This window comes from Ascaphus truei, chromosome 2, assembly GCF_040206685.1.
Source record: "Ascaphus truei isolate aAscTru1 chromosome 2, aAscTru1.hap1, whole genome shotgun sequence".
Classification (NCBI taxonomy): Eukaryota; Metazoa; Chordata; class Amphibia; order Anura; family Ascaphidae; genus Ascaphus; species Ascaphus truei.
In genome coordinates, this window is record NC_134484.1 from 193,817,556 (window position 1) to 194,078,088 (window position 260,533).

The window sequence follows — 260,533 nt, forward strand, 5'->3', positions numbered from 1 at the left end:
CCCCAAAAAGTCGGAACAGGGCCCTAAAAAACAGGACTCTCCAGGCTAAACCGGGACATCTCGTTACCCTACGCCTGTTATTTACAGTGTTTTAGACAATGCCCCAAATTAAATTGATTTTAAAAACATTAATCTGTTCACCTGCTCAGTTTATCTTTTAAATTATCTCCTGTGTAAAGGCACCATTTAATAAATATGGTTCAAACTATTACCGGTAACTGCACCTCAGATCGTCATTTCACATTGACCAGGTCTCCTCAGCAGGCCAAATCCAACCCGTGAAGGGACACTGAGTGGCCTCACACTGTCTGTTCCTGCTAATGATGGTTGCTCTGGCAGCTAAGTGCAGGCTTTCACACTCCAACTCATTTTGAAGGTAATGTATGTGTATGACACAGAAATGCTTGCAAAATGTAAGTATAATCATTTTTTTTAAATGTATCTTAAATTTACACTACCATAGTTGAAGTGTACTAACATAGACCATATACTGTTGGTAGTATGGTAGTTACCTGCATGTAATATCAATGCGAGGCTTGTAACAGACGGATATGGCAACTCTGTGACTAAAAAACAAACAAACCAAAAAGTCTGAAGCCTATTGCAGATATAGGATTAAAACTTTTAAGATATCCTCAGGCCAAACCATCTTGAGATCTTCTAATGTCACAGTGAGGATAACATTTATGACATATAAGGTGACCAGATGTCCCGTTTTTTTTTAAAGCAGCAGTCCAAGCTGCCGGTTTTAAATAGTTTTATTTATTCTAACCCCCCCCCCCCTTTAATATGTGCACCAATACAATGATAAGTAATTAGCTAACTTGCCGATCAATCCGTTCACTTGTGATCGATCGGCGAAGAATCTGCTCGGGGGTTCACTAAATGGCTGTCAGTGCAGCAGAAGAAGACCAAAGCTGCAAAGTTCTGTGGGGAAGATCATGTGACCAGGCAGTCACTAGATACAACTAGTGCACTGCTAGAGAGAGGACAGGGCTCAAAAGGGGTATGCCAGAGTCTGTTTCAGAAGAGGAAGGGGATGTGATTTGTAAATGGTTGCTGTAGAAACAAAAAATGCTTGTTACATTATAATATATTAAAAATGTCATTCAGAGTTGTTTTTTGTAAATGCTTCAAGTATTTTCTCATAGTACAGAACTGATTTATTTAAAAACACACACATGTGGGATATTGCTAGGTCTGCAGCTTTAAGGGACTGTCCCGAGAATCTCTCTAATGTCCCGGTTTTCCCGGAGCCGTAGCATGGGCTGTGCAGCGCAATATCTCCTCTGGCCATTAGGTGGTGCGGTGCTGCTCACGCAGATTTTTTCTCTGGCTGCAGTGTGTAGGTGTGTAGGTAAGTGTATGTGGCTAACAGTGTGTGTAAAGTGTCTATTGGTAAGAGTGTGTATGTGGGTAACCATATGTATGTATGTGGGTAAGTGTGTGTGTATGTGGGTAAGAGTGGGTAAGAGTATGTGTGTGTATATGTGGGTAATAGTTGTGTGTGTGGGTAACAGTGTGTGCGTTTGTGGGTAAGAGTGTGCGCGCGTGTGTGGGTAAGAGTGTGCGCGCGTGTGTGGGTAAGAGTGTGTGCATGTGTGTGGGTAAGAATGTGTGCATGTGTGTGGGTAAGAGTTTGTGTGCGTAAGAGTGTGTGCGCGTATGTGAGGGTAAGAGTGTGTGCGTGGGCAAAAGTGTGTGTGTGCGTGTGCGTGTGTAAGTGTGTGTGTGGGTGTAAAAGTGTGTGTGTGGGTGTAAAAGTGTGTGTGTGGGTGTAAAAGTGTGTGTGTGGGTGTAAAAGTGTGTGTGTGGGTGTAAAAGTGTGTGTGTGGGTGTGTGTGTGTGTGTGTGTGTGTGTGTGTGTGTGTGTGTGTGTGTGTGTGTGTGTGTGTGTGTGTGTGTGTGTGTGTGTGTGTGTGTGTGTGTGTGTGTGTAAGAGTGTGTGTGGGGGTGTAAAAGTGTGTGTGTGTGTGTGTGTGTAGGTAAGAGTGTGTGTGTAGGTAAAAGTGTGTGTGTGAGTGTGTGTGTGTCCCTGTTTTACTTTTGGAAATCTGGTCACCCTAATGACATTTCCTTTTTAGATCTATCTGCAATGTGTCATAATGATTTCAATTTATGAAGCCCATGTCATCTGTATCGCCAATCTCAGTTCCCCTGTATCTAATAATGTGTCTTCCCAGCATTAAATCTGTCTATCTCTCAGATAAGATGGCATAATCATAGCTGTATCCAAATCTTCTATAAGGTAATGTGCTGAAGGTATTGAGAAACATGGGTTTATTCCAATATTCGGCCCTGATAAATGTTCTAATAAACAATCAAAATATTGGTGAAAAACATGTTCACTTTCCTCTATCTTGACCTCGTTGTTCCCTGGCAGAAGCTCTTTTTAAAAAAAAGTAAATGGTGGCTTCTGCAGACTATCACTTCTTTGGATTTATTTATATAATAAATGCGTTGCAAAGAAGGGTGACAAGGTACCAATGCACACAAAAAGAACATAGTTTTTATTGCAATTTAATATGGGCTGATGAATTTGGACCTCTATAAAATAAGCTCAAACATCCATATTTCAAGCACCGTATAATCAAAGCGTGCCATAGTCAATACAGGCATACTCCGCATTAACGTACGCAATGGGACCTGAGCATGTATGTAAAGCAAAAATGTACTTAAAGTGAAGCACTACCTTTTTCCCACTTAGCGATGCATGTACTGTACTGCAAACGTCATATACGTGCATAACTGATGTAAATAACACATTTGTAACATGCTCTATAGTCTCCTCGCTCGCGCACAGCTTCGGTACAGGTATGGAGCCGGTATTGCTGTTCAGGACGTGCTGACAGGCGCATGCGTGAGCTGCCGTTTGCCTATTGGGCGATATGCACTTACTCGCGAGTGTACTTAAAGTGAGTGTCCTTAAACCGGGGTATGCCTGTATTGCACTACCAGTTAAAATTTCTAGTCACCTAAAAGTTCTGAAAATCGAAAATCCTGCGTTGCTTCAATTTACTAGGACTGACTAATGCCACTATCAGTCCTTATCTAAGTAAATATTTAAATAGCAATAGTGCTTGAGGATTGTGTAGGCTACCTAAATAAAACCAGCACACAAATAGTGAAAACATTTACACCTGTTAAAATGTCTTAACATGTTCCTGTGGTTTTCAAAAACAGTTTGCGAAGCTCCCTGGTATAAATATATAAACCAGTGCTTTGAGGACAAAACACCCCATTTCAGGCACTATTTTTCGCGTGCGATGTCACAAAAATGGAAAACATGTAAATGTGCTTAGAAACTGAATCATTTTTGCAGATTCCCTATAGAAGTGGAATGGCTAAAGATGATTTCATCAGTGATGTAATGACATTTGCACTCATAATACTGTAAACTCTTTTAAGCAGGTCTTTTACACAGTAAGAGCCCTAATATCACAGATTTCTTTCCACAGATACGGAATGTAGGAAACGTTTAAAAAAAAAAAAAAACACAAGATCCTCAGAAATGTTTCAAGTGAATAGTTTCCTAACTCCAAGTTCTGACATCCTGGTCATGTAACAAAAGGAGTAAGTCTTATTTTCTTAGGAAATACGGGGGGGAAAAAGGAGCCTGTATCTGTGTGGACTAAAGTGACGGGGAACACGGAAACTTACACCTGGCCCCTGCGCCTAAACGTCAAAAGGACTGCTGGGATTAGTGTATTTTGGATAGAATTACACTGTGTGACGGCAAATCCATTTTCAAACAACCTTGGCTCACATTTGAATTTTTTTTTTTTTTTTTTAAGGAATGTGCAGAAAGTGAAGACTGACCCCTGCCCTTCAGGCATCGCTACTTCCAAGGACTCAGGAGCAGGATTAATCACTTTAGTGCGTGCAAAATATATCCCACTCCACAAAACTGAGACACATGGCATCCGATTAAAGATGTGCAAACTGTTGGCAAAAGTCTGCAAAATGTGCCGTTCTGAGCTAAAACAATGAAATGAAAAAAAGATGACCGAAACATTGGAAAAAAAAATGAATACATATATGGTGGGTTTTTTTGTTAAATTTGAAAGATATATATATATATATCCCTGTGGGATCGAAACGTTGGAGTTATGTGCTGTATTTAATTCATTCATTTTCATTCACCTGAGTGCTGTCTCCTTTTTGCTGCTATGCGGTAATGTATACTTTTATATATTTATATATTTATTTTTTGTTTTTTTGCATAGCCGGTATAACCAACCCCACTGAGGAGACCCATTAAGGTCGAAACAATCTGCCTGTGGGTGGGTTTGCTGGCTATGCATCTTAACCCTGGCTGTGCTCAAAGCTGTGACCATGCAGCAAGCTTAAGCCAATAGGGAACCATATTTATGGTTTTGAAGCAAAAGGTGGTGTGTGCTCATTTGCATGTCATTTCCAAGAATCCCTTGCTGCAGTGGAAGTGCTGTGTGATAATGGTGAAAGGCAGGGTTGCAGACCTGTCTAAGACGTGCAAATGAGCAAACAGTAATATTTCCATTTGCTATATGCTTTGCTGTGTAGGTTTTTTGTATTGTATTGTATGTCTTTATTGATATAGCGCCATTAATGTACATAGCGCTTCACAGTAGTAATACATGTGGTAATCAAATAAATAACAGATCATGGGAATAAGTGCTCTAGACATAAAAGTAACATTAAGGAAGAGGAGTCCCTGCCCCGAGAAGCTTACAGTCTAATTGGTAGGTAGGGAGAACGTACAGAGACAGTAGGAGGGAGATCTGGTAAGTGTGTCTGCAGGGGGCCAAGCTTTATGTATCATGTGTTCAGAATATCCACAGTGCTATTCATATGCTTCTTTAAGCAAATGTGTCTTAAGATGGGTCTTAAAGGTGGATAGAGAGGGTGCTAGTCGGGTACTGAGGGGAAGGGCATTCCAGAGGTGTGGGGCAGTCAGTGAAAAGGGTTTAAGGCGGGAGAGGGCTTTAGATACAAAGGGGGTAGAAAGAAGACATCCTTGAGAAGAACGCTAGAATCTGGATGATGCATAACGAGAAATTAGGGCTGAGATGTAAGGAGGGGCAGAAGAGTGTAAAGCTTTAAAAGTGAGGAGAAGAATGGAGTGTGAGATGCGGGATTTGATCGGAAGCTAGGAGAGGGATTTCATGAGGGGAGATGCTGAGACAGATCTAGGAAAGAGTAGAGAGATTCTGGCAGCAGCGTTTAGGATAGATTGTAGGGGAGACAGCAGGAAGGCCGGACAGCAGGAGGTTACAGTAAACAAGACGGGAGAGAATCAGGGCCTGAGTCAGAGTTTTAGCAGTTGAGCAACAGAGGAAAGGGCGTATCTTTGTTATATTGCGGAGGAAAAAGCGACAGGTTTTAGATACCTTTTGAATGTGAGGGGCGAATGTGAGAGAGGAGTCGAGTGTGACCACTAGGCAGCGTGCTTGGGCTACTGGGTGAATGATCGTAGTTCCAACAGTAATGTGGAAGGAGGTAGTAGGGCCAGGTTTGGGAGGAAGTATGACGAGCTCTGTTTTAGCCATGTTAAGTTTAAGGCGGCAGAGGGCCATCCAGGATGATATAGCAGAGAGACATTCAGAAACTTTGGTTTGTACAGCAGGTGTAAGGTCGGGTGTTGAAAAGTATATTTGTGTGTCGTCAGCATAGAGGTGATAATTAATTCCAAAAGATGTTATTAGGTCACCTAGAGAGAGTGTGTACAGAGAAAAGAGAAGAGGTCCCAGGACAGAGCCCTGGGGTACCCCCACAGAGCGATCAATAGAGGAGGAGGAGGTGTTAGCAGAAGAGACACTGAAAGTACGATGGGAGAGGTAGGATGAGATCCAGGATAGAGCTTTGTTCCGAATACCAAGAGTATGGAGAATGTGAAGGAGAAGAGGGTGGTCCACGGTGTCAAATGCTGCAGAGAGGTCGAGTAATATGCGCAGAGTATAATGACCTCTGTTTTTGGCAGCATGGAGGTCATCAGTTATTTTAGTGAGGGCTGTTTCCGTGGAGTAAGCAGTGCGGAAACCAGATTGTAGAGGGTCAAGGAGAGAATAGGTGTTGAGAAAATGGAGCAAGCGAGAGAATACAAGACGTTCAATGAGTTTAGAGGCAAAAGGCAGGAGGGAGACAGGTCGATAGTTAGAAAGACAGGTAGGGTCAAGTTTGCTGTTTTTGCTTAATGGTATAACTGTTGCATGTTTGAAGGAGGATGGAAGTGTTCCAGAGCAGAGGGAGGAGTTAAAAATGTGTGTGAGCATAGGGATTATAGTAGGACAAAGAGGTTTTAGGAGATGGAGGGAATGGGGTCAAGAGAGCAAGTGGTAGAGGGAGAAGAGGCGATCAACAGCGACACATCCTCCTCTGAGACGGTGGAAAAAGAGTCAAGGAAGGCAGGAGGCGAGTTAGGAAGAGGTGTAGGATGGGAGGAAGAAACAGGGGGATGTTCTGACGTATGGATTTCACCTTTTCCTTAAAATAGTCAGCAAAGTCCTGAGCGGAGATGGAGAAAGGAGAGGCAGCTGAGGGTGGTTTGAGTAGAGTATCAAAGACAGAGAACAGTCGGCGTGGGTTAGACTTGTGCATGTTGATTAGTGGAGAAAAGTAGGCTTGTTTAGCTAGCGAGAGGGCAGAGTTGAAACAGGATAGCATAAATTTGTAGTGAAGGAAGTCTGCGAGAGTATGAGATTTCCTCCAGAGGCGTTCAGAGGAACGAGTGGAGGAACGTAGCATGCGTGTGTGGAATTTAGCTAGGGTTAGAAGGGCGAGAGCGGCAGAGAGAAGGCGGGGCATGTAGATCAAGAGAGGAGGACAAGACAGAGTTGTAGTTCCTGACAAGGTTGTCAGGGTCTGTAGCAGAGCTGAGAGAGGTGAGGGAGGAGCGTAAAGTGGACTCAAAGTCAGGTAAGTGAATAGAGCGCAGGTTTCTGCTGAACCGGGGGGTAGATGGATGTGGAGAAGGGGAGAAGCGAGATAGAGAGAATGAGATGAGGTGATGGTCAGAGAGAGGAAAAGGGGAAATGGAGAAATCGGAGAGAGAGAAGTTTTTAGTGAAAACCAGGTCTTATTAGTGGCCATCCTTGTGGGTGCTGGCTGCAGTCCACTGTTGAAGGCCAAAAGAAGAGGTTAGAGAGAGAAAGCGGGAAGCCCAAGGGAGAGAGGGGTCATCAATGTGGCAATTGAAGTCCCCAAGGAGAAGAACAGGGGAGTCTGAGGAGAGAAAGAAAGAGAGTCAGGATTCAAAGTGAGAGAGAAAGGCAGAAGGGGGATGAGTAGAGGTAGGTGGGCGATAGATGACCGCCACATGAACAGGGAGAGGAGAGAAGATCTGGACAGTGTGAGCCTCAAAGGAGGGAAAAGCAAGAGATGGAGGAATAGGAAGGGTTCGGTAACGGCAGAGAGAGGAGAGCAGGAGCCCCACGCCTCCACCCCTGCCATCAGTGCGCGGAGTGTGGGAGAAGGTAAGGCCACCATAGGAGAGGGCAGCTTCCAGAGCAGAGTCAGACTGAGTGAGCCAGGTCTCAGTTATAGCAAATAGGAGCAGAGAGTGAGAGAGAGAAAAGTCATGTACAGAGAGGAACTTGTTAGAAAGGGAGCGAGCATTCCAAAGGGCACAGGAGAAAGGGAGAGAGGAGGGAAGGTGGCAGGGGATGGGTATGAGGTTGGAGGGGTTGACACCAGAAGGAGTAGAGGTTGCAATTGGCACGCGAGGACGAGTGCATGTAGGAATAATGCAGGGACCAGGATTGGGAGAGATATCCCCAGAAGCAAGGAGGAGAAGCATGGATAGAAAGAGGATGTGTGAGGATGATTTGTAGGGGTGTTTTTTAGTGCAGGGGATATAGCTGTGTGGTGTCAGAGGTCGCAGGTAAGAAAGGAGTTCATGTGAACAGAGAAGTGATGAAGGAAGGAGAGATGGAGATATATGAATAGAGTTAGAGACATAATGAGGCTGGTAAAAAGAAGTGCATAATTTGAGAAGAAGTGAAGTCACAGCAAATATAAATGGTAAAGGCAGCATCACAGCAGTAATGATGCAGTCTGGTATTGATGATATCCTCCTTTCCAGCGTAGTTCAAGTGCAGGAATCAGGGCCAAATGGGGGTGTCCACTTTCTCACTTCTTTTGAACTTCCTTTTAAACTTCAGTTGTTCAGTAGTCCTGCCACTTATAATGGGCCACTTAGACATGGGCTGCAGGCAGCATAAGGCTGTTCTATCTGGGTTTATATGGACCTAAAAAGTCACCTGACAGTTTAGTTCTGTCTGCTTAATTAGCACATCTGAGGCACATTCAAACAGATGGTTTTCTACACAGGGTGTTCCCTGCCTAGGTGTCAACACTTAATTCAATTAAGAGTGGAAGGAGACAGGATTCAGATATGGGATATTACCTAAGATTGTTTCAGTTGCATATACTAACATACTGTAACGCCTGTATGCCCGCAGACCTGGCCAGTCCCCAGTACTGAGGTGGGTAAGGATATAACATTCACCCACAGCAGTGAGGGCGTGCCCGGAGTGTGGTAATGCGTTGCCGGGCCTGGTAAGAAAGGGTTAACGTATACTTGCAGAGTCCGGGGTGACAGAGATCGGATAGTAATGTCCGTGTGCCAGAGTTCAAGGATTGGAGAGGGCAGCGTAGTGATGTCCGTAAGCCAATGTTCAAGGGTTGGAGAAAGCAGCATAGTGAAGTCCGTAAGCCAAGGTTCAAGGGCAGGAGAAAGCAGAGTAGTCAAATCCAAAGCAGTACAAGTTCAAGCCAGGGGAATCCAAACAGAAGCAGGGACAGGAACCAGCGCTGAAACAGACAAGGGAGCTTGGCATAGACACTGCACACACAGGAGTCACAGGAAAGCTGTGCAGAGCAATGAGTAAGTGGACAGAGTGGGGTTATAAAGGAAGGAGAACCAATAGGAAAGAGAGGAGGAGCAGAGGGTTGAGTGAGAGTTTGCAGGGATAGGTCAGAGAGAGCAGGGGAGGAGACAGGGGAATAATTAAGAGATATGGCTTGTAAGCCACGGGGGGCGGAGCTGGAGCTTAGGGACGGCAGATAACTGGAGCGTCTGCGCGCGCCCTCTGTAAGGGTACTATGCACGTGCACCACGCGTGTCACAGATCGTGAGGGACGCAGCACCGTGAGGTGCTTGGCAATGAGGGAGAGAGGGATGGAGAAGCGGAGGAACAAGGTAATGTGGAGGCTAGGGGAATAGAGACACGCCGGAGGCCGCAGGTGCCGCGGAGGGGAGTGACAGCGAATGCGCGCACACACCGCGAAGAACACCACGTGAGCCGAATGCGCGTCAGGGCACGCCAACCGCGCCGCAGAGGAACGGCCTCGAGGAAAGGAAGGGGGAGAGTGAGTACGCAAGGAAGAGAGAGGGCTAGAGGCAGTGGAAATAGAGGTGACGGAGACACGCTGGGAAGCGCGAGTCCCCCGATCCGTCACACATACACACAGCAAAGAGTTTTTGTCACTTTTTTTACCCACTATAACTTAACTAAGAATATATATATATATATATATATATATATATATATATATATATATATATATAGTAAACAACAACAGATGGCACTCACAAAAAGATAAAAGATAGGTGCTTATCCCATAGGTATTGAATAGGTAACAGAGTTCCTTACCAGGCAGACCAGGAGATCCAGGACCACGCAGCAAGAAAAGAGACAGCACTCATGGTAAAGTCCAAAACGATGTATTTAAAAGGCACAATCAACCGATGTTTCGGTCCTAGCAACAGGACCTTTCTCAAGGGAGTGCTCATGAGCACTTCCTTGGGAAAGGTCCTGTTGTTAGGACCGAAACGTCGGTTGATTGTGCCTTTTAAATACATCGTTTTGGACTTTACCATGAGTGCTGTCTCTTTTCTTGCTGCGTGGTCCTGGATCTCCTGGTCTGCCTGGTAAGGAACTCTGATAGATATAGATATATAATCTATATATATACATATATACTCCCGGAAGAAGCCCGCAGTGGCGAAACGGCCGTCGGAGTTGTCAGACGGGGTTGCAGTCGTGGAGCTGGAGCTGTTTTTCTGTCTCTCACAAAGAGTCTGATCAGGATACCTATGGCGGCTATTTAGCTGGTGCAACACTGTTTAAGCAACCCTGATGATTTGAGCAGAGGCGCAGGATATCATATGGTGATATGAACTTTGTCTATATTTCTGGACTATTTCTTCACCCTGACCGCCCATTACGATTCACTGCTCTGCATCTTGATACTATTTCACCACATTGGGAGTAGGATTCCTTCCATTGCATGCATTCCATACCCTGCTTTCCCCATGTTTTTCCACTCACGCACATTGTATTCCAGCATACATGGGGTTTAGTTTAGTTTTGACTCTTATGAGATGACTGACTGTTCTTGCATATATATATATTTTTGGATTGGTTAACTTACCTTTGGGTACTAGTTTCTTTGCACTTCCCATTAGGGGGGTATATGTATGTATATTGCACACCATACTCCATGTGCAGATAGATTACTCTCAGGTTTATTTTACCTTCCTTGTTTGGCTTGATGTGTGTGTATTCTATTGTGGGATAGTCTCATGCTGGGCTTATTCCCAATTCGGTTTTTAGTGTGATATTCATTAGGGTGTCATTCGCTCATTATCTGTGTTACCTTACCCTCCCAGTGGTTTTCCTTTGAGGACCGGCCGGTCATGACTCTAGGTGGGATCTGATGATCTCCACTTTGAGTGTTAGGATCCCCCTCCCCTTACTCCTTTCCAACTAGGATCCCTTTGGTTTTAGGGTTAACTCACACACATTGCCATTTCAATACAAGCTCCTGACTGTGTTTTCTCCGTCTGTTATGTTATTTTAATTGTATGTTTTGTTCACTTGGTTTTCTTTGTTGTCTTAGTCCTTGATTATGAAATACGTTTGATATTATTTTTCATGATCAGAGTGCTTTTGTTTGGGATTTCTTGTGTTTATATATATATATATATATATATATATATATATATGTAGAGGTATCAGTACCGTGTTAGCCGAGCTTCAATAATCAAAAAATAAATAGATGATACCGTTCTGTGGCTAACGAAATGCTTTTATTTGTGCGAGCTTTCGAGATACACTGATCTCTTCTTCCGGCGATGTTACAATAAATGAAGCAAGGATAACTTAAAAACAGTGTCTCTTGGAATGTTATCTGTGCTTGTCCTTCCCCCGGTGTGGATGTGTTTTATGGCTAGAGGTGTCAAAGGGTAACTGAAAGCAAGTGAAGAAAGAGTGTATCAGTGTGAATAAAAATGAATGGAGAGCCCACAGTATAAACAGTGCTCTACACAAGGTGTGTGTGGAGTGAGAGGGATATAAATGGTGTGGGTGGGTGTGGAAATGTGAAAGTTTGTAGCACAACTAAAAGTGTGTGTGGATACTATGTGGTCCCTATTGGTGTATATGGATGGAAAAATAAGGAGTATTAGTATGTGTGAGAGACAGCTGTGTGTGCATACATACAGCACAGTATGTACAGACATGGCCTTTAGCGCTCATGGGAAGAGAGTTCGCTAGTGTCAGTAATGACTCATAAAATTTCGATCTCTGTTTAGGCCACTGCTAAGTGTCCCGAACAGTTGCATAAATTTGTATTCATGCAACCGTCTCTCTTTCGGGGTTTTAAGATTACCTTTGAGTTTTGCCATACTCAAAGGTAATCTTAAAACCCCGAAAGAGAGACGGTTGCATGAATACAAATTTATGCAACTGTTCGGGACACTTAGCAGTGGCCTAAACAGAGATCGAAATTTTATGAGTCATTACTGACACTAGCGAACTCTCTTCCCATGAGCGCTAAAGGCCATGTCTGTACATACTGTGCTATATGTATGCACACACAGCTGTCTCTCACACATACTAATACTCCTTATTTTTCCATCCATATACACCAATAGGGACCACATAGTATCCACACACACTTTTAGTTGTGCTACAAACTCTCACATTTCCACACCCACCCACACCATTTATATCCCTCTCACTCCACACACACCTTGTGTAGAGCACTGTTTATACTGTGGGCTCTCCATTCATTTTTATTCACACTGATACACATACACACTCTTTCTTCACTTGCTTTCAGTTACCCTTTGACACCTCTAGCCATAAAACACATCCACACCGGGGGAAGGACAAGCACAGATAACATTCCAAGAGACACTGTTTTTAAGTTATCCTTGCTTCATTCATTGTAACATCGCCGGAAGAAGAGATCAGTGTATCTCGAAAGCTCGCACAAATAAAAGCATTTCGTTAGCCACAGAACGGTATCATCTATTTATTTTTTGATTATATATATATATATATATATATATATATATATATATACATATACCGTATTTCCTCAATTGTAAGACGCCATCGATTGTAAGACGCACCATCGATTTTGCCCTTATAATCCAGGAAAATTACTTTTTCACTCCCCATGTTTCAGGTGATGTCCCATGAAGCGGGCAGCAGCGGCAGGAGAGGTACCACGTCTGCAGATGGTTGAAGATGGACAGCGGACGGGAGTGCGGTAGCAGGGCAGGTCCCAAGTCTGCAGGTGAATGAAGATAAGAATACAGCGGGTGTTCAGCAGCGGCAGGAGAGCTGAGCAGGAGCAGAGCAGCATAGGAGAACGACTTGGGAGGTGCACATTGTAACCGGAAGTCAGACAACAGCCAACTTCCGGTGTTACAGTGTGCACCTCCCAAGCCGTTCCGCTCCTGCTTAACTCTCCTGCTATTATGATCTCCTGCCACCGCCACCGCACGCCCACGGTCTTCTTATCTTCATTCACCTGCAGACTTGGGACCTGTCCTGCCACCGCCGCCGCACTCCATCTGCAGACGTGGGACCTCTGCTACTGCCTGCTTCATCTTCCGCTGACATGGGACCTCTCCTGAAACATGTTAAGTGAAAAGAGGGGGTTAGTACTGTAGGCACTTTTTAATTTTTTTAATACATCGATTCTAAGATGCACCCCGATTTCAGACATGTGAAAATCGGAAAAAACGTGCGTCTTAGAATCGAGGAAATAGGGTATATCTTAACTAAGAGTGGTGAAACCTGTCATAAGCTTCATTTTGCAAAGCCAGTATAACCAACCCCACACTGATGAGACCCATTAAGGTCAAAACGGCTGTCTGTGGGTGGGTTTACTGGCTATGCATCTAAACCCAGGCTGTGCTCAAAAGCTGTGAAATACAGCAAGCATAAGCTTAAAGGGGACCATGTTATATGGCTTTGAAGCAAAAGGTGGCACTGTGTGCTCATTTGCATGTAATTTCCCAGAATTTCTTGCTGCAGTGGAAGCACTGTGTGCTGGGTGATAATGGTGAAAGGCAGGGTTGCAGACCTGTCTAAGAGATGCAAATGAGCATACAGTAATATTTCCATTTGATATATATATATGGCTTCTCCATTTTGGCTTTATTTTTGTTAAATAAACCATGACACCGTGTAATATGTCATGTGTTGTTGTTCATCTGAGGTTGTATTTACCTAATTTTAAGACCTGCTAAGGATTGTTATTATGTTCTGATATGTAAAACCATAGAATTCAAAGAGGGTGTACTTTCTTTTTCACACAACTGTATATGGGGGAAAATAGGGGGGAGGGGATAATATGTGTATATATGGGGGGTCATTTGGTATGTGTGTGTGTGTGTGTGTGTGTGTGTGTGTGTGTATATGGGGGTTGGAGGGATAATTTGGTGTATGTATGGGGTGTGGAGGGTTACTTTGGTGTATGCACGGGGCGTGGGGAGAGCACGGTGAGAAGGGAGCATTGAAAATGGTGCATATATATTTTTAAATTGTGTGTGTTTCCAAGTGGGGCCCAGCTCATATTTGCACTGGGGCCCACAATTGACTAGTTCTGCCCCTATTGCATAGCACACTGTGTTTCCACTGCAGCAAAGGATTCAGGGTAATGACATGCAAATAGGCACTCACAGTGTGTCACTTTTTGTTTCACATCCATTTTATCATGTCCCCCTATAGGCTTATGCCTGCCGCATTATACAGCTTTTTCAGCACAGCCTGGGTTAAAACTGGCACTGATGCCAATAGCGCAAATTAGGGCGAACTACCTTGACGCAACATGTTTAAATGTACCTAATGGTCAATTTGATGGTAACAGACCATTTTTAGGGCTACCTATATATCAACCTATGTGTCAGTGTACACTAGCAGTAGAAATTTTGCAGACATTGACCTGTCCAACAGGAAATGGAATAAATACAGGCCCACGTATACACAAACAGAAGTGTTTGGTAATGTTGCATGCGGTAAATGTTTGTTAACCTCCCACACTGTAAGTGGTTTTGCTGCTGAATCGCAACTGTCTGTAGCGAGGGCATCTGTTTGTCTGTGTTTATTAGACTTCATACAACCACAGGAACGTGCATCGTTTAACTCCACAATGTTCTGCAGGTGAAGATATTGCATACACCTTTCACTCATTATTTAACGTGAAAGAAACAAAGGAACGCAGAGAGCCCCAAAAGGTATAAATAATGGTAGGCAGTATAAACAGTCTGGTATACCAATACCACCCACCGTCCGTCTCGAGTGGAAAGTCGTGCATTGGGACACCCGCACCCTTCTTCCAATCAGAACAGGAAAGCAGCGCTCCCTCAGGCCAGTGTGGTATCCGATGCCTGGAGGGCGCTTGCGCACTGTGTTCTTCGTACGTGTAGCGTCAGACTGGAGAAATCAGCGCTCTTGCAGTCCCTGTGGTAGCAGCGGCAGGAATAAGGCCGAACTTATAGTCCCAGGGACGTCAAAACAAATGTATTGAATCCGTCCCACGCTCTTATAGTAGCGACGGCTTGGTCGCGATCGCTGGAAGTCAATTACATTTGACTTTTTCACACAACTGTATATGGGGGAAAATTTGTACTGTATTTTACTGTATAATGTATTTCAATGGGCAAAAGCGCTTGTATCCATATTTAGCTACAACGGCACTTGCCTATTCCCTGGTGGGGGGAGTGGGGTGTTTTTTGGGGTTAGAGGGGGTGGGTGAAGGAGGTAGTTGCCCCAGGGTGGGTGGTTAGGCCTCACAGGTGGCTAGTGGGAGGGGTCAACCCCTTCATTAACAGGTAGTAACCACTAAGGTAATGAAGGGATTAACTGCACCCACCCTGGCCGGTAAGGTAATCAAGCTGCTTTTATTTTAATGACATACTGTAGTATTGAAGCAGGGGATGTTTGGAGCCCATACCGGGGCCTGTAACTTGGGAAGCAGGGAGTCCCCGTGGCTGAAATTAATGCGGTTCAGCTCAGCAGATCCCTGCCTCAATACTATGTTATTAAAATAAAATAAAAGCCGCGTGATTACCTGTTGGACGCACGCAGGGAGAGTGACTGATTCTGTACTCTCACTGCGTCTCTTCCAAACTGATGCGGCCGGTAGGATTAACACAGCGGGAGTCCCATTCAGAAGCAGAGACCCCTGCTCTGTTTATCCTGATGGGCCATTAGTCTGGTCGTGGGGATTCCGCGAGCAGGGAGTTGTCAGGCAGCTGCCATCTGCGGTTTCCTGGCCGACAAACCATCTGACTGCGTCTGTATTTAATTATTTTTAAATGCGCGGACATTCATTTAAAGAACATCTGGTAAAGAGTAAGGTCTACACTGCCACCTGGTGGCTGGGGGTGGATTTACAGGTGCATTCAAACCAATGATAGACGCATACCAGAAAGTGAGACCGTGGGGCCAATTTATTAAACTCCAATACTGTCAAAGTAAAATCAAGCACAATTGACGTGCTAAAAACCTGACCTTTGTATTTATTAGGAATTATTTATGCATAAATGTTGTACAGTTTAACACATATGCATGCTCTTTTTGTCCGATTTGCTACAATATCAGCAGGAAACTGACATAAATCTCGCCTACACCCATTGTATACTATAAAGCAGGCGTGGGCAAAATACGGCCTGCGGGCCACATCCGGCTCGCCATTGTGTCTAGTAATAGGAAAAATGATAGCATGTTCAATCCAAGAAAGGGTCCATTTTAAATGCCTCCTTCACGGGTATTTGTGTGAGAGTTGGGCAGCCACAGCAGCGAGACCTACATCCATCTCGTCACATTTGATATGACCACTGACCGTGCCGGAATTAGACAGTACGCCGATCCGGGCATGCAACATTTTTGTCTGCCCTCTTGCAGTGTTGCGGCGTCATCGTCACGTAACGATGCGTTGCCATAACAACGTGATGCCACATGATGCCCTGTTGTCATGGAAACGAGCCGCTACGTGATGTTGGAACGCTGACAAAAAAAGTGCAAAATTCCTGCCTTTTTGTCGCGCACATGCGCTCCGACCCCATCTTTAAATGTCTGAGTTCTGCGCTGCCTCGTCAATGTTGAGGGACATTTAAAGATGGCGCGTCGGAGCAGCAGCAAGGGACATTGACTGATTACCTGGGACATTGACGAGGGCGCTTGGTTACCTGGGACATTGACGAAGCGGAGGCGCGGGACAGGTCCTGCGCGCCCTGTCCCAAGCCGCCGCTGTGTCAATGTCCCGCATGGCCGAGCACCCTTGTCAAATGTCCCTGGCTGCCGCTTCCGGTGCCGCTTCGAGTCCAGTAGGCGCGTGCCACTCCGATGTGCCATCTGTAAATGCCCTTCGACATTAATCAGGCTGTGCAGGACTCAGACATTTAAAGATGGCACCGGGGTTGGAGCACGCAGCACCCCTTTTCGATTGGCACCCCGGGCAAGTGTCCATCCCTTAATCAGGCACTGACCGCCCCGAGACCTGACACAAGCCATGGCATCTGATAGTGTGGGAGACTGTGATCTAATAATTAGGTCACTTTGTTGCTCAGATGTCTCTCCACGTCACTGTTATTTTGATGAGAAGCACATCATCCTCCTCTGTACTTCCCACAGAAGGGGACGTTACTGTGATTTACTATGTTTTCTACTCAAATTAATTTTTTAGCCACCAATTTGCAAATTCGGTATTGTTAAAAGGTGATTCTGACACGGAGGTGTGTTCACAGAGTAGAAATCTTTTATTATGAGCACAGCATCAATACAAGCAAATAGACAATTTTATTCTGTGTGTGCACTGCAGAATAAAGCAATCATGAATATTCTTCCCTGGTCAAGACAAAGTCTCTAGCAAGGTCGTTGGCAATGATAAGCTCAATAGAATGTATGCAGCTGTTCTTTGAATGGAAATTGTTCCCCCTGCCATTGTATCCTTGGAACATTAACTGATCCCTTGCAGGTTTACACTGGCCAAGTCTCAAACAAAACAGTCATTCTCCTTACCCAGAATCCTCTTACGGTAACATCCAGGGGTTTCAGGTCCAACGAGTGGTAACTCTCAATGTATTACTTCCTGGTAAAACATTTTATAAATAAATAAATAAAAAACAGGTATTTATATCATCCACAACCCGAGCATGTCAATTCGTAAAATATTTTATCAAAGAAGAAGAAAGTGGACACTGAATGCCGAATATTCAACAAAGAATGGACTTTTACTTTATTTTACCAGTGTGGGCGGAAAAGTTGTGTGCTTAATTTGCAAAGAAAGTGGGGCAAAAAAAGCTGATGTGATGGTTATTCCAATGCAAAAAGAGCAAAGCATTTTCACAAAACAATTTGCATCCCAGGATGGTGGTATTACAAGTGTGAGTTACGTGACTGCACACAAAATCGCCAATGACATTCTCTGGAGGAGAATCTGTAAAGGAATGTATGGTTGACTCCTCCTCTATTTTATGTCCAGACAAGTAAAGCAGGTTCGAGAAAATTATCTTGTCAAGGCGAACTATTGTGAGACATGTCGAGGATATCTCCGAAGTCCTGGATCTGCAGCTAAAAATTAAAGTAAGTAATTTTGAATACTTTTCACTGGCACTCGATGTGGGTTGTGATGTCACAAGACACAGCCGAGTTAATCATTTTAATTCGAGGCATCACCAAAAATGTTTCGCTCACAAAACTGGCATCAATGCAATCAACAGAAGATAGGACAACTGGAGAAGAGTTATTGGAGGCAGTTAGTAAGTGTATCTTAAAATTAGGCGTGGGGTGGAAAAAATTGCTGAGTGTGAGCACCGATAGAAGCGCAAATCTGCTAGGTAAAAATGTTGGGTTGCTAAAAAAAAATTTCAAGACCAAATAAGTAAACAAATTCTGAACAGAAAATTGGTTTCCTACACTGCATGATCCACCATGACGTCCTCTGTAACAGTGTTCTAAATCTAAGCAATGTTGTGCACACAGTTGAAATAGTGGTCAGCTACATTTGTCCAAGAGGATTAAACCACAAGCAATTTGTAACCCTACTTGAGGAATTTGAATCCGAACACACGGGTCTTCTGTATCACGCAAGTGTTAGATGGCGCAGTTTGGGAAAGCTCCTGAAACGAGTGTGAGAACTGAGAGCAGAGATTGGTTCCTTTTTGGACATGAAACAAAAAGATTTCGATCTCTCACGGCTGAATCATTTGCCGTTGCTATCGTGTTCCACGTGAATTAACTGAATTCAAAACTGCAAGGGAAGGGGTCCTTTGCAAATGATTTGTATTGCAGCGTCAAGGCATTTATGATGAAATTACTTTACTCATCAGATATGAAACAAGCAGCTCGCCCACTTTACAACTTTGCAGCACGGTCTTGGTCTGTGACCAAAACATTAAAAAGTATTCTTCGTCACTACTTGACTTGCATGCCGAACTCTTACCGGTTCCAGAATTTAAAATTGATCGAAAATGACCTGTCATTGGTCTTCTGTAATTTCTCATTTGATGTTGATAAAGCCTCATTCGACCTCCAACTCAAGCTAATTGACCTGCAGTGTGATCGATTGCTTTCGGCGCTTTCCAGTTTTTATGCCGCTCTTAATGATGATACATTTCCAAAACTAAAGGCTCATGCCCAAAGGATGCTTGTGCTGTTTGGATCAACAATCATATGTTTGCAGACATTTTCTGTGATGAAATTGAATAAATCAAAACTTAAATCGGCGATGACCACTTTGAAGTAGTACTCGGCCTTGCAACAACGGAGACGACGCCTGGCTTCAATTGTCTGTGTGTTCAATGATTTGTATTTTTTTTAACCTAATTTTCAATTAATGTCAATGTAAGAAATCCAGATCAGTGATATAATTATATTGTAATATCTATTAATCTGTTATGAAGACAAAATAGTCAAAGTATACATTATATTATCTTTAAGAATATCATAACTTATTTGGAACGTCACCTTCATTTTGTACTATTTTTATATGTGAGTATTTATCTTCAAAATAAACGTTTCTTTTTATGTGATGTGACCAGAATTGCTGAGGTTTATTATGCTGGGTTAATCGAAGATAGATAAATAAGGACATTTTACAGTCAACTATATCTGCTTTATTTCCTGCATGCACAAGTGCAAGACTTTTGAGGTATTATTAAGCCTTTCTATCTACATTAAGTGTGTGGCCCACTAGGCTTACCAAAGCTTGTGAAGTGGCCCGCTACCCAAAATCATTGTTCACCCCTGCTGTGGAGGGTTGTAAGGCATTGGTTTTCTAGCTACTGTGGCATACAAATGGTTAACCCATCCCACCTTTACCCCACAGGGGATTACTTACTCCTACAGGACTCTACCTCTACCCCCCCCCCTCACTACCCCCAACCCAAAACACCTACCTCCCCTCTATCTAATCAATCTATCAATCTATCTATTCTATCCATATATTCTATTCTATCCATCTATCTATTCTATCCAACTATCTATTCTATCCATCTATCTATTCTATCCATCTATCTATTCTATCCATCTATCTATTCTATCCATCTATCTATTCTATCCATCTATCTAGTCTATCCAACTATCTATTCTATCCATCTATTCTATCCATCTATTCTATCCATCTATCTATTCTATCCATCTATTCTATCCATCTATCTATTCTATCCATCTATCTATTCATCTATTCTATCTATTCATCTATTCTATTCTATCCATCTATTCTATTCTATCCATCTATCTATTCTATCCATCTATCTATTCTATCCATCTATTCTATTCTATCCATCTATTCTATTCTATCCATCTATTCTATTCTATCCATCTATTCTATTCTATCCATCTATCTATTCTATCCATCTATCTATTCTATCCATCTATCTATCCTATCCATCTATCTATTATATCCATCTATCCATCTATCCATCTAGTCTATTCATCTAGTCTATCCATCTATCTATTCATCTATTCTATCTATTCATCTATTCTATCTATTCATCTATTTTATTCTATCCATCTATTCTATCCATCTATCTATTCTATCCATCTATCTTTTCTATCCATTTATTCTATCCATCTATCTATTCTATCCATCTATTCTATCCATCTATTCTATTCTATCCATTCTATTCTATCCATCTATCTATTCTATCCATCTATCTATTCTATCCATCTATCTATTCTATCCATCTATCCATCTAGTCTATTCATCTAGTCTATCCATCTATCTATTCATCTATTCTATCTATTCATCTATTCTATCTATTCATCTATTTTATTCTATCCATCTATTCTATCCATCTATCTATTCTATCCATCTATCTTTTCTATCCATTTATTATATCCATCTATCTATTCTATCCATCTATTCTATCCATCTATTCTATTCTATCCATTCTATTCTATCCAGCTATCTATTCTATCCATCTATCTATTCTATCCATCTATCTATTCTATCCATCTATCTATTCTATCCATCTATCTATTCTATCCATCTATTCTATCCATCTATCTATTCTATCCATCTATCTATTCTATCCATCTATCTATTCTATCCATCTATTCTATTCTATCCATCTATTCTATTCTATCCATCTATCTATTCTATCCATCTATCTATTCTATCCATCTATCTATTCTATCCATCTATCTATTCTATCCACCTATCTATTCTATCCATCTATCTATCCTATCCATCTATCTATTCTATCCATCTATCCATCCATCCATCTATACACACACACACAGAACCTAAAACTTTTCTGTATTAAATAAAAGGTTAATTAACCCCTTTAGTACCAGTAATGCTTCTAAGTCCCTCTTATAGAGAGCCTAGTTCGGTTCATTGAATCCGATGGGATAAATGATAACAAAAGTGCCCTTACTCCATCCATGTTTAGGTCTATAAGAGGCGTCAGGCTCCACAACCATACAGGAGCTAATCCATTTGAAAAGAAAATGAACCCCAAATATTAATCCAAATGATATAAATATAAAAGCCTTAAAAAATGAAAATCCTCCCCCAACCTCCTCAAAAAAATGCAATAAAAACCATGCCGGCAAAAATCCTTCCTGATGCCTCAATATGGTCCTAATCTAGGGCTGGAAGGCCTGCTACAATTTTGCAGCATCCAGTCCAACGATGAACTAACCTCAATGTCAATTGAAGCTCTCAACTCCTCCGTTGCTTGAAGATCTCTGTAGTATACATATTCTTCTTTATCTTCTATTTTCATAATGGATGCCCATACTCCCATCCTCCCTCCGATGACGGAGGTGCATGAGAGGGTGTGGCCCTTATATAGGGCCCGTCGTTATGGCATATCACGTATAAAGAGGTCACGCAATAAAGCAACCAATCAGATTGCTTGCTTTACCATATGTTTGCGCCCCCCAGTTCGCTGATGACGTCAGATGTTCTTTTTTCCCCACATTACAACATCGACACATAGTTCCAGCCCATATAAGGAATCGATTATATAACGTGGGAAAATAATTTTATGTTTGAAATGTAAACAATTTAATATATTTGACGTATTTAAATTGTCATATTTCCCGTATTTCATGTGTGTTCACAGTTATCTCCCCACATTGAGAATAGGTAATCTAGGGGTGCGCAAACTTTTCCGTCTGAGCCCCCCTACCAGCTCTCACCCCCTGCTCAATCCCCCCCGCCCTTACCTGTTCACCGGCATCTTATGACGTCACAATGTCATGTGACACCCCCCCACCCCCAGAAAATCTTGCGCCCCCCAGTTTGCTCCCCCCTGGGTTAATCTACATAATATACTGTATACCCTGTATCATAAATCTTCTCGCTTCTCCTCCCTAGCAAAAGCCCTATTTCGCTTACATCCTGAGGGTGGTGAGATTTCCAGACGTGCTGGACTTGCAGCTTAATTAATAGCTTAATTAATAGCCTGCAAATATTTTATTTTGCGAGTTTGCGTACAAAATATGCAGATCACACAGAACTGAATAGCCGGGGGGGGGGGGGGGGGGGAGAAAGCTGCTACAGTTCATAAATGCAATAAGGGCTTAATGAATATAATGACATGCAAATCTGTGCACAAACGGCCATTTTCCAAGAAAATGGATTTATTGGAGTTTAATAAATAGGCCCTTTGTCTCTATAGACTCTAGCTTCAGTATAATTGGGATGAAGCCAACACAAGCCGAGTGCTCTGTTCTAGGTCTTTTTAATGCAGTGTTCTAGAACCCATCTTGGTGACGGAGAACAATTTACTTTTGCAAGTTTTGCCCCCTTTTATTGGACCAACATGTAAATACTATAAAACATTTTTGTCCCAGATACTTTTGTAATCTGTACACATTACAGATTGTTAGCAAGGTCTATGTCCCACCGTACCTGGTAGAGTCGTTATTCTTAACTTTTGTATGGGAAATTATGCAGAAAGATACAGAATTTGCTACTCCCATTAGACACCTCATTCACCATTCTGAATAGAGGCCTTAGAATTTGTATCATGTAACTCCTATTTACACTCCCTAAGGCCTCGGCTATAGTGGAACGCGCTCGCTTTCGCGCTCCTCGTGGCAGCGTATGCTCACCTGCAGCAGGAGAGTTTTCCTGTCCTGCAGGCAGAGGCGACAGTGAGGCGTGTCATGACGTCATGGAGCTTGTTCGCCCTCATTGGGCGAACTGCTCACGTGACCCAGCCGTTGCGTGGGAAATACAAACTTTTTTGTAGCGCGAGGCGCCGGTCTGCCCGTTGTGCATGTACATGCTCTAGCGCGCGCACTATACGTTAATGCATTGGCTTCCTAGTGTTTGTTTTCGGTGCGAGCTACATAGCTCGAGCCATCTCCTGCACTATGGACGCTGCTTTAACCACAAAGCTGACATATGTGGCACAACTGAGCCAAAGTAGTGACAATAAGATTACATTGTTCCAAAATGTATCGGGTTGTACATATCAACTCAAGACATTTTCACACATATCACAACATCTATGATGAATGCATGTGAATACAGTACTTTCCATAGAAATGGAATCTGGGCCAAAAACTAAAAATAATATAGGAAGTGTATCAAGCAGGTACATTGATTGCTTTTAAATAACCTTCTATCCAAAAATATACAAAAACAAATACTAGCGGATCTTTACCTATTCCATGAAGAACAGCAGCTGTCAGCTCTGGGTCCTTTTCAAATTCATTAAACGCTTGGACTAGCTGGGACGCTGTGTCAGGATTTACAGCATTTCTGGCTTCTGGCCTGTTAATTCCAATCGTTACAATAGTCCCGTGTCTTTCAGTTACTACGCTCATTGGGCCTGCAAAAAAAACAGAAAGGAATTTAGATGAACATAGTGTATGTATATATATATGTACAACAAAAGTTAAAGGGATATAACTTATTGGAGAAAAATCATGTTGACCCGTGAAAATTAACGTTAGACTGGTAATATATGCTGAAAATATCCAGGTTCATTTAAAAAATATTTGTTAAAGAAATATTTTTGGTTTTCTGAAATGCAAGGTTAACTGTCCCATAACTCATCCATTTCCTTAAAAACTCAGTATACAAAAAAAAAAAAACGCTGCAACGCAACATCCAAATGACAACGTATATTTATTTATTTATAAAATGTTTTACCAGGAAGTAATACATTGAGAGTTACCTCTCGTTTTCAAGTATGTCCTGGGCATAGAGTTATGATGACAAATTCATGGTTACAAATACATAGTTCCATTAAGTGAACAGGGTTACACATTATATACAAGACATTCCATGCACTGTTAAAGATAATATACAGTAGTTAAATACTTATCTGTTCATCAGTTAGCCAAGCACTTTGGCCAAAGCGTTATAAGCCTGCAGCCACATAACGGCATGACCCCTTTGCATGTCCTAACACTACCTGCGAAATGTCTTAATAGACCATTTATCCACAGGTGCATGAAAACACCTGCTACTTAAAAAGTGGGAAGGGCTGCCCCTCTTCTACAAAAATTGGAAAATGTTTCTCTGTATTGGGATGTAAATATTGTTATATGTATGTAATTGTGTAACCACCCAATAAAAATATTTGGAAAAAAAAATAAAAAGTGGGAAGGGCAAGTTATAAAACAGGGAGGGGTCACTAACCTCTTACTCAGGAAAAAGCCCTGACATATTTTCCTAGATCTCCCTCTCTCCAAACTCCTTTCTCTGTCCACCGGGTGTGCTGCTGTTTCCTGTCTGCTCTGGGTTTCCTCTGTCTGTCTCATTGTTGCTCCTGTCCTCTGTCCTTATAGTTTACTGTTTCTCCTTTGCCTTTATTTAATGTCCAGACTCCCTCTGCCCTGATCTGTATATGTTCCTGTTTTGAGTCCTGTTCATATTAAGGGCCCTTGCTATTGTACTAGCTTGCCCCAGTCTGTTTCCTGCTAGCAAGTCCCAGTCCTGCTCCCTAGTCTAAGTCCATGCTCCCCTGCCTTGCTCCTGCCTTCCTGTTGCCGACCCTGCCTGTGACCACAGATCACGCAGATCTCCAATGGCTGGTTTGATTTTATCCTCTCTGCTCGTGATCTTACAGACACAGACTTTCTGTGAAAATGGACTACGCTTCTATCCAGTGTGGGAGATCGCCCTACATCCCACCCCTCTTGCCCATTCCTCCCCCCCCCCCGCCACAGCTTTCCCTCCCCCTTTTCCCCCCACATCTCCCCTGTCCTTCCTCCCCCCCCCTCTTCCCTACCCCCTACATAGATGTATGCTATTATAGTATTATGATGTACTGCTCTTTTCTGTTATGGGTATATACTATATACTTAGGGCATTATAGTCCATCAGGGTAGAGTCATCTGCAGCTTATAGTTCATTGTTTTTATTACACAGGAATATGGTGTTTGTATACATGTCACATATGCTTGACTTGTTTCTGTTTATTTGCACTTACAGGGTGATGTATTGGGATCTCAGTCCTCCCTGCTCAGACTGTGTTCCTTTGTCTCTAGCACAGCACCAGTGAGTACTGCACTGGTGGAGACCTGCTACCCCTCTCCAACTCCACCCCCCCCCTCCCCGACGGCTAATGTCATCGCGGGGGCGTCGACATCCTGGTGTGTGGTGTGGCAGTTATTTCCTCCCAGGGCAGCTCAGTGCTCTGCTACCAGGGACCAACACCACGACGTCTGACGTCATCAAGGAGCGCCACGCAGGCGCGCTGACGTCATCACGTGGGCATTGACGTCGTGACTGTGAAGCCGAGCAGGGAGGGGTGAGTACCAGAGGGGGGGGGGGGGGTATATGTATAAATATATGTTGTTCACTGATATCTGGTAGCCTACACCTTGAGAAAGGCAGTAATACTGCCGAAACGTTGGATTTCTTGGCACATTAAACCCTTTCACTGCTGATTAAGACCGTGTGCCTGCTTCTTCTTCTCTACTGCTCTACTAAGAGACACCCTACTAGTTTCGTCTGAGTTTAGACTTCTTCTGGGGCCCTACTAGATGCCTAGCCTCTGTTGCTTGCGGAATAATTTTATTCATAAACGTACTTCACCATAATGGTATCTTTTTCATTTATAGGTACATCTCGTTGTAGAATTTGAATATAGGACATGTTCACGTATTTATCCTTTAGGTGTTGTATATCCATGCACTGGTGTCTCTGATTAGCGCCTTTTGTGGGTTTTTTTGCACTTTGTATTCTCTTTGGGGTGGTGTACACCCATTACATTGTGGCAGCACTCATAGACATCATTGCAACACTATTTTAAATCAGTTTTGCGCCACACACACACACACACACACACACACACACACACACACACACACACACACACACACACACACACACACACACACACACACACACACACACACACAGTCATGTGAAAAATAAAGTACACCCTCTTTGAATTCCATGGTTTTACATATCAGGGCATAATAACAATTACATGGTAAAAACAATTACATGGTGTAATATGTCATGTGTTGTTGTTCATCTGAGGTTGCATTTACCTAATTTGTAGGCCTGCTAAGGAACAGATGATTGTTATTATGTCCTGATATGTAAAACCATGAAATTCAAAGAGGGTGTACTTTCTTTTTCACATGACTGTGTATATGTGTATATGTATATATGTGTATATATATAATCATTTAAATGTATAAGGTGCGCAAAACTGATTTATATATATATATCATTGCAACACTATTTTAAATCAGTTTTGCGCACAGTCCCTGCAAGCTCAGAACCCAACACACACACATATACTTGTGTGTGTGTTGGGTTCTGAGCTTGCAGGGACTGTGTGTTGTTACAAATCCTAACTAAATGGTTTAAAAATAAACATATGACATTTCTACGTTTTATATTTTTAAATCTACAATTGTCATCTGTGATAATATGTTTCGTCAAGTTTGCCAAAAAAGAATGGGTTTTATAATGTTGGTAGTTTCTTTTCCATTCTGGAATTAATTATCATGGTGTTCATAAAAAGTTAACACATCCCTTTACACACATATAAAGCTTGCATGCACATATTTTTATGTTTTTATTCTACCAGCCCTGACGATTTATGCAAAGTTGTAACTCATAGGACAATACAGATCAACCCTGTTTTAAAAATGTTTAAGTTTAATATTTCATACTGGAGACATTGGGGTCAGGGGCATCAAGTTACTTCTCTAGTAGCTAGTTCTAGTCCCAAACTGAGCCAATTTCTCTTTCACTTAACAGAGACTAGTGTTTTATCCACCAGTCTTCTCATCTTCTCCAGGTTCAAACCATAATGGTTACAATATGTGGATGACAAGCAATAGAAACACCTAACTGCAGCCCCATTTGGCAGCAAAAGGGGTTAATAGCATGTGCACTCTCTCTTCCCCCCCTATCTTCAGACAACGTAGAAAGTGTGGCAGGAAAGAACTGTGGTCTAGTGGTCCATGAAGTGCAGGAGGATCTGGAGCAGATAGCAGTGGTTCTGGAAATTGGCCAAGGTAGTGGGCTGTAGGTCTTTAATGTATCCTGCCTTGAGGAAGTAACAGAGTGCCATTGTCCTAGTGTGTGTCTCGAAGACTTCTGGGATAAGGCACTGTTTGTTTTGGCGGTACATTAGGTAACCAAGATACCAGAAATAGAAGGATGTGGGTGCCCAGGTAGGTGCACACTGGTTTTCTGAAGTCAACAAGTGCATTTGTGCAAATAAAACATGGCCTTTTTGGCATAAGGGCAACAACATTGGATTTGAAGTGGGAGACCCACGTTTGAATCCCTTTCTCAGTCTCATGCAACACAATTATCTTATATACTGGTTAGGGGATATAATAACTTCCTATAAATTCTATTTTATTGGTTCATCATTTTTTTTCCAGTCAGACTATGCTGCAATGTTTTGATAATCAGAAGCACAGAGAAAATTATTTATCCGTTGGTGCTACAAATAAGCACATCAGACAAAGGGGTGATGTGAGCCTGAAATACATGTATCATTTGGTAACTCAACTGTCAAGTTTGACTCATAGCTCGATTGTATTTTGTGTTACATTCCCTTAAATCAGCAGACCTGGCTACACTTTTTTTTAACTATATGCAGCTATTGAATAGATTCAATGAGAAATAATTACCTAGACTGCCGATCGATCCATTCTCCTGTGATCGATCTGCAAATACAGTATCTTCCTCCCAGGGCTATGGAAATGTGACATGCTACAGCTGCAATGTAACATATTATTGTTACAGCTTTCAGCGCAGCAATAGACAGTCTGCTGCTGGGAAAACAGCAACAGATCTGTTTGTAATACTTTTTGCCAAAGAGCAGCGCAAAGAAATGTGTGAGAGCCTTTTTCAAGAAGAAGTGGATGTGACTTTCTAAATGGTTACTGTAGCAGCCAAAGGATGTTCAGTACATTATGAAAACTCATTAAAAAAAGGCATTAGAGTTGGGGAAAAAAATTATTTTAAAAATGCAGTCATTATTATCTAATACTACACAATTGATTTATTAAATAAAAAAAACAGCAAATATCTTGCTGGTTTAAAGATGATATCTGTTTGATTCTTGTCAAAACGGCTTCAGTATATAAGCCACTACGTGTCTCTTTTCTGATATAATGCTCTCTAATTGTATGTGAGCATGTGTAACACACTGTCCGATCTTACCATGACAATACTTTCAATCCCTAGAGGAAGACCAGGTACTATACAAAAGACTGTCCAATAGAAAGTATACTGTAGCTTTCCACGTTTATTTAACAGAGGTTAAGCATGCATTAGTTTTATGTTGGTAATGCCTTTTTAACACTGAAAGGATTTGGAGACTATTTTCACAACGCCACCTGATCTCACAAGATCTCACCTGAGATCTGTGAGATACATAAAGCTTGGCCCCCTGCAGACGCACTTACCAGAACTCCCTCCTACTGTCTCTGTACGTTCTCCCTACCTACCAATTAGACTGTAAGCTCCTCGGGGCAGGGACTCCTCTTCCTTAATGTTACTTTTATGTCTAAAGCACTTATTCCCATGATCTGTTATTTATATTATCTGTTATTTATTTGATTACCACATGTATTACTACTGTGAAGCGCTATGTACATTAATGGCGCTATATAAATAAAGACATACAATACAATACAATCTGACTCCAAGGCAGGGTAGCGCAAACTTTTTGAGCTGCGCCCCCCTGCCTGCTCCCGCAGCTACTTGCGCCCTCCTTACTGTTTGACTGGCGTCAAATGATGCCGGGTGTGACGTCACACGACCCTGTTGCTATGGCGATGCGGCACAACAAACTACTGAAACCCGGTAAGTTGGTTACAGAGGCTTCACGCGAACCCCCGGCATTTAATTTAAATGCCTTGGGGAAGAGCGCAGAGCCTCTGCAACTACCCTCGACCCCCCAGAAAAATCTATCTCCCCCTTTGCGCACCGTTGCTCCAAGGTACAGTGGTGTAGCTAGACATGGCCAAAACAATTTCAGGGCCCCATTAATATGAATTCTGACTGCAATTTTTTTCTTCCTCCCCTCTCCTCTCCCCTCTCTCTCTCTCTCTTCATCCCTCCTCATTATTTCTCCCCCTCCCCATCATAATAATCATCTCTCCCTATTTTCATCATCTCTCCCCCTCCTCCCCATCTCTCTCATCATCTCTCCCCCTCCATCATCACATCTCTCCCACCATCATCACCTCGCTCCCCCTTCACAATCATCACCTCTCCCTCATCATCATCTCTCCCCCCCCACCATCATCATCACCTCTCCCCCCCCCCCCCCCCCACTGTAAGCCTGTCACGGGAGACCAGGTTTATCAACACCATTTTATACCAGGATCATTGATTGAGCAAAGTAAGGAGGTAAAATAAATTGTAATTTATTTCAGGAAAAGATATACACACAATTTAACACACTTTCTGGGAACGGGGCTAACGAATAAAACTATCCTTTAAACGAAATTCACAAAAATGACCTCTGTAGGAGCCTTTTCCAATGACCGGTAGGTACTCACAAAAGTCCTGGAACTGTTTTCGGCTTGCAATGCCAGACGCGACCACTACGTTCTTCAGAAGTGGGACTTAGAAGAATTCTTGAGTCAAAATCTTTGAAGCCGGTTCGTGTCTATTCAGCACAGAGCATCTTTGAATTTGCTGCTGATGGTTTGGCACTTGGAATTCGCGCTCCTCATTGGCTGCAAGATTTCTTATGGGTTTCAGGGTCCCATTCACAAACCTCTACAGCCATATAGAGCGTGGGAATTTCCCTGCCTGACAATCACCGATTTGTCGGTGTTGTAAAGCCGGGTGGGCAACTTTTTTCATTCTGCAAAGAGGCATGCGCCAACCTGGCACCTCTGCCTCTTTGCATACTGAGCCAACCCACTGTGCAGGCTCCACAAAGTCTGGGCTCTGGCAAATGATGGCCGGATAGCCCTGTGTTAGCCCAGGATGCGGGTACTCAAGCAGAACTGGTGTACCCCTCCTGTTCTAACACCTTGGCATCTCTGAGGCTTTCAAGTCAGGACTCCGCACAGACCCCTATACCAGGTTCAGGGTACCTGGGCATGTATCTGGGCACCTCTCCTTATACTAGGGACCTCGTGTATGATTGCAGGTATACATTAACCCATTCATGCCCGTTTACCTTGTCTGGAAGATGCTGCGCAGGAATCCTGGCGGTGAGTCGTAATAACGTTTTCAGAGTCAGACTTTGCCCCAAGCAATGTGCTTTGCTGCATCCGAGAATCTCACTCGATTCCCAGATCCAACTCCTGGGGTATCCCATAACTCCGGAACCCCGATACATAGACACATTCTGTAAAGACTTTCTCCGGCAAACCCACACTGAAACTTACAGCCTAGAAATCTCCCGGTCCCAGCACCCCAGGAAAGGCAAAACACAAATAAATCTTTAATGTCGCATAATTTGCACACAGTCACAGTGATACATTTCTGACATCTGGGTCCAAGAGCTGACACTCTAGGTTCAGGGGTAACCAAGTGGGCTGAACCTTTATCAGTGAGCCTGGTTAACCCCTTCACTGTCACACCCACCATCATCCACTCTCCCCACCATCCCCTCTCCCTACCATCATCACCTCTCCCCCCCACCATCACCACCTCCTCCCCCCCCACCATCACCTCTCCCCTCACCCCCTCCCCCCCACCATCACCTCTCCCCCCACCATCATCACCTCTCCCCCACCATCATCACCTTTCCCCCCACCATCATCACCTCTCCCCCCACCATCATCACCTCTCCCCCCCACCATCACCTCCCCCCCACCACCATCACCTCTTCCCCAATCATCACCTCTCCCCCCACCATCCCCACCTCTACCTCCCCCCCATCATCATCACCTCTCTCCCATCATCATCAGCTCTCTCCCCTCTCCTCCCCCATGCCTACCTGTGGGTGGTCTGTTAAACAGAGGAGCCTTCAGAGAAATCAGCAGCTGTTACACAGCTGAGCAGGAGAGGAGCGCGCTCTAGTGGTGTGACCCGGAAGTCTTTCTTACTTCCGGTGTCTGCTGCCAGAGCGCGCTCCTCTCCTGCTTTCCTGCTCTGACTGTGTCACAGCTTCTGTTCAATGCCGGGGCCCGTCGCCATCACCAGCGATGGGGATAGAGCGCCCCCCCCCAGGAACGTGGGCCCCTGGGCTTTGCCCGGGCTATAGCTACGCCCCTGCCAAAGAACTTTTCATGGTCCCAAGGTTCAACAAAGTATCCGGCCGCTGCTCCTTTTTTTACTGTGCACCTCACATCTGGAACAACCTACCTGAGACTCTCAAAACCACCACCAGTCTAAGTTCTTTCAAAATTAAAGCTGTCTCACATTTTAATCTGGTCTGTAACTGTTACATACGCCTATAACTTATTTTTATCTCTAACTGCAATGTCTTCATATTTAATGTATAACCTAATGTAATGCAATGTCTTTATATAATAATAATGTATAACCCTGTTCACCCTACCATGTATCTGTCATCATAACTCTGTACCCAGGACATATTATACTTGAAACGAGAGGTAAACTCTCAACGTATTACTTCTGTGTACAACATAAATAAAAGCACTGAGATTCCCCACTGGAATCTTAATGATTTACTTCTTCATGATTAGTACATCCATCTCTTCCCTTGCTGATGTTCACTCCAGGGCTGGGAAATAGGGTATACAGGTGCAATGCCCTAATAAGCATAATCCCTGGAAATAAATTGATGTATGTCAACCTCAGCAATGCACTGTGGTCACAGATGTATCAAGACTAAGGGCTCGTCCAGGTTGAGAGTGAGCACGCATGCTCAAGCTCAGCACGATCCAACACATTAAGACAATGTGTTTGATCAGCGTGCGGGTTTATGCGCACGTGAGCGCACGGTGCTCAGAGAAACAAATCAATTTGATTTGGCCGCACGCTGGTACGTCACATGAGCGGTTCGCCCAATGAGCGCGAACCAGCTCTGTGATGTCATAGCCGCGCCCCCCGACACGCAACCCCCCCACGAGTGTGCGACTATCTGGCCAGGAATCGCCCAGTGCCTGATGTCACAGCACTCGTGCGCCATCCCACGCTGGCCGCGGCCTTAATGATTCCGGCATGGGGACTAACCGCGGAATCGTGACCGCAAATTCCCCAGTGCTGGAGATTCTCGCTGCGGGAGCTCTGATTCGGAAGCATGTACCCTCCACCGCAGCACTATCTCCAGAGCAGCGGCTTTAAGCTTTTCAGGATGCAGCTCTGGAGACGGCAAGTCTCGCTACATTTGTATGATTCACGGACTCTCACTTAGTCGCTGTCACGTCTGTATGCCCGCAGACCTGGCAAGACCCTAGTACTGAGGTGGGAACGGTATTACACCACTCACCCACAGCAGTGGGAGAACGCCCGGAGTGTGGTATAGTGTTGCTGGGCCTGTTGAGGAAGTAGTTAATGATACTTGCAACGTCTGTTGGTATTAGAGTAAGAATGGTCGTGTCCGTGTGCCAATGTCCAGGGGTCCAGAGAGTAGAGTCGTCAGGGTACAAAGCCTGGTCTGAGGATTCCAGAGAGCAGCAAGGTAGAGTTCGTAGCAAGGTTCAAGGGGTACAGAGAGCAGGGTAGTCGAGGACAAGATTTAGACTTCGGCAGGACGGTCCCAGGAATGAGGTCGACAGGACAATCGTACGGACGATGAGGAGGAAGAACCTCCGCTTGTACCTTGTTGAACACATCCAAGTACTCATTGTACACGGTAGGCAGGGTCAATAGATTGGAAGAAACGGAATCCAGACCGGCAAGCACAGCAACGGGGGACCCCGCAGGAACAGCATCTGCGGACGAGGGCCACTGGAGAGGCAGGGTGCCGGACCAATCAATGCGCGGATTGTGGAGTTGAAGCCAAGGCAATCCTAAAATAATTTGCACCGTGGGAGATTGAAAAATATCAAAGATAATTACCTCCTTATGACCATAAACCAGGGTCAAGGTAAGAGGAATAGACTCCCAAATGATGAATGCCGGCTGGAGAGGTCGTCCGTCGATAGCCTCGAGGCCAATGGGGCTCTTCCTTCTGATCATGGGGATTTGATTCTCCAATGTGAACTTCTGGTCCAGGAAATTACCACCCGATCCTGAATCGACGAAGGCTTCAACCTTTACGAAAAGGTTCGGACCCTCCAATGTGGCCGGAAGCAGAAACTTCTTTGGGAGAGCTTCGGGAGGAGAGGGGCAAGGAGAGACAGTACCCAGTAGAAGCCCCTCTACCTTTACTGGTTGCCCGTGTGCCAAAGTCCAGGGGTCCAGGGAGTAGAGTCGTCAGGGTACAAAGCCAGGTCCGAGGATTCCAGAGAGCAGCAAGGTAGAGTTCGTAGCAAGGTTCAAGGGGTACAGAGAGCAGGGTAGTCGAGGACAAGCAGGGGTCAAAGCCAGGGAAATCCAAAGTATAACACAGGAGCAGGATACAGCAGGGACACAGGAGGAGCACAGCATAGGTCAGCACACACAGAGCGACGATAGAGAGGACAGACAGGGATTATAAAGGGAGACACACCAATAGGAGAGAGGGGAGGAGCAGAGACAGAAGTGGGAGAAAACGGGGATAGGACAGGGAGAGTAGAGGAGGAGACAGAAGGAACAGTCAGGGGAATGGCCTGTAGGGACTGGGAGGAGGAGTCAGGATCGTGACCGGGCCCTATGAGAGGAGCGTGTGCGCGCGCCCTCTGTAAATTGAAGGTTCGCGCGCACAGGCTGTGACAGGGAGATGGCACGGAGGCACCTAGAGGAGGAGCCGGGGGAACGGCGGGACTCCGACGAGGAGCATGTGCGCGCGCCCTCCGCAAGTTGAGGAAGCGCACGCACAGGCTGCGTCACCAGGTGCGCGTAGCGCCGTGCTGCGGGCACCCCGACGGGAGGAGGCAAGGGAGCGGATGGAGCCGCCAGGGGAGGTAAGGCAGTGTCCGTGGGCATAACAGGTATCTGGGAGCAGGGGACGTCAGGACAGGCACTTGAGGACCATGTGGGTACGCGGGACCTGCGGGGTAAGCGGTGAGGCAGTAGGGAAGAGGGAACGGGACAGGAGTGGAAAAGAGGAGAGGGAATGGGAGGAGATGAGACAGAGGGAGAAGGAATCCCCTGAACCGTCACAGTATCCCCCCCTTGAAGATCGATCTCCGAGCGATCCAACCATGGTTTGAGCATAAATGTTTGGTGAAATTGACGAAGTAGATTAGGGGCATGGATGTGACGTGCTGGTACCCAAGAACGTTCTTCTGGACCGTAGCCCTTCCAGTGAACCAGAAACTGGAGTTTATTTTTGGACCAGCGAGAGTCGATGAGAGACTGCACTTCATACTCTTGTTGGCCCAGGGTGGACACCGGATTGGGTCTCCGCGAAGGCTCAGGAAAATGAGGACTGGGAATAAAGGCTTTAAGAAGGGAAACGTGGAACACGGACGGAATCTTCATTGTGGGAGGTAGGTCGAGACGATAAGCCACAGGATTAATTTTCTCCAATATTTTGAACGGTCCTAGGAATCTAGGGGACAATTTGGGTGATGGAGTTTTGAGCCTAATATTTTTGGACGAAAGCCACACCAAGTCGCCAGGTTTGAAGGAAGGACCCTTTTGACGATGACGGTCTGCCTTGTTTTTTTGTTTGGAAACTGCAGTTTGTAAAGTTTTGAGGATCTTTTTCCAGGATTCTTGTAAATTGGCAACATGAGTCAGCCGCGGGAACGCCCGAAGGGGAAGGCGAAAGGGGAAGGCTACTGGGATGAAAGCCAAAGTTGATAAAAAAAGGGAGACTCTTGAGTAGACTCGTTCTTCAGGGAATTTATGGCAAATTCGGCCCATGGCAAAAGGTCCACCCAGTTATCTTGTGAGTCCGAAATGAAGCATCTTAGATACTGTGCAAGAGTTTGGTTCATCCTTTCAGTTTGACCATTGGTTTGTGGATGGTATCCAGAGGAAAACAAGAGAGATACCCAGTCTTTGGGAAAAGGCCCGCCAGAATTTTGAGATGAACAGAGACCCACGATCCGAGACAATAGAAATGGGAACGCTGTGTAACCTGAAAATTTCTTTGGAGAAGACGTTAGCCAAAGTGGCAGAGTTGGGAAGACCCTTGAGGGGGATAAAGTGTGCCTCTTTAGAGAACCTGTCTACTACGACCAAGATGGTGTTCATCCCTTTGGAAATGGGCAGCTCAACAATGAAGTCTATCGAAATGTGTTTCCAGGGTTGTTCCGGAATGGGAAAGGGCAAAAGAAGTCCAGAAGGTTTATGATGGGGTGTCTTACTCTGGGCACATACAGGACAGGCGGTGGTAAATTCGAGAATGTCTTGATTCATTTTAGGCGACCAAAAAGTCCGTTTAATGAGGTCTGAAGTCCTTTTGAAGCCTGGATGACCAACTGCTCTAGAGGAATGACCCCAAAGTAACACTTTATGGCGAAAGCGTGGAGCTGCATAAAGACGTCCTTCCGGTACCCTGAACCTGTTGGGAATATGAGCTTGAGCCTTGTTAATCTCGTCCAACACATCGAAGTTGTTAGCAGAAATTATGCACTTGGCAGGGAGAATAGGCTCCGAGATTTCCTGAGCTTCGATCTCAGTGGCGAACTGACGACAAAGGGTGTCCGCTTTGACATTTTTGGTACCAGGAATATATGAGATGGTGTAGTTGAAGCGGGAAAAGAAGAGTGACCAGCGAGCTTGACGGGAACCCAAACGATGAGCCCCCTCAATATATAACATTTTTTTGTGGTCAGTGAGAATAGCAACTGGTTCTTTGGAACCCTCCAAAAGGTGTCTCCATTCTTGAAGAGCCAGTTTAATGGCCAAAAGTTCACGGTTACCAACATCATAATTCCTTTCGGCCGCTGAGAATTTCCATGAAAAAAAACCACAAGGGTGGAATTTCTCTTGAGGGGAAGCCCTCTGGGACAGGACTGCGCCAGCTCCTACGTCCGAGGCGTCGACCTCCAAAGTGAAGGGGAGGGAGGTATCCGGATGACGAAGGATGGGAGCAGACACAAACGCCTTCTTGAGAATCTCAAAGGCACGAATGGCCTCTGGTGACCAGGACGAGACATCGGTGCCCTTCTTGGTCAATGCAGTGATGGGAAGAGCAATAGAAGAATTTTTTTGATGAATTTCCTGTAATAATTGGCAAAGCCAAGAAAACACTGCACAGCCTTGAGTGAACTAGGGAGCGGCCAATCGAGAGCCGCCTTCAGCTTCTCTGGATCCATGGGAAAACTTTGGCTGGAGACGATATAGCCTAGAAAGGCAGTAGAAGCCTGGTGGAACAGACACTTCTCCATCTTGGCATAAAGGCGACTAGAACGGAGCCTGGAAAGCACGAGTTTGGTATGTTTAATGTGTTCCTCCAGGTTTTTAGAAAAAATAAGAATGTCGTCTAGGTAGACTATGACAAAAGATCCCAATACATCGCGGAAGATGTCATTCATGAACTCCTGAAACACGGCAGGAGCGTTACACAACCCAAAGGGCATAACAAGATATTGATAATGTCCAGAACGTGTGTTAAATGCTGTTTTCCACTTGTCTCCCTCCCTTATGCGAATGAGATTATAGGCACCACTTAAGTCAAGTTTTGAGAAGATAGAGGCCCCCTGGAGACGGTCGAACAGTTCTGAAATGAGCTGAAAAGGATACCGGTTCTTCACCGTGGTCTTATTGAGACCGCGGAAGTCAATGCACGGCCTCAGTGATCCATCCTTCTTCTTCACAACGAAGAAGCCAGCCCCGCCAGGGGAGGTAGAATTGCGGATGAATCCCTTCTCCAAATTTTCCTGAATGTAGGTAGTCATGGCCTCGGTCTCCGGGACGGAGAGTGGATAAGATTTAGACTTCGGCAGGACGGTCCCAGGAATGAGGTCGACAGGACAATCGTACGGACGATGAGGAGGAAGAACCTCCGCTTGTACCTTGTTGAACACATCCAAGTACTCATTGTACACGGTAGGCAGGGTCAATAGATTGGAAGAAACGGAATCCAGACCGGCAAGCACAGCAACGGGGGACCCCGCAGGAACAGCATCTGCGGACGAGGGCCACTGGAGAGGCAGGGTGCCGGACCAATCAATGCGCGGATTGTGGAGTTGAAGCCAAGGCAATCCTAAAATAATTTGCACCGTGGGAGATTGAAAAATATCAAAGATAATTACCTCCTTATGACCATAAACCAGGGTCAAGGTAAGAGGAATAGACTCCCAAATGATGAATGCCGGCTGGAGAGGTCGTCCGTCGATAGCCTCGAGGCCAATGGGGCTCTTCCTTCTGATCATGGGGATTTGATTCTCCAATGTGAACTTCTGGTCCAGGAAATTACCACCCGATCCTGAATCGACGAAGGCTTCAACCTTTACGAAAAGGTTCGGACCCTCCAATGTGGCCGGAAGCAGAAACTTCTTTGGGAGAGCTTCGGGAGGAGAGGGGCAAGGAGAGACAGTACCCAGTAGAAGCCCCTCTACCTTTACTGGTTGCCCGTGTGCCAAAGTCCAGGGGTCCAGGGAGTAGAGTCGTCAGGGTACAAAGCCAGGTCCGAGGATTCCAGAGAGCAGCAAGGTAGAGTTCGTAGCAAGGTTCAAGGGGTACAGAGAGCAGGGTAGTCGAGGACAAGCAGGGGTCAAAGCCAGGGAAATCCAAAGTATAACACAGGAGCAGGATACAGCAGGGACACAGGAGGAGCACAGCATAGGTCAGCACACACAGAGCGACGATAGAGAGGACAGACAGGGATTATAAAGGGAGACACACCAATAGGAGAGAGGGGAGGAGCAGAGAGAGAAGTGGGAGACAACGGGATAGGACAGGGAGAGTAGAGGAGGAGACATAAGGAACAGTCAGGGGAATGGCCTGTAGGAACTGGGAGGAGTCAGGATCGTGACCGGGCCTATGAGAGGAGCGTGTGCGCGCGCCCTCTGTAAGTTGAAGGTGCGCGCGCACAGGCTGTGACAGGGAGATGGCACGAAGGCACCTAGAGGAGGAGCCGGGGAACGGCGGGACTCCGACGAGGAGCATGTGCGCGCGCCCTCTGCAAGTTGAGGAAGCGCACGCACAGGCCGCGTCACCAGGCGCGCGGAGCGCCGTGCTGCGGGCACCCCGACGGGAGGAGGCAAGGGAGCAGATGGAGCCGCCAGGGGAGGTAAGGCAGTGTCCGTGGGCATAACGGGTATCTGGGAGCAGGGGACGTCAGGACAGGCACTTGAAGACCGTGTGGGTACGCGGGACCTGCGGGGTAAGCGCTGAGGCAGTGGGGAAGAGGGAACGGGACAGGAGTGGGAAAGAGGAGAGGGAATGGGAGGAGATGAGACAGAAGGGGAAGGAATCCCCTGAACCATCACAGTCGCAAACGACTTGACAAACTGCACCAGCCTCTAATGAAGCACTAGTTGAAAGCACAAATGCTGGCTCTGGTAATAAAAAAGTTAGAGTTAGCAAATGAAGCGGGCTATTTACCATACAGATTTTACAATATCTGCATCATACTGTAAACCCGTAACATTAATGATTATCCTTTGCCATTTCCTAGATTTAAACATTATAGCATTTGCTGGATATATTGCGGGGTCTATGCACGAAGGCAATTTTGGAGCAAAATGTACGCAAAGAGCCCGATTTAGAGTTGGCTAATGAATGTGCAGCTGTAGCATAAACTGATTGCGTGGGCGCAAATGGGCAGTTCGCGACTGGTAAAAATGAGTCCTTAATCAAGTTGGGCAAAAATTGGAGTACAAGATAGTGTGTGTGTGTATATATATATATATATATATGTAACATCATCGCCGGAAGAAGAGATCAGTGTATCTCGAAAGCTCGCACAAATAAAAGCATTTCATTAGCTACAGAACGGTATCATCTATTTATTTTTTGATTATATATATGTAGCCCATGTTCCCCCCCCCCCGGTCGCAGATTGGACCTCTAAGGTGTAGTGAGGGCTCGCTACATGTAATTGGGTGGTGCATACCTGCTTGGAACAGGAGGGCCTGAGTCTCCCACGTTGGTATGGGGGATAACAGGGACAGGCTTCTGGGGTATATGCCTCCATCTTCTTTAGCAACGGTGCAGCGCCTCCATCTTCTGACGAGACCTATAAGGATAGGTTAAGATCCTCCCAGAAGAAGCCCTGGTCCCAGGGCGAGTGATCTTAAACTCACACACAGTCTTTATGTAAAATAGCAGCAATGTCTTTATTGTCCTTGCAACAATGATACAGCACACAGCAGCAGCAGTTCATGTACAGCAGTGCTTCCAAATGTACCGGTATATTCCTCCACTCCTCTCCTCCAGGCTGTTCCCTAGCAGGATGGGCTGTTTGGGGCTTCAATACCCCAACCCCCACCTCCAGGATATACTCTCTGGGTGAGGTTAGATCTCCCCCCCCCCTCACCCCCTCAGCAGGGTGAGGGGCATTGGTCCACAGCACTACAGTGCTATCAGCTCTAATCAGTATGGCTGAGTGTCTTCTCTCCTGTTTCCTTGAACTCCCAGACCATGCTCTCTCTGTTTCAGCACTCTTCACTCTCACAACTCCAACAGACTTCACTCTCCAACAGACTGACATCCACAGCCTGAACTCTCACCGAATGAACTCCAACAGACTGAACCAGACACACACAGGAGCAGCCCACTAAATAGATACAGCCCCACCCCTCATGATGTCAGCAGGACCTCCCCCCTGACTCAGGCCTGCACTCAGAGTCAGAGGCCTGTCTCCATCACTCAAGGCAGGGCTTGTGCGGGGGGAAAACCCCATGATTACTACTGGCGCCTGCCCTTAACAGGGCTTACTCCAGTAGGAGAAGGATAGGTAGCCCACTATATCTTACAGGGGCTACACTCTCCCTCTGGTGGAATCCAATGGTCCCCACTTGGACCTAACTTTAGCAGCACCATCCTGCGGAGAACACACATTGCAAGGCAGGTTATTTCTTGAGCCAACCACCAGGTGGCATAACAGTAACGGTAACAGTCACTCCCAACGGGGAGAACCACTTATTGATAATGTTTTGGGTCAGGCTTTCGTACCTTCCTCCCATTATGGTCAGTTATGGTAATATAGTAGGGCTGTACCGACCCAGACTCTGGCCGGTATATCACGCTGTGCATGTACAGTATATGTACTGCCCCACACTCCAGGCCCGGACCACCTCACTGATACGGTCTTCATTGTGGTAACCCGCCTTACCAAACATTGTCCTCAAATATTCTTATATGGCCGCTCTGAGCCAACTATCTCTGTTCTCCTCTATTTCCCTCATTATGGGTTCAGGCACATAAGGGTATTCGTACCCATGCGACTGCCTAAACCTAAACACTATGGCTCTGTCTGCTCTGCTTAATTTGGGCAGTTTCTTAGGACCCGCCCTGCTTGGCAGTACCAAAAACTCCGTTTCTACAGGAGCAATGTCATCATACAATATACTAGGCCCCTTAGGCATGATGATCCCTTGCTCTATCTCCTGAAATCGGTGTTCCAACTCATCCACCACCACCTCCTCAGGAGTATAGACACCTACCGCCCACCAATGATCAACTATGTTGTTCCTGATCAACAGCAACCTGGTGCGGTCCATACCTTTGTGGTACCCAGTGTACAGAGGTGCCCACCACTTGTCACGGTGCTCGTATTCTGACATGGGGCTAGAAGTACCAGTCTCTGACTCGGCTTGTGATGAGACACCGGACGTACCCGCCTCGGTAGAGCACGAGCAGCTGCGTCTACCCTTGGCATTTATGTAGTTGGTAGGATTCATTTTGGAAACCACCCTACCTCCGCAGTAGTATGGGACCCTCGGGCCCTCCCTCTAGACACAGGAGGAAAAGGTACATATTTAGGCATACGTATCACAGTATCATATGGTACCTCCCCATCAGATCCCTCGTCAATTAGTTCCCAATCCCGCAAATCCTTGGAGTACTTGGGATTCTTACACAATTTATCCCTACTAGGTCCCGGTGTCATGACTCGTAACAGGGCAGGGGCAGGGGCCGGGGTAATGGCGCTAGGGGCTGGGGCTGGGATAATGTCCGTCTCAATGTCCAGTAAGCGGGTAATCCCGCGACCAGTGGGCAGTTTCTTGCTTGCTCTCTCCGCTGAGCCCCGTGATCCTCTGGAAGGGCCTTGGCTTCGCAAGGTGGCCATGGCAGCGGCCATAGCTGCTCTCCGCGGGGAGAACAACGCTCCCGGGCCTCGTTTCCAGTCGGACCCGGAAGTGATGTCATCGCTGCCGCCCGCGGAATCCCCATCCGCTCCGTGGTCATGCACCGGAAGTGCGTCGAGGACCGGAAGGGGCGGTGGTGGATCATCGGGTCCGCGGACGGGTAAGTAGGCCGCACGCCTCTCCTTCTCGTCCTCTGCAGGATCCTTCTTCGCCTGGCGGGAGTAAGGGGGTGGTGGAGTCTCCTTACTGCTCCGCTGCAGGCTGATGTACTCGGGTCTCTCTGGATCTGTCTCCGACGCCGTCTCCGCCGCACTGGGAGTCACCATGGCCGTGGGACTTCTACGGGCCTCAGGCCGTACCAGCGCTCGCCGTCGGGTGTCCGGACTCGTCTGCTCCCTCTCTCCGGTAAGTGGACCGCCATCTTTATTACAGCTGGGGTGGTTCGCCGGTAGGCGCATCACCACCGATGAGACGCCATCTTCTTCCTCTGAAGACGACTTGGTCGGATCCTCCGCTGGGGAGTCACCTGGGTCTTTTGCGTCCCCGCCAGTGGTTAGTGGTACGAAACGGGCCCGCTCCGGTACCTCCACTGCGGTCGCGCTCTTCACCGCCGGATCTCCGCTCGGCTCTGTAGTTGGCTGAGCCTTGGTTCCCACCTCGGCAGGAGTGCAGGGAACTAGGGCAGCCTCGTCGGTCGTCTCCACCACCTCCGTTAGTGTTCCCAGAGAGGCACCCTTAGGGGTCTTGATCATTGGCCATGGCTCAGTAGGCCACAGGTAGAACGTGCCACATTGGGGGCATCGTGCCTTCATGCTTGGGGCCGGTCTGTGTGTCCTGCAGTGTATGCACATGCACCGGAGGTACTCTCGGCCGTCGAGTTCCACTACCAGGAAGCCTCCTGGGAACTGGAACGTGGCCATGCTTAGCTCGGACATTATTTGCTCAGGGGTGGGACAGTTCAATGTTTCAGCTCCTCTCTCTGTGGATGTCAGACAAAAGTGCACTTATAGTCAGAGGCCTGCCTCCATCACTCAAGGCAGGGCTTGTGCGGGGGGAAAAACCCATGATTACTACTGGCGCCTGCCCTTAACAGGGCTTACTCCAGTAGGAGATGGATAGGTAGCCCACTATTTCTTACAGGGGCTACAATATATATATATATTTAACTTGCCTATGACCATGTGGAGATAAATGAAATAAATTAGGAATATACTGTGCATGTCTCTGCTCTGCTGATCAAGTATGTATATTTATAATATATATATATATTATAAATATACATACTTGATCAGCAGAGCAGAGACATGCACAGTATATTCCTAATTTATTTCATTTATCTCCACATGGTCATAGGCAAGTTAAATAGCACCTATCTTGTTTTAGCATCCAATTTAGAGTTGGATTAACGGCTGTTCTTAATTTAAGACCTTTCCTTAATAATGCGCCTATGGGACCGGGCACTAATTAAAACGATCTATAAGAACCCAGGATTTGCAACATACATATTCTGGAGCTGGAATTGCAACTCTGTTGTCGCACAGACGCTAACAGCCAATGCTGGCTGTAGTCCAAGGGAAATAATTTATATTGGCTAGAGATGGTGTATTTATGATGGTGAAGTACTCCAGAGATACCACCTAATACCTTACATGATCATGAACATTTTGGAGTTTATTGAGGCTGATCTAGAGCCTAAAATACACATTAAAACTGCTATCCCTCCAATTATCTGCAGTCTGCACGGACTGCAGAGCTTCCTTCGAAAGTAATGTTTAAGGGTGTGTGCTAATGCAATCAAGTGCAAACACTCCGCAGGTGTAATTATTACACACAGATATATGGATTGCCAAAGTCATAAAAATGACTCAAAGCCAATGGCTTTTATCCAAGACCTCATTATTATATTTGAAGACCAGCTGCTAAAGAATCTGTAGCGCCTAACTCTAACACCACCACAATTTCTTCAACTCTCTAAACTGTAAACCGAGTTCACCGAGTGTCATTTTCATTTTGCATCTGTGTGCATCAATCACTTTGCTCCACATTTTGCCCTACAGATGTACTGCAGCGCACGGCATTACTGCAGCAGTGCAGCGAGTGAGTTAACGCAGTAGTCTCACCCCCTTTTCACGCTCACCCAATTCTGCTGCATGTAGCCAGTGGAAGTTATAACGTTCTAAGTGTCATCTTGCCATTTGGGGCGTGTCAATAGTACGGGTTAGGAAGGAGTTACATGAAGCACAGATTATAATGAGATGTACCACATTATGCGTCTGTATGTCACATTATCTCACTTCAATCACCGTCACAAATCTGCTAAGAGTAGAAAACATAACTGTGACTCCTAACAATCGGCACAATTTGTGCATTGATACCTAGAGCCCTTTATCCCAGATTCCCTAAAGGGTGTTAACTCCAGCACCCCTTCACTCCCATCGAGTATGAGTATTAAGCCGGTGTAGCATCCTTTAGTGAATCTGGGTCTTTTATAAACAAAATACTAATTTTCACATTACAACAACTGGGGAGAAAAGGACCCCTATAATGAGAGCACTCAAGGATAGGTGATACTGGAAACTAATGAACCTGATTGAGAATCGTAACATGTAATGATGGGTAACTTAAAAACAAATTTATTAGGAGAAATCCTCAAATAAAATAAAGTGTATATGGATAATCCTCTATGTGAGGTGATCCTAAACAAATGGCGAAATTAAAATGTGGAAAGGGGATGGGAGAGGTAAGTCCTATTGGTGTAATAGATGCTCCCCAATGGCTTCACTATCTAAGGTAGGTTACAATGATGATCCCAAACGTGAGTGGGATATGTGGGGTAAGTATTGGTGCTGTAATACACTTTGTAAACAGACCCTGGGTGAAATCTACATGAACACCCACAATACAATAGTGACTCCAAGAGTCTGAAGTAACACCGCATGCAGTTTCTTTCTCCTTTTCTGAGAGTGACTTTTATCCATCATCTGGGGATGAAAAGGCGGGATCCAGTGAGATGACCTATCCGAGCAGACCGGCCAGTCACAAATCTTCAAAAAACGGGGAAAGACAAGAAGAGGCAGGAGAAAAAAACATACAGTGGGATGCCATCAAAGAGATTGAAGACTTAGACATTGCGAACAGTAACGTCATAAACATCTCTAAGTATGAACTTACACAGTCTGAATTGTCTATTTTACATCTTGGACTATCTTTTGCACCCAGTACACAGTTTAACCTCTTCTCAACCATGGTGGATGTTTACAAATTCACACGAAAATTAACTCTTAAACGATTTTTTTCCTCTAGGATTGGAGCTAATAATACTACAGTGCCTATCTTTGATATTAACTCTGATACCTCTATTCCCTTAGGCTTTCAGGACCAGTGCCACCAGCAAGACTTGACAGATCTCTTCAATGAAAACAACACAGTTGATGACCCTATAGATTTCCTGGGTAGCATCAACTCAGGTTTCAAAATGAAATCGCTGTTCTACCCTTCTCATATGAAGGGGCAGTACATCGACATTTTTCAAAGAGGCATAGAAAGAGATCTCTCACTTCTTGCTAAGGGTATAGGAGGCAGGAGATCTCATCGAGACAATCTAACAGTAGAACAAAGGGCAGCTATTAAATCACTGGCTGATAATGACCTTATCCTTATCAGAAAAGCTGACAAAGGAGGCGCAACAGTTGTACTCGATAGGGACTACTATACTTGGGAGGCCCAGCAACAACTTGGCGATCCAGAGGCGTATGAAGCCCTTGGCAGCGATCCAACGCCTCAATTCCGCAGAGAGTTTGCAGATCTTATGGACGAAGGTGAGATTTCACATATTCTCACACCTACTGAGCGGGACTTCCTCACCACTCCAGATCCCATCACACCCATTTTTCATCACCTTCCCAAAATTCACAAAACACTAATTTCACCCCCGGGTAGACCTATTATTTCTAGCATCGGATCCCTGGGTGAGCACCTATCTCAATACATAGATCACTTTTTACAACCGTTAGTGCACTCCTTACCTTCACACATTATTGACACCAAGCATGTTTTAGCACTTTTAGCACCTTTCACATGGCACTCACACTACATCATGGTTACACTGGATGTAGCATCTTTATACAATATTATCAATCACGACCACGGTCTCACAGCCATCAAATTCTTTCTGCATAGTCATTCCTCTCTTTCCCCGGCACATATTGCCTTTTTACTGGATAGTATTAGATTTTCACTTACGCACAATTATTTTCTTTTTGACCAACAGTTTTATCTCCAAACACGTGGGACTGCTATGGGGACTTCGTTTGCCCCCTCCTATGCCAACCTCTTTATGGGTTGGTGGGAGATGTCCCACGTGTTTGGAGATTCAAACCCATTCAGGCATCATATAGCGTTTTACAAGCGCTATATTGATGACCTCATCATGATATGGAGTGGTGGGGAGGAGGAGCTTAAAAAGTTCTTTGACTACCTGGCTGACAATACACTAAATCTCAGATTCACTCATGTGTTTGATATGCATCAGATACAGTTTTTAGATCTCAATTTATACACTGACATTGAAAATAAAATTCAATCTGATATTTAAAAAAAAGAAAATGCCAGGAACTCATTACTTCATGCTAGGAGCTGCCATGCCCGCCCTCTGGTCAGGGGCATCCCAAAGGGACAGTTCCTTCGTTTATGTCGGAACTGTTCCTCATTGGAGGCCTTTGAACACAGGGCGGGAGAGATGAGGGACAGATTTCTGTCAAGGGGGTATGCCAAAAAGGACCTTGACCTAGCCTATGACATGGCTCTCGGTACGGATAGAGAGATGCTAATCAATATGGATAAATGTCGGTCTGGCCAGAGAATACCAGTCGAGAACACTGATGCGCCTTTTTTCATTACAAATTACAGTGAACAAGCCAATTCCATCAAAATGATTATTCGAAAACATTGGGCCACGTTATCTTTAGACCCTCTGTTAGAGAAAATGGTCTGTACTGGCCCTAGGGTAGTCTTTCGCAAAGCGGCTACACTGGGTAACTTTTTGTCACCAAGCATGTTAAAGCCCATGATTCAAAAGAAAAATAGATTGTCTCTATTTCCCAGGCTACTGGGTTCATTCAAATGTGGCCACTATAAAATATGCCCAAACATGAGTAAAGCAACACATTTTACCAACCGTGATGAAACGCGCAGATTCAGGATTAAATCCTTTATGTCTTGTCAGACCAATTTTGTGATTTATTTGTTGAAATGCGAATGCAACAAACAATACGTGGGTCTAACCAGTAGAGTACTTAAGATTCGTATCTTAGAGCACTTAAGACTCATACGGAACCATGATATGTTGCATCCGGTTTCTTCACATTTTAACATTTGTCCATTGGGTTCAGTGGAGGCTCTGCAATGTTTAGCCTTTGAGCATATCCCATTACCCCCTCGTGGGGGAGACAGGATTAAAATCTTGCATCAGCGAGAGGCTCATTGGATTTTTGCATTGAGCACCCTACAACCCAATGGACTAAATGTTGAATGGGATCTGCGCTGTTTCCTTTAAAATATGATGGTGCGCTCTTTAAGAGCACAGGAATCTGCTTTGTCCTTTCATTATCTAGGTTTTAATCATGAGCACTTAGTGCGTTTTGTTATACAGGAATTGCAATTTATCTCCGCATCTGTTTTCTTTGCTTTCTCGCTTTCTCCCTTCCCCCCTTCCCCCCCTTCTCCCCCCCTCCCCTTTTTCCCTCCCACCCCCTCCCCCCTCTCTCCCCCCCACATCCCCCCCTCACTTCCCCCCCACATCCCCCCCTCACTTCCCCCCCTTCTTCTTCCCATGTTCTATTTTCCATATGCTGTTTCCCCTGAATGAATATACCATTTGAAGTGATCAGTATTGATTTAGCCTTTAAAATTTTGACTATTCATGTGAAATTTACCTTAGTACAATTTTTCAAGGGTTTTGAGGCTGTACTTCATAATTGAATCATTATCTCAGCGGCACGGCAGTACTTTGAAATGTTGTCATCAATTTTTAATATACCTTCGTGTCATTATCCAGCAATAAGAGGAGCCAATAATGAAATAATGAATGTAACAATATTTTGGGCTCTTGTGATTTCCTATGCATTGCTCATTTATATGTACAGAGGACATTATATATATATACATATATTTATATGTACAGAGGACATGCAGGTGCCTTTCAGGCAATTTTTACATGAAGGGGTTAACATATTCACCTGGTTTCGCGGGCTTTTTACGTTTAAATTCCAGGCTGACACCACGTCTCCCCACTCCGAGACAAAGCCCTATCCGAGAGGGTGAAACGCGTAGAGGGGGAGATCGTGGTGTAGCCCCATGTGTTTTGTGCAATAAAGTTTATTGAAGACCATCCGGGAGTTTTTTCAGTCTGTCATGCGCAGTGGCGCCGGAGCCCTTCCACTTCCATTTCCTGATACCTACAGAAGGCCGCACGAGCTGTGGAGGAGAGCAGGTCCCAGACCGGAGATCAACAATAGGTAAGGGCTTTATCATTCCCCCCTACTCCGGTCAACTCAGTGGCCACATAGCTCCCTCCTTGTCAGCCCACATGACGAATTGACACCATAGGTGCCTTACAGACAGCCGAAGCGCAGGACAGTTTTTTTCTATGCATCATTAGTTTCCAGTATCACCGATCCTTGAGTGCTCTCATTATAGGGGTCCTTTTCTTCCCAGTTGTTGTTCAGTTATTTCCCCTGATTGTAGCACCAGTGCCTAGGCAGTAGCGAGGGTTCCCCCTTCCCGTCCCCCTCCCTGGTTTATAATTTTCACATTACTAAGATTGTACAATGGGCAGATATATTACTTATTTGCTGAAGTTCAGGACCATTGCCCAGTTCTGACGTGACACCATGCTGGTTTCACGTTTTAAGTGTATCACATATATAAAGCAATGTGTGCTATTTGGAAGAGCGCTTGCTTAAGCCTTCTCTGCCACTGCAATATGAAACGACATAACCAGATATTTTGAAAACAAATTGTAAATTGGAAACCAAGCTAAGCATTCTCATTTCCTAATCATTTAATTACCGAGAGCTGTAATGACGCAATTTGAAACATCTGCCCTGCTGATGACTTAAATGAAACATGCCGTTGGGATGAAAAAAAGTTCAATAACTGAAACCACACAGCACTGCACGTTTTAGACAGGGCGTAATGTTGTGCGGTTGTGTACACTTGAGACGAGCAATGCCTAAGAGCAAAGAGACCATGTCACTTCTTAGCTATGTGGTTCCACCCACTACTTGCTTTCTGGTTCAAGCTATTAACGTTTGGACCTCTTCCATATCTGATAGACTATTTGCACTCTCTCCGTCATCAGAAAACCAGTGCTTTTAATTAAATAAATAAATCAAAGCCTCCATCTGTAAATTAGAGAACTAGATACACAAGGCGGTGGATTAACCGATTTGTGTGCGGCGCACTTTCATGATACCGAATAAGAGAGCATAGAGCCAAGTGATTGCTCATCACTAATTGCTACAGTAAACTGGGGAGGTTCAGGGAAAGTACAGGTAGCGGTAGCAATGAGAAGTTTGCCAATGGTCAGTGTTGGCAATATCAAGTAACAAAAAAACAAATCAGATCAGCACTCAAAAATAAACACTTGCTAACTCAATTAAAAATATATATTACTGTACATTTAATTAGAAATGACAAAAATAGTCGAGTTACAAACATTCTATTTAATCAAACAAGGTGAAAAATAAAAGGAAATAATCACAAAGAGTATAATGACCAGTAAAAAAGTATTTTAGAGGTCCATATTTACCGCATGGATTTTAAAGCAACACTAGTGTTTCAGGGCTTCCTTGCCCTTTCCAGAGGCAAGAAAAGTATTGGTGGCCCTCTTGCCTTGAAGCAGTTAGGCTGAGAGGTAGCAATTTCACTAGGGTTTCTTAAACTTTCCCTTCCAGCAGAATACGTCAATGTTAATTATCGTGTGAAAACCACCAAGAGATAATTAGCTGTTCCTCACAATATTGATACTGTAGATACAGAAGATACAAATTATGTATATATACCAGGAGCGTAGCTATAGCCCAGGCAAAGCCCGGGGCCCGCTCTTTTCCCCCCACCCCCTGTCGGCGGCCAGGGCGGCGGGCCCCGGCGTTAAACAGAAGCATGCAGAGGAATCAGCAGCTGCTACAGAGCTGACACCGGATGTAAGAAAGACTTCCGGGTCAGACCACTAGAGCGCACTCCTCCCCTGCGGCTTATCCTCTGTTTAAGGCCGGACCAACCACAGGTAGGCATGGGGGACGAGGGGGGAGACAGGTGATGATGATGGTGGGGGAGACAGGTGCTGATGATGGTGGGGCCCGTTTGGAGATGAGGTGATGATGAGGATGGTGGGGGAGATGAGGTGATGATGATGGTGGGGGAGATATGATGATGATGGTAGGGGAGATGAGGTAATGATGGTGGTGGGGGAGATGAGGGGAGGGGGATGAGGAGGGGGAGAGATGATGAGGGATGATGAGAAAGAGGTTCAGGGACAGGATGAAGGAGGGAGAACAAAATTGCAGTCAGTATTAATATAAATGGGGCCCTTCAAAAAAAAATTGCCCAGGAGCCCTTGCATGTCTAGGTACGCCACTGATATATACTATATATATGTAGCAAAAGAGGAAGTCCACATTCCTCTCGGTATGAATAAAATGTCTGTTAATTCAATTCATATTAACAGAGAACAGAAAATAAAATGGGGTGACGTTTCGGGCCAACATAACTTTTCATTCTCTCTGTTCATAAAATGGATGAAATAAATGGACATTTTAATCACACCTGTGCTGTGGACCTTCTATTTGGTGCAAATATGCTTCTGGAGCAGTGTGGTGATCAAAATCCTTCCAGCACGCACCTGACCAAGCTAAGCAATATGCTTCACTTTTTATTATATAATCCTTTAGAGTGCTCCAGACACTTTTTCTGTTTTGTTATACTGTATACACACACATACACAAACACACACAGGGAAGGAAAGAAAAAAAACAGGGTCCGCAGCACCCCCAATAAGTAAAATAATTAAATCAATACATCAAAAATACTAAACGTTAACAAGAGTGACATTTCAGACCTACACGGTTCTTTCCCAAGCCAACGTATTGTTACGCTATTGCCCGAATTTTTGCCCTTTTTCTCTTTATGGTGCTGTCCTACGCTCCCCTGATCTCTTGGAAGACAACTACATACACCTAGGAACTTGTGAAACAGTCCCTTGTTTAAGGTTGAGTGGAGGTTTATTATATCATCTGTTTTGGCACTTCACTGTCCACAGTTAAATCTCGTTAGATTATTAATCACTATTAGTTGGATTTGCCTGTTTCACTGATATACAGTACACTGGGAGTGCCGACCCAGACACTTTTTTTGGTTCTATATTGTCCAAAATTAACCAAAGGTCAAAAAATTTGATCTAAAAACACTTCTAATTGTTGAAACACTGAGGTTAATACATACTCTTGTGTATTCTAGGAAGTGTGTAAAAAAAACAGGTACAGTATAATAGGATGACTAGCTGTCGTCATGTAAGCAAGCAATTTTTCAATTATTATTCCCTGTTCTTCAGCATCCTTCAACAAAATATTAATTCCATTCTGTAGCTCTAATGCAGGTCCAGAGTTGTAGGGCATTAATTGTCACAGCTATGTAGTTGAGATTAGATCTCTTCTCTAGAATATAACTGGTCCATGACAACTATTGTCCCACCCTTATCAGCCGGTTTAATGATGATTGATTTATTGTTTAACTGGTTCAATGCTAGCTGTATTAATATGGAGGAAAGGGAATATAACTCTCGCTTCAGCTTAGTCTGATAAATAGATAATGTAGACACGTTGCAATAGGGATAGGGGTATACGTGACATATAGAGAAGAAAGTTCCCCATAGAATGCACTCAGTGTGTCAAGTGTAGAATGAGTGTAAATTAAAATACTTTAATTGGTAATAATATAAAAATATATTCCAGATTGGTGTGGAAAGATCTATGGCCAATAGGTGGATAAGAGTATAACCTGTACCCAAATCTAATACCGAGCTCAATAGATGGTGTTCACACAAATCTAGTGACTAATGCTAGTGCTCCATATCTTGTAATTGATCTAATGAAATAGACCTCTATTAAATCGTAATAAATGTGAGGAATCGGGGAGCGCGTCCCTTGCTTACTTATAGTACTGCAGCGGCAGCTGCCGAAAATCCGCCCCCTGCTGATGCGCGCATCACCGTTCCTGTTACATGACGGCGCGCAACGAGCCCCAGCTGCGTGGCAAGTTTAGCTATGAGCTCTTGTCTCCTGCAGCATATCCTTGGCATCTGCGGAGGACCCGCCTCCGCTCCACCCCCTCTCCAACTGGTTCCTGTCTCCTATAAAGGACTGCCTCTTCCTGTCATACCTTGCTGAACATAACCTTGTGTAGCCTTTGCGTGTGCCTGTCTTGTCCAGCCTAGTCTTGTCTTGTTCTCTGCAGTTACCCTCTTGTGTACCGACCTGGCTTTGCATTTGGATTGTCTCTGGCTCTTGACCCCTGGGTTACGGATAATGACTACGAGTACCTCTCCAACCCCAGACCACTGGCTTACGGGCTTCAACTACGTGTACCTCTCCAACCCACGGACCCCGGCAAGTATTGGATTAACCCTTTCTTCATACACAGACCCAGCAACGCTGCAAACCACCTTCTGGGTTCGCCCCCGCTACTGTGGGTGTGTGGCATATCCTTCCCACCTCAGTGCCGGGGTCAGGTCTTGTTTGTGGGCTCGCGCAAGCGTTACAGTATGTTCAGCCCAACAAACATTGACCCCCCTGAGGTGGGCCTAACCACAACTGCTTCTACTCTAGTGGGAAACATACCCCAGGAACCACGTCTTCCGACACCCAATCGGTATGAGGGTGAACCCCTAGGATGCCGAGGCTTTCTTATCCAATGTGATATCCACTTTGAATTAACCCCTTCTCGCTTCCCTACCGGTAGATCTAAAGTGGCTTATATCATTGCATTGCTAACCGGAGACACTTTGGCTTGGGCATCTCCTATCTGGGAGTTAATGCTTGAACTCACGCAGAACTTTCTTGTTTTCAAAAAAAGGTTTCAGCAGGTCTTTGACACTCCTGGCCGTGAGGCTACTGCGGCCTCTTCTCTTTTCCACATCACCCAGGGCCACCGGACCGTCGCAAAGTACGCTCTTGAATTTCGGACTATTGCCGCAGAGACCGGTTGGAACAACGAGGCTTTAACTGCAGCCTTCTGGCACGGCCTCTCAGACTCCTTGAAAGATCAATTGGCTGTACGTGTAAGACCCACTGCCCTGGAGGATCTGATCTCTACATGTATACGGGGGAATCAACGCCTCCAAGAGAGACGAAGTGAACGCCAGACTACACGTATGCCTGTACCTATATTTCTCTCTCCTACTCTCTCTCCTTCTTTTGTTCCAGTTCCTGAAACACCTGACCCCATGCTGCTGGGTACTCATCAGTTGTCCTTTACAGAAAAGCATCGCTGGAGAAGCGAGGGGCTATGTCTTTATTGTGGCCTAGCCGGTCATTTGGCGTACCGCTGTCCTACGCGTCTGGGAGAACGCCAGGGGCCTATAAGTTATGATGGAATTTCTTTGGGTACCATATCTTCTTGTCCTCCATCCAAGGAAAATATGCTAAAATGGATCCTTCTGCCTATCATAATGGAGGGTACTGACTTTCATACTTCTGCACTTGCCTTCATCGACTCTGGGTCTGGAGGAAACTTTGTGGATCAGAATTTTTCTATGAAACACCGGATTCCACTGCTTAGGAAGTCCATTCCCATAGGACTCGAAGCAATAGATGGCCGTCCACTTCAACCTGCCTTCATCTGCCTGGAGACTGCGATATTCCCTCTTTCCACCAAGGATGGACACAAGGAACAAATCTCGTTGGATGTCATTCATTCACCATCGGTGCAGGTAATCTTGGGTCTTCCCTGGTTACAATTGCATAATCATGTAATTGACTGGACTGATAAACTGCCTATATGATGGCCTGGTGCATGTCTTATTCCTTGTGCTCCCCCTCCTCTTTCTCTTGCCGGTTTAGAAACCCCTGATACTGTTAAAGGCCCACTTCCTGAGGTTTATATTGCATTTCTTGACATCTTCGATAAAGTTAGCTCTGAAGTCCTTCCCCCGCATCGTCCCTTCGATTATCCCATTGATCTCATCCCTGGTGCCATTCTCCCGAAAGGCAGATCCTATCCCTTGTCCATTCCAGAATCCCGTGCTATGTCAGAGTATATACAAGAGAACTTAAAGAAGGGATTTATAAGAAACTCCACCTCACCTGCTGGGGCAGGCTTCTTCTTTGTGAAAAAGAAAGATGGGTCTCTCCGCCCCTGCATTGATTATAAAGGTTTAAGTAAGGTCACCCAGAAGAACCGGTATCCCTTACCACTCATCTCAGAACTGTTCAACTGCTTACAAGGTGCCTCCATTTTCTCCAAACTTGACCTCCGCGGTGCTTACAACCTTATACGCATCAGGGAAGGAGACGAATGGAAAAAGGCCTTTAACACCCGCGATGGCCATTATGAGTATCTAGTAATGCCATTTGGACTCTGTAACGCTCCTGCGGTCTTTCAAGAATTTGTCAATGAGATTTTTCGTGATGTTCTCAATTTGTTTGTCATCGTGTATCTTGACGATATTCTCATTTTTTTTAAATCCCTGCCATCCAGCGATTTCTTGGCTTCGCCAATTATTATCGTAAATTTATCCATGGTTTCTCCACTCTTGTGGCTCCTATTACCACCCTGACCAAGAAAGATGCCGATCCTTCCTCTTGGTCTCCAGAGGCCTGTTCGGCTTTTGAATCCCTGAAGAAAGCCATCACGTCCGCTCCTATTCTGTATCACCCCGACCCGTCTCTTCCTTTCACATTGGAGGTCGATGCCTCAAACGTTGCAGCAGGTGCGGTGCTCTCTCAAAGACGTTCTCACCAAGATCACCTACATCCATGCGGGTATTTCTCCAAAAAGATTTCTCCTGCGGAGATCAACCATGACGTTGGTAATAGAGAACATTTAGCAATCAAGATGGCACTCCAAGAATGGTGACATCTGCTCGAAGGTACCGAAAAACCTATTCTTATTCTTACAGATCACAAGAATTTATTGTACATTGAGGGCGCTCGACGCCTTTGGTCCCGTCAAGCTCGCTGGGCCTTATTCTTCTCAAGATTTAATTATGTAATTTCTTATATTCCTGGTACTAAGAATTTAAAGGCGATGCATTGTCTCGTAATTCCTTTCCGAGGACAAGTCAGACGAAGTTCCCAAAACCATTCTCCCTTCTAAACTCATCATTGCTGCTAACTCTTTTGACATCTTGGACAAGATTCTAGAATCACAGACGCAGGTGCCTGAAGGACTGCAGGTTCCTGAGGGCTGTCTTTACGCGGCAAGCAAATTCCGTCGAAAGATTCTCGAGTGGGGTCATGCTTCCAAATCACCGGTCACCCTGGGATCCGAAGAACCACCGAATTAATCAGACGTACCTTCTGGTGGCCCGAGATGTTGAGCGACATTAAGGAATTCGTTTCATCCTGTTCAGTCTGTGCTCGAAAATAAGTCCGGTCGACAAAAGCCTGCTGGTCTGCTACGTCCGCTTCCCATTCTGGAACGCCCCTGGTCCCACTTATCAATGGATTTCATAGTGGAGCTACCTATTTCAAATGGTATGAATACCATCCTGGTCATCGTGGATCGTTATTCGAAGCAGGCCTCAAGGGCCTTCCCAATTCTGCTACTCTTGCTGAGGTCTACATCAAGGAGATTTTTCGTTCACATGGGGTTCCCGTTTCTATCGTATCCGACCGGGGATCACAATTTGTGTCCAAATTTTGGCGCGCGTTTTCTCAAAGAATCAATATTTCACTTCTATTTTCTTCTGGGTACCACCCGCAAACGAATGGACAGACAGAAAGGGTAAACCAATCACTGGAACAGTATCTTAGATGTTTTGTTTCTGAGACTCAAGACAATTGGGCTGATCTATTACCATGGGCTGAGTTTGCACACAATTCTCTCAGAAATGAGTCCACCCAAGAGTCGCCCTTTTTCATCAATTATGGCTATCACCCTAATTCTCTTCCTTTATCTTCTAACATTGCTGGAGTTCCAGCTGCTGATGCTAGAGTCAACGCTCTTCAAGACTCTTGGAGTAGGATCCGGAAAACTCTTCAAGAATCCGTTCAGAGACAAAAGATCCAGGCGGATCGACATCGTCTTGAGGTGCCCAGGTTCAAGACAGGAGACAAGGTATGGCTCTCTTCTAAAAACATCAGATTAAAGACTCCTACCTTAAAATTGGCTCCCAGATTCCTGGGACCCTTCAAGATCCTGGAACAGATTAATCCTGTAGCGTACCGCCTTGATTTGCCTCCATCTATGAAGATACCATCAGTATTTCATGTCTCTCTCTTAAAACCTGTCAAGCAGAGTTCCAGGTACCCTGATGTTCTCTCTCCTCCTCCTTTACTGGTTCAAGGTCAAGAGGACTTTGAGATCCAGTCAATTATTGATTCCAGATATTCCAGGGGAAGGATACAATTCCTAGTACACTGGAAAGGCTTCGGTCCGGAGGAGCGTTCTTGGGTGCCATTCGACTAGATCCACGCTCCCGGCTTACTTAGACGGCTCGACGCCAGGTATCCGCAGAAGCCGTACTTGGATCGTCCGGAGTCCGATCCTCAAGGGGGGGGGTACTGTGAGGAATCGGGGAGCGCGTCCCTTGTAGCGTGCTCCCTCCTCGCTAACCTATAGTACTGCAGCGGCAGCTGGCGAAGATCCGCCCCCTGCCGATGCGCGCATCACCGCTCCTGTTACAGAGCGCGCGTGCACCCGCTCCTTCTATGCACGGTCACGAAGCATAGCTCCGCCGCCTCGGACGCGCCGCACCTCCGCTGTGCGCGATGCATGTGCATGACGACGCGCAACGAGCCCCAGCTGCGTGGCAAGTTTAGCTATGAGCCCTTGTCTCCTGCAGCCTATCCTTGGCATCTGCGGAGGCCCCACCTCCGCTCCGCCCCCTCAACCTACTGGTTCCTGTCTCCTATAAAGGACTGCTTCTTCCTGTCATACCTTGCTGAACATAACTTTGTGTAGCCTTTGCGTGTGCCTGTCTTGTCCAGCCGTCTTGTCTTATTCTCTGCAGTTAACCTCTTGTGTACCGACCTGGCTTTGCATTTGGATTCTCTCTGGCTCTTGACCCCTGGTTTACGGATAACAACTACGAGTACATCTTCAACCCCAGACCACAGGCTTACGGACTTCAACTATGTGTACCTCTCCAACCCACGGACCCCGGCAAGTATTGGATTAACCCTTTCTTCATACCCAGACCCAGCAACGCTGCAAACCACCTTCTGGGCTCGCTCCCGCTACTGTGGGTGTGTGGCATATCCTTCCCAGTGCCGGGGTCAGGTCTTGTCTGTGGGCTCGCGCAAGCGTTACAATAAAATAGAGGAAGGGGATTGGATACACATGAGAGCATTAAATCAGGCTGTCAATTTGTGTTCCCTATTATATCAACTGATTAGCAGTAAACCTCTTTTAAGTCATAATACATAGAGGAGGTGGATTGGGTTAACATCAAGCCAATAAGCGAGGCTATTAATCGGGTTAAATCAGAGAATAACCCCAGGTTTATAAATAGTCCCAGATTAAGGCAGGAAAATGGGGTTTATTTACAGGGATACATAATATACTAACAGGCCCACCATCCCTTTAAACCAAAATTAAACCATATAACAAACTCCTACTCCTTTTAAGAAACTAACTACACATAGGCTTCAACCCTTACTACCTGGATGGACAGCTAAACTGGTTACCACCCCAAAACAGGTACTGTTATAGCTGAACACATATAAAGTCTCGGAACACAGCAATAAAGGGTTTCGCTTATCTGTCACTCCTTTGGAGCAGAATCCCCACTTCAGCACGGTCTTGCGTCCTTCCTTCCTAGGGGAGCTCGGCCCCACGAGAGCTCTGTGAATCTCTCCTCTGTAAGTCCAATGTTAAGGAAAGGACATCCCCGCTTCAGCACGGCCTCTCATCCTTCCTTCTTCCTGGGATTAACAACCCAGGCAATCCCAGCAGACTCCACGACCTCCAGCGGGTCTAAGGAACTGTGCCAGTCTCTTCTTTAGCTGGGGAGCACTTTCTATCTCCCCCCTTCTCTGGGGAAAACAGTCTCTCTCACTCTCAGTATGGCAGTTTCCTGTGTCTGCCTTAAAACACTTCCTTGTTCATTCAGACCAGGCTGATTAGCTGCACCTGATAGTAGTTTATTCAGGGGAAATTAACTCCCTGTGCGTTGGAAAAGTAGCATAGCTGCCCTATTCCAGCACCTAGAGGACAGTAATGGTATCACATATCGCTCCCCCTAGCGATGCATTGTCCTGTGAAGCGGCCCGTGCCCTAGCCTGTGTGTGTGTGTGTGATAGATAGATAGATAATATACATATATAAATCTTAAATGCAATGAACCAGGAACTAAAATCCAGCATGTCACCATTCAACCATTAGCACAGCTGTGCAGAGGACAGTGATTGACATGATTTGGGCTAGCGATATACGAGAGTTTCCTGAAACACATTTTAAGCATACAGTAGGCTGCAAGTGAGAGACCTCGGAAATGAATTTAAAATCAGCAATCCCCATTTCCTTCTTTTCTTTGTCAAGATTACCTGAAAGGGGGGCACGACTGAGCCCGTCCATGATCCCTGAACCTCTGGGGGACCCCCTAGTTTCAGAGACACTTGTAATTGTGCCGATTTCTGACACACTGTACAATGAGACAATTTACATCCAACAAACATATTCATTTCATGTGACATCACCTATAAACCACAATGTATGTACTGTATGTCTGCTGAACATACATTGTGCCATTGTATGTGATTGGATGTGTGTTATTGCAGTTTAGGAAGTAAAGGCCTACATTAAAATGAGCTCATTTCAATGTAAGACGTCAGAGAGCTTAGTTTCTCTCTCATTCTGCATTCTTATTGTTCCCATGCAAATGAATGAAATGTTTTATGGTAAAATGTTTACCAGGCATGTACATACTGTACTTATATCGTTTTCAGTTAAAATATTTTAGGCACTGCAAACCTGTGCTTTTGCAAAATACACACAAAGGAAACATATTCTGCATCATATTTTCGTGAAAACTTACACAGTTTTTTCTTAGTTCATAATCTAAATATTGGTCCTGCTCGTGTTTTTAGCATTCTTGTTCCCAAAATTCGATTTTCCTCATATTAAACAAAAATGCTCAGCCTCTCACCACAACTGCCAAATTACAGCTGGATTCCATTCACGATTCAAAGTTTGTAACCGTTTGACAACTGAGTTTTAAACATAAACAGGCAATTCACACAACGTTGACCCCAATAGAATACAGAAAAGAAGTCTTGACCATGCTGGAGAAGAGATCAGATCCATTCAAATGACTTGGTCTGCAATCTTTCCCGTGAGGTTGAGAGCTTCACAGCATATTGAATAAGGGCTTATATCGACCAGGTAGGATATATAGCAGGATGCTCACTAAACAGATGTAGATATTTGCCATTTCCGACATCTCCTCCAATGAAAGATCATTAATGATTGCCATCATAGAGGGTGCCTTATTCTTTCTTCAAATATGCGTTATTTATTTTCAGCTCTATCGTGATAGAACCATGTCATGGTTAAATTGTGTGAGCAGTCCAGCAACCAAAGGGTTCACGTTCATTTTAAAATAACTATTTTTCCTGTCTCTAGTGGAGGTAACATGGATTGTCAGGGGGACTGACTTTATTGGGGTAATAAAAACAATGATAGAAGATCCATGCATACATTGAAGTGACTTGTGGCAGTGTACAGATATACCACAGAAATGATTTGTATCTGCAAGACCAGGCTTCAAAGAACATGGTCAAATTCTGAGGCGTTTCCTGACCAGCATATCCAAAAGTGACAGAAAGAACACCATAGACTAGGATCTATTTGATCAAACCCACACCAATATAAATCTCTAACCGGTAGAAGCAATGGGGTGTAATGATATAAAATAGGAGGATAGATGTATTACAAATATCCGATAATTTGTTTCCCTCTCAAAATTAGAAGTGAGACTATCAAAATGAGGTGACTATGTGTGCTTCAAAGTCATCTGAGTGCGGTGACATGAGTAGCACTGATCTGGTGGTTGCAGGGAGAGTGTTATGGGGTATTTTATACTCTCAAGATTGATTTGAAAATCAAATTATTATTTTATCTCCCAGCATCGCGGCCATAACCCTGCCACCCAGGAGATTGATGAGTGGGAGATAAGACGCACTCACAAAGTGGTGGGTTCTCATGTCTATTTTTTGTCAGAGGAAAAGTTGTGTCTGTAAAAAGTGGGATTTGAGAATCCCTAAAACAGAATTAATCTAGAGGGGTGTTATACTGTATCTATAATATTTTCCTATTTCTTACCCTCACGACCTCTTGAGAAGCCTATTTGTTGGTAATGTATAGGTTTTCTGTCTTACTCCTTTTCATTTTGTAAAACGGTTAGCATTTCTATATGTTTTTATAATCTTTCTTTTCTGTAACAAGCACTGCAAACTTTTTGTAACATTAAATCTAAAATGGACTATGTACTGTTTTGGGGCTCTCATTGAACATAGTACCCTCTTGAAGAGATCAACCGCATTTTTGGACACGTTTTGTTACATTGTGTTTTTGTGTTAATTACATCTTTTTCTAGCATAACGGGGACTGAGGACTCCTGAGATTTTAAGGCCTTCAATGAATCCTGGTGGTGGCAGCATAATTGGGGTGTAGTATGGTGGTTTTTGCGGATCCGGTAAGTGATCTGGATAGCTGGGTGTTATTAACACCACACACACACACACACACACACACGGGAAGCGTGTACGTGACATGCTCATTTTAGAAAGCCGGGAAAAGCACAACATTTCAGAGGATTATTAAACTTAAAGCAATGCCCCCATTTGGGAATTTTGTTTTCTGTAAAATCGATACCAGGGATCTCCCGGACATGAACTGCGCTATTCCTGACCCTGCGGACCGCTGGCTCCTGAGGTGTTTATATTTTTATGGGCCGGTAAAATGAAACCAAAATCAAATGCGGACCCCTGGACGGTTGTCCAATAGGAAGACACAATTTCATACTTTGATGACACTGCAGCTCCCTACAGGCCCAAGGGAATGAGGCTGCCATGTTTATTTCTCAAAAAACACCAGAAACACTGGCACATAAAAAAAGGTAAAAATATCAGGAACCATGGGTTCCACAGAACTAAATACAAAATTCAAGATGAGAGGGATTGCTGCTTTAAACAGACAATCACATGCAGCAGGTCAAGGGAAAAAAACTTCATTGGTGTAACTGGCTTCCTTTAGGAAATGTAAAGTAATAATAATAATAATAATTAATATCTAGTATAGAATGATTGTTTTTCTTTACATCCTGTAATTCATGCTTAACCGATACAGATAGTTCATGTTTATCTATTTGGTTGATAATAGCCTCAATTATTGGTTGGCCACACGTTGGATGGCAAAAATCTGTGATGTCATCACTAAGAGCAGTGACCAAGTGTAAAGCCAACCAATCAAATTAGCTGATTTTACATGTGGTCATTAACCCTGTGTTATGCGGCGGTGGCAGGCCCATATTAGGGCATTCGGTAACAAGAAAAAAAATATTTGTGCAACAAATATCGCATGAGGATTTGTCTACAATCAAGTGAAGAATGATGGCTTCAATTAAGATAGAAAATGGACCTGCAATCAAGAAGTATGTCAGCAGATAGGACTAAGGCTTTGTCCCCGCTGGCGCTGAGCGCGCTCATGCTTGGAGAGCTCTCCAAGCATGAGTGCCGGGTGGACTTTAAATTTTTGCAAGCGCTCGCAGGGAGGGGAAAGGGGGATGGAGGAGGGGCACGCGGGGGGGACGCTGCAGGGAAAGCTGAGCGCACTGGTAAGTATAAAAAAAAAATATTTACCCGAGCACTGGTAAGCGTGTGTGCACACGCTTACCCGCGCACACATCGCGTGAGCAGGGACTTGCATATATATACAATATATAGCCAAGCACCGCCCGCTCAGCGAGCTCAGCGCTAGCGGGGACGGAAGCTAAGGCAACAGGGCCCAGGACGTGACAGACGTGTTTTTAAAGGTGTTTTTCATAAAAATGCAGAATGTATGACTAGTAAATTCTATACAACAGGTTCCTCTATGGGAGATTCACAGCACAATAGGGAAAAAGCTTCACATATTCAAAGAGAATCCCAATTAGCTCCAAAAATAGAAAATGTGAAACATCACTGTAAGAGGCAGGTGCAGACGTACACACAAGGAGACCGTTTTGGGAAATTAAAACATGGCTTTATTTAGCCTGTCCCTGTCAACAATGCACAGCAAACAAAAATATACAAAATAAACAAACACCTATCCCTTTGTAAGTGCTAACTTAATTCCCCAGTCCCTATCTGCAACGCTGAGGGGGAAGCCCATTACCAACCTATCACCCCAAAGTCTGTAAGCAGGGGCTCTTTGTGGCAGTCTCTGAGTCTAGGTGGGTCCTGGAAAACAGTTCTCTGGTGTCTTGTTCTCAGCACAACTCTTCTGTGTACTCAAGACTTCATCTCCCTATGTTAGCACAGTGTGTCTGTGCTAAGGAGTCCTCCTGGTCTGTCCCTAGCAGGGTTTTTTTTGCCCTCCTCTGATTACCCGGGTGGAGCTGGCTAATTGACTAGCTGCAATTAACCAGCTCTCTTCTGGATTTTCAGACCACTAGAGGCAGCTTTATTTAAACAGGGATAAAGTCCTGTTACAGCCACAAAACCCTTTTGTATCTACAGTGTACCTACAGTGTCATGTCTGAAATAATGAAAATAATAATATGTACAGTAAACACTGGAACGTCCCAAAAGGATGAATCCATTGCACAACTTTTTACAGATTTAACACTCTGTTCTTACAAAAAGGGGTAGAAGTATTGGGGAAAGATGAGTAAAGGCAGACATTTTAATAAAGCCACATAACCAATCTATACTATTCCCTAAAAAGGGCACATTTCCATGTTCACATTTTGGCCACTGTAATAGGGTGATCAGAAGGGAGAAGTTTAATCATCCCTTAAGTGGCAAAATATTTACATTTAACGATTTTTCCACCTGCGACACTACATGGGTGTTATACTCCCTCAAATGACCTTGCAGCAAATTCTATATAGGACAGACATCTACTGTACAGTATATCTAAAAAAATTACATTTGTTCCAACATGAGTCAGTTATTAGACTATACAGGCAGTCCTCGGTTATCCAACAGAATCCGTTCTGGAAGTAGCGTTGGATAGTGAAACCGTTATAAAGTGAGTCCCATGTTAATCAGTGGCGGTGAGTGTTGGATAACGCATTCCGGCGTCAAAAAACGTCCCTTAGGGTTGCATTGTAAAGTGTTGAATATGCCATTAGTTGTAAAGTGAAACGTTGGATAACGAGGACTACCTGTACAAGCAGGAATCTCCAGTGGGAGACACTTTGAACAATTGAGACACAACATCTCACAATTTTTTTATTTTAGAGCAAGTACCCAATCCGTGCAGAGGGGGTGATGGAACCAAACTACTGCTTCAGAGAGTACAACTTTTCGTATACAGCAGGGCCCCGCTTCTCGGCGATCCGCCGATACGGCGGCACCGAGAAGGGGGCCGCCATCTTTGATTTTCAGTCGCGCATGCGCAGAACGGGCGGTTGCGCCTGGCGCGCATGAACAGACCGGTGTCTGCGCGCGCATACCGTAGTTTGCGCGCACAGACCATAGGCCGCGCATGCGCAGAACGGCAAAAACGCCGTTCTGTGCATGCCAAGAACTGAAAATCGCCGGATCCGCTTTCCGGTGATTTTCACTATACGGCGGGCCCCTGGAACGGAACCCGCCATATACCCGGGGCCCTGCTGTATATTAAATCTAAAATGTAATAAGCACTGTAATAAGGACTGCCAGAGAGAGCTCAAGAGACAGAAAGAGAGGGCTTCAGACACAGCCAGAGAGAGACAGAGAGGCAGATAAAAAGAGACAGCCAGAGAGAGTGAGAGGGCTCACGAGACAGCCAGAGAGGCAGAGAAAGAGAGACAACAATAGAGAGAAAGAGAACAAGACAGCCAGAGAGTTTAAGGCTACGTCCATGGAAGGAGAGGCAGCGCTCAGCCGTGCGGACGCTCCGCGCTGAGCCCCGGCATCCTCAATGAGGATGTCTTTAGAGGGGGCTCACGCGAGCGTCCGCAGGCGTGCTGAGGAGTTGGATTTTTCAGCCGAGCGCCAAGCTGTTTTTCAGCGCGCTGTTGGCTGAAAACCTCCAATCACAGCACAGCAGCGTCACGGCGCCGTGACGTTGACGTCGGTGCGTCACGGGCTATTGGCCCAGTGACGTCACTGCCCCGCCTCCCGATCGCGCACGCTGACTCGCTTGCTTGTCCATGAAATTGCACCGGCTTCAGCAGGCGAGCCTCAGCTTCAGCGCGTTTCAGCACCGTTCCCCCCTCTATGGACGCAGCCCAAGAGACAGCCAGAGAGGGGGACAGACAGAAAGAGAGCAAAACAGCAAGAGAGAGCTACCACAAGGGGAAGAGGATGCAAGTAGTGACATGGGCTCCTGACTGGGAGGATACACCCAGCTTATCGCATTTGGAGACATGATGAGTACCACGTAACGGAGGCTTTATGCTTTTATTATTTTATTAAACAGTCTGCATTTATATATTATGTCTTTGTAACATTCCTTTTCTGAAAACCACACACTGTACCAATTTTCCAATATTAAATCCAAAATGTAAGTACTGTCTATGGGCTCTAGTTAAACCTAGTATCTTTTTGAAGAGAATAACCACATTTTGACATTTTGCATTGGGTTGTTGTGCTAATTACATATTTTTCCAGTAAACAGGAGACCAATGACGGAGAGTAAGACCTTAAATTATTCTTGGTGGTGGCAGCGTAATTGAGGTGTAGTGTGATGTTTTTTGGAGAGCTATTACTTTTTTTAGTGCAGGGGAGGTGTTAGCTGAATAGCTGGATGTTTTAACCCCTTACACATACAGTACAAACGTCACGTGCATACAGGTGCAGCGTTCGTGACACTAAGTATTATGTAATATTTGTATCAGTATATAACCCATTTCTTGATATGCTTCCAGAACCCGTTTAACACCTGATGAAGGTGTCAAACCCCCGAAACATTGTGTATGTATGAATTTATCTCCAAATAATTAACACAATAAGAACACAATAAGAGACTACTTGTCCATCTTTATTGCAGATTGCTGAGGCAAGACCACTTTTGAATCCATTATAGTCGTACTAATCTGGGAGAAAAGACTTGCCAGATAAATAAGGGAGATCTACTTACAGTCTTTGTAACAGTTTTTCATTTATAATGGGAACAAGGGAGAAACACAACGTTTCAGGTCCAAGACGGACCTTTCATCAGGTGAAAATGGCAGAAATAAGCACATATTTGAAGCCAAATTTGGCGCCAAACACAGGTGAACAGGAAGTGACACTAATAATTCAGGAATACAAAATCTCATACAAAGTGCAATCACACTGCAATATAATCCTCAGGATACATATAAATACTACCACAAGGGAAGGTGAATTTAAGGGTAAATTCTATGTATGCCAAAGCGGACATTTGGGCTGGTTTCAGCTGAAAATTCCTATAAACGTCCATGGGAATTTTAGGCTGAAAACAGGCCAATTGTAACCCTTATTTTAGAGAAGGCAAATTGTTCACCTTGCTCTGAATTAACAGACATTCAGATGCCATCAAGAACACTAAAATACATTTTAAATGTGTCTCATCTCAATTTATAAGGATTTGCCACCCCTTTCTCGCTGTATTTGTGGCAGCTTTACACTCAGACAGCAAAAGGAGGTGCTAAAGACCACACCCGATATAATAAAATGTAAATGTCAATATGTTTCTCTTTTTATCTACCGTAAGACGAAAATCTCAATCATGTCATATTTGGCATAAACATCAAATGTAAGATCATTCATGAGCAAGCTCCGTACATTTGACAATGCTGCAGGAAAATAAATATATATAGAGAGTATATATCCCTGGTGTTACAGAAGGTTGCAAATGGTGTCAAGTTCAGACACAGCCGTCCCCATCCTGTACTTGCTACCTGCCCTTTGCTGCAATAAAGGTCGACACCATTTCTGAGAAAACACTGCTGCTTCTGACTAGGAGCAAAGTCTATTTAAAGTGTCACGTGATGTGCCCCTGACACTTGTTGGCCAGTCAGGAAACTCATTGTACACAGTGTTTTGTCATGGAAAAGACTCCCAGATCGCCCCAGATTTACTATACTTTTATGGGGTTTTTTTAGATGCCAACAACTTATTTTTTTTTTGTTATAAGTCTGATACGTGTTATTTTGGAGTCGGACACCTTGATATGTAACCCCTTTGTTCTCGTATCTTTGACCCTTTAACAGCAAACCTGAAATCTATATACTGTATACTGTAGTGCAATACACGTGCTTGTCCAGCTGGGACTCACAGATCAATCTCGCGTCCCAGAGCCCTGAATAATTATCCACCGCCAACCCGCCTGCAGGGCACACGCACCTCTCCGCTGCGTCTGATCACCAGTCCCGGACATCAGCCTCGCCGTGCAGCCAGCAGCACAGGAAGTGACAGCGACGCGTGCCAGAGCCCAGCCCACCCCACAGCTCCGGGCTCTGATTTGGAACGCAACGGACTTTGCCAGCATTCTAATTCTAGAACACTGGGAGAACAGCTCAGTGTGAATACCCCGGGCTTCCGCACGCGCTCAAGGGTGATATTGCGAGGCCGGTATATTTCTCCCCGACCAGCTAAAGTAAACTATGTGGTGTTGTATTTGACCCCCCACTAGTGGCGCACTTTCACTCTCTGATCACTGATGATTCATCAGGGCTGTCACTAGCATAACTGATCTGTCATTCGCAAATCAACTTTCGGGCTATTAGGGTCTATGTATCTTATCAAGGGAAGGTGGGTCTGGTCTTGGGCAATACATCAGCACCATTTGTATCAAAGACAACAATCCTATTTCTTTCAATGTAACCTTTTTCCTTGCAAATCAAATCCGCTTTATTGGGATGACAAAAGAACATTACAGTATTGCCAAAGCGTGAATACCGGTAATAGGGGGTGGGGTACAATGATCACACAGTACATGAATAATATTTTGAAATAATATTTTGACCTGGATTTGCTCCACTTTTGCCTTCATTAATAAACCCCTATGTTATGTATGAAGACAAAGGTGGTGAAATTTGACCAAAATAATTGCACCAGATATATGAAAGAAAATAATCCTATTGATTTCAATGCCATTTTTTTATTTGATATATATGGTGCACATGTTTCGCTCCAGAATTGCAACACTTTTGCTCTCATACATAACTCCCTCTGCTTTTGTTTCCATAACTGCTATTAAGTCTCCTGAATACAACATTGGTTTACAAACAGCGCTAGGTTAACATGTGGGACAATCCATTTGAAAGCAATTCATTGATATATTTGGGGCGCCTTTGCACTTTTTTTGTTTTGCCCCATATTTGCACCCATTGTTAAATATCCCCTGATAAGTGTTGTGTTTTTTTTTTTTACTTTTGAATGTTTAGTTAATTGTGTAAGCAGAGGTGAAAGTAGGCCGGTCCAGTAATAAGTGCCGGTACTGTGTACCGGTAGGAATTATACTGGGGATTTTAATATCTCCCTCTCCCCGTAGGATGCCCATATTAGGGCATCACGTTACTGACCTGAGCCGGCTCTGTATGGGGAGGCACGCGGAGAGGCACAAAGGCGCAGGGAGACATAGGTTAGTTTAGTTTCTGATTATTGTGGTGGGGAGTATTGTGTGTATTGTAAGGGGGTATTATCTTATGTTTATTGTGGGCCGGTTCCTTGATTGTTTTTTTTGTTGCAGGGTATTATATTGTGGGGGGGATATTGTAATGTGGTGTGGGGGGATTTTAGGGGTGTTTTAAATGTCTGGGTGAGTACCTGAAAGAATAACAATCTACTTTCACCACTGATTGTAAGGAGGGGGTAGTTATTATACAGGTAGATTCTCAGCTTCAACACTGTTGCAAAGTGAATGGCGCCAGATATATGTACACTGGCGACACACTTTATTCGAGCTCGGCTAGTCCCACGAATTCGGGTATACCCGGGTGTATTGAGGTTTGTGACTGTTTTCTGCCCGAGTGCATTGAGGTATATTCCAGGCAGGGATTGAAGCATTTTATTCCCGCTGGCTGCAATACTGCACAGTATATATATATATACTGCATTACAATTCATGAATTTATGCCATCTGGTAGACACGCGAAGCATTGCAGCCTATTAAATCCTAATCATTATCATTTAACAGATCAGCCGCCCGTCAGCCAGGCATGAACCCAGGCTGGGAAGGCAAACGCAACGGGGCTTGTCAGAGGTGAGGAGCGGCGCATTCCAGGTATCTGCCAGGTACAAACTGGGTATTTGCTCGAATAAAGTGTGTCGGTGCAGTATATCGCACTCGTGCTTGAAAAAAAATATGCCGGACAGCTGAGCGCTTGTGCTTGGAGAGTTGGTGATGTCACCGCCCATGAGCGTGGTCAGCGGCAGAGTGGACGCAGCGTCAGTCTGCCGGGCGATGTGTGCACATCATCCTCAGCAGACCTTTTCAAGCGTTCAGGGGACGGGTCTACAGACCTGAGCTTAGGGATGGGTGTTGCTCTTCTTACTATACTTTCCCGAATGATTTGATTGGCTGCCGAAGTACCAGTGACGCTGCTGCAGCTTGAAAAAACTTGAGTTGTTTATGCAAACTGTAGCAAGCGTCAACTCCGTACTTCGGAGACAAGGGTAGCTGCTACCCTGACAACCGATATTTACTTTAAATACTTTGTTTCGAAGGTGCGCGCGCACGTCGCGAAGCAGGCACCCCGAACGAGGCCTCACAGAGCTTCCCTGACTTAGGAATCCCTCCCCATAACACTTTGGCCCATTAGGCTCCTCCTGTCTGCTCTGTGATTCCTGTGACATCACTGGGGGTGTCACTTAGGTTTTTGGCTCCAATTTTTTTCTCACTGGGTGTATATCTCGGTTTGCCTGTCACTTACTTATTTGCTCTTGAGATAGGTCCCAGTGGGGACCGAAACACGTTGAGTCAATAAGTTTAATATTTTTTGCATATATTATTGCCTGTCCCTTTTTTCTTTTTTCTGTATCTTTTTGGACAGTAGGCACCCTTCCTTTACCTTTATTGTGTGCGTGCCTGTTTCTGAGAAAGATCCCATTACGTGGATCGAAACGTTGGATTTGTGTGACTTTTAGCTGAATACAGTTTCTTTTGGACCCTATTGCTGAGTGCTGTCTTTATTTTTATCATCATTACTGGTGGTAAAGTATTCACTATTCATCCTTATGGACATAGCACCGGACCTATAACTATTGCTATTGGAGTGCCAGTGACTGCTATATATATATATATATACAGTGTTCGACAATTGTATACATTTACTCGCCCGGGGCGGGTGGATTTAACCCCCGGGCGAGTAAATATTGGCCCAAGCAGCACACGTGTTTTTGTTTTTTTAATTCCCCCGTTCGCGCTGAAATTTCCCTGCTCGCGCTGAAAAAAAAAAAAAAAAACTCCCCTACCTGACTCCTGATTGGCGCGCGCTCCAGGCTTTGTGGGCGCGCGGCCAGGCTCTATATGAGCCCGCCCCCAACGAGTGGCCATTCTGCCTGGAGCTCTGTTGGAGGGTAAGTACTCTCCATGCTGCGGCCCCTCTGCTCCTTCCCTGCGATCCCCCTGGTCCCCACATGGCTCCCTACTCCCCACCGCGGAAGCTCTCCTGTCCCCTGCTCCTGTCCCATTCCCCTCCTCCCGTCCCCTGCTCCTGTCCCCTGCTCCTGTCCCCTCCTCCTGCTCCTGTCCCCTCCTCCTGCTCCCTTCCCCTCTTCCTGCTCCTGTCCCCTTCCCCTCCTCCTGTCCCCTTCCCCTCCTCCTGTCCCCTTCCCCTCGATCCACCGATCGATGTCAGGGGCGGGAGGTCCCCGCTGCTGCAGCCCCACGAGCTTCATGCCGCCGCGGGCTGGGGGGGAAGAAGCAGCCTGCAGCTTGGCCGTGCACTGTGACATGCCGGCGAGGGGAGCAGGGCAGTGGCGGCCACGGCGGGGCTGACTGTCACCTGGGGCGCCCAGTGGGGGATACCTCGCCACGTGCCTCCCACCCACCGTGCTGATTGGGGGGGGGGATGTCGGCCTGCCCCCCACACGAGCGGGAGATGGGCGCGGGTGGGTGGGGGATTTGCGTGGTGCTGGTCGCGGCCTTTCCTCCCCTGTGTGTGTGAGAATGTGTATGTGTGTGTGTGTGTGGGGGAGAATGTGTGTGTGAATGAATGTATGTGTGTATGGGAGTATGTGTATGTGTGTGACACCAGAGGTCCCCCCCAGTCAGTAACCCCCCCCAGTCAGTAACCCCCCCCAGTCAGTAACCCCCCCAGTTAGTAACCCCCCCCAGTCAGTAACCTTCCCTCCAGTCAGTCACCCCCCCCTGTCAGTCACCCCCCAGTCAGTGTCAGTCACCCCCCACCCCCAGTCAGTGTCAGTCACCCCCCACCCCCAGTCAGTGTCAGTCACCCCCCACCCCCAGTCAGTGTCAGTCACCCCCCCACCCCCAGTCAGTGTCAGTCACCACCCACCCCCAGTCAGTGTCAGTCACCCCCCACCCCCAGTCAGTGTCAGTCACCCCCCCCACCCCCAGTCAGTGTCAGTCACCCCCCCACCCCCAGTCAGTGTCAGTCACCCCCCGACCCCCAGTCAGTGTCAGTCACCCCCCCACCCCCAGTCAGTGTCAGTCACCCCCCCCCCACCCCCAGTCTGTGTCAGTCACCCCCCCACCCCCAGTCAGTGTCAGTCACCTCCCCACCCCCAGTCAGTGTCAGTCACCCCCCACCCCCAGTCAGTGTCAGTCACTCACCCACCCAGTCACCCCTGCCCCACCCAGCCACTCACCCAGCAAACCACTCAACCAGCCAGTCACTCACCCAGCCTCTCTCTGTGTATCACCCACCCTCTGTGTGTGTCACCCACCGTTTCTCTCCTCTGTCTCCCCCACACTCTCTCTCCCCCCACACACTCTCTCTCCCCCCCACACACTCTCTCTCCCCCCCACACTCTCTCTCTCCTCCACACTCTGTCTCTCCCCCCCACACTCTCTCTCTCCCCCCCACACTCTCTCTCTCCCCCACACACTCTCTCTCTCCCCTCACACTCTCTCTCTCCCCCCCACACTCTCTCCATCCCCCCACACTCTCTTTCTCCCCCACACACTCTCTCTCTCTCCCCCACACTCTCTCTCTCCCTCTCTCCCCCACACTCTCTCTCCCCCACACACTCTCTCTCTCACCCACACACTCTCTCTCTCCCCCACACTCTCTCTCTCCCCCCCCCACTCTCTCTCTCTCCCCCCCCCACACTCTCTCTCCCCCCCCACACTCTCTCTCCCTCCCCACACTCTCTCTCCCTCCCCACACTCTCTCTCTCCCCCACACTCTCTCTCTCTCTCCCCCACACTCTCTCTCCCTCTCTCCCCCACACTCTCTCTCCCTCTCTCCCCCACACTCTCTCTCCCTCTCTCCCCCACACTCTCCCTCTTTCCCCCGCACTCAGCCATAGCTGAGCCACAGCCATAGTCAGCATATACACAGAGGCAGCACAAATGTCTTAGTAAGCACGAACTCCCTATTTGGGGAGGCCACCAGACAGGCAATAGAGTGGTCTGTATATGCTGACTATGGCTGTTCCTTACATGTGTTTTGCTTGCATACACCGATCCACATGGGCTGCGCGTGCGCAGGGAGCGAAGCAGTGACAGTTCTGTTTGCTACACGGGCTCCTCTGGTGCACAGGCGCGCATGCGCAGAGAAATGTATACAGGGACTCTGTTGCCTGCATGGCCATGATCCGGCATGGGGCGCCTTGGGCTTTGACTAAGACGCTACGTGATGACGTCACGGACATGCGCAGTGGCACCCATGAGGCCCGTTTTCTGCCCTTAATGTAAGTGCGCATTGGAAGAGCCCTTTAAACACCTGTGGCTCTTTGTTAGATCAGTTGCAGCAGCTTGCAGGACGACCATGAACGGTATGATGTCATATTTATGTGTAGGACACACCAGGAAAGTATGAGTGTTATCACTGCCCTCCTTGGAGAAGCGGGGGCGTCCCTAGAACACAGCTCCATTATTGGCTTAGAAACTGTGACAATCATAGACCCACATAGTCACGACTACACATACACCTGTTTGTCTCTTGTATAATTGATTCTTGATTGATTCTGCCAGGTGATCATACTCACTAGCCCAATTAGGTTCCTTTTTAAACATGCATGTCACCCTGCCTACATCACCACTCCCAGTAGAAGGCTCTTGGCCGAAACGCGTAGGAGCAGGTCTAGTAGGCAGGATCCCCTGGTTTGTCCCCTCCTTGGGGCACGTTATTATGCTTTGAGCTCTGCTCCTTGTCTCCTCCTTCCATCTTTCGATTGTGTACCTGACTATAGGTGATGTATTACTCTCTGTTGATGCAGGCCTAAGTGTGCTTTCTAGGCTTCACATTGTGTATCTTTGTTGTCACCTGCATGCTATTTGTGTCACTTTAGACATACCCTAGATTGAAAGGGATTGTAGTGTGCTGTGATTTTGCTTTTGATCACGTAGCCATAGCCACGGTTATTAGGCCTGTTGCCTGTTTTATTGCACCAGCCTTGTCAGGTACCTCACAGTATTATGATTGTCAATTTTGATGTTTGGTTCTGTTCCCATGAGGACATACCTTTGGAGGATTTGTCAAGTTTTGTAACGTACAGGGGATCCATGCCCTATTTTTAACTTTCTGTTCTTTGTTTTAAACCATTGTTCTGTGACAATTATCTAATAAAATTATGTGATTTGTACTACAAGGCATACTAGAGTGCTTTTCGTTTAGGGCCTTTTCTCTCTCTTACCATATATATATATATATATATATATATATATATATATATATATATATATATATATATATATATTATCGATGAGCTAATGCTTCGTAGTAGCACTTGTAACATGGTCCAGGTATAGGGTGTATCTCCTTATCCAACACCTAGCAGAGACAATAGTTGCGAAGTATATAAGTAAATACACATAGGGATGATATACATGTGTAGGCTCCAAAATCTGTATAATAAGCTTCACACCATCATAGACAAAATAACTGCATTGGTAGGTATCTATATGCAGTGTCAAAGGTGGGGAGAACCAACATTAATGTAACCGTATTGGTATAAATACTGAATGGCACTGGCATGTTGTGAAACATAATAGGAGCATGTGTATACATACTACAGTCACACGATAGGGTATAAGTCAGACTATAAATACTCCTTGCTAGATGTCGTAGTCACAGAGGGACTCTGGAAACAATTGAAACACCATAATATAAGCCGTATGATAGCAGGTCCAGGAGACTTTTGCCACACCAACCGACATCACTAAAACCTGACGCACGTTTCGCGTGACGGCACGCTTCATTAGGGGAGGAGTACTAATCACATTTGCTTTATATATGGTCAGTGATGGACGTGCGGTACATTGCTGAGCCAATCATGGTGATGCACCACCAAAGTCACCCAATTAAATCAGATCGGAGTCCGTTATTGAGGGATATCAGACTCATGACTGTCTAATAATATTGTAAGAAACAGTGCTCAATCTATAAAAAACAAAACAAAAGCATCTTCGGTGTGAAACACATTAGGGGACGTTTTGCCTGGTGTTGTGTGTATATTTTGGTTAATAATTAAGAGTTTGTTCACCTCTATTTCACGCCTCGCAACCCGTTCTTGTAGTGCTCCTCTACCATTTTTCACTTCAATATTTTCAATCTATAAAAGGCAATAATTAATGAAATGATAGTGGGATATCCCAAAAGGGGAGGGCAAAGCTCCGGGTCCATCCGTCACCGAACATAACAATAGGTGGTGAATGTATTAACGTATGATGTTTCGCTAATAACATATTGGTATGGAGGAGAGTATGTCTTTCAGTAAATGCTCTTTCTTACAGAAAATTAGTAAAGGGGAAGGGAAATCCCCAATAGGGGACTAATGTTAGTGTCCATAGGACTATATGCAGAACAACATACTAATAGGTATACAATATACCAATAAGCTAGGATCTGTACATGTCAGGATAGGTAAGCCTCTTCATGGATGAAATCTGTAGCAGGAGAATAGTCAATAGGTAGTATATGGCACACTTAATATCCTGTTTTAATACATAGGGTAATGTAACTTGTGTTGAATATAGGGTGTAGCGTGTAGAAATGTGTAGCCCCTAGGATGATCCGCCTCTAATAGACAATATAGATCATGGTGTAGATCAAGCTTTATACCTGGATCCCTGTATCTCATGGTTTTATATATATATATATACTGTATATGTGTGTGTGTGTTGAGTGATAGTTGTTAGTATAGATAATACATTAGTATTAGGTGACATAATAGTATTAGGTGGCATAATTGTGCAAATAAATAAGTGTACACTCACAAACATGGTGTATTGATCATAATGGGGTAATGAAAACGGGGGTGTGTGTGTGTACGACGGTTAAAGTGTGAGTGTAGTGAAACAGATAAAAGTGAATGTAGTGTCATACATAAGGAATTACGAATATAATGTGCAGATAGTATTGGGACAGAGTGATGGTGTAAAAACAGGCGCTAAACACTACTAGTGATCACTAATAATAAAGTGAAATGAATATAAACAATACAATATCCGTGTCTGTGGTGACTCAATTAGTGCCAAATGATAAATGTAAAAGTTGCAACTCCCTGCTCAAACCCTCTGGAAGGGACTGTCTTCAGTGGTCCCAGAAGGTCGATATGTATTCTCACAACCCAGGGGGAGCATATAGAAGAAAAGCAACAACAAAAGAACAATCTAAGTGCAGACAATAAAGTTCAATGTGAATTAATTCACTGGATGTCTTGGCTCGTGTGTGCACCCGACTCACAGGATTGCAGTAGTGTATGGGCAACAACAGGTAACTGGAATGTGTTCAATCTTCTATACATAGGCGTAGATGCACTCCAACCAGGATATCATTGTAGTGGTGAAATATAAGGACAAAGAAAAATACCCATGGTGCAGATCAATGGTACAACGGTATTACTTTATAAAGATGCTTAAAATTGCGCACTTACAATAAAAAAAGTATAAAAACAGCATATATCACTCTTAAGTGAATGGAGTATAGATCGGATACTGCCGAAGCTCACCCCGCCGCCTCCGTTCTGTATCTGGTGGATTCAACAGCGTTCAGCCGTCTGCCGCCTACCTCTCAGCAGCGTTGGTACCTCGGCTTCGTCGCGGTCTCCAATGCATCACGTCACTTTCGGTAGGGCTTCTGTGATGGACAGTAGCTCGGCACCAATCCTCTCTGTCTCTTGGCGGTCCTACTCTACGCGTTTCGCCAATAGAATGTTCAGCTTCCTCAGGAAGTACCAACGCTGCTGAGAGAGCTAGGCGGCATTTTATAAAAATGATGAATAAATTAATCCTTCATTTAGTCCAAGGGGACTAAGGGCCTCATGCAGTAAGCGCCGATAAGGCTTTTATCGGCATTTTCCCGCCAAAATTTGATTTGAGATTCAGTAAGCGCCGATAAGTGCTCAAAATCGGCAGTTTTTCTTGCGTAAAATTTTTTATCGGCATGCGGCTGCCGATAACCCACTTATTGGCACTTTTTGAAATCGGCAAGGTTGCCGGGACGGCACTTAGAAAAAAAACCTCATCTCTACATCAATGGAGTCAATGGAGCGGGGACTTATAACATTATAGTAGTGTTTACGTTCTATTGCTCATAATAAAAATGTGCTTGGCATTACAGTGTCGAGGTCATTCACTTAATCGTGTCACCCCTTACGTTTATTATTTGCATAACATTGTACTTTTATATGTTATGATGATTTGCGTGTCACATTAGTCTTTATGTTATGATGTGTCAAGGGAAAATCCTATACTCAAGTCTTAAAGGAACAGGTCACATCATATCAAACATGTGCTTCAATTTATTATATGATGTAACACATTTCACACATCTAACAGATCCAGCGTATAGTAATGTTGCTATACATTATACAATGCTTGTAATGTGTAACGCATGATCAAACGTAAATGTAGCTGTTTGTTTTCATGTTTACATGTACTTTGTGACCTCCCTCTTTTGATGACGTCTGCAATTGGACACTCAATAACATTGCATGTTTACATTGTACACGATGCATTACAATCACTTCATGCAAACTTATACACACATCTATAATAGTTACTCATTTTTACACGATTGAAACTGAATCAATAGCAACTATCCTGATGCCATTAAATTATGCATATATCACCTTACAATTACTTCATGTGAACAGGTGACAATAACATGCCAAATTACACATGTTGCAACGTAGTTTCTCAACTTCAATGTCATGGTTGTATCCTAATTAGATGACTGAGTGTTGTGTTCAGAAGTGGTACATGCATTACACATTGCAGAAATACTTGACAATAAATGCTTGTACAAAGCTTAACGTTACATCATTCTCAAATATCATGATTGCCTGGTGAACACACATAAATAATTATTTTAATTGCTACTGGATACACGTTGGGAGTGAACTACTTGGTTATGTTAATGTAACACCTTGCACTTCAGCAAGTCACCTGATATCATCACATAGGTATTTAAAGGAGGGCAATTACCTGCGCATTCACAGCTACAGACCTGAAAATGATGCGAATGTTTATGAGACGGAGGAAGATTCTATTGGACGAGAGGCTTGCTGATGGAGAGGATGTCAAAGGCCAAGGAAAGGACAGGGACAGAGGCAGGGACAGTGGCAGGGACAGTGACAGGGACAGGCACGCAGACAGGAGAGGGATAGGGCAAGGAGATGAGAGGAGAAGAGAGGAGAGAAGTTGTGCCTCGTCCTCGTTTGTACAGGGAGAGAACCCTGTTAGATGTGATGAGTGAGGAGGAGATTGTAAGTCGCTATCGTTTGAGTTCAGCAGCAATCTTAGCTCTTTATGAAGAGATACGCGGAGATTTAGATTTTGTGACAGCCAGAGGGCGTGCAGTCCCTGGACTTGTTAAAATGCTGTGCTCATTACATTATCTTGCTTCCGCGTCATTCCAGACAACTGTGAGCATAGTGGATGGGGTCTCGCAATCTACATTCTCGCGGGCCTTTACCCAGTTTCTATGTGCACTCAATAGACGCGCTAGGAATTATATTCATTTTCCTACAGAGCACACAGAGTGGGTGGAAGTCAGGAATGGCTTTTATACCATAGCCGGGATACCATGTGTGATGGGTGCAATTGATTGTACCCATGTTGCTTTGATCCCGCCTAGTCAGAGTGAGCATGCTTACCGCAACCGTAAGCACTACCATTCCCTGAATGTACAGGTGGTATGCGATGCCACGATGAAGATTATGTATGTGGTAGCCAAATTCCCTGGTTCCAGTCACGATTCCTCTATCCTGAGAAACTCATCAGTCTTCCATGCTTTCGAAGAAGGCAATTTTGGACCTGGTTGGCTGGTGGGTGAGTACATATTAGGATGTGTTAACAAACAACTCTTGGTTTTCTAGGAAATGTTGTATGTAATAATGTTAACACAAATTGTTTCATATTTGTGCACGATGGATTATAGGTGACTCAGGATACGGAATTAGGCAGTGGCTGTTGACCCCTGTGGCAAACCCTCAAAGTGAAGCAGAGGAGAGGTACAATGTTGCCCATATATCTACGCGATCCATCATAGAGATGGCTTCTCAAGACAAGATTTAGGTGTCTCGATAGAACTGGTGGGGCACTTCAATATAAGCTTGCTAAAGTGTCTGATATTATAATTGCATGTTGCATTTTGCACAATGTGGCACTCCGCAATAATGTACAAACAGACATACGTCAGGATTTGGAGGAGGAGCATCCCGTCAATCTACCAGCTGACACTGACCAAACAGCCAGTGGTGTTGAGACACGTCTGAATGTCATAAACACATTTTTTTCATGTAAGCAAATACATATATGTTCATAGTACTACATAGATGTATTCATTCTTTGTTATGATAAATACATTTGTCCAAATACCATTCACTTAGGAAACAGATGAATATGGTTCGCACACCTTTCTCTTCTCTGCTGTGTGGACAATTGCATGTGGCACCGGTATGTAATTCATCAACAGGTTGTATTATACTTCTTACCAATAAAAGGTGTTGTGTGTACGTGAAGAAATAATGTGTACTAAATCTATATTTAATGTACATGCTCTTTTTGGTAATGCATACACAATAAACCTACTATGTCCATAGTCAATAGCTAGTGCAGTATGGTTACATACAATGTTTCTTTTGCAGTGTGACATGTGAGTCACAATGATGTGTACACTATTGTGTATTTCAGATCATATTTGAAGTATTCTAGATGTTGTTTCATATCACACACAAAATGATCAATTCTGCGTGTTTCTTACCTTAATGAACATGTCATGACAATGATTTATATTCATTCATGTTTTCTTTTTCAAGGTATATCACTTCAATGACTGCTCCTGGTATGTATTTCAATTCACATCTGTCATAAGATGTGCAAACCTCGATACAGGTATAGTTACAGGATGTATAAACAGAACGTAATGAAAAAGATGTGACAATTGAAACATGCCGTTTCTGTGCAGTGTCTTTTAAAATCATTAGGGACATTACATAACATGTAATTTAGCAAACGTACCAACATCCATTCATGGAATATAGGGGTGGGGGGAGAGAAGGGGATAAACCCTGCTCAGCTATTGATTATGGGAGGAGAACATCCATTGATGCACAAGAGCGATGTTAACACTCAATGCGTTTGTATGAAAAGACCCCAATGTTTTAAACATCATTAACATTGCAATGTATGTGATTAGTTGTTGTATCACTTCATCTTCATGTTGATTACTACATTGTCACGTGTATGTATAAGTGAAAGATGTGTGTTGATTTGACGTACATGTAAAATGTGTCAAAATGTTAACACCATTCCAAAGTATAGTTCTTTGGCTTCTCAACTTTTCCTAATTCATTCACAAAATGACAATGTTGTTAATATAATTTTTATTTCATTCACGTTAGTTATTCATAATGATCATGATCCTTTATAACTAATGTCAACATATGAACATAAATGAAGTGGACATTTGCATACGCACACATTTCAGCAACAATGTGTGTGTGTGTGTGTGTGTGTGTGTGTGTGTGTGTGTGTGTGTGTGTGTGTGTGTGTGTGTGTGTGTGTGTGTGTGTGTGTGTGTGTGTGTGTGTGTAGAAAGGCGATATGTATCTAAAGGCGCCTAGAATAACAATGAAATATATAAAAGGATATATAAAAACCAAGCCTGTTGGATGGTCGGGAGTAGCTCCTCAAGGTGTGCTTAAAAAAAAGAAGAAAGCACAACACATAGCATAATACTGTTGGTATAAAGACAAACAACACTTAAGACAACATACATCAGCTGAGAGATCAGATAGGTGAAATTAAAGATAAAAACATTTAATAACAATTCATAGCATACATAGACATATAAAACAATATGGACAGAATAAAATATTAGAAGATGATTAAAGCACACTGCGGCACCGGTGGTAACAGATGTAATGCCCACTCACCAGATGGATATTGTAAGCAGGCAGTGGATATATCAGAGAGTATCCCCTCTCGATGCTGTTAGCTGCTTCCTGCTTGTGGGAATATTGGTTAGCGCTACCTTTTGCTGTTTTTTCTTGTGTGTGTGTGTGTTGTAGTTTTTGTGTGATGCATGTATTTCTACGTGAAATAATATAAACAAACATAATAATGTTGCTTTAATCATCGGCCTCACTTAGCTATGTATGTGTTGCACGTTTACTAATAACACTAAACTATAGTTAGTCATGTGAATAAAATTTACACACAAATGTTCATGGTTTCATGATCTTTAACTAACATTCATAAGCTCATGCATGTTAGGTTAGCACTACAATTTAGGTGAAAATATAAAATGCACACGAGTAAACAGTTTCTATCACCTCCCTATTGTTATTGTGTACGTTTAGATACAATGTCTACGAGTTGTTATGTAGCATTTACATTCTTTGACAAGTCACACGTGAGATTATAATATATAGTAGATTAATGTGTTTGCTGAGTGATATTGTTGGTTGCATATATCACATGGCAATATATATAATGTTAGTAGAAAAGAACCAAAAAACAATATAAGTTCTAACTTCAGTGCTTAGCAACATCATTATGTTAATTAAGTGCATAGTAAATATTTGCATAATAGGATAACATTATGTAGTGATTGTTAATCTGCGCAACAATCATTGAAAGCATTGTTACATATTTATTATAATAGTTGTTCTCTCGTCGTCACAATCATCTAATATAACGATTGGCTCATCTGAAATCATACATTGGTCCCATGTATTCATCCGCGACATCTGTGAAATACAGCAAACACATGATGTTCAAAGATGGCACATTTATATATGTCTCAGCATGACAACGCTTAACACATCTCTATATGATTGTGGATATTCACGCATAAGTAACGTATATGTTTAAACTGCAAGCATAAAACTACAGATACAGAACTGTGTCATTTTTCGAATAGCGTTGCTGTCATTACTACTGATATGATTTTTCCGGTGCCTGTAAACATAATAATGTGCGCGCACAACGTCTGTTGCGCGCGCACGTCACGAATGTGTGGACTAAGTCTTAGCGCATGCGCAAAACGATGTGTACGCTGTGCGTTCAATACATGTCCCTCTATCGTGCTGCTAGCAAATTCACTTCTACACACGTACATATCTAAACTTTGTAAACGGACGTGTGCCCACGGAAAAAACGGACGATCAGCCAATGAGCGAACAAAAGACGTGTAACGTCATGTTAAGGCACCATGAAATGCACGCAAACACCCCTCCCACTGAATTAACATTGGCCTCCAGCGCTGTGCACGCACCGCCACACCGACGCGCGCGCATGACACACTGCACTGACCGTAAGAATAAGCTACGGGCACAGCCAATACGGTTTCACGCGCGCACGTCGGTTGGGGGTGGGGCTTGCATCGGTAAACCTTTTTAAGGACGCCTTGGGACATGACCACGGTCCCACGTCATATGTGGGCGACACTTTGTTTTTATATGTTGAATGCTAAACAATGAGGTGTGTGTGTGTTACAGTTAGTGTAACATGTTGAAATGATACTTTAAAAGCGATAATAATCTAGGATGTAGGACTCTGTCACCAATGTGTACTAATGGTTCGTCATGTAGTATATTGTTATAGGAAATAATGTCTTTTTGCATGCTACATGTAAGCCTGTCTGCAATGTTAAGCTGTATACACTCATTTGGCTAACAAATGGGGAATATTATTAATGTAGACATATATAATTTGACTAAAGGCATAACGAAATTTGTATTTACCATTCTTGTAGAAGTCAAAACTGATTTGGCTGCAACTGCTCGCTGCAGGAAGGCACAACAGTATCATCCATGGTTGAGGCAACCGTTGAATCCTGAATCACACACATCTCCATGAAGGCGTCATATGGATCTGCAATGGCTTCTTCAAACAAGACATCCGGAGGTCCGTACAGTTGTTGGTTGTTTTCCCATCCACATTGGTATTGCCCATATAAGTTTGGATACATATCATAGTAGTTATGTCCATCTTGCATCTGGTCTGGCTGAATGGAGGGTGCAGCAACAAAGCAGCTCTACACACACAAACTCTGCTGCTACACACACATACTACACCCATAAACACTGCTACTGACACACACACACACACTGGAGCTCTATACACACACACACACACACACACACACACACACATCAGCTCTACACACACAAACTGCTGCTACACATACAACAGCACAACACAACACACACACACACTGCAGCCACACAAAAAAAATGCAGCCACTTATAATCTTTGCACTCCCCCCCACCTCTACACACAACACAGCACAACACAGCACCTCTACACACACCCCACACACACACAACACTGCACCTCTATACACAACACAGCACCTCTACACACACAACATACACACACACACACACACACAACATACACAACACTGCACATCTATACACAGCACCTCTACACACACACACACACACACACACACACACACACACACACACACACACACACACACACACACACACACACACACACACACACACACACACACACACACACACACACATAAACACTGCTACTGACACACACACACTGGAGCTCTATACACACACACACACACACACACACACACACACACACACACACACACACACACACACACACACACACACACACACACACACACAGCACCTCTACACAGATATACATCAGCACAGCACACACACACACTGCTACTGACACACTCACAAAGAAACTGCAGACAGCCACTTACTTCTTTGCAGACTCCCTCCCCCCCTCCTTCTTCAACTGAATCTGCTCAGAAAATCTGTCAGCTCGGGAGGGGGAGGAGTCAACCCGTGGCTGATACATACTGACCAATCCCCTGCCCTGTCTCAAGATCTGTTACTTCAATCAGTCGAATCCCCTGCCCTGTCTCAGCTGTTCTGAAAGCTGATTGGCTGGAAATAAACACAGTGAAAACTACACATTCTGCTGCTTAAATTCCGGGCATTACTGATTGCATAATGCCCGGAATTTTAACCAATCAGAGAGCAGGGTTTTCAATAATGCCCTGAATTTTACTGCTTTAGCCTATCTTAATATATAAAATCGAAAGGTTGGTACTAGCTGCGGTGAATCTGATTGGTCCTCAGCCTCTGGCCAATCAGATTGGTGGCTCTATGACGTCACCCGGCTCTATGACGTCACCCAACTCCCTCTCCCTCTCCCTCCCACCGGCTCCCGGACGGAGGGGAAGCGCGGCGTGGCCCTCCTGCCCCAGCTGGCAACGCTCACTTCCCTCCCCGGCGGGGGGGACAGGCAGTGGGCAGGCAGCCTCCGGAAAGACCCCTTTCCTCCTGCAGCTGCCCCCGATAAGATGGCAGCGCACAGCGGACAGGCGGGGGGTGGTTTTCAGTCAGGAGAGAGGGGGGGGAGTTAGTCAGGAGAGAGGGGGGGGAGGGAGTCAGGAGAGAGGGTGGGGGAGAGAGTCAGAGAGAGTCAGGAGAGAGGGGGGAGAGGGAGTCAGGAGAGAGGGGGGGAGAGGGGGGGAGAGGGAGACAGGAGAGAGGGGGGAGAGAGGGAGTCAGGAGAGAGGGGGGGAGGGAGTCAGGAGAGAAGGGGGGGAAGCTTGAACAGCTGTGAAGAGGAGGGGAAGGGAGTTGAGAGGGAGGATGGGGGAGGCAGAACATTACATCACGGGCAACGCCGGGTATATCAGCTAGTAATTGTATATAATCCCTCTACATCTAAGAAGACAAGATACATATATGAATCAATAGAGATGTCCTCTAATTTTAGAAGAACATCTTTGGTATAGCGAAGATAGGATGGTAGCGCACTTACAAAGGTGCACAAAAATCGGTCCAGGTACTGTATATACTGGCATTGGACGTCAGATTTTCCATCCCCGATACAAATCGGTCTACCTGGAGGTGGAGAGGTCCCTTTATGGATTTTTGGGTAGTTGATAAAATGTTGCAATTTTTGGTATTTTTACCAGTATGAAATCATATTTGCTCTTGGAGATTCATTTGTTATCCAGACCATCCTTAAGGATATTCATCAGTTCTTTCTGGAATATAGTGGTAGGATCTGTTTTCAAGATGGTAAAGCATTTTTTATCGGATAAGAGACGCCTATATCGTTGGGCGTATTCTTCCAGATTCATCACCACTATATCTCCCCCATTTATCAGAGAGTTTGATGACAATATTACTGTCTTTTTCTATGTCTTTTAGGGCCATCCTTTCACAGTGATTGAGGTTTTGCAAGCCTTTTTTATCCGATAGTTTCATGAGGTTGTTTGTGACTAATTGTGTAAATACATCAAGGTTGGTGTTCGTCTCCATAGGTGGTACAAAAGTAATAATAATAATAATTGTTCTTGTATAGTTCTTGTACACTTGAGTGAGCACTGCCACTGAAAACTGCATGCGCCTCGGGAACGTGCTAAAAGTAAAGCGGTTCAACAGAGAAAGATCCTCTGGTTTCAATTATGTAAATAATAATAATCATTTTATGCGTGATCGCTGCTTTAACATTAAGTGCAAGGGGTCCAGAGGTTTTGGCAATTCCAGGTCATGTGATCGCTCCTGGTCAATCACATGACCTTGGCTAGACCCAGGATGCTGAAATTGAGATGTAGGGGGCTCAGTTTGAACATCCAGTCTGATCATCCACTAGAAAACGAGCAAGTGCTCGTACAGTACATCATAATGGCCTCAGACATGTCAGGGCCCATGTCGGGTACCAGGTACATAATAAGAGCACTGTAAATGTCTAATTTGTTCTTACAACATAGCTGTATTAGGCATTATAATTGAAATGGCAGAAAGTATTACGTATTTTAATCAACCTGACACTTCAAAGGCTTGGTTACAAATTATATTTAAAATACATTAAATGTTTTATGGCAGGACAAAACGAATCCAGGTGAGACAGCACTAGTGAGGTTAACTAATCTCAGCTGGCGCGTTAGGGTTATAAAAGCTTACAGAGACTCACTGCAAGGGGCTCTCTGATCCAGAAACACACCCTGGGCCACGTTAGAGCGGAGGGTGTGTTTGGACGTACTTTGGTTCAGGAAGCTACCACCTTGGACCGCTGAAGTGAGAGCACCTGGACTTTCCATCCCCTATCCCAGCCAGGAGGAACCCGGGGCCCAAAGGTGAAACTTTCCCCAGACTAAGCTTGTGTTATGGTTGGTAAGGGGCTTAGCCCTACAACCCACAGATAAGCACTCCATTCTTGGTATAGTCATTGCTTCCTACAGGAGCTAGGCCTGTTTGTTTTGTTAACCCTATTTATACTCATCACAAGCTGATGTTTATGTTTTCAAAGCTATGGTGACCAAAAGGATATATGATGTTCCCTTAAAATGTCTCCTGTTCTAAAACCTCAGCACGCATCTCCTACAGTAACATGTAGGTAATTCTGATTGTTTATCTTTACTTTAAGAAACTCTGCATTTTTATACTGTATGTTCTTGTAATCATTTTTTTCTGTAACCTAAGCACTTTACTTTTTGTATATTAAAGCTAAACTTTAATAAGTAACCTTTGAGCTCTGGTTTGAACTGTTTGAACTAATTTCATTTTAGGGTACATTTTGCTATAACAGATTTTTGTGAGTTGAGTGCATAGCTTTCTTAATAAACAGGGACCAGAGACTCTGCAAATTAATATTTTGATCATTTCTTTGGTGGTGACAGTTGATTAAAGGGACAGATTGAGGGTAAATATTACTCATTTGAGGTACCTTGCATAGGTGAAAGGTGAGTCAGCTAGTTAGCTTTGTGTATTAACCCGTGCCACATACATAAGTCAAGTGCTCACAGGTGTGCCCTTTGTGACAGATGGTATATTGGGACCGATTGAGGGGAGATATTACTTATTTAAGGGACCATTGGGTCAAGTGGGTCAACTTGATAGCTGTGGATTTACCCTTGTCCCATATGCAAGTCACGTGCTCACAGGTGTGCTGTATGTGACGGGCATACAAACCAATGCTATTGTAGAGCAAAACTGTTTTATTTTCTCAAATTAATTCCCACATATATACTGAGACCCGATACACAACACTTCTAAATAAGGGCTTCAAATTTATTGGAAAAAAAACAGTCATCTAAATCTCTTGTACAAAACCATTGGAATTACAAAAATGTGTAACACTTACCCACTATACAGTATCACAAGTAAACACATGGATAAAAAGCAATAACTGTACCTGACAGGAATAATTATACAAGATTTTTTGAGTAAAAAAAATCTAAATACAGTACAGTATCTTTTTGCAAAGTATCTTTGTTACAAATAGAAAGTATATAACGGAGGGATATTATAATACTGATCTCTTGTATCTCATGTAAACGTATACTTAGCTTTGAATTAAGCTATACATATTTTGTATTGTTTACCTGATTAATTGAATGCAGAAAAATATGAAAATATACATTATATATGTGAAATAAACTAATTATGTACACACTGGAGTCTATTTATAAAAGTCTTGCTGCTGCAGAGCTGATGCAAGCTTACATCAGCCGATTTAGCAGTGAAACCCCCCCTCACAAAAAGCCATTATTTTTGCAAAATCTTTTGCAGTTCTTGTACCATCGTTACTGCATTTTTTCCAACCATAACATGTTACTGTGTAAGGGCTAGCATTAACAGATATTACAGAATCAGGCTTCATTTTAACCAAACTTTTCTTTATTGAGGTTCATATGCAGCTGGACTGATTTGTTGAACCATATTGTAGGGAAAATGGGAGATATTTATCATAGTTTCCAAGGTGCAAACCCAGGGAAAGAAAACAGCACCTGATTTGATAAATGACTCCCCTTGTATTTAAATAACCAACAATAAAAACATTTTGAAATTGTATCAACCGTCAGTATAAAGAAGCATTTTGCTCAAGCTAAAGGTGTCTGTATATCAAATCGGTGTAGGTACAATATTCTGAAACGTGCATTTAGATGCACAGATGGCCACTTTTTTCTTGCATCATTAGGTTTATAAATAAAACTAGCATTAAACATTGAAAAAGCCGCGTTTGACCTTTAGTGAATGTAGGCCAAAGATGCTAGAGATGCATGTTCAAAATTACATTCTTGGCCTCAATTTTACCTTCAAAATGTAAATTTAGAGATTTAAAAATCAATCCAAAGTTGGTGTCAGTGGCCAAGTCCAAAATCACACCCAGTCAGTATGGAAGCTATTTTGATGCAAGTAAGCTACGTGAATTGTTAACAGCAATACAGTACATAATTGTTTGCAAACGCGTTTCTTTGCTTTTATTAAAAAAATCACATAAGTATTTGCTGGTATAAACTAACACTTGCATTACTGGGGTTTGCCATGGAGTGGTGAGTAGGCTAATTAACTTTCGGCTAAAAGAGGTAAAATAAAGAGATATTATTATTTATGAAGAATAATAACAATTATTGTTTTTGTTGATGCAGGGTTGAGGGTCATGATATACACTGATATTTTATTTATTTGTAAATTATAGATGGGAGACCGCTGTTTGCTGTAGACAGAACAATCTAAACCATTTACAGTAACAACGTGATGACTGCATGTAACTCCTCTGTGCTAGAGCGGTCTGAGTAACACCTCTCCTTATGTGCAATAATGACCTGCAATGCACAGCAATAAGATGAAAGTAATGTAGAATTTAAGAGCAAAACTAAAGGAATGTGCTGCAGGTGTCCTGGCACTAAAAGGGGTTAAGATGACAATTTGCAATCTTTGTTCATCTATCTATTCATGTAAGCTAGCCAGAGCAAAGAAAACGCAAGGCAATCCATTTGGTTAAACAGATTGTCCAGTGCAAAATGTACACGCTATACAAGACATACTGGATAGAACAAGCAGCTTATTGTCCTGCGGTGATAATCAGAAGCAAGTCCCAGAAGTTGCCACTGAGCACACTTCTTCTCCTGCCTCAGAAGTTTGGTCCTTTCCTGAACGGATCATTCCTCACACCGTATGCAGAGAAACAGGACGAAACATCGCAGACCCCGGGAGGTCCAGGTAACCCACGCTTCCCAGGAGTGCCAGCGACCCCATGTTTACCAGGATTACCTGAAGGGCCAGGCATACCTTCTCCATTGCGGCCATTTAATCCTGGGGATCCTGCCATAGAGGGATACAAGTGTTACGTTTGCTTTGTCACAGTGCTATGTTTTCTACTTGTAGCGGGGTACCCCCTGGCTACTAAATTTACCCTACGGGCTGGCAGTAAACCCTGGTGTTCACAGGTTTGCCAGTAGTTATCATGGGGTTTCCCCCTTCATCCTTTGGTGCTGCGCTTGAGTGACAGCAGGGGTTGGCATATCCTGTTGTGGCTGGGCCAACGGGATGCCCACCCTCAGGCTATACTTAAGGGCAGGACCACTCAAAAGTTAGTGGGTTGTCCTTCCCCATGAGGAAGGCAGGTCATGTCTGGGAGCCCGAGACTGGGGCCTTCCTATGCGCTCTTCCCTCCTTGGAGGAGTAGAGTGACTATACCTCTGCCTCCGCAAAGGAGTTGGGGAAGAGCTAGGACGGCTGCGGGTGCCCTAGGCCCGTAGTGACTGTCCAGGGACTATCTCCGGGGATACCTGAGAGAAGAGACTGAGATCAGGCAGGTGACTGCGGAGTACCTGTATTGCTGCACTAAGAGTAGTAATAAACCCGTTCCTGTTTTGCAATATACCTCCTGCCTGGTGTGTGATCTAATTAAGGGGAGAGTTGCAGTTCTACCGTGGGAGATCGCCTCCATATGCCTGGAGCCTACGGCAGATGGAGGCGCTGCACTGCCAAGTATATCGTGGGGTATGGATCTCAGAAGCCTGTTCCTGTGTCCCAAGGTTACCGCGGATGACACAGCCCTCTTGTTACCAGCAGGTATGCACCACAAACACCCAGTAATGGCCCCGATCTGCAATTGGAGGGGAGGGGGGGAAGGCACCGTTACATACTTCTACACAGATGTACAGAAATTGGTGAAAACTAAGCACACTGTGCTCACTTTTACTAGTTACTTCCAAATAATAAACTAGACCTGAGAAATGTTTTTGCATTCTCTTCACATCAGTCAGTTTTCAAATCTTTGACAGTATTTGACCAAGTACTTTTGCCGAGTTCTGTCCTGAATTGCCGAAGAGGGATTCTCAGGAGACGTCTGTGTGGATCCTGGGTCCATTGTAGATCGCCTCCGGTAATAGTCCATTTGTAAGATGCATGCAAAATGGAACTTGCACAATATTGCAGGGAACTCCCAACACTGGTGGCGATGAACGCCAGAGGTACTCCCCAGATATACTGTGTAGCAGCCTGTGACGTCACAAGACTGCGTCGCACTATGAGCGGCGTTTGGTATAAGGTCGTAGACTAAATAATTAAGCCACAGGAACGGGAGACACTCACCAGGTAATGTGGAGTAACAAAATGGCAAAAATAACGCTTCCTCCTTATTTTTTAGTAACCTACTGCATCTGATGAAGTAGGTTACTACGTAACATGAAGGAAGCGCTTTTTTTGCCATTTTGTTACGATGTCTCGTGAGGATCCCTCTTCGACGATTCAGAACAGAACCGCAGCGGACGCTTGGAGTTGCTGATTTTCTGAGATGCATTGTCCAAAGGGGTAACATGTACCTGACATGTAATGCCTGAATGATAGTAATATCTTGTACGTGCAATACTTACCTGCTCGCAATTTAGCACTTTAAATTTGTTTAATACACTGAATCATGCGTCTTTTTTCTCTTTTGTGAAGGATACCTGGGAAATGTGTTAATAGGATATGCTAATGACTCCTATTTGCATATTTCCCAGTTATCTCCGGGGTGCCCATTTTCTGTGCACAGGTGTCTCTCCACGTGTTGCTTGAAGGTGAGTTTGAAGGGGATATAAACAGTATAGCACCTGTGACTCTAAACAGGACTCTCTCCGTCTTCGCTCATGCAAAACCCATATTTCAGGGTTTGGGGGCAGCTTACGCCACCTTTATGTATGACCTAAGTAACACATTGTTAAATTCCTGCGTTAAGTGTAACGGAGATCTGTAGATAAGCTCTGTTACAGGAAAAACTTCTTGTGCATTTCATTAGCACTTATGTCTGTTATAGCCAACGCAAGGGCCTGTTACTTCTGAACCCAGCACTCAACACTGCACTACTGAGCGTTGAAGATATCCGTTAGCACTTAATGACACGTTAACTTAAGTTAGTGCCTCGTTAAGTCAATAACGGAGTTCTGTGGATCTGGGCCTTAGTGACATATACATAAGTATTATGAAAATGCGTTGCCTATTACTAGGGTAAAACGCCAGACAACAAGGGCCATATTTACTAAGTGATGCTAAATCTGTAAGGCATTTTACTGCCCTTTCAATTGAATGGGCCCATATGGTATTTTATGGATTAGTACTGATTAGTATATATATTCCCCAATCACTTTTTTTTTTTTTTAACTGCAAGTTTTACGGTCAGGCTTTCTTACCGGTGTAATACTGTCTACATCTACAAGCTAGTAAATTCTCAGCAAGCATCATCTACACCTGTCATTACCAGTCAACTGCTAGCACAGTCTTCTTAGTCACACCTTCCGATAGCCTCTTTCATGTAATGGTGTTATGCTTGTTAATGAGCAATGAAACATTTAGGTATGAACGATAACAATGAACGATAACAAACCTTGATAAATCCCGTTCCCATGTTTCAGGAATTACCTGTAAGTCCTGGTGGCCCTGGCTGTCCTATGCCACGTTCCCCTTTTGAGCCTTTGTCTCCTTTATGTCCTGTGTCACCTACAGGGGACATCAATAATCTGCTTTAACGGATCAGTGAACAAAATGCTGCACTTTAAAGAATATTTCCCAGATGATAACTCAGCATAAAAAGTACATCCACAATAATGTTTAACGGGTGCACATGATTACAGTGGGAGGATTGTAATACCTGTTTTATTTTAGGAGTGGAGTAAAGTATTTGGAGGACACTGCCTGCTAGATTCATGTCAGCCAGCTGCTATCACTAACAGATTCTGGAAGTGCTGGGCTATTAGGGATAAGAAAGAACTCAAAGACCCAAGAGATAGGGCAGGGGTTCTCAAACATTTCTATACTGCAGACCACTTCAGTATTACTATTTGTTTGGAGGACCACTATACTGATACTTAGCTTTTTTTCCCAGTATGTGTATTCTCACAGATAACAAGTTACTGCGCTTTTTAAACATAACTAACTGAGAATCAGCCTTCAGTAGCAGCGGCGGATGCAAGGCATTGTGGGGTGAGACTTTGGAAGCAAACGCAGTGATTGATAGCTATAGCACCCAACCTGCCTGCATACGTGATGTAGTTGGGAGTAGTACTAAATGCACGGTCTCCCGAAAAGCTCATCAAAAATATATTGCCCATGATCGGTCTAACCTGATAAAATAAATATAATACTAAGCACACATTTTTCCTCCTAGCTGGTCGAGCTTCCTACATCACAAGGATAAGGATTATTTGTGGTTGGGTGAGAGCAGTTTTTATTGGCATGGGGTGGCTGGTGGGGTCAAGAGGAGGGGATGAGTGACTTTTTTCCTTGACTGGAAAATCTTGATGGTTTTCAAACCCTGCGCATTCAGAAGTTTGTCCCCGGAAAAAAAGAAGGGATTACTAATTAAATTAAAAAAAAAACACATTGAGGGCATAATCTCAGACTGCAGATCAAGTTGCTGAACTGCTGTGACCATCAAAATTGCGTCCCATCATGCTTCATCTTTTGCAGTGGCCAGAGAAAGGGCAGGGCTGATGATGTTTTGGGGTGGCGTTAGTGACACTAAGGACAGAGTCCCCGGACATTATTTTGAAGTAGATTGACTTTGAAGCAATATGCATGCTTTATTCATCAGCTCTTATAAAGCGGGTGTAAACACATGCAAATGAGATGTCATGCCGTGCAATTTGTATGTATAGAAAATTCTTATGGCCGCAAACTGTGTACCATTTTCAGGTGATTATGCATTGGCAATATCACAGTTTGATAAATAGGCTGTATAGACCCTGACAATGTAAGTTCCTACACAATGAATTCCTTTCTCCACATTTGGTGCTCTTATACCTGTAGTGTGTTGTCACTTGTGTTATAATGTCAAGGGTCCAGGGACAAGGGTGACGCTGTACAGATAAAAAGACATAAATGGTGTGTGTTATAAGTAGCAATGAAATGTCACCTTTTATTCCTTGAGAGCCAGGTAGGCCTTGAGGGCCCAGATAGCCTGATCTGCCTCCTCTTCCTGGGTACCCAGGTGGCCCTCTGTCGCCAGTTCTGCCTTGAATGCCTGGTACCCCTGGCAAGCCTTGCTTCCCTTCACATGGTGGACAACTAGGATTCGTATTGTGAACGAAGGATGGTAACTGTGCTAGAAAGCAAAACATAATTGTTTGGTTGAAGGAAATAATGTTATAAGCACAGTGTGAGTTTCACACAAATACCCAGTAAGCTCATATTTAAGCCCCAAAAATTACTACAAAATATATATATGCATATAAATGCTAGAAATGGAGTGCTACTGGGCATGGCAATATATACTGCCAACAAACACAAACAGAGCCCAGTGCTACATCCAATGACAAAAATACACAGTGAAATACCTATATATCTCTTGAATAAAAGGGTCATTTAGTTTAACACTTTGGCCAAAGCATTGTAAGCCTGTGAGCCCCTTCAAGGCATGACCACAAAATCACAGGTCCTAACACTAATTAAAATTCTTAATAACCTGTACAATGCTAGGAAGAATGATCATAATTGATCTGTCATAATCAGCTGCATGGTTCTAAATCTGACTGAAATTCTTATTTACCTGGACAATACCAGGAAGAATGCTCTGTATTAGATCTGTTACAATCAGCAGCATGCTAAGACCTGTGCATGTGGAAAGTGGGATGGGACGAGCTTTAAACCTGGGAGGGAGGGGCCAACCTCCAAATCAGCTGTGACCAGCTGGACAAAATTGACAAACACACAAATACCCAGTAAGCTCATATTTAAGCCTCAAAAATTACCACAAAATATATATATGCATATAAATGCCAGAAATGGAGTGCTACTGGGCATGGCAATATATACCCCAAACAAACAAAAGAGAGCCCAGTGCTACATCCAATGGCAAAAATACACAGTAAAATACCTATATATCTCTTGAATAAAAGGGTCATTTAGTTTAACACTAGTGCTAGAAAGCAAAACATAATTGTTTGGTTGAAGGAAATAATGTTATAAGCACAGTGTGAGTTTATCTTAGAATATATAGCACACCTCTTGTACCTGTACAGTACCTGAAGATTTACTGTATTATAAGTCGATGAATAGAAGTACAAGGGCCCAATTTTTGCTCTACAAAAGCATAGCTAAATACAGCATTCTTGATAACTACTTGCACTAAAGAGAGAATTATTGGAGTGTAAATAAAGTTCCGGAAAAGAAGAAAGAAATAGAGCAAACCACGAAAGACAAGAATACAGACAGGATAAGTCTTTCCTCAGGATAAATAAAGGTCATACAGCATTCCAACCTCATCCACAAACACCTCAGGAAGCTCTCCTCTTCACAAGTACATGCAATGGCAGGCTTAACATGTTTTGGCCAAAAGATTGAACCAAATGACCCATACTTATTAGAAAAATGTCACTCGAGCTATGTTGTTGACTGATAAATAAAGATCACACAGTATCACCACCGCATCCACAAACACCTCTGGAAACTCCCTTATCCCCCGTGCATGCAATTAAACCACTTACCACGCAAGACATTAGTACACAACTTCATAATGTGGTCATCTGTAATGGATTTTCCCTAAAAGGAAAAAAGATGTGACTTTTCATTTGATGATATTTGCAATTGTCAACTCCATTCCTTGCATTTTGTTTTACCCTTGTAATTCCCTCAAATTTTTGTTTCACACGTATTTTGAGAAAGTTCACTGATCAGATATAAAAAGTATCTGATCTTAATTATGATTCCCATTTTCTGACCATGTGAGCTGCTTTATTAACCTTAATGTAACTAGAAAAGGTATGAGTCATTATTAGGTCATTAAAGCCCATGTTACATACAGGTTTTCCAGGAGTTCCAGGTACTCCAGATCTTCCTTGCTGTCCTTCTTCACCTGGAAAGCCACGAGGCCCAGTGGGTCCTGAAAAGCCCGATTCTCCTTTCTTTCCATCTAGCCCTCTATTACCACCGTCACCAGTTTCACCTTTCTGCAATTCACATTGACTACTGTTATGCGTGTCTAGACTCAGGCGTGTATATCAACTGTATCACAAAAGTTACGCCTCTGAAGCATTTATCACACACACAAAATTCAATTCTACATCTTATTTTAGAACCTCTAGCATTGGCCATGTGAAAATAAGTACATTTTAGTTTTCTCTTTCCTTTAGGGATACAGAAGCTCACAAGCAAGTGAGCACCACATATGAAGACTCCATAACACATGCTATTGTTATTGTAAATAACGTGTTGTTATTTGCCGACGTTACTAGTGTGTGTGTGTGTGTGTGTGTGTGTGTGTGTGTGTGCTCTCTCTCATACACTGTCACACTGCCCTCTGACATGTTCCTCTTCAACATGACTGTGATAGACACGAGCAGCCAATAATAACGGCTGTGGAAGAGGAGGGACTGTCTGGGAGAGGAGCCTTTAAGAAAAGGAAAGGCAGCACTGTTAGATCAGATCTGCGCGGACCTGAGCACAGCAGGTTCGTTCTAGGCCTGCAGAGAGTGTGCACGTGCACAGAGTGGAAAAGAGATCACACGCCTCTGGAGGGGACCCTCATCGGCTATAAAGACACATTGGTACTGAAGCACCTTTTTGCAGAACAGGCCTGCAACAGTTTCACTACAACACGAGCTCCCACGGTGTGCTGGCACCATCATAAGCCAACATACCCAGGATTTTATGGCTACTACACCACTGATACTAACTCACATCCGCGCAGTATTATTTGGGGGTTGTGTTGAATATGTGTACAGTGTGTAGTGATCCTCTGCTAAGGATCACAAGGTGCCTGAGTTTAATAGGTGTATAGTAAATTAAGTGAATTACCCATTGTGAGGGGGTAACCAGACTCAACAATAAAGGTAAAGCCCGTCTGGTTACCTCTGATCCATGTATTGGGGTTCGGGAGTGTCAGCTCGAGCCCAGTGATTTTTAAAGCATTCTGTAAAAATGAGCGACAAGAATTTTTGTGTTTTTACCTTTCCAGATGTGCCAGCAAACAGAGATTGCTGAGCTATGAGTTTCAATGAGGGGGTGGGGGAGGGAGGTTACGGAGATATCTTGTCAGAATATGTCTAGCTAGCCAGGTTCCAGAGTAGCTTTAACCCCAAAAATGTACTCGGGAATTAGGACGGATTCTCGGATACATGGATACACATTGCTCCAGCAAAATCTCCCCTTGAAAACGCTAGCGCGACTCACTGCTAGGATTCCCAGCTTCAGCACAGAGCAGAACTGTAAATGGGGCAAAGGGATGTGTGGTATCCCTAGAACGGTAAAGGGTCCCTAGTATAAGAGGGGATGTCCAGTTAATGCTAGGTCAACCAGAATCTGGTATAGGGGTTCTGGGGTACACCAACTATACAGAAGGTTGCAAGGAGTTTTAAAGTCTAAGCCCGGGAAAGTGTGTGGAGAATATGGCTAGTAGGAATAAAAGTGCAGGATTCATATTTTATTTCCCATAACCATAAGACTTGGAGAAGTATAAAGTATATCTTTTATTAAACAGTATGTTTAAAGTGTGTATATGCTTGTGCACAGTAATATGAGCTGGGACATCCAGGTCCAGGGTTCCGAGAGACCATTTGGCTACCAAGCTTGGGGCCATCAAGTCTGCTCGGGTCCTGGACATGAAAGCCTCAGAGGTTGCCAAGTGTGAAAGCCATTTGGGTAACGGAGTTAGGCTCAAGAACTCACGTGCTGGGATGAATGGGAGTCCTCGGACCACCATTTGCCCCAGCCCAGACTTTAAGGAGCCTAACTCAGTGTGTGGCTTCTGCATGACAAGTGGCAGAGGTGCCAGGTTGGTGCATACCCTTGTCAGATTCCGAATCCACACTTGCCCGGCTTTGGTAGCGCTCTGATTGGCTGGTAGGAATATTCCCACGCTTAGATTGGCTGTAGTATTTTATGAATGAACTCTGAAATACTATAAGAAACCCTCAGCCAATCCGGAGCTCAGATTCTAAGCGCCAAAACAGCAGCGGTAAATTTGAAATGACCAAAAGATGCTCTTGGAGAAATAGCAGCAAGCCGGCTTTAGAAATTTCAAGGCAGAATATTTTCTAACTCCCGCTTTTCAGGGCCAAATTCTGAGAATTGAACATAGCGGTCGCGGCTAGGATTGCAAGCCGAAAACAATTCCAGGAGATTTGGGGCTAACTCCCGGTCAAGGATTTTCATCACCTCTGGAAGAAAGAGAGTGGTGGCGTGTGGAACTTCATGCCGATTTGAGTTCCAGGACATTTGGGACTAAGTCCCGGTCAACTAAAAACTTTGTTTCTTTGCCTATTTCAACCAGGAAAAGTTAGTTCTTTGCCCCAGACCCCCAGTAAGTGTGTCTTTCGCATGTATTTTGTGTTTCATTGTGCTTAAGTGAATAAATGACAATTTATTTTGCCACCTTGTTTTGCTCAGTGTTATGATCCCGGTATAAAAGGTGTAAATGCCGGGTCTCCTGTGACACCCATACTGTGTTTGACATAGGCCACGTGTGGCCCGGTAAGTGGCCCGGTAAGTAACAAGGGACTCAGGCCCCAGGGATAGTTGTAAGTCTGAGAGCTAAAAGTAGAGGGGCTACAATTAAGACACTTGTATTATTGGACTTTGTTTGTATGTTCTGAAATGAAGCTAAAATGGAGGTGGTAATAAATGTTCGGCATGTTTTAGAAAATGTATCAAAGCAGGTGGCGATCTTCAAGCTGCTGTAATTAGCAGAAGGTTCCGAGCTTCAACTAATAGGAGACAGGTAGTGCAGAATTTTTCTGCTTTCACCCATGGGCAGAAATACAAACAATAGGCACAGTTGGTTTTAACAAATACGGGACATAAAAAATAGTTGCAGTTCCTATTTATCTATATATTATTTAACCTATATTATTTCCCTTTAGTTTTTTTTCATATTTGGGTACAAATAAAATAATAATGTTTTCAGGCTTTAAGGAAACGGAAGTCCTTAGTGTCTAATACATATTTCTTCTTCTCTTGGAATTTTGAATGGTACAAATGTAGCAGACATTACTGCTCCCATTAACGTGACGTGTTATGTCCAATAACACATTCAATATTCAGTGATTTGGAAAACGATGCACACGTTACCATTTATTTCAATGGAGCTGTGTTAAATCTTGAGTCAAATATCGCTCCACCGTTTACGCAAAGTGGCGCGTTAGCAGGGGCGTTGGTTACATCTGTATATTCTATTTATCTTTTAAAGAACAGTCTGCAATTATGTACAGTAATGTGCAATTTATTAAAGATGCTTTGCTTAACATTGAGTGCAAAGTTTAATTATGTCTACATTAGCCGTGCTAGGCTTAATTAAAAATTCTCAGGGAAAAAAGCATTTGCTTGTCAGCCTCATCATTAGACTGTGACAGTGAGGGGGTAACCAGGCCATAAATAAAGGTATAATGCCCAGCTAGTTACTGCTCAACCATATTTGTGGGTTTAGAGTGTCAGTTCTTGGACCCATTGGTTGTACATGAAATGTATGTGAATGTGCACCAATAAAGAATGTATGTGTGTTTTACCTTTCCAGAAGTGCTAACCAGTGGAGATTCACAGGCTATGAGTTTCAAGGGGGGTTTTGCGGTAAAAGTGTTGTCACATTGTGTCTAGGTAGACAGAGCCCAGAGTTGCTGGCCACCCCAAAAATTTATCCAGGAATCAAGACAGATTCCCTGGGACATATAGGAACAGATCTCTGGTCAAAACCCTCCCTTGAAAAAGTTACGTGACTCACCGCCAAGATCCCTGCTTCAGCACAGACCAGAAAGGTAAAGGGGTATAGGGATGTGAGGTGTCCCTAACACAGTCAAGAGGTCCCTAGGTTAAGGGGGATACTCATTTAATGCCCAGATCACCCCAGAAGCTGTATAGGGTGTGACTCACCACTAAGTTCCCTGCTTCAGCACAACCCAGAAAGGTAAACGGGGTATAGAGATGTGAGGTGTCCCTGAAACAGTCAAGCGGTCCCTAGGTTAATGGGGATATTTAGTCTAATGACCAGGTCACCCAGAACCGGTATAGGAGTTCTGGGGGTACTCCAATCAGCTACAACAGCGGTGAGCAAACTGGGGGCGCTTCCCCCAGGGGGGGCGGGAGATTTGTTTGGGAGGGTGCGGGCAGTTGCAGAGGTCCCATGCTCCTCCCAAAGGAATTTAAATTAAATGCCGGCGATCGCGTGAGGCCTCTGCAATAGTAACACTTACCGGGATTCAGACGCGTCTCCATGGCGCAGCTTCAAAAGTTTGCGCTCCCCTGACCTACAAGATTGTGAGGGGACTTTTAAAAGTTTAGTCCTAAGTATTGTATAGAGTGTGGGGAATATGGCTAGTAAGAAATAACGTGCAGCTTCTTATTCTATTTCCCATAACCAAAAGACTTAGCATATTTTTAAAGTGTATATTTTAGGGAAAAGTGTCTTTTAAAACATATGCTTGTACACAGTATAATGAGCTGAGACTCTCAGACAGTGCCACTGTGTCTACTCATACAGTGGGGATCAAAAGCCAGAGAGGAAGTCTGAGGTGTCAAAACCATTTGGACAGGAAGGAAGAAGTCAAGTACCCACGTCCTTAGATCAAAGGACGCACTTTGAATTTCCATTTGGTCCACCAGACTGGTTGGGGCCTGTCACCGTGGATGGCATTAAGGGAATGACGGGCCAGAAGGGCCAAATTGCATGTGCCCCTTGGTTCATTCATATTTCCAGGTACCCTGTGTGCCCTGTGAAAAAACTAACAATAGCGCTTTAACACACCCTAAATGTGACAATATACAATTCAACCACACATGTGTGAATAATAAAGCAATGTGATAATAATAACAATCAAGTGATCTAAAGAAAATTTTTTAAGAAACTTAGAAACAAACTGCAACTCTTGATAAAGACTGTTCCACTCGTCTTGCACCAGGTGATCCTCCAACAAATCAGGGGAGCTCGTCTCGTAGTTATGAAATAAAGAAACACTACATAGTGTAATACTGTTGTGAATAAATTTGTGCAAACAAAGCTCAAAAATGACTACTCACAATAGAACAGTCAAATTCAGGCAGTCATCCAACTTAAGGGGTGGATGTTCCCTGTGTATACAGCAGTCACCAGCCCCCAACCTCCAAGGAGAAAAAAAGAAGAAAAGAGACCATATAGTGCAGATGGTATTTAGTATTAAATGGGGATTAAAAAAATGCAGGCTTATACTTCATATGATCGAGGAAGGCAGTATGATAATATAGGTAGTGGGTGCTCATCTGGTCGCAATCCTTTTGCGTTCCTCACTATCCTCTGCTCCACCGCAGAGTGGTAACAACGGCGAAACATGTAGAGTGTTTCAGCCCATACCGAAGAGGAAGAACAACTGAGGTCCACCCCTGCCATCAGATCCGGAAGTTCGCTTAACAACCGGAAGTGACACAACGGGAGTGCCTGGCATGGACGCGAGTGTATTGCGGTGGAGCAGAGGATAGTGAGGAACTCAAAAGGATCACGACCAGATGAGCACCCACTACCTATAATATCATACTGCCTACCTCGATCATATGAAGTGTAAGCCTGCATTTTTTGAATCCCCTTTTAATACTAAATACCATCTGCACTATATGGTCTCTTTTCTTCTTTTTTTCTCCTTGGAGGTTGGGGGCTGTGTAACAGGGGAGTAATCCCCGTTCAAGTAATGTGCCTTTAATCTGGCAGTGTGGTGGTTAACTGCTGGTAGTCAATTAATAAACACCACCTGCCTGATTGCTTACAAAAGCCTGTCTGTTGAGACAGGAAGTGACTCCTTAGCTCTGAATGAGAACTGACCTTTGGAGATACAGAGGAGTGTTCTTGAGACTCCCAGGAGAGACTGACCAAGAAAACACACATCTCTGGAGCTGACCGGTCTTCAGCTCTGCCCAGTATAGCTGATTGCAAGACACCAAATAAGACTTCTAAACCTGGATGCTGATATTTTCTGTGCACGCACAGGTGCGGTTCCAGGAGAGCAGAGAAGCTTACTCTACAGCAAGAAACAGATAAGACTTTCATAATTAAGAGACTGCTTATATCTGCTTATTTCATGCTATATGTTTGGGGCTGGGAGAAATGGTTAACTAACGGAGATGTGAATTAATTGCATAGGATTTCACTAGAAATACTCCCAAGTGAATAGAAGCTTTGTTCCCCCCCTGTGTTTGGATGATTTCCTGATAAAAAGGAAAAGGCACAATAAAGCCTTATTATAATTTCGTCTTATAAAAGCCTCCAATTGTGTACCTCTGTGAATGTCCGTCTACATATGGTGTCCGAGGTGGGACAAGAGGTGTCCTTGTAGTTAAAAAGGACCGGAGATTTTTATGTGAATTTTTTTTTTTATGCTTTTTGCCTACAAACAATCTGAGAAACTGTAAGGAATCGGGGGCCACGTCCCTTGCGGCGTGACCCCTCCTTACCCACTACCAGTACTGCAGCGGCAGCTGCCCCTGCCCCCCGTCGCTACCCATGCCGCCACCCAGTGCATACCTTGAACTCTGCCGTCGCCATCTTGGATTCTGGCACTGGTGTTACAGACCCTCAGCTGGGCTCTACTATTTCCTGGTCTCTCAGCCATTCACGAGCAGCTCCTCGACACGCCTCCACCATGCCCCTCGTTCGGATTGGTCACTGTCGCTTTAAATATCCGGCTGTGACTTCACTTCCTTGCTCTGCATAGCTCCTTGCTTCCTGTGTAGCCTGGATACTGTGTCGTGCTCCTGTTTGTCTTTTCTCCTACAGATTTGGACCGGCTTGTCTGACTTACCCCTCTGGCTCCCGACTTCAGCTTACCCATCACGTTTCTTACCTCTCAGACCCTTGGACACGGAGACGGATTTAAACTACGGAACTCTCTATACTCCTGAACTCGGCAAGTACAACGACTATTCTAAATCTTAACCCAGGCCTGGCCACGCTACAACCACATCCCGGACCCGCTCCCTCTGCTGTCGGTGTGTATATTCAACATCCCACCTCAGTACAGGGGACTGGCCTGGTCTATGGGCTGCACAGCGTGACATTATGCAGAGCCCAACAGAAACAGACCTGACTGAGGTGGGCCAACTAATCAGGGGACTCGCGCAATGCATTGATACTTTGGGAAATCAGATCACAAGCCTGGTAATGCAGCTTTCCCAGCTTTCACTACAGCCTATTCCGGTCCCAGCCGCGCAGGGTGGCGACCGGCCATCAGAACTCAGGATTCCTACGCCTAAAGCATATGCGGGTGACCCTCTAGCCTGTCGTGGGTTTTTGAATCAATGTGAAATACAGTTTGAGATTTCTCCCAGCCTGTTCCCCACCGGACGCACCAAGGTAGCCTATGTTTACTCTCTTTTATCTGGGGACACCTTGGCATGGGCCTCTCCCATCTGGGAGTTGCGTGCGGAAACCACCCAGGATTACCAGCTCTTTCGCCAAGAATTCCTGCAGGTATTTGATATTCCCGCCCGCAGAGATACTGCTGCTGCTTCTCTTGTTCAATTGTCTCAAGGTCGTAGGTCCGTAGCCAAATATGCATTGGAATTCCGGACTGTCGCGGCGGAGACGCATTAGAACCAAGAAGCCCTTATTGCTGTGTTTTGGCAAGGTTTGTCCGACTCTATAAAGGATGAACTTGCAGTTCAGCCCAGGCCCCAGGGATTGGAGGAATTGATCGCAATATGCATACGAGTGGATCAGCGCCTTCAACAGCGCCATCATGAACGCCAGCGTCCCAGAATTTTCTCTTCTGACCCTATTCTTCCCAGATCCTTCCCAGCTATTCATCCTGTTCTAGACACTGTGGAACCCATGCAGATTGCCAGTCAAGAGTTCCGTAATATCGACAGGACTGCCGATAGAACCCATGACCGGACTGCCGAAAGGGCTCGTCGCCGGAATGAGGGCCTTTGCTACTACTGTGGATCTCCTGAACATACGGTACGTTTTTGTCCTTTAAGGCCCAAAGAACAAACACGACCAATGGGGCAAGATGGACTCATTTTGGGGTCAATATCTTCTCACCCTATCTCTGAAGAGGAACTCCCTAAGAGAATTATGCTTCCAGTCTCGCTTAAAGGTCCGAATTTTCGCGTAACCACAGCCGCTTTTCTTGATTCAGGATCCGGTGGTAACTTTGTGGATCAAGATTTTGCTACTCTTAACAAGATTCCACTCATCGCTAAGAAATCGCCAATTGGCCTCGAGGCTATTGATGGTCGTCCTTTGCAACCTGCCTTCATCACGTTAGAGACTCTTCCTCTCACCCTTTCTGCCGGTACTCATACCGAAATCATATCCTTTGACGTGATGCACTCTCCTGCCGTTCCAGTTATCCTAGGATTACCCTGGCTACAGCAGCACAACCCACGCATTGATTGGAGGGATGGCAAGACAATTCAGTGGGAGCCAGAGTCAGGCGCCTCACCATTGCCGGTCATTTCTCCTACCACAGTCCTCGCGGGAGTGGAAACGCCCCCGGCTAATGTTTCCGCTCTTCCTGAAGCATATGCGGATTTCATCGACGTGTTTAGCAAGACACAATCGGAGGTTCTACCTCCTCACAGACCTTATGATTGCCCCATTAATCTGGTTCCAGGCGCTGTTCTTCCGAAATGTAAGTCCTTCCCCTTGTCTCTCCCTGAAACTGAAGCCATGGCAGCATACATCAAAGAAAACCTTGAAAAAGGATTCATTCGTAATTCTTCGTCCCCCGCTGGTGCCGGTTTCTTTTTTGTCAAAAAGAAAGATGGATCCCTGAGACCATGCATTGATTACCGAGGGCTCAATCTCATCACAGTCAAGAATCGATACCCCCTTCCGCTGATCTCCGAACTTTTTGATAGGCTTCAAGGGGCAAAAAAATTTTCCAAGCTAGACCTCCGAGGAGCTTACAATCTTGTTCGCATCCGAGAAGGCGATGAATGGAAGACTGCCTTCAATACCAGAAGCGGCCACTACGAATATCTTGTAATGCCCTTCGGTTTATGTAATGCTCCTGCTGTTTTTCAGGATTTCATGAATGATGTATTCCGTGATGTTCTCAACTCTTTCGTAATTGTCTATCTGGACGATATCCTAATTTTTTCTAAAAATCTTCAAGATCATGTCCAGCATACCAGGCTCGTTCTCGCTCGCCTTCGTGTCAATAATCTCTACCCTAAGCTCGAGAAATGTCTTTTTCATCAAACCTCTACTGCCTTCTTAGGCTATATAATTTCTGCTAAAGGATTTTCAATGGACCCTGAAAAACTTAAGGCTGTTTTGGATTGGCCTCAGCCCAACTCTCTCAAAGCCATCCAGCGTTTTTTGGGCTTCTCCAATTACTATAGGAAATTCATCCGAAATTTTTCCACCACTGTGGCTCCTATTACGGCCCTTACCAAGAAGGGAGCTGACCCGTCTGTATGGCCTCCGCAGGCCGTCTCGTCCTTCGAAACCCTGAAACAAGCTTTCGTCTCAGCACCCATCCTGCGACATCCCGATGTTAGTCTTCCTTTTACTTTAGAAGTTGATGCATCTGATTGTGGTGCAGGCGCCATCCTGTCCCAGAGATTCTTCCCTCAAGATAAGCTTCATCCATTCGTTTTTTTTTCTAAGAAGTTTTCGCCCGCTGAAAAGAACTATGATGTTGGCAATAGAGAGCTCTTGGCTATCAAGATGGCCTTACAGGAATGGAGACATCTCCTGGAAGGTTCCCGCGAACCTATCTCTATATTGACCGACCATAAAAATCTTCTGTATATCGAAAATGCACGTCGTCTGGGGTCTCGTCAAGCTCGCTGGGCACTATTCTTCTCAAGATTTAATTATACTCTGTCTTATATTCCTGGTTCTAAGAACACAAAAGCTGATGCCTTGTCCCGACAATTTTCTCCGGAGGAAAGATCCGAAGAGACCCCTGAAACTATTGTACCCTCTAAGTTTATAATTTCCGCCAACTCATTTGACATTCTCGAAAAGATCGTTGAAGCTCAAACACAAATTCCGAGTGGTCTAGAGGTACCGGAAGGAACTCTTTATGCCGCACCCAGGTTTCATCAAAAGATATTAGAATGGGGTCACTCTGTCCGTTCAGCCGGCCATCCCGGCTTCAAGAGAACTTTGGATCTTATCAAGCGTACTTTTTGGTGGCCTAATATGGCAAAGATGGTTCATGAATTTACTAGTGCTTGTCCAGTATGCGCACAAAACAAGACTCTTCATCAAAGACCCTCAGGCTTGCTCATGCCCTTGCCAGTACCTGAACGTCCATGGTCACATATTTCAATGGATTTCATTGTGGATCTACCCCCTTCCAGAGGGATGAATACCATTTTGGTCATCGTTGACCGTTTTTCAAAACAGGCCCACTTTGTTCCACTCAAAGGACTTCCCTCCTCGCCCACCCTAGCTGATATCTTCACCAAGGAGGTGTTTCGCATCCATGGGATACCTACTTCCATAGTCTCGGACCGAGGCACGCAATTTATATCAAAATTTTGGCGGGCTTTCTCCAAGAGGCTTGACATGGCGCTATCCTTCTCGTCAGGCTATCACCCCCAGACTAATGGGCAAACAGAAAGACTAAATCAAACGCTGGAACAATACCTGCGGTGTTTTATTTCCGATTCCCAGGATAATTGGGTTGACCTGCTACCTTGGGCAGAATTTGCAACCAATTCACTTCGTAATGAATCCATGCATGAAACCCCATTCTTCGTGAATTATGGTTTCCACCCAAGTCGACTGCCAATCTCAAACATTCCGATAGGAGTGCCGGCGGCTGATGAACGGGTAACTACTCTTCAGAAGTCATGGATCAAGATTCAGTCCGCGCTTCTTAGCGCCGCTCAGAAATTCAAGTCTCAGGCAGACCACCGTCGTCAACAGGCCCCTAATTACAAGCCAGGGGACCGAGTTTGGCTTTCGTCTAAGAATATCAAGTTGAAGTCTCCGACCCCGAAATTAGCACCTCGATTCTTAGGGCCTTTTCTGATCCAGGAACAAATTAATCCTGTGGCATTTCGTCTGCAACTTCCGTCTTCCATGAGGATTCCAAACGTATTCCACGTTTCCCTGCTCAAGCCATTCGTCCAGAGCAAACGGTTCCCTGCTAAGACCGATAGACCCAAACCAGTCACGGGCCAAGGACAACCTGAATTTGAAATCCAGACAATCATGGATTCTCGTGTATCCAGAGGAAAGATACAATTCCTTGTTCACTGGAAGGGTTATGGTCCAGAGGAACGCTCTTGGGTACCCAAGGAGGACATCCATGCCCCAGTTCTCTTGGACCGCTTCCACAAGAAATTTCCGCAGAAGCCTTGGATGGATCGTCCTGAGGTCGATCCTGAAGGGGGGGTACTGTAAGGAATCGGGGGCCACGTCCCTTGCGGCGTGACCCCTCCTTACCCACTACCAGTACTGCAGCGGCTGCTGCCCCTGCCCCCCGTCGCTACCCATGCCGCTGCCCAGTGCATACCTTGAACTCTGACGTCGCCATCTTGGATTCTGGCATTGGTGTTACAGACCCTCAGCTGGGCTCTACTATTTCCTGGTCTCTCAGCCATTCACGAGCAGCTCCTCGACACGCCTCCACCATGCCCCTCGTTCGGATTGGTCACTGTCGCTTTAAATATCCGGCTGTGACTTCACTTCCTTGCTCTGCATAGCTCCTTGCTTCCTGTGTAGCCTGGATACTGTGTCGTGCTCCTGTTTGTCTTTTCTCCTACAGATTTGAACCGGCTTGTCTGACTTACCCCTCTGGCTCCCGACTTCAGCTTACCCATCACGATTCTTACCTCTCAGACCCTTGGACACGGAGACGGATTTAAACTACGGAACTCTCTATACTCCTGAACTCGGCAAGTACAACGACTATTCTAAATCTTAACCCAGGCCTGGCCACGCTACAACCACATCCCGGACCCGCTCCCTCTGCTGTCGGTGTGTATATTCAACATCCCACCTCAGTACAGGGGACTGGCCTGGTCTATGGGCTGCACAGCGTGACAGAAACGTAGAAAAAAAGAAAAAAAAAACCTCATGCAGCAGAGATCAGAGTTAAAGGGATACAAACTGCACTGAAACTTACAAAAACCCAGAAGAGACTGCTGAAGTAGCTAAACCTTATTTTGCCTATCACAAAGTGTAATATGGTCATTGAAATAGGGGTTTTGCCTTCCAGCCATAGTCAGGGTTCAAGAAGTGAGTCATCCCTTAAAAAGGGATAGGTGTTTGTTGTTTTCAAAAGTTTCGCTGAAGCAGTGAATACAGATGGTGACCCACGAGTGGTACTGATTTTGCAAATAAAGGTTGCCACACCGCATAGGGCTACCAGCTGTGAATGGAGTATATGCAGAAAAGTGTGAAAATTGATACAAGACTGTGCTGAAGCAGGGGAATTTTTAGCAAACAAATGCTGAGTGTTGAGTCACCCTGCCGGGAATGAAAGAATGTTTTTTTTTCTGCAAGTAAAGAAGTCTGCCTATATATCTTGGGAGCAAAAACAGACACCCAAAGTGTGAAGTGTGAATGCCATAATACCCAAAGATGAGACTGAAAATTACTGAACTCAGGCAGAAAACCAAATTCTGTTGCTGAAGCAGAGAGATTGCACCTAGCAAGTAAATGGTGTAGAGCAAATAGACTTTTTTTTACCTAGCAACTGCACATCTTGTATACCTGATAAGAGATGCATGCACAGTACTGCTGATATTGAAAAAAAAAAAAAACATTTCCCAAGAAAGAAAGTCTACAGAGATGCCTGTGAGAGCTACGACCTCTACAAGCAAAATATGCCCATCTGTAGGACTACCACAATTGGGGGTTCTAGCAAATACAGTGGCAACAGCGCCTCCTGAGGTCAGGAAGAAAATTACACCTGATAGCCTAAAAATGGAGGACAAGATGCAGCGTTCCTGTAATGAACCCTACCCCACGGAAGAGTGGCCCTTCCAGTCCAATAAAGAGGAAGACATCTCTTACGGGGAAGCCGAACCGAGTCACACCCACAAAACACCCCAAGAATGGTGGGGGTGCCTGAACTCGGCACGAACAGAAAAGACCGCTCCCTTTGACGAATATGATCAGCAGGAGACAGAGCGGGAGCAGCAGATCACCCAATATTTCTGTCAACTAAAGCAACTGCAAGAAAAGCCTGGCGTATATAATGAAGCCGCTAAAATTTCAAATGAAGATGGAGACCCCAATATCCCTGAAGGGACGGTGTCATCCAAATCAAAAAGGCGGAAAAAGAAAAGCAGTTCTTCACTTACCGTGGAAGGAACAGACACGTCCGCAGATCCTGTGCAGGAAAAGGGGGACCGAGTTGCCCTGCAGCCTAGAGAAAATGGAGAATTCGTCCCGCGGTTAACCGAATATCCAGAGGGCCCAAGGCAGAAGTCGTGTACCCCAAAGAAGTGTCTGTCCGGTGCCAACAGTGAGTAACCCTCAACCAGTCATCCCAGGGAAGTGGAGCCGGAACCAGTGAGTGACGATCCCTTGACCAGCCCTGAAGATGCCCTGAAAATTGCCAGGCGTGACTGTGATCTACTTCGAGAACAATTGAAACTTGAGAGAGCAGATAATGCTGAGTTACAGATGATGGTGCTCGCAATGTACTCTGAATCTGGGACAGATTTGGACGATCTCAAGACTGAGCTAGATACTGCAAAGGCTACTATTTCCGCCATGGATGAAAAGCAGAGCCAATCGGATAAAATGGTGGCTACGCTAAAGCGGAAGTATGAGGAGGCACTGAAGCAGATGACAGTCTTCCAGCAAGAGGTTCACACTCTTCGTATAGAGCTTGATGCCTCACATCATGAGACCAACAGCTGCCGCACAGACCTGGAAGTTTCCAGAAAGGAACTACACAGTCTCACTGAGGAGCTGGACATTGCTAAAGAAACTATTGGTAATCTTGATACAGATCTCAAAGTCTCTCAGAAGGAGCTTCAGACCCTCAACCTAGAGAAGGAAGTCTCACGCCAGGAGAGTGTCATTCTCAAAGCAGATGTGCGTAAATGGAAGGAGGACTGCAAAGAAGCCCTGAAGAATACAGAGACTGAAAAAAGAGGAAATTCAAGATTAAAAAGAGAAAACTTAAAACTGAAAGAAGAAAATTTTCAGTTGACAGAAGAAGTCAAGGAAAAGTTTGAAGCAGAGTACCGACTGCAGAACCAACTGCAAGGTCTGCGTACGCACCTCAAGAAGGCAGAGGAGAAGCAGCGAACTCTGCAGGATGACAATCTGCAGGCTGTTAAAGAAATTCAAGTGCTGCAGGAACATCTGATGACCCAGTATGTCCCCGCAAAGTAGCATGAGAAACTGAAGGCTACCCTGAGCATCACCAAAGCAACGCTAAAAGCCAAGCTTAGAACCCAGGTGACGCGGCACAAAAGGGAGCACAAGAAGGTCCAGAAACTGAAACAAGTAACTGTGGCCCAAGCAAAGAAGTTCATAGTGCTCCACAATGCAATAAAAATGTGGAGGCAGGCTCAGAGAAAGCAAAGCATACAGATAAATTCCCTGAGAAGAGACTTGCAATCCCCACTCAAAAAACAGGGATCTCTCGCGGATAAGATTACAGTCCTACAAGGACAAGTATTGACCCTGACTAAGCATCAGTATCCCAGAGCCTCAAAAACCCATGAAGACAAGGGTACAGTGAGAGCTGGGAATACCGCTCATCTGAAAGACAAGGTTGCAAAATTTGAACCACCTAAACAAGCACTAGCAAAACCTTCAGCCACCCATCAGGCAACAAAAGAAGGTACACGTGCTGAATTAAAACCAGAAGAATCCTTAGCTGATGAAGCTGAAAAGATGGGACATTCTCTGGAAGTGGGTGTGGAATTGCAACTTAATCTAAAAGGGGCTGAACTAGCAACCCCATTGAGTAGGAAAAGGGCGTTTTTTAAACGCTCTGCAACTGCTGCCATACAGTATGCTTACAATAAAACGAGCACCCGACGCGAGGGAAATCTCATGACCGCGCACGTAGAAAAAAGACTATACTTGGAGAAAGTCCTCCTCGAGCGACTGAGGGGTGCTGATCTCAAACACCTTCAGGAGGAGACACGAATAAACTGGAGAAAGGGCTCCAATCCCAACAGGACTGAGGGTTCTCTTCCTCCATCCACTCTCATTCAAGTCACTGAGATATCTAGAATGAGAGTGGAAGGATGGGCTTTGGCCGTGGCAAGCCCGAGCTTCCCACAAACAGGGGAGGTATGTAACAGGGGAGTAATCCCTGTTCAAGTAATGTGCCTTTAATCTGGCAGTGTGGTGGTTAACTGCTGGTAGTCAATTAATAAACACCACCTGCCTGATTGCTTACAAAAGCCTGTCTGTTGAGACAGGAAGTGACTCCTTAGCTCTGAATGAGAGCTGACCTTTGGAGATACAGAGGAGTGTTCTTGAGACTCCCAGGAGAGACTGACCAAGAGAACACACATCTCTGGAGCTGACCTGTCTTGAGCTCTGCCCAGCATAGCTGATTGCAAGACACCAAATAAGACTTCTAAACCTGGATGCTGATATTTTCTGTGCACGCACGGGTGTGGTTCCAGGAGAGTAGAGAAGCTTAATCTACAGCAAGAAACAGATAAGATTTTCATAATTAAGAGACTGCTTATATCTGCTTATTTCATGCTATATGTTTGGGGCTGGGAGAAATGGTTAACTAACGGAGATGTGAATTAATTGCAAAGGATTTCACTAGAAATACTCCCAAGTGAATAGAAGCTTTGTCCCCCCCCCCTGTGTTTGGATGATTTCCTGATAAAAAGGAAAAGGCACAATAAAGCCTTATTATAATTTCACCTTATAAAAGCCTCCAATTGTGTACCTCTGTGAACGTCCGTCTACAGGCTAGTGGCTGCTGTATACACAGGGAACATCCACCTCTTAAGTTGGATGACTGCCTGAATTTGACTGCTCTATTGTGAGTAGTCATTTTTGAGCTTTGTTTGCACAAATTTATTCACAACAGTATTACACTATGTAGTGTTTCTTTATTTCATAACTACGAGACGAGCTCCCCTGATTTGTTGGAAGATCACCCTGTGTGCCCTACCAGTTTGTCTCTGATTAGCTGCACAGATTTTTCACATGCTTCTGATAGGGGGGGATTAATCTGTAATGAAAGTTTTAGAACCCCTTGCGGCCCTGAGATAGTTAGATCTCCAAGGTTCTCCAAAGTGTTCTCCAGAGTTTTCCAGTTTTAAGTCCCCAGCAAGAAAGGGGCTGCTTCAGCGAAAAGCTGCCTGGAATATTTTCTGTCCTGTTTTGCAACTGTGATCAGGGATAGGAGAGTCTAGGTTGTTACCCCAATTCCCAAGTAAGTGTGTCTTTTTGCTGTATTTTGTGTAACGTGTGTCTGCCTTATCCTGTGAATAAATGTATAATTTATTTCATTCACTTGTTTTGCTCAATGCATGATCCTGGTAAAAAGGTGTAAATGGCCTGGTCTCCGGTAACATAGACCATAAGAGATAACACTAAAATAAGAAATCATATGTTCCAATGTTTATTAGGTGTTAGAACGTTTAATGAAATATATAACAACTATACCTTTGTGCTATAACTAAGCGACTTCTATTTTTACATAGTGATAGATTGCTACCCACAGGATGGACCGCAAATTATGGTTTTCCATACTCTGAGGGCTTATGCCCTGCCAAGTTAATGCGAATACCACTCATTTGTCACGTGACTCTGCTTTTGAGAGACAACAACATTTAGACCATAGGAAATGCACACCAAAGGCAAACATGAGTTAAAAAATTCCTGGCACAAACGGGTCCATTAATTGATGGAAAGGTAACTGTGCTATATCATCTCAGACTCTATTAAACTATCTGAATACGTACAATTATTAATAGCTGGGAAATACAAAATTCTTCATATATGGATAGTTTTGCCCCCTCAATGCTAGCAGGTTATGGCTAATTATTATGTGTTGCAGCAGTGTAGAGGTTAAGGATTAATTCAACAGGTAAATATTACATTTCAAGCATTATTGCCACCTATGAAAAGGTAGAAGTAGCAAATAAAACAGTACTTTAATTCTCACAGTTCACAATTTTGCAAGGGTGCTTTTATGAAACTATTTGGTACTTCATAAAAACACTGGTTTTAGGTCTCAATTAAGTCTCTGTGTTGTGTGTGTGCTTATATAGTACTTTGAAAGGATGCCTGCTGAAAGCAGAAGTTTTTGGTTTGCTCCCTATCATGAATGGACACGCTATACTATAAATTCTGTATGTACACACATTGCAAGTGACTAACACTGAACACTTACCTCTCCTTTTGATCCTTTAATGCCTTCTTCCCCCTTTGTGAGGTTTCAGAGAAAACAAAACTATTAATATAAACTCACACCATTTCAGATTATCCATGTACAAACAACAGGATTTAGTATATTTACCCTTATTCCAGACATTCCAGGAAGGCCTCCTTGTCCCCTTTCTCCCTATAATGAAAAGAAAATGAGTTAGAAATGCTCAAACTACACATCAAATATTCAGACAGAATATGTCCCCAGGACATTAATGACACAAGATACATTACTGCCTCTATTAGGTTTTAGGGAAATGATTATTAAAATAGTTGATCTTTTTCTTTTAATATTTAATTGTAAAGTCTACTGTACGTAATATTACAAAAAACAATGTAAACAATAAACAACATCAGCTTAAATTGAATGCATAAATACATTTCAGATGTGTTTTCTTTGTAGAAGCAAATATTCAGTACAAAAGTATGCACAGATTATGGAGTCAGCAATGCCACTGTATAGGATGGAAACAACAGTGTTATCTATGGTGGCTCTTAGAAAACAAAGGGAGGATTGGGAAGTGATCACAGGGCCACACTAATTGAGTAAAGTGAAAAAATATATAATAATAATGGTAATTGTAAATGTGGGTGCAAACTGTGAACTGATAAGTGAATCAGGCAAAAGAGGGGGAGGGGAACACAAAATGAATGAGTCCCCTAAAAATTCACTAACTGCACACCTACATAATGTAAAATCTAACTTTTAATAAATTTACTTAAAACATATATTACCAAACGTAGTGTACTATGTGTTTTAAAAAAATGAATTAAATATACAATAACGTGCAACCCTGTCAATAAATGTATGATTGTCCAAACCCAAATGCAATATTTCTTGGGTTTGACAGGACAGTGGATGCTGTAAGTTAGGGTATTAACCCCTCTGGAGTTTATATGCAGACTGTAGGTAACCGTATCCTACACAGTGAGCCTTTAACTGGTCAAAGATCCAGCAATCCTGCAATGATATATATAGCAGCGAACACCTATGGTTGTATTAAATGCATATGCTTGAGAGGTGACGCTGACACAGGCACAATCAATCGAGAATAACCCTCAGTGTAGTTGAGCTGGGACTCACAGTGCCATTGACATAGAGTTACCCAGCAAAGAGGCTCTAATTGTGCATATATCATGTATTGTATGTAGCAGGGAGGCAGACTCACTGCCTGTTGTTATATTTATCCAGCAAAATGCCGTCTGCATAAATAGAGCCAGGAGACTTAAAAGCACTACATTAAAACAGCTCCAAGTAGGAGACTGACACAACGCGCATGATATATGCACAATTAGAGCCTCTTTGCTGGGTAACTCTATGTCAATGGCACTGTGAGTCCCAGCTCAACTACACTGAGGGTTATTCTCGATTGATTGTGCCTGTGTCAGCGTCACCTCTCAAGCATATGCATTTAATACAACCATAGGTGTTCGCTGCTATATATATCATTGCAGGATTGCTGGATCTTTGACCAGTTAAAGGCTCACTGTGTAGGATACGGTTACCTACAGTCTGCATATAAACTCCAGAGGGGTTAATACCCTAACTTACAGCATCCACTGTCCTGTCAAACCCAAGAAATATTGCATTTGGGTTTGGACAATCATACATTTATTGACAGGTTTGCACGTTATTGTATATTTAATTCATTTTTTTAAAACACATAGTAAACTACGTTTGGTAATATATGTTTTAAGTAAATTTATTAAAAGTTAGATTTTACATTATGTAGGTGTGCAGTTAGTGAATTCTTTAGGGGACTCATTCATTTTGTGTTCCCCTCCCCCCTCTTTTGCCTTATCTATGGTGGCGCTTAAACCAATAAGGGACATTTCTTAAATAACAAAGTGTATATAAACTGTGACATTCAGTAAAATGCAAACAAATATTGCATACAAATAAGTTTTAGTCGTGACTGTGCCAAATAAAGCGTGATATAAAAAAGCGTGATTCACAACTCAAACCCTTAAAATTGGATTGCGTTCTCAATCTTCTCTCAGAAGTCCAGTTTTTTGGGGGGGGGGAGCACAGATATATGTAAAGAAAAGAAACACAGTTCTCTACAGAGTGCTGCCTTCTTGGTTCCTGTCATCTGAGGATCCAACCCGGAAGTGTGGGAGCTGAGACGAGGGACGCGAGCCCAGCTGAGGAGAGGAGTGAACGCCCTGTGTTCCCACTGATCGCGCTTGTTACTTGTGTAAATATGCTGTTTTATATTTGACACCATGTTAGTGTATTATACCTTTTACCGTATCTAGATAAAAAGTTTTTACAGTCTGCACTATTGGCTTTTCTTACCTTATTCCACAAAGGTATTACACCTGTGGATCTACCGGGTACAGACACCAACACCACATAAAGACTCCATTGCCACTGATTTTTGTTTATGCACTAAAGAACTGTGAATCTGTGAGTACAAACTCTGCAGGATTTGCCAATCAAGATTCACTCACCATTTGAGACATCTTGCACTGTGTGTGTTTCTTTTATTTACTGTACATATATCTGCACTCGTACATATATCTGCACTCGTACATATATCTGCACTCCCCGAAAACGAACCTGGACTACTGTATAGGTTACCTTGAATGGGTCATCAGGTGTCTTCTGGTGCAAAACGGTGCCTTATAGCAGCGGTGCGCAAACTATTTTCTTGGGGGGGATGCGGCAATTATAGAGGTCCCACACTCTCCCGCCAGGCATTTAAATTAAATGCCGGGGGACCGTGCGAGGCCTCTATAATACACTTACCTTCCAGCGACGCGTCGCCCTGGTAACCTGGCATCAAATGACGTAGCGGGATCACGTGACGTCACGTTACCATGGCAATGTGATGTCACATGACCCAGCGCGTCATTTGACGCCGGGGTCGAGCAGGGGGGGGGGGCAAGGCACCGAGGAGAGCAGGCAGGGGTGCACACGGGGAAAAGTTTGCACACCCCTGCCTTCTTAGAATAGCGCTACATAGAGGTCAACCTCCAAGGGCTGATCAGTGATATTTTGGGGTTTCATGGCCAAAAAATATATATACGTTAATGGAAAATTACTTATTTTTATCAGTGAGATAAAGTCTGAGACACGGATGCTAAAACTTAGTGAAACTGACACCAAATTAGTGAAAATCAGTTAAAACTGACATGTCTAAATACTGCCAAACACTGCTCACTTTACAGTAACCGATAAACAGAAAGTATTGTGCAAAATTACTGACATAGCTATAGGAGATGAATGGAAAAGCTGGAAAATAAGCTTATTGGCTAATTAACACCATTTAGCATTGTTAAATCAAAGTTTCCCAAATGTTTGATTCTCACAGATCACATCACTGTTAATAATAATGTGGAGGATCATTACGCTTCCTAATATTCAACAATAGGTAAGTACAGAAAAAAAACCTTAAGCACAGATGTGCTGACGGTGATGGAAATGACCATAGGGTGCAGATAAGGGCCATCAAGAATACATTTTAAAGGGCCTTGGAGTCAACTACCACAGTCTTTGGGAAGCCCTGGGGGTCTAGGTACCACAGTTTGAGAATGTCTGCCTTAATTCATATTGTATGTACTTCAAAAACTATGTTCAGACCTAAAATACGAGCATTGCCAATAACGCGATACAAAGCACACAATTTCAATAGAGACAAAGCCGCAACAACTGTATTACATGTAAATTTCAGAAATGTCATGTTGGTTTCTGAGAAGCAGCATTGGTGACAAATGACAACAGTAAAAGTACTGTATCTGGACTGGGAGTACACATCTGTTAAATCAATTCTACTAGCACATGGGACACAAGTGAACCCCAACTGATGGGCACCTTGGAAAAACGGTCTGTAGTTTGTAGATTACGTACCTATTCTAAATTGTAAGCTTTGAAGTTATTTAAGAGAGAGGCAATTGAATAAACACAGCACGGTAATGGAAAAATGAGGATTAAAACAGTTTTGTCGGGGGGGGCAAAACTAAGGAAATTTCCAAATCTCCCAATTGCAAGAACTTGTAGTGATCTTTGTGTCTGTATAAAATAACCGGCTATCAAAAAGGTTGTCGTAGAGGGTGACAGACAGCCGGACCCTTGTGAAACTGAATTACACAGATGTTAGCGGTTTAGGGGTGCAAAAGAATGTAATGTTTATAAGGAAAAGAGAACTTCTAAAGGGATGCAGGGCTTTAGTAAAAAGCAGCACAGGGTAATGAGGTTGGGGCTGAAGCATACACGTAGAAATAGTTTTAAAATGCTAAATTAAACATGAACTCCTTTTTTTAAACTATAAAACACAAAAAAAAAAATCTTACCTGGCCTCCTTTTACTCCTTCATCCCCACAGTCCCCCTGAAAGAGAATATTTTTTAAACAATATTGTCACCATTTTCTATGCATGTTATTGATGCTTTATGAATATGTCACTTCGCACCTATCAACTACACTTGCTACAATTCATATGCTTAGCAGAATTGATTTACAACCGCAAGCCTGGCGTGTCCAGAAAATTTATAGAATACACAAAAATTTAACTTGACAATAAACAAATGGGAAATTGAACCCAATTCATTTAAATTTGATGCAGGCCGAATTTAAATTTAGATTTTTGACGTAATTTCAACCAGGAGATCCCCCAAAGCTAAGCCACACTTCCCTTCGCTCTGTGGCCCCCCTGGTTCCTGGGAAACTTACTGGTGTAGTTGCCTTAGTCAGTTCCCGGACATTTAAATGATCGCCCAATAGGAAGCAGCAATGTCATCTCTCCTGATGATGTTGCGGTTTCCAATTGGCCCACAAGACCTGCAAGATTTAGCAGCCATATTGATTTTTTGGAGTAAAACACCAGCCACATAACCGGTACATATCTCAGGATATGGGTGGTGCGCAGCTAAAAAAGCTATGTTCAGCTCTGTAGGAGAATTCTGTAAAAAAAACAAATTGTTAAAATAAAGCAGGGGCGCGGGATTGCTCAAGTATAAAAAAGGTAACGCAATGTAATATTATATTGCACAAAAGAAATAAAGGTGTCATCTGTAACTTAAGAATTAGCTAGGGATGTCATCATGTAAAAAATGTTGGGAACTAATGGTTCAAACAATCTTAATCAAGTGTTTTAATGTTCATGCGTCATTTTCTAGTTTGTCTTTTTATTCTACCTTTCTAAAATAAAATTGTGAGAATTCATCAAACGTTCCATGCTGTTTATATTTACAATGTAAGACTAATTCATCAAAGAAATACCTTGTGACAGGGTGAATCCTCGAAGTAAATGTATGCATGGCGGTTTTATGTTTAAGTCTGCAGTCCAGCAGGGATCTGATTAAATCCCAGCCTAAGAAAGACTGGATAATTAACCAGACCCCGGCTGCGTCGTTAAGGGGTTTTAAAACACCAGCACTGTCACTGTTTCAGGGCTGTCAGAGTCACAGGGAGACTGCTGTCTGATCCAGTGAGAGACAGGTGCCTGAGCTTAAGCACCAAGACCCTGGATGGCCCTTCCTGAGTAAAGGGAACCCCACATTTTAAACTGTTGAACATGTGTGTTCCGATCATATTGTTTTGTGACTTGCTGAATGAAGCTCCTTTATGTTCCTGGTTTATTGAAATTGAATAAACAAGCCTTCTCAGATACCCCACGTGTCATTGCCTTGTCTTGTGCAACATATGGTGTTAGATGTGGGATGCTGTGGGGGCCCTGCATCCAAAGGGCCGTAAAAAAAAAAAGTGGAACATTTTATTAAGACGTTTCTGCAAGATTAAGCCAGGCAAATTGGACTATTACTGCAGCAACAAGTCAAACTCCTAACCTAGCACCAGGCCGTGCAGGACAAAAATACAGGCTGCACGGGATGAAAGCCTGGCCAGCTACTGGCTCGGTCCTCTCCCTTTTCCGGACCAGAAGGCCTGAACTACCCGCTGGTACTCCTGAGGAAAATGTATCCGGCAGAGGATCTAGAGACTTTCTTGCTAACGTTTGAAATGGGTCACCAAGGACCGGGCCTGATATGAGGATAGCTGGGCAAGCACCGTGGCCAATCTTCTCTTAGGCAAAGCCCAGGCCGCCTACCAAGGCCTACCAGTGAACCAGGCTGTGGACTATAAGTTGATGAAGTCAACCATTCTGGATCATTTAGGCCTGACCCCAGAGGCCTACTGGCAACGGTTCCAGAATTTGACATTTACTTCCCACGTGAGGCCCCGTGTCTTAATGTAGAAATTACTGGACTTATGTTCTTGCTTGGTCAAACCTCAACGGCATGCCAAGGAGGAAATTCTTGAACAGTTCGTCCTGGAACAATTCCTACATGTGATAACCCCTCTGACCCACTCCTGGGTGAAGCGCAATACTGCTAAGATCCTAGCACAGGCTGTCCAGCTGGTCGAAAATTTGAACGAATGGGACCTGCCAGAACAAGCCCTACCAGCCCATGCGGACACCCACAGAGGGAGACCAGATCAGCCCGCGAACTACAACCTCCCTACTTGGTGCAGCCAAACCCCACAAAGGGATCCGATGTTCCAGCCACAAATGCCGCTCAACGCCGAAACACCCGTCTGCCTCCCAATGTCAGCTCCTCATCAATAGAGTGTCTTCCCCCATCCCAAGCGGGAGGGGTCTGCTCAAGCAGGCAGATGATGGATCTGTTCTGGAGAGGTCCAGAACTGGCCTTTGTTTTCTGTCACAGACTCCAGGTGCAGGTAAAGACCTTGATGGCCAGAACAGCAGGGGCAGGCATGGCTAGTTGGGGTCACAGGCAAGGGTCCAGGGCAGGCAGCAGGAATCGTAGTCGGGGTCACAGGCATAGGTTTGCAGCAGGAAGGCAGGAATAGGGCAGGGGAACAGGACTGGGATCAGGGAGCAGGACTGGGACCAGGGAGCAGGACAAACGGCGACAAGCCAGTTGTAGGCAAGGACCTTTAAATGTATAAGGACTAATACAGAAACAGGAACAGATGAGGGAGAGGGAGTCAGGAACATAAAACAAAGGCAAAGAGGAGCAGGAAACAGGAAACTATAAAGGTAGGCAGGGACAGAAGACAGGAAAACCCAAGAGGAGACAGACAGAGGAAAACCCAGAGCAGACAGAAACAGTAGCACATCTGGTGGACTGACAAAGGAACTGTGTGAGAGGGAGATTTATGAGTCTATGTCAGGGCTATTTCCGACAGAGAGACGGACTTCCGAGGACGCCACCCACCAGATCCACCTGGTTCCTGGTCCCCAGTTTTTTGGCCCATCCAGAAATACCCATCAACTGGTGGGAAGAGAACCGTGTCCATGTTCCTCCTTTGGGAAACCTGGTCACCTTTCTATGCTGTGCCCACAGATGGCTTGCTCCTTTGGCCGGACCTTTGCCACAGCTTTACCCCGCGGAAGTTCCAAGCACTGAATGCTTCCAGGCCAGATTGAGGGAAAATATGCCCAGGCACTTGTGGACTCAAGGATAACGCTTCTCTTCTGAGGTCTTCTACCCCCATAACTGCTCTCTTATGAATCCCAGTAGAGCATAGAATGTATCCATGGTGACACAAAGTGCTACCCGACTGCCAATATCCAGATGCAGATAAATAGATGAATGGGCAGCCTACAATTAGGACTGGCCCCATGTCTTTTTGCCCCTGTCCTGCTTGGACAGGACTGGCCCTACTTCCCCAGTCTGTTGGCTCTCTCTCCGCTGGAGTCTCCTTCTTCAGTTCAGGAGAAACCGGACAAACTCTTCCTCCTCACGGCCAACATGTTTCCCCTTAAACACTGGATCCCGAAATCCCGTAAGCAGAAATGCTGGGACAAACAGGACTGTTTGGAGATGTTGGGGACTCGAGGTAATAATACTATCATGCATGAGACAGACGTTATGACGGGGAACGGACAGAATGGAGGGGAGACTGGAGCCTGGAGCCTTATTAGAGTTCTCTCTTCCTGACTTTCCCCTGAAACAGATGGAGGATCCAGTCCTTGCTAGACAATATGAGTAAGTGATTAAGGTTGATGACAATGTGCTAGACTAGCAGGGGGTATTGTCGTTCCCTCATTTTGAATTCTTGAAGGATATTTTGTATCGGCTGAATAAGCATCCTCCAACAGGGGAGGCCACCAAGCATATCTTGACAGCTAGAATGTTTGTTAAAACTATCTTCACCCTAGCGCATACTCTCCCTTGTGCTGGCTACCTTGGTAAAGATAAAACATTAGGCTTCATTGTGCCCTGATTCTTCTAGCCAGGGATGCATAGTGATGTGGCCAAATTATGTAAATCCTGCCCTAAATGCCAACTAACTAGCCAGAAGGGACAAAAAATAGTTCCCTTGGTCCCACTACAATTGATCTTAGTCCCCTTTGAGAGGATTGGGGTAGACTTGGTAGGACCCCCTGGAACCCTCTACAAAGGGACACCGGTGATAGTGGACTATGCCACCAGATATGTGGAGACATTCCCACTGAAGTCCGCCACGGCTAAACAGGTGGCAACAAGTTGTTGGAGCTCTTCTCTAGGGTGGGACTTCCCAAGGTAATGTTAACTGAGCAATGAACACATTTTATGGCCAACCTGAAGTTTGGCAGGAGGTTTTAACATTTCTAGAGGTAAAATTCATACATTGGCCTACCATCCACAGATGGACGGATTGGTAGAAAGGTTTAACCGAACTCTGAAAAGTATGTTTGAAAAGTCTGTTTTATCTATTGTTTTGTGATATTTTTATGCTGAATTAAGCTTCTTTATGTTCCTGGTTTATTCAAAAGTGAATAAAACAACCTCTCAGATACCCCACATGTTTTTGCCTTGTCTTTTGCAACATGCCTCTATAGTACAATACCCAGGAAAATAAAACCTGGCCTTAGCTAGAATAGCTGATTTGCTCTGAATAGTTCATTACAATTTTTAATAAAGAGACTAAAAAGGGGTATATTTCTTATGACTCAACTTGTGGTTCACTAAAATTGCACTACTCAATGAATTCCACAATGGTAGAAATACAGCTAAGGAACACAAGGAAATGGTGGTTCTGTCTTGCCAGATTTTAAACAAATATATTTTGCCCGAGAGATGAAAAAAAGAATAAGGGCAGCACTAAAAACAATACTCACGGTTCCTAAATTCCTTACAAGGAAAAGGCACATACAGGCATACCCTGGTTTAAGCTCACTCACTTTAAGTACACTCGCGAATAAGGACATATTTTTAATAGCCCCATACCCTGTGTCCGTACGCTCACTTTGCGAGTACCGACACTTATTCTGTCCTACAGACCGCCGTAGTAGTGACGCGCTGATTCCCCTCGCCCAATAGGCAAATGGAGCTGGCGCATGCACCTGTCAGCACATCCCGAACAGCAATACCGGCTCCCTACCTGCACCGAAGCTGTGCGCAAGCATAGAGCCTGCTACAAATGCGTTATTTACATCAGTTATGCACGTATATAACGATTGCAGTACAGTACATGCATCGATAAGTGGGGAAAAGGTAGTGCTTCACTTTAAGTACATTTTCGCTTTACATTCATGCCCTGGACCCATTGCGTACGTAATGTGAAGTATGCCTGTAAGTTCCTAGCATTTTATTTTGCCAGAGCATGCAATCACATTGCAATGTTTCAGGTCACTCAGGGCCTTTCATGCGGTACGCGAGTGCACAATGACTACACATGATGAGTAAGAAATATTTATATTGCATCATTATTTTATTGCTTAGGAAAGTGGGGGGGGGGGGGAACGTAGTATGGCAGTCATCTTTTAAGAAAGAGAGTAAACAGAGGCATACAGAGACCACACTCACCTTGTGTCCCTTTGGTCCGTGACCTCCCATAGAACCCAGCAAACCTGGCAGTCCCTGGTCTCCTCTTTGTCCCTGAAACAAACAGAATCAGGAAAATATCACTGCATTATTACCGCAACATATAGAGTCATGTACAAATATATAGTAAGCGCATCAATTCTATTCCCTTCAAATATTCCCTAAAGATGACACATATAATATATTTATATATTGGCTACTGTGTATTCAATAAAACTTTAAATCGAAATAATGTATCTACCACGTGCAGCTCCCATGCAACAATTTTGCTCAGCAGTCTTCGGGAACTGTGATTTTTAATTAGTAATTAACATGACAACAAAGTTCCCTTTTTCCATCTACGGTATATCATCTACCTATCTACATTGTGATTGAGGAACACAAGAAGGACTACAGGAAACACATTGGGCATTCTTAATGCCTTTAAAGAACAGGCAATACATATGCAGCAGCCATTATTCGAACACTTCACGCGGTGTATACCTCGGAATACCCATGTGATGGCGCAGGATTTCTTCCAACCGTACCGCCTTAAGACGCGAGCGCGGCGAGTGCAGAAAATGGCACTTTAAAGTTCTGGTTTTTAAATACAGGAAATTGACACAGTAGCACAGTACTGTACACATTGCAATTCCTTCATTTCATTGCACCCAAAGAAACAGAATCCATGAAATTCAAACAAAGCAACCACGATAAACACGTGTGCCTGGGGCGATTGGCCGCGTTAATGCCGCGTGGAATACAGCAGCGCGCACGAAAACGGGTTCGTGATTTGTTCGTATAACGGCCGCTGCATCTGTATGCGAGTGATTTTAGAAGAAGTTTTATACCTTCAATATTTGACCTGTCTACACATTCTTTTCCCCAACAAGGTTGGCTTTATTGATGGTTCACATATAGAAAAATGTGTGGCCATATTTGACGAACCTCCATCAAGGTGTTAAGCTACCATAGGGGAGATGCATCAATGAAAAGAAAGTGTGCGCTTGTTTTGTATGCCTGTATAGCACTATCCATGTACATAGAGCTTCACATCAGTAATAGAAAAAAAAAACAAAGTAAAAACTTTAAACATAAAAGTAAATATTGGGAAACGGAGTTCTTTGCAGAATTGACACACTTGTTGAACATCACTTTGGTCTTGCTGAGATTCATACAGTATGTTGTCCCACTTTCTTGCTTGCTTCGGTGAGTTCTCTAATTTGTTGTTGGATGTCTTCTGGACTTATGGCAAAAATAACAATGTTATATGCAATTCGTAGGTGACTCAAATACTCACTGTTGATTTTGATTCTGTTTTCTTCTCAGTCGAATGTCTGAAACAATTCTTCAAGGGTTGCTGTGAAAAGCTTTGGTGGCATGGTGTCTCCCTGTCACACTCACTTACTGATCCTTATCTGCTTGTAACTTCATGTAGTCTAATGGTTGATGTGGCATTCTCGTAAAAGTTATTTTTAATATCAATATATGCTTCTTCAACATTTTATCTTCTTAATGCATCTAGGACCACTGAGGTGTAGACAGAATCAAACGCTTTTCCGAAATCTTCAGATCCTAAACTGAGTAATAGATCTTATTCATTACATCGGGAAATCACTTCTTGTATAACTTGGATGTGGTCCATTGTGTTGTATCCACTACCAACTCCCCCATATTCTCTATTCTCAGCAAAGTCTAGGGTTTGTTGTAGCAGATTAATACGTATCTTTGTAAAAAATAAATCTTGTAATTGAAAGTAGACTGATTGGTCTGTAGTTTTTGAGGTCTTCTTTGTCTCCTGTCTTGTGGATAAGGATAACTATGACATTACTCCATTGTTCTGGAATTTTCCTGTTCTTCAAGCAGCATTCTAATATTTTTGCAATGATTTTTTTAACTTCTTCCTAGCTTCTCCATGGATTTTAGTGCTTTGCCATTTCTTCCGGAAGAACGCATGGTACATCATTGGTGGTTCCTTCTCACTTGTCTTCTGGTAGATTATGCCGTGTTATCTGTGTTCCATACAATTTCATGTAGAAGTCCTCAACTCTCTTAATAAGTGCACAGTCTTTGATTGTTGATCCATCGTCTTGTTTGAGTGCAACGAGTTGCTTCTTCCCAACCATAATTCGCTGCTTTGTCTTACTTAAGCTTTTGTTATCTTCAATTTCTCACCATCACAGTTACATTCTCTTACATCTTCAGTTATACGTTGGCGAATCGTCTTGCACAGCTCTGCATATTCAATTCATGTTCTTGCAAGCTACTAACTGTCACTACAATAATAAACACATATATATGTGTGTTTATTATTGTACCGATAGTTAGTATCTTGTTATTAGTTATTAATAGTGGCAAAAGAGTTGACTATTGCTTTAATATTTTAGCTGGTTTGTGCCAATATATTTCAGTAGAACAATTGAATGGGAACACAGCAAAGATATGGCTGGATCCGAGATGGGAAGTTGGTAACAAGGTCAAGATGGGTAATATATTTAGGTTATTCCTGATAATGAGGGAAATATAGTACAGTAACAGACCAATTATTTTGGAAAAGGAAAAATCCAGTTATGATAGAAGGTACCAGGAATGAACTCTAATACACTGCTGAAAATATTAATATTGATTAGGGAGTGTGGCCTAATATGATAAAAATCCCATAGAAATGAATAAGGTATAAGTTTGATTGTTTTCATACATTTCTTTGTAACGGTCATCTCCTGCTGTTACCCTGTGCTTTTAGTGCAGTAATAAAGTTCTATACAAAAAAATAAATAATTCAATTGAGTATTGTTCTCAATCATCGAGTCTTTAGCAAGACTGCATTGAACGTCTTCTACTTAACCCCAAGAAGACTGAATGTGTTGGCATCCAGATATAATATTGCTAATAGACAAGTGTTCATCTCTGACAGTGCAAGCCTAACATTCTGCACCAGGTGCCAACACTGTTCTTACACATGTGCGCCTACAAATAGAGAGGTGCATCTTGTAAACACCCTTTTCTCTGCATTGGTACATAGAACCCAACATTCTGCAATTGAATATAGGGGTTGTCCATTGGATCAATTGGATCTAGTCAAGTGGAATTATGGAATTTGCCACCCTGTATTCATATTGAGCACCAAATGGTTAAAAAAAATGGACTGTTAAGATGAACTGGGTCTAACTAAAAATCCTAATTGAGAGTAAAGTCAGAGAAGCATTGGATACTTGTAGAAACAGGGAGGAAAGTTATTGTCTGTGCAACTCTGCTTATTGCTGAAACACTGATAAAACACAATCTGTTTCTTAGGGGAATCCATAATATTATTGTGAAACAAAGACATTTTATGGGACGTGAAAAAGGACTATTGATTTTTTGTTTTAATACAAATATCTTAAACGTCTTCATATTAAATGTTGACATTTGCAAATGAGTTTGGGGAAGTGGCCCCAGCCTTCAACAAGTATAATTATTTTTAAGTATGTTGTAGTAGACAATTCAAATTGTGTCTGAAAGTTTGTTTTCTTCTATTGATATTTTTAGAGATCAACAAAATAGTATAGTGATGATCAAATAATTAGGAAGGATGTTGGAGTACTGACTAGGAAGGGGAACAGGTTTTATCTACCACATTTTATCTACCACATTTAGTTAATGCGGAATTCATTATTAGCATTTAGGTATAATCTAATTTTTCTTATCTTAGGGTTTCAGCACCATTTCCCCCAGTACTGCTATAAAGTAACGATCCAGCCTTTTCATGGTTATTGACTTATTTGGATCATGTTTCAATAAAACTGAGGAATCGCTAGTTAACAAGAGTTGATAACAATGGCACTGATATGTGTTCACTCAGACACTGCTCACAGTGCTGTAAGCTTGGTTAGAAACACAATTACACTTACTTTTAGTGCAGGAACACCTGGAGGTCCTGGCAATCCAGAGTCGCCTGGTTCGCCCTGAGATTGATAACGCAAAGGATGTTACATTAAAAAAAAATTATAACTTTTTGCAAGTGGGTGAAAAAACAATGATACACACAGAATTCTACCTTTGGTCCTTCTCTCCCATCCGCTCCTGGTGGACCAACTGGCCCATTTTCTCCCTGTAATCAATATACACATGTACTTAAACTATTGCAGACACGCAACAAGTACATCAAATATATCATTATGGAGATATAACTACAAACATGTAGTTGTGAGAATGTAAACTGATCGGGCTTTTAGCAACTGCTTAGTTATTACAGTACTTGTTTGTCTAGTATTTTATTAAGCTAAACAATCATGTCACATGCCTTTATAAGGACTTATTTTTAACGTCAAATTGGCACAAACTAATGCCTCAATCTTTAGAATGTATTAAGCTGTAAAGTTGCGTTTCATAATTCATAATAATATTTATTTTAAACACTGTTGCAATGTACAGCCTTTAACTCGACCACATACTGTAGAAATCACAATCTAATTTTGGTGCCTTGAATGGAGGGATTGGTTTGTCCAAAGATCGGATACCAAGATTTCAACCAGTTCCCCTGCTTCAAGCACAGCGATGTAAGGCTACGATTATACCTAAACTGCAGGGCGGCAGCGCTATCCGGTGATGTCACCGCTGCGATCCGGCAAAGCGGCAAGTTGAACTGCAGGCAGGAGGCAGCTGGAGGAGACGGGGAAGGCATGGTGGAGGTGTCGCAGTGAGCGGTTCGCCTTCATTGGCTGAGCCACTCACATGACGCGGCCGTCACATGGCTAAAACAATTTTCCAAGTCTCCTCACCAGTCTGCCGCTTTGCAGTTCGGCGCTGCGAGGCCGTCGCAATAGGTATGTAAGATTTCATTTGATTCATGCACTTTGTTTTTCGGCCACGCAGCATCGGGCCACGTGACGCCACCGGGCTATTTTAGATATAATCACGGCCTTACCTCTCCTTCATTCAACCCACATTACAAACCAATAGTACCACCATAATGAAGTGGTTAAAACTGCTGTCAGGCGTTAGCTATTGCTTGTCGGCTCAGTCAATGCTGCAGTTTCTGTACTGGTCACCTTTACATCGAAGGACTGAAGTTATGGTATTCATTTTGATATTTGAAACCCATTAAAAAGCCATTGCCTGTTCAATCACTTAGCTCCACATGACCTGCACGTGTCTGCAGTCAGATAGGTAATGGGAGGGGCAGGATATTTTTTTACGTGGAGGGACTTCTGTAACTCTGCCAGTGCCGTTATTATGATCGTTTACGTTTAAAGCACCAACATATTCCGCAGCGCAGCACAGATTAACATCAATTGCATAATCAGAATGACATACAAATAAGGGCAAACAGATACAAAAGGTAACAAGGGTCCTGCTCCTGAGAGCTTACAAACTGGAGGGAAAATGGGGAAATGTTGAAACAAAAAGGTAAAGTGGCTGCTCATTGTGGGATTGAGAATGCCTCAGGATCGGGTACGTCCAGCCGCACAGCTGGTGTGGGGGGTGGGATCTTGGGGGGTGTTAAATAGCATGGAATTTGTGTTTAGTGGGGCCAAATTATAGTATTATGCGAGTTCAGCTGGTGTCTGCTGTGGGCAACACAATGCGAGTAAGGCTGTATAATAGTAGTTTTAAACTACTTGAACCATAAGAGCAAAAATCTATATGCCAATGAATGAATATATATATATATATATATATATATATATATATATATATATATATATATATATATATATATATATATATATATATACACACACACACTGTACACTGTATATACTAAAAAATTAATTATTTTTCACACACGTAAGGTATTTAACAATAAAAACTGCTTTAAAGCCAAATCCTCACTGGTCACCATAAAAGATAGCATGCTGAGGGCTCTTATGACATCTAGAGACACAACCGTTTTGCTCGTGTTCTAGAGGAAGTCGTGTTTACAACTCTCCGGAAGTTTCATCAAAGGAGTGACGCGATCATGCCACTGCAACACAAGTGAATACTCTGATCCCGCTATACTTTATGCGCTGGAGGGGTGAAAGGCCCACAATATTATTTTGTACAGGTGTCTTTTCATTTGTCTTTTTAATTTATATCACTTGCCTCATTGCAAACCACCTGGTAGGAGAGATACTGATATAAAAATGTTCAGAAATTCAGTAAAATATTGATTTCAAACATTGCATTGTGACATTTTAAAAGAAAACGGCTTTACAACGCTGTCCAAATTACTTAATGTTTTTAAATTATTCATGTACTTATTTTGTTAGTTTGTTATAAGCCGTTAAATATCCCATAACAACACCAGCACTGCATATGCCTGTGAAATGTGACAGTACACATCTTAAATTATGAGACGATGGTTAATGAAAAATCGAGAAGGTACAGTATGGTATAGTGAACTGCAAGTCCAATACATTGATAAATATAATTTGGCATAATCACTTGTTTTTTGCGAGGCATTCTCTGTCTGTCCTGTGGGTGGCAGTGGACAACAACATGTATGCAGCTTATTTGCAGTGAATAATACAGGAGTTTATGTCAAGGTTAAAGATCACAGCACAGACCAAACATAATAATAATAAGACCATAAAATAACAGCTTGATGATGATCAGGCGTTTTCTTACCTTGAGGCCCAGAGGTCCACTTGTACCTTTTGGTCCCGGAATGCCTCTTTCTCCCTATAATGGAAAGTTACACTCAATAATCTAATCCATTTTGAAATTCTAGTACTTGTTATGAATTGACAGTGCGTCCAAGAGATAGAAAGGTGTGTAAGTAAGGGACACAAGGTGTGCATTATTTTACAAACATACACTTAAAACAGTAGTCTCCCCGACCCCCCAAAAAATGTTTTTCACAATCTGAACAGAGCGATACTCCTGAGCTAAACTGTACTATTCACAGAGGTTGGAACCCTTGGGTCCTAAGAAGTGTGCCTTTGCATTTGCAGGTGAAGTGTAATTCCCTGATGACATAGTAGCTTCCTATTGGCCCAAGGGAGTTCAGCCGACCCAGAGTACATTTCTCTGAAACGAGAGTGTCCATAGAGCTGAGAATAGCGTGTTTCAGCTCAGGAGGATCTTCCGTTTTACATTGTGAAAATAATTGTTGATTAGCAAAGTGATTAGCCATGGCATTTAAAGTATTGCTACTTTAAATATTATATAACAATTTTTCAACATTTACCTTTATCCCCACTGTGCCAGGAAGCCCAGAAACACCACGAAAGCCCTAAACAAACAATACACAAGTTGACAAATAGTTCTGTATGTCTCTTGTTACATTTATCAACATTGACACCATCATTATCTGAAGGGCCTACAAATCTTTACAGGGCAATGAGTACAGGCCAAGACAGACATGACAGCATGAGATGCAAGAACAAGGCAAATGGGGGACAGCTCTTGGGCAATAACCAGCACCACGTTTAAAATTATATATATATATATATATATATATATATATATATATATATATATATATAATTTTAAATATATATTCTATATATATATAGATTTCCCATTGGAATAATAATTATTTTTTTACTGATACATCTGGAGCAACGTTTGTGATACAGAATTGCACCACTTTTCTGTACTAAGATATATTTGAATTTTTATTCTGCATCGAATTTTAGAGCAAAATAATAATAATAATAACCTTCATAAAATGCACATCTTTTGTGACTTCATACAGATGACTTTGTTCGTTTGTTTGAAATTAATTCTGACACATTGCGTAATGTTGAATACATACATTGACACAATTTAAATTCAAACAGAATTACGTGTATTTTTTTTAAATCTATATAACCAGTATTAGTAAATCTAAATTATTATTGTAATAGTATTTGCATACTGTGGAAACAAATACATCGTTATATAATTAAACATTTGTGCTGTGTCAAATACATTTTTGGTTGATACACAGCAACGTAATTCTGCATTCACTTTTTAGCATTTATGCCAGGTTCAACGTTTTGTTTTGTCTCAGAAAAAAATGTCTAGTACACAACTTTTACATTTGTGTGACAAAAGCACTCTATTTCTGTGTGCCAAAATATTTGAGTTAAACCATTTATGGCACTTAAGAGGCACATTGGGGAAAGTAAGGTTAGCATATAGGTGTACCCAAGCGCAATACTATGGGAGATTTTTGTGTAACATTGGTTGAGCTCGATGGACATAAGTCTTTTTTCAATCTCATCTACTATGTAACTATGTCATTTTACACCATGAAATCCATATGCGGTGCATAGGCCCCATAGTGTAACAGAAAATGTTATGCAAACATAAAATGAACTTTTAAATAAGGTATTAATGGGGTTCAGATATATTAAGCTGAAATTATCTCTTATTTTAACAGCAATAACACAAAAAGCATGCGCCCGTATTCACTAAGCCGCGATAAAGTGTATCCGAGTACCAGCCAATGTTTACTGACATTGCATTGTTTGGCAGTACAGTAATTGACTTATGAGATCTTGGTGTTTTCTGTAGTGACATAGCTGAGACATTCTAACAGTTGGATATTCCACAGCTAAGTTACTTCAAGTACACGCATGAAAAATAAACTCTATAATATAGTGTAAAGCATGTTCCTGGACTCATAGGAGACATACAGCTGCAACAGCCGGTTGCAGACTGCTTGCCTTGAGAATTCTGCACTAAAACCCATCCAATGCTGAAAAATTTCTGCAGCCAGACTAATATCCCATCAGATTAACACAGTGGGGATCCCTGCATTTGAATGGGATTCCCACTGTGTGAATCCTACTGGGCTGGGAGTCCCACTCAAACACATGGAGCCCCGCTGTGTTAATCTGATGGGCCATTACAGCCTTCTGTGGACCATCTCAGGAGTTACTGGGAGATGGTCACAGATTTTCCTTGGCAAGTCAGTGGCATCTGTACTATACTACGCACATCTCTCCATTAGTGTGTATTAACCGTCAGTGGCATCTGTACTATACTACGCACATCTCTCCATTAGTGTGTATTACAGTCGGTTGAAATGTGCTTTTATCCAAAATAATGTGCGCCAACATCACTTGCCCAAGCACAACGTGTCTGAAATGAAAAAAAAAAATCTTGCAATAAAGCCAGGACTTTTTTTTTTCATCATTGGCACATGTTGGGCACCTCACTCAGTCGAGACCAAAACATTATCTTCTGTAATAGGATCTTTAGCCAAACGATTAGTAATCTAGCTGTTCTTTGCACTGCAACACAATGAAAGAAAAATACATGCATACCCTGAGTACTTCTAGCTGGCTACTAATGAAAGGAGAGGCGTGATATTGGGATACGGTTGCCACATTTAAGTTTAATAATACGGACGCCGGATTCCAGTATGAACGTGTGAGGTCACAATGAGTGATGAATGATTTGCCAGTGCTTCGAGCTGAATGGTATCTCCTGCTTGACCACTGTATGCTTTGGTTTTTATCATCTCTGCTCTTGGCCGGGCGGGGAGAGATGTGCACTGATCTAACAAGTAGCGGTGGGAGAAAAAGTAACGCCTATAGGGGTGGGTGTTATGCAGAGCCGGCACAAGGGTTTCATGCGCCCTAGGCCAGTGTTTCCCAACTCCAGTCCTCAGGGAACCACAACAGGTCAGGTCTTAATGATATCCCTGCTCCAGCACAGGTGGCTCAGTCAAAATGACAGAGCCGCTGATTGACCCACCTGTGCTAGGGCAGGGATATCCTTAAGACCTGACGTGTTGGGGTTCCCTGAGTTCTGGAGTTGGGAAACACTGCCCTAGGCGAAGCTTAAAATTTGCGCCCCCCCCCCCCTCTCACTTACCAGGCTTGGCGGCGGCACAGCGGGAGCGGGGCGGCACAGGAGTCAGGGAGCAGAGCAGCAGTAAAAGACGATGTCAGCGGAGGGAAGACTTTGAGACACAGCGGGGGGTGGTGGCAGGCAAAGACATCCGATCGGAGCAGGAGCACAGGAGATGGCAGGGATGGTACGCTCTGTAACACCAGAAGTTGACTGGCGCCTGACTTCCGGTGCCTGAGTCAGGCACCGGTGTTATAGTGCGTACCTCCCCTGCCACCTCCTGCGTTCCTGCCCAATCAGATGTCTTTGTCTGCCACAGCCAAGCCACCACCTCCCGCTGTCTCAACGTCTTCCCTCCGCTGACATTGTCTTCTATTCGCCCCAAGGACCTTTGTGCCCTAGACGACCACCTAGGTTCGCCTAATGGACGGGCCGGCCTTGGTGTTATGGTATTATGAGATGACCAGGCAGGGTCCTAACTTTAATATTTTAATAATTTATTAAGGCGACATCCATCGGAAAAAGTAACTATTACACTCAAGTTGACATCTATAATGTTTTTATGACTATTTCATCACAGTAATTTTAAGTTCAGGCATTTCATGTCTAGGCACTAAAATACGGGACAATGATGCGTCCCGACAGACCTTTTCAGGACAAGTCAATGAAATATGGAACAATCCCGTACATACGGGATGTCTGGCAACCCTAAATTGGAATACAAACTGTAAATACAAACCTGAGCACAGTCTAAACTTTTCTAATTATTTTTCTGGGGATTTTATTCATTTCTATTTTTCATGTAGTGCCACAAACAAGCACATTAACATAAATCCCAAATAAGTGGAAATGCACCATAGTACATGTGGTATATAATTCTCCACTAGATGTCTCTCTCTACCAGTGCTTACAGTTCATACTTTATTGAAGCACTGTCCATGCTCTGTTATAATTCCAAGGCAAGTAGGCTCAATGTTCTTACCGGTATCCCTGGAGGGCCATCTGTTCCAGGCAGACCTCGTTGACCTTGATCTCCCTAAACAAAATTCAAGGAGTGACTTTATAACATATTCACAATAAACTCAACTTTGTAGGAAAATTCCTTCCTGTGTAGCAAAATGTGAAGATGAGACTGATGCACATAAACAACTCAAACTACCTATAGAAATAGAATCAAGGCTCTCCAATGAAACTAAAAGAGGAACTAGGGTGCAAGGGGATAAAATGCATATGGTAGAGACAGAAGTTAGCCTAAAGCTAACACAAGAACCCCAATTGCTGCACTCAAAGTATGATATGAATACTGTAATGATAGGGGTATACAATAACCCACTAAAGGAGTAGTTTATTTCTCCTTGATGTGTCGATTTAAGGAGAAATAAACTACTCCTTTAGTGGGTTATTGTATACCCCTATCATTACGGTATTCACATAAACAACTCAAAAAGAAAAAAAACATTTGATATGCATTTGTATGCCTTAAATGCTGTATGGAGACTAGTGACAACAGGGCAGTATCCACCTAGGAAAAAAGGTGGTATTGTAAAATTGTAGAGGTCCAATTGAGAGCCATGTAGTGATCTTAGAAATATTACGATTTCAGCAAAATGTACTTACAAGTTAGAAAAATTCTGTATAATATCCACACTACACCATCTGCTACCTCAACACTGAATAGCAGAAAAGACAAGCTAAAATTACAAATGTATTTATTTAGTCATAATCTGACTGTCAATAGTCACCCTCAGAGGAACGAACCACACAGTGTTTGCTGTCACTTTTCAAGTAAAGCAATGGTGTGGTATGTAAAAGACAAACCAAGTGACTTTGGATATATTTTTTGCCCTGCTCCTTTGAACCATAAATGAGGTGTTGAGAGGATATGTATCCTTAGGCAGATGTATTGTCCTCAGGTATAAGTGTGAAGTGTAAATTGAGTTGTAGACACCTCCCCCTAACAAATGCTGTAGGTGTAGGATCATACATCCACAGTGCTACTGTAATTCAAGTAATTTTTGCTGAAGTTCAAAATACTGATGTATTTCAGTTCCTGTGTTCTTCTATCCTGAGAGCTGCCGAAGTTACCCAGCAGAACTAATAACAATAAATCATACAGTAGAATGTCCAGTAGTAAAACGTGCTGACCAAACGGTGTTATGGTGTCATGGTCAGATATGGTGTATCTAATGTGGTTCATCCTTTTGTGGATGGCGTGTTTGGTTTCCCCAACAAATTTCACATTAGGGCATGTATTAAATTGGATAAGATATACAGGCATACCCCGCTTTAAGTACACTCACTTTAAGTACACTCGCGAGTAAGGACATATCGCCCAATATGCAAACGGCAGCTCACGCATGCGCCTGTCATCACGTCCTGAACAGCAATACCGGCTCCCTACCTGTACCGAAGCTGTGCGCAAGCGGGGAGACTATAGAGCCTGTTACACATGCGTTATTTACATCAGTTATGCACGTATATGATGATTGCAGTACAGTACATGCATCGATAAGTGGAATAAAGGTAGTGCTTCACTTTAAGTACATTTTCGCTTTACATACATGCTCCGGTCCCATTGCGTACGTTAATGCGGGGTATGCCTGTACTACACTGCTTGATTTACAGGTGGATAATCCTTTTACTTGTATGGTTCCTTGATGTGCTGTGTAGATTGTAGTTTTCCCTTTTCTCTTGTGGCAGGGAGTACAGGTTTCTTTGACGTGCTCGTCTCCGATCAGGAAGCGGATCCGCAGGGCTGAGGTAAGGATGCAAATTAACCGATCAGAGCCAAGGGTCAACGTCCTTTAAGAGTATCCATAGTCTGTAAACTGGCAGGAGGTCTGGGCTGGCAGCAGTAGTGCAAAGTCCAGGCAACAGGCAAAGGGTCATGGCAGGCGGCAGGCAGGGAGGTCAGGGTCACCGTCCAGGGTCAGTAACAGGGATTCCAAATGAACAGGGAAGCCACGTGGATAGGAAAGCCACAGCAACAGGCTAGCCTCTGGAACAGGGAAGCCACAGGGATAGGCAAGCCACAGGGCTGGCAAGCCACATGGAAGGCTCAGGAACTAGAAGGCTCAGGAACTAGAAGGCTCAGGAACTTTGTCCAGCTGAGTGTCCTTGTTGGATGAAGGAGTTAGGCCTCGGACATGGTAAAAAAGATCGCACTGAGCAGGAGACAGATTGATTTTAGTTTTCACACTGAGGGAAGCGGAAGGCCGGTGTCGTGACCGGCAAAAGCCAATGGCACTCAGTGACGTCAGTACCGTGACATGGCGCGCTAGCCCCGCCTCCCGCCCACCTCTCAAGCGCGCTCGCTGACGCTCATGCCAGGACACAAAAAAGAGGAGAGCATGAGCGTCAGCACGGCTCAGCGCGGTATTTTTTACCATGTCCGAGGCCTTACATAGAGAGGACAGCTATTTGTTTATTGTATCCTTATCAGAGTAGATGCAGTGATAGCAGATGGCTTGGCTGTAAGTGACTGATTTATTTGTGTGGCTAGGGTACAAGCCAGAGTTATGGCTGTATTTTTTGCTATCAATGGATTTTAATATAATCCTGTGTCTAGTCTTTCATCTTCTCTGATGGTAACAGTGGTATCCAAGAAATGTATTCTGTTTGTAGAGTATTACAGAGTCAGGTTTATGGTGGAGTGAAATTTCTTGTAATCCTCATTAAATTGTTTAAGTGATATCTCTCCAATTAGAGATTAGCATATTGTCGAGCCATGAATTTCCCTATTGTTATTCCCATGATTTGTAGAAAATGTCTTCCATTTATGGGGGGTTGTTGTGTTTAACAATGAACTCCACAAGTTGTATGGCCATATTGTTTGAAAACTCCTATGCGTCTATCCTACATGCTAAGAATACACGCAACAAACATATTTCTATTCACACAAAGACAATAAATGTGAACAATTTAATTAGCATTTTATGGCCATTACAATAAAATGTAAACTCCTGTAATCACAATTTTAAATAGGTGGTTCTCAAATATTTTCACCTTTAATCCGTCTGTTCCTGGGGCTCCATTTCTTCCAGATAATCCTGGTTCTCCCTAGAAAGATATAGTTTATTTCCGTTACTGTTTACAGAAGTGGTGACTTGATATGTGAAACCTCATCAACACAGAGCTAAAAAATAAATTTTGTCGGGACCCGCTAAATATAGCATATATTATTCTCATATGTGCATATAGCGCCTACTCCTACTTGTTCACACAGGCTCCCATTTATATTGGCAAAACAGTTTTAATAGCAAGGGCTATATGGAGGTAATCCATAAGGCATCTTACAGCATAATGGGTCCCACTTAGTAAATATGGTGCAAAGTTCAGTACTACACTTATGCTGCTGAGACACTTGACCTTAACTGAATTTTTTTTATGTCCTCTTCTTAACCCTTAAACAGCTAGTCTGGAACTTTGTGAAACACAGATCCCAGCGGCGTACCTAGCTTTAAAGGGAACCCTCGCAATTATACTTTCTTGGAGACGGGGCCTTTCATCAACCCCTCCTCCCCGTCATCTCACCGATTATCCACACAAACACCATTACTGAATGCATATACCAAATATTACAATGGAAAAAAATCCAGCCTGATTTTTAAATTCTTGCCTTGACCAGGACAGATTTGTTTAAAGTAAATCCCCTTTTTTTGCACTGACAGTATCCTCATTTTACACATTAAAGGGCCTATTCTATAAGCCTTGATAAGCCACTTATCGAGTCCTTTTTGGCCAAGATGCCTACTGCTATTCTGTAAGCCTCTATAAGTGGGTGATAAAAGCATGAATCGCCAATTTTTTCTGCCGTCCAAAACACATCGCCGAGTGAGCGGCGATAAGCCACTTATCTGCATGTTCTGAAACTCGTGCAATTCTAGTAGCAGCGATTAGGTTATCGAGGCCTATCGCGGCTCTAGAATGGCGAGTTTCTCCCAAAATCATCACGCCAGGAAAAGTTAGCGTGAGGCTGGGGAGAAGCTGCTGAGAAGGCAGCAAGAGAGGACGTAGAAAAAAAATGCATTATCCTGCATCGGATTAATGCTGGGAGTCTCCGGAGCTGATTTCCATTAATATCAGAACCTGAAGCCTCTAGCATGAATCCCATGCAATAAAAATGCATTTACAGGCAACTTCATTACCTTAGCTAACCCCTGAAGGGGTTAACTATCAGTGCCATGTTTATTGTGGGTAATGGGGGTGGGTTATGGTGGTATTTGGCTCCTGGTGGGTGTTTAGGCCTTGCCTCCCCCCCCCCAGGTTGCGGGTGGAGTTAACCCCTTCACTACCTTTGCAGTTAATACCGTTAAGGTAATTAAGGGGTTAAATACACCCGCTACCCACCCTATAGGTATAAACTCCCACCAAGGGCCAAATACCAACTTCACCCATCCTCGTTACCCACAATACACACAACAACACTAATACCCACCTCCTCTACCCCCAACAACCACCCCTCCCAACACATCCAGTACTGTAATGGGCAAAATTTCTATTATCCAGATATGGATAAAAGCTCAGTTGCCCATTATAAAAGCAAACATTAGCCAGCCAGCATAAATAAAGTAAATAAAACTTTCTACTTACCCTTACCATCATGAAGGGCGTCCTCGTCAGCATACTCCAGGTCCATGTCCTCCGTTGCCAGCAAGAGAACATAAAAAAATACTATCTAATGGACCCTAACCCTTTAATCACCTTAGCGATTAGCTGCCAAGGTAATGAAGCTGTTTTAATAAAAATGTTAACACTAGTGTATGTGAGCAGGGGGTCTCCGGAGCAGAACCACGTTGATTTGAGGTCCAGAGACCCCCTGCTTCCCAAGATACAGGCCCTGCTAAGGGATGCCGGTATTTCCTATGCATTTAAATCCCACTGTCCCGTGACACGAGACATTTAAATGCATAGGAGTTACCAGCACCCCATAACAGGGTCCCCAGATCTGAAATCAACGCAGTTCTGCTCCGGAGACCCCCTGCTCATGTACACTAGTATTAACATTTTTATTAAAATCTTGCGATCACTGCCGAGATATGCGCCGACCAGATCGCAGTAGGTACCAGGTCAGCCCTTTTGAGAGAGGCGAACATCACGTCGCCGGCTACTCGCCAGTTTTGGGCATTTTGCTATCGCAGGTATTCGAGGCTTTCTGAATACCGTGATAGCAACGCTCAAAAAACTGGCGATGTAATCGGCCCAGTGATTTTTTTTATGAAGGCTTATAGACTAGGCCCCTAAGTGTCAAGGAGCAAATGAATGGATGTGCCAGTCCCTGAGGACATTTTTATAGGATAAGACCAGGGGCAAAAGTAGCTTTCAAAAGTAACGGTAATGTCCTGATTTTAAAAAGACTTATATTTATTAACCATTGTGGCAAAGCTCCAGACTATACTTTAGAAGGATACAAGCAATATTATTATTATTATTTCAGAATAGGAAGGGAGAGAATCTTTCTAAAATAAATCAAATATATTCTTCTTTAACAAGAAAGTATAATAATAAATAATAAAGTAGAAGTATTCTGTGTGTATAGATAAAACCATAACGGCACTACCGACCCCTCTCACATGTCTATTCACTCCATTTTCTTTTCTGTAACCCCACTCTTCCCCCACATTTTATATTGATTGTTATTGCTATAAAATCTTAAAATAAAGAGTATTAAGAAAAAAGTAGTGGCCCCCTTAGGACTGTCACAGTTCAGTCACTGGATATACTACAGTACAGTGTCTCTCTCAATTAATAGGCTCCCCTACACTCGTTACGACGCTAAGCAACTGATTCGTTTGCATATGCCCTTTTTACAGTAATTTGACCAATCCCCTAAACCACAATTAACATCAGGTTGTTATAACATCAGGTTGTTATAACATCAGGTTGTTATAACATCAGGTTGCATTCGTGTGGAGAGGCACAGCTATATAAAAAACTCCTTTTCAGCAACACCAAATAACCTTAGTTATAACCAGTGAATTATTGTGCTATAACTTACTGTTGGGCCCTGATGTCCTGTAGGGCCGATTGATCCTCTCTCACCTTTATTACCCTAAAGTATGGAAATTAACAAAGGTGTTTAAGATCTAGATGTTGTGTTCAAAGAAACAGCTATACACACAACACAGTGTTTGTGACATAAATCATATCTCGCTGATATTTCTGTGAATATATATTGGTACATTGAAACACAGATGAAGCAACATTATTCACCTGGAATTCCTTAGCTGACGCCTTACAACCTTATAGCAAAGCATCTTTAGAATTCAAAAGGAATACTACTAACCAAAATACAAGCACGTATGGTGCATTTAAATAAAAAAACATACTCCTAATTGAACATCCTCTGGAGATGAGGAAAATATGTTTTATTTAAATCTTCTAAAAAAAACTGCAGACATGCACTTGAAGACAGATGGGGAGCAGCCCTGATACACAAATGAAGTTGACAAAGTGGGGACAAAGTCACGAAATGCGTAGGGACATGTATCGGGGCCACTTCTGCTTATCTGTCTACAATACGTCTGCAGGATATTTAATAAACATATATTTTACTCCACTCTGGAGACTGTCCGTTTTGTCGCTTTGTATATGAGGTCGGGATACTTGTATGGATTTGGACTGTAGAAGTACATTTTTGTTGGATATTTAAGTTAAACACACTTTTTTTTTTAAAGATAAAACAAACGGAAAAAAAAAACCATTGAAAAACACAAATGGACCAGACTTTAAACAAGAGTTACATTAAACTCCATAAAAAATTTATAACTTTGAAACATACTGTTAAATATATAGTGTTAAAACCTTATCTCTTAACATTCGCAGCCCTTTAGCGTATTCTATATATTTCATTCATGTATTTTGTGAAGTCATGTTGGATCGCCAGAGGAGTCTGAAGACCAACTAGCTACTATGAAACCCACTTACACAGTGTTATTCATTAAAGCGCAATAGAGCTAACTGGGCACAACCACATGAAATCTCCAATTAACCTGAATCCATGATTGACACAGTTAAAATTAGAAACAGAAATATGGGTGTTTTGTATTTATAAGCAGTATTACTAAATATCAATTATTAGTGTGATAGTGTGATATTATTTTTACTAGCCCTGCTGTGCAAATAATAAATGTTGTTAACCTATGTCATTAAACAGCTGTACTGTCAAATAATTTTTGGGTTCATACAGAGCAACTTAATTCTGCGCTTGCAACATAAACATTACTTTTAGGGTTTACGCCAGCTTCAACTTGACGGGCGATTTTGATGCACATTCTACTTTTTTGTGAAGCACAGATACCATTTTGTTTCGTACATATCATTTAAATCTGTACACGTTGAGCTTTTCATATCTGCCTGTCAAAATATTTGAGTAAAACCATTTGTGACGTTTAAGGTGCAACTTGAAAAAAATAAGCTTAGTACACACACAGAAAACCATAGGATTGCTTCCCTTAATCAGACGCCATTGTGTGCCCCAATTGTGCAGTGAGTGGATGCAGAGACATGAACACAAACATAGTGATATGTTCATATTATCTTTCCCTTATGCTGTACTCCTGAACTCTGTGAAAAACAGGTCGCTTTAGACTGATCAAAAATAAGTGAGCACGACTTTCTGAAATCTTGAAAACTGAAAATAATATATGTTTAATTACCTTTTTGCCTAGGATTCCTGGTGTTCCTGCTTGCCCTGGTGAGCCAATCAGACCCTGCGACATAAAACAAACTGAATTTATTTAACATCTGAGTGCTGTGTGTACCCTAATTATTCTTATAACCTCTCTTTATAAACCCCAGCAGAAACAGACACCGGGGATTTCACAGAGGGAGCCCCTGATCCAGTATCTAAATGTTCCGATTACATCTTAGAAAGAGGCCCATCCCGGTAACGTTTCAATATTTTGGAGATGCTTATGTTTTTAGACCTCCCCTCCATGGTATATAACTGTTACATTATGCAGCACTACAGTATACCTTTTCAATCAGTAGGTACTACGTCAGCCAGAACATATAGGGTTCAAAATCGTTTGCATGATCACAATACTCTGTGTTTCAACATGTAAGCGTGCAGCACAGAGCTGCCGTTTGCTGCAACATTGTAAAGACGCGATGCCATCACGTGTAAAGATAAGGTATTGGGGTGGGGTACATGAATGCACAACAGTCCATGACAAACCATGGGGACAATATGTATCCATCTCACATTCCAAAATTGATGTTAGTTAAGTTTTCAAGTGGAGGTTTTATAGATAAAAAAAAATACTCAAGAGTCATAAGGTTGAGGAAATGTCTGCCCTCCCTCATACAAAACACTGACACAAGTTAACCTGTTGAAGCTCCATTGGGAGAAAAGCACTACAGTATATGAAATAAAGTTATTATGAACTATGAAATTTTTTTTTTTACAAAAACTGCATGCAAATGTTTTTCATAGTTGTATATTTTGCATCCATCATTTTTATTTGATTGTCTCATTATGAGCAGTCTGGCATAAATGAAAAAGAATTGTACAATGTCCTAATTTGCACACAAAATGTGTATACCGTTTACTGCACAGAAATTCTAAATTATACTTTTCGTAAGATTTGAATTTCCAAGAATTTGCAATCCTTGCAATTTTTAAAAATATTTAGTTATGTATTTTTTTTTAAACTGGATGGAAGCAGGGGGTCTCAGGAGCTGAACCCCATTCATTTCAGCTCCCGGTGTCTCCGGCTCCTGGAGATACATACCTCTGGAGATACATACCTCTGGAGATACATACCTCTGGAGATACATACCTCTGGAGATACATACCTCTGTAGGAGGTGCCGGTAGCCACTCTTGGTGGATAGCAGGGTTCACACTATGGTATTGTTTCAACACTCCATTGCCCTACGGGCCAATAGGAAGGTAGTATCCTACATCCGCAATTCCTACTGCCCTGACAGCATTTCACTGCTATCTAACTGCCCCTGATGGTAACTGTGACCACAGCTGGCTCAGAGCAAGGGGCTGTATATATGGCTAAACTTTAGCTATACATCTATATACTGAGGACAAGCAGCAAGGCAACACTCTATTGCTCCTCCATCTGCATAGCAACGTGGCGTTAAACTACAACATACCATATCACTACAGCACAAATTGCTGTGTTAAACTATATCATACAAGCAGCTGACGAGATTTATCATCTGTAGTTCCACATCATTATACTCCTCGCCTTGGCCAAGGGGGAGTGTAATTACCTACTTTTACCAACTTAAGCAACTAGACACTGCTACTCTTAGACCGACAATAGGGGTCTATCCTTATGTAGCGATCCGCTACTACTGGCACAGTCCCAGATATCTGACATATTCCTGTCAAGATTATTATTTTTTCTTTGTACACCATTTATTTTAACATTTAAATTGAATAATAAAGATTATTTTTAATCAATACACTAATCATCATTGATAATTGAGTGCTACTTCAACTGAGTTCTTTCTCTTTCGGTTTAGTGTCTTTGGAGTTAGTATTACTTTGTGCCTGTGTATTAGTGGAGAAAACTAATTCAGATTCTGATTCCCATTTGTTAAAATTGATCTTGTTAGATATGAAACCAGTCATTCCTCTGGGTTTCTTTGTTGGTGTGGGAGCTACGGTAGAGGATGGTAGAGGAGTCCCTCAGGTAGATACATGGAATATAGGAATAAGGGATAACCTTGCTCAACCAAATAGTAAATTGGGGGTGAGGCTGCTGCCTAGGATGGGTTTACTATGTAACCAAGTGTTAGTGCCAGCACAAAGGAGAGAAAATCCTTATGATAGCACACACCTCAAAAAATGATAAATGGAGAAGTTCTGTTTTTATAGAATCAGAACCGGGGCATCCTTTGGAGCTGAACTGCACTCGTATCTCCAGGGATCCCCCGATTCCCGAGCTAAGACCTTTTATTTGTACCAGGGTGCCAAAAATTGGAGAACTGCACTTTTAAGATGATCATGGGAATACATTTGCACACTATTTTGACAGCGAGCTAAACAATCCACGGTATTTCCATGTATTTAATTACACACAAATAGTTTCTTCAGACTCTAAAACCATGTCATGTGTAATCCTAATGTACAGTAAAAGGACTAGATAGCAGTCCACAAGAACGAAAATGGCAAAATAAAACATACCTTGGGTCCTACTTGTCCCTGCGAACCAGGAACTCCTGCTGGTCCCTAAAAATATTGATTAAAATCATCAATATCAACGACACATAATATACTATTGCAATCCCTTTCGATTGATTGACACTTACAGTATAGTTAAAGCTGCAGTTCAGGCTCCCGTTTTTTTTTTTTTAGTTTTTTTTTTAACTTCAATAGTTTCATCTGGGCAATCTCTACTTACCTAAAAAAAACTGCATAGCTGCCGGCCAATTTGTTCTCCGTCTATTGATCGGCAAAGTTTGGCGACATCTTTAAATATGGGGAATGTAAATCATTGATATAGGAACAAGCATGCTTGTTAAAATAGAATACAAGAAAATTGGTCTTTCAAAGTTGTTGTTTTTTTAAACAGAAAATGCTAAAAGTATTTTTTCTTACTACAGAACTGATTTATTAAAAAAAACACACATGCAGGATATTGCCTGAACTGCAGCTTTAAGGCAAACACCATACATGCTTGATATTAAATTGTTTTCAGAACACCCAATAGTTTGGAGTAAGAAAAAAAGGAAAAATACACATTCTGAGCACTGAGGATTAGATTCCGTTTCAATCTCAATAGTGTAAATAGAAGAGCAAATTATTTTAAACGCTTTGCTATCAGCATATCATACATGCACGTTCTGCTTTTTTTTTTCTTATTCACATCAAAAACCGTATTTCCACTGACACATACAGTACCTCCAGTGCAAACTTTTTATTTTACTTCAAGGATGAAACTGACTCTCTGGGGCCTATTCATTAAACTGTGATAATAGCATTTTGCATGCCGTTTCTTCATACACATGCATCTCGCTGTATTCATTGAGAAGTTATTACATGTCCAAAATGTGTGCATTAACTCCATTTGTTTCTCACTGTGTAATTATGTGTGCTATGCACATTTTGTATGCAGATGAGGCAAACTTGCAAAATGACATATTCATGGACATATTCATTGGGCATCGGCAAAACGGTAAAAATCCGTTTCCCAGAATTCTGCAGATCATTTTGTGAAAATCCATCCTGCACACTAAAATCCGCATGTGGATTGCATACTTAAAAATCCAAGCGGATTCATTCAAATCCATTAATTACTACTGTGCAATCCGGACTGCTTTTTTTATTTTTTTGAGAGAGAGCTTTCTAATTTTATTAGCAGTCAAGCAGACAAGAACATTTTAGCTGTCAATTGCTATTTCACATCTTAATGAAGAGCTTGTGAATTCTTAATTTACCTATATTTGTTCATTTGCATACCAATTTAACATATCACATAGAGTAAATAAACAAAACCGCAATACTGCGACTAAGCTGCAATTTGTTGGTGAAAAAGCGAGTCCATGGTGGAGATGTGGCATTTCTGAGAATGTTTTAGCCCTTTCGCCAGGAATCGAATTTAGGGAAAAAACGTTAACAATTTAGCAGCTGCATTTTTAATACGTTCGTACATCTCTAAAAATAATATCTGAGGCCTTTCAAAAATAGCCATTATTGTGAATCAATTCTCTGGTTGAGTTTGTAGTTTGCAATATTATGAAACTGTATGATGCAGCTAGCAGCGTGAATCGTAGAAACAGAGACTGTTATCTTACTTGTACCCCAGGGGGGCCGGCATCTCCTTTTAATCCATGTGAACCCTAAATCATAGAAAGAAACATAACATAATTTATGCCATCGTCGCTACAGGCATACCCCGCTTTAAGGACACTCACTTTAAGTACACTCGCGAGTAAGGACATATCGCCCAATAGGCAAACGGCAGCTCACGCATGCGCCTGTCAGCACGTCCTGAACAGCAATACCGGCTCCCTACCTGTACCGAAGCTGTGCGCAAGCGGGGAGACTATAGAGCCTGTTACACATGCGTTATTTACATCAGTTATGCACGTATATGACGATTGCAGTACAGTACATGCATCGATAAGTGGGGAAAAGGTAGTGCTTCACTTTAAGTACATTTTCGCTTTACATACATGCTCCGGTCCCATTGCGTACGTTAATGTGGGGTATGCCTGTATATATGTGCTGGGTTCTGGGCGCATTTTCAGTCACTACTAAGTAATGTTTCATTGGATATCAATGCATTTTAACATCAAATGCACAGAAAATCCAGAGGTGCTAAAAGGCCATCGAATAAGTGCAAAGGGCACAAAGCATGAGATGGCCTCACTGATTTTCCCATTAAAAACCATATGATTAGGCTTCTGGATTTCCCCTCTTTTTCTAAACTGCCTTACATGTAAAAAAAAAAAAAAACAATTCCAATGGTCCCACATTATTGATGATGCAGAGTGCTCAACCTCATGTCCACAATATTGCAGGAAGAATCGTCTCTCCCTTTCTGATAAGTCTTGGCTGCCCCTTCTTCAATTCCTTGACTGGCTTCGCTCTCATGCCCAACAACATGTACAGTAAAGTTGCACTGAGATCCCATAATATCTGACAGCCGCATACTTTGTTATAATGGCCCTGAACCATGATTTTAAAATGTGAAACTTACTGTAATGGAAATAAGCAACTGCACTAAAATATAATTGATATAAATATACATATATTGATGACAGAATTATACTAGTGCAAGTATTTTAAAATATCACTGGGTTTAAAGCAGCAGTCCAAGCTGTCGTTTAAAATAAAATAAAAAAATTCCCTTTAAATATGTGCATTAATACAATCCACACAATGATAAGTAATTAGCTAAGTTGCCAATCGATCCGTTCTCCTGTGATCGATCGGCGAAGATTCAGCTCGGGGGTTCACTAAATGGCCGTCAGTGCAGCAGAAGAGGACCAAAGATGCAAAGTTCTGTGGGGAAGATCATATGACAGGCAGTCACTATATACAATTGGTGCACTGCTAGAGAGAGGGCAGGGCTCAAAAAGGGGTGTGCCAGAGCCTGTTTCAGAAGAGGAAGTGGATGTGACTTTGTAAATGGTTGCTATAGAAACAAAAATGCTTGTTACATTATAATACATTAAAAATGTAATTGAGAGTTTTTTAAAAACAAAAAAAAATGCTACAAGTATTTTCTCATAGTACAGAACTGATTTATTTAAAAAAAAAAACATGTAGGATATTGCTTGGTCTGCAGCTTTAAGGGTGTTCCTTTTATCAACTTGTACACTTTCTTCTGTCTTCTATTACCAACTACACTGTAATAAAGATCCTCATTCCCTCACACCGCCGGAGTCAGACGTGTCTCATGTGACCCTCATGTTGACATAGGAAAAAAATACCAACCTTCCCCCCTGGAGTACCAGGTATGCCAGGCGGACCATGAGGCCCAGTTAAACCCTGCAAAACATGTGCATTATAATTTATTTACATGGTGATTTAGATCAAAATAGTTAATTTATTAACGTGTTAATCAGGTTTTGCATTGTGTGCCAAAGTACCACCAGTGTTATTGATGGCAAAAAAAAAAAATCATTAAATAAGGGTACAAAAACGGGAACAAAGTTAGAATTCCATTAATAGATTTTCTAAAGAATGTCTTAATTTCCTGCATTTCAGTCTATGTTCTATTTGAAAAATAATTCTATTTTTCGTCTTTCTTTAAGAGGGCGGAAGAGAAGGTACTGTAGTATGATATCTTTTATTTGACCAATAGGTCCATTGAACCTGATGAAGAACCTTGTGAAGCTTGACAGCTTGTAACTTATCAACTATCTTTCTCTATATATTTAAGAGGAACCTCATGGGGATGTTGTAAAGGAGAAGCATTTTCAGAATGAAGGAGGGGTGACACCACTATATAGGTCGCTGATAATCAAAGGAGTAGTTATCCAATAAGTCATCTTCAAAACACATGAGCCATGGATCCCCTTCAGAATTCCTCCCTAAAATTCAACCAACTTTTTTTTAACAATAAATTTACATCTTCCTACATCATCTTATTTACATGACAATGCAACTTTTTTAATTCCATTTCTTGCAAATAATGAATAAATACAAATGAATTACAAAAACTATTATGGAAGTACAACAAGTAAATCCTCTGCCATCACCATTTTGTTGTGGGACCTGTACGTTAAAAAAATACCTTTGGGAAATCATTAATTAAGGGGATATAATTGATAATTTGGGGATCATGTACTCATGCATAGCTGGACTTACATAAACTGATATAGTGTATATGGGAAACTACTCACAAGTTTACCATCTATTCCTGGGGCACCACGCTCTCCTACACGTCCTCTGTGACCCTGGGAGAACAAGGTAATAAAACATGAGACAGTATGTGGAAGGGGAGTCCACAAACAGTACGGAACTATCATGTACTGTGCAGCTGCTGATGTAAAGTAATGTTTTTCAGGCATATTAAATCTGATCAATGTTGAGATTAACTGGTTCCTCAGTCAGCCCTGGTTACTGCAATAATGGCATAAAAAATTAGCATGGTTTATTTGTTTTTATCACTATTTTTGCTAATAACCACCAACATTATTTTAATTATCATTATTTCTGCTACATAAATTGTTCATGACAAGCATGTAAATACTAAGCAACAAAAATAGCTCTAGAATATAATAATATTACAAAAATAAAATAAATTAAATTCCCATTTTGCCATGATCCCAAATCAAAACCACGTTCGGCAAAATGTAAACCCCCCCAAAAAATGTAGAGCCAAAACACCAGGACTAGTGAGCAATTCTATATCAAAATGTTCTTATGGACACCGAATGTGTTACATTTAAGTCTGTTGCATATATTTTTGCATACAACATTCCCATACACTCCATTTATAATGCGATATTGGCAGCTTAGTGAATACTGACACAATACCATATTCAGCACACATCAAACTACATTATAGCAATTTTTTAACAAGTTTGGTGCAGTGACGGAGCACTGACTAACAGAGAGTCTGGTTATCTGTACTAAAGGGATCCAATGGGTGTTACGTTAAAACAGCTGCATGATAGGAGTCATAGAAAGAAGACATTGCCTACTTCTGGTCCCGGAACTCCTGGTGAGCCAGGCTGGCCCTCAGGGCACTCGCAACTAGAACCAAGCTGCACTCGCTCAAGTGGACACTGTCAATAAAAGCAAATTCAGGCATTAAAACAGGATGAATATTCACTTTCAGAAATGTGAATTAAAATGTAAAATAAATAACAGGCCCAAGTACTTACCCTAGGATCGTCCTGTTAATAAAAGTAGAAAGAAAATGATTATTGTCATTTTTGTCTGTGTCTTTATTGAAAAATTGTAAAATTAAAACGTATTTATTAGCACAATATATATATTGTGACAGAGTCACTAACTCAGTAGGCTGGAATAGTTAATGGAGAGACGCTGCAGCCTGTTCACAGAGTGTTAATCTCCTCAGACAGAAAGAAGCACACCTGCAGCCTAATTAAACAGGGGCTGAACTATCAGTGAAACAAGTGCTTTAAAAAGCAGGAAGTAGCTCACACAAGGTGAGCTTGTTTTTCCACAGGAAGGTGGAGAGAATTCTCCCGGCTTGGAAGCCGTAGCAGCTGCTGCTGCTCTGGTCCCCAGTCCTGCGAGGAGCTTTGCTGCTGGGACCTGCTGGGACCCCAACCCAGGATAAAGATAAACATTGCTGCGAGGCTGGACACAGCCTGCTCCCCGGAACCGTGTTCCTGTTTGCTGTTTGGAGCTGAAACAGATAAGACTTTATTCTTATGTAGCCAGGTCCCCCTCGCGTGTAGCCAGGTTCCCCCCCTCGCGCACTCACCCCCTCCTTCCCAGTTGCGAGCGCGCGTGTGGATCGGGCTGGAGCGGAAGCATAGTGATCCCTGGTAGCTAGGGACGCGAGCGGCGAGCAGGCCGATTGCCGGGGATGCGATCGGGCCGTCGCTAAGGCCGCGATCGCGTTGCCACCGGCCCGGCGGCTCGGGACAGCAGGGCGCCGCATACACAGGGCTGTTGCGCATGCGCAATGGCAGTGCACAGCGCAGGAGGCTCAGACAGCTCGCGCATGCGCAAGAATAGACTGCCAGCCCCCAGGGTGCTTAGGGGCAGAGACACCTGACGCCAGGGAGCCAATCAGAAGGCCGGATTCCCCTGCTCCCAGTTAGATACATTTCGCGGGGTTTTGCAGCTACGCAGGCACTCAGGATCCGGACCAGCTAGGGGTAAGAGGTGGATGCAGGGGTCAGTGACCCTCTGCATAGGCCAGCAGCCCCCAAGGTCCCAGTTAGGTCCTGAGCCACCTAATAGCTTGTGGAGCTTAGGGACAGGCCCTAGATAGGGACATTGCCCCATTATTTGGTCAAGTAGTCAGGGACACAGAGCGGAAGCCGTGCGGCCCTGCGAGGTGGGTTCTGGGCTCAGAACACCACCAAAGACCCTAACACCAGGAGAGACATTGTTCGCGCTGGACTTTCAACCCACGCGGTGTGGAGGACAACGTCGGATCGTGCGGATTGATATCGCGGTACCCGTGGCTGGAGCCCGGGCAGGTAACCTGCAACTCACGTGCACCAACCAGGCCTATCACCAAACATAGTGGCTGCGCAGTCACACACACATATGCACAGTGGTATTTGACTCTGGGAGTACGAGACATTTGGGTGGGGGTTACTGGACACAGGGTGGGGTCACATTGTGGGTGGTAGCGTCCGCCGTGACGCCTAGAGGTGATAGCGTCCGCTGTGACGCCAAGAGGTGGTAGCGTCCGCCGTGACGCCTAGAGGTGATAGCGTCCGCCGTGACGCCTAGAGGTGGTAGCGTCCGCCGTGACGCCTAGTGTGGTTAGTGTCCGCCGTGACACCCAGTGTGGTTAGCGCCCGCCGTGGCGCATGATGATGTTATGATGTTATTGAGTGATATATGTGTTTCCATGCAGTAAAGCCAGTCCTGTTTTATATTCGTTCGTGTTGTGTGGTTGTTTCCTGTGAGGGCCTCCTCCCACTCCATTGGGATCCCTCCCAGGTGGAGGCGTTGCACCTAGAGATGTATGATATGTATGTACCCCAGGTTCCCCAAGCGGAGGCTTAGGCTCCTGAGAGCCACACAGGTTGCACAGCAGGTAGTAGCGGCGGTATTCATAGGGAATACCCGTTACATTTGGAGGCGCTGCTGAGATAGTCCTGGGGTGCCCCACTTTGTAGTACCGTTACCCTGTCAGTCAGCATGTCTGCGCTCACGCCCAAACAAGTGGCCGACTGGGCCGAAAAGCTAGGAGAGCTTCTGCGACACGTGGTCGCCGTAGACGGAGTGCCTGCTGATGTCTCCATGTTTACTGTCTGCAGCGCAGTAAGGACATTACCTGGTCTGGCGGACGCCCGCCTCATCAGCAAGCACTATGACATTGACCGGCAAGAGAATACCCTATTGCTAGCCACTGAACAAGCTATACTTCCTGATAGAGGCCCACGAGTAGTGTATCTACCAGAGACTTTGCCGCACGGATGCCCTCTAATTTACCCGGGAACTGTTTCCAGTCACGTCACTTCCCTCCCCAGACATGAGGGTTGGGACGACAGAGATATGGCCGCCAGTACACCCATCCGATCAGATATATCCCTACCCAGGGTGACCTTCTCTTCAGATGCTAGGCAAGGGGCCACCAGTTGGGCCGGCAGTCCGGCCACATCACCGGTTACTAACCGGTACGTGAACAGTTCTACCCCAACCCCTAACAGGCAGCGAGCAGCGATAGCCAGTGGCTCCAACAATGACGGCTCCCTGTTAGGAGTGACATTCCCGCAGCTAGTGGAAGCGATAACTACGTCCGCTCAAGCCCAAAATTATAGGAAATTGAAGGCGTTCTCAGGGACGGTCCCTGTCCCCACAGGCGAAGAGAGTATCGATTCTTGGAAGGAGCACACCCTCAAGGTGATCGACGAATGGCCTTGCTCTGAAACGGTCAGACGGCAGAGAATCCTGGAAAGTCTACGACCCCCAGCGGCCACCATGGTCAGTGCACAGCGTGACCAAGACTCTGATCTCTCTGCTCACCAGATGGTAGACTTGTTAGTCCAGATCTATGGCAAGGAGGAAGAGGAGAGCGAGCTGTGGTTCAAGTATTACGCTCTCAGACAGAAGGAGAAGGAAGACCTGTCCGACTTCCTACAATGCATTCAGCTGGTCCTGTGGAAATTGCGGACTTGCGGCCTCATCCTATCTTCAGAGATGGACGAATATCGGCGCAAGCAGTTCCTCCGAGGGGCCATCCCCACGCATCACATTGTGATTATGATCAGGTGCTCCCTAAAGGAGGGACCCCCCCTACCTTCATGGACATTCTGGGAATCGTAAAAGGGCATGAGGCCTATACCAAGCTGCATGCAGGCACCAAATCCAAAGATCCTCCGGCCAGTGCCACCCAGGGAGCGTCCGCTCGTCGGCCCAAGACACCTGTCAAAGAGGAAGATGCGCCACCCAAGTCGCCCTCAACGAAAGGGCGGGCTTCGGGGAGATCCTCCCCCACCTACCCAAGACGACTGGACCTCAAAGACGTCGTCTGCTATACCTGTGGACAGAAAGGCCATTTCTCTAGAGAGTTCCCTAATGGAGACACCCAAGAAAAGGAAACGCTCCGTAAAGGAAGCTCGGCCAGGACTATGATCTGTCAGAGGCAGACCTCAGAAGCCAAAACCACCGAGGCTACCCCCACGCCTCCCGAAGCCCCTCCTGACCTGAGCCCAGGCGAAGGAACTCCAGGGGGAGATGGCTACTGTCAGGTGGGCCCTTCGGCCATCGTACGTGTGGTAGTAGAGGGAGTCTATGCTGCTGCTCTATTGGACACTGGGTCTCAAGTGACCATAATATACCGGCACTTCTACGACCAGCACCTGAAGCATTGTCCCCTGCGGTCGGCGGAACATATGAAAGTGAGGGGGTTGAGCAACGAAGATTACCCCATCGATGGGATTGTGAGCGTTCAACTGGAGATACTTCAATTGAATACCGGCAAGAAACATCCCATGAGTGTGGAGGCAATGGTGTGCCCAAAATCTCAAGGACAGTGTCAGTATCCGGTCATCCTGGGGACAAATACGGATATAGTACGAGCTGTCATCAGAGCCTACTTGAAGGAGACTAATGAATTGCCAATGGCCGATACCCGCCTAGATCCTGTACTGAGAGAGGAGTGCAACCGAGTATATGCCCTAGAGCGTCACGGGGACCTCTACAATCGTCAACGCGGACTGACGACCATTTCACCAGGGGGAGTGAAACGCATGGCCGTCTGGTGCTGTTATCCGGATCGGGAGGAGACCGATCATCTGTTCTCTCTGGAGAGTGATCCTGAGGAAGAGATCCAGAGAGGGTATCGGGTAATACCTGAAGTAAAAGAGTGGACGACCCGAGTTCCTCTCCGAACCCATGTGTATATCCAAAACATCTCCCCATTTCCAATGGACATCGATGTAGGAGAAAGTCTGGGCAGTATATATCCCGTCAGCCCGGTGGAAACCGCGCCCCAGGTGAACGCCGCTGCAGTAGGTGAGCGGTTAGTCGACCTGGACTTCAACTTTGGGGATTCGACCCTGCCGACCGAGTGGAAGGATCGACTGACAGCCAAGCTGAAGGAAAGAAAAACAGTATTTTCTACCAGCGAGATGGATGTGGGCCGCAGTCGCAGCGCCCAACACACTATTAGGCTGAATGACGCCACTCCGTTCCGTGAACACTCTCGTCGTATCGCCCCCAGGGATGTGGACGATGTAAGGGATGTCCTGGAGGAGATGAAGACCGCTGGAATACTGACGGAGTCGCGGAGTCCTTATGCATCACCCATAGTGGTAGTAAGGAAGAAGAATGGATCTGTAAGATTGTGCGTCGATTATCGAACCCTAAATAATCGTACGGTACCTGACCAATACAATCTCCCTCGTATTGAAGAGATCCTGAACGCTCTGAACGGGAGCCAATGGTTTAGTGTGCTCGATTTGCGATCTGGGTACTACCAGGTACCCATGAGTGAAGAGGATCAGGAAAAGACTGCCTTCGTCTGTCCCCTGGGCTTCTACCAGTTCACGCGTATGCCCCAAGGTATATGCGGAGCCCCTGCTACTTTCCAGCGGTTGATGGAAAAAACAATAGGGGACATGAATCCTCGAGAGTGCCTGGTTTACCTGGACGATATCATTGTCTTTGGGAAGACCTTAGAAGAACACGAGGAGAGGCTACTGAAGGTGATAGATCGTCTTGGCCAAGAAGGATTGAAGCTATCACTCGACAAGTGTAGGTTTTGCCACACCTCAGTGACCTACGTGGGACACATCGTGTCTGCCCAGGGGATTGCTACTGATCCAGCCAAAGTAGAAGCGGTGGTGAACTGGCCGCGTCCCGATAATGTCGCGGAACTGCGATCCTTCCTCGGGTTCTGTGGGTATTACCGTCGGTTCGTGGAAGGGTACTCTAGTCGAGCTAAACCCCTGAACAATTTGCTGAAGATATACCCCGAAGATACTGGGAGAAAGGCCACGTCGGCCCGTCAACCGTTTGGTGATAAGTGGACGCCTGAGTGTGAACGGGCCTTCCTGAATTTGAAGAAAAGCCTGACTGAAGCACCAGTGCTTGCATATGCTGACCCAGAACAACCATATGTCCTGCATGTGGATGCCAGTCTCAATGGACTGGGCGCTGTCCTTCATCAGAAACACCCCGAGGGTCTTCGGCCTGTAGCCTACATCAGCCGCAGTCTGACACCCAGTGAGCAGAAGTATCCGGTGCACAAGCTAGAGTTCCTGGCTCTCAAATGGGCGATCACGGAGAAACTTCACGATTACCTCTATGGTGTTACGTTTGAGGTAAGGACCGATAACAATCCCCTCACGTATATCAATACTTCCGCCAAATTGGATGCAGCCGGACATCGCTGGCTGGCAACACTATGTAACTACCGATTCTCCCTGAAGTACAAGCCAGGGCCTCTGAACATTGGGGCCGATGCTCTATCACGACGACCAGGATTGAGTGCCACTCCTGATGATGATGAATGGGAAGGGATCCCTGGACCTGGGATGCGAGCAATGTGTAGTATAGCGGCCGTCATCAATGATCAGGTCGCATTCTCTGAACTAAGAGTAGCCGATTCGTTAGGGTGCCAGTCGCAAGCGATCCCTGCTGCCTACTGCGACCCCGCAGGGATGAACATAACCCAGGACAAAGTCATAAGATGGAAAGACTTAGTAGACTATCAATTAAGAGATCCAGTGATCAGCATAATCCGACAAGCCGTTCAGCGGAAGAACCCTGCTCTATTGAAGAGTGCTCCCCGAGATCTGGTAGCGTTACTCATGCGTGAGGTGGACAAGTTCGAGATAGATAATTGTTTGCTCTATAGGGTAGTCCAATATCATAACCACCCTGATAGGCGACAACTAGTTCTACCCCAAAACTTGAGATATATGGTGTTGAAGTCTCTACACGATGACCACGGGCATCTCGGGGTAGAGAAGACTTTTGGGCTAGTCCGAGACCGGTTTTTCTGGCCCAAGATGCGGGAAGCGGTGGAACAACACTGCCGCCGTTGTTCCCGGTGCGTTCAACGCAAGACGTTGCCTACCCGAGCAGCTCCCATGGCCCATCTAAAGAGTTCTGGTCCAATGGACTTGGTGTGTATGGACTTCCTGTGTATCGAACCTGATAGTCGAGGAATCGGTAATGTGCTGGTCATCACGGACCATTACACCCGCTATGCACAGGCCTTCCCCACAAAAGACCAAAAGGCTATCACGGTCGCGAAAGTTCTATGGGAAAAGTTCTTCGTTCACTACGGTCTTCCAAACCGACTTCACTCCGACCAAGGGCGAGATTTTGAGAGTACTCTGATCCGAGAATTACTTAAAATGCTGAACATCGCCAAATCCCGGACGACGCCATACCACCCTGAAGGAGATGCTTTACCTGAACGATTCAACAGGACCCTGTTGGACATGCTTGGAACCCTGAAGGGAATGCAGAAAACAGAATGGAGTCGTCATGTAGAAACTTTGGTACACGCGTATAACTGTACTCGCCATGAGTCCACGGGGTTCTCCCCGTACTTCCTCATGTTTGGGCGGGAGGCCAGACTTCCAGTAGATGTGCGTCTCCGAGTATCCACGGACGGGATATTCAATACCACTCATTTTAAGTACGTGCAAAGGCTAAAAGACAGTCTGCAACAAGCTTACCAACAGGCTGAGAAGTCTACAGCCAAACTGAATGCTGGTAACAAGAGACGTTATGACAATAAAGTCAAGTATCGAGAGTTACGTCCTGGGGATGCAGTGTTACTTCGTAATTTGGGAATCCCCGGAAAACATAAACTGGCGGACCGGTGGAGAGATGGCGTATATGAGGTGGAGTCACAGATGCCTGGCTTCCCGGTTTATCGCATCAGAGACACCGATGGCCGGGTAAAGGTTTGGCATCGTAATCACCTTCTCCCCATCCCCCAAGTGGGAGAAGAAGAAGAGGAACTACAGGCCACACCGCTCAACGGTGAGTTCGATCTATCAGAAGTGGGTCAAGAGACTGTAACTAACGAGACTCACTCTGAAACTCCGGAAGACCCTATGGAGGGACCCTCTCAAAGGGGCCATCCCGCAGAAGGGGCATCTCCCGAAGGAGCTACGGGTAAAGGGCCCCGTAGGCCAATGCCTACTAAGGTGGCACCAACAGGCCAGCCTTTGGATCCACAGAGCTCGTGTTTTGTACCCTCAGAGACATTTCTCCCCTCAAGGGAAGAGGCTAGGCCTCAGGACTATGCTTATTACTCCCCCGAGGGAGTTGCCGAAGAACAACTCCGACGGAGTCAACGAGTTAGGTACCCGCCAACTAGGGTTACTTACGATCAAATGGGGGCACCCCATTATGAGGCTCAGCAGTGTTCTCGTAGTAAGATACAGTCTGTGATTGTGATGCTCAACGAATTATGCAATCTCGTTTAGAGTTACCTGTGCTAAGTTATATGTTTTACTGCATTTTTATTATATAATTTTTGTACATTGGTGGGAAGTTATGTGGTCCAAGCGAGGACGTTGGAGTTTTCACCAGGGGGAGGATGTAGCCAGGTCCCCCTCGCGTGTAGCCAGGTTCCCCCCCTCGCGCACTCACCCCCTCCTTCCCAGTTGCGAGCGCGCGTGTGGATCGGGCTGGAGCGGAAGCATAGTGATCCCTGGTAGCTAGGGACGCGAGCGGCGAGCAGGCCGGTTGCCGGGGACGCGATCGGGCCGTCGCTAAGGCCGCGATCGCGTTGCCACCGGCCCGGCGGCTCGGGACAGCAGGGCGCCGCATACACAGGGCTGTTGCGCATGCGCAATGGCAGTGCACAGCGCGGGAGGCTCAGACAGCTCGCGCATGTGCGAGAATAAACTGCCAGCCCCCAGGGTGCTTAGGGGCAGAGACACCTGACGCCAGGGAGCCAATCAGAAGGCCGGATTCCCCTGCTCCCAGTTAGATACATTTCGCGGGGTTTTGCAGCTACGCAGGCACTCAGGATCCGGACCAGCTAGGGGTAAGAGGTGGATGCAGGGGTCAGTGACCCTCTGCATAGGCCAGCAGCCCCCAAGGTCCCAGTTAGGTCCTGAGCCACCTAATAGCTTGTGGAGCTTAGGGACAGGCCCTAGATAGGGACATTGCCCCATTATTTGGTCAAGTAGTCAGGGACACAGAGCGGAAGCCGTGCGGCCCTGCGAGGTGGGTTCTGGGCTCAGAACACCACCAAAGACCCTAACACCAGGAGAGACATTGTTCGCGCTGGACTTTCAACCCACGCGGTGTGGAGGACAATGTCGGATCGTGCGGATTGATATCGCGGTACCCGTGGCTGGAGCCCGGGCAGGTAACCTGCAACTCACGTGCATCAACCAGGCCTATCACCAAACATAGTGGCTGCGCAGTCACACACACATATGCACAGTGGTATTTGACTCTGGGAGTACGAGACATTTGGGTGGGGGTTACTGGACACAGGGTGGGGTCACATTGTGGGTGGTAGCGTCCGCCGTGACGCCTAGAGGTGATAGCGTCCGCCGTGACGCCAAGAGGTGGTAGCGTCCGCCGTGACGCCTAGAGATGATAGCGTCCGCCGTGACGCCTAGAGGTGGTAGCGTCCGCCGTGACGCCTAGTGTGGTTAGTGTCCGCCGTGACACCCAGTGTGGTTAGCGCCCGCCGTGGCGCATGATGATGTTATGATGTTATTGAGTGATATATGTGTTTCCATGCAGTAAAGCCAGTCCTGTTTTATATTCGTTCGTGTTGTGTGGTTGTTTCCTGTGAGGGCCTCCTCCCACTCCATTGGGATCCCTCCCAGGTGGAGGCGTTGCACCTAGAGATGTATGATATGTATGTACCCCAGGTTCCCCAAGCGGAGGCTTAGGCTCCTGAGAGCCACACAGGTTGCACAGCAGGTAGTAGCGGCGGTATTCATAGGGAATACCCGTTACACTTATTATGCTTATTGGTTATCGTTTGTGTAGCATGTTTTGGGCATGACCAGATTAGCTGGCTGTCCTGTTAGTAAGGGCTCAAGAAGTGAGTTAGTGTCCCTAACGGGACTAGGCTTCAATTTGCAAGAAAGTAGTTTCTTAAAGGGACAGTGCACCCGTATTTATTTTGGCTGTGGCTAATAAACCACTATAGTTGAACGTTTCCCACCGTGTCTAGCGTCTTACTGACCCCGCCGCGAGGCCGTCCTGCCACAGGTGGTGTCAGAAGTGGGATGCTACGCCTCTGGGGGTCAGTAGATGAAGATGTGTTGAGACACTGAACTCAAGCGGAAAAAAAAAATGATTTTTTGCTGAAGCATGGAAGTTACAGCTAGCAAGCGCTGAGTGTAAATTTTGCCCCGTCGGGAATGAAAGGATTGCTGTGTAAAGCTAATGCCTTTTGCTGAAGTGAGTGAATTTGCAGCTAGCAAGTGCTGTGAGCAAAGTTTGCCCTGTCTGGTAAAAAAGAAAGTGAAAATTAATTTTGGCAAAGATGTTGCCCTAAGAAGAACCCAGAAGGTTCAAAGATTGTAAAGCCCATACAAGTTAAGTGTGTTGTGCAAAGTCTGCCTCGTCGGGTGTGAAGAAAACAAAAACAAAAAAAATCCGGGGTTTTAAAATGGCCGCCGTCATGTGTCAGTTTTGCAATGTACATAACCATACAAAACAGTGTCCCTTCAGGCCATACGATGATGATGATGATGACGACTCGTATGTGGCCCCTGGAGGAGAGCCGTACCCACAGATGAATTTAGTATGCTGAGCCTGTCATAAAGTAGGTCACATGGAAGATGTGAGCCCCAAAATTTTCAAAGACAAACAGCTGCAAAAGCAAGCAACGCCCTATGAGTACAAGCAAGATGTGGAAGCTGATACCAGTGAGCGTGTGCCCAGTACCACTGATATCTCAGGAGCTAATAAAGCAAAAAGAAAGAAGAAAAAGAAAACTGTTCCTCAAATCACAGGGGAAGTGACCAAGCCACTTGAACCTGCGCTGTCAGGACATGCGTCAGAAAGGCGCTGAGATGTGCTGCAGACCGGAGTGACCGGCAGAATTGTCACAGGAACGGTGGCAAAGGAAAAGGAGGAGCAAAGGGAAGCTGAATCCTTGATCCAGGGAAAAGAGGCCTTAATTTTTGCACTCCAAACTGCCCAGCGTGATTATGATGTCTTGCAGAAACAATTGAATAGGGAGCGAGAAGCTAATGCCGAGGTACAGAGGTGTATACTCCCAGCTATACAAGAATATGCGGCTTTAAAGAAAACAGAGCAACTCTTGCGAAGTGAGTTGGAGGAGCTGACGACAAGCTTGAATAAAGCCAACACCACAATTGCTAACATGGAATCAGAGAGAACAAGTCCTGACTGGAGACTGTGCTATCAGATGTCCCAGAGAGATGTGCAAAACTTCATCAAAGACTTAGAAGTTTCTCACCAAGAAGCTAGCACGCTCAAAACAGAGCTGGAGCTCTCACGCCAGGAGGGCCACAGTCTAAACACAGAGCTGGGTATGTTGAAGGAAACCCATGAGAATGCCCTGAGGGATTTAGAGACTGTAAGGAAGGAGAATGTAAGTCTGACGCAGAAAAATTCAGACTTGACTGATCAAATCAGTAAAGGTGATAAGAAGCTCCACCAAGCAGGAAAAGTGGAGAAGCAATTGATCCAGGAAAAGCTAGAGGTGCAGGAAGCACTGCAGAATGCAGAGAGGATGCAACGTGTCTCCCTGCAGCAGCACACACAGGCAACGCACTTATGGCAGAGCCAGCTGCAAGAGCTACATGCAAGTCTGCAAGCAACCAAGGAGAAGCAGCGAGTGCTACAGGAACGGCTGAGTACCCAGTATGTCCCCACAGAACAGCATGAGGAACTGAAGGCCACGCTGTACGCCACAAGAGCATCGCTAGGGGCAGAGCTGGGTACTTTGAAGAAAGCCAATGAAACGGTCCTACGGGATATAGAGACTGTGAAAATGGAGAATATAAACCTGAAGGAAGAGGTTTTAAACCTGACTGGTCAGGTCAGTGATGGGACTGAGAAGCTTCACCAAGCGCAGAAAGTGAAGACGCAATTGGCGCAAGAAAAAAATGAAGTACAGGCTGCTCTGCAGAATGCAGAAAAAATGCTGGAAAAAGAATGCCTCGCCCTGGAGCAGCTGAAGATCACGTTGAGCGCCACAAGAGCATCGCTGGAGGCAGAGCTTAGAAGCCAGGTGACTCTGTGTGAGAGGGAACATGAGAAGGTCCAAAGACTGGAGCAAGAGCTGGAGAAGCAGAGAGGCAACTCCATCTCCATGAGTCAGTATGCCAAGGAGAAAGAAGCCTGGAAGACAGAAGCAACAGCGATACTGGCGACAAGAACTGCAGAGCTCAAAAAGATGGAGGAGGCGTTGATGCAAACCCAGAGTAAGCACCCGGAAGAGGTGAAGGCCCTGAGAGGGGACTGGCAGCATCAGATTGAAGAGCTGCAAACGCAGGTTGCTGAGCGCAAGATACAGCTCGCCGAGCGGGAGAAGGTGACCGTCCGACAGGTGGCTTGCCTGATGTTGCACCATGAAACCGAGATGGCTGATATCCACAAGCGGCTGGACTACACGACCAATGAGGGGGCCCGGCTACAGCTGGAGCTAGACAGGGTCCGGGAGGAGCACCAGCAGCTGCAGGTCCAGAATAAAGAAAGAGAGACAGATTTAAGCCGTGCTCTGAGTCTGCTAGGAGACGTAGAATCGCGACTCAATTCTAACGAAGATGAACTAGCAGCCGCACTGAGTGAAAGAAGAAAGGCAGAAGGACTGCTTCAAGACCTGAGGAAGGACCTGGAGTCTGAGTGTGCTGGCCGCAAGATGGCAGAGAAACAAAAGTGTGACCTGGTCAAGGAGCTTGAGGCTCTGAAGACTGAGCGGGACGCTACGTTGGACTCTACGGCTGACCGGGTGGAGGTTTCTCAGATGAAGCTGGAGGAAAAGCTTGCAACCCCAAGACAGACGTTTGGGTTACTGAAGCAGTCCAAGGAAAAGGTGGCGGTAGAGATAAAACAAGGGAGGCACTCCAGGAAGCATGACCGTGATACCGTTGCAGAACTACAGTCTACTTTCCACAAGGCACGGAATGCAAAGGCCAAATTGTGATGCACTAGCACAGTAAGAATCCAATCAAACTACAGTGCCCAGGGGACACAAAGTGGATTCCTTGCCATGAGGGCAGCCACTGTGAAGAGACAGCCGCGAATGAGACGGAAGTGTGCCTGTGATCGTAAGAGGAGAAAGACCGCACAGATGGTCCAGCAAATCTCCCAACAGAGTAAGTTAAAGAGTCAAGACAGAAAGGCCCAAGCCTATGAGTCTGCTGACAGAAAAAGGGAGGTGCCATGGGGTGTACTTCGGGTTAAAAGGAATCCCGACCAAGTTGAAGTACTGAAGATAAATGGTGTGGAACCCAACACTGAAGGTACACTGAGGAAGAAAGGTCCAAAAGAGAAGGCCAAACAGTCATTGGTGAGTGTATGCAATGAGCTGACCGAGGTCAATGCTCTTCTACAGGATAAGGGAGACTCTGAGCACAAGAGGACAAGGACGACAATGCATCTTCAGGATTTACAGATCAAGGTCACAGCGTGGCGTAGAGTCCTGGCAGAGAGAGCTAATAGACAGCAGGATGCTCAGCAACCTTGTCAAGAAGAGATACAACAAAAGCGGAGCATCAACCTTAAACTGAAACTGGCACAAGACAAAGAGATAGGGAGGTACCAGTCTTCAGACCCAGGTGGCCTGGTAATTACCCCAAAAAGAAAATGCCTAAATTGGAAGGCAAGAAAAAAAAAAGGGGGGGAGGGAAGGGCCGACGTCAGACATTTTCGACGAAGATGCTGGTGCACGGGAATGGTGCACGGGCCGCTCCACAGGACAATGTTTCGCTGGGGAGAGGGATATGTGACAGAGTCACTAACTCCGTAGGCTGGAATAGTGAATGGAGAGACGCTGCAGCCAGTTCACAGAGTGTTAATCTCCTCAGACAGAAAGAAGCACACCTGCAGCCTAATTAAACAGGGGCTGAACTATCAGTGAAACAAGTGCTTTAAAAAGCAGGAAGTTGCTCACACAAGGTGAGCTTGTTTTTCCACAGGAAGGTGGAGAGAATTCTCCCGGCTTGGAAGCCGTAGCAGCTGCTGCTGCTCTGGTCCCCAGTCCTGCGAGGAGCTTTGCTGCTGGGACCAGCTGGGACCCCAACCCAGGATAAAGATAAACATTGCTGCGAGGCTGGACACAGCCTGCTCCCCGGAACCGTGTTCCTGTTTGCTATTTGGAGCTGAAACAGATAAGACTTTATTCTTATTATGCTTATTGGTTATCGTTTGTGTAGCATGTTTTGGGCATGACCAGATTAGCTGGCTGTCCTGTTAGTAAGGGCTCAAGAAGTGAGTTAGTGTCCCTAACGGGACTAGGCTTTAAATTGCAACAAAGTAGTTTCTTAAAGGGACAGTGTACCTGTATTTATTTTGGCTGTGGCTAATAAACCACTATAGTTGAACGTTTCCCACCGTGTCTAGCGTCTTACTGACCCTGCCGCGAGGCCGTCCTGCCACAATATATATACAGTATATATATATATATATATATATATACATACATACATATATATATGTATATATACTGTACACACAGATTACATCCAGATTCCGCCTTTCACTTGCCTTCATAGCGTACTTTTTATTTGTGATAAAAAGTTGACGGACACACATAGCACAACACATAACATTTGGGTTTTATACATTGGCGCACAGAGACGCCCTAACTTGCTATTTCTTCTCTGATTGTCTACGACAAAATTACAGCAACACCTCCAAAACCCCCTATTCTATATGTTTTTGCAGCTGCTTGCCTGTGCGGGAGAAGAGTTCAGTTTTCTACAAATGAGTGTGACAAAAAAAATTCTGGCACGAACAAAGTGAAAAGATTCAAATCACTGTGAAATACAGAGAGTAATTATAAGGCTGCGCTTATTGTGCCGGCGACATGACGTCACAGCAAAACAAATGTATTGCCGCCGTCGCGTGTGCTTATAGTAAGCGCGACGCGACGGGAGCGATGCTGGTGGCGCGAATTTCTGAAGACGCTCAAATTTGATTTTTCAGAGGCTGTCACCACATGTGACAGTCTCTGAACCAATCAAAGACCTGGTCGCCCGTGACGTCGCCAGAAAGCGAATTACAACTTTCACTAGCGATGACGGCAACGGGTGACGTCATCCGTCGCGTCGCCGTGGCGCGCACTATAAGCGCGGCCTAAGTTATATAGGCTGGAGTATGATAAAGATAGACAAAGTATAAAACAACAAAAACACGAGAAAGAGAGAGAGCGCGAGAAAGAAAGAGATGTTTGGGAGGTGGAAGAAACAAGACATGTTTGATGCAGATGAAAAGAGAAACAAAGGGCTTATAAAGGTGAACAGAAAAGTCAGAGAAATCAAGATGTAAGATGTAATAGTAATGAATGAATATAATAAACGTATGTTTATATAAACCAAAAGCATGTTTTATAGGTGCAGCATTTTCTTGCATTGTATTTCTGACTGAAGCCTTATCTTATGCTGGTCTTAGCTTTCTTTTGTGTCATTTGTTATTGTCTTGTATTATTGGTATTTTGCAGAATACACGCCAAGCTACTGTATCTCTTTTTCCCCCAGACATAGGGAATTATGTAACTTGTATAACGCACCACAGAGTAGATTTCACAGGCCGTCTCTCGTTCACTCTGCTCTGGATCACAGTACAGCCTTAGTTTTTGTATCTCCATCTAAACACACAAAGGTATGTTACTTTTCCATACATTTTTAAACATATGAATCTTGTATATTTCCTGTAGCTGTAGTTCTCCTATGAACGTCACATTATTTAATCAGTGTTAAAAGATGTGCTTTACCTGTCCATATTGCCTATACATTATTATAAATAACCTTATTGATAAATAAATTACTGTAAAATACAAGCAATGCATCTGGTTGACAGAGAATGTGAATATTGTTACATAAATACATATATAGCAATGCAGAAGGAAGATCCAGCACACTTTGGGTAAACAATAAAGTATTTTTATGGCAACGTGTCAGCATTGGGAGAGTTACCAACCAATTTAGTTTTTTGTTACAGGCAGCAATCTTTCCTCAGCATCCAACTCCAGAAGCAGCTCCATGCAATCAATACCTTATTGAACGACTAATATCGGTATAATTAATAAGTTAAAAGTACAGTAGCTGATTCATATATTTATTTTTTAATCAGAAAGTTGAAGTACTTACAATGAATTTTATCTCGGAGAAGTTTACATACACTGGAACCCGATATTTAGAGCTGGGTTTTACTTGTCTCAAACTGATTCTTACAGAAAGAGCGAGTGAATTATTCTCACTGCTTTATCGTTGGAACATACCAACAGGGCTGACAATCACCCATCCAGTCATCTTTGTAAAAGTAAATAAAGGGACATTGTCTCGCTTGTAAAAATGGTTTGTGAAATACTTGCACTTGTCGGAGTGTGGTCACCAAACTTTAACCTATGAAACACATCACCACCATTAATTAGATTAGGGCCTTTGTAAATTGCACCTTTGCATGTAGCTGGTGCATACATAATAGAAAAAGCGAAAGACTACTCACAGCAACGGATTTGTCAGTTTTCTCTTCCTTGGCCACTTGAGTTTTACCATTGATGTATACTGGTCCAATTTCTCTCACGAGTCTATTTTGAATTAGAACATCATCCAGAAATAGCATTGCATTGTTACTTCTAACTAGGATCTTCAACTGGTGCCAATCTTCATTGAAAAGTGCCTAGGTGGCAATGTGAAAATAACACTGATCAGTTCTATCAATGTTCCCATCAAAATTCCAACCATTTCATCATCTAGTTTTACTTACTTCCCAACATTTCTCCCTTCATGTTTCCTGAGCAATTACACAATTAAATTGCTGTGATATATACTGTCAGGGCTGCCAACAGGGGGGGACAGCCGGTGCTGGCGTCCCGGGCTCCGTGAGTCAGGTGGCCCGGCCGCCCACCTAACGCCTGACCCCCCCCCCCCCAGCCGCCCACCTCCCGGGTTTTTACAGTAGCTATGATGTCTAAATAAAAGCTCACCTATATTTTTATTAAAGGTGATCATGTGTATTCCTGTAGTACCTGTCCATATATCTGTTTACACCCCCCCCCCTTTTGCAACTTCTGCCTGTAAGCTCCTTATTTCAGCTGCATGTATATTTGCTCTGAAAACACACAGTGCCTGTGGAACCGATACATTTGTTGCATTTGGGCTTTCCACTTAGCTCATAACCAGGTTGTCTTGGCAACCCCCTTAATCCCCCTGGTTTAGTGGAGTTTCCCTTACTCCCCTGTCTGTATTCACAGATAGTTTCACCCTCAGACCATGCCTGTTCCCAGAAAGCCATATACTTCCTTTCCACCCAGGACACTGAGCGAGTGAGTACCTTCATGCTATTAGCCCCAGCAAGGCCTTTCTGTTTTTACACACGCCTTACCCGGTGATACACAGCACTTCTAGAGAAGCACTCTCTACCACACTACTCCATCTACAAGAACCCTTTCTTTCCTTCACTTTGCAATAAAACTAAGAAAGACATTGCACGTGACCCTGGTTCCAGGATAGTACCAGCAACCAAAATAGAAAAAAAGAACAGCTCCAATATCCAATATATACAGTAGTATATCTGTTTTTCTTACCTTTAATTTCTCATCTTTGAATCTAACCACTATAGAATCCTCATTGAGCTGAGTTGCAGTAAAGATCACTGCATTATCTGTGCCGTCTAGAGTTACAGCAGCCTGGACTTCTCCTGCTTTGGACAGTATTCTCCACAGGTCAACAATCTGATGCGTCACAGGAGATTTTAACCGTATTGTTGCCACAAAAACATAAGAGGGAGGAAGACCTTCTGGAAAGATGTCTCTACAAAACAAAATGCAATCATTTAGTGAAGGAGAAAACAAAATCTGATGAAAAGGAGAAAAAAAAGATGATATTGAAGAATGGGAGACTCCATTTTGTCTCACTATAGTGTTTATATGTTAGCAGCCAACAGTATCAATTCTGTCTCACACAAACAGGCTTCTTTGTGAACTCTTTAACTTGACATCATTAAAGGTGCAGTTGCAATTTGAGGCTGCTCTAATATGTGTCTTGCAACACACGAGCATTCCTTCCACTGGGAAGAAGGAGATACAGTACAAGAAACCGTTCATCTGCTGCCAGGCATTCATGGTTCAAAGCGACATATACCGCAGTTATATGTTCAGTTATAAGTTCCGGTTGTTAAGCGAACTTCCGGAACTTACGGAGTCTCCTGATGAAGCCGTAACAACGGTGAAACATGTAGAGTGTTTCAGCCCATACCAAAGAGGAAGAACAACTGAGGTCCACCCCTGTCATCAGATCCGGAAGTTCGCTTAACAACCGGAAGTGACGCAAAGGGAGTGCCTGGCGTGGACGCGAGAGTATTGCGGTGGAGCAGAGGATAGTGAGGAACTCAAAAGGATCGCGACCAGATGAGCACCGACTACCTATAATATCATACTGCCTACCTCGATCATATGAAGTATAAGCCTGCATTTTTTGAATCCCCTTTTAATACTAAATACCATCTGCACTATATGGTCTCTTTTCTTCTTTTTTTCTCCTTGGAGGTTGGGGGCTGGTGGCTGCTGTATACACTGGGAACATCCACCCCTTAAGTTGGATGACTGCCTGAATTTGACTGTTCTATTGTGAGTAGTCATTTTTGAGCTTTGTTTGCACAAATTTATTCCCAACAGTATTACACTATGTAGTGTTTCTTTATATTATAACTACGAGACGGGCTCCCCTGATTTGTTGGAGGATCACAAAGAATAGAATACCGCTAACTGGAGAACTACCTCAAGACATGTTCACTGGCATGGTTCTAAATCTTACAGAACTCATGTTGGATAGAGCTCTTATACCGAGGTTCCAAGACTCTTCTACGCCAACAGATGTGATTACCAGAGTTAACTTTCACAAGAACAGAGAGTTGATATTGACAGCTGCCAGAGCTACTAAAGATTTGTGTTTTGATAACCTTAAAGCTGCAGTTCAAGCTGCCGTTATTAAAAAAAAATAAAAAAATTTCATTCAATATGTGCATCAATACAATCTGCACACTGACAAGTGACTAGCTAAGTTGCAGATCGATCCGTTCTCCTGTAATCGATTGTGTGCTCAGGGTTATTTAATACAGTTCTTGCACAGCATTGTGGGCAATGTAGTCCAGCAACATCATCTGACATTGGCAGTTACTAGATACAATTGGTGCACTGTTAGAGAGAGGGAAGGGCTCAAGAGCCAGAGCCAATCAGAACGGAAAGGGACTGCGACTTTGGAAAGTGTTTCTATAGAAACAAAAATGCTTCCTACATTAGAAACGTAAAAAATGTAGGATATTGCTTGAACAGTAGCTTTAATGATCTTGCTTCCTCAACCATTGCCAGGAGGAGAGAGCTCAAGCACATTTTGAAAATTCTCTGCGATAATTAGACTAAATATAAGTGTAGCTGCCCTTTTAAACTCCTTGTGTGTGCTAATGGAGAATACCTAATACAGTATATACAAAGAAAGTATGGACAAAGTCCTGGTACCCACTTAACAAAATTATCTTTGTGGCTAGTAACCGCTACAGTAATGAAGGGGTTAACCCACCCTCCCCAGCTACCCACACGGGAGCCCTAACCCCTCTACCCGGGGACACTACCCCCACCCTCGCTACCCATTGATAAGTTAGATATCTCAATCTGTGCTTATTAAACCTCTAAATGGTGTTTGAGCTACATTGAAGCTTGCCTTGAGTCATATCAAGACACATCATTTGCGTTGCTCATTTTAATTACCTCTATTCTCTCTAGAGGAGCTAATTAACCACCTAGCTGGGTCATAAGGGGCCCGATTCCACCACCTATAGCAATCATATGCTGGAGTTTACGTATGTACGTATGTATGGTATTTACTCCGTAATGTAATGTATATATATATACTGTATCAGATAATGAGTCAATAGCTAGGTGGCACTATTGCTCAATTTTCCAATATACTGTACTTAATAGCAATGTCATGCTGTGTTACTTAGGTCATAGCTAAATATGCCGTTATTCATATCCAGACGCTGAAATAAGTATTTTACAGAGTCTGGTTAAAGCCTCGTCCATGGTGGGAGGGCGCTCGGGGGGCATGGCTATGACATCACAGAGCTTGTTCGGACCGCTCAAGTGACGCGCCAGCGGGAGGCCACATAAAATTGATTTGTCTCGCCAAGTAGCTGAGCGTCGTGCACGGCTGGTCAAGCACATTGACTGAATGTGTTTAATTGCGCTGATTGCGAATGCGCGCTCGCTCTTAGCCTGGACAAGCCATAAGTGCAAGACCACAATTAGGTGTGATTAAATGATCATATTATTTACAGGGTTCTTTTTCTCTCCCGTCTTCTCTTTATTTACTTTAATGAAACACCTATTCAGGGTCTGCATGGTAGTAACACCACCTTTGGGTAAGACAGGCATAATGCCATGTTATTTGAATGCAAGGCAGTGCTAACTTTGCATGGGGTTAAGCCTGTGCTAATGAGCTTACTGTTTTTGCATGTATTTAGCTTTGTTGATACCCGCTGCAGGAAAAGGAAAACTAATGGATGTTACCTATTTAAGTAACGTCACATAAGTGGCCCAGATTTAACGGACCTTTGAAGATCTACCCCTATATCTAGCACTACTAATTTAATTGTAAATAACCCTGTACACTATGTATCCACTTACCCTTCCTTACAGACTGGAAGCTCTTTGGGACAGGGCCCTTCTTACCTAATGTAACAATGTATGTTAATGTTTGATATTTTATTCTTTTTCTGCCTCAAAGTCCTTTGTACTGCACTTCAGAATATGTTGGTGCATTATAAATAAATTATAATAATAAATAACGATAATAATAATAATACAGTAATAATAATAATAGCAAAACCTACTGTACCTTGTATTTTCAGTTACGTTCATTTCAGGTGTTAGCAGGTAGGCTTTTTCTGAAGCCAGGGAACCTGTTATTCTCTGGCCTTTTTTATTAATTTTCATCCCCACCAGCAGCTCGAACCCCTTCTCATCACGCGATGCTACAGGTATCCGAGTCGGGCACACAGACTCTGTGGGAAATGCAGATTAGTTTAGTCCACCTCTAGATATAGAGGACAGATGTCAGAGAAGTGATTACTTTAGCGGCTGATCATTTTCCACAGTTTTGTTGTCATTTCCAAATCAAATCAAACATCATGCCTTGTTCCCCACCCCCCTAGACTCAACTGATGTATCTAGGGTGCGTGAAGGCAGATTACATGGTTGTGGGTGGTGCATACCTGTTTGGAACAGGGGGCCTGAGCTTCCCGCGATGTTATGGGGGAGACAGGACCAGGCTTCTGAGGTATTGGCCTCCATGTGGTCTTAATGGTGCAGCGCCTCCATCTCCTATAATTCCCAGGGATGTGGGAAGAGACCCTTATAGAAGAACCCCCTAGGTCCCGGGGTGAACACTTCAGAATCACTCGGCACAATGTTGAAAGCAACAGAGTCTTTATTGTACTCACTGTCGGCAGGGCAATAATAGCAGCACAGCAATACAGATACACGATATGCCTCCTCCTCCTCTCCCACCAGATCGTTCTCCGCAGGATGGTCTGAAGGGTATCTTTCTCCCTGCCTCCACCCGCAGCCAAGGGCGCTACGGGTGGGGCTAGCTCTTCCCTCACACCCTAAGCAGGGTGAGAGGCATGGATCCACCTCTGAACTACTATGCCCTACTCCTCAGGAACCTAGCTACACTCTCTCTCTCTATCTGACTGTCCAGCCAGACACTTCAACATTCTCATCGGACCTCCTGGACAACTCATTCCAGACGCTCTCTCCTCCTGAACAACACTCACTCTCTTAGACTTAGAACCGAACTGACTGACTCCAGACTGACTGCTGAGCTCACAGGAACCGCTACTAAGTTTGGTCAGCCAAGCCCCTCGTGACATCAACAAGACCTCCCCTCTACACAGACCGGCAGCAGAGACAGGCTTGTATCATCACGCAGGCAGGGCTTTGGAAAGGAGGAAAACCCATGATTACTACTGGGGCCTGCCTTTAACAGGGCTTACCACAGTAGTAGGAAGATTTAGTAGCCCGTGCTGTTTACAGGGGGCTACACTCTCCCTATGGTGGAAATGGTCCCCACTTGGATCTCGCTCGGCAGTACCATCCTGCATTGAACAACCTGGGGAACAAACACAGGTTATTCACACACATGGTCATAACATCTTGAGGTAGTAATTAGTACACACTGAATCCAGTTACTCCTAACATGGAGAACTAATAATAATGCTTAGGATCTGGCTTTCGTATTTTCCTGCCATTGTGATCAGTGACCGTTACAGAAAACGACTGAACTGACCCATGTTCCGGTCGGTAACTCACACTATGCATGTAGATGCATCTCCCTATACTCCATATGCGCACTATCTCGCTAATTTTGTCTACATTGTGATAACCGGCCTTACCAAACTTTGTTCGTAAGTACTCTTGGACCGCCTCCCTTAACCAACTGTCTCTGTTCTCTTCAATCTCCCCATCAGATCCCTCATCACTCCGTTCCCAATCCCGCAAGTCCGTGGAGTAGGTGGGAAATTTACACAACTTATCCCTGGTAGGTCCCAGTGGTATCACTCGTGACGGGGCAGGGGCCGGGGCAGTGGAGCTAGGGACTGGGGCTGGGGCAATGTCCAGATCAGTGTCCAGCAAGCGAACAATTCCGCGACCCATGGACGCTTTCTTTGACTCGCGCTCCACCAAGCTGCGCGCCTCTCTCGATGGACCTCGGCTCTGTAGAGCATACCGGGCAAGGACCGGCTCTATGCTCCGTGATGAAAACAATGATCTCGGCCTTCTCTTTCCGATGGACCCGGAAACTATGTCATCAGGTGTGCCCGCAGAATCGCCATCCACCCCGTGGTCACGCACCGGAAGTACGTCGAGGACCGGCATGGGCGTTGGCGGAGCATCCGGTACACGGCCGAACAAGTAGGCCTCAAGCCTCTCCTTCTCCATGGTTACGGTCTCCTCCTGGCGGAATAAGGGGGTGGTGGAGTCTCCTTACCGCTCCGCTGCTCTTTGATGAGATCAGGCCCCTCGAAGGTCGCTTCGATCGCCATCTCCTCCGCACTGGGAGTCATCATGGCTGTGAGATTGCTCCGGGCCTCCGGCTGCACCAGCGCTTGCTGTCGGATGGGTTCCACACTCGGCTGCTCCTCCTTGATGCCGCTGGGGTGGTTCGCCGGTAGGCGCATCGCCACCGATGGGACACCAACCTCTTCTTTGGATGAAATTATGATCGGCTCCTCCGCTCGGGAATCACCGGAATCTTCGGCCATACAGCCAGTGGGTATAGGTACAAAGCTGGCGGGCTCCGGTACCTCCACTGCGGTCGCGCTCTTCTCCTTGGACAATTCTTTTGGCTCGACAGCCGGTTGGGCCGGGGTTCGTCCCGCTCGTTTGTAACGGGGAACCAGGGCCGTTCTCTCGCTGCTCTCTGCCACCTCCGATATCGTTCCTGGAGAGGCACCCCGAGGGGTCTCGGTCATCGGTTCCGGCTCCGTAGGCCAGAAGTAGTAGGTACCACACAAGGAGCATCGGGCCTTTGTGCTGGGTACCTTGCCGGGCACTCCGCAATGAGCGCACAGGCACCGCAGGTACTCCTGATCGGCTATCTGGACCACCAGCAGGCCGCCTGGTACTTGGACCACGGTAGTGTTCATCTCTGACATAGTTCTCTTAGGATTGGAACAGTTCAATAGCTCAGCTCATCTCTCTGTGACTGTCAGAAAGAAATGAAGCTCCTCGCTCTCACTTCCTGTCCCTCCCTTTGCTGGGGATGACTCTCCTGATTGGCTCTCTTGGGGCCTCCTTCCTCTGGTGGAATCCAGAGGCGGGGCTTTCTCTCCTTCAAAGTGACGTGGTCTGGCCTTCTGACCAGTCACTGCACCGGTGGGTGGACTCTCGGCTTTCGCGCCGCTCCTCTCCTCCTGCAAGGAATCGAGGTTTGGCGCCAGACTCTTGCACATTTCCCGCCACAACTGTCTCACAGTCCTTTTGCAATTCTCACGTGCTTGCTCCAGGCTTGGCGGGAACCGCCATTTTAGCTCGCCTCTCCTGCTCCGCGGAGCACATGTAGGGATGGCCGCCATCTTGGATACTCCCTCCAAATGTGCCTGTGCCCTACTCTCCATGTCTAACAGGTATCTCATACCTAGACCATGCTTTCCCTCCAAATGTGAACTCTGCATCTGCATACTGTCTGTGGCCCACTAAAATGAGGTGGCTTCTACCCCAGGCTCAGCGGAACTCCTCTCCTCCTTATGCACTGTACTCCCGGTGTCTACGTGCAAGTGCTCTGTGGTGCGTCTGTGTGGGTGATAGCTAGGTACCGGCAACTCCATCGGTACGGGCGTCTCCTACTTTTGGCCACTAGTAACGCGGGCCCTGGGCCATGGTCCCTGGATTGGTTACCGCTATGCCCCCCCAGTTGCCTCACGCTACCTGCCTCAAGGGATTTGGGCAGCTCTAGCTACTTCACCCCTCGTACCGCTACCTCCTAGGGGTGCCCAGGGCGTACTGTGCGAGAGGCTATGCTCCCCTGACTACCCCCGGCTTGTGCAATTGCACTCTTCCTCCTCCAGCACCTGCACGGAGAGTGCATCTCACTCTGCCCATTCCGTCTTGCTATAAGCCTGACCTGTCCTGGCATCCATATCTCAGAAGCGCCTCCAAATGTAATCCTTGTTCCCCCCCCCCCGTAGACTCAACTGATGTATCTAGGGTGCGTGAGGGCAGATTACATGGTTGTGGGTGGTGCATACCTATTTGGAACAGGAGGGCCTGAGCTTCCAGCAATGTTATGGGGGAGACAGGACAAGGCTTCTGAGGTATTGGCCTCCATGTGGTCTTAATGGTGCAGCGCCTCCATCTCCTATAATTCCCAGGGATGTGGGAAGAGACCCTTATAGAAGAACCCCCTAGGTCCCGGGGTGAACACTTCAGAATCACTCGGCACAATGTTGAAAGCAACAGAGTCTTTATTGTACTCACTGTCGGCAGGGCAGTAATAGCAGCACAGCAATACAGATACACGATATGCCTCCTCCTCCTCTCCCACCAGATCGTTCTCCGCAGGATGGTCTGAAGGGTATCTTTCTCCCTGCCTCCACCCGCAGCCAAGGGCGCTACGGGTGGGGCTAGCTCTTCCCTAAGCAGGGTGAGAGGCATGGATCCACCTCTGAACTACTAGGCCCTACTCCTCAGGAACCTAGCTACACTCTCTCTCTCTCTCTATCTGACTGTCCAGCCAGACACTTCAACATTCTCCTCGGACCTCCTGGACAACTCATTCCAGACTCTCCTCCTGAACAAAACTCACTCTCTTAGACTTAGAACCGAACTGACTGACTCCAGACTGACTGCTGAGCTCACAGGAACTGCTACTAAGTTTGGTCAGCCCCGCCCCCTCAAGGTCGCCCAATAGTCTCGGGCAATAACTGTCTGTCCGAGGGCAGCAGTATTTACTTAGACAAGGTTCTAAGGGATTTCGTCATCAGTCTCCCATCGTATGTCCAGGATACGAAAGACACACTAAAGAGACTAGATGGGATCCATGTCACATCAGAGACCATTCTTGTGAGTCTAGATGTAGAATCACTATACACTTCCATTGTTCACAAGAATGGTCTCAATGCTGCCCAACACTTTCTGTCGACCAGGGACCGTAGATTCAACAGACACAACTCTTTCGTTCTTGATCTATTAAATTATGTTCTAACACATAATTATTTTATTTTTGATGGGCTTTATTACCACCAAACCCAGGGTACCGCCATGGGCACTGCATGTGCCCCGACGTATGCCAACTTATACCTGGGCTGGTGGGAGTGTATCCACGTCTTCAGTGAGGATTTCTCTATGTATACTGACCACATTTCTATGTGGATCAGGTACATAGATGACATTCTGCTCCTATGGGAAGGTTCCACTCAATTACTCCATGAGTTTGTGGAGAAATTAAATACAAACACTCTGAATCTGAGGCTCACGACAGTGCTAAGTACCACCTCAATAACATTCTTAGATTTGAACATATACATTGATGGTGAACGCAACATCCAGACAAAGGTCTATAGGAAAAGCACCGCGACTAACAGTCTGTTACTAGCGCAGAGCCAGCATCCTAGAAGCCTCATAAGTGGCATCCCCATTGGTCAGTATCTCCGACTTCGGAGAAACTGCTCTACGACCGAAGAATTTGTAACACAATCTAAAGAACTTCGGTCTAGATTCCTCAACCGTGGCTATCACATTAAAACATTGAATAAAGCTTACCACCGGGCATTGCATAGCGATAGGGCCTCTCTCCTGTCCAGAAATAAGACAAAACCTAAGGATAGTACAATCAGAGTCATTGGCACCTTTAACAAACGTTGGTGGGCCATTAAAAAGATATTTACCAGACATTGGCATCTCCTACAGGCCGATGATGATTTGGCACAGGTTATAGGCCCCAGACCCATGATTACCAGCAGGCGGTCCAAAAACCTACGGGACTCATTAGTGAACAGCCATTTTCAACGCTCTAGAACTACAACTTGGTTGAGCCCTGTTAATCGCATGTACCGCTGTCAAGGGTGCAAAGCATGCAGGCACATAGATGTGGGCAAAGTATTCGCCAATTGTGACAATACATCAAATTTTTCTGTGGACAGCTTCATCAATTGTCGGACTCCCAACGTTATCTATCTTATCACATGTGTATGTGGTAAGAGATACGTTGGAAAAACAACCAGACAACTACGCAGACGTGTTTTGGAACATATTAATTCCATTAAACATTCTGCTGAAACATCTGTTGCCAGACATGTGACACAATATCACAATGGCGATACCAATGCCATCAAATTCATGGGCATTTACCAGCTTAAATGCCCCATGAGAGGGGGTAATATTGACCAATCCCTGCTTCAGATTGAAGCAGAATGGATTTTTAAATTAAAAACAAGGAGCCCCAATGGACTCAATGAGGGGTTTACATTTACACCCTTCATTTGATCACCTAGGTTCCGTTGTTTAGACTTTATTATCTAGCCCGTGTTTTCCTGTTGTTTAAATGGCTCATTCATGTGTTATATACATTTTTAGATATGTGCAGCCAGATTATTTTCCATGTTCACTAGGCTGTTCTCCGGCATTTGATATTAAAAGATATTTACTTACCTACTCCAATTATTGACTATATTACCGAAGTTTTAAACCCATTTTTGGGCTTAGTCGTTATGTATGACAAACGTGTATAGCATGATAATTATATAATGAAAATTCTATGCAAAATTTCTATATGCATACACATAACTTGGTTCTTTATTTTCTTTATTTATCTTACCACTACCTTCAAGCCTGACACATTGTGCAGTATATCACTATGGGGGAGTATATATAACCTAATCTTTGCAACTACACTCTGCATGAAATAGTTATATAAGGTACCATTAACCCTTACCTACTATGAATTGGCTATTATCAGTCATATACTCTATAATACCCTGCCCATTTGCTAACATCTAGGGCATGTACAGATCGTTTGAACAAACTAAATTACACTTTTTGTTAATATGGCTAAATATTTCTAAGTGCCCACGCATGCGCGATAGGAATAACCTTTTATTTTGAAGAAATTTTCTAAGTCACGACGCATGCGCGATATGAACAACTTTTTATTTCGCGAAATTTTCTAAGTCCCGACGCATGCGCACTGCGCGCAACTATAGACGGCAGTCAGCCAGAAATATCGGAGACCGAACGCATGCGCACCATGCCTGGACTATGGCAGTATTATTGCCTGAGTCCCTTGCACATGCGCGTCTAAACGAGGAATTTCGGGAGTTTTCGCGCATGTGCAGTCATATGTATATATCGGGCTAGAATTTACAAGTATTCACGCATTCGCATAGCACTAATTTTAATCTGGCCGTTTTTACTCTAAGTGCCCACGCATGCGCAGTGGATGTCATTCTGGTCCGTTAGATTTCCTGAGTCCGCGCGCATGCGCATTAGACTCAAATGTTGCCGATTTATGCCAGACTGATATAAGAGCCCTAAAAACACTCGTTTCTACACACTAATTCAGCACTTTTGTTGCTGTATGTGTGGGAACCTACACAGAAGGTTTATTAAGCATTTTTGTAATTTGAGGGGTGTAGTTTGACAACGGACCAACTGCGCATGTGCAACAGGTGTTAACTGTTCAATCTGTAATCAAGGTATTGTTTGGGTATATAAGGGTTCATTCTTCCTCCCACAAGCAAATTTGTCCCTGAGGAAGCTCCTTTGCTGGAGGGAAACGCGCGTTGGACGCGCCATGTTGTCAGTCTCCTACTTGGAGCTGCTTTTATGTAGTGTTTTGTAGTCTCCTGGCTTTATCTATGTAGATCTGAATTGGGTACTCCACCAACACTCAGTGCGCAAGCATTCCTGCTCTTTATATGATATAACCATTTGGAGTGTGCTGTAGAATGATTCAATGATTAATATGCTGTGAACATTTGCTTCACTAAGCTGTGAATCATTTACCCTCCATCACTATACTATCAGTAGCACTTTAATATATATTGGATGGCAATACATGTATAACTAACATCCTTTAGTGCTCTGTGGTTTACAAGCCAAAGCAGGACTGCTGTAGCCTTACGACACATCCTAGCACTGAGTGTGTACGTCTATTTATTTATTTACTATCACTTGTGTACCTGATCTCATAGGTGCCCCAGAGGGGTGTATACCCTGACCAAGTAGCGTTCTGTGTCCTGAAGCCTCTACTACCAATTGTTGTTTGAGACCACTCCAACACACATTCACTGACACAGACGCTAGTTAATGTCAATTTAATTTATTTTTAATGTATTATACACGACGTTTTTGGTAACATATGTTTTATGAAAATATATTAAAAGTTAAATTTTAAATTAAGTAGGAGTGCATTATAGTGAATTCTTTTAGGAGACACATCCATTTTGTGATTTCCTTCCCCCCCTTTTCTGATTCACTCGGCACAATGTTGAAAGCAACAGAGTCTTTATTGTACTCACTGTCGGCAGGGCAGTAATAGCAGCACAGCAATACAGATACACGATATGCCTCCTCCTCCTCTCCCACCAGATCGTTCTCCGCAGGATGGTCTGAAGGGTATCTTTCTCCCTGCCTCCACCCGCAGCCAAGGGCGCTACGGGTGGGGCTAGCTCTTCCCTCACCCCCTAAGCAGGGTGAGAGGCATGGATCCACCTCTGAACTACTAGGCCCTACTCCTCAGGAACCTAGCTACACTCTCTCTCTCTCTCTATCTGACTGTCCAGCCAGACACTTCAACATTCTCCTCGGACCTCCTGGACAACTCATTCCATACTCTCCTCCTGAACAAAACTCACTCTCTTAGACTTAGAACCGAACTGACTGACTCCAGACTGACTGCTGAGCTCACAGGAACTGCTACTAAGTTTGGTCAGCCCCGCCCCTCGTGACATCAACAAGACCTCCCCTCTACACAGACCGGCAGCAGAGACAGGCTTGTATCATCACGCAGGCAGGGCTTTGGAAAGGAGGAAAACCCATGATTACTACTGGGGCCTGCCTTTAACAGGGCTTACTACAGTAGTAGGAAGATTTAGTAGCCCGTGCTGTTTACAGGGGGCTACATAAACATTGGGGATTATTTATTAAAGTGCGCCAATTCCAATGTGTCTTGAATGTCAATCAACAATGCTTCCAATCAACACTATCGCACTATAATGAATAACTCACATAAAATCGCAAAATAGAGTAATGTCATCCAGATCTTTAAATGAACCTGATTCACACTTATCTACTGTAAGAAATAGATCCGATTTCCTTCACTTTAAATTGAAAACCTCCCTCTCATTCCAAAGATGTTATGTTACATTAACAATACATTTATTTTTATGTGTGGACACTGTGGGGAGTTCTCAGAAGTTCATCATTACAATATTTACAGTACTAGTGTACTGTACAAGTTTCCCCTATTTTCCATTTCCCTGACCATTTTTTCAGTGTATGACTGCTTTTCTTCACTGCTTATTTTCTAAAATTGGGAAATCTTTATTTATTTAATCAAAATAAATAATACAGAGTCATTTTCTCTTATGGTCTTTGACAAGTCTGGCTTAGAACACAAACCAGCTCTGGGTTTTATGAATGTAAAATAAACATATACTGTTATAAACAGTGTTCGACAAACCTATACATTTGCTCGCCCCGGGCGAGTGGATTTAACATCGTGGCGAGCTCCTATTGGCCCAAGCAGCACACGTGTGGTACTAGGTGGCAAGTAGATTTTTTTGTTTGGCGAGTAGATTTTTTGGTGATTTGTCGACCACTGGTTATAAAACATTACCACCTCTCACTTTAGCAGGTGTGCTATTGTCGGGATCGCAACTGGGTCCCGCCTCTCGGACGCGTCACACAACAATACCTGCGGCGCACGCAGACCTTGGTCATGCCCGTGCGCGCCACCCGAACACCGCACTCCTTCCCGTCATGGCACCACGGCGCTTGGTCCCGCTGGTGACGCGCCCGCCTTACATCGCACCCCACCTGCGCACGCACGCCGCGTGGCAAGTAATCTCAAGAAAGGTATCAGCTACCTCTCACCTGCAGCCAATCTTGCTTCCTCCAATCGGCTGGTATTCTATGTGTGACGTCACTCTCCTGCTGCCCCTGATTGGTTCCTACCTCCTTTATTACCCTGTGTGTTTCTGTGCTAGTTGCTGAGCATAAACTTTTGTTTTGTTTTCGTATACCTCTCCTTTTTACAATATCATGACCAACTCCAAGGTTTGACTTAACTAATGTCTCATTAAAACCCTGCATGAACTATCACTGACCTCAGTAGATAGCGTTGTTAGGGGCAACATCTTTCTTGCATATTATTAGCTATAACGGCCATTATTAGTTAACGCAATGCCCTTTCTGGCTGAAAACAAGACTTGACACTGCGTTAGTGTTTTTTGAAGAAACACATTAGCACTTAATGAGGTGTTAACTTAGGATAACACCATATTATGTAATGTGAATCTGGGCCTAAATTTCCCAGATTTACTTGCTAAATCTGGAGTAGACTTTGGATATTAGCAGATTCTATTAAAGGAGTCTGTGTATATGAGTGAGTGGTTTGCAGGATGAATCAGTTTTCTCTGCATCTATCAGTGTACAGTATGTATGTCAGTGCTAGAGTCCTAAAACAACAACAACAAACCAGTGCAGGAGCTCTTGGCAGATGCAAGGTATTGTGGGACACGACTTCTTAAGGCCGTGCATTGACTGACAGCTATTTCACACAAGTAGTCTGTACATGCAGTACATTTTGCCACATTTGTTAACGCACTGTCCTCGAGGATAAGGAACTAAGACATGGGTCTTGGACTTGTTAGGCTTCATAAAAAAGGTTTAAACAAGCACAATTCTTACTGTTTTTGCAACCCCTCTGTCATGATAATATCATGATATTACGTATTTTATTCAATCAGGCACACGAGAGGTAATGTTGGTTACAAATTGTCTTAAAAATATAAGAATTGCTTTTATGGCCAGTCAAACCAGGCCTATTTTTATGAGTTTTATAGGACTTATAGTATGTAGAGATAAGGAAATCTGTTTTTGTAAATTGGGGAACTGAAATATGGATTCCCTTACACTAAAATAAACCGGACCCTTTTAAATGTACCTTGAAAGGCATTCCTTTGGGGGATTCTGCAAAGTATTAGGGGGTGTGGCCAAGATGATAGCAAAGGTTTGGGAAAAGTTATTAAATATGAAATCCTGGGCCTGAATTTACAAGAATAACCAAGAGATATTTGTAACCGTTGCGATTACACGAATCAAAAATACCAAATAGTACTAGGTGTGGCTCAGTGAGTAAAGATACTGACTGGCACTGAGTTTGACGTAGGGGAACCTGGTCTAATTCCCAGTGTCGGCTCCTTGTGACCTTGTGACCTTGGGCAAGTCACTTTATCTCCCTGTGCCTCAGGCACCAGAAACATAGATTGTAAACTCTACGGGCAGGAACCTGTGCCTGCAAAATGTCTCTGTAAAGTGCTACGTAAAACAAGCAGTGCTATACACAAAAAACATTATTACTATTATTATTATTATTATACCAGGGTTTTCTATGCATTATCTCCGATATCTGTTTCTCCTGCAAAAATAGACGTTAGGTGGTGTGACAAACGGCTTACTCAGGGGACTTCGCCGTCTGTCCCGGACTGCTAGAACACGGTGTTTTAGTGTAGGAAAAAACAATGAGGCGTAATGTACTGTTCCTTTAAGCAGGCTTCTGCCTGGTTTATTTAGTCCCAGGCACTGAGACTGCAACACTGAATACAAATGCAAAACAAAACCCTGCTCATCTGAGCAATAACTACAGTAAACACAGGTTCACCCTGACTAGGGTTGGGCGGCTTGCCCGCTTCCAACAAACAAAATAAGGAACTTTCCAAGTTAACAAAGGAACAGAATGATTTACCCTGTTTGGGGAAAGGCGTTCACCTTTCTGCTTCACACAATGAGGAGTGCTGCGGTATAGGCCCCACCGGAATCTAGAACCTGGGCATCATCATCGGGATGTCAGGTTACAGAGGAGCTTTCCTCTTTTAATCCCATGTGGTGCAGACTACCCTCTTATTCCTTGTGGCACAGGGCATAATAACGCTGAGTAGATACCTCCCTGCCTGGAGTTCAATGAAATGGCTGCTTTGGGTGCATTCCCTGAAGTCCCTCTAGATGGATGGGATCTCTTGAAGATAGGGAACTCCTTTCGGGGTTCCTCTTCCCTTGGTTAGTCAGACTAGACTCACTATGAAAGGGCGGATCCCCACCTTTTATATCAGGAGATTTGAGCAATCATCTCTCCCCAGATACTGGCAGAGCTAGAACACCACATGTCAATCACAGACATGTGACCTCTTCAGCATTGTCCAAAACATCACCAGACTGAACATATACCTGGAAGTGCAACAATATAACATAATGAGGAGACTGGCTCACATGTACAGCCTTGTGCTAGCTGTTAACCCTGGCACTGCCAGCAGATTGCCAGCTGACATGAGAGACTGGGGTATAATTTAGCAAGGGTGCTACACTAGTAATATGGAAACAAAGTTATGAAGTGCTTTATATATTGAGGCAAAGTTGAATCGTCACCGAAAATTGTTTTTTTTCCTTAATCGTAAATATGTCATTAGAAATTGATGAAAGGGGTGAGTAGAAAGCACTAGTTCAAAAATGTATGTTGTTTGAAATATTATTTTTGTCCGTGTTTCATTCCATGTTATGAATCTTTGTACTATTAGGTAAAAACTATAGCGTTTCCCTAGTATAAAATATCAACCACATGCCTTAGGGCAAAGGTGTGCAAACTTCTTGCCTTACGCCCCCTGCCAGCTCTTCCCCACTGTTCATGCCCCCCTTACCTGCTCTGAAGCGTCAAATGACGCCGCGGGGTCATGTGACGTCACATGACCACGCAGCGTCATTTGACGCAGCATTGCCATGGCGAGGCGTCGCTGAAGCCGACTGAATCACAGTAAGGGAAGTTGTAGAGGCCGCGCAACCGCCACCCCACCCCCCCAAAAAAATCTCACGCCTCGCACCCCTGCCTTAGGGTACCATCTTTCTTGATTTTAAACTGGTGTATTTAATTAAAAGAAAGATATAGCTATTTTACAAAACGAAAGTCAAATAAATGATCAAAATTACTTTTTGCTGACAACTAGATTTTGAGGAATGGTATATTGCTAAATTCCAATAAATGGCAGAAGAGATGTGTTTAGCTGGCAATCGCTCCTCAATATGTACGTAATGCATTTAAACTGCATCTGAACTTCAGTTTCTATATGGTATCAAGTAGTAGAGTAGAAAGTTTTAGGGCACTCACACGATATCCATGATTTCAATAAAAAAAGAGATGGGGTACCCAGGTAGTCAGGAACTAAAAAAAGGCTTTATTAGAGCATAAGTAAATGGTGTTCCATAGAACAGTCCTCCCACGCGTTTCACGCAAGTGTTGCATGTGAAACGCGTGGGAGGACTGTTCCCTATTGAACACCATTTACTTATGTTCTAATAAAGCCTTTTTTTAGTTCCTGACTACCTGGGTACCCCATCTCTTTTTTTTATTGAAATCGGGAATATCGTGAGAGTGCCCTGAAACTTTCTACACTACTACTTGTCAATTTCTACTTTTGGCGGTTCCTGGGGGTGGGGGAGGAAGTTCCTTTGGAATCGTGGACGTGCGGCATGGATCCCTATTGACGGCGGGAATTTGGGTCAGTTGTGAGTGCTCAACAAGGAGGTAAGAAGATTTTCTATACCTCCATTGCCTCATACCCAGTCTCTCAAATTGAGCCGCACATTACCACCGGGATCTCACTCATGTCCCTGGTCGGAGCTTAGCCGCAGTGCAATATGCCCCAGAACAGTGATTTCCCCTGACGAACCTCATACTGGCCCTCCCCCTGATCCACACATACTAAGCCAAGCTACAATAGCGCACACCGAGCGCATGACAGCGCTTTTCCACATCTATATTTTATCATTAATTATTTCATAAATATGATATAGAATATACTGCAATTGGCCTTCATTACTTTTTCACATGAAAGGCAAAAAAACCCATTCACAATTATACAGTGTGTTTATTCAGCTTGTTCCTTTTCACATAAAAAGACATGTTTTCTTAAGAGGCTGGTGCTCATGTATTTTTTGGGGAGGATTCGTGGTACAATTGGCTAGGATGTTCCTCAGTATAACACACTTTGAAAGTCAACATTGAACACAGTTTTCACCTCTGCAAAATCTCAACAGTAAAGTCAGGCTGATAGAAAGCAGTCATTGCTCATGCCTTTTATCGCATTTTTGATGGTGTTGCTACTTTTTGTCACTTGACTAAGTTATTTCGTGTAGAAATATGTGACTACGAGAAGGTTGTCTGTAGTCAGAGACCATGTGTTACGCCGGTGCTACCCGCAGACCAGACCCGTCCCTTCTACTGAGGTGAGGAACGTATATAGGCACGCACCCGCAGCAAAAGGAGCGTGTCCGTAGAGTGGTGATTAGGCGTTGCCAGGCCAGATGACGTTTAGTTAGCAATACTTGCCGGTACCGGTGTAGAAGTGCCGTCGTCGTTGCCGTTAGCCTAGGTCTGGGATTGGAGAATTCCGGAAGGTCGTTGTCCAAGCAGGGGGTCGAGAGCCAGAGAAGGACGTCCGCCAAACCAAGTCGTAACCTGAGTGAATAGAGAGAGAGAATGAATGTCGAGCAATGAATGAATGGCAGGACAGGCAATATAAAGCGTGGCTGACCAATAGGAAGAGGGGGCAGGCCTGGAGGAATGCATGGAGCTGTCCTGGATAGGCTGTCCAAAGGAGGATACAGGTGAGCAGTCTTTATGCCTGATTGATCCTTGTGTGTGTGTTGGGGGCGGAGCCTCACTGCGGGAGCAGTGAATAAATAAAGAGAGTCCTGCGTGTGCTCTGTAACAGAGACGGGCGTGCGCTCGTACATGGTAGCAGCCGCATGAGGGAGGGACGATCCTGCAGGAGCGCGAGAACGCAGAGGACGGCGGGGAACCCCCAGAGCAGCCAGAGGTAAGTGACGCCGGCGAGATGCACGCGCCACGGCAGCAGGGTTTAATGAGGGTGAGGAGGAACCCGGGCGCGGGTGCCGCGATCCCAGAGTCCTCACAGTACCCCCCCTTCAGGATTGGCCTCAGGACGATCCTTCCATGGTTTTGATGGAAACTTCTTTCGGAAGCGTTTGAGAAGTCCGGAAGCATGAATATCTTTCAGGGGTACCCATGACCTCTCTTCAGGTCCAAAACCTTTCCAGTGGACCAAGAAGTGGACTTTACCTCTCGAAAGACGGGAATCCAGTACAGCCTGTATCTCGTACTCTTCGTTACCCTGTACCATCACAGGATCTGGTTTAGAAGTGTGGTCCGGAAATAGGCTACTGGAGATGAATGGCTTGAGAAGCGAGGTGTGAAAGACATTCGGAATTCTCATGCTACGAGGAAGTTGGAGTCGAAAGGAAACCGGATTTACCTGCTCCAAGATGGAAAAGGGACCCAGAAACCCAGGAGCCAATTTGAGGGAAGGAGATTTGAGATGGATGTTCTTGGATGATAGCCAAACCTTGTCCCCGGGTTTGTAGTTGGGTGCCAGACGATGGTGATGATCAGCCTGGGTTTTAGAAGTCAAGGATGCTTTTTGTAGTGCAGATTGGATTCTGGACCAAGAGTCTTGTAGGAGTGCAATATGCTTGTCCACGGCTGGTACTCCAGAGGAGTCTTTAGAAATGGGTAGGCGAGCCGGATGGAATCCATAATTGATAAAGAAGGGGGTCTCATGGGAAGACTCATTCCTGGAAGAATTAAAGGCGTACTCAGCCCAAGTAAGTAGTTCTGCCCAGTCATCCTGAGAATTTAGAGACGAAGCACCTTAAGTATTTCTCGAGGGATTGATTAACCCTCTCGGTCTGTCCGTTGGATTGAGGGTGATATCCAGAAGAAAAGGAAGATGAGATATCCAGTCTCTTGGTGAAATTCCTCCAGAACTTGGAGACGAACTGGGAGCCCCGATCAGACACAATGGATATGGGAATCCCATGGATACGGAAAATCTCTTTGGAGAAAATATCAGCTAGGGCGGGTGAGGAGGGTAATCCTTTGAGAGGGATAAAGTGTGCCATCTTGGAAAACCGATCCACTACCACAAGAATGATATTCATGCCATTCGACCTAGGCAACTCCACAATAAAATCCATCGAAATGTGGGACCAGGGACGCTCCGGAATAGGTAGAGGTAAGAGGAGACCCCGAGGTTTCTGACGAGGAGTCTTGTTACGCGCACATACCGGACAGGACCGTGTAAATTCAAGAATGGTTTTAACCATACTGGGCCACCAGAAAGTGCGACGGATGAGATCCAACGTCTTCTTGAATCCAGGATGCCCTGCCGAACGGGCGGCATGTCCCCAGTCCAGTATTTCAGGAACGAATTTGGGTTCTACATACAAAGAGTCTTTTGGAACCTCAAGACCGGTTGGAAGATTCTCTTGTGACTTGATGATCTTCTCAAAATTCTTGAACGCCACAGCTGCCAAGATTCTTTGTTTAGGGAGGATGGGCTCGGTGGTCTTTTCCGATCTCTCTTCAGAAGAGTATTGCCAGGAGAGAGCATCCGCCTTGACGTTCTTAGTGCCGGGAATATATGAGAGAACAAAATTAAATCTGGAGAAAAATAACGACCAGCGGGCTTGCCAAGGACCTTGACGACGGGCATTCTCAATGTATAATAAGTTTTTATGGTCCGTGAGAATAATGAATGGCTCTTTAGACCCCTCCAGAAGATGCCTCCATTCTTGAAGAGCCAACTTGACAGCCAAAAGTTCCCTATTGCCCACGTCATAATTTCTCTCTGCAGAGGAAAACTTTTTGGAGAAAAACCCGCAAGGATGAAGTTTATCCTGGGAAGAAAATCTCTGAGACAAAACCGCACCAGCCCCACAGTCCGAAGCGTCAACCTCTAGGGTGAATGGGAAATTAGTGTCTGGGTGTCGAAGGATGGGAGCAGAGACAAAAGCTTGTTTCAGCGTTTCGAATGCCGTGACTGCCTCAGAAGACCAAGATGAAGGATCTGCACCTTTTTGGGTCAGTGCCGTGATAGGGGCGACAATGGTAGAAAAGTTACGGATAAACTTCCGGTAATAGTTGGCAAAACCTAAAAACCGTTGAATAGATTTGAGGGAAGTGGGTTGCGGCCAATCCACGACGGCTTTCAGTTTCTCTGGGTCCATGGCCAAGCCTCTGTTGGAGATGATGTATCCGAGAAAGGAAGTGGTAGACTGGTGAAAAATGCATTTCTCCATTTTAGCAAACAACCGGTTCTCTCGGAGGCGTGAAAGCACAAATGTCGTATGGATGATATGGTCCTGTAAGTTTTGAGAAAAAATAAGGATGTCATCCAGGTAGACAATGACAAAGCGATTGAGAACGTCCCGAAAAATGTCATTGATGAAGTCCTGAAAAACTGCTGGTGCATTGCACAAACCGAAGGGCATCACTAGATATTCGTAGTGTCCGCTACGGGTGTTGAAGGCAGTCTTCCATTCATCGCCCTTGCGGATGCGGACGAGATTATATGCCCCACGAAGGTCAAGTTTAGTAAAGAGGTTGGCCCCCTGAAGTTTATCAAAGAGTTCGGAGATAAGTGGGAGTGGATAACGATTCTTCACCGTAATCTGATTCAGCCCCCGATAATCAATACATGGTCTAAGAGTACCATCCTTTTCCTTGACAAAGAAGAATCCAGCCCCCGCAGGAGAGTTGGAATGACGTATGAAGCCCCGCTTAAGATTCTCACGAATATATTTGTCCATAGCTTCCATCTCGGGCAACTAGAGAGGGTAAGATTTGGCCTTTGGCAAGGTATATCCAGGTACCAGGTCAATCGGACAATCGTAGGAACGATGAGGGGGTAGGAGCTCGGACTGTGTCTTGCTAAAAACGTCCAAAAATCCCGCGTACGGAGAAGGTAACTCCCTCAGCGAACTGGATGTGTTAGCTAATAGAAAAGATGGTCGTTCGGTAGACAAAGAAGACTCCTCTGACCTTGACCTCCAGTCAATAGGATTAGGGGATACCCAATCGATGAGCGGATTGTGCTTCTGTAACCAGGGCAAGCCGAGCGTGATCGGTGTTCCCAGAGCATGAATCACGTCAAAGCCCAGAGTCTCTTTGTGAGAATGAGTAGAAAGGGTGATACGACCGGTCTCCAAGGAGATATAAGCCAGAGTGAGAGGCCGATTATCAATCCCGACCAAGGCAACGGGGGAGTTCTTTTTGGAAAGTGGAATCTGATTTTGTTCAGAAAAAGTCTGATCCATGAAGTTCCCTCCTGCGCCGGAATCGATAAATGCTGCTGTGGAGGTGCGGAAGGTCGGACCAGAAAGGGAAACGGGAATGGTCAATCTTTTAGGAAGTTCCCTTCTGGATGGGGGACAAGGAGAATTAGCACCCAGGGAGCGCCCCTTCGTACTCACTGGGCTTGGTCGTTTCCCGGAGATGGTGGATTGTTACGAGTGCGCTGCTCAGAAGATCTGCAATGATGGCACGACTGTCCAGTAGAGCGAAGTTGTCGTAACGGTACCCGAGGTTGCTGGACTCCGAGTTGCATCGGCTCGGGGGCCTCCAGCGCCGGCAGCGGAGAGAAGACGGGTCTCGGGGTAGTAGAGGACCTGGAAAAGGGAGCACGGAAAGGCGTAGACCGGGGTTGCTGACGCTGAGCGCGGCGTACCTGAAGATGCTGGTTCATACGAATGGCCAGGGTGATGAGGTCCTCCTGCAGTTCTGGCCTGGGTTGAGAAGCAAGTTCATCCTTCAAGGAGTCCGATAAGCCTTTCCAGAAGACGGAGACTAAGGCCTCCTGACCCCAACGAGTCTCAGCTGCTATGGTTCTGAATTCCAAGGCGTATTGGGCCACAGGCCGACGTCCCTGTGTAAGCTCCAGCAGGGAATCAGAAGCAGTCTCTTGTCGTGCGGGGGTATCGAAGACCTGTCGAAAGTCTCGTCTGAAGGCTGCGTAATCTCGGGGAATATCTGGGCGTAACTCCCAGATCGGAGAGGGCCATGCCAGTGCATTACCTGTGAGAAGACTATATACATAGGCTACCTTTTTCCGGCCAGTAGCATACAGCTGCGGAGCCATCTAGAACTGGATCTCAGACTGGTTGAGAAAGCCACGACAAGCATGGGGGTCCCCTGCGTAGGGCCTCGGAGCCGGAATCTTCGGAGCTGAGGATGAAGTGGAAGTTGAATCGGACTGCGCCAGCGGCGCAGGCGCAGGTGGTGCCTGTAGAGTAAGGTCCTGTACCTGTTGGGAGAGGAGAGACACTTGATCCGTTATGGCCTGGATTTGTTGGTACATGGCCGTCATCATAGAGTCCACATCAGTCTGGTCTGCGTCTTGTGGGCTCGACATAATGTTACGCCGGTGCTGCCCGCAGACCAGACCCGTCCCTTCTACTGAGGTGAGGAACGTATATAGGCACGCACCCGCAGCAAAAGGAGCGTGTCCGGAGTGTGGTGATTAGGCGTTGCCAGGCCAGATGACGTTTAGTTAGCAATACTTGCCGGTACCGGTGTAGAAGTGCCGTCGTCGTTGCCGTTAGCCTAGGTCTGGGATTGGAGAATTCCGGAAGGTCGTTGTCCAAGCAGGGGGTCGAGAGCCAGAGAAGGACGTCCACCAAGCCAAGTCGTAACCTGAGTGAATAGAGAGAGAGAACGCCAGAGTAGTGATCCTAGTGGAAAACTATGTCGAGCAATGAATGAATGGCAGGACAGGCAATATAAAGCGTGGCTGACCAATAGGAAGAGGGGGCAGGCCTGGAGGAATGCATGGAGCTGTCCTGGATAGGCTGTCCAAAGGAGGATACAGGTGAGCAGTCTTTATGCCTGATTGATCCTTGTGTGTGTGTTGGGGGCGGAGCCTCACTGCAGGAGCAGTGAATAAATAAAGAGAGTCCTGCGCGTGCTCTGTAACAGAGACGGGCGCGCGCTCGTACACGGTAGCAGCCGCATGAGGGAGGGACGATCCTGCAGGAGCGCGAGAACGCAGAGGACGGCGGGGAACCCCCAGAGCCGCCGGAGGTAAGTGACGCCGGCGAGATGTGCGCGCCACGGCAGCGGGGTTTAATGAGGGTGAGGAGGAACCCGGGCGCGGGTGCCGCGATCCCAGAGTCCTCACACCATGTACTCAACCAAACTATACTTCTCAAAATTAAGATGAAGATGTTTTGTGGTATACGTTGTTGTTAACCCAATTAAACGACAGCCCCTGCAATTTTACTGTTCAAACTAAAAAGAATAATTAAATCCACTGTTAAGTTATATAGCCGATAGTGTGCATAGAATTACAACCTGTGATAAAAATGTTTTCTTCACATAAGGAAACATTTCAATATGTATGTATGTATATCTTTATATAGCGTCATTAATGTACAAAGCGCTTCACAGCAGTAATAAAAGTTACATAATAATACAAATAACACATAATGTGAAGAAGCGCTTCAGACATAAAAGTAACAATTAGGAAGAGGAGTCCCTGTCACGAAGAGCTTACAATCTAATTGGTGTATAGGAAGAACGTACAGATACAGTAGGAAGGCGTTCTGGTAAGTGCGTGTGCAAGGGGCTACGGTCGATGTACTGTATGAGGTGTATGGTATCAGCCACAGAGCTACTCATATACTTCGTTAAGGAGGTGGGTCTTAAATGTGGATAGAGAGGGTGCTAGTCGGGTATTGAGGGGAAGGGCATTCCAGAGGTGTGGGGCAGAAAGTGAGAAAGGTTTAAGGTGGGAGAGGGCTTTAGATACAAAGTGGGTAGTCGAAGACATCCTTGAGCGGAACAAAAGAGTCGGGATGGTGCATAGCGAGAAATTAGGGCTGAGATGTAAGGAGGAGCAGAAGGAGTCTAAAGCCTTCGTTCGACAGATCATTTTTTGTATATGATATGAAAACACTACAATAGGTACGTGTAGAGCTATCAAAGTTAGTGGTAATTTGTGCAGAAGGTCCCAAAATAGTTGCCCTGAAGACTGTGTGAGCAGGGCTTTTTGACTTGCACAAATAAATGGACAATTGCTGCAAACACTGCAGTGATATTCCACAAAAACTATTCTTAAATAGTATTAATATCAGTGTATGTTCCCATTAGCTCACAGTGATGGGTATGATGGCAATGTTAAGCTACATGTGCCAGGCACATTGTGTTTGCAGATGAGGTGGTACTCATGATTTATGAAGAAAACAAAAATATTTAACACTGGAAGCAAACTTTTCCAATATGAGCATATGGGAATTACTGCTTCAAACTATGATGTGGACCCGGATTGAACATGCTCTTCTGTGGTAGTGGATATTATGGACCACTAGCACAACGTAAAATGGAGCTACCCAACAGTCACACACGGTAATGAAATATATCAATTATTGCATCTCATTGTTTTCTCACTATAAAACTGCTTAGTAAATATGGGCCAATATGCCAATTAGTGCTATAAGGACTGTCAATTAATTGCTGGCTCTTCTGGAACCAAATAGTTTAATTAAAAACAACTCAATTGTTCAAAAGTGAAAGATAAATACAGTATGAAAAACAATATTGAAATAGAAAGAGTATGGGATATTATTCACTGTTTCTGCTTTCATTTTTATAATACACTTTAAAATCATAATCAAACTTACAAATTACTGTGCCAATATTTACCACAAGACAAAATTGTAAATTGCAACCCAAAAAAAAGACCTCCTGAGTTATTTACTGCTGACAGTCTTACATTAAAGGAACAATCCTAGACAGCAATTTTTTTTCTCCAATTTTTAAAAAAAAATATATAGAATAGAAGCAGGGATTTCCAAAGCTGAACCCCTTTCATTTCAGCTCAGAGGACCCCCTTACATCTGGAGATACGTACCTCTGATGTAGGTACCAGTAGCTGCTCTGGCTCAGCCAGCAGGGATTTCAGGTTTGAAGCTCCTGCATCACATGGGCCAATAGGAAGCCACACCGCTGACTTCACAGCTTCCTATTGGCCCGCAGGGCCTCAGAGCTCTGAACAGCGGAAATATTGTAAACCCTGGTCGCTCAGTAGAGCGGCTGCCGGCACCTAATTCACAGTTAAGTATCTCCGGAAGCAGGGGGTCCCTGGAGCCGAAATTAATGGGGTTCAGCTCTGGAGCCCCTGCTTCAACTCTCTATATATATTTAAAAAAAGGGAAAAAAATATCCGCCCCCTGGGATTGCCTCTTTAAACAATTATCTTCATTTTACAAATGTGTGCACTTTCAATAGGAGAAGCCTGAAATAAGCCTAATTGAGAAAAAGGAAAAGAAAACTATTAGAATATTTGAGAAGTGTGGGTACAAATAATTCAGAATATGGGAGTACCCACATACAGTGGGTCCCGGCGCACATCTTGGCTCATATTTACTGAGTGGTGCTATTCTATAAAACACCTTTCAGTGCTGGAAGACACATGAATGGTCCGTATGGTGACTTCTGGCACGGGAAGGTGTGGCATGGTTTAGCACTGTTTAGTAACTACGGGACCTTATCTCTTCCAGAGAACATTTCCTATTCTCATTTTCTTTGGTTTCCTTAATTATTCATTAACTTGAATACATTGCCTCTTTTAAGAAATGTTACTGTTCCACATTTAGTGTTTTATAACATACTGTCCATCATTAATGTCACTAAAAATGGGAATTGGTATTCTTAAAATGTACATTTACAGAGAGAGGTTCTTCAGCACCTACAGTAATAAACCCAGAGCAGTTTGCAACAATAATAGATGGGTTAATTAGACTGATTTCTATGAAAGGAGCAATCCAAGCCATTTTTTATTTATTAAGCATTATTTCAGCTTCGGGAACCCCCTGCTTCCCGAGATACAGACTTCTAAAGGAGGTTCCGGTATCTTGGCAAAGTTTAAAGCTACCGCGTCACACGGGCCAATAGGCAGCCGAACTTGATGACATCACAGCTTCCTATTGGCCCACTGGGCCTGGGAGCTTTGAAACTCTGCCATTACATGAACAATGGTAGCTGAGCGGAGCAGCGACCGGCACCCCATACGGAAAGTCTGTGTCTCCAGAAGTAGCGGGTTCCAGGAGCTGAAATGAATGGGATTAAGTTCAGAAGACCCCCTGAGTCAATCCTATTGTAATAAAAAAATGGCCCAAAAAAATCCATGCTTGGATTGCCGCTAGAAAACCCTGACATTTGGCCCAAAAAAGGCAATGACTTCATTCATTTCTGGATCTGCCCTGATTGCTTGGGTATACTTACAGTAGAAGACGGTATGAGCTTACCTTCACATAGCTTCTGCTGCATCGTCTCCTTAATCCTTTCTATGGTGGTGTAGTCTTCTGCATAAAGCATATAATCTGAAGAAGGAGTGTTAGCAATCGCCACTAGCTCTGACTTGGTTATTTCAGAACCAACTCCAACAGCAAACATAATGATCTTCTGAGCTCTGGCTTGCGCAGAAAACTGAACAACATCGTCCTGGGATTTGCCATCTGTGACCACAACAGCAATTCTATTTTTGGCCACATTAGTCCTCTGTGATGAGGGAAAGACAGTTTCTGTGGCAAATTTTATCGCGTGACCAGTCTGTGTATTTCCACCCAAGTATTTCATACTCTTCAGTGCTGTGATGAGTTGCTGGTTTGAACTGTGTTGTCCAAGAGGAAACTCTAGCCGGGGAGAATCACTATACTGTATCACAGCCACCTGTGTATATGAAGGCCCAATGTCAAAACTGCTTGTCACGTTTATCAGCCAGTTTTTAGCTGTGTCGAAGTCTGTAAATCCTACACTCCATGATCCATCAACAACGAAAACTAAATCATTCACAGCAGTCCTGCAACCTGTCAAAACAAGTGGAATACATTAGGCTTGACCTCCTATGAAAAGTACCTCACCGTGTTATGGTATCGATAAATAATGATATGAGAATATGACTGAAAAATATGACTGAGGAACCATGATATTTACTTGATGAACAGCGAGGCTCTGGTAGTTATATTGGTCCTTGAGAAACAGTAAAGTATATTTTATAGACAGTGATTTTTTTTTATTGGAGTAACATATACATTTGTCATGTGTTGTTACAAATAACCTTCTGAGAGATCATGGTATATTAAAAGTGGAAAATAAACATTTGTGCACCAGTACCTATGACGATTTACAGGTAGTAGTAGGATCCAGTAAAAGATGTCCAACCCTGTTCACTATCTGAATCCAGGTCATGTACAGCAGGAGTGTGCAAACTGAGAGGCGTGAGATTTTTTGGGGGGGTGCGGCCGTTACAGAGGCCCAGTGCCCTTCCCCAAAGCATTTAAATGAAATGCCGGGGAGCGTACAAGGTCTCTGTAACTCACTAACCTTGGCTTCAGACGATGCGTCGCCATGGCAACGCAGCATCAAATGACCCTGCGGCGTCATTTGATGCCCTTTGCCTAGGTAATGCGGCATCAAATGACGCCGAGGGGTCACATGACAACACATGCCCCAGTCGAACAACGGTAACCGGGGGGGCGAACAGTGGGGGAGAGCAGGCAGGGGGGCACAGCACCAAAAGTTTGCGCACCCCTGAAGTACAGTATGGGAATGCAACAAATCCTTTCAATTAATATGCAGACATATTGAAGCCTGAGCTTGAGTAGACAAATGAAAGGATTTTCCCCAAAAAAGCAATGAACCAAATGTGCTTTTCTTAACAGAAATTGACTTCAGTTGGCGTTTCCATATGATACTGCCCCAATCGGCACCATCACAGTTTAATGAATGCGCCCATTTGTGCTACTTTTTTACCTGCATGAACTGGCATTTACAGAAGTTTCAATGGATCAATAGTAGTAGCTATGGTAAGTCCCCTATTCAATGTAATGAGGAGACATTTTTTCAGTCTAATTGAATGGGTCAGAAAATTTTTGTTAAATTGAAAAGGCTACCAAAAGGTGAGTCAAGCAAAAATGGTATTATAATGTTCAGTATTATAACGTTGTTCACATTTTTTCAATGGCTTGCAGGCAATAATGTTAGCAAGGGATACTTGAATATCTCATAGAGGCCACGCGGCAGGGAAGAGACAAGGAAAACATTGCTCTGTCTCTAATTCAGATAAGAGTTTAAAAATACACTATAAAAAATCATTGTTGCATTAAAGGTAGAATTTAAAAAAAACAAAAAAAAAATTTGGTACAATTTTTTTTTTTAATGGCTGTGCCAACTTTTATTGAACATACTGTTCAGCTAAAAAGCGGGAGCTATAGGAAGACCAGACCCATCCTTTGTCTTAGCTCCTAACCTTGGAAAATCCATTATTGGAATTGATATGCCCTGTAAATAAAACATTGGCACAATAAATGAAATGCTTATGTTTTGGATCCAGTATTATTCCTTTATAACAATCCAAAGTTAAAAAAAAACCTTTCAAGGAATTATGGATGGAAATTCATGTTTGACTCTAACTTTACCTGTGTTTCAAAAACTGATGCCTTGTGTGTGATAATATATATATATATATACATAGTTATATGTGTACAATAAAGAGACATTATTTGTGCAGTACTAGCACAGTCTACCAATTACATTTAAGGAAGAATTACAGAATGTTATTTCTATCAACAAAGTAATGTCAATTTGGTGCAAATTTCCTGCTGCCCCAATGCAGTTCGTTAGACTTAAGCAAAGACTCCAGTTTATGTTTACACCAAAAAAGGAAGGGGAGGGGGCGGGGGGAGGGTGGATGATCAATTGATTTAACTACTGAACTGAGAGTATATATAATTAATTATAAATGTAGAAATTAGGGCATTAATATATTGAATAATTGCTCTTCACAGAGAGAGAGACAAAGAATGCCACTAGTAACACTCTATATTTATATTATAACAGAGTCTCACAACCACTTCTAATAGTAGATCCAATAGCTGAGACACAAAAGATACCAATAGTATCACACTGCATACAATGTAGCAGCAGTGGAAGTCTCAGTAGGATCTGTGTAATGAGTGAAACAGCTCAGATGGCTGCATGCAAGCAAAGCCACGGGAAGCCTCTGCAGTCCCAAATTTAGTGTATCATGATTTATTTATTTATCAAATGTTTTACCAGGAAGTAATACATTGAGAGACCTCTCGTTTTCAAGTATGTCCTGGTCATAGAGTTATGATGACAAATACATAGTTACATTAAGTGAGCAAGGTTATACATTATATACAAGACATTGCATGCACAGTTAAGGATAACTGCCTAGGGGTCACACTCGACTCCTCTCTCACATTCGCCCCTCACATTCAAAACATTTCTAAAACCTGTCGCTTTTTCCTCCGCAATATAACAAAGATACGTCCTTTCCTCTGTTGCTCGACTGCTAAAACTCTGACTCAGGCCCTCATTCTCTCCCGTCTTGATAACTGTAACCTCCTGCTGTCCGGCCTTCCTGCCTCTCACCTGTCTCCCCTACAATCTATCCTAAACGCTGCTGCCAGAATCACTCTACTCTTTCCGAGATCTGTCTCAGCATCTCCCCTCATGAAATCCCTCTCCTGGCTTCCGATCAAATCCCGCATCTCACACTCCATTCTTCTCCTCACTTTTAAAGCTTTACACTCTTCTGCCCCTCCTTACATCTCAGCCCTAATTTCTCGTTATGCACCATCCAGACTCTTGCGTTCTTCTCAAGGATGTCTTCTTTCTACCCCCTTTGTATCTAAAGCCCTCTCCCTCCTTAAACCTTTTTCACTGACTGCCCCACATCTCTGGAATGCCCTTCCCCTCAGTACCCGACTAGCACCCTCTCTATCCACCTTTAAGACCCAACTTAAGACACACTTGCTTAAAGAAGCATATGAATAGCACTGTGGATATTCTGAATACATGATACATAAAGCTTGGTCCCTTGCAGACGCACTTACCAGAACTCCCTCCTACTGTCTCCGTACGTTCTCCCTACCTACCAATTAGACTGTAAGCTCCTCGGGGCAGGGACTCCTCTTCCTTAATGTCTAAAGCACTTATTCCCATGATCTGTTATTTATATTATCTGTTATTTATTTGATTACCACGTGTACTACTGCTGTGAAGCGCTATGTACATTAATGGCGCTATATAAATAAAGACATACAATACAATACAATATATGTTATAGGCATATGTAACAGTCTAGGAAAAGGTAGAGGCTATACTAGACACTTGCTCACTCAAATAAACCGCTTACTAGGCCCTACAGCTCAGGAAACCCTATTGCAGAACCATTGGAGTGTCTGCAGTGTAAAGCACAATGCTACATGCCTGGCATACGTTTCCCCCCTGCAAGGGAGCTTCATCAGGGGGTGTACTGTTTATTTTCCCAAAGTGTAGGTCTCCTCAAAGACAGAGATACAAAGTAGAGCTCTACTCATAAGTTCATAATGAAATTCTGCTTTAATGTGACATCCAAGAATAGTGGAAAGAAAAGTTTCAGGTCCCATTCACCTTTCATCAGGTGCATAGTAACACAAAAAGCACATTTAAACTGTGTATTTTGGTACCAAAAACCTCCCACAAAACGGGATGCCAATTAAGTGTAAAACACCAGCATATAAACCAGAGGTTTTCAACCGGGGTCCCTCGGAACCCGGAGGTTCCGCAAGCACCCCTCAGGGGTTCCGCTGCGGCCAGAGGGGAGAGCCGGGACATCTCTCCCAGCTGTTCCAGGACCAGTGGCACTGCGGCACCCCAAGCAGCAGTGACCCGCCGGCATCTGAGCTAAGCAGCAGCAGCCAGCAGCTCACTGCTATTCTTCTCTCTGCCTGCTCCGGTCAGCGTGCGCTCTCGCAGGGAGGGAGAGGGAGGACAGGAGGGGGAACACATTCCAAGTGCTTCACTCCTGAACGGGTCCGGACAAGGGGTCAGAGTGTGAGTGTGTGTGTGCGTGTGTAAGTGTGTGCGTGTGTAAGTGTGTGCGTGTGTATGTAAGTGAGTGTGTGTAAGTGGGAGAGTGCAATGTGTGTGTGTGTGTCTGTAAGTGGGAAAGTGTGTGCACGTGCGCATGGGGGAGAGTGAGGGGGAGAAGGAGCGTAAGGAGCAGAGTGAGGACAGGTGACAGGAGGGGAGGAGAGCTGGGTGACGGAAGGGTGGGAGAGACGGGGTGACAGGTGAGACGGGCTTATGGGAGGGGGGGAGAGACGGGGCAACAGGGGGACAAGGGTTGGGGTTCCCCAGAATTTCAAAATCGAATTCTGAGGTTCCCTAACCAAAAAAAAAGGTTGAAAACAACTGATATATACCATAAGTATATATAGCAGCAAATAAAAAGTGAACAGTGCATATTTGTATCAGCATAACATGTTGTGACAATAGAAAAAACATTGTAAAAACAAATTCCCAATACCTTATAATATCTCATTTCTAATACTTCAAACTCCAAATTGGAACAAGATAGTTGGAATTGTATTGTTTATTGCTTAGACATCTCAGAGACAGGTAAATTCAACTTGAAATGTAAATGGTGCTTATGTAAATCGAATGTAATGTATTGTACCTAAATATCTGGATATCCTCACCAAATATGTCGTTAGTGCTTACAAAAAAAATTGACAAATTGCAGTAGGCAACCAACATACTGGTAGAGTTTATTTTTAAATGAAATGCCCAATGTAGGTCAAACATAAGACCTCCAGTGGGATTCCTTGGAGAGAATGAGCTTACTGAATACAGTATGGATAACAATATACTGTGTGGAAGGCTCCCAGATTGTATTTGTCTATGTTTGTCTGTTTAACATGTACAGGTATCGTTACAGTTTTCTGACAAATAAGAGTTTCATGAATAGCCTCATTATCCCAACAGAAAAAACTTGATGAATTTTGCCCTACAGTATGTGCATGATCTGGCCTTCAACTTGTTTGGCTATAAGAACCATAAGCACAAAGAAGTGCAAACAAAATGTGCCCCGACACAAAAAGAATATGTATCCAGAAAGCTAAAACCCTACAAATTGCATTAATTTTCTTAATCACACATTCCACAGTAAATCGTGGAAATCTTACATTCGTTTTCCAGCATTTGACTAAATTGTATTTTTTTAGTACGTTCCTGATTTTTCTGTACCAGTGCCATTGCTAATCTTTGACTCAAAAAAAAACCCCTAGACATTCATGAAATGTGTGTAGCAAAAAAAAATAAAAAATATAATTCAAACTAACACTCATGATATTATAGCATCAATTGTCAAAGACATAAGAAAGATAAATAATACTGTTATCTGGGCAGCATAATAATACTTCACAGCAAACAAGCGCAGTAAATAACATCTCAATTCTGAATCAGTACAGTATGTTATCCAAATGAATGCGCATTGGCTATGCTTTATATGTAGCATACATATCAAAAGAATCATGCCACACAGAATGTACTACTACTGTATACTGTATAGCATAAGTCAATGTGGAACTGGATACAACATATTAACAGATAGGATCGTGTCACTTGCATACCAGCTTGGATATCTTCCTCTTCATCCTCGTCTCGGAGATCTTGTCCAAGAATCGAATGTATAGACAGACTCATTGTTATTATTCTTAATGCCCACGATGATCTCATTTTGGCAAGAATCTATGTTTTGAGAGATCTGAAACATTAGTAAAAGAAAAAAAGAAAATACAAATTATTTCAATTTGCAGTTGTAATAAATTTAGTAATTAGTTCTTGTAAGTTACACCCATGTTGGTAATGGTAGTAGTAAGTGATGGACCAACAAGATCTTCACATATAAAATACTGAAGTGCATTCATAGCTTTTGAAACCTGACAGGTGTCTTCGTGTGTACACATATTTTATATTTAGGGGAAAGATAATTAAAAGCAAAATGTCTTTCATTTTTACTTTATATGTGTCAGATTTTTAGATTTCTCTATAGATTTAGTTTTGTTACAATGAAATATGCAATTGCAATATGTATAGTAATTGCATTTACTAAGGATGGACAGGTTCGTGGGTTGCAAATGCAAACTTTGGAATTAATTTGGATGCTCAAATTGAACTTCGGAATGACCGTATGAATCTGAGCAGAATTCACGCCTCATCGTGGGCAATCTTTTTACTTTTACGAAAAAAGTTTCAAATTAGAAAACATTTCCTGCTTATTTTGTTTATTCCCACATAATTACAACAAAAAAAAAACAAGCGTGTCATGAATCATGAATTTAGTTTTTTAGAACCAAAACACCGGTAAAAGTGCCACCCTTTGAACTTACATCTATACGTATATCTAAAAGGTTTGTTAGCGAAATATTTGTATTTCACATACGACCAAACAAACAAAATATAAACTTAGAAATCAAACTTTAAATAAGCCTTTGGTCTCTCTCCGAGGTATAGGTTTTCAAGGAGGCATTGCCACTAATATTACTGTTACCAAGAAAGAACAGTACACATGTATCTAGTTTGGTGACATTAATGTAATAACAGAAATATTTAAGGGTGTCACTCACAAATGTGAAAACATGATGCAAGTGCCAAAAATATGGCCCATTTCCTGAATGTCATATACTATCACCCCACATGAGCAACATCAAGCATCGCATGTGTCTGCATTAAGTGATAAAGCCCCCAACTGATATATAATGTACTTGGTTTGAGAAAGGGCATATCAGGTCCATCCCATACTATGTTGTTATGTCTTTCTCTTATGTGATGGTGTATAGTATTTTCCTTTTTTTTTTTTTTGCATTTGTATCTTTCACTTTTTTTTTGCTACATAAAATCATTATATTTTACTGTTTCAGAAGAAACGTTTGTGGGTTTTTTTAAATACTGGAGCAACCCGCACTATTATTATCAGATTTTCCGCAGGAATATTAGGAGTGTCCTGCTGCTTGTGCACTCTTCGTATACTTTATTTGTTTTTCATTCTCCTTTTCCTCCTTTTTTAAAAATGTTTTGTCACTATAATAATACTATCTGACGACCTCATTTTTTCTATATACAAGTTTGTGTTTGTAAATGTCAATGTTCTGATGTTATTCCTGCCACCCTATGTGTGTGTTCTACAATGCATATCTCTGCTGATAGTGAATCATGACATTCTGCCAAATCAACCCACGTCACATTTATCAAGACATTGGTAACTCCTCCTAACGTCTGCTATTGGCACTCCCTAAATCGCAAGTTGACGCGCATGGTGCAAAAGACCTTATTACATTGATGCAAAAGGAATCCAGATAAAGATCATTCAATTTGTATACATTTTGCCACAAATTTGTCTTTATGTAGCATTTATATATCCTCTAATGTTTTTGTTTTTTTAATGTGAAAATGGACAACTGTTGCCTCCCTCAGTGACTTAAATAGCTGTAGCAGGAATGGAAAGAATCAAATCAAATGGAAAGAAAATGTACTATTATTATATTTTCCATTTCCATTCCAATGAATTCTTAGATAACCATACTGTACTATTTGCTCTGTAATAAAGTTTATGAGTTAGCAGAATTTGCACACAGACTCCCGGGATGCTCTAGTTGAACCACAATCACTCACTGGAACCTGAGCACACATTATTTAACATTTAAGCTTCTACATGTACTGACCAGTGGGTTGCGTTTGCAGAAGTTAGGAATGTACAGTAATTACTGATTTCATTTTATTGAAAGAGACATAGGCCAGTAAGATACTGTATCTGGCATAAAAGATTGTTTTCACATTCTAAGCAAAATTACACCTGACAATGAGGATAATTTTACACGAATGATGAATCAAAGCCTTTTCATTGTGAATGTTCCTAAGCCATGCCTGAAGTAGTATACATTCGATTGAAATGAAATATAACTATCAATTCTTCCGACATACCCCCCAGGACTACACAAATTCCCTCAGCTTGTTCATGTTTCATTGGTCTTTACTCTTTCAATAGCTAGAATGAAAGTCATAGGTAACAACATGTGCCCTCTGTTTTGCTGAGTGATTTATGCTGAAGGGTGAAATGGTTGCCTTTGTTCAGATGCTCAGCTCCATTGACTTACAGTTGTGCTCATTTCTACCATTTATCAGCCTTAACCTGCACTAGCACATTTTACAACACTGTCTATCCTACAAGACAGATCTCGAGCGCTTTGCGTCTTCCAATGGTCAAAGTCCCTTGAAGCTAAGGGTAACAAGCTACCACATATCTGGAAGACACGAGGCAGCACTTTATTTAAGCTAGAGTAAAAGGCAGCTCTGAAAATATAATCTGCTCCCCTTATTTTTTTTTCTTTCTTTTCCTGCTAGTTTAAAAACAACATTTTGAGACCTTGTAATATCACTACTTAAGGAGTTAATCCAATTTGTCATTGGATGTAGTACCAAAACGTTTTGTCTTTTGTTATATAGATTAGGTCAGGGGAGCACAAACTTTTCCAGCTGCGTCCCCGTCTTCCCTGCTAACCGCTAAGGCAATTAAGGGATTAACTACCAGTTCCATGTTTATTGTGGGTAGTGGGTGAAGGTGGTATTTGGCCATTGGTGGGTGTTTAGGCTTTGTGGGGCATTGCGGGAGGAGTTAACCCCTTCATTACCATAGCAGTTAAAAGCGCTACGGTAATGAAGGGTTTAACCCCTCCCGCTACCCACTAAGGGCCAAATGCCAACTTCACTCATCGTCGCTACCCACAATAAATATTTTAAAACACAACAACTCTCCTACCCACCTCCTCTACCCCCTACCCTCCCCCCCCCCCAAACACATACAGTACAGTAATGGGCAAAATTACTTTTATCCAGATATGGATAATAGCTCATTTGTCCATTATAAAATCAAACATTAGCCAGTCAGCATTAATAAAGTAAATAAAATGTTCAACTTACCCCTGCCATCATGAAGGGCGTCCTCTTCAGCATACTGCAGGTCCATGTCCTCCAATGCCAGCAAGAATACAAGAAAAAATACAATCTAATGGCCCCTAACACTTTAATCACCTTAGCGGTTAATAAACACTTTAGTAATTAAGGGGTTATCTCCCATCCACCAGCTGCCCACCCGGGAGGCCTAACCACCCACCCTGGACCCTCTATACCCACCCTCTACCCATTGATTGGCACAGTGGCATATCATACCCATATAATAGGAGACAGAGAAGCCCAATGCTACATCCAACATGACAGAAATACACAGTAAAATACTTATATATTCTCTTGAAGTAGGGTCATTTAGTTTAACCCTTTGGCCAAAGCGTTGTAAGCTTGCGAGCCACGTCAAGGCAGACACCTGTTCGCAAGTCCTAACACTACCAGATAAAATACTAATATACCTCTATTAGGATTAAAATTCTCATTTACCTCTATTAGGAGGGAGAAAGACCACATTGGGTCTATATCCAGCAGAATGAGGCACTTGCAAACTAGGGAAGTGGGGAGGGGCGGGCTTAAAACCTGGGAAGGAGGAGCCACTAACCTCCACCAGCTGGAACAGCTGAGAATGGGTTAACAAAACACAGAACCCCAGTAAGCTCTTTTTGGGAACCCCTGAGCCCCCACAAAATATATATATGTATGTGTGTCAAAATGGAGTGCTATTGAGCGTGGCATATGTATACAACAGACGACAGAGAAGCCCAATGCTACATCCAACATGACAGAAATACACAGTAAAATACTTATATATTCTCTTGAAGTAGGGTCATTTAGTTTAACCCTTTGGCCAAAGCGTTGTAAGCTTGCGAGCCACGTCAAGGCAGACACCTGTTCGCAAGTCCTAACACTACCAGATAAAATACTAATATACCTCTATTAGGATTAAAATTCTCATTTACCTCTATTAGGAGGGAGAAAGACCACATTGGGTCTATATCCAGCAGAATGAGGCACTTGCAAACTAGGGAAGTGGGGAGGGGCGAGCTTAAAACCTGGGAAGGAGGAGCCACTAACCTCCACCAGCTGGAACATATTAGTATTTTATCTGGTAGTGTTAGGACTTGCGAACAGGTGTCTGCCTTGACGTGGCTCGCAAGCTTACAACGCTTTGGCCAAAGGGTTAAACTAAATGACCCTACTTCAAGAGAATATATAAGTATTTTACTGTGTATTTCTGTCATGTTGGATGTAGCATTGGGCTTCTCTGTCGTCTGTTGTATACATATGCCACGCTCAATAGCACTCCATTTTGACACACATACATATATATATTTTGTGGGGGCTCAGGGGTTCCCAAAAAGAGCTTACTGGGGTTCTGTGTTTTGTTAACCCATATAATAGGAGCATGATAAGCCACTATAGCAGTCAATGGTCAACCTAATAAAAATAATTAAGGCCAAAAACACACACTAATCAAAGGAATACACAAGTACCTAAACACCCCAACAATAAAAGAGCTAAAAAGCCTCAACTACACATCAATTACATTAATCTATCACTAAAAAAGCTAAATAATTCCAATAATGTTATTCCAGAACATAAGAATACAAATAAACACCTATCCAACCAATTAAAGAAATCAAACCAGTAGCCAATACATCAATTAATTTATTTAAACCAGTAACCAACAAAACAAATAATTAATTTAAAACGCTAACCAATCCTAAAATGTACTAAAAACAAGCCATCCAAATTCAAAACAATTTAATCCAAACAATAAACAGAAATCGAAAAAATTACAATCAATAGAAAACAAGCATTTGCCAAAAAAAAAAATACATTGGCTGTCACTTTATTTATCTGTACCCTAAAGTGGCACAGATTAATACAGTATCAGTCAATGGGCAAGCACAAATATAAAAAGAAATAAACACAATGAAAAAACTGAAAAAAGACATTTACATAAATTCAATATTTTACTTACCTTAGAGGTCTTCACCCTCCGTATCCTGGCATTTCTGGAAGCTCTCGACCCGTGATGTCATCACCGGCAGTCCATCCCCATCCACCTTGAAGATCAGGAACAGGTAACAAAAATCTTCTTTCACCTTCTTCTATTTTCTTCTGTAATTATTTTCTTCTTTTCTTCTATCTTCATTTGTCAATCTAAAATCCCCATGTTAAATTCAAATGGATCTTGCCACGTCAACTTCTTCCATTAAAATGAGACGTACAGGCCTTATATAAACATTTTAGGGTCAGATGGTACAGCTTCAATCGGATTGGAGCTGTACCATGTGCCCACCTCTTTTTTTTAAGGATGTGGCGTCATCTCCAATGGAGGTCCGTCACATCCTTAAAACCACATGGCTATATCACATGATATTACAGCCAATGGGATTGAAGACAATCCCATTGGTTGCTGTACCATGTGATAGGTCACATTAGTTCAAAAGGATGTGACATCATCCCTTAATGTGCCGGTATCCCCATGCATTTTATTCCCACGGTCACGTGACGCGAGACATTTAAATGCATAGGAGAAACCAGCACCCCATAACGGGCTTGTATCTCGGGAAGCAGGTGGTCCCCGGACCTGAAATCAACGCGGTTCTGCTCCGGAGACTCCCTGCTCATGTACACTAGTATGAAAATGTCTATTAAAATCTTTCGATCGCTGGCGAGATTTGCACAGGGAGAGGCGGCTCTCTCTGTGCAGCTCTCTCTGCAGCTGAAAGAAATCGCCGGGTAAGACCATTTTGGGAATTTTGCTTCCACAGGTAATCAAGGCTTTCTGAATACCGTGATAGCAATGGTAAAAAAAACTGGCGGCGTAACCGGCCCGGCAATTTATTTTATGAAGGCTTACAGAATAGGCCCCTTAATTGGTAACATTTGTAATTTACCACACATTCAAAAAAGAAATGCATAACTTTTTCCAGTCTTTATTTGAATAGTGTCCAGATCCCTGTTTAAACATGTGCACTGCACTAGCAGGCAAGTTATAAACTTACAGTATCTGTCCTTCTTTGTTAAATACTCTTTTCTTGAGCCCTCACAAACTTTATTCCATCATGATTTGCCAACCAGATTGTTTTACAAATTCTTTCACATAAAACTAATATTAACTTATCTTGTCCTATGTCTAGTAAAAAAAGTAATGATTTATTATTTACAATGCCCCTTAAGGTACATGTACAGAGTCATACTTCATTGTATTGAAATATAATAATGGAGGGACACCCATAAAAATTATGCAAAAAATAACTAAAAGATAGTGAGGTTTGCTGTATTTCTGCATATACTCCCTTCCCTTGATTATTGTTGCATATCTAACAATAGGTTTTTAAAGACGTTTGTATTTGAAGTATTTAAAAAAGATTATGACTTGTTACTTAATGTATGGACGTTGTGATACCCATACCACGTTGCAGCCTCTTTCAGTTTCAGATTAAGGCCAGAAACATTGTATTTCTCTATACTGGGGATTTATTTGCAGCGATAAATCATACACCAACAGGCCCACTGTCCCTTTAAGTAAAAAAGAAAACGTAAAATAAATACCTATTCCCGTTAGGGAAAATAACTCCATTCCATTGGAGCAGACGTCCCCGCTTCAGCATAGCCTCGCATCCTTCCTTCCTAGGGGAACTCTGCCCCATGTGAGCTCAGAGAAACTCTCCTCTGTAAATGCCAAGGACAGGACATCCCCGCTTCAGCACGGTCACTCGTCCTTCCTTCTTCCTGGGATTAGCAACCCAGGCAGTCCCAGCAGGCTATGCATCCACCGTCCAGCGGACCTGGGGTCTGTGCCAGCTTCCACAGCTGGGAGAACTCTTCTGTGTCCCCTTCCCTGACGGAAAACAGCCAGTCTCTCTCTTGTGCAAGGTACTTCCTGCCTTTTTACACCTTCACTTAGGAGTGCTGTCTTAATTGGTACCAGGTGCAGCAAGCTCACAGCGAGAAATTTAACCTCCTGCACACTACATCCTATCCACTCTGCTAGCTCTTTAGTCCATAAGGACAGTGACTCTGTCACAACGTGTTCAAATGGCTGCAATGCTCAGAGCATGTATCATTGGTTGTCATTAATGAAGAACAGCAAAAATCCAGAACATTTAAGATGTTCTAATCAAATGAAAAAAAAGACCACAGGAAAAAAAATGAAGCATAAATCTGCAGTATTAATGGATACAGATGTACCTACACTAAGTTACTTGTAGTAACCTATATGTGTATACAGTAGTTCTAAAATATAGTATACGTAATGGTCCCGCAGAAGTGTAGGTGTGTTGTGATACCTTTTAAAGGACCAACATGAAAGTTCTTGATAGATGAAATTATAGAGAATAGAGCTTTGCATACCACACAGATCTCCAGTCCTGAAGAAGAGACCTGGTCTGAACACTAGACATTAATTTAATTTATCCTTTTTCAAAAGGGTGTTACAACCTACAATTAATCTACTCCTATACTCATTTGAGAAACATACAAAAACACGGCCATACTACAGCCATTCCTCGCTTATCCAACGTAATGCGTCCCATAAACCGCCGTCGGATAAAAGGGTTTGTGGCATTGTGTTATTATTGGCATTTTCATCAGTAAAACCTTCTCGGCAAACTCAACAACTTGCTGTAGCTTCTCAGTTTGCAGAGTATTATAATTGGGAATGGACCCAATTATGTCTATATGAAGTATTAGTTAGTATGTTTAACTTACACATGTAGCCCTTTTTGTGAATCCCTGCTTTAAAGGAACTACGGGTGTTGTGTATACCTGTGGCTTCAGGAGCTCTGAGCCTCCGTTGTTGTGGGAGCCTGGGGTCATACCCTTACTTATCATGGTGCAGCGCCTCCACTTACCCAGGATCCCCATATTAGAGAATCTACCCTGAGCAAGAAACATAACAACAGTATTGTGCAACAGGCAACCTTTTACTATAGAGATTAACTAACGGAATCTTGCAGAGTATACATGACATGTATAAGACCCTTATACTCTACATAACATAACGTAACACACACACAGTGGCTCAGCCACACCTTGCTAGGAATAATGTTCTGTACACAAGTGGCTCTGCCACTCTCCCAAGGAGTATGTCCGGTAACTAGTATCTGTATAGAATAGTATGATGGCACACTGGTGCCCCCAATTAGTTAGTGGGAGGCGGGATCAGCGCCTGATGACCGGTGTAGGTGCACTTGTTGACTAACGATACCTTCCGGTCACTACGGTGACCACACCACTTCACACAGGGTCCCTAGTGTTGCTCCAGCCTTGCGCCGACACTCCGCTGTGCTGTGCAGTCTGTTCTCCAGACCAAGATGGCGTCCGCAACTCCGCAGCTGAACCCGCACTAAAGGGATACGTCCCTAACTGCTACGGCCGTCCCTAAAGAGGCACCCTACGATGACAGGGGTAATGCTCCTCGGGGCTGGGGAATGTCTCTCACCTAAGCGGAAGGGTCACTGACCCTCCGCTCACGCACACAAGGTTCCGCCACCTTCCTCCTTCACCTCTCACTCGTGTCTCCCACCGCCCACACGCATCCTGTCTCTTCATCCAGAGTCTCGCACCCTATTGGTCCTCAGCCTCAGCTGACTCTCCCACAGTTCAGAGTTCAGAGTGCAATCCCCAAAGTCCCTCCAGATTGGTTGCCTTTCGCGCGCTTCCCTCGCGCATGCGCAGCCTGACTATTCACACAGTGACCTTACTGGCAAAAGAACAGTATGGCGCTTCCTTTATTAGTGACAGCGCGGAACCCTCATATATATGTATACACATCCTTACATTCTCCCCTCTCCAGAATCCAACGTCCCCGCTGGACTACCTAAACAACATATATATGAACTTATTTACACAGCCCTCTCTTTCCTAGATCAGGTTACACATTTAATTGAACAGTACCACCATAGCTTGCATTCTATGCTGAGCCCACTGCTGAGCCTCATAATGGGGTGCCCCAAATTGATCATATGCCATTCGCATGGGAGGCTGACTGGTTCTTTGACTTCGCCGAGGTTGATTCTCCTCTGCTTCCTCAGCAGAGTATCCAGTCTCAACTGGTGTTTCCATCTCTACCCTTGAGGGGTTTTCAGCATTGGTAAAGTCTCTCTGGGGTGTGAAACATGGGCTTTGCGGATCTAGGGACTGACTCACGGGAGTCAGAGTGTCGATGTTCGGGCCAAGAGGATCTTTACCCGTAGCTCCTTCGGGAGATGCCCCCGCGTCCGGAAGGCCCCTTTGAGAGGTTCCTTCCATTGGATCCTCAGAGGTGGCAAATTTTACAGTCTCTAGGCCATCCTCTGGGTTTTCAACTTCTCCATCTATTGGTGTAGCGGGTGATTCCAACTCGTCGTTCCCTACTTGAGGTATGGGAAGTAGGTGATTCCTATGCCACACTTTTATGCGGCCTTCAGAGTCTTTGATCTGATACACGGGAAGGCCAGGCATCTGTGACTCCACCTCGTACACACCTTCCCGCCACCGGTCCGCCAACTTATGTTTCCCAGGAACACCTAAGTTGCGTAAGAGGACCGCGTCCCCGGGGTGAATCTCCTTGTGACGTACTTTGTGATCGTAGCGTCTTTTATTTCCCGCATTCAATTGTGCTGCCGTTCGTTCAGCCAATTTATAAGCCTGCTGCAAACTGTCCCTTAGACGCTGTACATATCGAAAATGCGTTCTGTTGGATACCCCATCGGTAGATATCCGCAGTCGCACATCCACCGGTAACCGGGCTTCTCTTCCGAACATCAAAAAGTACGGGGTGTACCCGGCGGACTCATGCCGGGTACAATTATACGCATGTACCAACGCCTCGACGTGCTTACTCCACTCCGTCTTTTGTGGGCTTGTCAGAGTTCCTAACATATCTTACAAGGTGCGATTGAACCGTTCGGGCAAAGCATCCCCTTCGGGGTGGTACGGGGTAGTACGTGACTTGGCAATGTTCAGTAGTGTGAGCAATTCCTTTATCAGTGTACTCTCAAAGTCCCTGCCCTGATCAGAGTGAAGCCGATTTGGTAATGCATAATGAATTAAATACTTCTCCCACAGGACTCGGGCCACCGTTACGGCCTTCTGATCTTTCGTAGGGAACGCTTGGGCGTACCTGGTGTAGTGGTCAGTGATCACGAGAACATTACTAACGCCCCGACTGTCAGGCTCGATACAGAGAAAATCCATACACACCAGATCCATGGGGCCCGAACTATTCAAGTGTGCCATGGGGGCCGCCCTGTTGGGCAGTGTCTTCCTTTGTAAGCAGCGATTACACCTTCGACAATGCTGCTCCACAGACTCCCTCATTCTAGGCCAGTAGAACCTATCCTGCAGTAGCCCAAATGTCTTATCAATGCCCAGGTGGCCATGGTCATCGTGAAGGGCCCGAAGGACTAGGGTCCTCAAGCGTTCCGGTAGAAACAACTGACGCCGATCGGGATGGTTATGATATGGTATCACCCGATATAACAAACAATTGTCCATTTCGAACTTCCCAAACTCATTCAACAAGAGTTTCACCAAATTTTTGGGGGCTTGCTTCAGTATAGAAGGATTATCTTGTTGTACCGCTTGACGGGCCAGCTCCACTATTGGGTCTTGAGTTTGGTAATGCACTAGATCCCTCCACAAGATGATATTATCTTCCGTGATATTCATCCCTTCTCGACCTTGATAGGCCTGAGGGATGGCTCGCGAGTGGCATCCCAAAGAGTCAGCAACCCGTAATTCCGAGAATGCTACCTGGTTGTCGACTACCGAAGCCACGGAGCAGAGAGCACGAATCCTGGGACCCGGTATTTCTTCCCATACTTCCTCGTCAGGGGTAGATTGAAGGCCAGGTCGACGAGACAGGGCGTCGGCACCTATGTTGGTGGGTCCGGGTTTGTATTTAAGGTTGAACCTGTAGTTGGCCAGGGCAGCTAACCAACGGTGTCCCGTGGCGTCCAATTTGGCGGACGTATTTATATATGTCATGGGGTTGTTGTCCGTGCGTACTTCGAACTGTACCCCATACAGGTAGTCGTGCAGCTTGTCCACCACGGCCCATTTTAGGGCCAAGAATTCCAGTTTATGGACCGGATAGTTCTGCTCACTAAGTGTAAAGCTTCGGCTCGCATAGGCCACCGGACGTAGCCCTGTCTCATACTTCTAATGCAATACCGCTCCCAGCCCGCTAAGGCTAGCATCGACATGTAGGACATATTCCCGTTCTGGATCCGCATAGGCCAAGACCGGAGCCTGAGTGAGGCTAGTCTTTAAGTTCAGGAAGGCCAGCTCACATTCTGGGGTCCATTTCTCCCCAAAGGGCGTCTGCGCCGTGACTCCCTTTCTCTCGGTTTCTCCTGGATATACCTTTAGAAGATCGTTCAACAGCTTGGCTTTGCTAGAGTAGCCTTCCACGAACCGCCAGAAATAGCCACAAAATCCCAAGAACGACCGCAACTCCTGAATATTCTGAGGCCTGGGCCAGTTCACTACCGCTTCTATCTTCCCGGGATCGGTGGACACCCCTTCGGCCGATACGATGTGGCCCACATACGTCACGGAGGACCGACAGAATTTACATTTGTCCAGAGACAGTTTGAGGCCCTCCTCCTGAAGTCTATCCAGTACCTTCATTAGTCTCTCGGAGTGTTCCTCTAGAGTTCGCCCGAACACTATAATGTCATCCAGGTACATCAAGCACTCTTGCGGGTTCAGGTCTCCGAGAGTCTTTTCCATTAATCGCTGGAACGTGGCGGGTGCCCCACAGATCCCTTGCGGCATGCGGGTGAACTGATAAAACCCTAGTGGGCAGATGAAGGCCGTCTTTTCTTGGTCCTCCTGGCCCATGGGTACCTGGTAATACCCCGACCTGAGATCGAGTACGCTGAACCATGTACTTCTCATCAGAGCGTTCAGTAGATCTTCGATTCGGGGCAGCGTGTATTGATCGGGAATGGTGCGGGTATTTAGGGTTCTGTAGTCCACGCATAGGCGTACGGTCCCGTTCTTTTTGCGGACTACCACGATGGGCGATGCGTAAGGACTTCGGGAGCCTTGCACGATCCCAGCCCTCTCCATTTCGGCGAGTAACCGTCTCACTTCGTCTACGTCCCGTGGTGCGAGCCGTCGAGAATGTTCCCGGAAGGGAGTAGCATCACTCATTCGGATGGTGTGACGGGCACTGCGGCTGCACCCCACATCCATGTCACTAGTGGAGAACACATGTTGGCGCTTTTGTAACTCGATCCGCAGCCTTTCCCTCCATTCCTCGGGGAGCGGAGAATCCCCAAAGTCGAATTCTAGCCGGGATCCGGAGGTATGACCATAGTTACGGGGTCGCCCCGTTACGCCCTTCTCTTCGGGGGTCACGGGGTATATTCTGCCCAGCGGCTGGCGCCGATCAATGCTCATGGGATATGGGGAGATATTCTGCACATATACCCAGGTGCGCTCAGGGATTTTTCCAGGCCACTTCTTGACGGAGGCCAACACCTCGTAGCCCAGCCGGTGCTCATCCTGGGCCACACTTTCTAGGGAGAATAGCTGATCCTCCGGGCGTCGGCCCGGGTAGTGACATGCGGCGACCATCATTCTTCCTTCCCCCGGGGGAATTTGAGTCAGTCCCCACTCTTGACTATAGAGCATTCCATGCTCTTCTTCAGTCGCGATTTTGCCGCAGACCTCTTGGAGAGCGGGGCAGGCGGCTAGGGCCAGCAGCGGGGCTTCTCCCGCCTCTTGCAAATACATGCGGAACACCGAGCGCACAATGTCAGCGTTAGTACCCAAGATGATCGGAGCGCTGGGGTGATCCTGAGGTTCAGGGCACACCAAGGCCTCCACTTCCATGGGATGATGTTTACCAGTGTTCAGTTGGGGAATGTCTAACTGCACCTTTACTACGCCGTCTATGGGGTAATCCTCATGACTCAATCCCCTCAGTCACAAGGCATCCGCAGAGAGTAACGTAGGTGTTGATCGTAGAAGGGCCGGTATACGATGGTCACCTGAGATCCCGTGTCCAGCAGTGCGGCGGCGTAGATGCCTTCGATAACTACCCGAATAATGGCGGCGGGGCCGATTCGGCTGCTTGGGGAGGGCAGCGACGCCCCTCCATCCTCCAGGGTCTTGCACGGCATCGACTGCGCGGGCCGGGACGCCGTTTTCCGTAAGGTGGGGCAACGGGCACGCAGATGTCCCATCTTTCCACACGCGTAGCACTGCATTTGGCTGATGTAACTCTCGCTTCTCCCGGTTGGTGAACTTCGCCCGGTCGGGAAACGAGGCCGGGGCGTCACTGGTGCGCTGGCATCCTCGGGGTCGGGGTCCCCAGGCTCGGGCACGTCGGCCTTGGGTTCCACTTTCTTGACTTCCTTACCCCCGGGCGGGGGCTTTTTCCCAGGGGCCAGGTCACGTCCTAACAGCACCGTCTCGTGTGCTTGGACCCGATCCATTAGGTCGTGAAACGATAAGGCTTGCCCGGGCGTTAGGCAGCTACTAACCCGCACCGACACGGGGTGTAGGGGCAGGAGCCCCCTCAACAGCTGAGTGGTGCGCAGTCCATTGGCTTCTATCCTTGGCAACACGCCCTTCCTCACCAGATTCCATAAATCCAGGTGTAGGCGCCTGAGGAAGTCGGATACCATTTCCCCTTCCTTCTGGGCTAACGCGTGGAATTTGGCCATCAACGCATAAGTGTCCACCGGAGCCCCATACGCCTTTGTCAGGCAGTAGATGAGATCTGCTGCATCAGCCTCCGGGTTGTCATCTCGGTAGTAGTGCAACATGTGGGACGCGGGGGGCCGTAAGCACTCAACGATGCGTTGTCTTCGGACCGCGTCCGTGCAGGTCCATTCAGGCAGCACCTGTTCTGTATGGTCCAACCAGTCCTCTATCCCTACTTCCCCTTGTGGCGTGGGTTTCTCACCGGAGAAGGCCTTTAACTTCCTATACTGAAGCGACTGAGTTGTGTTGTGGAGAGCGGCTGCTATCGCGGGAATAGAGGTGTCTCCCGGTACGCTATCCCCGACTGCGGGGTAAGTGTCCAGTCTTGATAGGCTAAGTCGGTTGAGGCCAGACCGCAGGCCGGGCGGGGTGGACGAGGAGCCTAGGTTCAGGGCTGCCGGCCAGTGAGGTTGCAGACCACGGTCAGGGGAGTGGTCAGGGCCCCCAGTCGCGGCACCTACTGCGGTTGTGTACTCTCTCTGTGGGGTGGAAGTGGCCAGGGGCGCAGAGGTGTCCACCTGGACTATGGGGCAGCGCACTCCCGGGGCCTCTGGCAGCAGTAGTATACGGGGCAAGGCCTCGGGGCATATATCTTGTTCAGTGGCATACAAGACCCGACGCCAGGCCTGGTCGCGGTCATAGAAGTGGTCCTGTACTTGGGCATTGTCCAGGAGCGGAAGCTTGCGGACCTGCTCGGTCACTGTACCTAGCGAGATCGTGGCGGGGACATGGCCCAGCGCGAAAGCACGATTCAAGGAACCCCGCGCCGCTGGGCCCACTTGCGCACCTCGGGCGCCGAGGGCACCGACATGATGTGGGTTGGTTGCACAATAGAAAAAAAATGTGGGGGCACCCCAGGTCTAAGAATCTCAGCAGCGCCTCCAAATGTAGCCCTTTTTGTGAATCCCTGCTTTAAAGGAACTACGGGTGTTGTGTATACCTGTGGCTTCAGGAGCTCTGAGCCTCCGCTGTTGGGGAGCCTGGGGATATACCCTTACTTATCATGGTGCAGCGTCTCCACTTACCCAGGATCCCCATATTAGAGAATCTACCCTGAGCAAGAAACATAACAACAGTATTGTGCAACAGGCAACCTTTTACTATAGAGATTAACTAACGGAATCTTGCAGAGTATACATGACATGTATAAGACCCTTATACTCTACATAACATAACGTAACACACACACAGTGGCTCAGCCACACCTTGCTAGGAATAATGTTCTGTACACAAGTGGCTCTGCCACTCTCCCAAGGAGTATGTCCGGTAACTAGTATCTGTATAGAATAGTATGATGGCACACTGGTGCCCCCAATTAGTTAGTGGGAGGCGGGATCAGCGCCTGATGACCGGTGTAGGTGCACTTGTTGACTAACGATACCTTCCGGTCACTACGGTGACCACACCACTTCACACAGGGTCCCTAGTGTTGCTCCAGCCTTGCGCCGACACTCCGCTGTGCTGTGCAGTCTGTTCTCCAGACCAAGATGGCGTCCGCAACTCCACAGCTGAACCCGCACTAAAGGGATACGTCCCTAACTGCTACGGCCGTCCCTACAAAAGCGGCACCCTACGATGACAGGGGTAATGCTCCTCGAGGCTGGGGAATGTCTCTCACCTAAGCGGAAGGGTCACTGACCCTCCGCTCACGCACACGAGGTTCCGCCACCTTCCTCCTTCACCTCTCACTCGTGTCTCCCACCGCCCACACGCATCCTGTCTCTTCATCCAGAGTCTCGCACCCTATTGGTCCTCAGCCTCAGCTGACTCTCCCACAGTTCAGAGTTCAGAGTGCAATCCCCAAAGTCCCTCCAGATTGGTTGCCTTTCGCGCGCTTCCCTCGCGCATGCGCAGCCTGATTATTCACACAGTGACCTTACTGGCAAAAGAACAGTATGGCGCTTCCTTTATTAGTGACAGCGCGGAACCCTCATATATATGTATACACATCCTTACACATATTTTATCAAAATAATCTTCTGCTAATAATTCTCTTCTTCCAAAAAAAGTTTCAAAAAGATGCACTTTAAATTCCTATCAGAACCTCATTTAAATAACAAAAAACACTCCAAAGCATATGATCAAATTATGTTCTCATCATTATGTACAGTATATACACCCACAAGAAATAGCAAGGATATGACAAGGGTTTATAATTGTGAGTAGCACGGTTTCCCCCAACCTCTGGGAGATGTTACTCTGCTACTAACGTGGTGGGGTGCTGGCATTCCTGTGAGGGTCAGGAGAGCTGAGTTGGGCCGCGCTTATAGTGACGGTGATGCAACGTTGCCCGAAAACAAATGCATTGTGGCTGCTGCGTGCACTTATAGTAAGCGCGAGGGCGACAAAGCGGCGGGGCGACATGGCAACACGATTTTTGTAGCCGTAATTATTTGATTTTTCATGGGCTGTCGCCTCATGTGACAGCCCCTGAACCAACGACGCCGAAACAAAGCGAAATACAACTTTCGCTTGCGGCGACAGTGACGGGTGACCTCACGCGTCACATCGCCGTCGCCGGTTCTATAGGCGCGGCCAAATCTGTGATGTTGAGGAGACCAGGACAGGCTTTTGATGTCATCATCTGGTGTCCAGGGTGTTAGCACTTCCAGCTTCAGTGAGCATCCAGTATTCCTGGAGATAGGTCCCACTGTAGCACAGTTTCTCATTCCCCTGCCCAATTACTGCAGACTCAGGCAGGGATATATAAAACAAGGGCTTTATTAAGCAGTCACTGCAGATGGTATTTACAGCGGTGCAGGTGCATAGAAAGGGTCTCCAGACTTCTGGATGGTGCGGGACCTCTGATAATGATGAGGCCTAGATAGCATTTAGGTGTACTGCCAGCCCTTTATGGGCTGGAGGCACGCTCATCCCAAATAGGAGGGACTCACAGCCTTTCCACTCTTCAAAGTAGATCTCACACATCTCTCCTTTGGGAGGGGGAGAGCAGGACTCTCTTGCTAAGGGGAGGGCTCAATGTCTGTACCACTATTGGCTGTACGCAGACAGTGATCACCACCACTTCAGTCACTCAGAGAGTCAGCAAGGGGGGGTCAAATCCCCTAGGATAAACCTGTCACAGCCTGTAGGTCTATCAGTGCTTCTATGACAGGAGGCAAAGAGGCAGTCTAGACCACCTAGGCTACATGTGGATTGGGCCTTAAAATGCTTGTCTAAAGGAACACTGAAATGTGTCCAAAAATAAAGTTCGAATACGAACAATAATGCCATTCCAATGATTTTGAAGAAAAAGCTATGTAATTTATTTAAGGAATCAACATTTTGGTCCCACTATGTACTTTTTTTTTTTTTGAGATATAACAGTGCAAAACAACAATGCTATACTGTATATAGACACAAGTGACTGTGACCCATGCAATTAAGAAAAATCGCCAAAACACTCAATATGGCTAAAGCAATGCACTCACAGCAATATGGTTGCTAAGCAACGGAGCCAAACAAGATTGCTGGGATGCACGCATGTCGTAAAGTGTTGTGACTGTGTTAAGTACTAAGAAACAATAATAGTGAGTGTATTTCTATGACAAGTGTATGAATAAAGTAAATAATGTTAAATTATAAGATTGATAAAGAACGTGTACTAAATTATGTTTTTTTTTATATATATATATATATATATAAAATCTCAAATGTCGACACTTGGAAGATCTATGGGAGAATTATGATATGCTGGTTACAGAGTAGACAGGGGTTAGTGAGAAGGTAGAGGTTATTGCAGGCAAACACGCTCGATAATTATAATAAACAAAAGATAGGAATGTGGCATAATAGTACAGAGGGATTGCAGCAGTAAAACACCTTGCACTACACATCTTTTCTTTTGCTTTTCTTGTTCTAGGATTGAAGCAGGGGTTCTCCGGAGCTGAACCCCATTCATTTAAACTCTATGGACCCCCTGCTTCCAGAGATACTTACCTCCATAGCGGTGCCGGTATCTCTGCATCCAGGAAATTTGTGTGCCTAATGAAATGGTGGCAGAAATCACATTCTAGGATACGGTGGTTTTCATAGATAATGGCAAGCTTGGTACAAGGGTTTTTCATTAACTGACGGATAGGAACAACCTTCTGGATGGCAAAAGCCATCATACCTCTTCATTGAAGAAGGGACTCCCTTATTCCCAAATGTTGAGAGCAAGACAGATGACCAGCAATCCATTGGAGGTGGAGATTGCACTTGAAGTGATGGCGGACTGATTCAGAGAGAGAGGGTATGACAATAAAGAAACTGAGCTTGCCCTCATTAAAGCCACAATTCCAACTAGGGAAGAACTTCTCGGACAAGCCATTAGTCAAAAGAAGTTGGGTCGCTTCAATGTAGTTTCCACATATAATACATCTTCAAAGCTGATACAAAACAGTGTATCAAGAGAAAGCACCTTTTGGTGTGAAACGCGTGGGAGGAGATTTTTGTCCATTTTTGTTTGTTTTTTCATGTTTTTTATTATGTAACTCTGATTTTTTGTGTGTCTGCTGTCCTACCAATCCTTTTTTGTTCTTGTAGGAAGATGAGGCCTTAAAATGCTTGTCTAAAAGGAACACTAGAAATGTGTCCATATCACTGGCACTCACAGCATTCTAATGTTTTGAGCTCTGTTTCTCACTGAGTGCTCGGACCTGTAGCTCCCTCCGCCTGGCTTCCTTTAAAAGCAGACCATTTCCTCTTCCTGGTTGATAGTTTAATATTCTTTGTGGAGCACACCTGAGATATCTGTGAGATATTCTAATAGCTGATTGACTACATATGTGAGCGGAACGCAGCTCAAAGTATGAAGTGACAGTGCTGCTACCCATCCGCTGGTTTATTTCACACTACTAAAGCGGTTGCGTAGCGTAGAAGAAGTTGTAGGTTCTAATCCTGTTGGGCCTGACACCAGTACCCCTTGCCAGTCACTAGTTGCCTTAGGCTTGCCTACTCAATATACTTTTAGGAAGTGTGGGATGTGACTCATTTAAATATACTTTGCATATCCATTAACATATCTCCCAGAATACCTTAGGTGTGCTCCTTTTTGAGCACAAGTATCTATTCCTAATTTATTTGGAGGGAAGTTTGAGGGTATATATATATATATATATATATATATATATATATATATATATATACACACACATACACACAACTGGAGACTGCTAAATTGAAGTTTCGTCATCCTCCTCCTCAAACCCCTATTTCAGGGATTTGAATTGTGGGTCTGTTCCGCAGATTCCGGATTTCTAAAATCCATGGAACGAATTTGCACAGTTACAAAAAAAATTGCTTTTTTTTGGTCACTGATCCACAGATAAAGGAAACTGGCTAATCTACAGCGAATTCCAATTCTGTTGAAAATGTTGCCAATCCCTAGCTACAGTGTATGCCACTAGATTCTGATTCTTATAGGCTCTGACTCAAGTAGCACCTCACCAGTGGCAGCTTGCTTAAAAACTGTTTATTTATTGTATTGTAAAATAAAAAAATATGTATGCAAATGAATCATTTATTTTTATAAAACGTTCTCTCTACAGTACGGACCAACTTTATTTGAATGCGGCTAGAGCCGCAAGCCAGGAGGTTTCCCGGCTTTCTAATTGAATCCCCTCGGCGTGCCGCGTGTCACTGATGCAAGGTCACGCTTCATCGGGAGCGTGCGCGCATGGCGCGCGTGCCCAGGGCTCCCCGAGGGAGCCCTGGTGTCCCGCGATGTGGGGGATGGCGGTTGGGGGCTCCAGGGGACCCGGCGGATAATTTTATTTGCATGAATCTAGCACCCATAGTTTGATACACTTGACAGTGACATGGAGAAATCTCACCTCCCTTCGATGAACACATTTATGCTTATGTTGGAGAGGAGAGACCACAATTTAGGAGAGGGATATTTCCCTGCCTCCTCTTTCCCTGCCTCCTCTCAAGCAAACGCCCAAACCTGCTTCATATGGAAGTCCCATGATCAACATTTATTGAAAAGGTCCATTAGAAGTTGTTGACAGATAAGGACCACTTGCCCCCTATTCAACTATTCTCCCTGTGTAAGGCACTAAAGGGTACTTGTATTTCCTAGGCACTGCGTTACTATTTTCAGATATACTCCATTTGCACATACTATACTGTATGACTGGCTTTGCCATAACTACGGGCAATTAACTGCTTACAATTGTTGGTAAAATACTTACTATCCTAGTCCTGAACAGGGTTGCCACCACTCTGGGTTTGACCCGGAGATTATGGGTTTCGGTCACGCATCTCCAGGCTAGGGGTTTACCTGAGAAATCTCTGGGCGGCGGTATCGGCATTTCCCCCTGAAGGGTCCCATCAACATGGCTCTGCGACATCAAATTGCATTGTGTTGTCATGATATTGGGACGTTACGTGAAGTCACAGCATCACGTTGCCATGCCAATGGGACGTCAGCAAATTGACACTGCATGGCGCCACGACGTCATGTGACATCACTTTGTCATGGCAACACAGCGCCATTTGACGTCACGGAGCCATGTTGACTGGACCTTGCAGGAGTAGATGCCACCGCATGCCGCAGCTGGAGAAGGTAAGAGAAATAAATATATAAATAAAATAATACATTTAAAAATGTTAATTCAATTGCAAAAAGTCTCCTTCAATAGGTGGCAACCGTAGTCCTCAACAATACTGCAATACCTGAAATCTTATGAAAGATTTTATTTTAATCACACTATTGCTACAGAGATATATTGTGCATTGTTGTTTGGATGCTTTCAGTGTTTCTCAACCCAGGTCATGTTTTATGGATAACCAGCTAATCACACATTCACATATACGATAAGTGCAAGCACGTGCTTAGTAATGAATTAATTACTCTAAATATCTGGTGTGGCTGGAGTGTCCAAAAGACACGGAAAACCCCTGCTCCAAATTCCCTTGTGATGCTCCTTAGCAGAGTAGCCATGTGTAAAATTGGTGTACATATCTCTCTCTTGCTGTGCAGTAACTCCTGTTAAAAGGGCAGGGTTGCCAGTACTCATCATGGAGGTTTGCCCTCAAACCCTGTGATGTGTAAGATAGTAGCAAAGGAAGTGGAGGTAGCAGAGAAGAGACAGCCAAGCTGACGGCTGGAGCCTCGCCCAAAGTGAAAACAGAGAAGGCCGATCCCGGAGAATGGGGATCCCTACTGATGATAGCACTGGGGAAGAGTGAGACTGGGGCCTACTACCGCAGCGAGAACCCGGAACCTCGCTGTCGGTCCCCTGCGGAAGTACCCCTACCAGTCTGCCTCGTCGGACGAAGAGCAAGCAAGCCCGATGTCGGTGGTGATGCGCCTACCGGCGGGCCACTACAGCGGTGCTGAAAAAGAACCAGCACTTACCTGTGATGTGGAGGAGCCGAGTCTCGAGAGTTCTCGATTACCTGCGCTGATGCGACCGGAGCGGATGAGTCCCACGGCCGTTGCGACTCCCATCGAGCAAGGAGAAGAGGACCTCATCGCAAGCCAGTGGAGTGGTGAGACACCCTCTTACCTCCAACGAAGATGCGTTGTGACTTTCTGTTTGTCACACGTGGCCATATTTGTCGTAAAACTCAAATATCTTGGGAAGTACCCCATGCTTCAGGTACATAAACAAAAACAAAAAAACACAGGTCTGCTGCTTTGTAGCAGCATTTCATTCAAAATCCTATATGTGTTTTATTTATTTTTTTAGAAATCAGTTTTCAGTTGTAGTCCCCTGCTAAAACCAGGTCTGTTTTAGCATGGAGGCTAGGGCAGCACTCTGGCAGGGTAGGGGTTAAACCCATTACACATGGTCCTGCATGTGAGCTGGCTCAGAGATGGGATACAATGTTGCAGATCCCAGGCACATGAGGCTTGACTCAAAGCTAGGAAAGTGTAGGCCATGTGACCGGTGGGGGGACAGATTGCTACAGCATGTTTTGCCCAGAAACAGAGAAGGGGAAAGGTTAACACCCCCTGGGTATAAGAGGTGAGGACCCACCCTAGAGAGAGAGTACCCATCACAGCGCTGACCCTGTGAAACCAACTCAACTGTGGCAAGTAACACAGATCAAGAAGCTTCCTAAAGAGTGCGACAATACACTCAACAAGAGAACTTGGAATAATGAAGCTCAAGCCTCCATATCCAATATCACCACTGACAGATTTAATCTGTCAGTCAGAACAGAACGGTCTTAGAGAGAGAGTGTTCTGGGGCAGACTATGCTAGGTGCCCAGTGCAACAGAGGTTCCCATGCTGCAGAGAGCAGGGCTGTAGTCCAGATCTTTGTAGGGATCTGGCGCTGAGCCTGCTTCATGCTTAGCCAAGGTCAGTGTGGGTCCAGGGGGAGGGAAGGGAGCAGGATCGTCAGGAACACCCAGAAAGAAACATATAAATACAGATCATGGTGTGGTATGAAAATACATATGAGTCAGAAATCCGGAATTACTTTGCTCTTATGAATAACCTACTTACAAGATGTAAGGTTTAAACCAGCGTTTGTATAAGTAAAGATGAATATACTGGCTCTTCTATTTGGGATCGCAGGCTGCAGCAGACTGGTAGTTTAAATGGTATGCCTGCTGGGACAATATATAATGTGAACACAGTCACATAAAGGTATCTTTTTAGGGCAGCGGCGGCTTGGCAGATGGAAAAAACGAAAAGGTCCTCCACTCCACTCAAACTTCCCTCCGCGAGGGTGCCCCCTCGTCCGGTGCCGATGGATGGCGTCTGTCGTCACTTCCTGGCCTGGTGGTGACGACTTCCGGTACGGGCGGGATGATCGGAGGGTTGGAGGACTCGCCTAACCGTAGCTGCACCTCTGGGGTAGGAGCAGGTTGACAGACTGCTTCCTTCCTTGATTCGGCTCAACGCGTTTTACTGCATCCGCAGCTTCCTCAGGAGCAATGATTGTGTCCCATAATGGGTGTTACTTAAATAGCATCTTCAATTAGGACACTAATTGAAAAAACACTTGATTACATTACGCACAGATTCTCCCACATGGGTACATAATACTGTGGTCCAAAAATTACGGCGCATATAAATACATATATTAATTTTATTCACTCTCATATGAGAGGTTCTAAAAGATAAAATATAAATTAAAACATATTATAAAAACTAAAAATCATCATTAAAACTCGGATAGTTGGTAATTATTAGAGAAGGTCCATACATAGAGGAAGAGAGAGAGAACATAGATTAGCAAAGTAAATGCAGTGTATATAAAATCAGATAACAGCATATATATATATAAAATTAATAAAATTTCAATTAAATTAGATTATTTACATATATCAAGATAATTAAAGTGCAAGTGCAATATTTAAAGGAAAGGTGCAATCTCAAAATCCACATTAAGACCGTTAGGTGTCAGTGTATTTAGTTTATGTAATCAGTACATCTCCCTTCTACTTAAGTCTAGATTTCTATCCCTTCCTCTCCAATGTTGTACTACATGCTCAATTGCAGTGAATTTTAATCCTGCTGTATTGGAGTTGTGGAATATAGAAAAGTGCTTAGAGACATTATGGGACTGGATACTTCTTCTGATATTGCTCAGGTGTTCTAAGATGCGTATCTTAATTGCTCTTGTGGTTTTACCCACATATTGTAGCCCACATGGGCATTCGAGGAGGTAAATGATGTAATTTGAAGTACAATTCATATATTGTTTTATTTTATATTCTTCATTTTTATTGTTACTCATGAATTTCTTTTTTTCTTGGTTTTTGTGTCCGCAGGCTTTGCAAGAACTACAACCATAGAAACCCTCCAATTTTTGGAGCCATCCATCTTTCTTTGTTTCCAATTTCTTTAAAGCACTTGGAGCTATCATTCCCTTCAGGTTTTTTGCTTTTTTGAAGATAACCTTGGGGTGCTGTGGCATATTGTCTTTCAGGATAGGGTCATTTAACAAAACATGCCAGTGTTTATTAATTATTTTCTTGATATTGTTTGACTCTTTATTAAAAGAAGTTAAAAATGCTGTGTCAAAATTTATATTGGGAGTTTTGTCTTTATTTTTAGGTACTATTAAGTCCTGTCTATTTAGACAGTTAGCCTTGTCAAATGCTGCGTCCAGGAGGTCTGTCTTATAGTGTTTCTCAACAAAGCGTTCTTTTAGTATGTTACACTGATCATTAAATACTACTGTATCAGTGCAATTACGACGCATCCTTCTGAACTGATTATATGGGACATTGTCCATCCATAAATTCTGGTGACAGCTTGTACGTAAGATGTAATTATTACTGTCTACTTCCTTAAAATAGGACCTAGTTTTTAACGTACCATTCTCTATATAGATAGTAAGGTCTTATTTATTTTTTTAGAAATCAGTTTTCAGTTGTAGTCCCCTGCTAAAACCAGGTCTGTTTTAGCATGGAGGCTAGGGCAGCACTCTGGCAGGGTAGGGGTTAAACCCATTACACATGGTCCTGCATGTGAGCTGGCTCAGAGATGGGATACAATGTTGCAGATCCCAGGCACATGAGGCTTGACTCAAAGCTAGGAAAGTGTAGGCCATGTGACCGGTGGGGGGACAGATTGCTACAGCATGTTTTGCCCAGAAACAGAGAAGGGGAAAGGTTAACACCCCCTGGGTATAAGAGGTGAGGACCCACCCTAGAGAGAGAGTACGCATCACAGCGCTGACCCTGTGAAACCAACTCAACTGTGGCAAGTAACACAGATCAAGAAGCTTCCTAAAGAGTGCGACAATACACTCAACAAGAGAACTTGGAGTAATGAAGCTCAAGCCTCCATATCCAATATCACCACTGACAGATTTAATCTGTCAGTCAGAACAGAACGGTCTTAGAGAGAGAGTGTTCTGGGGCAGACTATGCTAGGTGCCCAGTGCAACAGAGGTTCCCATGCTGCAGAGAGCAGGGCTGTAGTCCAGATCTTTGTAGGGATCTGGCGCTGAGCCTGCTTCATGCTTAGCCAGGGTCAGTGTGGGTCCTGGGAGGAACTGCAGGCAAAGGGGAACGTCTGCAAGAGATACATGCTGAAAACCTGTCCTGTCTATGCTGTGTGATATGCTGATTCTACTAACAATAAAGCAAGCATCAGTTCCTGGTGCCCTTTTCTACTTATTCTACTCCTCACTACAGCCTTGGCCTGGATCCACTGGAGAAGCCCTGAGACAAAGGTACAACTGGCTGAGCTACACTACGCTGAAGCAGGTAGCAATCCTGTTTGCAGTGTAAGAGAGACTGATTGCTTGTACACCCTATCTTCTGCAGCCGGGTGGGGATAGGGGTGTTACACAGATATTAGATAATACTAAACTTCTTTAACTTGTATGCCCTTTTACATTTTTATAATGTATTAAGCTTCCTTGGGTTGCTACAGTATAGCAACTATTTAGGAAGCCACACAACTTCGTCTTTTGAAATAGGCAGCCATATATATTGTGTGCCCTCAGAAGCAGAATCTTCACCGATCGATCACAGGAGAACGGATCCATCAGCAGCTTAGATAATTGCATTGCTGTAAATGTAAGGAGCTACTGCATTTATTAAAAGAAAAACAAAGACACAGGCAAGCAGAACTGCCCCTATTGCTTCCTACTTCTAATACCACCTTATTGTTTAATACATTTTTAAGTACTGACAGAATATAGAGGCAAGCATCATTTATTTAGGTGGTGCCAGCATGAATTTGCACTCACAGAAACAATTACCCTTGCACCCTAGCAGTTAGAGGGTGGCAAGGATCTGCCCCCGTTTACTTTGCGAAAGTTCTATCAACATTTGTAAGAAATGTGCTAAATCTGTGAAAAATATATGCATTTCTCTTCATTTTTAATGCAAATATTAGCCGTATTTGCCAATATCTGCCAACTTTATTTTACCTTTTATTTTTGTAAAAGTTGTCTTTATATTACTGTATAAGAAAAATATTTGCAGTTAGAAGTTTTTAGTGAAGTTAAACTGTACACTGTATATCCACCATGCCTCTTCCATTCTATAGAAGACACTGCAATAAAGATATTGTCAGCACACATCACTACAGCTGTTCCAAGTTACAGTACTTTGCTTACCTTCCATAAATTGGTACTGTACACTGTGACAACACAGTGCAAGCAAGTGCAGGGTGTTGTGACAAACATCAATGACATTTTCAGTGACAAGAAAACGTCCGTTTTGTGTTTGCTGAAAATATTGGAGAGCAACAATGACCTTCAAAATTGTTCAAGAAAGACTGGATTTTTAGATCATGAAACAAAAACAAAAAAAAATCAAAGACATAACTCAAACTTACCTTAATAAATGTTAGAGGCAGCTGAGGCTGGATGTCAACAGGTTGTCAACTGTGATTAGAATGAGTTACTTTCTGGTAGGTTGCAGCAGTTACAGGTCCTGCAGTAGCTGAAGCAGCCTCCTGCTTCACTTGTACACATCCCCATGTCAGAAGCCGTGTTGTATATAATATATACACAGGCTGCCTAGCTCTGATGTCACAAGAAGCAGTGCATGTCAAACCCTGCCCACTATGGAAAAGGTTAATTATAGGGGTAGTTAAAACGTTAAAGAATAAGAGGGTGGAAATGGGAAATGGGATTAGAATAACCAATAAGAAGGGGTTAGTAAGTAAGAAAATATGATAGAGAAGGGAAGTGTACTGTAGTTGCAGTGAACTCACAAATGAGGACCAGGTATGTTTTATCTATAAATAGTTTATTTCTAGAATCCAAACACATAATGCAACTATTTTAACACTGCTTGTTCCATTAAAAGACAAGCCGCAATCAGTAATGTACTTTCATTGTTGTTAGACATTTACACAAAGTATAAGATATCGTAGATAACATCCCTAACTATTCAGTAGCTGTAGGCTATATAGTTGTGTTTCTGTTGACATAAAATGTCTAATTAAATTATGTAGGTTAAAACATAAACTTAGGGCTGTTATATACCGTGTGCGGCCGTGAGTGTGCCTGTGCGAAGGCGGGTGCACGTGGCGCGCACGTTTTGTGTGTATACTGTGCGCGAGTGTATGACTGTGTGTGTGTGTGTGTGTATGTATGTGTATTTATGTGTGTATGTATATATCTGTGTGTATGTGTGTGTTTAAATAAGTTTTCAAATAAATAAATCCTTTAATAATTTTTTTAATAACATTGTACACACACACACACATTTTCAGCGGCGGTATCGGCGCAAATTCTTTCTTTTACTCATCTTCCCCCCTGTCGGCCGGTTCCACGCTCCCTGCCGTGCGCGGCCCCATTATAGAATGGCTGACTAACCTCAGCCAACTAAAACTGATGTGTGCGCGCACAGTGTAGCGCCTTCCCGCACTATAGAACCAGCCTTAGCCGAAAATAAATTAAAGCTGCAGCCCTAATAAGCAGCTTATGATAGAATGACAATAAAAGCAAATGTATTTTGATATAACTCAAACCAGTTTTACTTTTGTTTCCTAAAGCTTTGCAGATTAAGGCCTAGATCTGATAAACGGTGCTATGCAACAAGGTACCTCATGTTTTAGCACCATTAAGTAAATATGTTTAATTTTAAATGCATTAATCATTGGTGAAAAACTTGTTGAACCATATTCAAGAAACACGTATGCCGTATTTATGCTTAAATAACATTAAGGTAGAGAATCTTCCTTAAATAAATCAATTGGAACTGTGAAAGTGGGTGTAAATAAAAAAAAAGTGGTTGTTCAGTGGGGGCTATACATATAAAAAAAGTAGTCATGCTCCACGCTCCCTAGTACCATCATACTTCAACGACAGGAGCTTGTAGCTACGCAAGGAAAGAAGTTTGTAGCTACTTAATAAGTAATACGTTTTAAAGCAGATTTGTGTCAGATGACTATTGGCGTATATCACAATGAAATATGTAATTCGGATGGGAAAGGAAAAGAGATCAGACAGTTGTCTGCACTATCGGACACACATGTTCAACATGAATCCCATGGATAAGAAGCAAAAAAGTTATGGACCTTGTGTGCTCATTTGGATGTCATTACCCAGAGTCCCTGGCTGCAGTGGAGGCACAGTATGTTGTGTGATGATGGGGTAAAACAGGTTCTATCTGAGATGTGAATATGCTCATGAGTGTTCTTTATCATTGCTGTAACTGGTTTCAAACATGTTTGTAATTCTGTCCTTTTGTTCCCCAACACAAATCAGACATACTTGAAAACAATGTGTTACCCTCCCGGCCCGACTGAGTTTACATCAGTGTCTGCAATATGAGCCTCTCAGGATGCATTACCTTATGCAGGGTGCAGGCTGGGTGTTGGGAAGCAATGATGGGCACCAGGAACTTTATTAATTCAATCAGCAGCTTTATTATCTTTTAGATAGTCTCAGAGCTATTATATTTGAGTGTCCTTTTGGCTATACTGTTTGTATGGCTTCCCATATCTCGGCTTGATAGGTTTATGATTCTTACTGTATGTTACCTAAGAGTCCCTCTGCACTGTAGCACTGGTAATGCTCAATGTCTACTTTTCTCCTGGGGGAGGGGGCTGGTACTACTCCCTCTGTGATCAGCTTCCCCATCCTGGAGCAGCCTGAAACTACGTGGCCTTCTGGACGAAAGCCCTCATATGGGGCTGGTCCAACTATGTCTAGGGTCTATGTCTTAGGGAGCCCCCTCGGGGGGGGGGGGTGTCTGTGAACCTTGAGAGTAGTATGGGATGATCTATGCTTGCCACTATTTTACAGGGTACTCTCCCTAACTAGAAAGCAATAAAAGTTAATCTTTACCCTATCCTCAACATAGGAACTAATATACATATAAACAGTGAGATCCCTCTTCTTCAACTCCTACTGGGATCTGATTTCCAGAAGCTTCCCCCCTTACTATTTATATCCCTGACTGATGTCACTATCTCCAGCCAGAAGGGGGCAGGGCTTACCTTCTGCTGTTTCACCCCAGCACCATGTGATGGGGAAGGGGTATTACTTTGTGGGGGCCCACACAGTTAACCCCTTAAGGCCCTAATAATCCGAAACGTGGGTTAAAATGTATCTTCTTTCCTAGGAAAATATGACATAATATGGATGTAAAATGTATATATTATTGAACAAGCTAAACCTTTCAACCAAAACAATATCTTCATATTACTTAAAAAGGCAGTCCTGCGGGCAGGGCAAAAAAGGTTTTGTGTCTAAAAGTAAGAAATTTAAGTTAATGCAATTAGCATTCTTAGAAAAATGAAATCCCTCGTAATTAAAACTTTTTACTTCTTGTGTAAGTTTCTATTAATTAATGAATTAACTCAAATTTTATTTTTTCCACCTTGTTATCTTTAAACAGATTGTGCTGCCATCTTTTGCCAAACAAGGCAGGAAAGGATGAAGACTCTGGAATAGTCACAAAAGAGATTAGATGAAGACTGTATAAACATTCAAAAGCATTCTGTTACTATGGATATATTGATATTGATATTTGATTTGTATTAAAATTGTGCTAATCACCTACATCTAACCTATAGAACAGTGATATCTCCAATGAGTATAGTGGCTTCCTGAGCCTGTGGGGGAACTGCACACTTAGGCTGCAGGCACACTGCCGTTGAGCGTGCTTGGAGAGATCACTTCAGTGATTCCCAATAAGTAAGGCCATGCTCAAGCGGTGCTCAGGTGCTCGTGCACATATGCTCACCAAAGCTCAGCGCTTGGAGAGACAAGGAAATTTGATTTCCAAGCTTACAGCAGGGTCACATGACCCTTCAATAACCAATGGGGAGAGAGGGGCAGACACACAGAATGGGGAGAGAGAGACAGACAGAATGGGGTGAGAGACACAAACACAGAATGGGGAGAGAGAGCCAGACACAGAATGGGGAGGGAGACACAGACAGAGAATGGGGAGAGAGACAGGCACAGAATGGGGTGAGAGGCACAGACACAGAATGGGGAGAGAGACACAGGCACAGAATGGGGTGAGAGGCACAGACACAGAATGGGGTGAGAGGCACAGACACAGAATGGGGAGAGACGCACAGACACAGAATGGGGCGAGAGAGGCACAGACACAGAATGGGGCGAGAGACAGTATTGGATGAGCAGAGAGAGAATGGAGGGAATTGGGGAGGGAGAGAATGGGGTGAGACACACACACAGCCCCAATCCAGCCAATGACACGTCCCCTCCCTTCATAGCCACGCCCCCGTTCCTGCTCTCAGATTATTGCAGGACAGCTGCAGCCTTAGGCTGAGTATCATCCAATACTTAGGCTGCAGCCAGAATGGTGCTGAGCGTGCAGGCGCTCATGCACGGCGGCGCAAGCAAGTGGCAAATTCAAATTTGCTTGCTTGGCACGCAGCTAAGCAAATTGTTTGCATGTGATTCCTAATACTGACCATCTTTAAAGCAACCCGCTATTTTTATTTCAGAGCTCCCTCTGACAAAACCGCCAAAACAGCAGGATTTCAAAAACAAAGGAAGAGAAAGACCACAAGCTCTCTCCTAAACAAAAAAGCTGTGTGTGCTGAGTGCACGCGCATAGTAAGTGAAACTTCTTTGTCTTTTGTCACTGTTTTGTCACAGAAATTGTATTTGTAAGAATTATATATTTAATAAAAAATACAATTTCAGTGCCAAAACACAAAGAAGTTTGACTTAGAACACGTGTTTTAGATATTTGCACTTCTATATTTATAGTAACTGGGAATTCTGTGTGTGTGTGTGTGCATGTGCGTGTCAGTAAGTGTGTGGTGTGTCAGTGTGTGTGTGTGTGTGTGCGTCAGTCAGTGTGTGTGTGTGTGCGTCAGTCAGTGTGTGTGTGCGTCAGTCAGTGTGTGTGTGTGTGTGTGTGTGTGTGTGCGTGTGCACGTCAGTGTGTGTGTGTGTGCGTGCATCAGTCAGTGTGTGCGTGCGTCAGTCGGTGTGTGTGCGTCTGTCAGTGTCTTTGTGTGTGTGTCTGTCAGTCAGTGTGTCAGTGTGTGTGTGTCTGTGTGTGCGCGCGTGCGTGTGTGTGTGTGTGTCAGTCAGTCAGTGTGTGTGTGTGCGTCAGTGTGTGTGTGTCTGTGTCAGTCAGTGTGTGCATCAGTCAGTGTGTGTGTGTGTGTGTGCGTCTGTCAGTGTCTTTGTGTGTGTGTGTCTGTCAGTCAGTGTGTCTGTCAGTGTGTGTGTGTGTGTGTCAGTCAGTCAGTGTGTGTGTGTCATTCTGTGTGTGTGTGTGTGTGTGTGTGTGTGTCTGTGTCAGTGTGTGTGTGTCAGTGTGTGTGTGTGTGTGTGTGTGTGTGTGTGTGTGTGTCAGTCAGTGTGTGTGTCAGTGTGTGTGTCAGTCAGTGTGTGTGTCAGTCAGTCAGTGTGTGGTTTGTGTGTGTCAGTCAGTGTGTCAGTGTGTGTGTGCGTGTGCGTGTGTGTGTGTCAGTGTGTGTCCCCATGTTGCAGGCTGCAGATCAATGACAGGTGTCTGTGCTCCCGAGCAGATCTCAGCCAATAGCAGCGAGGCGGGCAGGCTCTGCTGCTGGGTGAGGTGCACAGAGCGCTGTGTGTCAGTGTGAGTTACAGAACAGGGGCACAGACCCCACAGACCGACCCCAGCACAGCCTCTCACCTCAGCTCCGACACCTTGCGGGGGGCTCCCGCTGCAGCTCACGTGTACCACGACCTCTGCTGGCTGCTCGGCCCGGCACTCACTGCTCTGCTCTCCATGTCAGGTACTGTCTGGTCTTCTACCTCTGTACCTCCCCCTCCCCATCAGCCTGCACCTCTCTCTCCTCGCTCCCCCTGTATCACTCCATCAGCCTGCACCTCTCTCTCCTCACTCCCTCTGTATCACCCCATCAGCCTGCTTTACCTACCACTCTATCCCTGCTCCTCTCCTACACCGCGTGACTCCTCCCACCCCACCACCAGAGCGCCCGGGTCTCCAGTCACCGGTGTGGAAACAAGTTCCTCCCACGCGCGGCATTCCCCGCTCCCACTTATTAGTACCGGCATCTCAACGGGCTACGGTCCGGCACCGGGTCTCCGAACCGTGGCGGGGGAGCGTTAGGAGTGGCGACGGCGCATGTCACAGCACGCATGGGGGAGGGGGAGCCGTGACGTCACTTCCGTTTCATTTTCGTCTCCATCTCTCCCATTTTGCCCCATCAGAATAGGTGCCACTAAAGAAGTTTCACTTTAAAAAGTACTGGTGCTCTATATACCAAAAGTAAACAAGCTGCTTAACCTACAGTATGTTGATTGGTAAAAGAAAAAAGAACTTGTACATGTATTGTGGAACTTTTGCACTATAGGAAGAAATATCACTTCCAGCCAAGAAATCTAAGCTTAATCTTGTTCCAGGGGTGACAAGGTTTCCCACTAGCCAATAGGACTTCAGTATATTATCCAAATACTTTTTCAATCAACATGAGACTTAAACTACACTAAAGTAGTAAATATGTATTTGCTCCATGAACGCCTAATTAATAAATCCTATTGCCTACTCATCAGACTATTGCTAACAAAACTGTTTGGAAGCACAAGCTGTAATCGACAGCTATACCACCCACGCTAAAGTGCAGTTTGGGGTCTTACTAAGTGTGCAGTCCTGACACGAGCTCAGGAACCCACTATACTGGCTGAGATCCGCTGTTAAGTTTTTTTTGGGGTTTTTTGTCAAACACCTTGGAAACCCTTTGCGAATCGCTAGGCCTTTCTGAACCCCCTGTTGGAAATCACTGGTATATTTGAATTTTCATTTTGTGTGTTCAGAGGCAGGCATCTTAGATGTGTAATGTCATTTAAGACAGTGGAAGTATCAGAGAGGCTGAAGTTTATATTCAGTACTAATCTCACTTTGGGTTCTGAATCTCCTGGAATAGCACAAATGTCCTCTTCCTAACATCAGCTGAACATAAAGGGTGTTAGAAGACAGATTTGTGTTGAGCCAAAGTCTTCCAATCTCATAAAGACATTAGAAATCCAAAATGGCTGCTTCCTAAATTCCAGGAGGCTGTCTAATTTCCTTTTGATTTTGTTTTGTATGGCTTCACTGTCATGTGCGGCAACCTTTCTAAATCTTGTTGAATTGTTGTGCTACTGCAATTCTTGCTGTGCAGCATTACAGTAACATGAAGCTATATGGATTAGAAGCCAGATATAAGGGGGGGAGAGGGAGAGGACTCTTTAAAAGAAAAAAGAAAAACATTGATTTTTTTTTTAATGATGCTGTTGAGACAAAATATCACTGCATGTAATGGAAATTATAAATGTGACTGCTGTTAGTTTGGCACCTGTCATTTAAATGATCACATCGTCATTTTAACTAATGATTAGACAATGTACAGTATATACAGTATTCTGAATTTGTAAATAAATGTACCTCAGAGTAAAATTATATACCGTCATCCTCAAACTATATAAGTGCAGTAAAATGTTCCCCTCCTGATTTAATTCTTCAAAGATGTTTTAGGAAGGTAATCATATTAGAGTAGGTTGCTCGGTGTCATCAGTTTGCTTGAAAAATAGGAATCCATTCATTAGAGTTAAATAATTTTCTAAACTGGCTATGCGTTGAATACAGAAGGAGTTGGAACTTTGGGCATTGTAGACCTAATTCATATTTACTAATAGCTATAATTTGCTCCTGCAGTAAAGAACCCTTTCACTAATGCAGATATAAACATTATGTAATCAAAACATGCAATTTTCATAATGTTCACATCGGAATGTGTCCTTCCATGACTGTTAGGTTATAATTAGGGATTCCGGTTTTCGGTGTTCATCTTTTTTGTAAAATCTGTGTTTATTTCATTTATTTTTTTTTCATATGCAAAAAATGTGTGTGTTTTAGTGTTTAAATAATATATGACATTAAAAAATTGCAAAACAATAGTATAATTCTGTGTTTAGCATTAGCATAGATGCCATCTGACATGGTAATGCAGGGGTCGGTGAGTTTGGGCAAGGCTTTCAAGTCCTAGAGTGGATCGGTGTGCTGGCGATAGGGGTTGTTGTAGCTGGTTACCGCACTCCTTCTCCCGTTGGCTGGTAGGTGCTGCTGCCTCTTCTCACGTGGCATGAAGGAGACGAGTTTACCTGTCTGTCAAATCTCACTGAGCCCCCAGGGAGCTGAGGACAGAACAAAAATCATTGTGTTACATTGTGTGCAGTTCTTCAGCGTGGACTTATAAAGATAATGGATAAAGTATGGGTAATGGATTATGTGGAACAATTGTTGATTCAGACAGCACATATTGAAGGAGAAGATAAAACATATCTTCAGTATTTTACAATTAAGGTAACGTGCATTTCCTGCTATTTTCAATATTCACAGCCCCCAGTCACAGCATAGTGACGCTCCGGTCTGGCCAGTCCATCTGGCGTCACCTAAGGTCCTTTTTGTGCCACGTATGGCATCCTCTCAACGCGTTTTGCGTTTAGCTATGGTAGGCATCTTCAGGAGTAACACCTATGCTGATTAGGGGCTCTGACTGACTATATATATAGTCCTTCTGCTGACCAATGGCCAATCACAGTCTAGTAGCAATCTGGACCCGTTTCAAATTAATTGCAGGGTAGAAATCTATTGTTGCACTATCTTATTTAAAAAACACTTTTAACAAAATACTGTCAATGTCATTAATACATTATCATAAAAAGCATGAAGCCAAAATGAACCAATTAAATAATAATAAACCATAATAAATACAATATTTAAACAATTTGCGAACCTAATTAATCCATATTTCAAATTTCTAAATTGAAATCTTTGCATATACCAAGATAACCATATCTAAATATAATATATCTCAATACAATTATTACAGTGCATCAATTAATATAAACAGAGTTCTAGTAATTCCAAATAGCAGGATATCCTCTCCATAGGAAAGTAATCAGCGGGCACTGCTTGGACAAAAAATGGCAAGAAGGCTGGACTGTGCAAAAAATATATAAAAGCCTTTATTGGTTCCCGGCAAACATGGATAAAAAAGGGGAGAAGGAGTCCCCCCTCAGCGCTCGGACGCTTTTCGTCCGCACAGGGACTTTGTCAAAGAGTGCTTTCACTCATGTTGCATTATCCTGATATAGAAATCAAAACAGGAAGTGACGTCACGCTACTCACTCAGTTGTCCCGCCCACATTAATCAGTGGGGAGTGTATTATGCAAGAGAGCCGACGTCACGCCCAATTTAGACTAATATATGCACCCACAATCTATCACAGAGAAAGGGAACATGTGTAAAGAGTGATGATTAAAGTAAAAAAGAAGAAAATAAATAAATGATAGGGCTCTATTGGTAAATATGCTCACCCACATGTATAAACATATGTGTAAGAACACCAAATAGCAATGTTCCTCTATCTGCAAAAAATTCATGATGAATCATGACAAGTAATGTTTTTATGTTTGAAAATAATGATAATAATGGATAATATTAAACACAAGTAAATGCTAAAGGGGACAAATATATATATCTATATATATATCCCTATATATGGAATTTATTACCATCCCCTGGCTTCTGTCACAATATATATATATATATATATATATATATATATATATATATATATATATATATATATTGTGACAGAAGCCAGGGGATGGTAATAAATTCCATATATAGGGCTCCCAGGATACTGAACAGTTTCTATCCTGTTTAAGCTGAAAGTGCAGCCCCATAATACATGCACTCCATCCCTCAGTTTGACAAGTGCTGGAACTGAGGGATGAGGGATGAGGGATCCAGACCAGTGTTTGTCTGCTGCCTGATTTCTGTCACCTGTCCTGCTAATTAGAAATCATGTATTTAAGACTGATTTCCTGGTTCCTCTTCCCTCTCCCCAAGAGCCTGGAGGCAGGAAGGCTGCTGGAAACAGAAGGGGGGAAATCCTCTCCCCAAACAGATTAAATGATTCTGCTCTTTTTTGTCTAAAACTGCAAAGTTCCTTATTTTGTTGTTGGAAGTGGAAAAGCCACTCCAACCCTGAGTCAGGGAAAACCTAAGTTAAGTTATTTCTCAGGTGAGCAGGTTTTTGTTTTGCTTGTGTTTCTGTTGTATGCACTGTGGCAGTCTCAGTGCCTGGGACTGAATAAACCAGGCATAGCCTGTTTAAAGGAACAGCACGTGACGCCTCATCATTTAACCTACCCTAAAAGACCGTGTTCTAACAGTCCCGGACAGACGGCGGAGCCCCGGGTAAGCCGTTTGTCACAATATATAGAAAATATATATAAATAAATAACCATAAAAAATGAAAATAATAAAAATCATATATGTGAAAAACGATAATGGTAGTAAACAATATATGCATTATAACAAATGAAAAATGAAATAATATATCTGTATACATTTAAAATACATGTACACAAACATAAATGATGAATAATACATATATAAATAAATAACACACGTCTCTAAATACCTTAAAGGAACCTATACACATATGTAAATGAAAGGTAATAATAATCTTATTAATTATGACTACCGGAGTATCCCAATGGATGATAATCAATCCAAAGGAATCACAAAATATCTACAAAAGATATGAAAATAATGCAAGATGTTGAAACAACCTTTGAAAAATAGCTCTATGCAAAAGCTCTTTATAAAAAAGCTCTGAAGAAAGCTCTAGAAAAGTTCTGAAGAGAGTTCTAATTAGAATCTTTCCCAAAAATACTTTTTAAAACAGACTTTAGAAAATAACATTTGAAGAGAACATACTTTTAAAGACTCGTTTGCTGTTAACCCCTTATGGTCTGTTATCATGTTGCTGATTTAAATGGACTTCATATACCTGGAGTGAATCTCTGCAGCACAAGGAAATTTGAAGGGGCTCTACCCTTTCATGAGTGTTTTAGTGATTCCAAATGCATTATGGGTTTCTAAACTATGTATATATACACATATACATACAGTTAGGTCCGGAAATAATTGGACACTGATACAAGTTTTGTTATTTCAGCTGTGTACCAAAATAAATTAAAGTTACAGTTAAATAATGAATATGGGCTCGAAGTGCAGTTTATCAGCTTTAATTTGAGGGTATTCACATCCAAATTGGAGAAAGGGTTTAGGAATTACATCTCTTTAATATGTAGCCCCCTCTTTTTCAAGGGATCAAAAGTAATTGGACAATTGACTCAAAAGCTGTTTCATGGACAGGTGTGGGCTATTCCTTCGTTATTTCATCATCAATTAAGCAGGTAAAAGGTCTGGAGTTGATTCCAGGTGTGGCATTTGCATTTGGAAGCTGTTGCTGTGAACCCACAACATGCGGTCAAAGGAGCTCTCAATGCAAGTGAAACAGGGCATCCTTAGGCTGCAAAAAAGAAGAAAATCCATCAGAGAGATAGCAGGAACATTAGGAGTGGCCAAATCAACAGTTTAGTACATCCCGAGAAAAAAAGAACGCTCTGGTGAGCTCTGCAACACAAAAAGGCCTGGACATCCATTGGAGACAACAGTGGTGGATGATCGTAGGATCCTTTCCATGGTAAAGAAAAACCCCTTCACAACATCCAGCCAAGTGAAGAACACTCTCCAGGAGGAAGCATATCATTATCCAAGTCTACCATAAAGAGAAGACTTCACGGGAGCAAATACATAGGGTTCACCACAAGGTGCAAACCATTCATAAGCCTCAAGAATAGAAAGGCCAGATTAGACTTTGCCAAACAAGATCTAAAAAGCCAGACCAGTTCTGGAACAGCATTTTTGGACAGATGAAACTAAGATCAACCTGTACCAGAATGATGGGAAGAAAAAGTATGGAGAAGGCTTGGAACAACTCATGATTCGAAGCATACCACATCATCTGTTAAACACAATGGAGGCAGTGTGATGGAATGGGCATGCATGGCTTACAATGGCACTGGGTCACTAGTGTTTATTGATGATGTGACAGAACACAGAAGCAGCCGGATGAATTCTGACGTGTATAGAGATATATTGTCTGCTCAGATTCAGCGAAGTTGATTGGACGGCGCTTCACTTTACAGATGGACAATGACCCAAAACATACCGCGAAAGCAACCCAGGAGTTTTTTAAGGCAAAGAAGTGGAATATTCTGCAATGGCCGAGTCAATCACCTGATCTCAACCCGATATAGCATGCATTTCACTTGCTGAAGACAAAACGTAAGGCAGAAAGACCCATGAACAAACAACAACTGAAGACAGCTGCAGTAAAGGCCTGGCAAAGCATCACAAAGGAGGAAACCCAGCGTTTGGTGATGTCCATGCGTTCCAGACTTCAAGCAGTCATTGCCTGCAAAGGATTCTCGACAAAGTATTAAAAATTAACATTTTATTTATGATTGTGTTAATTTGTCCAATTACATTTGAGCCCCTGAAATAAGGGGACTGTGTATGAAAATGGTTGCAATTCCTAAACGTTTCATACTATATTTTTGTTCATCCCCTTGAATTAAAGCAGAAAGTCTGCACTTCTATTGAATCTCGGTTATTTCATTTCAAATCCATTGTGGTGCGTACAGAGCCAAAATTCTGAAATATATATATATATATATATATATATATATATATATATATATATATATACTGCTTTAAACACGGCTTTTAAACATGACCTGGGATGAGATGCAAAGCCAGTAAACCCACTCACAGACAGACTGTCTGTGAGTGGGTTTATTGGCTTTGCATGTCATCCCAGTCTATGTTTAAAAGCTGTGTTTAAAGCAGCATGCATTGGCTTAAGGGTTGTTCGTGTAATGTGAGCTTGAGACAAAAGGTGGCACTGTTGCCTGTCATTCCCCAGAATCCCTTGCTGCAGTGGAAGGGCTGTGTGAAGGTGATAATGGTGAAAGGCAGGGTTGCAGACCTGTCTAAGACATGCAAATGAGCATACAGTAATATTTCCATTTGCTATATACTTTACTGTGGAGGGTTTTTGTCACTTTTTTTTTACCCTCCATAACCTTAATAATGTGTGGTACATATATATATATATATATATATATATATTTATATATATATATATATATATATTGTATCGTATGCCAGTGAATTATAAATATAATACATGTAGCCCCCCTCTGGGCACTACTAAGTAATGTAAGGGGTTAACAGTCTTAATGGGTTACACGGGTGGAATCCTTCTGGGATTGTCCCTCCCCATCACGTAATGTATGATGACTGTGCAGAAGGTATTGCCATTACCTTGCGTGTCTTGTGACCAGTGATGTCACCATGGGGAGATAGAAGGGTATATTTAGCACACCACCCAATGTTCTAGAATCAGGTTCCTTTGATCAAGTTCTGGCAGAGGGCCTCACTCTGCATCCAGTAGTAAATATGTTTAAGTGTATAGATATGTACAGTATATTAAGAGTGTCCTGTTCTTGTTTATTATTTTCATTTATGGAATGTGCCGTATTGTTAGTACCAATAGTAATGGCCCAGATTGTTATCATGCTGGAAGAGGCGTAAATGTGCTTAGTAGGAGTTCTCAGAGTAGAAGCTCCGTAGCATACTACGTGGGTTCATTGTATTCCTTGAGGGACTGTATCTTTAATGACATCAGTGATAGAGGGACTGGATTTGTAATTGACCGCTGTGAGTTCATTATCCAAGAAATATTCTTGTTTGTGTTTCGAGTGCATCCAGTCTTGTAGTCTATGTAGGCAATGATAGCCAGGTTCATGAGTGACTTTATTCTAAGTTTTAGAGTTAGAAGGTGCGCTTTTGTGAGTGAGCTATGCATATCCGCTTTTTATCAATGTATATTAGGATGGGGTCGCAAAAAGGTTGCAGGTGATAGAGAGAGTGACATACGGACTGACGTAGATTTTATATAACCTCTGATGAAGTCACATTTCTGCGACGAAATGCGTAAGGCAAACTCATGACGTCAAATATACCAGGAGAGAAAGAACTCAGTTGAGAATAGCACTCAGTTATCAGTAGTTGTAAGTGTAGATAATAAAATATATCTTTATTCATAATGGTTAAAATAAATGGTGCGACAAAATGAATAAAAATAGGAGAGCATCGGAGGAGTACCTGGCTTAAATCACTAGCGACTACAATTATAAGTGTAATAATGTAGTCACATAATCTTCTGTCAGAGGTATTGCAAGTTGCCTAAAGACTTAGTTCTGTGGTGTTAAGCCCTTGATTTTCCTATTAGATGCTCTCTATATGAAAAAGACTCCGTATGAGTCTGAGCTGGAACAATGCCAGTAGTTAGCGGATCACTACTTATAGATAGACCCCTATTGTCGGTCTTATTGTGTGTTAATATCAAGTTGCTATTAGTCGTCAAAGATTTGGACTGCAGCTAGCAGGTATGAAATATAATACTTCCCCCTGGCCCGGGGGGGGGGGGAGGGGAGGGTGTAGTATAGATAGTGTTGAAGCCATTCAATCATGTGGCAAATAACACACTGTAATGTCTAGATTGCGTTTAGTATATACTGAGGTGACAATGAGCTAGCATGTATGCTTGCTCTATCCAGAGTGCAGGGTATTCATATACCGATGTATTAGTTTGGTGAGGCTTCTATCCGCTATTGACACGTGGACAAAACCTATCAAGTGGTAATGGCATACGGAGCCTCTCACCTCCGATATCCTGGCTGTGTATCACTGCTCTAATGCTGCAGGGAGGAATTCTCCTGCAGCTGAACTGCTAGCCCTCTCGGTAAGTATCAGAGACTAGTGCTGTAGCTCAATTAGACTATACTGATGGCGTTCTGAGCCATTCACCTCAGAGATCGCAACCTTAAACTAAATAATCAAACACTGCTTACTGTCTAAGTGATAAGCTGATATTGCCACATTAAAAAGACAAAACATTATCTGCTACAAATGCACAGGATGTGACTGTTTAAGTGAAATAACAAATGTACAATTATCAGAACTGCTCTAAGCAAATGCACCATGAAAGTGTGAATCACTAAAGCTGTAGTACTGTAAAATTCATTTTAATCTGCTGAATAAATGATGGAATTCCATTACTCAGTAACTGCACTCTCAAAATGTGCCATAAATTCAGTCTAACAACTTCTCGGCAAGTGCTATATTTTAACACATACAGGACACCTGCAAGCTCATATTAAACCCCCAAATTAACCACAACATATATATAAGCATATAAGTGTCACAGAGGAGTGCTACTGAGCATGGCAATATATATTTAAAACCAGAGACAGAACATGAAACCCAGACAGAGCTCAGTGCACATCCAGTGAAACTTAAACATGGTACAGTGCCTAAATATATATGTATAGATATCTATATTTTAACCCAGGTTCAATTGAGCTATATCAGGTCAAGGACGCAAAAAAAAAAATAACTATTTGTAATTATGGTCCATATTTACGAAGTGTTGTTATTGCACAAGACACCTTCCAGAGCCAGAAAGCAACTTAAAGCTGCAGTTCAGACAATATCCTGCATGTGTGTTTTTTTTTATTAAATCAGTTCTGTAGTAAGAAAAAATACTTTTAGCATTTTCTGTTTTAAAAAACAACAACTTTGAAAGACCAATTTTCTTGTATTCTATTTTAACAAGCATGCTTGTTCCTATAGCAACAATTTACATTCCCCATATTTAAAGATGTCGCCAAACTTTGCCGATCAATAGACGGAGAAAGAATTGACCGGCAGCTATGCAGTTCTTTAGGTAATTAGAGATTGCCCACATGAAACTATTGAAGTAAAAATTTTTTTTTAAAAAAAGTGAATAAGCTGCAAGGTATCTTCTGGTGCTCCCAAGGTATCTTCTGGCACTCCCAAGGTATCTTCTGGCACTCCCAAGGTATCTTCTGGCACCCCCAAGGTATCTTCTAGCACTCCCAAGGTATCGTCTGGCGCTCCCAAGGTATCGTCTGGCGCTCCCAAGGTATCTTCTGGTGCTCCCAAGCTATCTTCTGGCACTCCCAAGGTATCTTCTTAATAATGTATATTTTAAGGGTGGACTCCATTTTGTCTGATATAGCCATTTTATACTAATGCCACCATTTTGTTGTTTAGTGCCTTTTAACCCAATTATGTTGGCTGAACTCCCAGAACATGGTCAGATAAAGAGTTCCTCAATAAAAGCAGGAAGTCCATCCACGTATGCAAATCCAACATGTGTGCTATCTCAGCATTTAAAGTAAGAATATATGACTTCGGTCAAGGACAAAGTATGGTAACTTTTCAGATAAATAACGTAATTTCAAAATAAGGGAAGTAAGCTTTTGCACATATACACCCTCGCTCAGCTATATAAACCTGATTGTAACTAATAATAAACAGAGTGAAGTATTTGACAAAGAGCATTCGTGTCTGACACGTTTACTTCTCTCCAGAACGTTCGTCTTTTCCTGTTCAGCACCTTAGAGGGGTTTTGGCATCCCGGGAGGATCTTCCGAGTTGAAGGGGACGGTCCCTACTAACGTTGGAGTAGAGGACAAATTTACATTTGATGCGGAGATGTGTACATCTGCTGAACCTGTAGTATCCATCAACTCTGTATCTTGGTGTGTATGTGTTGGGGCATAGACATCACCAGCCCACCTATCTTGGGGTTGTCTGGAGGATCTCTCTGAACCTTGCGTAGCATAATATGATAATGCTGCCATAAGATTAGGTTCCAGATTTGAGTATAATGACGTGGGGGGGGGGGGGGGTTGGTGATGGTGACTGTACACATGGTGGTGGAGGTGGGGGAAAACATCTGGAATTAGGAGATCTTGTGGGGGCGCATTAGGGACTGGGCAGTACACAGATGTGGGGTGCATAGGTGGGGGTGGCCATAATGTCTCTCCTATCTTCGGATTTTTCAGTGGAGGTGCCACCTTAACCCAAATCCGACCGCATGAGGACATATATTTCATATCCCAATCGGGATCCGGCTCGTAACATAACCACTCTGGATCGGCCAAACACAGTCCCGTATCATTAACATATGGAATGGGAAAACATACAGGACCCCTACAAGCTCATATTGAACCCCCAAAATAACCACAACATATATATATATGAGTATAAGCATTAAAGAGGAGTGCTACTGAGCATTTAAATGGTTAAAGCTCACTCCATTTCTACCTTCCACACTCATGGGAACCTGCATGCAGTTTGATTGTGACAAATCTAATACAGAGTGCTTTTCCTGGTATTATACAGGTTAATAAGGGCTTCAATCAGACTTAGAACTATGCAACTAATTTTGACAGATTTATTATAAATCATTCTTCCTGGTAATGTACAGGTTATTTAGAATTTAAGTTAGTGTTAGGACCCTTGAGACGTGGTCTGCCTTGGAGGGGCTCAAGGGCTTACAACACTTTGGCCAAAGAGTTAAACTAAAAGACCATTTTATTCAAAAGATATCTATACATATATATTTAGGCACTGTACCGTGTTTCTGTGTCACTGGATGTAGCACTGAGCTCTGTCTGTGTTTCATGTTCTGTCTCTGGTTTTAAATACATATGAATGGGGCAAAACTACCATCCCTGGGGAAGGGACTGGAGGATCCCATTCTTTCCGACCATCCAGCCATATTATCAACAAAAGGGTCAATATAGTAATCAGCAGTGCAACTCGACACATATTCTTTTGGGGTCTCCGTGTCGGGGTTGTACTTTCGGTTAACGATAAGCGTTACCATTGGTTTTGGTATTTCAGTATTGTCAGTAGTGTTATGACTATTATCCTTGACACTTTTCCCTTTCTTATTTTTAAATTTCTTTGGTTCCCTTGGGCCACGTTTGCTGTTGGCAGTCCCCATAGTGCACAAAATACAATTATTTTATCACTGTAACATAAACTATATAAGAAAGTAAGCACAGCACAGTAAAATATATATGAGCAAAGAAGCAAAGACAGCGTAATTATGCACTCTATAGATATACCCCTCTTTTTTTTTTTTTTACTTTTCCACAGTCACCTTAGAGTATTCCAGATATACACTTATATCTTGTTCCTTGGTTCCAGTTGGGGATTATAACCCGACTAACTATATGAGTTCACAACCCATATGTTTATGACATAATCTTCCAGTAAGGGGGTATGACTATAATAGGGTTTCTGGATAAGGAGTCACCGGGGGATAATACAGATAGATAGTATCTTGTACTTACTCCGATGGCGCCTTATCCCACTTCTGACACCAAATGTAATATTATTCTCAGAAGCTGAAATTATAAGTTTTGCAGTGTCGTTTGTCGGAGTGCCTGCATTAGCCGCATATTCAGCAAAACAAGTACGGAAACTAGCATGTGCTGTAGCAAAAGGGTTAAATCACACCTCTCAAGCTCTAGAAGAATTAATGTTAGATTTGCAAAGTACACGTGAAGCCGTTTTACAAAACCGTGCAGCAATTGATTATCTTCTGCTTAACAATGAACATGGTTGACTGGCCCCGCTGGCCCCACTGTTTGCTCTCCCTCCTGTTGGTTCTTCTCTGAGGCGAATCTGCTGAAGCGGTGCATAATTCCTATACTGGCTCTGGCGTCTCTGCCAGCCTCGTGGAAGCAGGAGCTCATGCTTTTCCTCTCATAGTAGGAGCAGTTCCGAGTGCGCAACGCTGAAGGTATGCAGAGTGCAGCTTATCTCTGCATGAATACAGCTTGCCAAGACAGACAGACACCAATTCAGCTAAGCAGATAAGTCTGGAGTATTTGTGCCACAGATGAGAGGGGACACTCTCCGATTTGTCCACTGCCTACTACCACATCCTTTCTGGTAAGTGGGCCTTCCAGCTATAGCAGTGGAGTCATTTGTGGGACTATTTTGATTGGGAGACCATTGTTCATATTATTTTTAGTGTTATTGTTTTAAATAAATGTGTTTAATATTTTTGAAGTACACCAGTTGTGCATTTTAGATTCCGGCTTGTTATAGGTTAATTTATGTACAGTATGTTTTTGTTTTTTGTTTTTTGTTTATCGTTATCATAGTTGAGTCATGCAGTATTATGCTATGTTTTGTATTTATTCTTATTTTTCATATGTATGATATCTCCATCCCTGGATCCTGATACCCATGCCAGTCCGGGTTGTATACTCTTTATATTTATTCATAATATTTTATTTTGCACCTATGCGTGATACATTTTAGGCGCCAGAGATATATCCTCTTTCACTTCTGGTACTCTCAAGCTATCTTCTGGAACTCACAAGGTATCTTCTGGTGCTCCTATTGTGGAATAACTGTAACGTGCGCTCACCACAAACTGGACTAGACCGTGGGGCTGAGGTGGGGATGTATATAACCGCCGCACTACAACCACGGGACCAGGTCCAGAGTGCAGAGTCAGTGTCATGTGGCCAGGTCAGGGTAGGAAAGATTGGGTAGGTCATGGTACTTGAAATGGTCTGGCGTATGAGAGTGGTCGTTGTCCGTAAGCCGTGGTCGAGGAGAGAGCAGGGTCCAAAAAACAAGCCAAAGTCCAGGGGTACAGAAGATACGGGTTCAGGTAAAAGCAGGGGTCACAACACAGATCAGGCAAGGCACAGGAACAGGCAAAACCAGGAAGCAGCAAGTACAATACATAAACAACAGTTTATGCTCAGCAACTAGCACAGAAACAGACAGGGTAATAAAGGAGGTAGGAACCAATCAGGGGGCAGCAGGAGAGTGATGTCACGCATAGGATACCAGCCGATAGGAGGAAGCAAGATTGGCTGCAGGTGAGAGGCAGCCGATACCTTTCTTGAGATTACCTGCCGCACGGCGTGCGCGCGCAGGGGCGGCATGACGTGAGTCGGGCGCGTCGCCAGAGGGACCAAGCGCCGTGACACCATGATGGGAAGAACACTCAGTAAGCGCGGTGTTCAGGTGTAGCGTACCCGCAGACCGAGGTCTGCGTGCGCCGCAGGTATTGTTGTGTGACGAGTCCGAGAGGCGGGAGGCCTAGTTGCGATCCTGACAATAGCACTGCCCTATGTGTCATAGTTACATGTTTATAGCGCAACTGGCAAACAATTGGTTTATGCGAATGTACTGTACCTTTGACATTGCTACGTCGATAGTGTTCTTGTAAATTGAACACAAAGGGGAATTGTGAACTCTGAAGACGTTTGAACCATATTTACTGCATGTTACTCCCACACCTGGAAGGATCTTTAAGAGCTGATGAGAGGACTTGTGATATAAATATTATTTCTACTATATTAAATAGATTTGATGAATGAACTGGTAACATGAAATGCCTTGAGGTGAATATTTCTTCTTTGCCAAGTTTTTTTCTCTTCTGGCATAATTTTCAATGTACCTTTCTTTATTCAGGCAAAGTTTTGCAACACACAAATGTTTAGTATGAAGTGCAGTGCAATCTAAATTCTAGACAGCTTAAAATATCTAAAGGCAGGCACAAAAGAAGCTGGACTTAGACAAAAAGTAAACACCATCAGACAAAATCTAACTACCAAAAAGAAGCCGCTATTAAAAAGCAAGCACCCCCCCTGAAATAAACTATTTAATACACCACTAAAAAATACATCATACTAAATAAAAATTAAATTGCCCAAACATTTCTAAACAAAGAAGCAAAATACATTTAAAATACATAAAAACAAGCATTTGCAAAAATAACCATTAAAACATTAAAAATGTTTTCCTCGGTGCAATTTCTACGAAGTCTCCTATATTGACTATAGGGAACTCCGTCCATCCATTGATGGTGGTGGCAACTGGATCTTAAAATACCTTTTATGGAGGTTTTTATTGATTTTTTTATTTTTAGCTTTATATTTGAATGTTATTAAAATTTATAATATGTTAAATTTATACTATGTCATACATTTATATTTTATTTGTTTTGGACCACAGTTTTATTGTGCCTATGTATAGGCGAATCTGTGGTTTTAATCATGTGCTATTTGGCTTAATTTGATTGACAATGTGAAGCTAATCAAGCGATCCCATATAAATATATGGCACTAACAAGAGACGTCATAATTCTCCTGACGAAGCTGTGTGCAACAGCGAAACGCGTAGAGCAAATATACTAGCTGCAGCTGCCTCCAAGAGAAGACGCCGGACGCTAGAACTCCCCTGCAGACTCTCCCCCAGCGCGTCGCCATCCATCTCCACCGGATGCGGTCACCCGCGAGACGGAAGTGACGTCAGACGCCACCGCCGGCGACACGCCTGGTAACAGAGGGGAATCGGGAGAGAACACCGCCGCAGATACAAGCATTAGATTGCTAAAGATACCTTTATATGTACAAGCCATTTGTACTTATTGTGAGTACAACTCTTACCCCTTCATTTATATAAATCCTTTGTTTTCGCAACCTGCACTATTGGGCTTTTCTGTGTTGTTTTATATTGCATATACCACATGGAGATTTGAGTGCCAACATCTCTGGAACAGTCTCTCTGCATAAGAACAGAATGGGACCAATATATACTTAAAAGGAACACCAACTACATATATACCTCCTGACTGAGTCAGACCAAAGCTCTACTTTTTATTCCTGTTTGTAAGTAGTAAATCCTTAAGAGCCAAGACTTGCATCTAGCCCACACTGCATCAACATACTGCACTATTATTGTTTTTTATGTTTTTTATTCACATGAGGTGTTCCTGATTGGATCGCTCCCTTCCCACCCCAAACAAAGACTGCATCTGTGGGAAATCTTAGCAAATTTCCTGGAAAGGTTGAGAAGTATCCGGTTGGGTAACATTTTATGTATATCTGTATTTGAATTTGTATATCACTGTTTATATCAAAGGAAATTGTGGCGCCTATGCAAATCATTTAAGTACATTGTTTCTATCTGCTTTTGATTTGAGGGCTGCCTTTCTTTTTCCAATTTATATTTGAAGCACTGTTATTACATTAAGTATCACTAATATGGAGATCACTTCACCTAACATTTTTGCAAAACGACACTCTAGACAATCACAGTTTACCATGATGTAGATACTTCACATACACCAGTATCATATGATTTATTAGAGGAGGAATTTCATAAATTAGATAGACTATTAGTTAAAGATACAAAAAAATGGCTAGATCTAAGTTTTTTAAACAAATATATCAAATGTAATAGAATACCTAGAGGCCTAAGACTTTCAAAAGATCCCTCTTCAAATTTGGAAGATGAGGAATTTGTAAAAATTTGGTATAATATCATTGATAAATGCTCAGTGGATTTGATGCTGGCATTAGTCAATCAACACAAAAAAAAATCAAAAAGATAGATGAAGAGGTCACAATTATTGAGGAGAAATTGGCCCATTTGGAAGACACCGCAGAGTTTAAAATTAAAGATAGACAATTAAAGAAAAAAATAGATAAATTAGAAAGTGATTTATATATTAATAAAACCAACAAATTCCTACGAGATGAGGAAGATTATAAGAGGGGTGAACAAAAAGATTGGAAAAAGAAGAAAAATCTATACCAACCAGAAAGAAAATATGATAACAGATATGGTAATACCAATTTGATATACCAATTCCAGAACAGAAAAACCATATTATACAAATACTTCCTACCGTAGAGATAGACTACGTTCCAGCTCAAAATAAATCTTATCACACATATAGAGAACAAAGAGAGCAAACACATAGAGATATAAACCCTAAATCAGATATATCACATTTGCAAAATAAAACAACGACAGAAAAGACTACATTTGAGGAAAAAGACAAATGTAGGGATATTGAATATCTAAGGGAAAAAGAGAGAGCAAAGGAGAGAGACTTTAGAATGGAGGAGGAAAGACGGAGAGAGAGGGAAAGACAGAGAGAAAAAGAACTTAGAATGAGGGAAGAAAAAGAAAGGGAAAAAAACATCAGAGATAGAGATATCCACAGACATAGAGAACAACAGAGAGATAGGGATTTTGTCTATCATAGAGAGCAGAGAGAAATAGAATAGAGGGAGAAAGAACAGAAGGATAAAGCATACCAAAGAGAGAAAGAATTAAGAAGAGAAAACGAGATGAAAAGAGAAAGGGAAGAAAGAAAAAGGGAAAGAGATAGATACCATCAGGATAGACAACAAAATAATAGCAGGTCTAGGTCACCCATTGGAGCAACTGGACCCAATACTTTTTTAGACCTGGACAAAACTCTCAGTGTCTGGCAGATACCCAACTCATACACCCCTCCGAAAGAAAGGAGGGACCCAAAGGTTTCTCACAAAAGAGAACCCATCAGAGAGGGAAACGAGGAAAAAGAAGGAAAAGGGAAAGAGTAAATAAAGGGAATGATAGAGACACAAAAAATATTTTTAATTTAAGTAAGGTTGAATTAACTATACCCCAACAAAATTTAATTTCCAAGGGACTTTCTTTCGCACCAACTGTAGGGCCTAATAATTTTGAACTTTTTTTGGATGCAAACCGCTATTTACGTAAATTAACTGTAAAAAGATTCTTTCAGAGTAAAAACGTGGAATCCAGACTACATATTGATAATCCCAAAAAGGAACCTGAAGAGAGTAAGTTCAAACATACAAAATTAAAAAGTAAGTCTATATTTTATCCCACCTATTACAAAGGAAAACATCTAGAGGTTTTCTATGATCTCATTGTGAAAGATTTCGAAAAGCTGTCTAAAAACACAAAATTTACATCAAGAAATAATTTGACTAGAGACGAAAGGAATGCTTTAGAAGAAATTATCAAAAATGAAAATATAATCATTAAACAGGCCGACAAAGGCGGGGGTATAGTAATAATGAACAGGGATAATTACCTGAAGGAAATCTACCGTCTATTAGGTGATGTGGATACATATGAAATTTTGAAGAAAAACCCAACAGAAGAGTTTAATAAGGAGCTGAATATTCTGTTGGAAAGAGGGAGGGATACAGGCATTCTAACAGACTCTGAATATAAATTCTTATATAACAAAACCCCTCAAATTCCGATTTTATATATTTTACCAAAAATCCACAAATGTCTCAAAGATCCACCCGGTAGGCCGATAATTTCGGGAATAAACTCGCTTACATCAAACTTGTTGGCCTACATTGATAGTTTCCTCCAGGGTTATGTAAAAGATATGAACTCATACTTGAAGGATACCTCTGATATTATAAAAATTCTGGATACATTTGTATGGAAAGAGGATTATTTATTGGCTACCATCGATGTTAGTTCTTTATATACATCCATTGCTCATCATTTAGGACTCCAAGCCATTGAACATTTCCTCAGAAATGATCCAGAATTACATGATTTACAAATTCAATTTCTTCTGGATGGCATCACATTTATTTTAGAAAAGAACTTCTTTTTATTTTATAAGGTATTCTATGTTCAGAAATGTGGCACCGCCATGGGGACGAGGTTTGCCCCCAGCTACGCAAATCTCTTTATGGGATTCTGGGAACACCAAACCATCTGGCCCGGGGGCGAGCTGGGGGGGAACCTTGTCTTATGGCGGCGCTACATTGATGACATCATTTTAATTTGGCAAGGAGATAGACTAAATTTGGAGCAATTTATTTTAAACCTGAATCAAAATAATTTTAATCTTAAATTTACACATACAATAAGCGATTCGTCTATAGAGTATCTTGATTTAAACATTTATATAGAAGAAGGAGCAATAAAAACTAAAACACATTTTAAAAATGTCGATTGCAACAATTTTATTTTAAGATCCAGTTGCCACCACCATCAATGGATGGACGGAGTTCCCTATAGTCAATATAGGAGACTTCGTAGAAATTGCACCGAGGAAAACATTTTTAATGACCAGTGTAAAATTTTAGAGAAACGCTTTGTAGAAAAGAATTATAGCCAAGAGACTTTACATATGGCACTAACAAAGGCTAAGAATCTACAAAGAAAGGAATTGTTTGAACCTAAGAAAAAGTCTTCCACTTCAAACAAAAGTGTTTATGATACAGCTTTTTTAACTACTTTTAATAAAGAATCAAAAAACATAGAGAAAATTTTGCGTAAGCACTGGCATGTTTTAAAATCAGATACAGTTTTAAGTGAAATTTTACCAGAAAATCCTAAAATTATTTTTAAAAAGGCACAGAATATTAAAAATTTAATAGCACCAAGCGCTTTAAGAAGTTCCAAAGGGGACAACCAGGGCTGGCTTAAAAACTTGACAGGCTTTTATGGATGTGTATCATGTAAGGCCTGCCAATATAAGATGAAAGAAAAAACAAGTTTTATAAACAACAAGAGCAAAGAATCTTTTAAAATTAAACAATATATGAACTGTTATACAGACTTTGTGATATATGTCCTCCAATGTCCCTGCTTACAATACGTGGGAAAAACATCCAGACCAATACGTACCCGCATTATTGAACACTTGAGCAATATAAGAAGGGGCATTTTAACGCATAGTGTCTCAAAACACTATGCCAAATACCATCAATCCAATCCAGATAGCCTCAGATTTTTCGCTATTGAAAATGTAAAACAGCACTGGAGGGAACGCAGTAGGGAGGTGGATCTCAGCAAGAGAGAGATGTACTGGATTCACAAACTTAACACATTGATTCCAAATGGTTTGAATTCAGATTTTGAGATTTTACCTTTCTTACATACTTAATGGCTATGCGTCTTTTACGTTTTTTAACTCTTTTTATGCTCTTCTTTATGTCTTTTATTTTGTGCCTCTTTTATCATAGTATTAGATATATTTTTATTTATATATTTTCAAAATCAAGTATTTAACCTCTTATTAAATATGTGTAATTGGTGATCCATAATTTATATTAATTAATATAATAGATTGATTTTTTTGGCCAACCTAGAACACTGTCTTAATGCTCCAAAAGCTTTGCCTATTCTAACCCCACCAACATTTGAACCTATTATGGTCTAGAAAGATTGTTTTAATTAATTTATACCATGTAAATGAAATTACCGATGCACCTTTTTCTTTGTCTTTTCTCTCTCCCATACTCATGATGTTACAAGTGTTTCTTTATTTGGATTATTTCTGTAACAACACCTTTTATGGAGGTTTTTATTGATTTTTTTATTTTTAGCTTTATATTTGAATGTTATTAAAATGTATAATATGTTAATTTATACTATGTCATACATTTATATTTTATTTGTTTTGGACCACAGTTTTATTGTGCCTATGTATAGGCGAATCTGTGGTTTTAATCATGTGCTATTTGGCTTAATTTGATTGACAATGTGAAGCTAATCAAGCGATCCCATATAAATATATGGCACTAACAAGAGACGTCATAATGCTCCTGACGAAGCTGTGTGCGACAGCGAAACGCGTAGAGCAAATATACTAGCTGCAGCTGCCTCCAAGAGAAGACTCCGGACGCTAGAACTCCCCTGCAGACTCTCCCCCAGCGCGTCGCCATCCATCTCCACCGGATGCGGTCACCCGCGAGACGGAAGTGACATCAGACGCCACCGCCGGCGACACGCCTGGTAACAGAGGGGAATCGGAAGAGAACACCGCCGCAGATACAAGCATTAGATTGCTAAAGATACCTTTATATGTACAAGCCATTTGTACTTATTGTGAGTACAACTCTTACCCCTTCATTTATATAAATCCTTTGTTTTCGCAACCTGCACTATTGGGCTTTTCTGTGTTGTTTTATATTGCATATACCACATGGAGATTTGAGTGCCAACATCTCTGGAACAGTCTCTCTGCATAAGAACAGAATGGGACCAATATATACTTAAAAGGAACACCAACTACATATATACCTCCTGACTGAGTCAGACCAAAGCTCTACTTTTTATTCCTGTTTGTAAGTAGTAAATCCTTAAGAGCCAAGACTTGCATCTAGCCCACACTGCATCAACATACTGCACTATTATTGTTTTTTATGTTTTTTATTCACATGAGGTGTTCCTGATTGGATCGCTCCCTTCCCACCCCAAACAAAGACTTTACTTATATAAAACAGCACGACAAAGATGCAATTCACATTGATTGCACATTCATTAGTGGTTCAGTACTTCTGAAAAGCAGCATTGACCAAAATGATTACCAAACAAACTAGCATTACGGTAAGACATATGTACATGAAGGGATACACAACAAGGCACATCCAATGGGGGTTACGGGAAGCGGTATTCCAGGTGTCACTAGACTGTGTTCGGTATCATGCCCAAGGGAAGACAAAGATTTGTAAAATTATCAGCTGGATCAGAACTGAGTAAGTACTGTGCTTTTTACCCTTTTGCTTCTAATGTTTTTCTTCACACAGCAACACAGTATGCCTATGCATCTGCACTCTCTTAATCTTTGTCATCTTCCTAATTTTGTCTTTCATAGTGAAATGTTTTGGCTGGGGGATGAGTTCAGCATGGAAAATGATGAGCCGTCTGCAGCAGAGGTTAGGGAGATTCTGCAAAAGAAGCATGAGATTCCAGTGTCTGAGTCCAGCATCAAACTAATGAGACACGAATAGTGCTGGACCTTTGGACGTGTGAAGAAAAGTGCTGTACTGTACATAAAGTACAAATTAAGTACATCAAGTGTAATGTCTTGGTTTACCTAACGTATGGCATGTTTATTATTGTCACGGGAGACCAGTACTTTTAACACCTTTAACCTTCCGGGATCAATTCACTAGGCAGAACAAGGTAGTGGAATAAAATTAGGTTTATTCTGGTGAGACCAGCAGACACAATGATACACAAAATACAAGAAATACACACTTAACTGTGGGTCTGGGGAGAGTCTTTAGCCTCAACTAGGTGCAGGGCGCCTGCTTCAGAAGGCTTACCCTGTCCGCTCCACATCCAGGAACTCCACTGTACTCTTTTCGGGAGAGATACCTGGCTATACCTGATAACCGCGAGCTAGGCAAAAGCTGGAACTTGGCCGCAATCTGAGAACTTGTCCTCAGTTAAACTAGGCTACTCCGCGCCAAGTGGTTTGCTATTCGGAGCAAAGCACTTTTGAAAAGCCTGCACGCGTTTCACCGGACCAAGGTCAAAATCGTCTGGTTCTCTGACCAGCCAGTCCCCTTACAAACACCTTGCTGTTCTATGTTCAACATGGAGAAGGGGCTGGCGACCAATCAGAGCACAGATCGTAGCTGTACCAGCCAATCAGAGCTGGGGGATTGTCTGGCTGTACGCATCAGAGTAGGGGGTGTGTCGAGGAGACAGTATGCCGGCAAGTGGGAAATGTGAACTGGCCAATGGGAATCATGCCTACCAGCAACGAATTCCCCTTGCCTGCCCTATACTTCCCGCTGGGTAGGCTCCAGCAAGTCTGGGCGAACAAAGTCTCCCTCGTGGGGAGCCTTTGTCTCCAGACCCAGTACACCGCCCTTCTCTGCTCACCACATGTTCTGACACCTCTCGACTTCCCGTTTCCTCTTTGATCCCTCATCTCTATGCAGACACCCTGGCTAATCGGAATACCAGGACTGTCTGTATAGAAAATTAATACACATTTTAAAAGTACATCTTTATTTTTACTCTAACCTGGGCTCAGGAATATAACTATTAAACTAAGTATTGCGGGTGGGAAATACAATATTTTAAAGGGAAAATATTACAGGGACAACATGCATACGTGTACCCGCAGACCAGCCGCGGTCTGCGGGTAAGATGGGGGGAACAACCGGTATCTGCCCCCCATGAACTTGTACACATGTTTTAAGCACATTTCCATCCAAATATCGCCCTTTAAACTCCACTCCTGAAATCCCAGGTTTATTGGACAACAGTAAAGGTTACTGTATAATACACACAGTGTCCCCGGCTTTTCGTGCTTCTAAGTTACCAGGGACCCATGGTTTTCAGGGGTAACCAGTCGGACTTCACCTTTATTATGAAGATTTGCTACCCCCTACCGTCACAATTATGTATTAGTTATTATGTACTGTACGACTTATTCAGCGAAATACTTTATTGCAGCATACTATAGGGGGAGGGAGGAAAGGAATATCTTTGTTTCCTTATAACCGCGTTTCTGGGTATGCTGTATTTGTCTATAGTAGGCAAATGCCAAAACAATAATATTGAACCCATTTTTTCTTATTATTGTATTTCCTATGATAAGGGATAAATAAGATAAAAAGTTGACCAATCACGTGCATGGATTGAGATTTCTGATACAATGGCTTTCTTCATTGCTCGATCATTAATTGCGAAAAAAATAATATATGCAAAACAGATTTTAGTTCTTTTTGAAGCACCTGACATATTGCAAAAATTGTCCCTCTCTCTGTTTTTCTCTCCCCTATAAACTTTCTCCAACTCTGTGTGCCCGAAAAGCAAAGTGAAAAAAAGTGTACATTTTTAAAATTTTGTACAAGAATACTGCAACAAAAACCGCTCCAACTCTCATTTGATAACGCTTAGAATGCTCAAGGCGAAATAATGGGTTCTTGTAAGATGCTGTACTGTAGCATCAGCAGACAGGCACCTGTTTTGCGAATTGTAAATTGTAGCGCTATTCCTCCCCCCCCCCACCCCCCTCTCAAATCGGCAAAAAAAAGATCACTTTGCCATCTGCTGGACAGATGAAGCAATGCAACAAAAAAAAAACTAATTATGTCTGACATATGCCTGTTAAATACAGGTGTGGATAACAACACAAAGAATTGACGAGAGTTAAATGGCATGTATATTGATTATATCTTCCAAACAAAATGAGAGATGTCCACACTTTTGTTGAGGAAAGCCAGAAAAACAAACAGGCCACATCTGTACTTGCCTGAAGATGTTTTTTCATTTCTACAGCATGCACACAGATAGAAATAAACACACTGCAATTAAAGTAGCTACATCAGAATTTTTTAACCAGGGTACCTAGGAACCCCTTGGGTTTCCCCGGGCATCTCTAAAGGGTCCCCTGCAATTTTATGGTTATTTGAAAATCGTATCAAATACAGAAGAATTTACAATGCATCTGATCACAGAGTTGCTATTAGAGTTTTGGGGGTTCCTCAGAATTACTTAACCAAAAAAAGTTGGAAACTACTGAGCTACATTTTAGAACCACAAAAGGGACTAGCCCTTTCACCATTCTACAGTGGCTCTAGACTGGTGTTGAGTTAATTCTCAGATCTCAGAAAGCACTTTCATGTTGTTTCAATAATGAGGAAATGTCTTAATATGTAAGAAAGCCAATAATTATACAGGATTAGAGGTTTTACTATATATATAAAAATGGCAAGACCTAGTGGTCCAAGTGATTCTTATCTGTTATTAAATGATTTGTTCCTATGCTAAAGCAGAAATTCCACCACCTCAGCAACTTTTTAATAAATAGAGGCGGGTGCAGCACCACCTTACACCAGTGAGGAGGTCTTGAACAGGAGGATTGCTAAATGCTTGCCTTGTGAGACAGCTGAAGTGTTAGCTGTTAACAGAAAGCTTCCTCACCTCCATCGGTTGTGTCTTATACTGAGCACCCAGTGTCCCAGCTCTCTACACCAACATAGTTTGCAGATGTAGACAATATAATTGCATTTCTTTGACTAAATCATGTATACCACTTACCCTGTGTAACGGTTCGAGCCCTACCCAATCTCACATGGGCCACTAATGTGTAAACTCTGCCCCAGTTACATTTCTGTGTAGTGTGGTGCACCTGCTGGCTCACAGGACTCCTGAGTCTCCCGCTTGTTGGTAGTGGGGATTTCACCATGACAGGCGTATGAGGTAGTGCTGAGTTCTACTCACAGTTGGTACAGCGCTTCCATCCCTTCCAGATCCCCACGATAGCAGGGAGGAGTTTCTGGAAGAGAACTCCTGGGTGCATCTTCTTGCAGAATAACTTCAGTCTCAGACAAGAAGGGTCTCTTGAACAAGGGCATCTTTATTTGCATGGTAGATGGCAGACTGCCCATCATAGCAGCCGACACTTAGCCGCACATCCTCATGTTGTACCTCTCAAGGAAGGTCCTTCCTGATTCTGTAGTTTGCCAATTAGGTTTCTTCCACCTCTCCCCTAAGGGAGACTACCAGCTGTGCCAGAGCCCTGGACACAGTGGGGTCTGCTTGGCACTTTCTGCAACTCACTGCACACTTAACACACTGCAGACAGAACAGCACACACTAACTTTAGGAAGTGCTGTGCAATATATAGGCTCCAGAAAGACCCACCTCTGTGTCACTAACAGTGGACACAGAGCACGCTGTCACTTCCTTTGCTACATATGACACATCACAGGGTTTGAGGGCAAACCTCCATGATGACTACTGGCAACCCTGCCTTCTTACCAGGGATTACTGCCAGAAAGAGAGAGATATGTAACACCAATTTTACACATGGCTACACCTGAATAACTATATTTTAGTATGGCTGTCGAGTCACAAAGCCAGCTGCACCCCTTGTACCCTTTTATTTTTGAAGTTGAAAATGTATTACATCATTTTTATTCTCACAGACTTGTATTAAGGCCTCAAATGCTGATTCTGGCCAAAGAAACAGAAATCAATTATGCAACAGCTGACGCCCACACTACCTTAACAGATATTAGTAAAAGTGTAAAAAAGAGAAGAATTGTTTGCTAATAAAAACTAAGTAAGAATAAGATACATGTTGTTAGCACTTAATAGAACAAGACTATTCATTGTAACAGTAATAGCACATGAAGATGATCAAGTCTGTCTGACATTTAAGTGAAGTTATTACAGCTCTCTAACATATACATAATTACTTTTCTATCTGAAAACTTGCAGGTTGAACACCAATGCATCTCATTTTGTTTGATGAAGATAAAGAGCATAGAAGAAAATATTTTCCCCTTGAATCATTTATTTTTGGGAAAATGTTTCAGTATGTTGGTTTCCTCCTTTTTATTTAAATAAGAGCTTTCTTTATCTGTTTCCCCTGTATTTTAGTTACTTTGGAATTCACACGTTAAATGTTCAACTTAATTGGAGAGCACATTAACATCCATTTAGTTTGACACAACATGATCCATAAACAAGGTGTCTTTTACACTTTTCAGACCGGTCAGATGTTTTCTTTCCATGAACACATGAATGTCACGTATCTTTCAACATAATAGTATGTAGTGCCGAAGAAAAACATTTGCTTCCCAACCTCATTGAAAGGTTTCTTTGGCTGGGGCCATAGAGGGGTGAGGAGTTCCGAACCGTGCTGACGCTGAGGCTCGCCTGCAAGTCCATGGAATTTGCAGCCAGCGTGCGCGAAGGGAGCCGGGGGGAGGTGGTTGGAGGCGGGGCAGTGACGTCGCTGGGCCAATCACCCGCGATGCACTGATGCCAACGTCACGGCGCCGTGACGTTGACGCTGCTTCAGGCTGATTGGATGTTTTCAGCCGACAGCGCTCTGAAAAACAGCTTGGTGCTCGGCTGAAAATTCCAAAGCCTCAGCACGCCTGCGGACGCTCGCGTGAGCCCCCTCTCAAGGCATCCTCATTGAGGATGCAGGGGCTCAGCGCTGAGCGTCCGCACGGCTCAGCGCGGCCTGTCCTTCTATGGACTTGGCCTTAGGCAACAGTGCCCACACACCTTACTGGAGTTCACCAGTTTCTATACGAGAGGCTGCAATGCTGATAGAACAATTACTGTAGGCCTTCCATCTTGAAGCATGACATCATTGAGATTTATACAAAATACTGTGAATTGATGTCATATTTCAAACATCCAGAACTGTTTTCCTGAAGTCTGGAGTTTAATAAAGCCAGCATCACTTTGGTGACAAAAAATGTCCTCACATTTTGCCATGTCCCTTCATTGCAGACACAAGTGTGAGTATGGGTAAGTATTGGTAGTTTTGGCAATGTACATGTATGCTTCTGTGAAACGCAAACAGGTGTGTATGGTTTCACAAGAATCACTGTTTAGTATTCAGATTCAGGCAGATTATCGATAACTGGAGTCCAGGTTCTGTGAAAGAAAGAGTAAGTTTATTGATACTTACAATACTAACCTTTGCAGGGAGAATCAATTTGTCATGCAAGACTTCAGGCTGATTCTGAAGACAGGCATTTTCTCTTCAGTCTTTATACAATTTTCTATACATCACATGTTACATTACCAAGCAGATTACAAAAACTGACTTGTCTTTTCTCAGCAATTCTATATCTGTTTTTATCTTGTAAAAAACAGACCACAACAGAATACAGTCTTCACATGCTCTGGAAGATTACAATCAACAGCAGGGTTGGTAAAACTGCCTAGTGACAGTTTTTAAAAAAAACTTAGAACAGAACCATAAGTCATCCATCCATACATACAGGCTAGTGGTGTAACGAGTACCCGGTACCCGGAATTATCCGGCACTTTTTCAGCTACCGGGACTTGGCAACTGAGAAGTGGGCCTGGCGTCAGGTAATGTCAGGGTAGCTGAAAATAAACAAATCACTTACCTGCTGCCAGCGACGGAAGACATCTATGAAGAGCAGCAGAGGTCCTGTGGCGGTGGCAGCATCCGAAGTGTGTCTTCAGACGGCGTGGGAGCTGCAGGAATCTGTTACACAGCAGCAGGTAAGCAGTGTGAGCCGGGGAACCATGTGACCGGAGCAGACAGCTGTCTGTCCAATAGGAACGCTCCTGCTCCAGTCACATGGTTCCCCGGCTCACACTGCTTACCTGCTGCTGTGTAACAGATTCCTGCTGCTCCCACGCCGGCTGAAGACACTTCTGATGCTGCCACCGCCACAGGACCGCTGCTGCTCTTCATAGATGTTGCCGAAGTCTTCCCCCGCCCTGCAGGTAAGTGCCAACCGGGTAACAGGGTACCCGGCCGGGTAGAACTATTAATTTTGGCCGGGTACCCGTTACCTGTTTTTTTTTATAAATCACTTCCCGGTACAACACTAATCCAGACATTTAACCCATTCACCACATGTAGTTATTACATTACAAGCAACTCTGGCTCCCTCTATCAGCACAAAGACCCTTAAAGTCCAGATTTCCATATCAGTAAGTGCAATGGTTGGCTCAACAGGTATTTTTGTAACTTACATTTGTGCACTAATAAACATACACACATTGATGGGTAAATAGAATTGTCTTAAGTGCATTTACTTCAGCTGATCAATTCATATCTGTAGGCTGGGAAGAAGTACCAACACTCACCCTCTGGCCATACATAGCCCCTCACTAGAAATAAAACACAAATGTATCGTAGAATAAGAGGCATTTGTGGTGTGCATACACTGACTTGCCCTTTTGATTGGGGAGGGATTTTATGGAAGATGATTTTGGGAGTAACACAACTTACTATTCACTTCTGTTGCATCTTTTGCTGCTTTCTTTGCAAGTTTTACCTGTGTCAATAAACTTTGAGAGGACTGAGGTGGCATAAAACGGTCTTCTATTGAACAAAAATGCAACATGTTTTTACATCCCACGGGGATGCTAATGGATGGCCATAGCAGCTTGTCAAAGGTACGCCTTTTGGGATAGCCATGGATGCATGAAAACTGCTTCTGAAGCATATTATACATTCTGATACAGGACACTTTTCTGTTTTATTTACTGTAAAAGCAGCAATACATCCAAAATTCTACATGCTTTTTTCTTTTAAATAAATTAGTTCTTATAGTATTAGATAATACTGATCAGTATTATGTATTAGTATTATGTATCAGTATTAAGTCGGCCATTTCGGAAGCCCCACGACTAGAATATTGAACGATCGAGGAGAATGGATCGATCAGCAGCCTAGGTAATTATTTTTCATTTAAGCTACTCACATACTGCAGTAAAGCAAAAAAAAGAAGATGGATGCAGGATTGCTTCTTTAAAGTAATAATGCAATAAGCGCAAATATGCATTTAATAAAATATTTGCATTGTACAATAAGGCTCTTTAAAGAGAAAAAAAAAGACAAACATAAGTATTTAACTATATACTTTGTCTTTTGGATGTTGCATTGGGGCTTTTTGTTTTTGTTGTTGTATACAGTATATTTAGACACACCCAGTAGCACTCCTTTTGACACAAATATATATGTGTGTGTGTGTATGTATATATCTTGTGATGCCCACACCACGTTGCAGTCTTTTTTGTCCCAATTTAAGGTCGGAACACTGTATTTTCTACGCAGGGGTTTATTTACGGGGATTAAGTCATACAAAAAGGCCCACCGTCCCTTTAAGAAAACCAAATAATAAAATCAAATCCTTTTCCCGTTAGGGAAACTAATTCACTTTTCTTTAGTCCTCTCTAAAGACCGCTGGCCAACTATACTGGTTCCCAGCTAAAACATGCCCTGGCATAGGCAATAAAGCAACAACACAGTCTTTGCATATAATAGAAAGGGTTTTCCTTATCTTAGCTCTTGTGGAGAAGTCGTTCCTGCTTCAGCACAATGTCTCCTTTTCTTCTCAGGGGAACTCGGTCCCACTGAGCTCAGAGAAACTCCTGTAGTTCCTCTGTAACCAGACGTCACTGCTTCAGCACGGCTCTTTCGGCAGTGTCTCTCACTCTCTACCAGCTTCTTTAACCAGCTTCCGGTAGCTGGGGAGCCCTCTGTCTTCCCTCCCCCCTTCTCTGAGGGGTAAAAGGTCTTCTAGTGCATGGCAGCTTCCAGTCTTTTAAACCACTTCCTGACTATTCAGACCAGACTGATTAGCTGCACCTGAGGGTGGTTATTCAGGTACAATTAACACTGTGTATGCTGGAAAAATCCATAGCTGCCCTATTCAGCCCCTAGAGGACAGCTATAGCACCACAATGTATGTGTGTGTATATATATATATATATATATATATATATATATATATAGAGCTTGCGCTTTTGTTTGTTTTTTGTATATATATATATATATATATATATATAATAATATTTATATATATATATATGTATGTAACAGGGTATGTTCCATAGTACCTCTCTTTCCCCATAGTGTATCTGTTATGTAAGTCCCTAATAAGTTCAGGACAGTAACAGGTTAATCTATTGGCCATTGAACCCCCTTATGCTCCACTTGTAAATGATGGAATTAAGGTGGTGACTCTTGGCCTGTGTAAGCCTATCAGGGATAAGTACAGTCCATAAGCCCGCCCCTATTAGAGACTTCCAAGTGGAAGTATCAAACTAAGTTAGTCTGGCTCTGAGGAGAAAGGAGAGAGCATTGGCTGTCAGTCTCTCCCATTGCGAGGATGAGCTGGCCCACCCCAGGCATAGGCCTGGGGAACACCAAGACTCAGGGCCTCCAACTATCGGGGTAGGCACCCTCCAGAAGTCTGGGACTTCGGAGACCTTACAGCACTGTAGGAGGAATTGCAGTGGCTGTCTATCAGGATGCACAATAAAGACCCTTGTTCATCTTTCCCCTGCCTGAGTGTCAGTTCTTAGGCAAAGTGGAATAAGTATGTAGTGGTGGAACTGACCCTGGGGCCCACTACAGCTGGAGGGTACAGTACCAATTAAGAAGAAGGAGATCAAAAGCCTGTCCTGGTCTCAATGAAATTTGATTGCTCTCAGTCTCCTGAACCAACAGGTAAAGCTCTACACAGATCATGTAGCAGCATGTTGATTGAAATGCTGTGGCGGGACCTTAAGACAGTTGTGCATAACAAATGCCCACAAACCTCAATGAACTGAAGCAACGTTGTAAAGAAAAATGGGCCAAAATTCCTCCACGCCGATGTGAGAGACTGATAAAGTCATACAGAAAACGACTTAAAGTTATTGCTGCTAAAGGTGGTTCTACAAGTTATTGAATCATAAGGTGTACTTAGTTTTTCGCACATGGCTTCTCCATTTTGGCTTTATTTTTCTTAAATAAATCATGACATGGTGTAATATGTCATGTGTTGTTGTTCATCTGAGGTTGCATTTACCTAATTTTAAGACCTGCTAAGGAACAGAAGATTGTTATTAGGTCCTGATATGTAAAACCATGGAATTCAAAGAGAGTGTACTTTCTTTTTCACATGACTGTATAACTGAATGCAAATGATCAATAAAAATTATCATAAAAATTACAAATGGATTGATATTACGGATTGAACTTGGACAGAGGAAAGAGCTGTAATAGATGACCATAGTAATGGAGGCAAATGAACAATTGTCCATATAGGTGCATGTGTGTATCTCAAACTAATATACTAGTGTCTATGCATACACTAAATCCAAGTGTTGCCAACATACCAAGTGTATAAATCCAAAAGGATTCACATGTACACAGTGCTGTGAACCTATCACCTCCCAATTTGGAAACATTAATTGATTCCACCTATTACTCTGAGTCCAAATGGATCTTTAGAGTGAGCCTGGGCGAAGTGTCTGGGGACATTTTGTGTGAGTATTCCTTTAATAATTGCTCTGCGATGTTCCAAGAACCGAACATTAATCGGCCTCTTAGTGCGTCCTCCATATTGTATGTGGCAGGACACGATGGAGCATTGACTACATACTGTATGTAGTCAGGCCGTTGATGTTGCTGTTAATTTGATGTGAAGAACCATTAGTGTGAGAGGTGAAAGAATCACCCGACACATTGTGCCTACAAATAAGACATCTCGTTCTCCCACACCAAAAGGTACCCTGTGGCATGTGATGTTTCAAATGTGGATCAAAGGAAAGGACATTCCAGTGTTTATTTAATATTTGAACACCTTTGTTCGATTGGCTGCTATATCAGTGATGAACTTTACATTACTTACTTGATTTTTCTTTTGTGCTACTTTGTTATTAGTGTTATTACTACTATCCAAGTTTTGTTTCTTTTTTATTTCTCAAGTAATACTGCTCTCTCGGTTGATCTAACCTGGTGGTAAGAATTCAGGACTAAGTCTAGGTCATAACCCTCCAGGACAAAATTACTCACAAGCTGTTTGGATTGTTCGTTAAAGACGACATCAGACAAACAATTATGTATCCGTCAATTGAACTGACTGAGCGGATATTTTGTAGCCATTTTGGTTGATGGCCACTAGCCGCGTGAATATATCCTTTAAAAGCCACTTCTTTTAAATGAACCTTTGTTTGAATCAGGTAATTTTCATCAATTGTGAGTAATAAGTCCAAAAAGACAATCTGATCTTTACTGATCTGATGTGTGAACTTTAGTCTCATATAATTGTCATTGAACCCAACCAGAATCTGCTCGAGGATGTCCCCATCTCCATCCCAGATGATGAGTAGGTCATCTATGTAGCGACCAAAATATACCATGCCCACACCCAGCCACATTGGTCCAAAGATGTTTCTCCTCCCAAAACCCCAAAAAGAGGTTAGTGTAGCTGGCTGCAAACCTGGTACCCATGGCCGGACCACAGGTTTGGAGATAGAAGATGCCTCTGAACAGAAAATAGTTATTACCAAGAATAAAGTTGATACAATCGAGTAGAAATGTACATTGTGTTTCTTGGAGATTATTGTCCCTGCTCAGGAAATATTCTATTGTTACCAGTCCCTCAGCATGGACTTTATTCATTTTTTTACATTCATTGGTTTGGATATTGTTTAATTTTGTTTTATTAATTGTTGTTAGTATTTATGTGTATACATTATTCTAG

At 43.7% G+C, this 260,533-nt stretch overlaps 2 protein-coding genes across 2 annotated transcripts in view; both read right to left on the bottom strand.

Annotated features, from left to right (window-relative positions):
• Positions 1 to 66,386, bottom strand: part of LOC142487058 (enoyl-CoA hydratase EchA19-like) — a 126,649-nt gene extending 60,263 nt beyond the window's left edge. The window contains exons 1-2 of the mRNA XM_075585744.1: positions 66,122 to 66,386; positions 23,411 to 23,578 (exon numbers count right to left, since the gene is read on the bottom strand). Coding sequence (XP_075441859.1) covers positions 23,411 to 23,578; positions 66,122 to 66,266 — 313 coding nt within the window. The 5' untranslated portion in view covers positions 66,267 to 66,386. The remainder of the gene's footprint in view (positions 1 to 23,410; positions 23,579 to 66,121) is intronic.
• Positions 66,387 to 85,463: 19,077 nt separating this feature from the next.
• On the bottom strand, positions 85,464 to 222,668 carry LOC142487059 (uncharacterized). The gene is made up of 29 exons (XM_075585745.1): positions 222,540 to 222,668; positions 196,248 to 196,381; positions 190,071 to 190,631; positions 167,035 to 167,200; positions 163,728 to 163,953; positions 162,647 to 162,820; positions 161,709 to 161,786; positions 146,731 to 146,742; positions 146,548 to 146,631; positions 145,744 to 145,797; positions 144,833 to 144,886; positions 141,575 to 141,619; positions 139,084 to 139,137; positions 137,424 to 137,477; positions 134,432 to 134,485; positions 131,409 to 131,462; positions 127,830 to 127,874; positions 127,268 to 127,321; positions 124,713 to 124,766; positions 124,567 to 124,620; positions 120,680 to 120,751; positions 115,218 to 115,253; positions 111,013 to 111,057; positions 110,887 to 110,919; positions 93,430 to 93,576; positions 93,115 to 93,169; positions 91,545 to 91,733; positions 90,053 to 90,130; positions 85,464 to 87,472 (listed from the first exon to the last, which is right to left on the bottom strand). Exons 2-29 carry the CDS (start codon positions 196,351 to 196,353, stop codon positions 87,282 to 87,284), a joined length of 2,829 nt encoding a protein of 942 aa, XP_075441860.1. The 5' UTR covers positions 196,354 to 196,381; positions 222,540 to 222,668; the 3' UTR covers positions 85,464 to 87,281.
• Between the last annotated feature and the right edge of the window lie 37,865 nt (positions 222,669 to 260,533).

Excerpts from the sequence above, each read along its gene's own strand:
- LOC142487059 (XM_075585745.1), bottom strand. The coding sequence starts at position 196,353 with ATGAGATCATCGTGGGCATTAAGAATAATAACAATGAGTCTGTCTATA. Across the intron at positions 167,201-190,070 it reads GCAGCAGAAGCTATGTGAAG|AGTCTGTGTGCCCGACTCGG; the intron begins GTAAGCTCATAC and ends CATTTCCCACAG. Across the intron at positions 124,621-124,712 it reads ATGGGAGAGAAGGACCAAAG|GGCGAACCAGGCGACTCTGG; the intron begins GTAGAATTCTGT and ends TATCAATCTCAG.